The sequence below is a fragment of the Euwallacea fornicatus genome, chromosome 3 (genome assembly GCF_040115645.1).
Source record: "Euwallacea fornicatus isolate EFF26 chromosome 3, ASM4011564v1, whole genome shotgun sequence".
Classification (NCBI taxonomy): Eukaryota; Metazoa; Arthropoda; class Insecta; order Coleoptera; family Curculionidae; genus Euwallacea; species Euwallacea fornicatus.
In genome coordinates, this window is record NC_089543.1 from 3,919,411 (window position 1) to 4,161,303 (window position 241,893).

At 35.6% G+C, this 241,893-nt stretch overlaps 14 protein-coding genes and 3 long non-coding RNA genes across 42 annotated transcripts; 10 read left to right on the forward strand and 7 right to left on the reverse strand.

The window, feature by feature from the left end:
* Positions 1-17,944: 17,944 nt before the first annotated feature.
* Positions 17,945-83,286, forward strand: LOC136350598 (tyrosine-protein kinase Dnt-like). The gene is made up of 12 exons (XM_066302485.1): positions 17,945-18,073; positions 40,844-40,971; positions 61,928-62,040; positions 62,583-62,710; positions 68,374-68,539; positions 69,285-69,510; positions 71,006-71,171; positions 74,035-74,194; positions 74,243-74,389; positions 74,455-74,614; positions 77,106-77,242; positions 78,147-83,286. Exons 1-12 carry the CDS (start codon positions 17,959-17,961, stop codon positions 78,256-78,258), a joined length of 1,758 nt encoding a protein of 585 aa, XP_066158582.1. The 5' UTR covers positions 17,945-17,958; the 3' UTR covers positions 78,259-83,286.
* LOC136350606 (uncharacterized) lies at positions 74,655-75,227 on the reverse strand. The gene is made up of 3 exons (XR_010734180.1): positions 75,119-75,227; positions 74,856-75,058; positions 74,655-74,783 (listed from the first exon to the last, which is right to left on the reverse strand). It is a non-coding gene; the product is annotated as an uncharacterized lncRNA (long non-coding RNA).
* Positions 83,287-86,130: 2,844 nt separating the features above from the next.
* Positions 86,131-115,394, forward strand: ken (ken and barbie). 4 transcript variants are annotated; one of them, XM_066301918.1, is made up of 5 exons: positions 86,131-86,251; positions 88,875-88,929; positions 112,130-112,470; positions 112,714-113,052; positions 113,104-115,394. In XM_066301918.1, exons 2-5 carry the CDS (start codon positions 88,902-88,904, stop codon positions 114,127-114,129), a joined length of 1,734 nt encoding a protein of 577 aa, XP_066158015.1. In that variant the 5' UTR covers positions 86,131-86,251; positions 88,875-88,901; the 3' UTR covers positions 114,130-115,394. The 4 variants fall into 4 exon arrangements, with proteins under 4 accessions (XP_066158015.1, XP_066158014.1, XP_066158017.1 ...); XM_066301917.1 differs by lacking the exon at positions 86,131-86,251 and adding an exon at positions 88,373-88,566 and having other exon boundaries at positions 88,621-88,929; XM_066301920.1 differs by lacking the exons at positions 86,131-86,251; positions 88,875-88,929 and adding an exon at positions 102,757-103,391.
* A 1,541-nt stretch (positions 115,395-116,935) lies between these two features.
* On the reverse strand, positions 116,936-121,215 carry Spn27A (Serpin 27A). The gene is made up of 8 exons (XM_066301913.1): positions 120,922-121,215; positions 119,240-119,388; positions 119,011-119,187; positions 118,708-118,924; positions 118,438-118,652; positions 118,204-118,389; positions 117,239-117,392; positions 116,936-117,189 (listed from the first exon to the last, which is right to left on the reverse strand). The coding sequence occupies exons 1-8, from the start codon at positions 120,977-120,979 to the stop codon at positions 117,014-117,016; spliced, it is 1,332 nt and encodes a 443-aa protein (XP_066158010.1). The 5' UTR covers positions 120,980-121,215; the 3' UTR covers positions 116,936-117,013.
* Positions 121,216-121,352: 137 nt separating this feature from the next.
* On the reverse strand, positions 121,353-122,655 carry LOC136350345 (apolipoprotein D-like). Its single transcript, XM_066301914.1, has 3 exons — positions 122,390-122,655; positions 122,153-122,337; positions 121,353-122,097 (listed from the first exon to the last, which is right to left on the reverse strand). The coding sequence occupies exons 1-3, from the start codon at positions 122,653-122,655 to the stop codon at positions 121,562-121,564; spliced, it is 987 nt and encodes a 328-aa protein (XP_066158011.1). The 3' UTR covers positions 121,353-121,561.
* A 2,777-nt stretch (positions 122,656-125,432) lies between these two features.
* dnt (tyrosine-protein kinase Dnt) lies at positions 125,433-128,136 on the forward strand. Its single transcript, XM_066301915.1, has 6 exons — positions 125,433-125,731; positions 126,154-126,281; positions 126,340-126,905; positions 126,960-127,388; positions 127,447-127,743; positions 127,810-128,136. Exons 1-6 carry the CDS (start codon positions 125,608-125,610, stop codon positions 127,919-127,921), a joined length of 1,656 nt encoding a protein of 551 aa, XP_066158012.1. The 5' UTR covers positions 125,433-125,607; the 3' UTR covers positions 127,922-128,136.
* Positions 128,137-128,457: 321 nt separating this feature from the next.
* On the reverse strand, positions 128,458-142,623 carry ewg (DNA-binding protein Ewg). 13 transcript variants are annotated; one of them, XM_066302685.1, is made up of 13 exons: positions 142,247-142,614; positions 139,728-139,767; positions 138,746-138,983; positions 137,579-137,703; positions 137,353-137,526; positions 137,049-137,300; positions 136,704-136,832; positions 136,105-136,272; positions 135,176-135,316; positions 134,883-135,036; positions 133,872-133,922; positions 132,623-132,753; positions 128,458-132,480 (listed from the first exon to the last, which is right to left on the reverse strand). In XM_066302685.1, the coding sequence occupies exons 3-13, from the start codon at positions 138,939-138,941 to the stop codon at positions 132,274-132,276; spliced, it is 1,728 nt and encodes a 575-aa protein (XP_066158782.1). In that variant the 5' UTR covers positions 138,942-138,983; positions 139,728-139,767; positions 142,247-142,614; the 3' UTR covers positions 128,458-132,273. The 13 variants fall into 13 exon arrangements, with proteins under 13 accessions (XP_066158782.1, XP_066158780.1, XP_066158783.1 ...); XM_066302683.1 differs by lacking the exon at positions 142,247-142,614 and adding an exon at positions 141,985-142,208; XM_066302686.1 differs by lacking the exon at positions 142,247-142,614 and adding an exon at positions 141,810-141,969.
* A 2,023-nt stretch (positions 142,624-144,646) lies between these two features.
* LOC136350703 (glutathione-specific gamma-glutamylcyclotransferase 1) lies at positions 144,647-152,773 on the forward strand. The gene is made up of 5 exons (XM_066302698.1): positions 144,647-145,008; positions 149,282-149,317; positions 151,045-151,165; positions 151,222-151,430; positions 151,482-152,773. Exons 1-5 carry the CDS (start codon positions 144,811-144,813, stop codon positions 151,680-151,682), a joined length of 765 nt encoding a protein of 254 aa, XP_066158795.1. The 5' UTR covers positions 144,647-144,810; the 3' UTR covers positions 151,683-152,773.
* Positions 152,774-154,526: 1,753 nt separating this feature from the next.
* On the forward strand, positions 154,527-159,992 carry scramb1 (scramblase 1). Of its 2 annotated transcripts, XM_066302696.1 has the most exons (7): positions 154,527-154,717; positions 154,803-154,936; positions 155,071-155,289; positions 158,335-158,442; positions 158,499-158,716; positions 158,907-159,233; positions 159,293-159,992. In XM_066302696.1, the coding sequence occupies exons 2-7, from the start codon at positions 154,876-154,878 to the stop codon at positions 159,347-159,349; spliced, it is 990 nt and encodes a 329-aa protein (XP_066158793.1). In that variant the 5' UTR covers positions 154,527-154,717; positions 154,803-154,875; the 3' UTR covers positions 159,350-159,992. The 2 variants fall into 2 exon arrangements, with proteins under 2 accessions (XP_066158793.1, XP_066158794.1); XM_066302697.1 differs by lacking the exons at positions 154,527-154,717; positions 154,803-154,936; positions 155,071-155,289 and adding an exon at positions 156,893-157,611.
* Positions 159,993-161,301: 1,309 nt separating this feature from the next.
* On the forward strand, positions 161,302-162,975 carry LOC136350311 (uncharacterized). 2 transcript variants are annotated; one of them, XM_066301844.1, is made up of 4 exons: positions 161,302-161,391; positions 161,773-162,353; positions 162,407-162,684; positions 162,733-162,975. In XM_066301844.1, exons 1-4 carry the CDS (start codon positions 161,343-161,345, stop codon positions 162,908-162,910), a joined length of 1,086 nt encoding a protein of 361 aa, XP_066157941.1. In that variant the 5' UTR covers positions 161,302-161,342; the 3' UTR covers positions 162,911-162,975. The 2 variants fall into 2 exon arrangements, with proteins under 2 accessions (XP_066157941.1, XP_066157942.1); XM_066301845.1 differs by having other exon boundaries at positions 162,736-162,975.
* Positions 162,976-165,078: 2,103 nt separating this feature from the next.
* On the forward strand, positions 165,079-170,486 carry LOC136350720 (uncharacterized). 3 transcript variants are annotated; one of them, XM_066302736.1, is made up of 7 exons: positions 165,079-165,236; positions 166,320-166,524; positions 168,063-168,140; positions 168,257-168,337; positions 169,382-169,464; positions 169,520-169,644; positions 170,188-170,486. In XM_066302736.1, the coding sequence occupies exons 1-7, from the start codon at positions 165,179-165,181 to the stop codon at positions 170,371-170,373; spliced, it is 816 nt and encodes a 271-aa protein (XP_066158833.1). In that variant the 5' UTR covers positions 165,079-165,178; the 3' UTR covers positions 170,374-170,486. The 3 variants fall into 3 exon arrangements, with proteins under 3 accessions (XP_066158833.1, XP_066158834.1, XP_066158835.1); XM_066302737.1 differs by lacking the exon at positions 168,063-168,140; XM_066302738.1 differs by lacking the exons at positions 168,063-168,140; positions 168,257-168,337.
* Positions 170,487-170,616: 130 nt separating this feature from the next.
* LOC136350722 (proline-rich proteoglycan 2-like) lies at positions 170,617-173,937 on the forward strand. 3 transcript variants are annotated; one of them, XM_066302741.1, is made up of 5 exons: positions 170,617-171,309; positions 172,369-172,716; positions 172,759-172,842; positions 172,897-173,016; positions 173,062-173,937. In XM_066302741.1, the coding sequence occupies exons 1-5, from the start codon at positions 171,264-171,266 to the stop codon at positions 173,223-173,225; spliced, it is 762 nt and encodes a 253-aa protein (XP_066158838.1). In that variant the 5' UTR covers positions 170,617-171,263; the 3' UTR covers positions 173,226-173,937. The 3 variants fall into 3 exon arrangements, with proteins under 3 accessions (XP_066158838.1, XP_066158836.1, XP_066158837.1); XM_066302739.1 differs by having other exon boundaries at positions 172,369-172,842; XM_066302740.1 differs by having other exon boundaries at positions 172,369-172,842; positions 173,071-173,937.
* On the reverse strand, positions 173,927-174,418 carry LOC136350724 (uncharacterized). The gene is made up of 3 exons (XR_010734193.1): positions 174,294-174,418; positions 174,102-174,237; positions 173,927-174,040 (listed from the first exon to the last, which is right to left on the reverse strand). It is a non-coding gene; the product is annotated as an uncharacterized lncRNA (long non-coding RNA).
* Positions 174,419-175,708: 1,290 nt separating this feature from the next.
* On the reverse strand, positions 175,709-176,224 carry LOC136350725 (uncharacterized). The gene is made up of 3 exons (XR_010734194.1): positions 176,087-176,224; positions 175,897-176,032; positions 175,709-175,832 (listed from the first exon to the last, which is right to left on the reverse strand). It is a non-coding gene; the product is annotated as an uncharacterized lncRNA (long non-coding RNA).
* A 988-nt stretch (positions 176,225-177,212) lies between these two features.
* Positions 177,213-179,335, reverse strand: LOC136350482 (uncharacterized). The gene is made up of 2 exons (XM_066302219.1): positions 179,183-179,335; positions 177,213-177,597 (listed from the first exon to the last, which is right to left on the reverse strand). Exons 1-2 carry the CDS (start codon positions 179,238-179,240, stop codon positions 177,284-177,286), a joined length of 372 nt encoding a protein of 123 aa, XP_066158316.1. The 5' UTR covers positions 179,241-179,335; the 3' UTR covers positions 177,213-177,283.
* Positions 179,336-180,839: 1,504 nt separating this feature from the next.
* Positions 180,840-193,467, forward strand: LOC136350372 (uncharacterized). Of its 5 annotated transcripts, none has more exons than XM_066301966.1 (13): positions 180,840-180,917; positions 186,412-186,490; positions 186,554-186,725; positions 187,071-187,239; positions 187,296-187,656; positions 187,712-188,164; positions 188,214-188,334; positions 188,392-188,537; positions 188,743-188,931; positions 188,988-189,140; positions 189,201-189,367; positions 190,096-190,291; positions 192,113-193,467. In XM_066301966.1, exons 1-13 carry the CDS (start codon positions 180,855-180,857, stop codon positions 192,247-192,249), a joined length of 2,406 nt encoding a protein of 801 aa, XP_066158063.1. In that variant the 5' UTR covers positions 180,840-180,854; the 3' UTR covers positions 192,250-193,467. The 5 variants fall into 5 exon arrangements, with proteins under 5 accessions (XP_066158063.1, XP_066158065.1, XP_066158062.1 ...); XM_066301968.1 differs by having other exon boundaries at positions 180,893-180,948; XM_066301965.1 differs by lacking the exon at positions 180,840-180,917 and adding an exon at positions 182,285-182,377.
* Positions 193,468-196,141: 2,674 nt separating this feature from the next.
* LOC136350718 (uncharacterized) lies at positions 196,142-224,345 on the forward strand. Its single transcript, XM_066302734.1, has 13 exons — positions 196,142-196,252; positions 198,827-199,022; positions 199,500-199,760; positions 207,621-207,799; positions 209,589-209,831; positions 210,501-210,679; positions 210,911-211,028; positions 211,187-211,310; positions 213,915-214,060; positions 214,416-214,663; positions 217,622-217,843; positions 221,871-222,063; positions 223,513-224,345. Exons 1-13 carry the CDS (start codon positions 196,210-196,212, stop codon positions 223,632-223,634), a joined length of 2,274 nt encoding a protein of 757 aa, XP_066158831.1. The 5' UTR covers positions 196,142-196,209; the 3' UTR covers positions 223,635-224,345.
* Positions 224,346-241,893: the final 17,548 nt, after the last annotated feature.

The window sequence follows — 241,893 nt, forward strand, 5'->3', positions numbered from 1 at the left end:
GGTTATTCTGTCCTCTGTTACGTCATTTTACCAAATATCGCCTTGTTTTGTTCCGTTTCGTTATTACACGAACATTAGCAGTTACTGATGACCTCTGTGGGGAATTTGTGCGGAGGTACCAGCCGGATTGGGTATTGAAATCTTCGAGTGGTACCTCTTGAGTGAACAATCAAGTAATAAAAGACAGCGACTTCCCCCAAGATATTGTGAAAAAATTAAACTTACCTATAACTCCGCAAATCTTGCGTCATCTCCAGAACTATGAAGCCCCCGAATACCCGCGAAAACCAGGGTTGTACTGGTGATCAGGTGGATTAACGTGCGTTGATAAATTCATAGGGCAGCGCTAGATCTGATTATTGCCATCGAAGAAGGAAATCATTTTTGAAAATGCATAATTTTTCATGGATAAAAATATCGATGTTCTTCGAGATTATAATGGTACTGAGCGTCTATAGAGATTCGATTTTAGAAGCCCCAGAGTAATATTAGATGACCATCCAAAAACAAGGAGTTACGAAAGACGAGGTGATATTTATGCCAGTTTCTGGATTAAGAAGTTTGTATTCCACTACTGATGAAAAGAGCGAAGAATGCTTCTTTATAGAGCTTATTCGTAAGCTTTCTTATTTTTTGGAGAGGTATTTGTTGAGCTTCTTCAGTAATTAAAATTTTTAACTCTTCTATATTGTTGGGCTTATTTAAATACACCCTATATTTCCGATAACCCCTTAAAAAGTCTTAGCGGTGAGGTCAGGCGATCCAACAAGCGACTCTAATTGCCATGTTCCGCAAATATTTCAGTAACTTTTGAACTTAGATATGGGTATGTCAGATGAAATAAGTTCAGAATTTTACAAAGAACTCAAAAACTTCATAATATACATGGGGTTCCATAAGAAAACCATAGAAAAGCATATTTATCTACTAGATGGGTAACTCTGGGTACATGTTTGTTTCATCAAAAAATGCACAATTAAAAGTAATATTTGACGTTTTCTAGCATTTTGATGAAAAATATTTCCGTCAGTTTTTGACGAATTTATCATGTATTAAAGTAGGTATATGAACTCTTTAATTAGTAATTCAAGAAAAGAGAGAAGAAAGAATAACATAAGAAATAATATTGATAAACCAAATATAAAAACATAAACAAGTGAAATGAGTGGAAAGGACGTAATATCTCGCAAACAGTTGGTCAGGATTTGATATTTGGTTTTGTATTGTAGTTACACATGCTAATGTTTTAATGTGCCTTACTGCAAGGTAGGAAATCTCATAACATTGAGATAAACGATTTGTTAGATCTTGAGAACAGGTCACGTACCGCTGATTTCTAGTGCTGGTCTGGTGCTAGGTCTGCGGAAACATATCTTTATCGATCAATCATCAATTAAAACTTGCTGAATTCTTTAACCACACTCTTCATCAGGTCGCATTTCAAACATAGCTAAATCTTTGCACTGTAACACGTTTGTCCCATTACGAAACCGGCTCTTCCAGATCGTCATTCTTCAAAATTGAGCGGAGCACCTATTCTATATATTAAATATGCAATACTTTCTTTGAAGAAGTAAACGTTGGTGTCGGAGAAAAAAGCTCAGAACAAAGGAGGAAAGACTTCTTGTAGGGTATATTGCACGACGTAGCAGGTCAATGGAAGGCTCACAATATCGCAAAGTTTAAAGGTGAGGTATTATACTATATATGTCCTGACAGAGCATTATGATATTCTAGAATATTCTAGCATATGTAAATTTTCGCCTGGGGCGTGAAAGATTTTAGCATCTAACTTTGGTGTTACAGTAAACTTCAGACCTTATGTTTATGTACATAATTAAATAGTTCACAATATTTTAATACAGAATACAGCAAAGCCAAATAAACGAGAAGCTTGTATATATTAGCAAACATACTAATATCTTGTAAACAGTAAAGTTCCCCTTTATGAACGGAAGTTCTAAAACAAATATTTAACTACACAAGAGCAATCTTGACTCCCGAATATCAGTTACAAAAAGCTGATATCGGCACTGTTTGCCAGCAGTTTTCGGGATTTACACCTTAAACTTGGCAAATTAAGACAAAGTTTATTAATTCGCACTAAACTGGCATCATAGACAAACTGAGATTAGCAATTTCTGGGTTATACTAATTGGTAATTAGGGAGTACCAAGAGCGCAATGTTTATTAGAATTCTATTGCGTTAATCTCTTTGGGAAAATACTTGTTTTTTCTACTTAGGCAGGTTCTCGGACAGGAGATTTTGACCGTTTAGGAGCACATGGTTGGTGACTTAGGGGTAAAAGTGACTGGGAGTCTAACAAACATATTGCACCTACCACGAAGTTCCTCCAAACTAAATTGCTTCAAGTAATATTGCAAGTTTAATTTAAAAACTTCCCAATTACCTTTCATGTCATTGCAGCAAATTGCATCTACATAACTGGGTCAACTACATTGTTTCTGATCTGGTTATTATATACGAAGGAAGAGCTAATATTTGTGCAAACTTATCTCTTCCAATGTGACTGCAACATTGGGCGCAATAAGTCTGACCTTATATTTTTCCAATGTCAAGGAAAAGGGCCCGAATAAGGCGTTATTTTGCGGCTTTATTTGACATCCGGTATACTGAAATTAGGGAGAAGTGAAGCTTGCCAAAATACATTGTTTGTATGAGGAGGGTTACAATTTCCGCTCCAATTATAGCAAACAGATGGTAACAAGTAACTGTAAACCTCTATCTATACGTTAAAGAAGTTTAATGGTTATTCGCTCCCAAGGCATTACCTTTTATATTTTAGAGCCTGAAAGGAGCTCCAAAAAACCATATATGCTATCGCTGATATCTGGAGCAACTTTTTAAGTTTGAGCTCCTTCTGTAACAAAGTGAATTTGCTATGATCGACTATATTAATTATTAATTAAAATTTAAAACAAATATATTAAGGTTAAGGTTTATGTGTTAAATGTTTTTAAACTCTAAATTTTAAAACATCTAAAACATATTGGCTAAAAGTGAAGCCACTAAAACATTTTTGATATTTCCCCTTACAATTAAATCTTTTACTTATTATCTAATAGCATATGTCTTATTTTTAATTACTCCTCAACATCTTTTATTCATAACCTTTAATAATTCTTCAATATGATCTTCAGATGTTGCGTTTCAAATATTTTACGACGATTTAGTATAGATATTTCATATTAAATCATTCATTAATTGGCTTTCTGACCCAACAAATTCTGTCTGATTTGTACAGTTTAAATCGAATTCATCTGAAAAAAGGACAGTTTTTTATTCTTCATGTGACCAGTTCACATGCTTTTTCACGAAACGCAATGTCGCCTTTATATTTTGCATTGAGATGAAAGGCTTCTTTACCGAATTTCTCCCATACGAACTAGCGCTTCTTAATGTTCGTTTTATGGTACCTATTGGTACTGAAGCACATAACCGTTGTTATGTGCGACTTACAGTCTTGAACGGATCTTGGATGGATAACATTCGGTTTTTCGTTTTCGGTCACCTTTAGGACGTTCATGTAAGGTTCTTCTATTTTTAGACCTAGTAATCACCCTTGATGTTATTGATTTATTTAAATTTAAACTTTTAGCAATTTTACACTGCTTTACACAACTCTCAAATTTTTTACATATGAACCGTACCAAAAACAAAACAATCTGGAAAAAATATTAATAAAATATATTGGAAATATATTTGTACCTTCACAATATTTGGAAAAGCTATAAATATGTTTTAATGGTTGGAAAAATTTTTTTTTGCAAACATGCATATTTTCAATTTTTAATTACTTCCTCTACATACGGGCGATGGTGTACTTTCATGAATCATATGTTTTTTAGCCACTATGAGGCCTACATTGGTAATTACGTTTTATTACTGTAGAGCGGTTTAATGTCACAAGTGATTAATAAAATATTCATTGTTGTACACCTAACAGTTGTGTATTTATCTCGCACGCGAAGCAGGAGCATTTTGAGACTATATCACATGTGAAATTGAGTACAGATGAATAATAGAGTGATTAACTGAAAGAAAAATCATATCGCGCTTCTACAAAATCCCTGCAAAGTCATGGTTAAGTCGAAGCGCCTGTAGCCGAGACTATGATTTTAAAGGTCCAATTTATATTCCATTATCCGCTCGTTAATAACGCAGGTAACTGCATGAACGTTTAATCAATTTCTCTCCTTTTCATGATCTATTGGTAAAAAGCAATGAGCATTGGTGTAACAGTCGCTAAGACATATGTCGACATGCACGACACCAAATCCTTCAGCAGCGGTGGTCATAAATTGTGCAAAATACTTTCCTAAGTTCGTAATAATTTTTTATTTCGACCACACAAATCAGAGGAAATCGGACATGTTGGCTTTCAAAAATCTTCTAGCTGTACTATTTTAGGGGAAATTTGAATAAATTTATACATCGGACGTACCGATACATCGGCCTTAAAAAGTAAGAGGATTTGCTTCATATAGCAGCAAACCTTGTTAATGCAATAACTCTTATTTAGAGTCGCACACGAATCGGTGATTTCAGGTTGCTTTCTATTTGAGAGCCTTCGCATTTAGCAAATGTTGTTCAATTGTGTGGTGGGTAACAACCAGGGACAATATGGCCATTACTCGTATTTAATGCCGAGAAAAACTTGAATTTTTATTTAGGTCTGTTAAATGCAAAGTTCAACCATAGTTAGTCAGAACACAAAACACTAATAAATGAAGCTTACCGCGAATACATCTTTCGAATTTACTAAGACCTTTTCTCCATACATGTACGCTCCTGTTTTATACGAAGGGTGATCATAAAGTTCCAGGAGTGATGCTTAAAGCTTTATTAAAAATATTAAAAATTATTCAACATCGTCTTTTTCAAATTACTCCCTTGGACAACGTATGTACTTCTCCCAATATTGTTTCCACTGCTGGGAGAATTCTGAGGCCTGTTTTTGTAGAATGCTGTTTAGCGTTTCCAGCAATGTTTCTCTAATTTTTTCAATAAAGCCGTAAACCCACGTCCCGTCCCCAGTGATGATGCGTTTCAAAAAGTTTTCATCACCATTTGCCATTTAAGGGAGTCCCTGACAAACCTGCACTCGGTGTTGTTTTTGCTCTTCGGTCAACAGCTGTGGAGCAAACTTCGCACACACGATGCATGTTCAGTTTCTTGGTTAAAATTTCTTGGCATGAACAAAATGAAATTTTGCATTCCTCAGCCATGACACGAATAATTAGAAGAAGATTTGACAACACGAAACTTTTCACTCTCTGAACATGCCCTTGATTAGTTGAAGTCGATGGCCGTCCTAAATGTGAGTCGTCTGCTGATGACGTTCGTCTTTCTCTGAACCTCCGGAACCACTCATGACATAGTGACCGACTCAAACGTTCGTTCCCGAACCCCTCTCGCAACATTGCAAAAGTTTTGCCCATTTTAACACAAAAGTTAACACAAACACGTTGCTCTTTATTTAAATTAATCTTGAAAAATATCGGAAAATCGTCAAACACGCAAAACTCGTTCTACAAAATCAGCTATAACTTCGGGAAAGCGAAGAAAATTTAATCATGCTGAACAACGCTGCCAGCCGCACTGCACTTCGTTGCGACGTCGCCCCGTAATTCAAAAAGTCTTGGAACTCTTTAAACACCCCTCGTATTTTTTCGTTTGAGGAACTTCGTTGCCCTATGAGCCGGGCACGGACTGAAGCTTGCGCTTTTGGAATTTTACAGTTTTCACTCAATATCAATAGTATCATTAAACCAAGTATCAACGAACACTACGTAATGATACAACTACGTATGAAGACATGATCTGTCTCCATTTGAAGAACTTCAGTAAATAAACTGTCAAATAAATTTAACTTCAACGCGCAGGCGTTCCCTATGGGTCGGACACAGACTTTTGTAAATTTACCGTTTTTCACGATATATCGGTAAGATTTTTGATGCTTTGTAGGGCAACTAAAAATAAATAATTTGTTGAAGTATTTGATATAAAAGGGCAATTTAGCGCTGCTCGACATTCCACTTATCGGACACTTAACGAGCAATTTTAGTTGCATCCGGTCCATTGTTCGACATAGAAATCTACATTCTGCAATTTTCCCTGTAGTGACGTATTTCAGACTAAAATTGCACTGCACTATTTTAGAGAAATCTAAATTCCTCGCAAGCCCGACTTGTGTTCATTGTTCCATAATACGCAATCCTCCTTACTTTCTCACATCCGGGTACAACGATATGGGTTCATGGTTTTAACCGGCCAGTGAAAGTAATGTGACTAAACTTGCGTCATTTGGTCTTTTGCATATATGAGACACCGGGACAAATTCGCAATTTTGTCGATTAATGTTAATGTCCCCATTGTTGTCCATACATTTGAGCATTGTTCAATTCTTAAATTTAGTTCGTCATCATCAAATAAAAAAATGCCGTGAATGATGGATTGCCATATCAGTAGCCATCGTTTTTATTGGCTGTATGAGCCCGAGTATTAATATTCGTGAAAGGAGTTATGTGGACACGTGATGGTTTCTTTACCTTAATTTGATTTATTCCTAAAGCCGGGGAATAGATTTAGATTTTATTACGCTGCCGTTTAAGATGCATCTAGTCTAAATATCACATATTTTAATGATTAATGTATTTTTCCGTACAGAGTGGACAAGGTTCGCGAGTAGAGGAATGTCCTGATGGGGCATTAATTACTAATGACCAGGTTACCTAATAGCGCCAAATTAGTATCGTTTATTACGACAATTTCACTTTAAAAATTGCTACACATTGTTACGAATTATTTGGTACCCTCATATTGATTAATAATAACGTCACTTATCAATGCATAATACCGACTTACAGCTTTCTAATGTGTTTATTATACCCGATACCAGTAATGTTTCTCATTCGTCTATCGAGCTTATCGCATGGCTATTGTTCGGTCCCAATGTTTGTTATGAAATTTTTAACTTCTTTTATTCAATTACAATTATATTTTGATTACAATACCGTTCCAAGAACCCGACGAACTGAACATTTAAGATACTAAATAGAAGATTTAATTGGTCTACTAATTGACCGAGCAAGAACATTACATCTTGACACCGTTTTAAGAATATGTTAAATTTTGCGTAAAATTGATCAAACTGCAGGTTGCATTTCAGGAATTCCGTGTAATGTAACAAAATCACGTGTCTTTGCTTTTACATTTTAAGGCGTGTTGCAGATTGATGTAATAAAAGTAGGACTTCATCTAGTTATTAATGAGGTCTTGATTCAACTGCTGCAGGATTTATTGCTGCTTCATTTAGGGTTATTACTACGAGAACCGGTGTTGGGTTTTTGGGCTTCGCCTTATTAAATGAAGAAGATGAAGAGGAATTAAGAATGAAAGAAGCAAGTTGCCGGTCGAGACTGTGCGGTGCTTAACATACGAGACCCATCAATAACATTAAAATTGCAAATATTTCATCCAGAGATTCGACGCTATAAAAATATTTCTCTCTTTTTTTTTAAAGATATATGGCGACCTGGGCCGTCTATCTTTTGAGTGAAACTATATTTGAAGAAATCCACTGCTTGCTCCACATTTTTCGCATATCTGGAACGCGTTTCAAAGAATGTAATGAATATTTTCCACAGAAATTAGCATTTAATCAATTATGAAGAATTAAAATTTGGAAGAGACAGTTTCTTGTTAAGAGACACTCTGCAGAGCAAAGATTTATCGACTTCTAAATTACTAATCGATGGGTAACATCTGTGAACAGATTCTCCAGTTTATAATTTTTTTTTTCATTTTTTTGAACGTTTTTTTTTTAATGGAGATGTATTTTTCCAAGATTTAATTAGAACGCATTAAAAAAAAATTAAAATTCGAGGGAGTTTTGATACTGAACATTCAAGATTTGTTCACGTTTTACGAGTATTTAAGATATGTATATAAAATAGCAAATCCTTACGAAGATAGTTAGGCAACTGTTGAGCACGCATGGCATTTCCAATGATAACACTTTTTTCGAAAATTCAGTGTACGCATGAAACCTCACTTAATACGAACATTAATCAATCTGTGTATTTCTTCCTTCGAGGAAACGATTAAACTGACTTTCCTTAATAGTTTTGAACAACAAAGATCTCGGCAACTGTCACACTGTGAAACATATTATAAATTAAACATTTTTCGACGTTTTTAACGAATGTTCATCTCACATATTAGTACATTTTTTATCGTGTCTCATATATTTCGTACTTCATTGCTGGTTTTTCCATGTATTTTCTCAGCAGATTTACATCGTCTATCCATTTAAGAATTTTTTCTCCCTTCTCTAATGATATACCACATTTATTAGCCATAAATCAACGATGATCTTGTACTTCCGAGGCCTCTTTAGTACCAAGTGTAGTACCACATTTTGGCAAGCAACACCGATTGGTGTTACCGGTTCTCTTATTTCTGTGGGCATCCAATGTCAAGTCGTGACCCCCTTTATGACTTCTTTCCTACTAAAGTTCCACAAGAGAAAGTTTACTATGCTACGAGAGTAGAATGGGACGGACATTCTTTTCCCTTTTATATATTAACGTCGATGACTTCCTACAACCGGCTTTTTGGTTACAGTTTGTGAATTTTTAAAGGGCACTTGTGCAATTTTCACTTCATCACAAATTAACTCACTCCACATAAAAACTAATATTTTTCCTATTAAACATATTCTTATCTTTAAAACTATCTAGAAACCTGTATTACTGCCGTGAAATCTTTTTTCTAATCAAACAATACAAGTGTTGAAATGATTAATTTCTTTACAATAATTAATTATGTTGTATTTACGACTTGTGGGACTAGGTAGTACGTATAAGATTATGGTGTTTATATATTATTTAAATGCAGTTGTTGGACTTGACAGTAGTTTAATCACCATCAGCTTCCTACGACTGCCATCAGGAACTCTGTTTTTAGCTTTTTCTTCTGCAAAACACAATAGCATAAATGTGCCAACGGAAGTCATAATTAATGTACTGGATCGAAAATGTGCAGCTGTATGGGTACTACTGAATTGCTTGAAGTGATTTTGGTCGGTAATTTCGTGCTCATTAAAATTGACTAAAAATCAGCTCTATATCGCACAAACACCATTAAAATAAGCATAAACATGCAAAGTAGCAATAGTAGGAAGCTCGTAAATCTCCTGTGCAGCTTAACATATGTTGCCCATTAACAAGTGAGGGACTTATCCTCTCGCGTATCATCAGCACTTGAATGATATCTTATGTATGTTGTTCTGCATTGTTTAGGTTCAGAATCAAACTTTCTTGTAGTATTTTTTCAATTCGAGACAAAAAGTTATATCAGCCTTAAGGATTTTTTAGTTGTTCGAAACGATCAGCGATCCTCAGGCTGTAAGTAAATTATAGAAAAGTATAAACATTATGAAATGTCTGCACAGAGGTTTAAAATGTAAATTGAAAATATAAATTGTCTCTTTTTTTTCTTTAATTAGTTGTGTCAAATTAATCAGTATCCTGATTTATTGTTTAATCTGTGGCAGCATAGGATATATCGAACACAAATAAACATAATAATCTTGATAGAAACAAGAAAGTGATATAGAAGATCTAGAGAGTAGGTCAAGCAAGATTGATTATAAAACATATATACATATATGCATTATTTTCAAGTTCGATTAAGATATTTAGAGTGCCCATAACAGGTTGTTCTTCTAATCAATCTTATCTCTTCATTAGGTCAACTTTAGATTGTTCTCACATACAGAGACCTACGCTTTTTATGGATTTACGACGATGTATCTTCAAAAATTCCCTTTTTGTTATATTTTGATGTACATTTATGTTTGTCAGGCTTAGTTTCTCAGCAGTCCGTTATCAGGATAAAGGGATTTTAAAAATCATTTTTAGACATTAATATTTCACGTACACTCTCAAAAAGGAAATATTTCTTTATCAAAAAATGAAAACAAGGAGACATCTAAAGCTGACCACAGAGAGCATCTTGAACTTCAGTATTTCACTATAAATTAATTGACGTTTTATTATTTCACATTATAGTTAAAATGTGGTTATTTCTTTATTTTAGTTCAGAGAATTTGAGATTTTTTTCACAAATATTGGAATAAAGTTGCAAGTTAGGAACACACATGCTTTAGCATTTCGCTGCAGGAAGACGCAACTCGACCAAACGCCATGCGGTGAGCCATTTGCTTCCAATAGAATGGAGGAACATGAGGATGGTGGTCAGCTTCCATGATTACCTTCCACCGCCTCCGACGAAGACGTTCGGAGACGTGCAGGGAAATGCAGCCGTAAGATCTAAACACGATAAACGCATTTTCTGTACCTCCGTTTGGATTTCAGACTTCACACATACCTCACATTATTTCACGTGCAATCTTTCCAGTATTTCACGTGAATCAGGAGAGTCAAGAGATGACTGAATTACAAAGAAAATAGAGGTTGTCAAAAATTTTGATTCCTTTAACGCAAGAAGCAGGTTCTGACATTCGTTCCATCACGAAAGAAAGGAGACAGGGAATGTACGTCTCATTTGACAAAATCTTCTAGTTTGTATCGTAGATTGTGGTACCTGTTATAAGAGGAATTTTAAAAGAAGACAATGCTTTGTTATTTATAAGCCGGTACACATAAAATTTATAACGAATTATCACAGGGTGTCAATTAAGGGGCTCCAAGTTATTGAAGGCCAAGTAAGATGTCAAACTTCTCATCTAACAATAATTGGTAGACAGTAGAAAGTTTAAAGCAACAAAATATACTCTGCTAAGAGACAGCGAGTCAAGGCCAGTGGACGAGCACGATAGTCTAGTCGACTTGACCAGTGGGCGAAACTTAAACACTTCATAACTATCATATCAACACATTGGTTTAAAATCGGCCTGAGCTTGTGGCTTGTCCGCAAATCATGTTTCCGGCAGAGGCCTCTTTTGTGCACGAACAAATTAGTCCGAAGTGTTCATATATTGGAAAACCCGTTAATTTTTTTCCAAAATTTGACTGGACTAAACCCACAAGATCATATAGGATGCGGATACTAACATGACCTAGATTTCCCCCCAAGTCGGTGTATTAGTTGTTCTTTTGCCGTGACAGGCACTTCACTGCCGAAGATCTGTTGTAGAGGTACCACTGCAATGAAACCATCGCGTAGTACTTTCTTATTTTTCATGTCCTATTGCCAACCTATTCAATGATAACACAAGTTAATACAATTAATTGCAAAAATTATTTAAGCTCATATTGTGGAGCGCACTAAATGGCCTATTATGTTGGGTAGCTCAGGTGCATCATATGCCCGTCATTGGGTGATAACCATAGACTGCACAAAACAGCTCTTTGTCCCTATCCCCTAATTTTAAGCAAACTTTAAATTAATTACTTACAGGTGTTGCAAGTGGAATAGTTCGTGGTGAAGTTCCCTAAAAGTTACTGTAAATTAGTTCTTTAAAACCGAGAGAAAAATTAATTCTAAAAAGTCACAATCATGAACTACTGTAAAAGTTGATTGTGTTCACTCATAAAAATAATATTTAAGGAGATTCAAGAGGCGGACTTTTGATTACAAAACTAGATCAAAAGAAATTGTTAATAGCTCCGAGAGAAAGTGTTTTGTTCCATATGTAACACCAATTAAGGAGAATTTTATAGCCGTAGTAGTACTTGTCCCAATTTAATTATTCCATCAAAAGCGATGTTTCAAATATTTATATCCGATGTGGATACAAGGCAATGAAAGTGGAACAACATCAGATTTAGAACTTTATAGGAAAAAAGGGAAAATTTTATTTGGTTATCTCACCGTGCCAACCAAGACAAGAACCATCGCTAAATGGGCAGTGTATTTAAAACACTCACATTATACATACTAATTTTCTATAATGATCAAAATATTGCTGCTTGAACACGCAAGCTTCACAGCTTACATACCTTCACGCTACTGCTTTCAGATCTGAATAAATGCTATTAAGGGGGGTAATTAGGACAACACTAATTGTGTGTGATGATAGGTGGAAAATCAACCAATATACCTATGCACCTACGGGTAATGCATCTAACCTGTAATGCAGAGAAAATTTTCAAGAAAAAACTTAAGTGGATGGCTGGCCAGTAGAAAAGATCATTTATCGGATGCATCGTTTGAACGAGGTGAAGGTAACAGACTGTCATGGTAATTAACAACAAACTTTCTTCTCAAATAATACCATTCAGACATTGGCCTTGAAACTGGTCGAAAAAGTTGACCCTGAAAGCGATCTTAATATAATTTCATTTAACACCAGCCCATGTAAACAAGTAAAGGCCATAATAGTGGACGTCTGTTTGTAGCTCGTCTTCCAATTCGCAGTTCGATAAATTCACGAAAGTGTAATTTAAATCGAAATTAGACCGTGCGAATCGAAAACGGTAGCCACTGCGCATGGACTGGTCCGAGCTGTGGCGCCAGTTCCGATTCAATCGAGAATATATTTTTGGTTTTTGTCTGCCTCTATTTAAAGAATTGGGAATCATATTTTGACTTTTTTCTTGCATTCTTTATTGTTTTGATTTCAATGAACCCGGATCTTTTGAACGTGAACCGAACACCTACATAAAGATTTATTCCGAATGTCAAGGGGTACCCGAATTGCTTGATACTCCCATTTTCTCATTGAGAATTACACGAGACGTCCGAAACATGCTCATCATGTTGGAGAATGGAAGCTACTGACCCTGGAATGGGTTCGTGTTCACAGAGGCTTAGAGGGCGAAGATGAAGTTTACGGTGGAAATGAGTGGTCCAAAAAATCGAATATTACTCGAACCAATCTAACGGAAAGACAACATTCAAGCTCTTCGCGAGTGTAAGACCGAAGATTTATTTAACCTTTAGAGAATACAGCTGTTATAGCTGTGATAATACTGAATGGACTGCATGGAGAATGAAGAAGTCGTTGGATACGTTTCGGAAACTAGGAAGTGTCTTTTTGAACTTCCACAAAATCTCCCTTAACCACACAAATGACTTCCTTAGGAAGTTGATTTTGTTATTGAGAACTTTAACAGATGTTAAAGCGCAGTAAATCTAAATCTCACCGCAAAAATAGTTAAACGTCTAGTCATCCTAAATCTAATCTAACCTTATTCTCTAGGGGAGCTGCAGTTTTTCAATTCGGCCAGATTATCGTCTAGTTCACTATGCGAGGGCCACCCTGTATATGTGGCGATATTAAATTTTGCTACTTCACTACTCCCATCGACACATAAATGTGTCCCTGAGTGTTGGTTCTCATTCCTAATGCTGTGGAAAGGCGGCAGCTAAATCAGAACATATAGACACACTGCCGTACACTAAACATATGCAATAAATAAAAATTTGTGGCCAAACAAATTTTATTTCATCACATCAACGGCTCCATGATCATTTGGTTCAAGGAGGCAATAGGGGTGGTGTATTGCCAAGCCGGACGGCCATTTATATCGGACGCTTCGACGAGTAATAAATGTAGCTACAAACGTAAAAGTAATGATGCAAATAAGTGTAAACATTGCAGATTATCATAAAGTGAATATGACGCTATTGTAGCAATATTGGACTATGAAGAGGGAATGTTTATTGACAACGGATTGAATTTGAGCCAGATATGGACGAATCCGAGTTTGACGATGAAGAAATAAACCAGATTTTGTTTGAAAAAGGAAGAGGAGGGGGTTAGGTGTGTAAGGTGAAAAAAAGAGGACAATGCGTTGGACTTTGAAGAAGAGGAAAGTGTGAATGATACTATTAACGTACATGATGATGATGAAACTCTGAGGAATTAATGCTGCGAAAAGGAGGGTACAAAACATGTGCAGTGAATGCGCAGTTGGTTTTTGTATAGACCTATGTTTGGAATGCCAGTGCCCAATTTTATGTTCTTTCTAAAAAAATTGCATTTTGATGCTCTGTATCATTTTTCACAGATTATGTTTCTGTATTCAATCTAAATCTATATGTTCAATCTTTCTTCACATTTTTGTAATACACATAGAATTCCTTTTATTCTCCAAATAATTTTCAGTAGGATGGTTGAGGTAAACTCAATTTGTCCTCATTGTGAATTTCATTTTTTATTTCTTTCTAGAGAATACTGATTTTTTACCCTTGTCACATCTTGAAGGTTACGTGTGACCATAGCACTCGTGAGCTTCAAACCTATACACGGAGGAAAATTGTTTTAAATATTCTCTATAATGTTTTCTAAGGTGGTTAAGTTTGGTTCAGTGGCTCCTCGGTTTGCAAGTTACATTTTTTTTCTAGAGGACTGCCTTCATATCTCATATGTGATTTCAAATAAACCTTTGTCTTCAATAACCCATATCACTATATACAGAATAACCCCAAGAGTGTTCCGATATTTAAACGGTTGATTCTCTGAATTGTTCTAAGACGAAAGTGTTATATAAACGTATGTCCTAAAATGAGCCATTTCCGACATACAGGGTGGTAAATATTAACAAAAATGAAATATTTTTCTTCGTATTTTCAACAAAGCGAAAGATATTTTTATTGAAACTTGGTATACCTACACAATAGTCCCAACAGTACATTTCTGTTCTATTTAAAGAAAAATGTTTTAACCATATACGTACGAAGGGATTGCTATGTTAATTCTTATAGGGAAATGAGGGGTACGCCATTGATATTTTTCAAATTAGAAACATTATAACAATTGTTGAAAATGACCCCGATTTGCCACAATACATGAGTCTATTATTTTTTTCTTGGACTCTCGAACACGTTTAAAAATACCAAAGGTATTGCGCCTCACACCACTCCATTATACGATCTTAGATGATCCACTGTATTGATGCGTAGAATAAACTAATGTTTTTAAAATCCCCTTAGAAAATAGTCTAAATAATTCGATTCCGGAGATCTGGGTGGCCATAAATGGTTTTGGTCTACTGTTCCCCGACCAATCCAGCGATCTGAATATTTCTGTAGCGTATGTAGTGTTTCTTGAAAATTAATTGAGCCCAAAGTTGTATTCTTTTTCTTAAAATATATAATTAGATTATTGTTTTTTTGGCTTCACGTCACTCAATTTAGGGCATTTAAGATTTTCGCAAATATATCTTTATTTTGGCACTCGCCCTCTTCAAGCAAGAAACCTATTGATCCGAGCCACAATTTATTACGGTGTGTTGTCAACTAACAGCAGGACATTGCCTAAAAATAGCCCACTTTATGTGAAAAATAGAATCCAACTAGTTAATTTTATGAGACATAAATAAATTCCTAAGGAGTGCCTCTCGGATGTGACAAGCAATGGGTAATCGCGCCCACCACCTCCTCTAAGAAAGTGAAAATGCAAATCGGAATATCACTTCTAAAGCGATTTCGTAATGACTAATTGAACATAAAGATCATCCAATAGCTGATACAGAAAAAATATATATACATTTAAATGCCAGTATATATACATTGTACATACATATATATGTAAATATAATGTATATACAATGTAGCTACATATGCCGACATTTACCAAAATATTTAAATTGAATCATCAAAACTTTCTCGGCCTCGATTTAAATTTTTGCTATTTGCACTGAATGAAAATTTGAATACAATAGCTCTACGAATTTTCATTGCTACGTACAATTTATGTGTGTGATGGAAATTGATGAGGTATCATCATAATCGACACCTCGAATACCAATTAGAGCAGCGTGGGCTTTACTAGAGCTTTGGGCCGCTTAACTCGAATTTAATCTTCCTGGGATAAAAACCAGAATTATTCCTTCATTATGTCAGCAAAGTAAATTTAAGGCTTTGAAAACAAAGCTCTGTGACACGAAAGGTCCTAGCACGACAACACATACAGCTACTATTTATATAGAAATTACTGCCTTTATTCCACCATAGGCAACTTTTATTAAGTATTAACAGTTCCATATTACCATACACTGGGAAAACTATAGGTGTTTAGTTTGGAGACTCGGCCAGAGAATTGAAATTGATGTTTAAATGAAAGTACTTTAGAAAAAGCTTTCTCCTAAAGTTGTCTTGCTGGCCTTCTGTTTCTTCAGCCATCCAACACCTGCCACAAGAGCACAATTTAATAGTTACTCATGTGAAATGGGTCAATGCATATTTACAAAGAGATAATATCTCAGACAATCCATAGAGGCCAAATCTGGTTAAGACGAGTCATCCAGGGAAGTAACCTCTTTGTGGCCCCTCTGATCCTTCGGCTGACGAGATTTTTCTATATTTTTCATTTCAGCACCAACTTTAAGAAATGTGGACTGAACAAATAATATTATTAGGCACGTGCTTGCCGCTGTTCCGCGTGTCAACAAATCGATAAAAAAATTTTAATCACAGTGGAAATCGTGATTTCTTGTGTTTCCACGTCTTTCCCTGGAATTCTATGTTAATCCGGCGCAGGGCGTGATTGAATATCGATGAGTGAATTAGACAACTCAAAATATATTTTTACCGAAGTATTCAAATATTTCAATTTCGAGGTTCTGCGACATGATTTTTAAGGCGTAAAAGCAAGGGAAAAATGAATATTCTGAACAAAATAAGTTAATAAATGTTACCTATGTACCGTCGAAACCCCTCGTGTGCAAAGGAAAGTTTATTGTTAACAACGCTTTATACAATTTGGAGAACATAAAAGCAGATATATAAATATCAAACAGGGGGAGATTCTTACGGAGATGTCAGAAAGAAATTTAATATTGTCGAAATACATATTAGGATAGGATTTGTCTGATTTTTTACCTTTTTAGTAAATAATGACGCACTGATAGAAACATATTTAATTTAGTTGGACAGTTGGTTCTCATCATTGGTAGCGCCCGCCAAAATGTACAGAAGAACTGTGTGTGTGAAATGGTACTACTTGGTACTACTAAATACACTAACATTAAATGTATTCATGTGCACCATTTAAAGCCCTGAATGAGTGATAATTAAAGATAATGAACGGAAATATTAGAGTTCCAGTAAGTACTTTGTTAACGCGCAACAGACTTGGTAACTTCCATAAGAGTTTATCTGTATTAACATGAAGTCATCACCGGTAAGTTAAAAACTTTCAATGGAGAAAAATCTCTCAAAGCCATATATGCTCAATTAAAGCTGTTACATGTTAAGGAAGAGATTCAGGATGCTCAGTCATTACCGGTTACAGGTACGTTTGAAATGTTTTCTTCTGGAAAATTTCGGCTTTCAAGTTTCTACAGCTTTCCAAGGCAGGGAGCGAGACTTACAAATCGATGTGCACTAACTCTCAAATCTTCTTATTCGAAACATGTTCAGAGTATACGCATTATTAATCATAATCTGATCTACCCTTATTTACTTAGATGCTCTTTCATTAAATAAAACTCATGTTTGTAGACGAATATGCTTAGACTACTCCTTACCGGACAACGGTAAATGGACAACTTGAAGTGTTTGAATTTTTTATTGAACAATTTCATATGTCCCGACGTTGAAACTTGCAAAAGTACCCATATTTTAACATTTTACATAGCCTCAACTCAATGCTAAAGCTATACAAATTGATAAATATTAGATCCGACTAAGCGAGAGACTGAAACGAAATTTCCCTGCAATGCAATTAGGATCAATGCGGGAGAGATATTGGGGCGGAAATGACGCAAGGAAAGAGCTATAAAAATTAAAAATCCAGGGATTTTGAGTGCTCATTAGTAGGTTGATCGAACGGAAACCGAACCAACTGTTGCCGATGATCACGGGTTATATCATAAATCGTGTAAAAATGGCAATAACAATAACACTCGAGTATGCGTGGACACTTCGACCTGTCGAATGCGCTCCCGAAATGATGTTTACAACGCTCTATCCGTCGCGACGCTCAGTGTGCTCTCAAAACCGACGCCGGATGTTTCAACATGCGACTTAGAGCCCTCATTTTATCGCTCTTCTCGGCGATCGTATTGCTCTACGGGAGGACACGTGCTCACATGAACTTTTTTATTTCGGAAGAGGAAGTTCGGAAGTTACTAGGTAAGTGTCGGTGAATTATTTAGGTGTAGGTGACTTTCAAAATTTTATGGCTACTTCAAGGGCCGCGTTGGTGGTTTCAGTGAATGTTTTTAACTTCATATTTAACAAAGACATCAAATGTTAAAATATTGTGTGTGTTGCTTAGAGATTGCAGATGTAATCAGGCGGGTCGTGTATTAATGTGTCTCACGGCGAACGTTACTAATGTGCCTGTATGTGCCTAATGTGCTATTCTCGACAATTTGGCGAATGGTTATCGAAAACTTTTGAACAGTTCTGGTACTTTCTTGTGTTGCACCCGATTACGCAAAACCCGTCAGTGCGTAATGGAAGACCTAGAAGAGCTCTTAGACGTTTTTTTCCAGTTTGAATTTGACAAAGAGGCCTGGGACATACTTTGCGAGAATAGTATGATCATCGTCGAAACACTCATTATATCTGGCAATTTCTTTGTAAAAGCTTTAACGTGGTTTGAACTCTCCAATGGAAAAATAAATGCTGGGGTTCGTTTTTCTCTCCAGCCAATTTCTGAGGTAACTCCGCAAATCCCAACGTTTTCAGAACTCTAAACGATCTTCATTAAAGTCGCTCGTCCTGGATGTACCGAATCACTCATGTCAAACCGAATCTTTGAAACGAAAAATCCATTTTCATGCCTTATTTTCTCCGATAGCTTTCCCCCTAAACAGCGTAAATGGTTCTATCGAGCGCCGCTGCATTTACACTTAAGCACCCCACACTTCCACCTTTTTGACTGTTTTGCCCGAGGAATCAACCTGTTGGAACTAACTGGCTATAGCGATAAAAAGTGAGTTGTGATAGAAAAATGGTACTTTCCGTTCCACCTAAGAAGGTTAAAACCTGAGAGCTGAGGTTTTAGGTTTCTTTAAGTCAGGCGTGACGTTTTGGTATCAGTGACGAAACTGTTTTCTGAACCGAGTTGCATGAAATATGCGGTCGAAAAGAAAATGAAACATCGCAAACTTTCGGCACCTTTCTGGGAACTATGTATATATTTTTTACACTTGCCGAAGTAAAAGAAGTTTCCCAACATTAGAAGTTTCAGGCCAATGTTTCCATCACTCAGTTGCCTGAGAATTTTTGCTGCAAACTTCTTTAATTTACTCGTTCATTGAAATGAATCCAGTGCATTCAGTACATTGTTAAAACACACTAGAAGGAAATTTAATAAAGAGGCACTATAAAGCTGAGGTTAAGTGTGAAGTTACATTAAATTTAAGGAATCTCGCGTTTTTAATGCTCTACTTTTATGGCTGCCTTTTACTTTAGAACAGGTAGCCACCTTATGTCTCGCTTAAACCCAAAAAGGGGAAATCTTCACTGGAAATTGCATTTTCCTGCTTTTATTTTCCTAGATGCGGAGTTAATTGCTTTTTACTTTATGCACCTATTGTTACATTGTTTTAATTTAATTTTCGTTTAATTCTTCCTATAAGCAAGAATTGCGCTTTGAATTTTTAACGCGTTTTAACAAAGATGCCGTTCAGATCAAAGGTTTAGTCTCAAGGCGACGACACATAATTATATCATATTATCGATTTCGAACAAAAATATGTCTTAAACACATATCAGCAAGAGTGTTTTCTTCGCGATAAGAAAATTAATTTACAACCGAGTCTTAGTTATTAAGGGCTTTCGATTTTTCGTGTTTACGTTTCGACCAGCAAGACGTAAATTGCTCATAAACGGCTGTTCGACCTTAAACCGATTTACTGTTTTTGATGTTGGGCTCTCCAATGATTCAGTTTTAGGGTCGAAGTTTATTTAGGTCTTATCGATATAATTTACAGTTTAAAAGGGTTTGCGTTTGCGAATTACTGTTGTGGAATTTTGATGGACACCCACGTATTTCAAATATGTTCCACTTAAACGAGTATTTATTGCAGAGCTATTCAGCTATATTTACAGTTAGATGAAAAAACCTCTAGTTGAGCACTTCATGCTCAACTGATTCTCCATCTGGCCATTTATGGCCTTATTACTCAAATGATTCAATTCTAAACATCAAACGCTCCACTGGATTCCTATAATCCGTGGCCTCTATTGATTGGTAAAGTATCTACTCCTTAATAAGGGGGCTGAGAGAGAAAATCTAATAAAACAATTAATTGAACTTTAGCGGAATAAATAACAACCAGAGGCACCATTACTGAGCTCTCTAATCCTCATCCCATCACATCCAGATGTTAACTTAGGACTCAGCTTGTGAAATGCGTTCTCGGTTTTGCTTAACAAACAATTACCTGGATTTCGAAGCGGTAATAATGCTCTAGTTAAGGCTTAATGTAGACAGAATTTCACCCTAATTAATTTATTGTAACGCAAAAAGTTACTTAATGGGACCGGTAGGTAAATTTTCTAAGTAACATTTTGGCTTGATGAAAGCTAATAAAATTCCCAAAGCAAATGTTTGCTTGATTTGGTTTTATAAATGTTTGCCCATTTTTGCATTAAATAAAAATTAAAAAGGTAGGGAAAGTTTCCTGAACGAGTCAAGATTTACGTGTTAACAACTAAGATTAATTATCCTCCACAGTAATTAACTTTTATATTAGAGCACCAAACTTCGAAATTGCCGCAGCCATTGGATAAACAAAACGGGGAAATTGGAATTAATAAAGAAGCGCATACTGGCAGCACTTGCATGGGTCAGTATACAGTGCGTCAAAAAGGTCTGGAGCGTTGGAAGTATTTCGCAAACTAGGTACCTACTACATTTTTCCTGGGAATGTGCATTTCATTTTAGGTAATCACAGCGCATCTCGTGAAGGTGTGTCAATCTTTACAAGTGAACGAGGCGAGTCCGGAAGCATAACACCTTCCTTACTTCTAACGGAACACCCTGTATATTGGGTGTTCAGGCCACCTCTTGACATGGAAAATTGGTTTTTATTTTTTTGCGCCTGCACGGAGTATCCAATTGAAAAAGTTTTACATGGAGCTCACAGTACTGAATACCGGCCATTATTCCGCAAATTTTTTCAATCTTCTAATTGGAGCGGTTTTGGCCCACAAATTTGAATGTCCCGCGTAACCGTTAGATGCGACGATTGATCAGGTTCAAGGCTAGAATTGAACAACCACAAAGTCGCCAACCATATGAGCGTTAAAAACCCCCAAATCAAATGAATTGTTTTTTGTTTTTTATATAATCTTTTATTTACATGCATAAAGAAAAAGTGAAAACAGATAAATTAAACAACTATCCATACATTAAAGTTCAACCAAAAAGTAAGTGAACAAAAACAAAAATTTTAGCACTGTTTGCAAAAAAATTTACAGAAATTGTTCGAAGACACCACCGACCAAGCTGACCAATCGTGGCCGCGGATGTTACGCGGGATATGAAAGTTTTTTTTTTATTTGGAGGCGTTTTGAGACAAAACGGCTCTTTTACCAGAAGATGAAAATGAATTAGGAGATTGAAAAATTTACGTAATGATGGCCTGTCTTGGGTACTATGACCTCCATGTAAAAGTTTTTGAATTAGATAATCCATGCGGGCGCAAAAAAATTAAATACGATTTCCCATTTTAATCTCCTATGTCCAGGATTCGCCTAGACACCCGGTATATGTTTCCGGATCGAAATTTCAAGAATGATCAGATATGGTGAATTTATTGAACAATACACTGATAAGAAAAATTGGCTAAGCTATTGGCGAATGGAACTTCTATTCAATTTTCAGTCAGTTTTTTCATTAGATTCCGTATTTCCAATCAATCGTTTCCTCCATGCACATGCGAGAGAGTGAAAATAGAGCAAGGTTATCTGACTCGGTCGGTGGATTATGCATTAAGATTTTATTGCTTCTTTAATTAAACAGGTATGTGCATGTTTAATTTGAAGTGAGAGTGTTCCACACTGTCAGCCCAACGAGAGAGCCGCAGACTGAAAGTGAACCAAAATCTTAATTGCGTCGGAATAGTAGCAACTTTAGTAATTTCTCTAAAAAAAATAAAACAGGCTTTAACCCCTCGCAAAAGAATCACTTGGATGACGTATTTCCTAGCTGATGAATAGGGCGTGGCGATTAAATAGAATGGCCCCCTAGATCACCGGACATGACGCCCCTTGAGTATTTTCTATAAGCTCGCTTAAAAAGTAAGATGTATCCTAGGGAATAGGTGAATTTAAGTGAGGTAAGAAGAAGAATTGCTGACGAATGCCGTTTCATTACTTCTGAAATGCTGGAACGCGTAATTGAGAAATTCTATTACAACTTATCTCATTTCCAAGCAGTCTAGCGGATCGGGCTTTTGGTACATATATTATATTATATAATAAATAGGTATATTCTAGATCTAAATATCTCGTTGCTCATGCCAGGAAATCTTCTCGATCTAGCGGCGAGATTAGTAAGTTTCTAAATACAATACGAGGCCATTACTAAGATCTGTTCATATGCATTTTTTTTAATCGTAACCTCTTAAAGAAAGTCCAGAGGAGAGTGATATCCGGCAAGGATGTACCTCTATGCTTTGCTACAACCTGGAAAGCTATCAGTTTAATCTAATAAATAGCTCTTGCTAGATTGCAGTGCGCCTTTATAAAAGACTCCTACTGCTTTCATTACAACATTGCTTAGGTACTGAACTAAAGTTAACTAATAAAACTTACTTTATTAAATGTAGATTCAGAGTTGACGTGTGGAATAGAGAATTTAATATACTTTCACACAATTAGCATTGTAGCCATGGTAGCTAGAGACTATCTGGAAGTGTATAATGCCTGTTGTGTTTATTGTTTTCCAAAAACAAACGACAAAGCTTTACAGAGGCCTTTGTTGTTTGACGCTCTGTGAGATAGGAGGGCCTATTTCAATCGTCCAGAAAGGATGTGTTTATCTCCATCTACATACAGTTAAGTTTTTGATTAATTTTCCAGTAGTGATCCAAAAATTTATGTTATCAACATTAATTTCCTTCTTAAGACCAATTCGCTGTATAGTAGAAGACGGTAATCGAACAGATCATTTACTGTAGTTTAATTAAGGTAGAAATAAATTATTAGTCAAGCAGCTGGAGATGAGGATTAAAATAATACAAATGCCTTCAATTTTAACTTGAGAATGGTTGTTTGTTCTTACCGTGACTTAATTAACCTCGATATAAATTTGTATGTTAATTTTCTAATTTAGGTACTCAGCATATGAACTTAATCGTGCAATTAAACTTTTAATTTTGGCAAAAGTTGGAAAATTGTCTGGCGAGCTCTTTTAAACCTAACAAAAGCTCGTAACCTGCTGGGAGCGAATATCAAATTCCTGTTCAGTGCTCAGCTAGACTGTTAATATACGAAGATATTATGGAGTATAAATTATATTCCGAACCACTTTGGACAAGTTTAAAAGCCCCCCTATAATTAGGATCGAACTTTCCGCGAACTTGTTCGAGTCCATTCAAATTATTCTCACCATTAGTGATAGTATATCGCTCCTACGTTGACAAATATTTAACATTTACACCAAAAGATGCCCAAATTTTCCTTTGATTTGAGAGCCTTGGATAACCCTGGGGAATTATCCTATATTTAAATTTAAAAAAAATGACGATTGGTCCCACAAAAAAATTATTGGTGGTTACAGACATATTCCCATTATAGTGGGTTAAAGCGGTTCTTGAATGGTAAAAGGTCAGATAGATGTACGTTAGAACGTCAGACCCACTATCTTAATCACAATTACTACTTGCAGAGAAATATCTATTCTAATAGAAAACATGTCTATTAAGGTATTTAATTAAAAAAAATGTATAAAAGGGGCATTCTATTGAAATTTTAGGTAAAATCGAGACATTAAATAATTTGTATTATTGTTAATCACTGTACAGTTTGTCGCTTGTCATAGACATGCCTGCCTGCATACGATTCGTAGGTTTTTGTGTGACCTATCGTGAATTTCTTCGTTATTCGGATATAATCGAGTGAATTGTAGGTTCACAAATTTCAAATACGACTCATCAAATTATTGGTTTTTGTTCGCAAAATGAAATTGGTCTCGGCAAACAAGTTTCCCTTTTATAAACAGAAAATCAACACGATCTTCCCCTTTTCCATTTATTCATAAATCTGTGATAATTATGAAATTACACATTAACAAGGTTTTCTGAGTGACAAAATACGTCCTTTGGCTCTTCTTAATTATATCTAGAGGCAATTTTAGCAACTCGAGATATTTCTGTTCTCGTCCGGGTTTTAACAGTCGGGTTGGGAGAGAGAGATTGCCATTTGGCCAATTTTAATGACTTGTTTTCTATTCCCTTTATTTCGCTCCAGTGTCTGTAAATTGATACGTTCGTTTTGGCAGCTTCTTGTTTCCATGGTGTCCCTTTTAATTTCAGCCCTACATTACGCCGGATCATTCTAACAAGCAAACAACAACTTAATTTCTTTTGCCTTCTACGGACGAACTTTTTTATTATTTAAAATGGCCTTGAGCCAGGAAGCAATTTCTTTTCGTAATAAATGTTGAAATCCTCTCGTACTTTTTTCGTTTTGCGAAGAGCGAGAGGCGTAAGAGCTGTTCAAACGATGATTTGGTATTAAATCGGTCACATTAAAGCTTGAATTTTAAAGCTTCTTTCGAATTACCACCTCATCCCTTTAGAAGCCCAATTTGTACTACAGAGTATTGAAATAGTTTAGTTACATATCAATACGAGCCCGAAATTAAATGGAAGAACAAAAATCAAATACAGGCAAGATTTTATAATCAAAGTTGCTTCTATAACTCCCCATGTGGCTCAGGGTGGCTTCAATTGGACTTGTAATGCGCTTCTGTTGAATTTCATTTATTTACCGAATGAGAGAATTTCGTATTCGAATCGTCATAAAATATGAAAAACATACATTAACGGATTTGTGTCTTTGGATCATATCGCGTTTATGTTATTTTACGTACTTTGACACAGAATGTACTCAAAATTTGAGAAGTAAAGCCTCTACAGATATTCTATTTCTAGGTTTTTTAAAATTTTCCTAGAACCATACTTATTTTTCTAGTCTAAATTCTAGTATCTCTGCTCATTTCTGAGATCTTATTTCCTGGTTTGAATTACGGAAAGTTCTTCGCTCGAGTAGAGTATGCAATAAGCGGTGTTTTGAGGAAGCTTCCCGCAAGTGATGTACACTATTTTTTCGACGACGATGGCTCATAATTAACAAAAAATTTTAAAAAATTCTTCTAAATGCAAATTGAATCGAGGACGTCATAGCAGAGGAGCTACTTCGCTGTTGCAGTCCGCGATACTTTCAATTATTCGTAACATTTTGTTTGAACATTATTATCGAATTTAACATTATTTTGCTATTTTTAAGACACGCAAGATGCAACTTGCTTATTGGATGGAATATATAATCCCTAAGTGGCTTTTACAATAACACATTACTACATTATAATAATTCTTTTAGCTCAAAAAGTTCACTCCTCTGGGTCGTTCGCTCATTTATTTTTGTTAACTCACATATGTGTTAGGAAGTTATAAGGCCTCCGTGTGATAGCATGTGTGCGAGTTTTATCCCCGTTTGTTATGCTTATCTTTGTTGAGGGTTGTGGGAAAAATAACTATTTAAAGGCCTCTATCGATCAATAATGAACATTGATGCTATTCTCAGGTTATTTCACTGGGTACATAAACCTGATTCGGAAAATTATAGTTGATATCAAAGGTGCCGTGAATATCCTCAACTCATCGCGTAAATTAAGAAAATTTTGGGTGTTTCTATAATAGGCCAAACCGATGCTTGCTTGTAGGCCCCTCTTTTTCCCTATTATCTTACAAATACATAATGGTGTTAAAATATGAATTCATTTTGAAGTTGTTCTGATCTTTCACTCGAAAGTCAGGACTTGTCAATGCAAAATCCTATTAAAAGCTTCTGACGTTTCGCAGCTTTATTGCTGCATCCTCAGGTCACATGGAGAATCCCCACATTTTCTTTAAAGCCCATGTTTAAGGTGTCCGTTCGACTAGAATTTTCCAGATTGATGAATTTATTGTAAAGGTCTCTGGTTCGTTATTATGTCGGGACATATTTTTCATTGGGTTTAGGATTAGGATTTGCCAATAAAAATCCTAACTAATGGCTATCGACGTTTCGCAGTTTTATTATTGCATCCTCAGGGTACATGTAGAATCCTTATAAATTGTACGAAGTTCATATTTTCGTTTCCGATTTTTTGTTTTTGTTGTATTAAAATTTCAACTTTCTAGAGTCGACAATAAGTAAACAGATGAGGGATGTGAGTCTCAAGATCGCGTAAATATTCAAGTAAGGTATATGAGTTTGAAAGTAGGAGTAATTTTCAGCAAATTATTCGTGAAGTTTGCATGGTGAGAAAGTTTAGTAAATAGCGACTAGTGATTCATAATAAAGGTGAGTAGGAAAGCTATGAGCCTTTGCTAATTTTATTGTATTAAGTTTTTCTTTTACCCAAAACGTCTGTTAAAGATTCAAAATACAGTATCTTTTTCGCTGCTATGCTTATGAAATTTTAGTGAGCCAAGCAAGAGGCAATTATGCGATTCATAAGTGCGAAGGAGACAGGCTACCGTTTCCCTTTCCATTGCCAACGATCGGTTGACTCGCAACAGGAACAATAGAGACGAAAAATTAAATCCCCCAATTGGTTCGTTTTTGACAATTATTGTTGTTCTTGTTCCGCATATTGTTGTTTCCGTATAAGCATCTGCATTGAACAATTGGGGGTTTTCGCCTAGATAGCGCTGCAATCGAAACTCGGAAGTTTCATTTTAACATCATGCAATCTTCGTCTAGCAATGACAATGATTGATCGTTAGCTTTGGCTTACCTCACAATTGACATTTGTCATTGCCGCCTTCGCAATTATTATTTTGAGCCCGGGAGTATCTTTTTTTATATTTTTCATTTATGATGCCGCAAATTCTGTGTCTTGTGGACGGATATTAGTGGAATAGAAGGTATTTTGTAACATACGAGTATATCTTAAAACAACGAACTTACTCGGAAGAATAAGAATGTACAAAGAACCACACTTAAGTATCAAGAAGAACTGACCAGACTGTTGATGAACTGCATTTTTTCGTTATTTAGGAACATTCAGTAAATAATAGCTTCTTTTGCAATTGACATTCCGTTACTGTTAATTTTCAGTTCGAGAATTGAGGAAAAGCACGTGGAACAGAAACTTTCCAATTGCGCATGCTTAATGGTTCAATATTACGAAGGAAATTAATATTTTATGTGGTAGTACGCCTTAATCCGAGGGGAGAAGTAGTTCTATATAATTTTGCAGGACGTAAATTACGCGCACACATGCAAATTTGAATGCGTTTTTCGAAAACAAAGTTCTTGATAAATTTTAATGCAGCTTTACTTATATAAACATCATGGTAGTAATGGCATTTTTAGAGAATGCATCTATTGAAAAACAAGCAATTTTTCTGACCTGAATTGATGCGTACTACTTATGAGTCAACGAGAGTAGCCCGTCTTCCTCGCACTTATCAATCGCCCAATTGTCTTACTCGCGCTCACTACTCTGTTCATAGTAGCGAAAAAGGTAGTGTATATGTACATATTTATTTATAAAAATGGACATGCATCCAAGCAAATATTCGTCTGTTTATATCCCATGGGCAGCATATCCATCATTTGTTTATAATTCTATTATTTACCAATCATGATCGCATTGCAGCGTGAATATTATATCGAAACAAACTGAATTCGAAATTTATAGCCATGTAACCTGATATAATTTTCGACACTTAATTAATACCAACCAAATATTGCTTTTGCAGCTAAATTTCTGCTGTCGTGACGTAGGTAGAAAACTCACCAATTAACTACAATAATATTTATTCAAATCGTCAGAAAATATCAGTAATTTTAAGCCCTACTGACTGAAGCTGAGGTGTCTCAACTGATTCGTTCATTACTAAAAGAAAAACCTGCAAACTCTAGTAAAATAAATAGACGGGTTAATTCAGTTTCACTTATACTTTTAATCCGGATATTTAAATTTGCATGCAAATTTACTGCATGTTTTATCCAAGACTTACTAGAGAACTTGGATTGGGAAAATCGTTCCGACCAGATGAGCAGTTTAAAACTTCTATTAATTATGGGGTTTGTTTGCGAGGAGAACGAAATGACGCGTATTTTATGTGCACAGACCCCAAATAAAATAACCATGAATCACAACTGGTACATAAACTTCACATCTCTTTGACTAATGGTGCTTACTCTTTGGAGAACGTGTCTTCTATTGCCGTTGGCCTTTATGAGAACTTTATTTCCTATAAAATATTTTGAGATGATATGCCTATGTTACGTCAGATAACCAGTATTAATAGAGGCAGCAATGGCATTTCACAAAATGAAATTAAATTTCGAAGTAAAAACTTGAAAAGGAAGCGGACTGGAAAAATTAATAACATTTCATTCGAACCACTGAGCATTGTAATCGCCTGTAGACGGGCGTTATTTTTTATTTCGTTATAAGAATATTGTTATACAAAGGGTATTTATTATGATGGTTAAATAATTACGACGATGAAAACTTCGTGTTTTCCGGCCAAATTGGAGTGAAAATTAATGGAAACTCCAGTTAAATTAAGTTCTCCATTTTCTCCTCGAGCTGATATGGAGATGCAGTTTCTTTACCTAGAAACTTCAAGTAATGTTTTACCTAGGCGAGGAAATAGGGATTTCCGGCGAAATCTCGCTAATTGTTTTAAATCTCAACATCTACTTCGGCTAGAATTGTACTATAATATTATTTACATAAAACGTATGGCCGCCAGTTGGCGACGGCTTTCAATTTCATAAAATATTTACGAGTAAGTTTGCCAATTTATTTCGTCTTTTGATCAAATCGAGCAAGTTGAAATTTCTATGATCGATTTGGCCTAAGTTTTAATGAAAACCAAGACCCAATCAACTTTCAGCAAATTGCTTTCAAAAGCCTAGGGGACTAAACACCTCCTTAAACCGACATTTCCATTACCTAGTATTTATTTTCGGTTTAAATTGCTTACACCTCCAAATAATTCCCATTAGGTGCATCATAGTCATTTCATCTGTTAGACTGAAATGGAAATATAGACAATAAAAATGCATTTTTACTCGGGTTTAAATTAAAAAAGTTTGATTGCCAGGCCAAAATAAAATGTAAGAAACTTGGTACAAAACGCTAGAGTTAAATTATCAGATTTTTACTGAACGGGGTGCTCGGCGCTTCTTTTAATTTTCTCGAAAGTTTCTTCCGTTTCTTGATGTTAATTTGGGACATGTTTTTACCAATGTTCGTGTTCATTAGAAGTGTTTTTGTATAGGTGCTAAATCGATGTAGACACCGCTAATAATTGTACAGGGCGTTTCACAACTTTGAGATCCAACTTCTAGGGAATGTGCAGTGCAGCAATAGAAGACATCAAGTATAAAAATCCGTGTCCGCAAACGTCTCCTTAAGGCCCTACGATTTTTTATAAGAGAGTTAAGTATTAAAAATATGTTTATACAAAATAACACTGCAAAAATTGTTCAAAATGTCGCCCTTGAACTTCGTTAGTTCGGACGTCATTGGATCGGCAGAGGTAGTCCGAGTTTCGTGGCCCTCTAAGTCCGCCGATCTAGAGTCTCTGGTATGCGAAACGCCGGTGGAAACGGAGCAAGACCCGATTGCACGGATTACTGCGGCATTTGAAGTCGCTCAAAATAATTATCAAATTTGTAGCCAAGTATGCAGTAACCATGTACATAGTTTAAGTAGGTGCAATGGAGTTGGAAGATGATATTTTGAACGATTGCTTTAGTGTTGACATTGAACAATCCTCAGTTTGAGCTCATGGTTCTGAAACATCCCGTAGATAGAAAGGGTGAGAAAATATTGTGAGGGCAAGCACTAGAAGAAAATTAACATAAATTAGCGATTAGTAAATGATTATTTTCCATAAATCAATGCACAAAAAGCAAGCAAACCAAGAACTAACACAAGAACTGAAGATACGGTTTTCTGAGAAAACGGCGCCGCAATATATAGCGGCCGCTACACAATGTTGCCCATAAATTTTATATTAATGGGGAGTAGGTAGCGGCAAGCAAGGCCGTGATTGCCGTTGGAAAGGTGCTATTGACCCCATATTACGGCCGCTATATTACGGCATCGCCTTTACGGTTTACAGGTTTTCCTCGAATATTACTTTTTTATGTTACGGCCACAGAATTCATGCAATAGAGAGTATTTGATAAATGTCCCAGCCTAGCTATGAGCCTTTTAATTCCTCTTTCCTGAAGTTTGCTCTGGTACAAAGAGAATAATTTGACTATTTAAAAACGGTGCCTCGGCTAAAAGAACGTCCCAAAATTAATTAATTAATAACACAAAAGGGATTTATTCTCAAAGGCAAAAATGTGGGACACCTAACGATTTCCCTAATTTCTAAATCTGATGATTAGCCCGAGGCACATTAAGCCTAATTTTCCTAAAAATTATTAATAATATTTAAAAAAATTTAAGTTATGAAAGTTCTTTAGCGAGCTTTCAAATTTAGCCTGTCAACTTTACGTTCTTCCTTAAAAACTTGTGTTTTAAATAATGGAGAACCACAGGTGCTAAATCTACAAAACGGCTCAAAATATAATCTTAAATTTAAATTAAGGATGACGCGACCCGGAAATCTTTTTCATGTTCGTGTTTTTAAAGCTGTACTTCATTTTCTGAGTTAATCCTCTTTGTTTTTTCGGATATAAATTTCCTCGAAAATTACTATACAATACTGAAACCAGCGTAATGAGAGATAACATGAAAAGAAGTGTAGTCGTAATCGCTTTCATCGCTGCTTGGAAAAATTGTCGCCCAACACGTAGGAAAATCAATTATTTGTAGTTTCCTTTTCACATCTACATTTTTAAATATTCCACAAGGGTTCAATACATCAAATTTACTGTGTGCAATTCTAACAACGAGAGTAACTGAAATATTAAGTATTTAAAAGGTACTTTATTGTTCTAAAAGGTATTTCCCCAGTAGCAAATAAGAGTCTGAAAAATATCGCGTATAAACGGAACGATTTCTCAGGAAGAAAGTTTATGCTTAAACTTTATCTCCGGGATAATTTACGAATAAGCTCCGGATACATTTAGGATTCAGTATGCCCATCTGAGACGTTTTTATTTCCATTTTCTTGATTTTCATCAAATAATGTCCCGAATTACTATGATCATTATTTTAAATTGGAAATTCTCTCCCTGTTCTTTGTTATTGCTTCCACCCCCGCTGATTATGTTTATGCATTCGGAGTGAAAATTATTCCGAAATCATTAACATATCCAACAGGTAAGAACGCAGTTATGCAGCGATGAGGCTACGGAGGAAGTAATTGCTATGCTAAAGTTGATTTGAGAATTATTCAGTGTTTCTTTAGTATCGATATCATCGCGAGTTTGTACTCAGGAGATTCTTTAGCATAAATAGACCAGGTAAGTGGACTTGCCGTCGACCGAAACAAGTGCTTCAGAGCCCTACGAGCTGCACTACGAAGTCTTTGAGTGGAAATTACGTATGAATTTCATTAATGATCAATGGAAGATGATCAAATATCGCAGTGTTCAGCAGGCGGTTATATGAAATTGAGCAGCTCAAAGTAGTTCACAATCCACTGTGGGTGAAGGAAGACTGCTACTACGTTTGTAATAAATGGTTTATGCTAAATATTCAGTTGGATCTAGGAAATAACAGGAAATGACTCAAGCTTTATAAACGACTCTTATGGACACTCGAGATTGAGTTTACATATAATTGTACCCATTCTCCACGACATGGAAAATAACAGGGAAATATTTTTATTGAGGTTTCCAAACTCTCTTAACTAAAAAAAAATAATTAAAAAAAAATCTAACTTTCAAAAAAATATATATATGGGAATTTTAGCTCTATCAGAAATAAAGTTTGAAAGACTAAAAGAGGTCACCAACAAATCCAAAGCTACTAAAATTGCTCAGAGTAATTTAAAAAAGGTTAGAGCTCCATGTTTTTAAAAAATATAGAGTAATTGAGAGTGAGTTCATGTATGATTATATCTATGAGTATTCCTTATGACATCCAAGTAAATCGCTCCAATCATGTAAATAACAGGGGGTATCTAGAGCTATTATTGAGGCCAGAGTTGCTACTGAAAAGGAAAAATTTTGTACAAATCTCACCTTAAAAATATGAGGTTTTACAGAAGTGTAGCCCATATTATTCTATTCAATAAGATGTAAATGGGAGTTAGTTTTTCTCTAAGTGTATGTATAAGTGTTTAGATAAGAATAGATCCTGGATGATCAAAGCTTATTGTCCTATTTAGTATAAACATTTTCACTGTGATATGGTAAATAATCGGGGACGACTGAAGCTATATATTTATATCTCAAAATTTTTGATTATGCAAAATACAGGGCGTCCCAGGAAAAATTTTCAACCTTGAATATCTTTTTAGTGGTTTGCTAAAAAAGCATTAAAATACGCCAACTTTAATGGAAAGGGGGACATAGTTTGGTGAAAAACTCGTTTTCGAAATGTCATATTTCTACCCTGGAAACCATATCTTTGAAATTTTCAAATTGCAAGAGAGTTTGCGTTATACCGTGCTTGAAAGGTAATTTTATTCTCGAAATAACACAGCCACTTTTCCAATTAGAAAAATCCAAAAGGGTGGTTTCAAGGGGTAGAGGCATGACATTTCGAAAAACGCTTTTATATCAAACGATGTCACCCTCCCTATCAAAGTTAACGTGTTTTAGCATTTTTCTTTAAACAAAGAATAAAAGAAGATATTCAGGGTGGACACTTTTCTCTGGGACATTTTTTGTAATAGCTCAAAGTGACCTAAAATATCGATATACTATATGTATATATAGATAAAGGAGAACTATTACTGCATCTATAATAGATGTTATAAGTGTAATAAATATTAAAGTTAATCTAAAAAATAGCAGAAAATTACTGATGTTATATAAACAACTGTTACCGACACTTTCAAAGTTGCCAGAACTATTTAGAGCAATTTAAATAATGTTAGCTTTTCCAACGAAGCGAAAATGATAATGAATTTATACATAATTCAACGTCTAAACATTCCTTTTTAATATGGAAAATAATTCCTGCAATCTTTGAAATAATAATTAAAGTATCTATGTATAACAGTCTAATGTATATCTATTATGGGGTATTCAACAGTTGATACCTGCAAAAGAAAAATGTAAAAAAAAAAAAATTGAAATAAGCGAGTTCATGAAGGTACATGCTACAGAAAATAACAGGAAAGGAGTGACACTGTTACTGAGTTATGTATTAGTTAGAGTAGGTATCGTCGAGCACAAATCATAGAAAGAGTTAATTTATTTCAGAATGCAGCTCTAAATATCCTCTATGGCATTGGAAGTATCACGCTAATATGATACATAGAAGGAAAGCAATGGACATTTAGCATATTTAGTACCAGTGAAAATGATCAAGAAACAATTTGTAAAAATTTAAATTTTAGTTATATATCTGGAAGATTATAGCTGTTAGTGTCCTATTTACTATAGCACGGCTAGAAAATAATCACACCAATACTAGCAGATAATAGGGTCTATAAATGAACAAAGCAAGTTAGGTAGGGGCATAAAATATACAACCATCTATGATTCATTGGAGGAGAAAAGACATAATTTGGCCGCGTATAATGAATGGAAATTTAAACGTTAATTATCAGAGTTTTCACCCTGCTATATAGATATTTCTGGCAATAAAAGAAAAGAAGTAATACTTCTAAATTAATCAGTAAGGAACAGAAGCAGGCTGCGTTGAGAAAAGCCCCTTCGTCACATTTCTCATCATTTATTTAACGTCACTAAAAGGCCAGGATTCATCACTTTTAAGCACTAGATACTCTCGAATATTCGGTTAATGAAAACTAATCTACTAACGAAAAATAATATATAAATAATAATAATTTGTTATATTTACTACCACACTTTATCAGAGCTATATAACGTATTTCATGGTAAATATTGATCCACACTTTGACGCACAATCTTTGACACTCTATTAGTGAGGTCTGAATAGAAAATCTAAGCCGAAATAGGCACAAAGTACACAAAAAAAGGACGTATGAGATGTTCGCAGTATACAATTTATATCCAGATGAAAAATGTATGAAAAGCAAACATATTTGGGCCGATAAAGTAATAAAAAAATCCCTTCGGGTCTTGATATATGTTCCCTGCACTCGTTCTGGTAACGCTAAAATAGTGTTTTATTTTCCATAGCAATTTCGGTACCGAGGCCGCAGTGAAACTTATCATTAGATTTATTAAAAGCTTTGTTACTTTGCTACGAAATTTCATCTGAAGTTTCAAGACACAATCCATTACCTCTGTTAAGTCTACTTAATTCCCCAAGTTGATATATTAACGAGAGAAACGTACCCGATGCACTTTCTAACACAAACAAATGGCCTCCAAATTAATTGGGTCGCTCGATCACAATTTATTTGTGAGAAGCTTCCTCTGATAATGATCCCGATATTTATTTATAAAACGGAAGAAAAATGAGTGCAGTTTGAAGAACAATAAGCGGCTCCTATGGAGCTTAATTAAAATATATTGTGAAATTATACGCAGCTTAGTGTGAAGCGACATTTTTAAAAATGACGGATTTCACATCTGAAAGAGTTATTGATGAAGCTTTTATCATTGGGGATGAGACGAGTACCGCCCCGGTTTTTCCAAGCTCATCTCTTAAGTCCTCGGTATTTTTGCTTGACTAACATCAAAAAGCACCGTAACGATAATCGGTATTAGCTCAAGCTTCTCGTGCTCCGTATTTTGCTTATTACATGCTTTGTTTTTCAAGAAAGCGTCTTAAAGTAAGGCTTTTGTCAACATAATATACCTTTTTAACCTCGATGTCTTTGCATGTTTTATTACTTAAAAAGGCTTGTTATCTTTGCTGGAAGCCGTACACTTTAATACATTTTTTGTTTATGTCATGCAAAGCAGAGACAGCTTGGAAGTTGTAGTACTTAGCGTGAATAATCAACTAAAATTAAGCCGCAACACCATGTCAAGGCCGGTTGTACGCTACTTTTAGCCTTTACCCCTAATACGTGGATTGGTAGTAAAATATATAAATAAAAAAATATACTGCGTGACATAGAAAAGAGAACATCCCGTAAAATGGTTTCATTTAAATAATTTTCGGTATGCGCGTTTGTATATGAGAACACAAAAAACTATAAAATTTTCAGCCATATTATATTTACGAGTTATCAGGAAATTTAGATTCTTTTACCATAAAAATTGCAATAAAATATCATCAGTATAACTACAAAATATCATTTATTGGTGTACAGTGTGCTTAAAAAGTGCTTTTTGATTAACCAAATATGCCTAGACGTAGAATGCAGGAAAATTTTTATCAATTGAGTGAGTTTGAAAGAGGTCGAATTTATGGGTCCACGAGAGGCTGGTCGGTCATTTAGGGAAATCACCACTGGATTGAATCGTAGTGTAAAAACTATAGTGAGATGATGTCAGGCATGGTTCCAAGAAGAGCAAATAGGCAGAAGGAGAGGTACTAGACAATTCCGAAAAACTATAAAACATCAAGATCCCTGCCTTCTAATTATGGCACTATGAGATAGGTTGGTCTCATCGAGGACCCTGACGGGTCAGTGGTTTACTGAGTATGGAAGGACCATTGGGATTCGAACCATTTATCGCCGAATAAGAAATTTTGAATTGATTTCCTACCGCCCCCATTTTGTGTTACCTCTCACCTAAAATCATCGGCAAAATCGACCGCAGTGGTGCAGAGAACGGACACATCGGAATCTGGAATGGGGTAATATCGCGTTTAGTGACGAAGCCAGATTCTGTTTGGACATGCATGATGATCGAGCAAGAGTAAGAAGAGTACAGGATGAAAGACGGGACTTTCAATTTATAATACAGAGATATGTTTATCAGCCTTTTGGGATAATGGTTTGAGGTTCTATTGCATATGGTAGAAAGTCATTTTTACTTTTCAATAGAGGCAATATGACAGCCCAACGGTACATCCAAAAAATCCTGGAACCCGAGTTCGTGCCTTATCTGGAAATTCTTAATATTCCAGTTATTCAGTAAGACAATACACGACCACATGTGGCTAAAGTGACTATGGACTTCTTTCATCGGAATGCAACCAATTTGCTACCTTGGCCTCCTGGATCTCCAGACCTCTCACCGTTTGGACATGTATGGGATATTGTAGGTATAAGGTTGGATAATTTATCCCATCCCCTACCAATCCTAGTGGCGCTATGTCATTCTGTCCAGTTAGCCTGGAATAAGATTTCCCTCGAGGACATCAATTATATCATTAGATCCTAGACGTGTACAGAAATGTATGACATCGCGGAAGACCGACAAATTATTATTATTTTTTTGTTGTTAACAATTAAATTTGTTCAATTGTTTAATGAACTATTTGTTTTAGCGTAAGAAACATGTATATTAAAAATTATTTCAATAAAACCACTTTTACGGGGTGTTACCTTTTTTATGTCACATAGTATATACACAGTGAACTAGAAAAAAAATCTTTATTATTCATTTTACAACAAAAAGTAATTCTCTATAAAAAGTTTTGCTTGTTGCGAAAACGAGTTGGCAATATAAAAATTTTAGATTGGATGTACAGGGTGTTAATAAATTAGGAAACCATAAAAATAGTTGAAGATGGAAGTACTATTATTTACATTTAAGAAAAAAATCAAGATAGTCGATTGATGACGCAATATTTATGTTAATATCCATAACAACATTTTATTTCGTATCGACCAGTTTTGATTGTCTGCCAGCAGTTTCAAACATGTTGAGTAAAGAAGAACGTATTTATTTAATATAACGTTATGGTATTGGAAATGTGTCTTTTAATACGCTATAGATCTTGTCTATAAAAAATTTCCTAATACGTCTCTGTCGAAAGTAAAATTGCGAAAATTAGTGAAAAAATTCAATGAAACTGGATCGGTGATGAATGTGAAGAAATCTAAGAAAACATGCGACGAAAATGACGCATTTACATTATTAGCAACAGGGTCAGTTTTAGATACCCTGAAAATATCTTTAAGGAAGCGTGTAGAAATTGTACTGTAAAACATACACAATTTTTAAGAAAATCAAGATTAAACTCATTAAGCCAAAGCTGCAGTATACACTTGAATCTGAAGATGAATAGAGACGTTTAGAGCTTTGTTTATGGATACGCGAAAATTATCTTGAAAACCATAGATTTCATATATTTATTTTTATTTACCGATTAATCTATATTTTGCACAAATGGACATGTATCTTCTCAAAACGGTAGTCATTGGGCTTTCGAGAATCATAAATATGTAATTAACAAACGAAGTCAAAATTACCAAAAAGTTAACGTATGATGTGGAATCTTTTGGATCGGATCATTGATCCATTTTTTATACAGGGAAATTTAAATCAGCACCTGTATTTGAACGTTTTGGAAACATTTGTTTACCATTTTTTAATACTTTAGAACTAGAAGCACATAATAACATGTTTTGGCAACAAGACGGATGTCCTGCTCATTGCACAGCCTTGGTCAGACAATGGTTACATAATCATTTTGGTGTAAGGTGGATAGGGAGGTTTGGCCCGATCTATTATCCAGCCAGGTCGCCTGCCTTTCTTTGTTAGTCTTTTTTCTATGAGGCGCCTCAAATTAAAAGGTTTATGATCTACCACATGATAGGGAAGCATTGAAAGAGTACATACTGAAAACAATAGGTGAACTAAATGTGCCGCGAATTAATGGTAAAGTGTACGGTAAATTGGTTAAGTTAGCAAAAAAGTGTGTCGAGATGGGAGGCAGTTGTCTTGAATAATTTTTAACAACGTAGTTGAATTTAATACTTTCGAATTTTTCTTCCAAAATTGGTATTTAAATTTTTTTTATAACTCATCATTGTTTCATACATTTTTTGTTAAAATTAATAAATAATCATACTTCTCTCTTGAAGCATTTTTTACGTTTTCCTAATTCATTAACGCCCTGTACTTCTAATCTAAAATGTTTATATTGCAAACTCATTTTCCTAATAAGCAGAACTTTTTAGAAAAAGTTACTTTTTATCGTAAAATGAGTAACAAAGATTTTTTCCTCTTGTGCGCTCCATTCGTGGACACACTGTATATATAAATCAGCAAAAATATGTTTCAAAGCTCCTTTCCAAAACTATGCTAAAAATTACCCATTTCAAACCTTAGAACGATTGTGAAGTTAACGCACTTCATCGCTTGCTACGGCATGTTATTCCGTAACAAGTGGCATTTGATATTAAAGGGATAGGTATCCAGTTTTTGCCCTTTTCAAACTTTGATCCGCGATAAGTCGGGCAAACGTTGTTGCCTTAAAAATAGCTCAAACTGATCGTCTAGACGAGCCCTATAAGATGCCGCAAACCGCTTGTCGACATCTTGCAAAGTTTGCGAGTTACAGCGTCATTTAGGTCCTCAATTTTTGCGACTTTTTGATGCTGAAAACGACGATTCAAAAAAAGTGCCTTTAGAAGGCTTCGTGACCCCAACTGAGGTATCAGCGGTCCGTACAGGACCTATATGAGTCCATGGGTCCGAAAAACAGCACATCGAAGATTTCGATTTTTTTCGAGAAATGTTAAAAGAAGGGAGGCTCCCATTTTTTTCATCACTTTTTAAATTTTGAATCACGGAAACTGGGACAGACGTGGGGGTAAATGCCTTTAAAAAAATAGCTCAAATTAATCGACTTGACGAGCTGCATAAGAGGCCATAAACCGCTTGTCAATATCTTGTAAACTTTCCGAGGTACAGCATCACTTTTATCCTCAACTTTTGCGAGATTTTAGTGTCGAGAATGCAGGTACAGAAGAGAGTACACTTCAAACTTTTTTGTAATAAGCCACTGACAAATTACTCTTTTAATTGAGAATTTTTCTGTCTCTTCCTTTTTTTGTATCTGTCACCCGTTTGCGAAATGCAGATTCTTATATCGTCTATTGCTGCACTTTAACATTTTAATAATTTATTAGCCACTCTTATGCCACACCCGTTCTTTATATGCATCAATTTAATCGTATAGATTTGTGAAACAGTTCATTGCATTCGTAAGATGATATAATGTCACTACTAATTTTTTTTTTTTTTTAAATACTAACTTGCATAACAGGGACTGGGTTATTTTTTGTAGTTAAGTTAGGCATGTCTGTCAGGAAAGCGATGAAATTTTAAATATTTTTAAGGCATTTTGAATTGTTTAAGAGGTAATAAAACCACACCACATCTGAACGGGGATCAAACGTTAGAGAGACAACTACAACGTGGGGTTGCGAAGGCATAAGGATCCAAAGTCGTAAATTTTATTGTACCTCAAAGTAAAATTTTTGCACCTAAAACGCACGAAGTCGGAAAAGACTCTAAAAATACAACTAAGGTAACGTAGTGGGAGTTCGAGGTTGGATTTTCTCGAAATTGGATTCCACGTTTAGGTGTTTCAGGCAGAAGAGGTCGACACATAGTCGCGCCGTTGTTCCGACGTCGAGTTAGCTGAAGCGACGTCGGAGCGACGTCGAAATGCTATTTGAGTGACTAATCCATGTCTGAATGCTACTGATGTAGTGAAACTTAGTGAATTTTCTCCAGGGAGATTTTGTAAAGAAATGAAAGGAACAAAGGAGGTTTCACTTTTAAAATAGTATGTAAAAGTTATGAATTTCTTGTGCGACGATTCTAAACGGGACACGCAATATATTGGCCGCATACCATTTTTTTATTGGCGACATGTGTAAATTCCTCTTGCCAGGGGAACATTAATATTTCCAGTTCTAGCATTAAGAGTTACTGGGTTTATCGCCAATGCCACGACTTAATTTTATTTCTCGACCTACGATATCGTTTTATTTTAAAATTTATGTAAGGGAAAACCTTTTGTGGGTCGGACACACACGGATGAAAATGAAAAAAAGCCGGTTGTTTTCTCTGGCCTCCGCCTTTGCAACATAAATATTTTTAAAACAAAAAAGGTGATTAAAAAGCTATTATCCTCAGGTTCACGGGGTTGTATCCTATCTGTGTACATAATCAGTGCGTTGGAACAAAGTGGACAAATGAGCCATTTTGACGCCATAATAAAAGCCTGATTGCATTGCGAGCGGTTTAAATGCGGCAGAAATCCCTTGTTTTATTTAGTTCTGGATTCCATAGCTTCAGAAAATACATAAAACATGTAGTTAACGTAACAGGCAAAAAGTAATCATTTCAGTAATTTTCATGTTTCATTTTATCGACTTAAACATGAAACAGCCTAGAATTCCTGAGACATATTTTCAGACTATGCATGCGTTATATAATTTTGTGCTATCGGGAGCAACTGCTGTGGAAATCACAATTGGCAATATGTCTTACACTAAATATGGAAATCAGGCAGCTATTGAAACTTCTCGGTTCTAGTTTCTATTAATAATATTCCAGACAGATGTCTGCGTCCTTACAATGAAATTGCCCCATTTCGTGGCTTTTTTCATCGAATCCAACGTTTTGATTATACGAACACATTTGTCTAATATCACTTCGATATGTCATAAACACAATGAATCTTTTATGGCCACATTTAACGGCTTATTAAAAGCAGTGTCAAATTATTAGTATCCCAAGGCCTTCGCAGTAAAGCATCACATAAAAATTATATTGTTCCAGGCATAAACACGAGGTTATACTACGTGGAGAACGGAATGGTAAACGACTATGCGATCAATTTTGTGGTGCTGTTACCCAATAACGTGGATTCAATTCAATTTTCATGGCAGAGTTTGCTGAACTATTCGGTAAGTAACATAAAAGTGTGCGTTTTTGTTAAAATAACGAGTGCATGTGTTGGCCTACATATTTTGTAATGAAGGGCGATCATTAAAAAAAACCTCCAGTAGACCTTGAGGTAACGGCGGCCTGTCCTGGATAAATCCATCTGTAGGTCTGTTGCCAATCAGATTTTTGCTGGTACATAGTGGATCGCTCAAAGATCCTCCTACGTTTAAGGTTCACCACCTACTGATAGATTTTTTTCAATTATAACGCGGTATTGCGACATTAAAAACGATCGACTATCTTTAATCGCGAAATTTAAATCCTGTCAAACGTTCGTTAAATTACAGATTTAACACGTAATCCTTTTTCTGGGGCAAAATGACAAAATCGTTAATTGAATGTTACCGAGGAGAAACTGTTAAGCTTGGCCCATGGCAGTAGTACGATATAGCCCCATAAGTACCCGACATGACATATAGATGGCGATTTTTGTTTACAAATTTGCCTGTGCTACATAGACTTAACCTTACAAAATTCATGTCTAACGTTTGAGGGTACTTCGTTGATTTGCGTTTGCTTTAGAGCCGTTTTTAGCTAACGCTTTTAAAAATTTCCTGAACATGGAAAAAATTGGTAATCGACACGTGATTCGATACCTTCATTTTAAAGGTTTTAGTTTATCCAACGTTAAAACAGGGTTAGATTCTGTTCTGGGGGAATTTGGTCCTTCAGTAACATACTGTATGACATAGAAAAGAGAACACCCCGTAAAAATGGTTTTATTTCAATAATTTTTGGTATGTATGTTTGTATATGAGAACCCAAAAAACTATTAAATTTTTAATCATATCTATTAATGTATTTATGAGTTATCGGGAATTTTAGATTTTTTTCACTATAAAAATTGCAATAAAATATCAACAATATGGCTGCAAAATATTATTTACTGGTATACAGCGTACTTAGAAAGTGCTTTTAGATTAATCAAATATGCTTAAACGCAGAAGGCAGCAAAATTTCCATCAATTGAGCCAGTTTGAGAGAGGTCGAATTTATGAGTCTACGAAAAGGTGGTCAGTCATTTAGGGAAATCGCCACTAGATTGAACCGTAGTGTAAACACTATAGTGAGATGTTGTCAGGCATGGTTCCAAGAAAAGCAAACAGGTAAAAGGGGAGGTACTGGACGATCCCGCATAACTACAGAACGCCCAGATCGTCACCTTCGAATTATAGCCCCACGAGATAGATTCGTCCCGTCGAGGACGTTGGCGGGTCAGTAGTTTGCTGAGTATGAAAGGTCCATTGGAATTCGAACCATTTCTCGCCGGATAAGAAATTTTGAACTGATTTCCTACCGCCCCCATTTTGTGTTACCTCTCACTTAAAATCATCGGCAAAATCGACCGCAGTGGTGCAGAGAACGGATACATCGGAATCTGGAATGGGATAATATCGTGTTTAATGACGAATTCGTATTTTGTTTGGATATGCATGATGGTCGACCAATATCGTAAGAAGAAAACGGCCCGAAAGACGGAATCCTCAGTTTAAAATACAGAGGGCACGTCCACCATTGGGGTAATAGTTTGGGGTCTTATTCATTTATTGTAACAAGTCACTTTTATTTTTCATTGGAGACAATATGGCAGCCCAACGACACATTTAAGCAAACTTAGAACCTCAGCTTGTGCCTTATCTGGAAATTTTTGTTAATCCAGTTTTTCCACAAGACAATGCACGACCACATATGACTATGGTGGTTATGGACTTCTTTCAACAAAATGTAATCAATTGGGTACCTTGGCCATCATGATAGCCAGACCTCGCACCTAATGAACATGTATGGGACATTGCAGGTAGAAAGTTGCACAATTTGGGTCATGCCCCATCAACCCTAACAGCGCTATGTCATGCTGTTCAGTTAGCCTGCCATGAGATCTCCCAAGAGGATATCAATCATCTCATTAGATCAATGCCTAGATGTGTACGGGAATGTATAAGACACCGGAGGACGGACAAATAATTAATTTTTTTTTGGTTTTTAATAATTAAATTTTTTCAATTTTTTAATGAGGTACGTATTTGTTTTAGTGTACAAGACATACATACTAAAAATTATTTTAACAAAACAATTTTTACGGGGTGTTTTCTTTTCTATGTCACGCAGTATAACTGCAAAACGTTGGGTTGCAAGGTTTAATCGCGATCGTACGAGTTGCCAAGACGAATTCTGCAATGGTCGGCCCAATGACATTCCAGATCTGATCAATCCGGATAATGTGGTGAAAATCCACAAAACTGTACTGAGAAATAGCCATTTCAGAAAGTATCGTATGTCGCATTTTGACCAAACAATTGGATATGAAAAAGCTGTGCCAAGATGGCTGCCACGATAATTCACAATTGAACAAAAACAACGCTGTGAGAATGTTTCAAGGAAGTGTTTGGCAAAGTTTCGCAGCAATAAAGCCGAGTTTTTGCGTCGATTCATAACCATGGACGAAACATGGGTCATTTCGCACCTGAGATGAAAGAGCAGTCGAAGCAATGGACTGAAAGGGGAGAATCGATTCCAAAGAAGACGAAAACCGTTTCATCTGCAGAAAAGATGATGGCGTCAGTTTTTTGGGATTTACGTGAAATCGTTTTTTTAAATCGATTATCTCTCTAAAGGAAAATGAATAAACGGAGAAGTTTATACAAATTTGTTTCAGCATTCCGACGAAGAAATTAGGAAAAACTGACCGCATTTCGCAAAAAAGAAAATCTTATTTTATTAACACAACGCATCAGTCTGCACTTCTGTCATCGCAATTGACAAGACCACTTGGTTTCAAACTTCTCTCTTGTCCATCCCATTCGCCAGATTTAGCCCTCTCAGATTATTTTCTATTTCCAAACTTGAAAAAATTGCACGCTGCAAAGGTATTTTCAAGATTGCAGAAGTAGATTCCGTGATCGTTGGCAATTTTGAAACATTCGAAGCTTCTTACTATTATATAAACAAGGTATAAAACCTCGCAGGAAAATGTTTCAGTTTCAAAGGAGACTATGCTGAGAAATAACGTAATATTTCCCCAATTTTTTTTCTCTAAGTCTTAGATCGGGCACTTCTGGGGCTATCCTCGTAAAATGCGTTTTGGAATACAAATCTTTATTGCGCATTTCGATCACAAATTTCCCTTTCAGGGCATTGGATTTGAGGACTACCACCATCTTGGGATTAAGGCAATTGCATTACAAATGATGTAAGTTTAATGGTAAGACATGCAGTGGGTAAATAAAGTTTGGAGATCCCGAAGTGTGGCAGAAAACTTAAAGCCGGACAAATTATGCAAAAATAAATTTTAATTGGATCAGAGGGCAATATATTTTGATTCGGGGTATATTTCCCTAAATGCTACTTCTATTTTTACATTGTAAAATTTATTTTAAATGCCGGAAGTTGAGGTAATTTTAAAAAAGGAACTTAAAATATTGTCAAGGAATACGTGCAATTGAAGCAGTTCGCGCAGAAAAAGGCCGGATGCCCACGGTGAAGATCTACTTTAAAAATGAAAGAACTTGACGATATTTTACATGTTGGGGCAAAGGGCTTGCACCACCACCTCTTTGAAGTAAAGTAAATTATTTGCCAGGTCTTAGATCGTGATACACACCCGTTTTGTGAGCAAATTTAGGACCTTATTTCAATAAAACGAAATACCTGACTGCTAGTTTGAATAAGGTACAGCTATTACTATTTCATCCATGTTTAAGGCACATGCAAAGGTCGCTGAAAAAATAGGCTAATTCCAGTGCAATTAAACTGATATTAGGCCGACACAGGTCTTTAAATATTCATCCATCGGGTTTCTGAACAAGAAACGAACCCTTCAAATATAACAATGAATTGAATGAGAGTTTCATCCAACATGAGGAGACCAGCATGGAATCCCTTTACAAATTTTAAACAGATTCCTGGTGCAGGATTCAGATTATGCGATTCGCTGTCGCGCTGTGCAAGTTAGAAACCTAATTCCGTTGATAAAATGTAATATTTTCAGGGCCCGATGTGAGATGATTCCTGAATATCTAATAACTTCTTCGTTCACTTGCATTATAAAAAATAAATGAAATTTCAAAGCTGCATCTCTGACGCGATTCTGCATCGAAGATTGAATTGGATTTCGCCATTACAGGATGTAACTTCCAAACTTCTAGATTATGTGCCGCTTTTGATTTAAAAGTTTTCGATGCGGTTGCATTTTCATAATAACGAGCAATGTAGTTTTTCACGTGGAAGGTGGGGGGCCGTATCCGAAGCCTATTATGTGCGTATGTAATTAGACGGCAGAAAAACATCGCTATCCAATTAACGCGCGACAATATAAAACATTGCCTCTATTTTGAAGCCCCATATTAATCAAACTTTTAATTAAATTCCACAATATGTCCCTAGTCCGCTTACAAATATTGACAGAAGCAAAAATAATATTGAAAAATAGAGAAACAAAACTTTCCCGCTGAGTAAATAAAACGAGCCGTTCCGTTCTGCTTCACAATTTTCATTCAAATGTAAGCTTCCAGATATCTTTCCACTTAAGACTGGTTATTGAACTTAACTTAAGGGTGAAATTTTGATAAAACTTCGCCTTTATAGAGTGTCGAGACATCGAAAGCCGATGAATAAAGTTAGGAGATTTTTTGTAAACAAAAACTCTCAAATCTGATATTCCTCTCGGTTTCACTTCCTTATCCTGGCAGGTACCTTTCCGCGCAAACAAAGGAGGAGAATTGATGATCTATTGCCGTAAATTGAGACATATAATATTCATTGTAGATTTCGAAACGAATTGCAGTTCCTTTAGTGCTAAAAGCACTTCTGTTACGTGCTCAGTTACACTTTGCATAGAAAACGGCAATACAGAAGGGTTTTAATGCTCGAATATAACAATAAAGGCCGACAATTCTAGTTTTGGCAGCCGTTTCAGTCTATAAAATTGCTCATAGTTTAGTCATGAGGAAAAAACGGCAAGATGGAGCCATTTTCGTTTATCGTTCCCGCTTGAAACGTTTCATAAATATCTAGCAAATAATAAAAGATACATGTAGCCAATATATTAAGAGAAATTCTCATCAGGAATTCCATTTGGTGAATCATCTAGTTGTCTTCAGCGGGAAGGAAAACGATTCAATTTTATTGGCCGCTGGTTTTATCGCGCATTTCCACAGGTTTCGGATAAATATTGATGAATTTCACTTCGAACCGAAAGTGCATTTCAATATAATGATCTATTGCAACTATTTCGAAACAGTAGTTACACTGGAAAAAAATATAAATATGAAGTTCTGGTAAGTTTACTTAAAAATTGCCGGAGAAAAACGATCGCCATTAGGAAATCATCGAGATTTGAAAAATGCTGCGATGAATTAAGTCCACAGTGGATGAATGAAACCCATCATTTACCTGTGAACGATCTTACACATACAGTCAGTCACGAAGGTCTAAGTACACCCTGTAAATTGTATTTAACTAATAAAATAATGATTGTATTTTCCTTTGTAATTATGTAACAACTCTACTTTAGTAGCAATAGATCAATATAACAAAAATTATAATTTATTTACATTTCAGCTTAAATACAAAATAAAAATCTTGAATTTCTGGCCCGCAAAAGTTTATTACAGGTACTTAAAAACAATTTTCTTAGCTTTTTTTTTACGGGTTCATTATCAATTTCCCCGAAAATAATATTATTTTTTAAAGCAGTACGAGATCAACACTCTCTAGTTTTCCACTTGTTTGAATATTTTACACACAAAATTAAGGGGAGAATAGAAACACCAACAGCGATTCGAAGTTTAATAATTTAACTTGGCAATCAGAACAAGTCTTAAAATGGGAAAGCAACCACCGTAAGTTTACTTCGCAGTACAATTCAAGGAATCGTTAAAAACTCTAATAATCGAATAAATACAAGCAATAAAGCAAGATCTGGCCGTCTCGGAAAATTAAATGGAGGAGATGTGCGATCGCTTTTAAAAAAAGTTTTTTCATAACCCAAAACAAGTGTTCCATAACTTTTTATAGAGATCGAAAGTAATACCGGAAAACTGTTACTTCTGAAACCGGAAAATGTATATCGCGATCAAATAACTATCATGGAAGGACACCTAGAAGAAAACCACTAGTATCTGCAGCAAATAAACAGAAAAGACTAGATTTGGCTAACAACTTAAAAAAAAAAAACTTAGACTTTGAGTTTTGGTAAACGATACTATTTGCCCAGGAAAGTAAATTTAATATTTTTGGGTGTAGTGGAAAGGGTAAAGTATGGAAAAAGGTGAATGAAGAGCTCAAACCATAAAATTTAGTGTCAACTGTTACACATGGAGAGGGTAACGTCGTGGTTTGGGGTTCAATGTCAGCAGCTGGCGATTGGAAAATTGGTTTGTATTGATAGTACCACGAAGCACCTACAATATTTAAAAACATTGCAAGATAATTTGATTCCATCAGTTAATAAAGTGGAGCCTGGCGATCGTTGGGTATTCCAGCAAGGCAACGATCCCAAGCAACATCTCGGATTGTTTGTGAATGGATCTTATATAATGTACCTAAACAACTGCACCACCTCATCACACGCCTGATTTGAATCCTATAGAACACCTATGGAACGAATTAGAAAGAAACGTTAGAAGATTAAGAATAACTAACAAAGAAACATTAAAAACTGCTTTATAAACTTCGTGGCCAGAAATATCCTCTGACGTCATAGAAAATTTAGTTCTATCAACACCAATACGTCTTGAAGCAGTGCTTGACTCAGATGGAAGAGTAACGAAATATTAATTATAAACAAATATGAAATACAAACTAATAGATAAATTATATAAAAGTGTATGTAGACTTTTGTGGACCAGAAATTCCTGATTTATATTTTTTATTTAAACTGGAATGTAAATAAATATTAATTTTTGTTATATTTATACACCGTTAGTAGAGTAGTATCGTTACATAATTAACAAAAGAAAATACATTAATTACTTTATAAGTTACATACAATTTATAGGATGTATGTAACTAACACTTTTGTGGCTGACATGTATATTCAACAATAAGATATAACAGCACGTAATTATTTATAAAAATATAACTCAGTATTGGTGAACTGTAAACGTAGAGCATTTACCATCGCAACCATTTCCCATCAAAATTTATCATTAATAACTAAATTGGATGATTGGATGTTAACGTTCGAACTGCATATTCCGGCAAAGCACCTAGCATGTCACAGCCTGCAGCAATGAACTTACGGAATTGATAAGCATTGACAAATCAGTTGATATCTAAATTCGTTTTGTTCATTTTCGACGTTGATTCATATGTCATAATATTTTTTCACGAATTCCTGGGATGCTCGTCGTATATATGGAACAATGGCAATAAATGTGTAAAAAGTGTTTCAAGTAAAAGTTACATGGCTAATTCGCTGTCGCCTTTTCATGAAATTGGACTTTTTCGTACCCTAATAACATTCCAACGGAGGCTAACTTTGGTTTTTTAAATGTCGTTTTTGAATTGTTTTGTGAAATCTACACTTGCTTATGCATGCAGACGTATAAAATTGTATTGCGGTTAGATAAAAAAAAAATTGAGAAAAAAATTTGGTTTTTTTATTTTACTTAAAGCAATAAAATTATATTTTTCGAAGCACGTGAACAGCATTCCGGAAATTCCATTTTTTTATCTTAAAAAAAAAAATAGTGCCAATTTTTTGCCTGGTGAAATAGATTAGCCAGCCGGATCGCCTGGTTTGAATCCATGCGACTTTCTCTTTTGGGATCATTTAAAACATCGATTCTATAGGGACCAGTCAAATGACGTAAATGAGTTGTGAGCTGGTACCGTTGATGTAATATAATCGATCAGGTAAAACGCCTATAGGTGCGATCATCCGTGCAAAGAATAACACTGCGGTTTAAATGCTTGGAACAGTAAACAACGATTAACTCTTATTTTATTATTTTCGAAATAAATAATTCTCAATCAATCCTGCGATCGATTCTTTCTGCCGCTTAATTAGTGATTAAGGTATTGATATAAAATCTTGGTCCTCAGGGAACACATGTTCAAATCTGTTTGAATTAGGGTTGTGCCTGCATGAATCGACATCTATACATCCTCATATCCCTGAAAGAAGATTCCCGTAGATATGATTTCTATCACGCCATGTTTACACTCGATCTATTTGCGCCACTAGAAGAACACTGTTTCTTCTTCTTACATATGTTTTCCTATTGGTATTATAAGTAGCTCAGAAATAGCGAAGGAACATTTAGTCAATTCGTGAATTTGGTCCATGGTAGATGATTACAATCTTCTAATTTAAGAAAATGCAATCATTATATATTCCATAATATAATAAAACGGAATAGTGACTATTCGAAACGGTTATTATGCACCGACTTCCTATGTAAACGTCGACTGATCACTCAATTCCGTACCGCTCCGTTATGTCTTTCAATGGTCTAATATCTCTTCGATATATATAAAAACCAAGTTGCGCTGCTAAGGACATTTTCAAACAGCAAAAAGTTAAACCTCAGCATACGAGTACCGAGTACGACTAGTAAAAATGACTCAATTGTTCATAAATAATTGAAAATTCCTTAATGGCTTTTTTCTTTCTTTAATAATTAAAGTTAGTCTTAAAGCTGTTTTTCAGCTGCAGATATTGCTCGTCTTAGTTGGCGTGTATTGTGTAGCTCCTTAGAACCCGAAACCGCCTTTAACTAGAGTCCCCAGGTCCTGTTTCTTTGGGGTAATCGTTGTAATTATACATAATGGAACAGCACCACCATTACGCCTCATGCAACCGATATGTACTTAAAACGGTCCAGTTTCCTGTCTTGGATAGTTCCCAACAGTAAAAACAAATTGAATTTTATTGCATTGCGATAAAAATAAAAGTTTTAACTCAATAGAAAGTTTCTTGGCATCCAATCAAGTAATAAATAGATGCAGTTGAGTGGAACTATTCAAATTAGCTAACGGCTATACAAACACTATGAAAGAATTAAATAGTGGCTTTATTGTGTTGAAACTGAGGGGCGAACCGTGCATTCAGTTTCAATTCTGAAGCCCAATTGAAGCTTCTTATATTTCGAATTATTTATAATAAAAGTTGTCAAATGAAATTCCCGAATTACATGTCTGATTTCGTTACAAATATCATTAGTTGGGTTAGAGTAAAAATTGAGTAACAGAGAGTTCCACATGCCACAACTGGAGCTGACTTGCCTACTCACCTGACCACACCACGCCGCCATGCTGGTCTTTTTGGATGTGATACTAAAAAGTCCTCATACTAACAACCATCCATCCTCTTTATTTCATGAAATTCTGCCTTAGAAGTTTTGACACACTTCTAGCTCCCTTGTCTGTCAATTTACCTTGTTATCCAAACGTTCTATCAAAAGAAGTTCAGTTCCTATTCTTTGTGTCCTCATGTGTGTTTCCTACCCGTAATTCCTGCCGGCATACCTGTACTTTGCGTTTTCCTTGATTGGGGCTATAAGTACCCGTAGTTCTTTAACCAAGTAGCAAAGGATTTTGCTTTGCCAGTGCTGTCCAGTGCACATACTGCATCTAAACAAACGGACACCTTGCTTTTTGATATTTTTGCTAAGGCTTATGAAAGCTTGGCGGCAAGTCACTAGGTGCAAAAGTTTAGTGAAGCCTTTTAGGAGTCGCCCGGAACCTGGACACTCGTTCCGGGTGCCGATTTAAGCGAGAAAGTTTGCTCCTGTGTGCGACAAATTAAAGCTCAGTAGCATCCGTCATATTGCGTTACGCTTTACTTACCTTTGTTTCGTCTACCCTTCGAGCTTTATTTGAAATTTTCGAGTCCTCAGAACATGAAAACATATCTGAGGAGCAGGAAGGTCCCTACGCGCGACGAATTATTTAGGTTTCCTTTTTATTTAATTATTTATTTCTCCGAGAGATTTTAGTATGTTCTTCTGTGCAGGATGAAATCTTGCAAGTTTGCTTGTTAAGTTTGCCGCACTCGTTCCGCCCAGCGTTTCTACCAACAACGGGTGGGAATTAATTCTAAGAAATTAAAACTCCCATAAAAGAAGTTGAATTGATTTCAATAAACTTTGCAGCTGAAACCCAAGAATAAATTATAGTTTCCTCAAATTCCGATTTCAATACCTGCCCGGATCGGGATTTCATCAGCGCGATCCTGGATACATGGATAATATATCGTTTTTGGAGGATTTAGCCTCGAATAGTACGAGGCGAGGAGTCTCGCTTGTTAATTAAAGGGCTTCTTGTTAAAGTTTTTGAAGATGTGGTTGCCTGGCCAAATTTAGTAGTAGAGCTCTAAATTAATTTTTGCCATTCTGTAATTTTCCCAACATGTTAATGGATTGATTATTTTAGCTGACTCAGTGGAAATTCGGAACTAGACAGGGTGCGCATTTGCTTATAAACATGTTTTACAAATAATAGATTTGCGCCTAGTTGAACAAGTAATTATAACGGTTATTTAATAAATTACAATAGCACTAGGATTCCAATTTATTTGCGGGTGTGAATCTATGACTGGCTGTTTTATATTTTGATTTATTTTCCTAACTTGAAAAGCGCAACATATAAAACAATGTTTTACACTCTATCATGTTAATAACAATTAAAATTGTGCGTCATTTCAGTGCATATTACCCTTAAGGAGATCTTCGCATTCTAATAATACATATAAGCAACATTTGCACCAAGAGACTCCTGGAAAACGCATAATTTTGAAAAAAAGCTCTTCTCAAAATTAGCTCCCATTGCGTTCAAGTAACAGCTCCCATCGCTGGAATTAAGGAACTTTCATTTAAGAATTGCATAGATTAAATAAGCTTCAAGTTTACAGGCTTTAGGGGCAGCTTCAATTTTATTTAGTCAGCATGCTTATTTAGCTGCATCTCTTGCTAGTTGCCTTCAAACAACGCCTTTGTATTTCTGTTAGTGATCGTTCTTAACGTGCGAATAATTTTGTTAAAAGCAAATTTAAGAAGTTTTTAATAGCAATTTGAGGTCAGTCACTTGAAATTTGGTTGTTGTTTGCAAGGGATTTAACTAAAAAATATTAAAGAAGAACTTTAGTCCCGAGGGGGTCGTTATTTCCGTTATAAGCGAAAGCTCTTTAAATATGAAAGTACGCAAAAGCTTATAAATGTTAAAAATTAGAAAAAAAGAAAAATGAACTTAAAAATTAAATTAATTTGTTGGGGAAATGATTTTATATAAATCGACGTAGGAGACGCCAAAGGGGGTGAGAAATGGAAAATTAGAGTCTCGCAATTTTCAAAGAGACGCACTTCAGCGATTACTAATTAGACGCTGAGGGAAAGCTTGTGCTCACTTAGGTGTAAAAACTAAATGAAAACCGTAATTTTACCGTTTTCCATATAGGTAGGTTACCAATAGCTATTATTTCTTTGGGAATTTATATCCGTGGTTAAAATTGCTTCGAGATCGTATGTCCTGGGTAAGACAAAGCTCTATGTATGCAGATGAGCATAGCTATCAACCTGTGAGAATCATCAATGTTAGTAATTGCAATCCTGATCTAAGCTCTAGGTCCCAGTAACACGAAATCAATTCTGTAGTTTCGCATGTATCTCAGTGTTACCCAAAGGGCATAGAGGGACGTGTTACATGAGTTAGGGCAACAATATCGCTCTCTCACAAGTTTGTTTTCGCAATTCAAATATGTTGTGTATGACACGGGTGCATTGCACTTAGAATTAAAGTTTCGGGGGAGAATTACAACGGAAAGCATATGTTCGCTTCTGGAATAGTTCGCTGAAATGAAGGTAAAGTTTTCTTTAAAAAAAAAAAAAATTGCAACTGTGTTTTTTCTTGCTCGTATTCGTGAGTTCAAAGGTTAAGAGTACTAACTGATCTCTCTGCCAAGTGGGGTGCAGATTAAAACGACTTATTAACCAGCAATTGATGCAAAAGTAAATTTTTGTTTCTCCCAATCCAATAGGAAAAAATTATTTTATTATGAAAATCTAGTCCGTCGGCTATCTATTAATATGTAACTCGCTCTCCAATGATTTATTGTTAAGAAACCAAACTGCTCGAGAAATTTTTAGATTATTATACAGGGTCAGTCGAGAGGATCGTGCCGAACTTCAGGAGCGTGTTGTACATGAAAAATAAATGTAAAAAAACTCAAATGTTGTTATTCGATTTTCGTTTGTTTACAAGTTATAGCGTAAATAAAATTAAAACATAAAATTAAAAAAATTTATAAATTTCATAAGAAATTCCATAAATTAACGTTTGGAAATCATAGTAAATATTCAAAAATATTGCCATTAACTCTAAACATTTTCGGCTTCGTCTATGAAGAGCATTTGTTGCGCTCCTGATTGTTTCATGTCTTTCTTTAATAGCAGCTGCAGCATTTCTAATGCGTTGAATTAGTGCATCTTGAGTGTCCACTTTTACTCTGTACACTTCAGTTTTAAACCAACCCCACAAACAATAGTCTAGTGGTGTGAGGTCTGGAGACCTTGGAGGCCAACTAATAGGGCCACCACGACCAATCCAACGTCCAGGAAAGGTACGTTTATGGTAAATAGAATCCTAGTTAAAACATTTTATTTACGCTATAATTTGTAAACAAACGAAAATCGGATAACAACATTTGAGTTTTTTTACATTTATTTTTCATGTACAACACGCTCCTGAAGTTTGGCACGATCCTCCCGACTCACACTGTATAGATAATTCTAGACAATTTGCAAAGCGAACAGTAGGTAAGCTTTCTGTGATTAATTTCACCATCTAAAATATCAAATTTTTTCACATCAAAATTAGGACCGACCTCAAAGTTGTGGCTTACCCAACTGGTTTTCTTGTTCGAATCATAATTATGTTCTTTGAATCATCGCGTGCACAATTTGTTTCTTTTTTGGCCAACATATTTAGAGTTACAGTTCAAGCAAAGTGTTGAATATTTTACTTCAGCTTTATCCAATGAAGGAGCTTACTCTTACTACTGGAATATGAGAATTTCTGGAATACGTGACAATTTTAAGCGGATGATCTATTAAACATTCACATAAATTCTAACTCAGGCCCGAAACTGATGATGGAATTTTTGACATTTTATAATCTGCTTCGTGTTGCTTAGAGCTCATTTACTTGAAAACTTGGCGATTCACGAGAATCGGTAAAAAAGGGCAACAACCTGTTTCAACTAGACCAACTAGAAAGCAAAACCATTATGACTTGTCGTAGCCCTAATTTTATGACAATTTCTGCCTCATAACTTTGGATCGCTCAATTTCTCAAATCTGGACAGTCAAGGCGTGAGATCCTCCACGTTCTTCTGCGGGAGTGTAGGAAACAGGCCATCCTCACAAGATGACTTGTACAATTGAAAAGATAGAATTGTCTTTTTCATTATAGATGGTCTGACCACCTGAGGGGATTTCTCGGTCAGCTCTAGTGGGTCGTCCTGATCGGCTCTGAAGACGCGGGTTCTAGTCTCTATTGAAAATCAGTTATAACTGTAATACGGCAGTCCTCAAAGTTTCATAGGTGTCTCGCGAAAGTCATCTTTAGTGCACTTTTTTAATCGTTTTTTTGTTTTCGCATGTTTCTAATAAATTTTTGAAACTTTCTAAACAATCATCTTTCTGCTCTTTTTATGAAATTCACTGTTGTTGATGGCTTTTTATGTCGTTAATGTGATTTAAATGACTTTACGTTGACATAAAAACGGATCAGAATAAAATTCTCATAAAGGACGGTAACTTTAAGAATAAAGGAATGACCCAACTCGAGTAACAACTAGCAGGCAATCGTAGAATTTATTCTCAAATCCCGGAATGTTTGGCATTCAATTAAACTTGTTAGTTTGTCACTGGAAGTGTCGAGATTTGTCTTCAAATCCCATTTGCAGGGGAATCGTCGTGTTATCTGATTTCAGTGATATTGTTACCCCAGAGGGATTATTAAAGTAGGTCCTCTCATTTTAATTTTTCGGTCCGTGGGGTAGTTGCACAATATAAATTGTTCTTGCGTTAGTTAAGCAAGTATGTGCTTGACATGATTGTTTCCGATGTTTTTAAAAAGTTTCTTTTATTTGCCTCAAAAATTGCATAGATATGACCGGAGGGACAGCGAACAATCTGCAGATAAACTCCCGGAAAGGCCGAAAAGCCTGAATAACGGATCGGTCCAATTCTACTACAAACACATACAAACATCGGACTCAAACCTGTGGGGAAATCAAAAATGCAAAATTAAAGGTGAAAGCAATTTAAATTCAATATACCATAGGTAGGTTATTCTCCTTGCCGGCGTATTTAGTTGAGTTTCCTTCCAAGGTTCTGTTTCCTTTTTTCATAATTAAAAAGGAAAAGCCCTGTCGTAAAATCTAATTTGGGCGACTCTAAAATTTTTCTCAAGGAGCTATACGATGGCCTGTAAATTTCCATTAATTCCGTTCGTCAAAATGAAAGAAGAAAAAACCCTTGCTTCCGCAACCAAGCTACGGTTGAAATCAATCTAACATTATAGTCGCGAGAACTGATGTTAAAATCTTCTTTGCGAATTTCCCTGAAATCCCGAGAAATATGGGATGGGTTAAACGTTATTTAAAATTATTTATTAAGAAAGTTAACCGAGCTGTCTGGACTAACTTTCCTTGTGAAATTTTATGCATAACCAAATTGTGTTTCAGCGTGCTAAGTTTTAATGCATACTCGATGGTTTTTGTGGTAATAGTTCCTGAGGTAAAATACCTCCAAAAATTATGCCTTTGCATTTTCATTACACTGGGACAGGCTTTTAGCCGCTGATTTCATAATCTCGAAGTTGCGAACTAACACGAAGACACATATAATGATTTTAATAAATTTGGATCGATGGGGAGATCAATGCACAACAAAATTGCAAATTGCACAGTTTTTGCGAACGGAAAGAAATTGCTCTCCTTGGAACTTTGATCGGAAGAGTTGAAACTAGAACCTCTTTAAACCTTCCTCTGCAAAGGCAAGAAACCACGAAACATACTCTGTATTTGTTCTTTGAATGAGATTCGCTCATAGCAAAAAGGAAAATCGAAATAGTCGACTGCACCGCCTAGAAAACCTGAGTTATTGGAAGTTTTACGATGTCTGTTTGATATTATTTCATTCATGTTTTGACAACACAATAAGAACTGTAGTTCTCTTTAGATAAAGAAAGGTGTTTCTACGTACGGAGTAAGTTGAACTTGATATAATTTGTTTGATATTGAATGGAACTTCCAGCGCAATTTGTTCACAGTTCAAGAATACGCCGATACTTTTGTTTCAAATCGGTTAATTACATTTTAATCTTGCAACATTTCCACGTTTATGCGTTAATGCCCTATGGGTTAGGTCTGTATTACCGCCAATAAAACTGACATTTATCAACCATTAATGTTTTATGGGCAGCTGTGCTGGCTGGAATTTAATTTGTTAATTATACACAGTAATACCACTCCACTCCCTGCACTCTTTGGATCCTGCCTTACACAATGGTTGCCAGAGCTTCTTCGAGAAAAATTGATGTCGTTTTTATTTCACACATACGATCGGTAATACGATGTCGCTAAGGTGGATTTTAAGCCGATAGCAGCTCAAAATCTCGGGATAAAGAAAAATTACCTCATAAAATAGATCGTATCTTTAGCTCTGCAACATTGAAAGAATAAAGTTTTCTACATATAACTGTCGCGAATGACCATAAAACGAATTATGCTATATTTTATTTTAAGGCCCTATTACTAAGGTGATATAATAACAGCTATTTGAGCCTAAAAACTGTTAACCATAAAGTGCGAGTCATATCCTCGAATATTATGTGCTAAATAAAATTCATGGTCCTACCTTCTATCAAAATGTATTAAAATATTTGCAAATCCCGCAGATTTGGTCTGGAATTGCACCTCATGAATATTAAATAGAATCCAGAGATGTCCCGATTTTGATCCCCCCGAAAATTAATGTTTAAAAAATTAGAGATTTTATTAAATTCCCGTTATTAAAATATTCAAAAGCTTTGAAATAACCATCGAACTGGGATAGATATTCCCATGGAAATACCAGGCGAGGTTTTAAAATTAACTTTCAACGATTGATGGATATTTAATACGGTTTAATAGGACCACACTTTTATTTCCCCTGCCGAAAGGGATATGCTGCTAAACTACTTTTGATATGCAGTTCAGAGGATTTTTAATAAATTGTAGCCAATGAACATGTGTTAATGAAGCCGCATTCAAATTAATTTTTAGGTTGAACTCTTTAACAATATTCTGGTTTTAATTACAAATAAATTAGAATGTTTAAATCAGGTTTTAAGCATGTGAATGCATAGAACATCACGTAGCTGAACAGTGTTTGAATTATAAATCATAAATTGCTCATTGTTCTTTTAACACAAAGCCTCGAAATTATACGAAACAATAAGTATCTAATTAATTTTAATTCCATTGTATTTCGAATGTTTTGGCAATTTCCATTTTCCACAGAAAGGGAACAGATGAGAGTCTCTAATTACCATAAATTCTTCGATTAGGTCCTAGGAAAGGTATAAACGCGAGAGGGATTGCCAACTCAAAAATTAATTCTCATTTGCTTATTTGCGTTAATTAGTCCACGCTGCCATTGATTAGGATGGGTTGCTACAGGGTAGTCACGTTCCAAACGAGCCGATTAGTTTATTTTAACGCATTAATGAAAATTGAGGCAAACCTCGGGTAAGCAATAACAGGCGCAAATCCAATTTGGGTTTAAGCGAATTATGCTCCAAAATGATTTAGTCGTTTACTTCAGAATCAAGCCCCATGCGAGTTCGATGATTTCTTTTAAACGCATTTGAACAAAATCGCGGATGCTTCAGGCAAAAATATGTGTTTTAAAACCAAAGCTGTAAAGCTGACTGGAACGAATTTATACAGCCACGGGAGAGCTTTTGAACCTTTCAAATGTAAAAAGGTAACCAAAACGTTTTACTCTTATTCCTTTGGTTTTATGCATGAAATGTTACGAGTGTATTTCGACGCATGTCATCCAAGTTGGTCACCACCGCAATACAAATTTATTGTGTAGCATATTAAATTTTTCATAAAGGATCCAGCAATAGTTCCATAACATTATGCTTACAAAGAGGTTAAACCCTAAAAGGTCATAAAGCTCTTTTGCATTTTTAATTCTCTCCCTTTCTTTATGGACCGTGTGCTTTTTATAGACCGTACTACTGCCTTTTAACTCTATTATAAGGAATATCGATTTCTCATTTTTGTCATAATGTAACTATTGAGTAAGTACAAATTCTTATTTACGTTTTCGTTGGAAACCGATAGGGGGAAGCAATTATTGTGCATTTACCGTTCGTCGGTACGTGCTGCGTCCCTGTTGTATTTAAGCTTCGAATGGACGAATTTTATTTCAGAAGTTGTAAAGTTTTATTTAGCACGAACAGGCCTTAGCTTCTAATAACCTTAAAATACATCGCAAGGTTTCGCACGTGCGTTTTATATAATTTTTTATTTCCTACCTCCCCCTCAAAACTTTTGTCAGGAGTCTTATTCAAGTTGGTACCTGCGTCAAATGTCGTAAAAACTTCGACTAGTTAATTTTATTGAGGCGCATTGCTGTAACTGAGCGTGGCAATCGTCTTGCACTTGCGCAATTGCCATCGACAAAAAGACTCCGAAATCGAAGCAGAGAAGACTCATTGATAAATTCTAATTTTTCAATTATTTCATCCAAGTAATGTTTCCGGTGCTGCAGCTGGCGGTGCATATCGGCGGCGAAAGATAAATCAATCGTAATTCGTTCAAAAATTTCCCAGTATGACAATTATTTCATATCAGTTATGCCATAGTCATGTGACATTGCGCAAATATCATCCTTCTCTTAATCCGAAATCGATCGTTGAAAAACTACATGAATCACTGGCTCCGAGTTTGACGACTTGACATATTTAATAAACCCGCTTTCACAGATCTTTAACTGCAAAAACTAAGTTTACTTTACAATCTCATCCAAACAGTAATTTCCTGGGTGTTTAATGTACATCTTGAAAAGCATTTCGATCTTTTCCAATGCGAATCCAATTTGGGATCGTCAGCAAACATCCGACGCTTCAAGCAAGCAGATTGTTTAAATAAAGTGTTTGCTACGAGGTGTAATCCAATAATCCCCGATTGTGACTGGTGAAAATTAAGTTTTGTGGTTTAATGTTATATTTTAAAACTTAATTCAGTGGAATTGATTTCCTCTGCCTGGCTCGAAGCCCAGGAATTCTCTCTCTATTGCTCTGAAGAAAGTCATTGGACAATGAAGAAGGTTTTATTCTTGCATGGCCCCGGTATCTAACGACTTAGAATATTGCATTCGTCTATAGCCGATTATAGACAAACCGGGCTGGTTTTGCTTTTACCGACACGACGAAAATTAATCAAGGCCCAACAACGCAGTGCAGAGGCTTCCTCTCCTTTGTGATTCAGACTTGAATAATGCAGTTTATGCGGTTAGATAAGACATGTAATTTGGGAAATATTTCATGTTTACCTTATTTTAAAAATATAGTTCAGGCTTACCCTTAAACCACTACGCCGGAAATTCTCGGATTAATTCTCATACAATAGCGTTTTGATATATTTATGGGAGCTTACCAGTGGAAGAGGCAAATATGTAGCAGCGGGGCTAAGCTGCGTACTGCTGTATTTCGGTGTAATAGTAAGCTCCAGGCAGTTGGGCAAGTTGGCAAAAAAACATTAATACAAGTAAAAACATTAAAGTTCCGATGACAATTGCTCACAAAATTAATTTTGGAAGCTGGGCTGCTCTTCCAATTTTTTAGATATTAATCTGAGTTTTCGTGCATCGGGGACTCTATAGAATCTCTCATCTTCTTTTATATGAAGTTTTCTTCTTAAAATCCCTTGATATAGCTTTTCTTGAAATACGTACACGTAGGGTTTGAAATGCGAGTAGATACAATATATGCAAATAACGCCATAATACATGTTTATTTATCATTTCTAGGGTGCTTGTTTAGCTCTATTCCCATTAACTTCGTTGAGTTATAATGTCCCGTTCTCTTCGTCAGTAACTAAATCGACTCGACTTTTTTAAAAACTTTTAAACGTGTCCGATTTTCAACCCTTTGCATACGGTGATGTCGTTTCCCCACACTCCCCGGAGCGTAACTAAACTTCCTTGACTCTTGTAGAACTTTAGAACATGCCTGGCTATCAATCCCCGAGATTAAATTTCACGAAACACCCGGCATTTAACCCCAAGATTACGGTTGAGTCATGCTCCCACGTACTCCCTGGACGTAACTAAATTGATTGCACAATTTTCTAATTTTAGTACTCGTGCACGTAACATACTGTATACACTTACAAGAAAAATCAAGCCATAAGAGATGCTTCTTGGTCATTTCCATACCACTTGTTTCGATTTTCTTCTTGACGCCTTCAAGAGCTGAACCCTAATCCTACGTACACGTGAGCCGTAATTAACTCGATATTTTTAGACCTTTATTGAACACCCAATTTTCAATCCCGTGAATGCGATTTTATTCCCTGGTACTCCTTGAGCATAACTAAAATGACTCCACTATTTTAAAATTATAAAATATCCAGATTTTTGCCTCTGTGAACAGGGTGTAATGGTATTCTCACGTACTCCGCAAGGCGATATACTCTTCAGGTCGTAATTAAATTGAGTTCCCCGTTTTAGAATATGCTCGGTTTTAATCCCTTAAATACGATGGTATTCGATAATTCTCACTTATTTCCCAGGCGTAAGTACTTTGACTGGAATATTAACGACCTTTAAACGATATGATTTTCAACTATGTCAATACAGTTAAATTGCGTTCGCACACATTCCCCCAGGCCTAATTAAAATTTTTCTCCTTTTTATACCTCTGGAACATGCCCGATTTAAAACCCCGTGCCCACGCTTGAGGCGTGTTCCCACGTACACTGGGGCGTACCTAAATTGACCCAGCCATTACAATTGAGTTGTTAACACATACTCCCGTAAGTAAATTGGCTAGATTTTTTCAGAACTCTACAGAATTGTTTTGCCAGGTTATTCAAAATCGAGAAAAATATTCAGTGCAACCGCACTGAAGTATAATCTAAGCCTTGCATCTCCTCTCAAGTACCTAAAATATTACCCTTAAAATCCGTTAGGGACATTGTTTGAAACCGTATTAATGCAATTTACATACAATAAGTAGCCCCAGCTTTGAAATAAATTTCGTTAAGGATGTGCCAACATCAAAAGCATTTTCCTACTTATTGAGGAACTTTATAAATTCTTGAACTTTGAAGCAATGAAATCATTTAACCATTATTAAGTGGCAAACCGATTCAGGCAGCCAGAACTCGCAAACTTCCAAAATATTTAAGGAAAAGAACAAGCTGTTACTTAGAAAAAGTTTGCAGAAGTTTCTCAAGCAGCCAGGCAGCATAGTTGGTGTATTGTTTTAAAACCTAACTTGTAATAAAAGCTGAGATCTTCTGATTCTGGTTTACGGGTCTTCTTCTCTTCTGGTCTTCACTCGCTTCGTGTCTGATTCGGCCCTGTGCAGGTGCTCCGCGACATCAAAATTCTGTTGATTTTCACGGGCAAGTAAATATTATTTTACACACTAAGTTGATTTTGTCGTTAGCTTTTATTTAATATTTTATCGTAAAAATATGTCATAACAGCAAGAAAAAGAAGTGCGCGTCATATTTCTTTAAATTGTGCCACATCTTCAAATATTAAATTTCTGTGACCCCATATCGCGAGCTTCCCCAGAAATCCAGCAACGTGATAACGGCCTTATTCAATATTATGTAAATTGATACGATATTAAGCGAGATTTCCCCAAGTTCCAAATATTAACAAGTTTGTATTGATATTTCAGTTACCCTACATACTCGACGTAAAGTATGGACCTGGAAATAAGGGAACCCTCCTGCCACCCCAAATGAATATTTCATCAAGCGGCCTCATACCAACATCTGTGCAGACATTTAGGTTTGTATTTCTAACCGTTGTGTCTGTTGATAGGGAAATTCAAGCTGATTTCTTTCCGGGCGATTTGACACTGCAGGGCTAGGGAATTAATTTCTCAGTCATTGCCCTTTGTACGTTCTTTCAGTATTATTGGTAATGATAATGGAGCGGCATCAATTTGATTTATTGACACAATACGTGTTTTCGGACAGTGCTATAAAACAATCAGTTTGGTGTGAATTATTTATGAATCAGTAAGCTCGGTAGGGTTATTTTCTCCAATTGTCCAATTTAAGGTAGTTTTTAACATTCCTGTTTGGGAATGATTGCGACGTTGGCTCGACAAGCAAATATTGACTGAGTAAATTGCTTTTTAAGGAAATCGAATTTTTAACAAGCAACGAGGCCAATCCTCTTCGCAAGAGGATTTATAATTTCCTTTCCGATTTAAGGTCTGCTCAGTTTCTTGTTATTGCGGAACAGAAAACCGGTCATTAATACTTTTTTTAATGCAACGCAGTAAATTGTGATTTTACCACAAATTTTATGTTTTTTTTTTTCAGTATAACAATGTACTGTACAGGAGTGAGAAATGCGGAAATCTCGATTTTGATACAGCTGTCGGTAAGCACGAGGGAAAAAACTAATACCACATTTGTGAAGTTTAAGAGGAACAAGGTGTGTCTTAAAGGTAAGGAGGTAATCATTCTTTAAATGCCTTTTATTTATATATTTGCTTTTTTTATACAAGTCTACAAACATTATGCACATATATTAAAATAAAGAAGAACTCTTCTTAGGCCATTAAGACATTTTTTAACGTATATTATGAAAGACCTATCAAAAATAATACGAGAAACTGCAAACTCTTTTGTTTATTCTATGATTCTAAACTGTTGCAAATAAATGTTTTTCATAACAATTGTATAGAATCAGAAATAAAACACAAGCGGGTCATAACATTGAGGACATTCCAGCTTAAAAAAAACATAATTTTAGGGTTTCACAATTTTTTGGACAGCCTGTATAGTAAGACGATATAAAATGTGATGTGAAAACGAGAGGCCTTCATAGCCATATTTATATAATTTTAGTAATTCTCCCATTTAACTTGTTGTTCTAAATAATAATTTATAAAAACTCCATTGCAGTTTTGTATTTAACTTTAAATATTATTACATTGTCCCAATTTAAACTAATATTTCCCTTTATTTTATAAGTTATGCATATTACACGAGTACGGTGGAACGAATTTAATCGAGTCTTACTATAAAGAGACAGACCCGCCTTCATTTTAATTAAAATTGTCGATATTTGCACTTCGCATGCACCGCAGGCTCATTTAAAGAGTTAGTTCTTCAGGAAGTGCGCCGATCATTGATTAGACACATTTTGCGCGCTTGCCCAATGCTGGATCTTTAATTTCAGATGTCTTAAAATGTTTTCCAATCGTTGTGCATGAAAATATTCGGCCGAATATAATAGGATTGTTAGTTTTTTTTGGTCACATGACATAAAATATTTGATGTATAAACTTTGCTGTAAACCATTCCCTTGGCAATATAACACTAGAAAAACAATAAAGCTAGTTTTATGTTTCGGCGAATCAAGAATTTTATGTTATTCCATATAAAATAATTTTATAGAATACTACATCCAGGAAATGAAAATATAATACCCTGGCTGTGTTTTCTTTGCATACGAAGCTCGATTTCAGTGGCAGCAACAGCAGTGGAATTCTATTTAGTATTCTATTGCAGTTACTGATAAACAACAAACTAAGTAGATACTATTACTTAATTTTGCTCTAACTTGTCTGGAAAATTTAACTGGAAATTATTATTCAACCCGTTCTCCGCTAATTATTGCAAAGCTCGCTATTTGGTGGGATTTTCCATTCACATTTGCACGCACGCACGCTGCTGGGGCAAAAACACTTGTTGATGTCATGTTAGATTTGTTTTGACGCCAAAGATATAAACGACACCATTTAGGGGCCATTCTCGACCACAGCTCCCTATTTAATAAAGAATTATATATTGCGGAAATGAAGTGAGATAGGGTGTTGACTTCCCCAGTGTTTGATAGTTTCAGTCTCCAGCTGGGCACAAAGGCGATTGATGAGGGTAGCCAAAGGACTGGAAAATTGCGTAATTTCGGGACAGCTCTGTGCGTGGTAAAAGTACGATTTTTCAACTGGGCTCGAGCTAATAAATATCGGTCATTAAGAAATAATTAGGCTTGGAGGGACCCAATTATAATACCAGAAAACTCGTTAACCATATTGGACAAAATAATGGTCTACACGGGTAGCAATTTGCCTGAAAGTGAGGGGGTATTGTTTATATATGTATGGATCATTTAACGCCATTTATGTGCCTGATGAGCCCCGAAATTCGTCTATTATAAAGGCTTCTTAAATCTAAGCACAACTTAAAATGGTCTGACACACACTTTCCCGTGTCAGAAGCAGAAGACTTTAAGTGATAAAAGACTCTGACGGATTATATTAATACACAGAGCCCTAAAAAACAATAAGGATACAAAACGGGAAAACACGCTTTTTCCAAGCAATCAAGTGGAAAAAGCTCGCCTCGTTTGTCATTAAATTCAAATCATTTCAAGCGAAAATAAATTTCGCTACGCTACTTTGATACACGCACCATATACCTACGAAATTCACCGGGAACATGTTTATAAGCCGCTTCCCTTGATAATATTGAAATTATAAGGACCCTTTTCAATTTTGACGCAGGGACAAATTTCGTGAGGGCAAGAGTCCTTAATCTTTGAGTGTACCGTTGCCGGAAAGCTTTACTGGCAATTATTCCTGGCAGCGTTTCGTGATTTTCCCTGAAACAACTCTCATTGGCCATGTAGAGGTCAGTCGGAGCACGATAATTGGAATGTAATTAACTCTGATTAAACACTAAATTGAATCGCTCTGATTTCCTTCGACTCTACCTCACAGTCAAATGAAAAAAGCGCCCTTCTTGGAAAGTTTCAAATAAAAATATACAGCTACCAGCAGGGGAAATACGTCTTCGAAAAGTAAATTGCGAATTAAATTTTTAAGTAACGACGAGAAGTTAACGCCAATCGGGCATGAAATAAGGCCCTTTAAGGGAAGTTTATTCCATAAGACAGTAAAAATTGATAGGAATTTCGTGCAGTCTTAAATATTTACGGTTCAGGACAGTATGAGTTCGAAAGTGGCCAAAAGCTCTAACACACGTATTCGATTTTCGTCAATAGCTAATTTAATCTACTTTCTCAATATAAGAACTTATACCGTCTCATCAAAATTTTCTATTGAGTATGCGCCAAACGTAGTCGTGATTTGTCTTAAGTGCATGTGGTTTATTTTCTCGAAGGTTCAAAATATGATATTACTTAGCAAAGTCTCGTCGCAGCTACATTGCACCACGGATATAGCTCAGAAGGGACGCCTGAGCCCGATCTGTACGCATTATTTGCTGCCAGTTATTTTCACTGAGTTTGTGTATTATGCTATATTTATCGACAGGCGAATTTAATTCTTATTGTTGAACGAAAATCGCATGCAATATAAACTGACGATAGTTCCAATTATTTATGTCCTAGCACGGTTGATGACTCAGAAGCTACGCAGGCGCTCCATCCACTCAACAAATTATTTTTAGCCCATCACAGGGATTGTTTAAATTTTAAGCTTGAATGCGGCAACAATTTCATGGCAATATTGAGAAACGAGTTTTATTGTTAACTAATTATTTAAACAAATAATTTAAGTTGATAATTGCAATAGAGCTATTTAGAACTATTTAAACGACGATTTGCTAGTGTGTAAAGCCCTTTTAAAGAGGAGGGAGGTTCTCGACCTGAAAGCCGCTTTTAAAAACGTTTATGAAATATATTTGCACTCAAAATTCGAATTAATGCAAAGTAGGGCTATTAATTACATAGCTAGCTTCTGGAAACTTAATTTCCGCTACGCTGTTTAGAGTGCGATTCCTAAAGTTTTCTTATTCTTCATAATTAAGGAACAAAAATGTTGAACCTGAAAGCGAGACAAAATATATATGAAAATACATGTTTCTAGCTATTAATCGTTAACGCGTTGTGCAACAATGGAGCTTTTCGCCATTTATCCAGCATTTCCTGAACATTTTCCGGAATCAAATTGCCCCAGCAACGGAGCACAGCACTTGATTCCTCAAGTGTCATGATTTAACTGAATATCTTCTATTTTCCTGTAAACTGAATGAGGTGTCACTTGAAAGGCAGAATTTAAATAAACTTCCTCTGGGAACTTGCAGGATGAAGTTATAAAAGTCTTATTCAGTAGAGTTTTCTAGATTGAATATTGAATTTGATATGTTCTCCTGAGGGCCAATATATTTTCGCAATTTCCTCGTGCAGCCCAACTAAAAGAAGGCGATATGAGGCCACGGCAAACTTAGACACCAACACAATGGCCAAACAACAACCAATTTAGTTTGAGATTAAGGTTAAGCTAATCTAGGTTAAATGAGTGTTTTGGGCTACTCGGATCGGCCTGCAAACACAATCTAAGACGGTCTATGTCAACACATAAACATAACAGGAATTTACTTCGCAGAAATCTTAGAGCTGCTTTCGCTTATTGGGACATTCTGCGGGAATATACAGGGCGAATTCCTTTTCATGCACGGATCTTCGAAAGTAAAAGAGATCGAGAGTTGGTTGAACAGGGAAAACTTTGTAGTTTTATGAGCTGAGTTTAAAGCCATATTTGATTTTGTTTTTAAGTTATACTTACTAGATGTTTACGAAAAACCAAATTTCATCAAGAAACTAAAACGTCTGTAGTCTTTTTATTAGCGATGGTATCAAAAATGTGTAAATCCAAAAGTTTTAGATAGTTGTTCTGCAAATGTGAATAAACATATAACTTTCTTTAAAAAATTTTCGTTTCTGAGGTGTAGCACTAATTTTTTTTTTTTTAATGGAAACCATATTAAAAAGTGCGTCTACAAAATAATTTAGCTCAGTTACCGGTTGCCAACCCGTATTTATACCAACACCTGAATATTATTTTGTATTCAAGTTAAAAATATTAACTAAATTGCAAAACTAAAAACAATACAAAATCAGGTTAGTTCAGGTTAGTTCTGCAACTGTAACTTCTATATTTAGATAATATGTCAATTGTTTAGTAAAAAGAACCTAAGGAAATAATCAACAATCATAAATAATGCCCAAAAAGTTCGCCATTTTTATTAATTTATTACATTTATTAACTCATCAGTTTTATTACGTTCTTGTACTTTTAGTTTCACAAAAGAACCGTACTGCCCTAAGTTATCATACAACCTTAAAAGTAGACAAACCGGGCTGCTGGCGATGAAAATATTTCTAAAAATGCTATTTTGCAGCCCTCACTATATTCTTATGTTATTGAATGTAACACTCAAAAATATTGCATTTTTCTAAGTCAGAAAAATTTATTTTAAACTACAGAAACATATAAATCAAGTACAATAAATTAAATAAAAACGGCAGGATGTTAAAATGTTTGCGCAATTGTCAAATTATCACTACATTTAATTGTCAATTTTAGTCTTTCCAAACCCAACAGGAAAAAAAATTAAATAAAACATTTAAAAGTGCTCTAATTTTGGCACTTTTGAATATAAGTATATCGAGTCTTATATCATAAAAAAGGAGAAAAATTATATTTTATAGGCCGATTTTTTAATATAGTCTCAATTTAAAAAAAACGTATGTTTGTATAATATCTCGAAAACGACCACTATAAAAAAAGTTATGTATTTTGTCATATATGCAAAACAATTGTCTACAACTTTTACATTTACACATTTTTAACACCATCGACAATAAACGGACTACATTTTAGTTTTTTTCACTTATTTTGGTTTTCCATAAATATCTCATAATGCTTGACTTTTTTTAAAACTTTAGATTTCGCTCTAAACTCAGCTCACGAAACTGCAAATCTTTCCCCTTTTACCTGATCTTAGGTCTCTTTTAGTTTCGAAGATTCTTTCATTATGCCAGAAAAAATACTCACCCTGTATTGTTTCCTAGAACTGTTAAGGAAGGGCTTTTAGCCTCACCTTGTGACCTTAAATAGGAATGTATTGCCGCACAAGTGATTTAATATCCACTCGTGTGCTGAACGTGTAAAATCAACAAACTTAACAAACCACACGAAATTAAAGACAACATAAAGAACACTACTTTCATTAAGATTGTCCTTTTATGCTGTATCAGCCGGACAGAGTATATTAAACCGCAATATTTGGACCAAATAACGAAGCAAACCCGTCGTGAACGTACATTCTCATTTGGAGTTGCAATTTGTTTTTCCAGGTATTGGGAATACACAGAACGAGTCCATCCGGTTAAACCCCAGTTATTTCGGAAGTTCATCAGACTTTGCCGTCGCTTGTGTTTTAACCCTGATTACATTGGCCTTGTTTGTGGTCATAACTTCAGCTTATTTCATCAAGAGGAAAAAAAGGGAACAGGAACACACGTAAGTGCCATTTCTCCTTTAATAACATAACGAGCTCGGGTTACCAATTAATTTTTTTTTTATCGATTCATCGACCCTGGGGATTTGCAGGCACGAATTTCTATTCTCTTCGCCATCAAATTTTGTCTTTTAATAGAATAAATTACCCATTTTTCCAAGTATAGATTTAAGCGTAGGTTTAACCAAAAGAAATTACTAAAGTTTGGCTGCTAAGCTTAGATATAAAAGAATAAACCCTACATAATATCTCTTCCTTCCCTGGCATCCTAAATAACTGCGATGCTTCCCATGAATTTATAACTCCCTCATAATCCTGACATAATAAAGGGTGTCACGTAAGTATCGAATAATTTGTCTATGGGACTAAATTTAATTCTAGCAGAAACTAGGTTCGGCATTCACATATTCACACTTTTCAACTAAGCTAATTATCGCTAAAAATTTGGGGCTTTAAATATCACACATCACATCCATTTGTTGTCGAACGCTCTTTTGTGCAGGGTCCTTCAAGTTCGAATTTTTAACGTGAGCCTGAACATCGCGGGATAAAAAAGGTGAATCATATCCTCTCGAATTATAACCGTTAATTCCTCTACAGATAGAGACGCATCCAAATGCGATTAGCCCCATCCCAAATCAAGAAAAAATGTTCTAAAACCACCCTAAGTTTGAAATCTCCCCTTGTTCCATCTCAGGAAGTTTAATATTCTTTAAACCCTTAACAAATAAACCCTCTCTCTTCCAGATACATGACAGCCCTGTATGACAGCACTCCCCACATGTTCCTGCGACCGGGGTTCGGGCGCCCCCCGAGTATTGGCAGTGGCAGTTATGCAACTATTGACGACTTGCAGAAAAATCCACCCTCACCCGCCCCTTACGCCACAAGCGATTGTTGCCGCCATTCAGAAAATAATAGCAATTACAGGGTGTCTTATTATGCTTCTTCACAAGTTATGTTAATTTCTCAGGTAAGAATTGACATGGGGATGGAAATTATGATTTAGATCTATAAAACTGAAATAATTGGCATTCCTGAAAGAGAGAGTAATCTCAAGCAAAAATCAGTACGCACATTTCTGAGAAAGGTTTTGAATAAATGTTCATGCTGAAACCAGTTTGTTTTGTTATAACTTGGAACTCGAATTTTGAACCTGGAGATACCTTTTCTCATTCTAATTTTTAGTGGTAGTTAATTGGAATACTTGAATGTGAATTTGGACGTGAAATTCGACAGTCAGATTTGAAAATTCCATATAAAACCGTGATTTCAGATCTTAAAACTGGGGGTTCGAAGCGTAATTTTCTTTCGCTGGTTTGGGTTACAAACTGAGAACTGACAAGTACAATATAGAAAATATTTGAAATTGTTTGCAAATTGGTAAAACGGACAAATTAAGTTCCTTGTTTTGAATGTACCCTTTACGTTTTCTTGTATTTTGTCCGCATCTCCTCATCCGTCTCAGATTACAAAAACGAGACTAAAACGTTTCGTTTCCGCCAAAATTACAATTTGCAGTAAAATAGATTAAACAGGCAGAGCGCACCCTCGGTTTCAGACTTCAAACACTCACTTCATCCCCTAGCAATATTGGCAAAACTGAAAAGAACCGAAGTGTTGGCCTGTCTCTTCCACTCTGGCACCGATTAACAATGCAATTCCGAATTAGATATGATGTCCCCGTCCTGTCCTGGCCGCAAACAATTAAACAGAGATTGAGTTTTTGATAATAGCTCTATTCAGTGTTGCGATAGAGTCGGCGAAAGTGGCAATGACGTCAGGTGTCGTCAATACGAACATGCAGGAAATTGTGTCTGCTTTTAGGGTGAACTTGCAGTCCGCTTTTTAGGAGCACAAAATTCAATCTAGATGTTTACTTTGAAGTGATTCTGTTTGAGTTTGGTGTCGGAATTAAAATTTAAAAGTAATGGAATTTAAATTAGAATGGATCAATCGGCGATACACCTGGATGTTAATGATTTTGTGAGGGATATTGTGGAGCTCTAACGACCCTTCAAATAATCTAAATGCCCTTGAGCCACCCCCATAGACATCAAAATGAGAACAGGCATTCGGTAGTAGATAGCCAGCGAATGACGCAGCAGTCCGCCATATTAAACCCCTTGGGAATTTCGCAATAGTATTTACTTTAGACATTAAATTTCCCTCTTGTGTACGGCTTATCTGTTTTCACATAAGAGCACCCTTAGATTTGTGTGAAATCAATCAGACACTGCAATACGGATTATATTTAAGGGACTCCGGAATTAATTGCTTTTCCCCGTTAATGGCTACACAGAGGATGTAATTGTACCTTTTAGTTTGCTCTTATCTTCTTTGGCCAGTTGTTTCGCGTTGGCGGTTACGTAATTGGTAATTTCATGAAATAATCCAAATTCACTCAGACTCCAATAAATTTCTAAATGCAAATAAGGGATAATGATCTTTTGTATTTTTCTTCACAGGTGTCTCTTGGAGACCCAAGGCTCACAGATCCGACCAAAAGGATCTCCAGCCTTACAGTTCCTCGATCCTCTATAGTAATAGATACCCTACAAGATGAAGGAATTTTTGGGAAAATATACACGGGAAAGTATCATGAAAAGACTGTTTCAATCAAGACTACTAAAGGTAAGTCACAAGTTCATATCGATAGTTTTTAATTGACGTAATTTTGCATTCCGTTCCGTCAATGAAGTTGACTATTACCTAGAGCTAGCAACTTGCCTGAAATTACTTATAGAATTTTCCAGGAAAATGGTCCTTATGATACATTAAAAATCTCATTAAAAACGTCAAAATTCTCTAATGATGCCATTGATATTTTATTAGATTTTACTATAGGTCTAGATACAGTAATATAATCTTGATCTCAAAATTATATTGAAAAATTAATATTCTACAAAAGAAACATTTTTTGTTGTAGAAAAAGAGAAATATGTTACAAATCATTTTAAGGGGCCAAATCGCCCCTTCTTCAAAATCTTCTAACTGAAATTATACTGTGCTGTTTTATCAATCGGTAGAGTAAGATGCGATTCGTAACGTAGATTCGTAATGTTTGCCTATTTTAAATAATACTTGAAGAAGAAGACTGTTGTATTCATTTAGAGGCATTGAGGCGAAAATAGAAAATTCTATTGAAGAGTTTCCCAACGCCGAGTTTTCCCATGCACTCCGACCTAATAAAGAAGCCATCTTTATTCCGATTTAGAAACCCTCATATTTTTTCACTCTTTTGCGAGGTTCCGTATATGTTAAACAAGTTTAATCTACCCAAAAACTGATTTAAGTCACGATGATTCATATATGACATTCTTCTTATAAATTTCACATCATGGTCTAAGATGTAAAACCAACGCAGGTATTATCAAGTTGGGAAAACTTTTTAATCGCCGCTCCTCTACCTCCAAGAAAAACGACCGACCAGGATAGCCCGCCGCCCTTTCTGGTCTGTCGCCCTGAATCGCCGCCCAAACTTACCTCCTCATAAAGTCTGTTCTGTGTAGCCAACGTGCGCAAAACTCTTAATTCACCATATTATCCAGAAATTTTTCTATGCTCGTTAATTTTATGTTTAACATTGAAATGAAGCATTTATGAAAGAAAAAAAAATTAAACAGTCCAAAGAAGTTTTCAGAAGAGTTAAGAGGAATATATGTTACTGAGATTAAGTAATGCGAATTTGCTAAATAACTTTTACGTTGCTTTAGAATTTGGAGATTAGATATATTGTAGTTCCTTTTACTTACAGAGATACTCAACATTTATATGCTAACTTACAATAGATGCATGTTCATAAAAGAGCTTTTTATAAACAGATTTGTTTAAAAAAGCCATGAAGGGCTAAATCTAAGTATCTGGTTATCACGTTTTTCAAGTGAATAAAGCCAATGTTTGCCTGCCGAGAAGAAAGTTGTTCTATGCATAAAATAACTCAAAAACCAGAATTCCAATTCTAGTTAAGACTTTCAAGGGCAAAACTGAGGTGTAGACAAACAACAAACATCTCGGGATCGGGAACGAGCGGTTGCTAAGATCATTTGTCCTGTGATTATCCACTCCTGAATTATAAAAAGTGCACAAACAGGATTAAATGATAAAAATACTGAAAAATGTCATGAACTTCAAAACTAATACAAAACTTTACGATACGCCGAAGGGATGTTTAATTAGTTAATCAGACTTGCCAATCAATAAAGTCTTGAAAATTGAGAAATTAATTTTGTCAGTTGGGAAACATTTAATATGTTTAGTTCTAAGAATGGGACCAACAGAAATAAGTACTCTGAGGGCTGATACCCCTCCCGGCATTTAGTCTAAGAATTTTTTCTTAGTCTGTGAATATGTAAAATGAAAACAGTTATATTCCTGCTTTTTCAATCATCATAGGTTCTTATATATAACTTAAATAGCAGATATCTGTGAAGTGTTTCTTAGACCTCAATCATGTTTTTAACTCCAATATTCATCCCTAAACTCACGACAACGACTTCGTAATCTTGATATATTGGCGAACTAAACATATACGTATGTATATTGCGTTCACAATTCAGTTTCATCTAAGATGCCGTGCTTACTTAAATCGATACTTTTACAGCCGAGGAAAATCTCTATTCACCTTAAAATTAGTTATTAGGGAATTACGAGTTTTATATTGAGCTCATAGACTATCAATAAAAGCACAAAGTTATTTAATACAGATTAACTCATGCATCTGCTCCTATAAATTGCAGATAAAGCCCAAAGTTCTCAATTTTATCACTTATATAACGAGAAATTAATAAACCTTTCCAAATAGTTCTAGAAATTATAACACCCCAAGCTACCGAGTGGAGCTTACTAACTTTTAACTCTCCATTAATTGGAAGATCGGAGTATGTAAATCTTGTTTTCCAATTCTCATTGCTGCTAATTTGTCTAATAACAAAATTAAAGCACAAGTTGGTGCATGTGCCTTTGTGCTAAAGTTCCTCCTTAATTAATGTTACCATTTTAGTTAGAACTCATTTTGGTTGTTTCGTGACGATTTTATTACAACTATCGTTCAGACTTTACGATTCGACCATCGTAAAACATCGACGTGTCCCTGGCTATAAAGTCAACTTTACTTTCATTTTGATAAATGAATACCATTATGGAACCGGGGATTTTTTGTCACTTTTCGAAATCTATAAAAGTTCTAGGGCATTTCCACGGAATTAGCACCTTCCAACCTTGGACAGCGATTCACATAAAAGCTTTTAATATGCAGTATGTTCAAACGAGGGGGTATTCTCCATAAAAATATTTTTTCTTTAACCGAGAAATTACAGCTGTCTAAAGCCACCTAAGCAAGCGGAATTCTATTGCTGAGTAAAATTAATCATCTCTATCTTACGCTATTCTTTCTTAACCTTAGGGTTAACATGCGTTCTTGGTCATAACAGTTTTAGAAGAATGCCCCAGCTGACATTTTGGTTTGGTAGACCATAAAATCTTTTTATTTTTACAGATACGGTCTCCAAGAGGTTGTTAAATTTATTTTTGGCAGAGGGAACAATGATGTTCGAAATGGACCACAAAAACATCTTAAACGTCTTATGTGTGAACATGGACAATCCCACCAAGCCCTTACTTGTGTATCCTTATGCAAGTAGAGGAAACTTAAAAAGGTGCCTGCATGATATTACCAAGCATTTTTCTTATCAAATTCATTGCAGGTTCCTTGTAAACTGCCGACAAAGAAAAGACAATACTATAGTCTCAACGCAAATCCTAGTTGATATGGCAATTCAAATACTTCTAGGCCTTATGTATCTTCACAGCAAGAACATATGTCTGAAAGACATGGCTGCAAGAAACGCTGTGTAAGTTTAGTTAGTTTTTTTTGATCTGATATGTATCTGAAAAATATTTTTCTATGTTCCTTCAGAGTTGGGGAGAAGTTTGATGTTAAAATCACAGATAACTGCATGTCAAGGGACCTCTTCCCCAACGACTACTTTTGCATTGGGGACAAGGAAAGCAAGCCCATCAAATGGATGGCTCTGGAGAGTCTGGTGTACGACCAGTGGACTTTTCAGACGGACGTGGTAAGTAATGGTCAGTCTAACCCCAGGCAATCAATTCATTTTGCATAAATTCAATCAAGTGTCATAATTAAGTAGCGATATACCGACTATCGGAACGAGTTTTAAATCTAAGCTTGAGTTTGTTCGACCTCGAAAATTATTTCTCTGGGTTTCTGCAGATGGAGAAGATCTAAAAAATAGACGAGGCGTTATTTGATTCTTTGTAACCAAGTTTATTCACCTTGATAACCTTGAATCATACCTTATTCACACCTAAAATAGGCAGTCCGTCCGGAGGCCGACTAAATATTTCATTTACTTTGTTGATTCCATTCTCGAATATCATTTCTTCACTTCCTCGTGAATTAATTTTTTCTTGGCATTTCGGTTGTGATATTTACCTTTTAACCAAAACCAGTTGCATGCTAGAATGATCTCGGATTGTAAATTCCTTTTATAGCTCCGCTAGAAAAAAAACATTTAATAATGGGTACCATACAATTTAACATTGGCTAGTCTACAAACCTCAGAATTCCAAGTAGCAATCAACTCTTTGAATATCAAATGCCCGAAAGCAATGCGGATGTAAAATGCCCACTATCGCCGACAACGACAGGCGAGAGGTAAAATTGGGCGACGGCTTAAAGGTAACTTGCTATAATAGGTACCATTCTACAGAGACGGACTTTGAGTACTATGTTAATATCAAGGGAAAATAAATATTCAACCCTACCAAAGTTTATGCTATCAAAATCGGTATTAATGAGGATAATCCTAGAAGCACCCGATCTAACATATAGATGGTGATTTTTTTGTAAACAATTTGCCAATATCAGCTATTATTCGAAACAATGAATTTAAAGGGAAAATCGGCTCCAAAGAATACGAAAATCGTTTCATCTGCAGGAAAGGTGATGGCATCGGTTTTTCGGAATGCACGTGCGATCATTTTTATCGACTATCTCTTTTAAGGAAAAACAATAAACAGAGTAGGTTATAGAAATTTATTGTAGTGATTGAGCGAAGGAATTAAATCAATCAACTTGGTTTCATACTTCTCCATTGCCCACCCTATTCACCTGATTTAGCCCTTTCAGATTTTTTTTTCAGACCGGAAAAAATGTCTCGGTTGTAAGCGATTTGCCAATAATGAAAAGGTGATGTTGATGCCTATTTTCAAATTTCCTAAGCTTCTTACTATTAACAAAGTATAGAATATTATTAGGAAAAGTGTGTCAACCTCAAAGGAGACTATGTCGAAAAATAATTTAATATTTTCTAATGTTTTTTTTCAAGTGGTAAATCAGGTATTTCTTAGCCTGTCCTCGTATTTTATAAAAAAAAGCCGAGTCAACAACTGGTTACCAATAGAAAGTCAGGTTTGATGATAAATTATAGATTTAATGATTGATAGACAAATTCACCACAAAGACCAATATTGAAGAAGCTTCTAAATGATGAGAAGGGACACTGATGGCATGAGCCGTCACAAAGAATAAAGATTACGTCGAAAAAGGTCACTTTCGTATAGTCCAATAAATGAGAGGCGATTCTAAAATGATGGTTAAATACCAAGCGAATCCTGTGGGTCACCAAAAAAAACTTTCTGACATTAAAGATCTAGAATTGTCCACTTTTATATAGTTCCCACCAATATCTTGAAATATATGGTTGCTAAATCGTATAAATGAAGACATTAACCAGTCCATTGAATATCTGATATCAAATTTGACTTGAAAACAACATAAAAAGTAGACTTTTTAATGTTAGAAATTTCAATTAGAAAAGTGGAGGAGGGTACAGAATTAAGATTTTAGAAGGGGGTTAATTTTCTTCTTCGTCCACATTCCCCTCATTCCGCGGCATCTCAGTTCGATCCTCCCTGAAGGGCCGAAAAGACTTGAAATATTTGGAATCGATTACACTTTTCATTGGCAAAACTCGGAATCGTTTGTCTTTGTCTCAATATTAGATGCCTGGATCAGGAGGAATGGGCAATAGAAACAGAAACATTATATGTTTTATTTGACTGGCCCCTCGATGAAATAAATGAAATCTACCACCTTTTCCATTTTTTCAAAAATTCTTCTAGCGGAATAGAAGCTGTGATGCATCCAGGGTCCGCCTTAGGGAGTGCGGTGCTCTAGGCGAAATTATGAATCCCCTGCCCCAAGAAAAACTGCCGATCAGGAAGTTCTCCTCCTGTTCTACCGCCCTGGGACATCGTCCGACCTCACTCCCCCAGAAGGTCGGTACTGGGTGCATCATAAAAGAATTGAGAAGATGCAGAAAAAGAATCCTGTAAAAGTGCATAAATTGTGGCAAATTTTTTTTTCGGAAAAACTTTATTTTCCCAACCAATTTCCACTTTTTCATTGTTAATTTCGTTGCGAAACTCATGAATCTCCCCTATCCTTGGATAGATGCAAAACACTTAATGCTACCAATGAAAATTTCAAGGCAAGAGCTACAGCTTTATTGTGCGTTAAAACTGATCTTCTTGCAATTCCAGTGGTCATTTGGGGTAGTCCTGTGGGAACTCTCCACAATGTGCCAACAGCCTTATGCAGACATCGACCCATTTGAAATGTCCACTCACCTGAGAACTGGTTACAGATTAGGACAGCCTTTAGGATGTCCAGACGAGCTGTAAGTAATTAATTCGCATATTTTCTGAATCATAATTGCTTTCGTTTTATGTTACTACGTTTCATATAATAAAAATTTCATTACCATCTGTCTGAAATGAACTAAACATTATTTCCGATGAATTATTTCAAGGTTAATTCGAAATAGAGAAGTGTAGGTACATGCAGAGTAAAAGATAGCCGTGGGAAATGACATCAGCTTTGAGTTACACAATTTCTTCCCTTTCAGATGATTTTTAAAAGTTAAATCTGTTGGCGCAGAACGAGGACCTACATAAAGATTATGTAATTCAGTGGGCAACAGAAAGAAACTGGATCAACTAAGAATACTTCCCATTATGAGGTTTTAGCTGCAGGAAATTGGGCATACGTGTGCCCATTTCCCTGGCATTTTATCTCACTTTTACGAAATTTTACTGCCTTATTTGAAAGATCCCCCAGAGAGATACCAAATACAAAACGCTTTATAAAACCAATACTGTTTTCTCAGTATTTAAGTAGTTCAACCGAGCCAAGATCGAGATATTATGTCACGTTTTCACTTTCGGTCCGATCGTCACTACTTTCGTTTTCATTCTCACATAATACCAATTTAAAATATGCAAACAATATTAAAATTATTTCGAAATCTTTCATTGTTATGCATTCAGAGCCTAAGTGTTGAATTCTGTTATAGTTCATTCACAGGCAGGCACATAAGTGACGATTTAATGAGGAAACACTCCGTAGGCAGGAGGTTGCTAAAACACATTTTACCACAGAAATGCTCTAATGTCAATTTTAATTAGAGGCTATATAGTAACTCCCACTTACAAGAATTAATCTTTAAGGATTCTCAAGGGAACCCACACAAACATTTTCATTTTAATAGACGGTTTTCTAGTGTTGAAACTACTCTCTTTCAGGTATGCTGTAATGACCTATTGCTGGGTTCAAAATCCGACGGATCGTCCCCAATTGAACCAACTTCTAGCTTACTTGAACGAATTTTATACTGCCCTTTGTCGATTTGTGTAAATCCTAGGGCTTTAAGGTAGACATACGGTACTATTAATCATATTTCAAGTATTTATCTCTACACGTCATGACCAGTACAAACCATTTATAGATCGCTAGAAAATTTAATTTTTTTCACTGTAAATAATTTTTGCTCAGCTTTGGAAACGAACGTGTCGGAAATTTGAACTGTGCCCTCTGATCCTTAGTGCCGTTAAGGACATTAGACCTGTGCACATAAAATAAATAAATTCTTAAAGGAGGAATGTGTAACCGTTACAAGCACCCAAATGTCTCAAAACATATTATGGTGTTCAAAACACTTATGCAGGTGGATTCCTAAGGGAGTTCCGATACTTAGGGAGTTGATTCTCTGGATTGTTCTGAGCCGGAAATGTTTTATAAACGTATGACCTAAAATGTGTCGTTTTCGACATATCGCGGGTTAAATATTAAGAAAAAAAATTCGTTTTTTGAAAACAACACAAAATATTTTATTGAATCTCGGTATACCTACATAGTACTCCAGACAGTATATTTCCCTCTTTTTCAAAGACAAATGTTGTAACCGTAGACGTACGTAGGGATTACCATCTTAATTCTTATAGGAAAATTAAGGGTACGCCACTGCTATTTGCCAAAATGAATACATTATAACAATTATCGAAAATAACCACCATTCGTCACAATACATGCGTCTGTGCTTTTTCTCGTTTACTCTCGAACACATTAAAAAATACCAGAGGTATTGCGAATTACTTCACCTGACTCTACTATACGATGACCTAGATGATCCATAGTATTGATTGTGATATTGACCACAGTGTTAACTTTTTCTTGATAAATACGACGCTCTTCAGCTGCAGTACCATTAGCAAGGCCAAAGACAAAATGTATTTCTGCTATTTCTTAATGCGTAAATATGTGCATTTAGCAAAAAATTCTTATAAACACAATTTGACTACGACTTCGGGTTAAAAACAGTCAAAGTGGCGGACCACGATTAAAAACAACACGAAATTGTAAAAATGACAACAGAACCAACTATGTACATATATCTCTTCAATAAATTTGCTATTATGTTCAGCGTAGATTTTCAACGGGGCATATTTTTTTCCAAAAGGGCTTATCATATGAGAAAAATGCAAGGAACACTTTTGGTGTGCTTTGAATCGATTATTTAAAAAAATGTATCGAATAACAAGCAATATTGGAGATCATCTAAGACGTCATATAATGGAGTGGTAATTCACAATACCCCTGGCATTTTTGAATGTGTTCGAGAGTCCACGAGAAAAAGGACAGACGCATGTACTATAGCAAATGGGGGTCATTTTCAACAACTGTTATAATGTTTCCAATTTAGAAAATACCAGTGGCAGGCCTCTAATTCCTCTATAAGAATTAACGTGATAATCTCTACGTACGTCTATGGTTACAGCATTTTTCTTTAAATAAATAAAAAATGTACTGGTTGGACTATTATGTAAATATGCCGAATTTTGATGAAATATCTTAAAATTCAAAGAAAAACATTTGGTTCTTCTTAATATTTAACACCCTGTATCTCGGAAACGACTGTTTTTAGGAGATACGTTCATGTAATATTTTCATCTTAGAACAATCCAGAGAATCAGCTCTTTAAATATCAGAACACCCTTAGGGATAACCCTGAATACCTTCGAAAAAAAAAGACACAACTGTTAGTCTGCTTCGAGGGCAGTTTACTCTACTGCATTTAGCTCAATTGCAGGTTTTAATTCCACCACTGTATTTACCACCTAAAGTCCTTCCATCTACCAACTTTTGAACCTTCTAACCCAAAAGCAACAAAGTTTGAATACCGCAAATTTGCGCAAAAAGTGAAAAATCGCCATTTACTCTTGCAATTATTCTATGAACTGATTTCCCTTCTAAGCTGCAAGACTCACGAGTATACCTCCCTCCGTTTGGATACAGAGCTGTAAGGTATGTGGGTTCTGATTTCCGAGGTGATTTGGTAGGAAGGTATAAGAACTTGTGATCACCAAACAAAATTTTTTAACCCTGAATTTTAATGCCACCATTCATCTTGGCACCCCAAAATATTCCTTCAGTAATACACAAAGTTTCACCTTTCTGATTCAAAAGCGCATCAAGATCGAACATCTCGAATATGCACGAAAAGTCAAATACCGTCGTTTAAGTGCTGTGCAATTATCCTATGGGCTGATTTCAATGAGCTGTGACCGCTGCAAACTGGTCAGCACCACAATTTCAGATTAACATTTTGAGTCTCCCAAAGGACGCATCTTCGGGCCTATTTACTCCGGATCGGATTGGAACCTTTATAAATGATGGTAAGTTGATGGAATCTCACATTGCCCTGCAAATTAAGTGCGGGACTGAAGATTACTGCGGCAACAATTGTCAATTTGTACACACTGCTTAGCACCGTTCGTTATCAATTGTTAGAGGGCAAATAACCCGGAGAACGTCCTCGTTTGACTATTTATCGCCTAAAGGTGAAACAGAACAATATTCTTAACTTGCACTTAATTCCCCTAAATAACTTTTCTTTGTGTGGAAAGACTTTTACAGAACGCATTCAAATAATCTGAAAGGAATATCGCCTTATATGAACGTTCGCCAGCCTTAAAAAATTATTTTGACCATGAAAGCTTCCGTTCAAAATACATAAAGATGAAAGAATCTGAAGATAATGGGAACTTGATTCGTTGTTACCTTGGTTTTAAAAGTTTTAACTACTCTTTCATTAATTAAGTGTACTTTTGTGCTTTTTTTTACGTCTGAATCATCAACAAAAGTGATTAGAGCAAAAGGAACTGTGAATTGTACTAATCATTTTAGCATTATGAAATATCTGAGTATATAACCATTAACTATCATTAAGTCAGTTGTTTGCCTGGAAGTATGAACATTCTAAGTAGATCACGATTTTTATGGGCCGATGAGGATAAAACAGTTCAAGCTTCTGACACTAAAAGTAGTCTAGATTTCGAGCGCTATTACAGCAGAGTTTGTCAAATTAAGACTGAGGATACTTTTAAGTGTTTGTCTAAATGTGTTATATTTAGATTTAGAGACGAAACCTGACATTGTTCTGCAATCCCCTCGCAAATGAGGAGGATTAACGGCATGTAATTGTTACTATTTGTAAAACGTAACTAGATCTCGAATTTAATTGCTCCTAAGGATTATGAAAAGCCATCAAGTGGTATTGTTAAACCTCCTCTTGTCCTTAAACATTTTATAAAATTGCGAAACGCTCATTATAATTTTAGTTGGGCAACATGAATTTCTTATGTACTTTGAATATCATGCATCCCAGAAGACTAAGTAAAGCGGTTTTGCATTATTCGCATAGATGCGAGATTTAATTGGGAGCGATGTCCAAGAAACAAAGGCAGGAAAACCTCAGCGGATTGTCCATTGACTCGAAATTTTTTGATAGTGAAAACGATGCTTATTAAACTTAAAAAGCTTATCTATGATCCAGATATAATTTGCCTCCGCATATAAGAAGGATAAACAGTCCCGATATTTATTTATTTTCCCCTTAACCATAAATCATTGCAACCGAGACACTTAGGGGAATCACGCGTTGTGTGCGTTCAGATTACGAATTTTTGGTAGTAAAAGAGCAAACTGACCTTCCTAGGCCTCGGCTATACCGAAAGTCCCATCGCAAACAGAAACCAAAAGTTTTATGATCCTGTCAAATTTACAAAAGCACTCGAAAACCAGGTTTTTATTGGGGATATAATTAACAAGTCAAAGAGGCCTAAAATGTTTGTTTTCTATTTATACGTAAGGGCTTTGCTAAAAATTACACCACCTCCTCTGGTAAACAAACTTTTTCATTTTGAGCCCCTTTGAGATAATCAAATATTCTGAAGGGTCAGCTACTTCTCTGGGCAAAGACTTAGGAGGTTTAGGGTTGCCACATGTCTGTGAAGATTTGTATCGATGTTCTCTATATAAACAGCTAAGAAATATTCATATACATACTTAGATGTTTTATGTAATGATTGGTTTACCTAAGGTACTACAATAAGATGTTAATAAGTGTTCTGACTTGCGCAAATTTTGAGTCAGCGTTTGAACTTAAATAGCTCCATAGCTGATAAAGCGCCTTTTCGTTATAGCAAATTGAAACACATTTAAATCCAACATTCTGTATATAGTAAACCGTTAACCGCTCATACTGTAAGTCAAAAACGCGCAAGTTTTTCAGTATTATTGTTGTTTATATATAATTACTAAACGTTTTGACAATCCCTTATCATCATAAGGGTTGAATGAATGGGACAACAGGGTTTATGATATAAAATTAAAAATGAAAATCTAGGGATCAATTTTTTAGTGTTAGGAAACAGTAAAGGTGTAAAATAAGAAGTTAATTATATTTTTAACACTACAGCCCTAAAAGGGAATAAGAACATTTCGTGCAGCAACTTAGCAATTGAGCTTCGAAGGCCTTCAAGCAAACACAAATTGCCACAATTGTGGACATTTTAGTAGTAAGTAGATAGTCGGCTACGGGATGAAAGATCTAGAATTCCTTGGCGTCTAAAGAAATGTAAACTAACCACCATTTTGACAAAAGAGGAAATGTTAAGGCCCCATATGTTACAGCTAGTCTGAATGCTTAATTGTGTTTCTTTGGCAAACAACACTCGGTAGCAAGCCCCGCCTTATCTTTATAACGTAGTCGACTCTTGTTCCAAAATTTCTCTATTATTTTATGGAGTTTTTCCTTTCGCCATAAAAACTTGAGGAAGGTACCAAATCATTTATAAATATCTTTGTCTGGTGGTACATGATCACTCTGTCCCTCCTTTCCGATTTTAATGTAAGCATTTGCAAATAAACCGACCATCTCTTCTTCTACGTATTATAAGATGTTGTCATCCTAAATGTAATGTAATCAGATGCTTTATAAACTGAATGTCATGTGCTTACATACATGTTCGACTTACATGTTTCCTTTGAGATGAAAATCAAATTAAATTTGTATTTTTGGTGTAATAAAATGCATTAAATGTTTTATTTGGTTTCATTTAATCCCTCTGCAAAATAAGTTTGTTTGCGCAAAGAATTTTCAAATTGTCAAGATTGAAGAGCAAGCGAAAACTCATCAAGCAACAAAGGTCTCAATTAACCTAAATCATCGTGAATTAAGAGCTAAAACGAGCTGAGATTAATTCGGGTTACAGCTCTATTTAGCTTAGGTTAGTGTGGATAAACCAAATTGGAGTTTACGATCTCATTGAAATGATAAGCCTCAGTTTCCCGCCTCTTCCCTCCCATTAAATTATTCAGGGGCATTTAGACGTTTTTGAAGTGTATTTTTTCACTTAAATCGAGTTATGACAATCCCGTATCGACCCTGAAACGAAAAAATCACGAATAGTAGGCAAATATCAGAGTGAGATTTTTCGCTCATCAGGATGATTAATTTGATATATTTTTTCAGAACAACTAGTACACAACGTGTTCAGAAGGCTCTTCCAGTGCACAATCAAAAAGGGGCACAAAAATCGAGTGGGATGGCTACGCTGAAGCCCGTATAGAATTCCTATGACACTAACACGCTAAGAGCACCGAATCTAGTTTTTTTTTTCTATTTTAGGAAAATTTGGACAAATGGAATAATGAGCTTCTGCGGAGAGATGGACGCCATTCCAGGATCACATAGGACAAAAATAACGACAGGATGGAACATGGATCTGGGGGAGACCGTGGAGGTTACTTAAACACTCACTTTCCCGGAGAGTCGGGCGAGGCTGTCCTTAAACGGGGACAAAGTGCTCAGTTTGAGATCTTTTCGAACTAAAACACTGGAGAAACACACTTTTTGTGTCCTCCCCAAAAAGCGGGTTATAATGAAATACGCTCACTTTTACATGAGTTTTAGTCAAGCCAACATATGGAATAAATAAATTCAAACTAACCACCCTGAGTGACTGTAAAATCACTCTCAGCTGGTACATAAGTGCGCTTGCGTTGTAAGTGTGCGCTTCATAACCACACTAACTTTCATATAAAACGCACCATCCAATAATAATAATAATTAACTCTCGTAATTTTGGCAAAATAATGCTTCATAGCAGAGTATCAAATGGTCAAAGTTTCAGTAAATAAACATCATTTTAAAAGTTAAAAATCAATGACATCTCCTCGCACAGCATTACAAGTGTGTACTTTTCGCAGTATGCTTTGCAACAAATGATCAATATCTTCCTGGGGTATTCCATTCCATGCTACCTCAAGGTAGTTTCAAACGTCATCCAAATTGTTAACGGTAAATTTCTAAGACGGCGACTTATCATATCCCAAAGATGTTCGATAAGTGATAGGTCCGGTGACTGTGCAGGCCAAGGCAACATTTTCAATTGTGCTTGGTACAGATACCTTCGAGCAACGTTCACAGTATGCGGCTTTGCATTATCTTGTTGGAAAATGCCGTTTGGTAAAGTCTGCATGAAGGGTACTGATACGGGCCTCAGGAGGTTGTTAATGAAGCGATGTGCGCTTAGGGTATCTAGAATGAACACAAGAAGAGGTCCTCGACCAGGACATAATGCACCACAGGTGTTAAGGTTTCGTTAATCATCTCGCAATAGTGGTGTGATTCAAATTTATTCTTCGGGTAATTTTACGAGGGGAAAGTCCGCCCTCGTTCATGCCGATAATTCGTTCTCAAGGTCCGAAAATTGGGAGAAATTTCGATGTCGTCTCACTTGGGGCATTTTAAGATGCCAGCAACAAATTGGATTGATATTTCCATGTAAATATTATTTTATTTATTAACAATTGAATGAAAAATTTGAACGGTCATTGGCGCTCTTCTTTCTTACTGGAACTGATCCTTTGATACTCTATTATGAAATGCGATTTTACCAAAATCACGAGACTTTCTTATTATAACTGGGTGGTGCATTCCATATTAAACTGAGTGTGTTTGTTTGTGAGAATGTTAATTTAGTCTCTCTGTCCACCCTGTTTTCTGGTTATGGTCACTTCGAGCCAAATGTCTGTTCTGAATGACTCGAGCGCGAACAAACCCTTTAGTTTTAGACAAAGAGTTGAAACAGCGTCTCTGTTCATTTCGTCACCATATAAGTACCTGAGAAGACAAGTTTTACTACTGGTATCTAATGTAAGAGGCATTGCCACATCTAAGACGATAATTGTTAATGACAATAGAACGACTTGTACCTACTTGTGAGGCAATTGTTTGTGCTCTTAAAACGCAACCTTCAGTTTGAAAAAGAAAAACCTTCGTCGGTGTGTGTAGTTGTTCTGTTTAAAAATGAGACTTAAATAACTTCATAAAACTATTTACCTCTTTATCTTCTCTGAGGCCATAAAAGCATCAGGCATGTCTTCCCTCTTCAATTCCAACGTCAAACATTATTCGCCTGCTAATCAACGAGACGCAATATAGAGAATTAAATTCCCATCCAGGGTTTACTCTAGGTAAACAGACTATTAGAATCTCGGAGTGTTTTCAGAAAGATTCCCATTAAATGGCCTAAGGCGAGATTAATGTGAATAACGCAATATTCATCTCGCAACCTCACTCTCCAAATCCAAAAAACAACATGCTTCATTCAAAGACATTGAATCAGTAAATAAATTATACTGAAGATAAAAGCAGTTAAGATCATCATAAAAGTGAAATGATGCCCGCCATGTTTTGCACCATAAAAGCCCTCAACCAATGGGCTCCGTTTCTTTTATCTCTCGAAAAACTCGGATTATACGGTATATTGTTGATTCAACTGCTTTGGAGGCAGGCCTTCAGTTACACGTTTTCTTATTGACAGAGACATTTACATCGTCCTAAAAGGTCCTACGTCAAAAATGGCCTCACTTTCGAAACAAAAACCGAAAGTGGTAGCATCTCTTGCCTGGCTTTATTGTCGCTGTAAAGCCTCCCAGAAAGAGGTTCTCAACATTTCGGTATCTACTGAATTTTGTTTAGACAGAAAAAGGGAAATAACAGGTATGTGAAATTCATAGTTCTTTAACTTCAAACAGAAGGAACCCCTTAAGGGCCCGAGGGCGGGACCGGGAGATTTGATGGGAGGTTTTTGATTTATTAAAGAGTTGCCGACATTTTTTTTTAAACATGCCCGGAATTCCGAGGTTTTGTGAAATAATTTTGTTTAACATGTAAACAAATAGAGCTCTGAAATATAATCGAGCTGTTCAAAATTAATAGCGAGTACTATAAATGGTCCAACTAGTGTAAAAGCGGTGAATGCTTTGCGGCTTAGTTCCTCAGATTTCCTAAATACGAAATTCTACTTTTATTGACTTACAGTGGATTATGTGTTCGCTGTTAAAGTTTCTATTATTTCAGTAATTAGCCTCTTAAAAGATCTTTGAACGAGAATCATTCCTGAGTTCGTTCCAAAATTTTAAAGATAAAATTAGACTATCACAATAAGAGGGTTTGTGTCAAGCAAACATGTGGTGAGTTCTTTTTTGGTCACAATGCTTACTATTCTCCAAGAAAAATACTTCTTTGTACGTTATTTCACTTCATACTTGCACATGATTTCAAACTAAAGATTCCTTATTGTCAATACTAATACCATTATTTATCAACATTTTCCAAAAACTAAAGCAATCGAAATTGACCTGATTCTTTTCATGGTTTAATAATAATTCTAACCCACTTCCATTTTCACATTTTCTAAGTAATTGAAATTGACCTAGTTTCCATTCACAATTTCTCAATAACCGGAATAAACCTGTTGTCTCTTGACGTTTTTGTATGAATTTCATGTAACCTCAACAAGGTTGAACTGGAATTATTGATATTGTGACGACGAAACGACATGTATTTTACGAGGATACTCGAGCATCCAACCTGACATATAGATGACGATTTTTTGTTCAAAATTTGCCTATATCTCAAAGACCTAACCTGGAAAAGCTTATGTCCAAAATTGATTTATGTTTATTTGGAACCGTTGTTAGTACACGCTTTTAGAAAATTTTATGAACGTGAAAAAATTAATTAAAAAAAATATATATCAACTTGGTTTCGCACTTGTTCTTCACCCACTATATTTACCAGATTTAGTCCCCTTAGATTATTTTCTATTTTCAAAGTTGAAAAAATTGCTCGGTGGAAAGAGTTTTGTAAATGATCAAGCAGTAGGGTTCGAAGTTGGTGTCCATATTGAAAAATTCGGAGCTTCTTACTGTAAATGTGGTATAGAAGCCATAGAACAACGCTGGGAAAAGTGAGTGAAACTCAAAGGAGACTATGTTGAGAAATAATGTAATATTTTTCAATTTTCTTTTAAGTGTTAGGCCGGGTACTTCTGGGACCGACCCCGTATTTTATTGAATCAGAGTATCAGCCTTGCAATATAATCTGAGGTCTTTCATGGACCTCAAGTCTTTTGAACTATGCTGGTGGTCCCCTCGTATAATCAGGTTACTCGCGACTGTGTCCACCATTCTGAAAATTTTCATTTTCATAATTGCTTTACCGAAATTATCAAACTTACTGAAGAGAAAGTGCCCTTCCAACAGCCTTTCCAAAGTCTCCAGCAAAACTGACGTCAGACTTATAGTCCTGAGTGCTTTTGGATCTTGTACGACTCGTCTGATTTTGAATACATAGACAATCCAATTTGTATTTTTCAGTGACCTGGACAAGTCTGAACCAGTTATCGCGTTTTTCAGCAACCTGAGATGATTAATTGTAGTAGCTAATTTCAATTTCGATCTTTAAAATTTTTGTAGTTTAAAACTTTCATGCTTCGGCAGAAATTTAACGTGGGATTCCCGGAACTCCACAGTATCAAGCGTAAAAGCTTCGCTGATTCAATTGGAAATAATCCCTCTTTTCTTCTGGGAGTACTATACTCTGAGACCCAGAACAACAATGATTTATATGAACATTAAGAGGAGTTTTGCAAAACCAAATTCAATCATGGTCATGGCACCGTTTCGGTTAATCCGACTAGTGGGAATGCAGGAATCCTTAATAGGTAGCCACCAGGTATAAGAATATTAAATCGGAAAAAAATGCACGTTAAGTCGTCAGATATATTCATTCAAGGTTAATAATTTTGTTGTCGAGAAATTAATCTTGAATGTGACATTGAAATTATTTTTCTCTCCTTTTAAGAAAGGATTCAGGTTCTCGCGATTAAAGAGTGTACAGTGTTCGAAGAAGATTTAGTCACCTATTTGTACATTGAGTGCTATAGGCACCACACCTGCTGCGCAGAGCATACACCCATTATTAAAAAAATGAGACACATTCTTAGCAAATTGCATGGAGTTGTTGCACAAGTAGATTCCAGCTAAGTAATTATTGCTGTTTAAGTAATAATATTTTAATTGTAGCATGTACCTGCGTTTCTCACTCAGCCTCCTCGGAGCCCGAAAATCCTTTGGGGATCAAAACATTCGTTGCGCCCCGTATAAATAGATTAACATTAGTTATTACGCAACCTACCGGCTGCCGAAGTGTTATGCGGAAGATTGGAAACCCGAATATAATATATATTATCATTATATTTTTATAAGGGTTTTTTTAATGCTTTTTGCAGGACAGTGAGGAAACTATTGCTAATTACAAAAAAAATGATTTCTTGCAGGTTCGGACAATCCTTCAAGTGGCTGAAATGTCGTCAGACGAGATCATAGAAGTGGGTAAGTTGATGAGGTTCACATTTCCGTTCGAATGTACTAAACTATCATGTCGAATGAGAAAGATCATCATTAGAAACAGGATCGTGCAAAAACCACCTGTTACGCCAGTGCCTAACCTTGATGATTGGTATTAAGTAACGTTCACAACGAAAACATTACAAACCCGGTACGTAATCTCAATTGTTGTTTTATATAGAAAGGTATAACACGTATAGAAGGTTCTTATATTTAAATTCCAACGCTGCTAATAAATATTTACATAAAAGAGAATGCTGCGCGCTGACAGGATTCAGTAAAAATAACTTTTTTTAAAGCGCTTTGAATGGAACGAATCATGCCTCAAGGTTATTTTCTAAACAAAAGTGTAAACTAAACATTCACTTGCTACCTTGGTGTTGTAATGTAATATATTAGTGAGACAAAAGACGGTCCCACTCTCTATCATCACAAATATATCTTGCCCATCAGCATCGTTTCGACCTATAGATGTGTCTCGTAGGACCTCATTTGAGGGGCTGCAGAACCACTGACCTTAATGAGACAAAAAGCTTGAATTTAACTTTCAGTTTTCGAATTTTCGAAATGAAGAAAGCCTTGAATATAGGCGAGAATAAGGGAGTCCCCTGTATAGAGAGCGAAAAAAAAAACAAACGCAAAAATGGCCGAGAAAACACGGGTCTAATGTAAAATGAAAAAGTGGAATAAAACGCTTATGATTAATGACATTGAAGGCAGAAAGATGTAATCTCAAAGAGTTGGTTTATGTAATATTGGATAAAATAGGCTATAAAACAGTTGCAAAGGAGTCCGGTTTATTTTAACGCTAAATTATTCAATTTATCTATTACATAAACTAGGCTTTTCTTAGCTTACTCATTTAAGAATGAAAAGGAAATAAATTCAAAACTACACACAGTCAGATTTAGCTGCCACGTTTGCCTTCATTTCCTCGTCTTTGGTTGTCGAGATTCAGAGTGTTCACCGCAAGAAAAATAAACTAAATAGTGATAAATTATTAGATCATCTCATAATAGTTATATTGGTGTTCTTAATAGTTCAAAGAAGCCAACAAGCTTTATAAAGGCTGCCAGTGTAACGTCTGTGCAACTTGGATTACGTTAAAAACGCATCTGCGTAAAAACACAATTTTGTTAAGAGCTTTTGTCACTTCCACTAATTTATGTAAAAGTTGAGTCATCAAAATCCACTGGAGTAAACGAGGCTAAAGATTGATCCAAATTCTCGATGGTGTTAGCCCGGAATTCTCGTGAAAATCAACTGGGAGATTCAGAGGGGAGAAATGAAAATTCTCTTAATTTCGTAATTAATATCAGTAGTATATTTATCAAAATTCAAAATATCAAAGAAAAAAAGCAAATCCTGATCTTGCCTGAGTTCGGGTTAGTTCAGATTATGGATGGTAGATACCGTGGTAGTAGATTATTCCTTAGAAAAACCTAAAGTGAGGAGGTAATTCTATTTCACATTATCACATAATTCTGGCTGAAATTTTATCCTTAAATGTACTATGCGACTTGTTCCCGCCACATACAATAATTATTCTAATTGTCCCTCCGGTTTTTGGCCCTAAGTTTTAGCATAATTTATATCATCCTTGAACTTCACACCAATTCAAACCCAAGAAAGTTTTTTTCCCACAGATTTTAGTATCAAAAACTGTTTTCTTTTCTTAGCCCTAAACCTCCGTCATTTGAATAGTTCAAAGCCAAAAAAATTAACCTAAAAAATTGTAAACCCTCGATAATTTAAACCCAAAATCCGACAATCGACCTTTTTCTTCTGGGTCATGTATCTTCCTCAAATTCCAAGGTCAGCCGAAGAAAAGATTTTAGCTTCATATCTTATCTTTATGATCTGATTGACTTATGGCTCCTGCACTTATTCCAATGTACATACATGCTCTTAATGTCTCGGTAGGAATAATATATACTATTTTGTTCTGACTAAAACGGAAATCTTTTTGGCCTTCAGGTTGCCTGCTTATCTAAGCAGGTGGTACCTTATAATAGAGCTTTCATAATTTTACATGGATGTTGTATTTTCCGAGTCAAACGAAAGAGAATTTTATTCTCAAACTACGAAAAACTGTACTATACATCAGCAATAGCCATTGCGTAAAATTGTTTTATTATTCTTTACGTAACTTTACACTTGACATTATTTTTGAAAAACGTGCCTTTGGCTCCAAGTACAAAAATAAAAGTTGATTTATCGGACCTTTTGTACGTGTATTGCCATTCTGTGGACGGAAATAATGCAATATTAAGTAATTTAAAAGAAATTGTCCATGTACTAAATTTATTTAGATTTTTAAGGAGGTTAACAATGAAAGAACTCCTACACGGAATTATATACTACACTAGTCACTTTTTGGAGCAAGGTTATACGTCTTAAACAAGCAATTGTGCAAAAAAATTTAATATACAGGGTGTCTCGAACAGGCATGTCACAAATGGTGCCACGAGATTATTTGGGTCAATACATTAAGATTTGATTAGAAATGATTTTTTTTTAATTATCTCGCTTAAAAGCTATCGACGGTCAAAGCTCTTTAGAAAAAAAAACCTGTTATTTGCTATATCTGGAGAATGCTTCAATGAATTTTAATAAAACCCATTGTGCATTTATTTATTGGTACAGAGATTACTTTTTTAACATTCATATATATTCATTCTGTGCAAGTGGTAAATTCTTAGTTATTTTCGTACATAAATAGTCAGAGCTTTTCATTAGATATGTGAATCGTATTGATTTTTTTTTGATGATACATTAGCTCTTACTTCAACTTTTTTATCTCTTGAAAATTTTTCGTGTAATTGACTTTTAATGTCTAAAAAAATTATTTTCTTTTTCATACAGAACGCCAATTTCTTCATCACTTTGATAATTCATTACTGTCACTTCAATAATTATCGATACTTGTCGATGTGAATGCTGAAATCACTTATGGAAAATGTCACAAAATTTAATAAAAAATTTTTTAGGTTTCTTTTAAGATTAATAATGGCGTTGTCTAATGGAGAAATGCCCACTATGGTTAAAGTTATGAATTTCCCCATATGGATATATAGGTCTTTCGCGAGGACTTAACCACTCATGCAAATATTCGGCGGTCAGGTCTTCGAAGATTCGGGTTACCGTCTAACTCTCTGAACAGTAACACAAAATGTCAAATTATCTCTACAAAAACTAATAATTTTGACAATTGGGTAATTTTGATTCATTACAGAACGCCACTATTGATCTTAAACAAAGTTTTAAAATATTTTTCAACGAGACATTTTTTTCAAATAATTTTTGAACTAAATCTTAATGTATTGTCCCAAATAATCACATGATACCATTTTTGACATGCACTTTCGAGACATCCTGCAGGTACAAACATCCTTCAGGTTCTTCACTTCTTCGAAGGAGATTTATATTTAATAGAGGAAGTACTTGTCCTACAATGTTTAATTTTATTCAGGCAATTAACATTTGTTATCTTTCGGAATTTTAATCCCTCAAATGGTACTGAATTGCCATATAAGTTTGTTCTAAAATATACTAGTAAATGTACATGTATAAGTGGTTCTTAGTGCAATAGTATAATTCTCTTATCAATTTAAACGTTATTACTCGCGCACCCATTCAGTTCAATAATGTAGATTTTATCTTATATTTCAGCACAGTAATGGTACTTTTGCTTCGTAGTTTCTTAGCAATCTTACATGAATACAATCAATGTCAAGTCAAATTTCTTCTTGCATACTCAAAACCTGTTTACCTATCCGCAGATTAATTTAATGAGAAATTAACCACAATCTCATATATCATAGCAATTCAAGGTAGTGAATTCCTTAGTGATTACCACACAACCAATTAATTAATCCCGCTTAGCATCATCGATATGCCACAAGGAAAGGCTCTTTAAGGCTCTGTAAGTTTAACTAGTGTGATTAGCATAATACTGTAAACAATTGAGGACATAAATGTCCTTAAATACAACTTTCTCTTGGATTTTTAAGCACCCCCGCTCAAATCGAGCTCCTGCGGTGGTATTAAGCGCAAGTGATATTTAAACACTTCGTATGTGTGCTAACATTGAAAGTAAAAGTAAAAACTAAAAGGAATTCTTTTAATGTCTCACGTTTGGTTTGGTCGGGTTGGCATATACCTAGATGTGTGCGAACGGTACATAATTAATAATTATTTTGTTCCACTTTTGCATTCTAGTTCAGGTCTGCATCTGAAATCATGGAGAGTATTAATTTCTTCCACTTTTGCCACTTCAGTGGTTAGCTATTGTTTCGAGCTCCGGGGATATCAAGCCCAAACGCTTTTCATTGCTTAAGTCTAAAAGCAATTTATTAACATGAAAAGGAATTGACTTAAATGTAAAGTATCGAGCTTGATATTAAATGAATTTCGAAGAATCGTGATTGCACACAACAGAGGAGAGTGGAGATATGTACTATTTATAAGGAGGAAACTAGAGATGTAGAGCACTAAAAAGTGTGGATGAAACAAATTAAATAAAATTTGAATTGAGGTTTGGAGTATTAGAGATTGGTGGATTTCCGAACTCAAAAATACCTCAAGTAATTGGTGATTAAAAAGAAAACGTGCATTGGGCAAAAACAAGAGACCATGAAAATTTGACAGCGAAGAAGAGGGATAGCTCTAAATTTCGTGATTAATATGTAAAAACCACGATGAGCTTTTGACAAAAATTAAATAGTTTTTAATGCATTTTTTGAAAATTTCAAAAGGACGAATCCGCATGTCTGTAATTTAGAAAATTTCCATTTGTGAATCTCAAAAATCAAACAAATTTTGAAAATAATTTATCTCCTAGCCGCTGAAATTCTACTCTTATTCTGATACGATTATTATGCATTTTCCGTCGTCAGTTTTTTTATGTATTTCCTTGTTATATAATATATTCATCACAACTTTACCGGTGCCTATTATATAAATGTTTCATTTTAAATATTCGAAATAAAATGGACTTCTGAAGGAGCTTGGAAGCTTTAGAAATGTATAACTTCTAGTCCTACTTTTAAACGTCTCTTTCAAGACAACTTACTGAAACTTGCTTTACTACTTAATTATTGGAACTTGACCAAATCATGATTCTTCAGGTGCAAACTTTTGATATCAATTACCTTAGAAGGCCAGCACCTACTGATGCTTCGCTGGTACCTACATTCCGTGTTTTCTTTTAATCTGGAAACGAGTAGTTATGTATGCATTTCCTGGAACCTTTAGGGAAACCCTATATGTCTCTAAGGTGCAAATTATTAAATAAGGAGTGTCTAAAATTCAAGCGAATTTCTGACATAGAACACTTTGGATGAGTGATCCTTTCCTGATATATATATATAAAGCATATTTTGGCTGAAAGAAGGTAGTTTGTTACGCATGTTATAAATATCTTTAACGTGAAACGACAAATATTATTGGGAATAGGCGATTTGAAAAAAAAAATAACACGGAAAGAGAAATGTTTGATGAAGCGGGGGAATCCAAGAAGAACGTTGTAGATTGGGGTGGACTACACACACCAAAATATTGGAAATTCTGAACTGGTCACGTTTAAAGGAAACTGGCACAAGAGGCAGAAAAACTTATATATTAAAAGATACTGCAACTTCACAATTTAGCCTAATTTCAGGAGCAAGAAAAAACATGAAAGCGGAAGAACCAAGTTATTAACTATGTGATAGGACATCACGTAGAATAGCTTACAGTTGTACAAGGCGGAAAAAACTTGTATACTTAATAAATACAACATAAAGGCATAAGAAAAAAATGGACAACTGATTTCTTAATTAACAATCCTTTTATAGCAGTAGAGAGCAAACTAGGAGATCAACACGACATAAAGGACTATCATTAAAATTCACAATAACTGCAAGTGCTTAGTCGATGATTAAAAACTAAAACATGTACATAAGTGTAGTCATTATGAATACAAAATATATTATTGAAATAAATTATTTTAATTAATACTTTTCTTACAGATGCCCGCAGGTGGCAAGCATTTTGTTTTCTATGCTAAACATTGTTCCTCAACTATGGATTTCTCATTTGCAATCGGTTTATGAAGTGATAATTCAAATAATTAAATTTATGTAAGTTGTTGAACATTTCAAGGTAACTTAAAAGTTGTTTTAATTATTAGTGCGAAATTGGAAATTTGCAAACACTTGCAGCTGTGGTTAGATTAATCATTCATATGTCTTTGAGTTTACTATATTCAAACTCGTTGTAATTAGATTACAAGACTAAGATCATTGTGAAAGTTAGCTATTTACATACTCAGATCTGCTTAACTAATCCCGTTGGCGAATACTAAAAACTTAATGATTATTCTAGGTCAGTACCTAATAACAATAAATTGGCAGGTATTAATTATTGTAAAATCTAATTAACAGCATTGATTTAAGCCGCATAAAAGACAGAATTGCAACACCCAACAACAATCCAAATAAAAGCATTCTTTCCAATATAAAGTCGCTTGTGAAAATGGTTGTGGTTTATGTGAAAGGTCGCTTTTATATAGCATAAAAGTTTAAGCAGGTTTGCGATTACAACATTGCGAAACGAGTTGCAATATTTAAATGATTGTTATTTATCACAGCACACGTACTCCTGCCAGAAATTTTGGTCATGGCTGTGATAAGTCTGTCATAGCTACGAAAATACCGAATAACATTTTTCTTTGTCACTCTTTGCGTTCCGACATCAGTTAAACACAAATCGCAAACCAGCAAAAACGTTGAAGTGCTCACTTAGCTACTTTTGACCCAATGTTGCATCAAGGGCAAAAGACACATGTGCTTTGATCAGCTTTACTGAGAACTTTTCTACATTTAAAACTTGTCATTGAGATAACAGTGCAACGACTTAATCAAGAACATACAGCAAAAAGCACATAAAATAGAATCTCACATTCTTAATCTAAAAAAAGAGCTTTATAGTACATAGAAATGAATGCTGGTGGAAGACCGTTCTTAATCAAACATAACGGTAGCTGCAAATAAACTTATCTATAAGCGTAATCAAATGCAGCAAATAGCGACTTCAATATAAATCTGAGAGAGCTGGTGTATTCTGATTGGAGGAAACCAGTCTCTATTTACCCAACCACGCCTTAAAATCTGTAATTTTTTCGAAGGAGACACTTGCTACATCTCTTTCTAAGTGACGGATGCTTCACAAAAGCAATCACTGTTATCACCGCTGGTATGGTTACACCACATTGAGAACTTCAGATTTTATGTTCATTCAATGGGACGGAAAAATCATCATCATTCGCTCAATTTTACAGCTTCAAGAAATCGTAACATCCTTCATGGGAATAAGTGCCTTCAATGTTGTCAGTTGATACCCCAAAGATGGGATTTAAGTATACATTTCTTGTTTTAATCGAATATGCAATGCAAGCTTTAGATTGCAATGTAATAAGATAGTAATTCATTAAAAAATCATAGCTTCCATTAAGAACGAGATAATTTAATGTAGTAGAGCCAGATCGGTTGTCTCAAGATTTCCCTATGATTCGCATATTTATGGTTTTAATGGACTACGTAATTTTATAGCATAAAGCTGCAGTTCTGATGTAGAGACTTGAAGGTAGAGCTATAAGTTTGGAAAAAACATAGGTTATGTGGATCCGTGAAACATGAGCTCTGTTCAGGAATTCACCTTGGTACTGCGGTATAAAGATTTATTTATGAAATCTTAATAAATTTCTTTCTTTAAGTAATTATGTAATCCTGTAACATGAAGTCTTCGCTTTGAGAATTCAAATAGTAAAACTTAAGCAATTTACACTAATTGCAGTTTAAAAGAGCTTCGCAGCCGCGAATGAGCTATTTGAACGACTACAGGTCAATAGTTTAAATATTTCTTTATAATTTACACAGAGCTGTCATGTGAACACCCTAAATTGCAAAAATCAAACAATTTGCATGTGTTTAATGGACTTCAAGAATTGATTTCTTTCATCACGAATGGGTCACTTTACTGAATTAAGAGCTATTTAATGGAAGAGGTGAAGTAACTCGTAAATAAATTTCCATTTAAAGTCAATGCTGTTGAATCGTTTATATCTTGTGTGCTTATTTTTAGCTGGCTCGCTTTGAGACTTAAGCTCGAAAAATTCAAGCAACTCACGTTCAATTAACTTCAAGTAGTTATAGCTTCTCTCAGCAGTCAGCTAAGGTGCGTTCAAAAAGCATAGGACCTTCCGCGAAATATTACAAATACAAAATTGAAAAAACAGCATAAAATTAATACTTTTTTGCCTCCAATATGAATTCGTTGAAATTATATCTCACACTGTTCATTTGGTCAATTTTGATTATGGGTGCAGAAAAATTGAAACAAGAACTCAGTCATTTTATTCGTTCAATAATAGAAGATCACTTGTTGTTTTCCCTCTTTAATCGTCTCCTGTGTGCGGACTTTTTTTTTAGTTCTTATACTTCTGCTTTAGGAGCATTTCTTATTCCACACGCTCTATTTCGAAATTTAGCCAGTAACTCCTGAACAAAAGGGCCAAATGAAAATTTTGCACCAATTAAAGTGGTCAGAAAGTAAAATTGCTGTAAAAGTGGACTGTTCGAAACCATTGGCTCACAATTTTATAAATATGGGTGCAAAACTACCAAAAGAGAAAGAACCGGGCACACAAGGAAAGGGTCTTAGCGAGATAAAAGAAGCAGTTTGAGGAAAGTGGTCCAAGAAAATAAGCCATCAATGGAAATTATATTTGAATTCCAAATAGACGAAGCGCTCTAAGTTTGTGATTTAAAAGAAAAAACTAAGAAAACCATCTCTCAATGAGTGCCATAACAATGCGAAAGTGGCTTTTGCAAATCGAGTCATGGCCTGATCCAACGAGTAACCTCTAGTCATTTTTTCAGGTGAAAAAAAATTCAACTTGACGATCCAGATGCTTGAGCTCCCTACTGGCACGACTTGACAAAAGAAAAATAGTTCTTTTCCCAATACCAACAGGGTGGAAGCTCGGTTGTGACTTGAGCAAAGTTTTCTTTCAATGATCCGACCAATATCACGTATTTTATCCAGTAAAATGAACGCCAAAAATTATGCATCTCTCCTCGTTGACAACCTCTTGCCTGTTGGTGACTTTTTGGCCGAACCTAAGTGCCTTTTTCAAGCAGGGTAATACCTCAACTCACGTGACTCGTGTAACAAAATAATGATTTTCCGCCCGTCACATTAGTTGCATGGAATGGCCGGCGAAAAGTCCAGATCTAAACCCCATGGACAATTCACGGGGATATTTATCTCGCTACGTCCACGATCAGCGCCAGTTTACCAACATTGAAAACCGGAAGAAAAATGGCCGAAGAGTGATAAGTCATTTTCCCTGAAATTTTCTTGGGATTAATGGAAAATATTAGGGGCTGAGTATCTAACGTTATGCAAATGAAAGCGGAAACCATTGGATTGGGAGGGTATTTATTTATGTGGTCTTGTATGTTCGGCCGGCAATTTTTCATTTTGTCAGTGAAAATTATAAAATCACCCAAAATCAATAGATTACTTGTATGTATTCGTTGACTCCAAGTCTGCTCAAATAAATTGTATTGTTTAAATATTCTTTTTACGGATCTTGGGAAAAACTGAGGGCGGTCCTATAGTTTTTGGACACACTTTATTTCAATGAATCCCACGCAGTTCGACAGGCTAACAAATTCTCCATAAAGTGTAACTAGAAATGTTTTTCTCATTATTTTCCTAGGAAGAAAGCTGCAAATTGAACGAGTGAAATCGCAACGTGTCTCATAATTCGTCCCCGTACTGGCATACAAAATGTTCCAAATCCGTAAGATGGGAAACAAACGTGCCTTAAAATAATCAGGCATTGTTCTTTTTGCGTTAAGTGTGTTTTGTTGGTGAAATTCTGTTAAAAGAAATTGACGTAACCAGTTGTACAATAAGTAGATGAATTCGGATTACATAAACTGCAGAGCTTATTGAGAGAAATGTTTCGACAGGCTCTTGACGAAGGTCTGCCTTAAAGTAATTTTCTCGTTAGTAACGATTTTAAGTAATTGTTTTCCCTCAGTTTCGCAATAAAAGCACAACTGCAGCTCGTCAAATGAGCAAGCTCCATCAAAACACCAAGCGGGCTTTACAAATGAGCACCTAGGCATGTTGAAAACAACAATTTGTCGTTTGACCGTTGCAAAAGAATTTTGCGCTTACGTCACCGCTTTTAGCAAAAAAAAAAAAAATGTTTCAGGTACACCAGTCAATTAGGCGAATTTCCCTATTGAATGTAGGTGAGGAATTCGCCTTCAACTGGTACTCTCAGGCAGTTCGCACCGCAGTACCTACATCTGATTTTATTTAGGCGATAGAATTAATTGCAAATTATGCTCGCAGTGCTTATTAGTTGGCATCGCAGTGTTGTCTGTTCTGTTGCCGTGTCAGTCCAAGCAAGACTACTTTCACTTCCCTACAAAGCGGGGACCTTGAAAGTTTCAAACAGGTAAATTCAGTCTCGAGGACAGTCGAGCCAACACAAAACTATCAATTACTTAATACGAAACTTGCCTGTATTACGCCATTCGTTATTTATGAGATTCACATCATCAGTGCTGCTTTTTTACAACAAATAATTGCGGCTTTTTTCACTTCAGTTTGCTAATACCCAAGAACAAACCTTCACGACAGTAAAATACGCTAATTCATAGGAGCAGGCATGCAAAAGTAACATAACATTGAATGCGTTCTTCCTATGGGTGATTACATAATAATTGCAAATTAACAACTAGACCCGTGTTATGATCTACCTCACCGACCATTCCACCATCTGGCCCAAATTACTCACAGATCCGACATCGAGCATGCACTTTGGAACCGGAACAGTTACATCAATTAGTTCCTCATCAACGGGCGTTTCCATCGTACCAGGACTGTACAGGCAGTCTTGCGATTGTAAATGTCCCTAAAGTTCCTATTTAATCGATAGCTTTGTTCACTCGCATTCCTCCAACTGCTCTCTAAAATTTTCAGTCCCAATTAAAAAAGTTAATTAAAGGGCAACATAAGCAGATGTCTCTGCGATGGTCGTAGGCTTTGTAAAGGCGTCTTATGTAACAATGCGTAATGAAGTGTCGATTTCGAGGCCGATATTCCGAATTAGCCGAGGTCCAGACAGACATTACGCGATAGTGAAAGTATACGTAAAATATGGGCACTTTCCCTTGCCGCTATTACTGCGGCCGTACTAATCTCGTAACTTCGTAAGTTTACATCATAACGCCGGTTAACAGCGGTTCGGTTGCTCACAGATTTCCACCCCGGATTCCGTGTTACCGTCCAACAAACAATCCCAAGATTCAACGAAAATAACGCGAGCCCACGGCGATAACATCACAGGATGTTAAAATGAATGTCCCCATAAATTTCATTATTAATAGGACGTGTGCACTCTAATTAGTAACCATACTGAGATCTTATTGTTTGCCATAGAATGAAATCGGATTTATGCTTCTTTGAGTCTGGATTTATTTTAAATTTACATGGTTGGACTAATTAATTTAGGCCTGGACGTCCGAAAGGTCTAGAATTTTTTCCTTTCATTTCGACTGAGGGACGCCTCACACGCCAGCCAGGGTTCACTTCACCCCTTCGGTGACAAATCTGGCGCTGTCCTTACGGCACTGGTGTTCCGCCAGGAACCGCCATTAGACGTTTCGGCGAAACCACGAATAGCAAAGTTACGAAAATTTGATGATTTGTTAAAAACCTTAGGGCGACCTAATCTAAAATGTTGTTAGTGACGTCACGCTTCCGGTTGCACCGGAAGTCGATGTTCGCTTGCTTATTTTAACTAGAACACCCTATATATTATTGCATTTTTAGGTACTACGTTTAATTTTTATATAGTTATGAAACAAAGAATTAATAGTTTTAAAAGTTGAAAGTGACAGAATCAAATTATTGCAGAATTGAGAATTGTTAACATCCGGAAAGGAGTTCCGTAACTCTTTTTTGCCACATGGCTGCAGAAGGTCTGTATTTTAGTGTGCTGCCAAGCCTTGCCTAATATTTTCTATAGAGCGGCCAAAAAAATAGAGCCAACTTGAACATCGACAAATGGTCAAAACTCGAAAATTTAATATATGGAGTGCTGCTATAATTTTGACGTATTATGAAACTACGTCAAAAAAGAACCTATATTCGCATCTAATTATCTATAGTAAAATTGCATAGTTTTTGAGTAGTTTCGTTTTATGATTAAATGCAGGGATAGTACCTCCCAAATTTTAATCTATGATGCGAATATGACAGACGTATGCATGCAATACGGAAATACAGGCAAAATGTCATTGTTATGTGATATAAATCAGACACACTTAAATACAAAAATTTAGTTATATAAAACTAATTTAATTATTATAACTTTACAGCTTAAAATTAGAAGTGTCCTGTCCCTGCGTCAGCTTACAAAACGAAATTGCCCAAAAACTATGCAATTTTACTATAGATAATTAGACGCGAACTTAAGTTTTTTCGACGTAGTTTCATAATTAATTAAAATAATAATAAGGTTTCATTTAAAACTTTAAAATTTTGACCATTTTTTGGTATCCAAGTTTGCAAACACCTGTATCTGTCATTTTTAACACTAAATTGCGTATACCTTGGAAGCTATTAATTTTAAGAAAGCCAATGTATTAATGAGTTTGTGTTAAAATTGAACGTAGGATGCAAATATGCAATAATATATAGGATGTCCCCTTTAAATGAAGCAAGTAAGCGTCGATATCCCGCACAACTGGAAATGTGGCGTCATTGAAAATATTTTCGATAATGTCGCCCTAAAGCACTCGCCACACCACTAAATTCTCCTAACTGTGCTATTTGTAGCTACCCCAAAACGTCTAATGGCGATTCCCGGTGAGACACTGTGTATTCGACCTCTAAAATTCCGCTTTTAATGTAACTTTAATCTCCTTTAATTTTCTCTTTTTTTAAGTTCCGACCCAGGGCCGTCTTCTCTTTCGGCCATTCTTCTAGGACCCTTTCGCTTCTCACGAAATCGCGAATCACCATCCATCAAACGTCCACGTTATCCCGCCTTGAGCATAGCAAGACCATCAGAAGTCTTCAGGATAACGTCGTATAATTTCGAAATTGTTTCCCCTTGCCGTTTTTTGCCCTGCGCGTGCCGATGCGAGACGAGGTGAAAGCTCCACTGAAGCTCATGCGCAGACCTTAGCTCAGCGTGTCGATATCAGCAGTGTGCGGCGGCAAATTTGCAATGTGTTCTCAATGTCAATATGATGGTTCGGGTTTCATGAGTTGAGGCAAATGAGGAAAAGAAGCGAGAGATGGAGAAGGACAAGCGCGGCGAGGCGCAAAGGGCGGATGGCACGGTTTTTGAATGTCGGATTGTTGTGTAGTTTTTTCTGGGCGTTCCGAGGAATCTATTGCTCACTCCATTCACGGTTGGCTTCGTGCACTTCACGTCCCGAAAGCAGTAGATGAATGAACATGGGAAAGTTATAAAAAAAAACAGTAAAAGTGCGATGATGTCATCAGAAAGATGCAGGACTTGAATAAATGAAGCAAGACGGTGAGATTGCGATCGAGCCCGAAAATAAAGACGATGAGTTGAAGAGATTGTTAAAATGCAATAAAATATTTAACTCCCAAGCTCGGGCATATTGCAGGATCGTTATTTCACAGTATTATACAACAGTGCCCCCCACCGGTGTGTGTGTGTGTGTGTGTGTGTGTGTGTGTTGTGAAAGTACTGGCGATTTGTGCCCCACGTTGACTGTGGTGGCCGCAGCCGAGACGAGTCTCCTTGGCTAAAGTTGTTGGTGAAAGCAAATGCGAAATACGAGTGCCAATCCGTTCGTAAGGAACATTTACGTTCACCATTACCGAAATAGACCGCGCTCGGGTCATGCCATACACTCCAACAGCATCGAATGGAATGGAATGGAAACCGACAGGCCGCCGCTACCCAACCTTGAAATCTGCGAAGAAAGAACGAGTTAGCGAGAGGAAATTCGGAGTGGGAGGAAGAAAAGAGGGGAAAGTAAAGGGAGAAATTCGGGCGATCCATTAAACCCGATTTATTTTAGTTAAGTGCAAATTTTAGTCGGTTAGGGCGCGCTTCGTCGATTCCATTCCATCCATCAGGACTCCGGGACTGACCGCTGTAGCCGCGTTGTGAAGGCTCGTTCACTTTTACTTTCATTTGTTGGGCAACCGAGCGCACTGGAAACCGGTGCCCCAAAAATATATACACTCGACGCGAAGCCAGCGACGGATTGTGTTCTAGTGTTTGTGGAGCCATGGCTCGGTGTTTAGGTGGTGTTCCTGGTGCTCACCCCCGCGGCTACCCCTTGGATAACGCTGTTCCGGGTGCCTCATTTTAGGAATATCGTTTTTTCCCGGTAAGTCCCGCTTTCTCGCGCCCATTTCCCAATCAACAACCACCTGTTGATTTTCTCCTGCTCTGCCGTAACGACTCGGATTGCGCATTGTCCTGGCGCGCCTCGTGCAACTCCAACAAACACTGCTTTCGATTCAACATTATGTAACTTTGCATTTCTATTTCTTACATCACGTTCATTTTAAATAGAAAAGTTGCTTAATGTTCTGTAATGCAATTAGTTCGCCATATTGTTCGGCAATCTCCTTCATTTCGCTGCTCCCGTTTTAGGCTTCGCCAAATTCGGTCAAACGCCTGAAAATTTGAGAAATCGCAAATTAGCTTGCGCTAGCCAGGACCTGCTGCTAGAAGAAGTCGGCGTGGGAACCATAAGGGCTTATTGCGCTACTTGTTGCGTTAAAGTTAATAGGCCTGATCGTGATTCTAGTCCGATGCAGGTTCCACACTTGCGTACGCCAATATTCTGCCAATTGTGTTTATTAGATTCGCATTGGGTACTATCCGCGGTACTCAGCACAAATCGCGTTTTACGACTAGAACGGCAGAGATAACGAATATTCGGATGCTTTGATGTGACTCCGCCTTAAGAGATCGCATAGGTATATGTTCGCACAAATATTTGCCAACGAACACCAATACATTTGTCGTACAAGCAGTATTTTTCCTGGATGCCGATGATTAGCAGGCGAAGCAAATAAAAGGAATATTTTATGCTTATATTAATTTACCACCATAAATTAGAGCAAAATGGAGAATATCCGGCAACATACACGCACAGTATTTTTCCCTCGATTTTTTCTAAATGCAGGATGAACGTTACAAATAAAGCATTATTCGCATATGAATTAGCGTATGATTGAAAGAAGAACGGAACGAACGTTTAGGGCCTTTGATTTACGCGCTAAGGCTCATTCTCGAGCCGATACCTATGAAAGGCCTCCTCATATCTTACGTACCACTCAATACTGATACACTCCTGAATATTTATTTTTACAAACATATTATTTTTAATGGAAAATTTTGCTATTTCAACCATATCACGTGATAGCTATAGGCTTAGTAATTTCCACGTTACCCTAATGGAAAAGACCACCTTGAATCTTTGCATTGATTGGTTGCGAATCAATTCGTGACAATTTCCTCCACTGAAAGTTATAGCTTTCACGTAACTAACATCAAACTACAATTAACTGGAGTTAAATCAAAAAATCATAAACACTTTCAGTACTTTTTATAGGCCCGAACATATGCGACGATCCGAATAACATAAGCAGTAATATCTTCAATGATTAATTTGCTTTTTTAGATTACATTGTCACACTCTAAGGCAAATTAATTAGCTAATACTTATCCCGAACAAGACAGCGAGAATCTTTTTATTCCTAATTGTGGCAGCGAAAATAAAAAATTAATTTCTGCATGCAGCAAAGCGAATATTTCATCCTGCATTAGTACATTCATCGGAATCTTACGAAGAATTTAATCCAGGACTGGGTCCAGGAGCGAAATATCCGACACAAGACTTAATTTCATCGATAAATCACTTTTCTACATATCCATTTTGTTCGCGAAGGCAATTTAGTGTGCTCCAATCTGCTGAATATATCTAAAGAAGCGTTATTAAACCACTAATTAAGCTAAACAGTAACAATGAGCAATTGCTGGAAAGTTAATTACCTAATACGAGCTATGATTCAATCTTCTCAACGAAGGTCTCTTATACTTCGGAATTTTCACTTTTTTGAACTGTGGAAACTTAGAAGTTGTCGAAGCAAAATAAATTTATTTGACCCTAACTCGTCCCTTTAACTTATCAGAGTTCAATTTAATTATTCCTCTATTTTCGACGACTAAAAGGTTTTTTAATCGTAGTTTAGTCGTCAAAGCGTTCTGAACAATTTGAGGAAACCAAAGGTACCTTCCACACCGAAGCCTGCGTACATGCCCATTTCTACGTACCATCCAACCAGAAAAGCAATCTCTTTGTATGTTTAGGATGTCAGAGAAATTAAATATTAAATAAACCCGCTGCTTTTGTTAAAACCAATTAAACGTTGCTGTAGAGCATAAACTGCCATGCGCAAGCAATGAGAGATGCGCAGTAACCGCAGCAGTCGGATGATTTTAAACTTAGTAAACAATCTTACGAGGAATAGATTTTAAATATGACAAGTTACGGTTGATTTGCCCTCATTTGTCGGTCTTATTGGGCACCTGAATTAATAGAATCTTAAACAAAAACAAGCTCGAATCAAAATTATAAAGGTTGAAATGATAAAATAGAACTTCAACATAGAGGAAGCGATGCGCGTGCGTGCATGTATCGTAGAAACGCCGTCACAATCGTTCATTTTGAAATAACGGAAAATTGTGAATTTCGAAATGCAACTTGCTGCATTAATATAGATAACGAGACGAGAAATTTTCTATTTTGAACATTTCGAAAAAACGTAATAAAAACTTGCTAAACTTTACTGTTTTTGTTGTTAATTTAGTACTAAATCGGGCCAATTTAGTAGCAGGAATGTGTTCGCTTAATAATCACAAATACCTTAAATCAGCCTACCCAGTCTTGTGGATGACCAATTAAGACCTGATACAGCTGGATAACCACCAACATAACTCCCACCTACATATTTGTTATAAATAGTCGGGTAGATACCCAAAGCATTAGGACAAAAACATTTTCGAAAAAGCGAATCACAAAATCAAATTCAGTAATAATATCGCCGATGGAAACATATTTCATCTAGAAATTTAACAGACACTAATTCTGTCTGTAAAGAAACAAGTTGTAATAATGATAATTATAAATTTGGGCCACTTCCAGAATGAATTGATGCGTGCTCAGTTAAAAGTTTTCGTAATGACCTCGTTGCCGATTTATTAAATGATCATTACTACGGTGATACCAAAAATGGTTCTCGGCCATACCAGAAAAATTTTAAAAAGTTGGTTGCACAAATGCGTCCAAGACATAAACAAATATGTGCTGGTAGAGCGCAAATGATCAAGCGCAGAATGCTAAACAATTAGGCGTAGTATTACACAATTACAGGAATTGTTTGTAAGCAAATGCCGCAAGTCTGAAAGACATGTAGATGCAATTTTTTAGCCTGTAAATCACTTTGAAATGGATCATTGTAGGTAGAATAATTTTCTGCAGTCATTGTGACATGCAAAACGTGCAACATTGCTTACGAAAGACGTCTTTTCGCTACTGGAATTGAGTGATCGATCATTTATTGTACTTATAATTAGGTACAACATAAGAAAATCCGGTTTTTAGGTGTTAGAAAGGCTTAATGCATCTCTTTATCTCCATCTGTTACATATCGATCCCTTTCAATAAAAGCAAATATTTAATTTTCGGTTATTTAGCAGAACCCATAAGAGACCATGCCGAAAACGATTCAAACAAAGCATGGAAGAAGTTAACGATAATTACTATACCCATAAAATTACCAATTACGCAAGGCGTTACGACCAACATTCACCATTCTAAAAACGACCTCCCAAAAATAAAACTTTTACTTTTCGTAAACCATTCAGTTTAGTACTGCCGATTATTGTGACTGATCCGTCCATGGTTTTCGTCAGTTACACGCAGGTTTATCTTATGAAGATGATTTTTAATCTATTATTATACAGATACTTTCATAATGAGCACTCGCTTAATTTTAAAAAATCTCTCTTCACTGGACACCTCATTGCCGCTCACGCAATAGCCGATTTGCACTCGAACAGAAATTTGTAAATTTCCCAAAACTTTATCACTGAGATTTGAATTTAGTTATTTACTGCTAAAGTGTTAGTTTTTTAGCGTTAGGAAATTATATAATAGTTTTCTTTGTTTCTGGCCATTGTGATCGGTTAATTTTAAAAATCACAACGCGCACCAACGCCTCGCACTTTGCGCTAAACTGAAAAACGTCTTAACTAAGACGTGTTGTTTTTTGTAGTTCGGCCTGAGACTCGACCCCAACATTCCGGTCGTTTAACTAGTAATTTTTTCTTATTAAGTTTTGCTATGTCATTATTGACTCCCATTTCTTTCTGAGTAATTTTTCCCCTATTATATTTTATAAATCATGTTGCGAGCACATCGGAGCTGTGCCTCCACGTGTTTAATGAGTAAATTTCAGCAGTTTCAGTGCACTTGTCCAAATTGGTATACAAATCTGAATCATCCATCCAGAGTATTTTTGACTCCCACTTGTGCACGTCCTTGTCGTTTCGCAGCGGAATTGATATTTTTGCGTCATATTCACTTCGAGAACAACAATTCCGATTGTGAGATGCACATTACAATTTTATGTATTGTTCCCAGCACCAAAAAAAAAAAACACTTTTAGCACCTTGATATCTAAGAATAAAGTTTCATCTTCCTATTATCACTCTTGTTAGCACGCAATTTCTAACAAGACTCATTATAACGATCTCTCTAGTCGCGGTTCTATGCAGAATGGCAGCAGCAAATTCGCTACAAAAATTTAATTTAAAGTTTAACTTTTGCAGAGTACCTCGTAAGATACATAAATGACATAATTCTAGCTGGCTGTCGCGCAAGAATTGCCTTCTTAATAAGTAAAAGTAAAAGTAGGCGAGTTGTGCTATACATACATACATACATAATATTAAGCGTAACATGTATGTAATGTTTGTAGTTTTGTAACGACAACGTGGGAGATCAGAAAAGGAAAACAGATTTTATTCAGGATTCTTTTCATAATTTGAATCGGTTAGGAACGGATGTATGCATTACTGCAGTGAAAAGCTATGTTTTGGAAAGTTGGATGTGTGCTAAGGTTAGCCTGTTAGAATTGGCAATAGCGATGTTTACTTATTGTTTTAGCAACTATTTTTGTTTATTCTCAGCCGTCGCTTTTCTACAAAACGCCCATTTTAATCTGAAAATAGCCAGCGAGCATCACCACCGCGCCTCAAGGGGCGGAGCATCGCCACCGTCCTTGCGGTGCGGTGGTGATGCGCCGCAAAGGGCGCGGTGGCGATTGTACATGTGCAGGAAAGAACCGAGGCACAAAAGCTCTGGTATTTATTGTTGTTAGGCAATTTTGCTCCTCTGTGAGTACCTCCCAGTGTCCTTGTTTCATATTAGAGAAAATTCGCAACACATGCGTTGCAATTAAGCTTTCATTTTGCACGTGACTAAGTCCTTTTTTTCAGAAAAAACTGCATGTAAATGGAAAAACTTGCTTGCCGCGAGAGAATGATGCATTAGCGAAAAAACGTGCAAAAACAATTGAATTGCCGCCATAAAAAAAATCAATTTTGCCATAATGCATATAATGTTTATTGATGATTGTTATTTAGTCAGTCTATCAAGGTTACTTTCAAGCAATCGCGTCTAGATTTAGATAATTTTCTTGTTTTGTAACTTTGCATCATGCCAATTTTACTGTTAATGCCACACGACAATGAGATTTTCATTGCTTTCAGTAATTAACGCTCTTTTACTAATTTCCAACACATTTTTCTAGGAAACTGTATGTGTTACACATGAGGCAAAAAATATTATTCTTGCTTTACAAATAAAGTAGGAAAGCTTTAAACGAAGCATGTGCACTCGCACTGAAATTCCCTGGAGGTTTCTAACAAACCATTAGACAGTTCCTTAAGTTAATTTTCTAACCCCATAGGAGTCCGGTAATTAAATACGTTAGTCCAAGTTGTAGTTGAAGAGACAGTTATTGTAAAATTGCCTCTATGTAATTTAAAAAACGTCGCTTGCTATTGGTATAGACCACCTTGTTTCATATAATTTTTAAGCCTTTCTTTTTTCCACGGACATTTCAGATTTTTGTTGCAGATTAGAGATCTTCTTTCTCCACACGCTCAAGCCTAACATAAGCAACAGGATTGTCAGTATTTGTATTTATGATTCAGTTATTTTGAAACTAGTCCGTGCGCATCATCTTTGCGCACTTCAAGCTTAACCTATACAATATGGATTTACTATTTGTATTATTATCGGTTTTGAAACTTATTTATCTAACACTTATGATGTTTTTGGTGGTGCGCTGACATTTATTGCAATGCTTTCAACAGTTTTGGCCTCAGTAGAACAGCCATCAATGAGTGCATTGTACCAACGCCTTAAACCAAATTAAAACACACAATGGTACCGGCAAAAAAGGAAAAATCCAGTACCTACTATTACCAGCATTCCGATTTAAACCAATATTGCATAATCCTGTATAGTTTTTCACTCGGCTTCAATTATGAAATTACATGTTTCTATTGGACTCCTATCACGACCTTGGGGCTGTTTAAATAAATTTGTTTTACAATACTCACATGTAAAAATTAATTGTATGCCAAATTACCAAAATCGCTATTTTTTACTCTTTGTTGTTTCAGGTATTAATTAATAGGTACTGTGCCTTTACTTAAGTATTACATAAGTCGTCCAATGCAAGGAAAGATTATGTCTGTGATTGGAGTATCTATAAAGAGGTTTTCATTGCGCATTTTTGGTTCACTCTTGCTTTCCCCAAAAAAATCCTTTCACCCCTAAGCAATAAACCCATCACAATATTGAGAAACGTTACGCCCAACACTGAAAGTACTTTCATGGTCGTTTCAGATAGCAAAAACTTGTTAGAAAGTGAAGGTTGGTACTATCGACAACTTTCTAAACATCGTAACAGTGATAGAGGGCTTGTTAATGATAATGTTGTGAAAGGTCATAATTACTTTTCAGTGCTGTAAAAGTTTATTCGAAAAATATTACCTGATGATGGTGCCAGCTAGGGGTTTTTGTGAAAGCGTGCTTAGAAAGGTACTATGGTTTCACCTATGTTCTAATGAGTACTAAACTAACTTAATATTAAACAGGACTTCATTAATTTGTTTACTTTTAGCTTGCTACTGATAACCTAATTGAATGTATTTGCATGCATAGCCGTGGTTTTGATATTTAAAATTAGGAAAAACTATATATGGAGTGACTGTTATATCAGGGTTTATACAAAGTCATCGAAAAACAGGCTCTTACTGTTAAAAGTTCTGTATATGGAAATATTTAATTATGTCCGGTTCAATGATGATAATGTACTCATGCGATGCTGCCAAGTTTACATTTGTCCCAGTTCCTAGAACTCCCTTTTATTACATATTCTTGTAACCCTCGGGATAAGCGGTTTCTCATCAACAGCTTCAGATAGAACAAAAACAGTCTGCACTGCCCTGGAGGGGTTGCAGCAAAGCGTCGCTCTGCCCTGTGCAGCTTAGTTTCAAGAAACCCATAAAATGGCATATTATTTCAAGTTTTCAAATATCCATATTGCAATGCATGTGCCTCATGTCCACGACGCGGCTCATCTCGACTGACACGAAAGTTCTGATGTCCAGAGAAAAAGTGTAAATTTGGCAACGCCAACTATATGCTTATAGGATCGGGCTCAAGTGGATACTGCGGAACTACCTGTATTTGCATATGATGAGTGAGTACTTTTTGAGATACTAAGACCTCTGAATTCCTCACGTTGTAGGCAAACTTCAATTAAGTCCTAACTGGTGCCGAGTAGCAAATCTGCGATTAGAAACTAGACTAACGGACGTTATGAATAGCGCATGCGCCGAAGATGTGTTTGTCTCTTTCGTACGCATGAGCAGATTAACCAAACATCTTTACATTGATTCGTTTGAATTAATTTGCATATGGCGTCTGTTATTAGGCCACAAACAAATTTCCAGGAACTGCTCTTGATAATGCGAGTTCGTTTGTACATAGAAACGTCTTTTATAAAACAATTTAGTTACTTTAATGACCCCTTAATTTACAATGAATTAAAGTCCAGATACGTTTAATATGTTGGGAGCTGTTTTGTTTGTTTAATATAACGAAAAGCGATGTCACTGACATCAGGTGAACTAATACATCAGGCCATTAAAAAGCATTGGAGAAATTCTTCTAATTCGATTTATTGCCGGTTAATAATTAGATAATGACATTTCTTTCCAGTTAAAGCAGTTAAAGTAAATTTACGATCCGTTTATCACACATCGTTCACCTGATCAGAATTCAGTTGATGAGGCAACACTTGACTAATTACGTATCCTATTTGCGATGGTAGACCTCTTCAAATCCTGGCGGGTATGAGGCAACCCTGCGAAATTATGTAGTATGCCATAGCAATTAAATTTAAATTTGTCTATGAAATTTTTAATAATAGCTGTCCAAAGAAACGCATTCATTTCGTATTTCCACATATTTCGCAGTCAGAAAGTAAAAAAACAAAAGAAAATATTGACCCAGATTTGTTGCACATTATCCTTCTACTTTTTCTGAAACGTTGTGTAAAATCTAATCTGTGTTTTTACTTTTATTTCGAAATCCCCGCGAGATGCCAAACCTGAATTTAGTCCGCTTCCAAATCGAAATAGTCGGTTTGAATATTTTTGTGTCCGAATACCAGAGCTAATGCTGTTATTTCAAATCTGTTTAAGCCTCCTGCGAAGACCCCAAGCTTCGATTATTAACCGATAATTAGAAACTATTTTAGAGGAAGTCATTAATTAAATACCGCGTGCCATGGCGAATGTATAGTAACTACAATGTTGACCTAGTTAACACTACATGAAAGACCATTTGTTTCCTGCTTAAGTGGCTTTAAAAACAAAAATAGAAACCACGTGTAGAGTGGCATACGAGTCTTATTCGTCTGTTAGGGCAAATATCATAGGCGTGCTAAAGTATGCTCAACTCTCTTGCAGGTGGTCCCTTCCCAACAACGAAATTCGCCATGTACTCAGGAGAACAAGACTCTCACGGCCTACTAACCCTTCACTACGGCAAACACCATGCTACAATAGTAGACGAAATCAAAACTTGCTTTGCATCAGAAAACTACGCCGACATGACGTTTGTTTGCGACGACAAAACCGCCCTCAGCGCCCACAAGATCATCATGGCCACAGCCAGTCCGTTAGTGCGCAGGATTCTTGGCGAGAGCGTGCACGCCCACGGACCATGCGTTGTTTTACTGCCGGGGATTAAGAGCTGCCATCTAAAACATCTGCTGGACTTTTTGTATAACGGACAAGCCTGTGTCAAGGTAAAATCTTCATTGTATGTAGTTGATCGTGAAACTAGAGACTATGGTATTTTTGAGAATTTCTCGTGGCATCGTCAAAGCTACTCTGCGTCTGCTAGTTGAATCATATGTGTATTTCACCTACCCTTACCTAATATTCAAGACAGTGCAGACTCTATCCTCAGATCCAAATACGAAACGATTCGGGTTCCACCTCAGGATGCTGGCGCCTATCCATCTATCAACACGAATGTTTATTTTTAGTCGAGTGAATTGGAAAGTATACAAGAACTCTTCGAGCTGCTCCAAATCAAGTCGGATGTCTGGCAGTCTTCAAACTCTGAAGAGGCCAAAAGTCAGTCCGATGACGGAGGAAGCAGCTGGGAACGCGACCACGACCCGTCCGACGCCGTCCAAATCAAACGTGAAACAGACGACGATGAAAAGGAAGAAGGTGAAATTAAGGACGACGATGACGACCCCGCGGAAGAATCGTCGTCTCAAGACCAGAACAATGGATCTCCCAACCCTGTGAACTTATCTATTAGTACTAAGAATACCGATAAGGATGAAACTATGCCGGAGCTGGAAAATAACGCTGAGGTATACATATTAGTCGATTCAATGTCCGCATTGATAAGTTGTATTTTTCAGAGGTCGGAACAGAATAACTCTGACTCGTTGAAAATAGGTCAAACATCGGTGAAGATAGCTCCGAAGGTGCATGAGCTCTCCCAGTTCCACCACCACCGTATGAAACGAAAAACCACATATATAGAGCCGATCGATTTGAAGCATCAGGAGGAGTACTCCCAAATCAAGCCGCCCATAGCCGACCCCAAGTTGATTTCCTTAGTGCAGAGTCCGGATAACTACGTGGTAACCCCACACAGAAAAAGACGTCCAGGCTTCCACAACTCACCTGCGCAAAACCCACCCTTCGTCCCCTTCTCTCCGTCATACATAGAAGATGCAGGCCATCACACTCCCCATAGGTACAAGAACCTTCCTCCGATTTTAGCGGCGCATCATCCGCTTTCACTGTCCGCTCCCCCGTTTCTAGTTGATCGGGGACACACTCCTACACCTGGAACTCATCCAGACACTTCTTCCGCCCCTGAAAATGTAGTGGTGAAATATAGACCTCCAAGTGCCGACCAGGGACTGGTGTCGGAAGCGTACCAATCGTTCGAGCACACTTGGGGCGCTTGGAGTTTGTGTCAAACCCAAGTGAACCCTCCCCCTAGCAACGACGAACCTCGCGAGCCTCCTCCCGGGTACTCCTCGAACCCCGGAGGAGAAGACTCTGCGGAGACCTCCCAGCAGGCCACTGGGAGCAAACAGGCACTGCCTGCCGTCCAAGTGCGCGAATATAGGTGTGAATATTGCGGAAAACAGTTCGGTATGTCTTGGAACTTGAAGACTCATTTACGTGTTCATACGGGAGAGAAACCGTTCGCTTGTAGACTTTGTGTGGCGATGTTCAAGCAAAAAGCTCATTTGCTAAAACACTTGTGTTCTGTGCATAGGAACGTCATATCTTCCAACGACGGCAACTCGGGACGATTTAATTGCTGTTTTTGTCCTTTGTCGTTCGAGTCTTTGCCCGAACTTATTAGACACTTATCTGGACCTCACAATAATTTGCTTTTAAGTAAAAACATGCACGAGCTTAAGTAGGTTTCACATTCCATTTTAAAGACGATGGGAGTCGTAAAACTTCAAATGGAACGACTTACATCCTAACTTGTGATATATTGGTGAGCTGATCGTATGTGGGTGTGGTCGAATGCCTCAGGGACCAAATCGTGCCTTGCATTAGAGCATCCAGAATTTTTCTGAAAAATAACACATTTTAATTGGAATTTTGTGGTCTAGAAGGCTCAGCTGGTGCCTTTAGTGTGTAATCCCTTCTAGGACTCAAAGTTGTCGGCATTGTCCAGAAAACCCCGTTGCCCAGTTTCTTGTTGATAGCTAATATTTTCTTTTTTTGATTAGAAGTAATTCCAACCGATGTGTTCAATTTGACTTTACGTACCTAAACTGCGCGTGGTGTGTATGACAAGTGATTTGGAATTTTTCGGCTGGTCCGATTTTCAGGAAGAGCTTTATGTGCTTTACCAGAGTTTACCTTAATTTTCAATCGAGTGTTATATACATCACAAGTAGGCGATTTATTATACAGTAACTAAAATTGCTTCTACGAGAAATTTTTTTCCGGAAGCCCGCAGAACTAACACGAAGTCTCGAGAATGCAAGTGAAATTCAAAGCTTTTTTAGTTGTTGTATGTAAAATTTTTGTATATAACAAGTTTATAGTTTTTACTACAAAACTGGAATGTACGAGCGTATATTTTTTTAATATACACACCAAAGAAGTAAATTGTAAGAGTTACAATAAAACTATCTACTTAATTAACTTATACACCTTTTTCTTCCTTTCGAGTTCTCGTCTTTACTACTGAAAGTGAATAAACCTTCGAAGCAATTAAATTTAGATTTTAGACTATTACACTGCAAAATGCACGATGTTTTTCTTTAACGATTAGGTTAAACTCGAATTAATAAACTCGTCGATAATTTAGGGATTTTGTGACAAAATTTGTTATTTGGTCGTAGCTTCACAGCCCAATATTAAAACAACCAAAAACCGTTTAATTTTTCTTTTTGATCATTACCCCTCTCCTCGCTACTCTACTTGATCCCTTGGATAGTTAACCCAGTAAAAAACTCCAGGTCCTAGAAGAGGGCTGCATCAGAACTCGTTTAAAATCTAACAGAACCTTCCTCAAGTTGAGCGTGCAAGTTTTGAGAAATTGTATCTTTTGAGACGTAAGGCATTTGCCTGCAAATGTGGTACAAACGTGGTAATTTAGTATTCTTTCTAGTTTTGTAAATAAGTTAGGTTGTAAATAGTGTAATTATAAGAGAATAAAATTATAGAACTCCTGGTAATTTTATTTAAACCTCCAGAGAAAAAATCCCGGGTAGTTGACCATGGTCAAATAGCTACTTTATCCAAAGATAGACCTTGTTCAATGGTGCCGGTGCTCGATATATTTCAGTCCATCTTTTGCTATACAGATTATCCCTGAACTGCCTAGCCAAACTGCAGGAAGTGATTCTACACATTAAATGCTACCCAGAAAATTTTGGAAAACTCGACCTCGAATAAAACTTAATTTTTTTATTTTTGGGGACTTCTCGTATTCTGTAATCTTAATGCCTCCGTTTCTTCCTTCGTATTACCGCTACAAAAATTTTCAATAGGACCGTTGAAAAGCCACTCGAATTTCCTATCCTAAAGAACCATTAAGTTCATCTTACTCGCACTTTGCTGACATTTCAGAACGTAAAGCTTTTTTATTTGTTTCTTTTTGTCAAATGTTTGGCTGCCCATTGCCCCAAAAGCTTCCCCATCTTACAGCATTCCATATTTCATGAAAAACATCTGCAACCGAGTGCCTTTCTACCATGCTACGATTTCTTGAATTTACATTTCTTCTAAAATAGTGAGGGAGGTGTCAGCTATTGAAAACCACTTTCACAAGGAAAAAACTGTATTTACAAAAAATTTGGAATACGATAAAAACACTCGTGTTCAAAAATACTGTAGGCACAGTTAAAGAACTTGAACAAAGAATACGTGCAGGATATGTCCAAATAGGTGAGAGGGGAGGAGAGATCTGTCGTGCCATCCAGACTCTCCCTCAGAGGTGTAGGTGGTATTTATGCTAACAAGGAAGGTATTTTGAACAATATTTATATCTTATAGTGTTTTGTTTAAAATGTTTTCCAATTTTTGCAAACACAGTTTTTATTTTCAGCGGTTTTCAATAACTGACTCTTCCGTCACTCTTTTAAAAGTGAGGTAAACTCACGAAATGACACCATCTTAGAAAAGTATTTGATTATAGATGTTTTTATGAAGTGTGAACCCATATAAGATAGTGAAAGTTTTGGACCAATGGACAGTTTAAAATTTAACAAAAAAATAAAGTAAACTTTCTGAAAAGTCAGCAAAGTGCAAAAAAAATGAACTTAAAACGGTTGATTAAAATAGAAAATATAAGTGGTTTTACAACGGTACCATTGGAATTTTTGTAGCAGCTATGCAAAGGAACATGCCGGGCGTTTAGATTACAAAATACAGAATCATCAAAAATTAAAAAATGAAATTTCCTCAAAATGAGTTTTGCAAAATTTTCTACCTTACATTTTTGGGGACATCTGATATATAGAATCTCCTCCTGACGTTTGACTAAATAGCTCAAAGACATCCTGCATAGTCGACCATATAGTTGGTACCAAAATTATTTCTAAGCCAAAAACGCGCTAGTGGATACATTGTTGCGAAAAGCGCAAATTTGCGCCATTCGTAAAAATATTTTACTTCCTTTTCCAGACCTTTAATGGTCCCTTGAATGCCACTATTCCAGATATTTAAACCCTCCTTGATTAAATACAAGTGACTACACTACACATGTTCAGTATAAAAACAAACTTTATTATGTCTTTTATGCGTATAAAAACCGTTCGTAAAAGTGTACTCAATATTCGCATTTTATCCAACAGGACCATCACTGTGAGCCCATATTTCCAGTTCTTTATTCAGTGGATTTTGCACGGTCCCGATGAACAGAATTGTCCCACTGGTGTCATCTTGAATGAAAAACAAAAATGGATGGGTGGCATTGAACATCGCATTTGGAACTCCTATTTTATTGCCAATAACCACGGCTAAAATAAAAAATTACTAAAAGGCTTATGCGTAAATGATGCTTCTAACCAGTGGCTGCAAAAGCTACAGTGCCCTCTTCGTCTACATCAATACTTGTAGTCTGTAGAACGTCTGACACTACCAATTCTCTTAAGATCGAGCTGTTGCCCTGAGCAACACCAGTTAGGCTTGCAGTATTTTGGAAAATCTTCTGAATCCCTAACTAAAAAGATATACAATGTGTTTCACAACTTATCGAACGAACTTCAACCGCATATACATCGTTACATAATAAGTCAATTTGTCAAAGGAAATCTAATGAAAGTCATACATGTAACGAGGTAAACAATAATAAAAGTCTGTTTATTGCATTAGACTCATTATTCCATTTGACTGTATTAGAGTTAATGCTTCACATATAAATTGACAAAAAAGTGCAAAAATTGTGTCCTCCTTCCTTATCCTTCTTGTAGATGTGCCCTTAGCGAGTCGAACACGTATGTGGGTATGTATGATGGAACAATTCCACATTTTCGTTTAGATGTCCGAAATTTAAGTCAAGTACACGGCATACGTTGGATCTGCCGGGGTGGACAAGTAGCTTGGCCTCTGCGGTCTCCGGATCTAAATCCCTTAGATTTTTTTGTAGGGATATTTAAAAAACCGAATATACCGTGTTTAAGTTCAGACTAATGACGAATTGCGAGACCGGATTACAACGGCCGCCGACAATTTGCGTTTTCGAAAGCAGCAGGCAGGAGGAACATTCGAACTAGTCCGCCATAATTCGATTCGACGGGCCCAATCTTGCGTTCAACCCAATGTAAACAATTTTGAACAATGTTTATCGCACAGAATAGAAAAACAATTATCATCGTTGATTTCGTCACCTGTAAGATTTTTATTACAATTTTTTTGAGACAAATGGATTTCTTATATAACAGTGCATACGTGGTTGAAGCATGCCCGATAAGTTGTGAAACACCCAGTATAATTGATGCACTTTTAATTCGCCCATATGGATTAGTACCAACCTTTTTGAAAAGTTGAACATAGCTGGTTTTGAGTTTAAACGAAAACTTAGGAATTGAAACCAGCACTAGCGTCTTATCTAGGAAGTGCAACTGCTGGTGGAGAGTCACCAAATCGATTTTTTCCACAAGATTTTTAAGACCCGCTTTGGCTAGCGGCAATACTAAGATCATTGAGAATTTGCTGCCCTAAAATAGTTTTTGTTACAGGGTTTACCCTCAAATAACTAAACTCACTTGATAAGGTAATCGCAGCATTTTAGCTTCCAGGGTCTGAGATTCGAAGTAGTAAAACGAGTTTACGGTCACCATGTAAGGGAGGTAAATCATGGTATCTGATGGCATGGGATAGAAACGTCCAATGGAAGTCTGACTTTTAGGAAACGGGTATGTCCACGTACCCTTGAAGTAAATTATATTGGCAAGGAGCATTATCATGTCTTTCATTTCGGCTGGAATTTTGTCTTTCACAATTATTTTACCAAATTGAGATAATGATAAACTTACAAGGATCGGTTAATTTCGTCACAGACCCTTTAGACGATTTTTCAGCCCAAATATTAATGTCAGAGCTGGTTCTTTCGGGGTCTGAGAAATTAGCTGACACAACTGCAGTTCTATAGTGGTCAGTTAGTTTCCTAGCATATACGTCCTTGATCCTAAGACCAACATCCAGAAAAATCCGAGTGTTCATTAAGAAATAATTTGAGCTTGGATAGTTTTCCTGCAAAGCGTAAATCAACAATTAAATCACCATTATATATTTGGATGGAATGGAGGAATAAAGGAACAACTTACTTACTTACTTACATGCAGAGAGTCAACCATCTTTTTAAATCGTTCGCGAACAATCTCTTTGGACCCAAAGTCCAACACATCTTCAAATTCCTGCTGCGTTGATCCACTAGAAGCCTCATACAAAATTGCTAATATCAGCTTCAAGCTAACAGGCGAGAATAGAATATTGGAAGAATTTTGGGAGAGCACCTTAAGATTTCACTTCGTTGGACAAATGCTTCTAGATGAAATTAAAATGTACCTTCAAAATTTTCCAGTCAAAAACATCCGACCACACCAAGGATGGATAATATGGGTCATCAACAAATACTTCATCGGTTGGTGGGAGATTGGTTGGTAATGTAGATTGGAAATTGAATGCTTGGGGTCGTACAGTGGCAAATAGGGACCCTAGAAGATAAACTAATTGGCTCAGAGAGGGTAGTATGGTGTGCTGAGATGGTGAATTTTTATCGCAAGTTCATCAGAACAGGATATTAATAGTTCATACTTGTTCACATAGTTCATACTCGTAACTAACTGCAATTAATACTAAAAGAAATGTGGAGCGAGCAAAATTCTGAGTCAAATAAGAATATATGGGTAGTTATTTGAAACAAAAGTTCACTTAAAGTTTTCTTGGTTAGTAGATTTTGGGCGACACTGTAGCGACAAAACTGATTGCAGCATTTGAATTTCAGTGAGTATTTTAAATGACCAGTTTTGCTTGTGTTTTTTGAAGTTTTTTGAACGTTTCTCAATTGCAGCAAAGTTGAAGAATGCAGAAAATATAACCACACAACCCGTGCATTAGAAAAATTTTGACTTTTTTTGAGCCAATGAAATTTGATTTCAGGCTAGAACCAACCATTTTATATCTAAGTAAAATATTTTCAAAATGGGCGCACTTTCGGTTGTATCGGAAGTAGTTACCAACTTCGTTATTTAAAAAAAAAACCCTAATTTTTTGAATCATTTTCCTATTTCTAATTAAATTTGAAGCCTGGCTTATGTAAAGTGTCCGAGGTCTAAAATTTGTCATTTCCGCGTTATACTGGCAAATTTGAAATTTTTGACAGTTGTAAGATCCTAACTAAATCGGTATTGTGCGTTTACCGCTGCGAATTTTAGAATCGGAGCTCAAAGAGGACCTAATAAACTACACTTTGACGCATTTCAATTTGATAAAAATGGTCTACAACTGTCGAAACATGTCTTCGAAGTTGGATCATTTCCAATCTCAGTAACTTGCTCATTTCAATTGGGACACTCTGTACCTTAAAACGTTTTCGAGAATAAAAGTAAATTCTGTATCAAATATTATCAAGGTTCCCCGGACGGACTCTGGACAGGCCCTCTTTGAGACCCAGAAGGTCGTTTTCAAAATTCTCGGCGGTCAACGCACTGCAGCAGAGGCCATCAAAATTTTCAAGTTTTCCGGTATAACTCGGAAATGGCAAATTTTAGACATCAGACACCTTACATAAACTGGCCTTGAAATTTAAAGAGAAATCTAAAAAGGTAAAAAAATAGGGGTATTTTATTTAAAATAACGGAATTAGTTACTATTTACGGCGTAACCGCAAATGCCACCATTTTGAAAATATTTTATTGAATTCAAAATAATCGATTCTAGCCTGAATTCAAAGTTCATAGTGAGAAGTGAAAAATATCTTATTAAACAGGTTCCGTAGTTAACTCTGCAGATGAACACATTTCCTTGAAAATAATTTGCTGATCTATTACGAAGCGAATGCAGCACATGGTTCCGCTGCTCGTTTGCGTCAAGTAAAATCTTCTATAAAAAAGGTAATCATTTGTTACTACATATTCCTTTCGCATGAAAACATATATTTAAAATCCAATTTGATGAAGAGTGTGAGATGAGACGTGCACAAGCACAGCAGAGTGGCAATTCGAATGCAGGATTCAATAGGAACTCACCTAAAACCAAACACCAGAGCAACATTCTGTAAACAACTCGCACTGAAACTAAAATCATTTGCAGTACTAACGACTTAGGAGATATGTAAAATCCAGTTACTCAGGATCCGGTTTAAATTGAGATAAAGCTCGGCCTGAACCGTCCACAACATCAATTAATACAGCTAATTTCTACCTTATCATGCAATTGCCGAACACGTTCTGTATCAGTTTAAAACTTTTTATTCGATTTTGATGGTTTTTGTTAGTCATGCGCAAATGAGTACCAAGAATATCTCCATCGGATTTTCCCACCAATAGTTATCAAGAAGTGTCGACGCACTGGTACTTACTAATTGTTAGAAAATACATTTTTTCAGCATTTACGCTAACATGTAAAGTCGTGTGTTATTTGCAACGCTGCAATGACGATAATAAATAAGAAATTAATCTTGAGTAGCCATAGGACACCATCTTTAATCTACATACTAAACACATGCATTTTCTATGAGAAAAATCGAATATGTGCCTAATTAACATGAACAACTACACAAAAACACGTAACTGTACTTAGGCTAAAAAATAATAAATAATCTCTTCTTTTCAATACTGATGTAAAACAAACTTCTAAAACTCTAAGAACCGCTTTAAGATTAACTTCTCAACTACTGTTAGATTTCTCCACTGGTTGATCCCCATCAGCTGCGGATCCTTTGGGATCTTTAGAAGAACCCAATTTTTCAACTGTCAATTCTGCACCTGACCCTAATTTTACTGCTATTTTTTCGTTCTCTTTGGAAACTGCCAAAGCTCCATCTTCCAGCCGTTGCGAAGCCTGTTCTACCACCACAGCAGGCAAAGACTTCAATTCGTTACTATCTCCATCTTGAGCAATCAGAGGGGCAACCACCTTTTCTTTAGCCTTGCCATTTTTATTTAACAAAACCTCAGCCACTGGTCGAGCATTAAGGATACCTCGCTCCCTGCTATCAGTTCCTTCAATGGTTTGATCGACGTTCGTAGAAGTAGAAGCAATTCCTAAAGCTGCATTTAAGTCTGCAGCTGCAATAGTGCATCCCTCCTGGTCGGTTTTAACGAAGAAACTGCGGTTTATCTTGTACCTGTCCAAAACGCCATAAGCTTTTTGGAGAGTGGGAGAATCTGGGATACGTTCTCTTGTCATCAACCAGGCATTTTCTGGCAAAAGAAAGTTACTTGAGAGATTGAAGTTAGTTAAAGTTGTAGAACTTACGAGTGTTTAATGGACCCAAACCACTGCAGCTCCAAATCACTGCGTAAGTGTCATAATCAGTATCTAAAATTGTTAGGGCAGACGTTGTGGAAATGGGAGTTGTATCATATTTCACCATGAGCTTGCCCTCAGTTTTCTTGCCTGTTAAATCCATGTTACCCCCAATCACTCGTTTTACACCAGTACTACAACAATGTTAAATTTGAACAACTAACAATCAAAAATGGTAATGCTTACAATCTATTAGTAACTTCATTGGACACGTAAATTTTCCCGTTGGGGCCCACCGCGTAATCAGTCACCACACATCTAGAGGCGATTTCGTTAAATTGGAAGTATCTTTCAGCTTCGTACCACTTGCCAAGGAATCGGTTCATGTCAAAATGTGCCATAGGCAGATAGTCAGGACAGAACCCGAAACTGGGAATCTGAGCCTTGCACAGACAAATTGCACAAAATAATATAAACACCCGGTACATGGTTCGAGAGATTTTATGGCCCATTTCTTCTCGACTTCGTTTATATAGTCAAGTACCGGTACTTTTTGATGATTAATTTTATCATACTACGAGGGGGAACTGAAAAATGAAGTAACATGGCGGCACCAAAGAAATCTTAAAAATGGTTGTTATGGACTTTCGTACCTGCGCAAAGGCCATACTTTCAGGGAGTTTTGAGTCAGTATGATGTCTTAGACGGGTCAGTAATTAAAATATTCTCTTTATGTTTGAAGGTATTTTTAAGAAACCCTCGTAAATGTCTTGAAGAAAATGAAATTACAAGAAATAGACATAAACTAGGCGTATTCCCAAGAGTAGGCAAGATCACTATGTGGTGTCAACGGTTCTTGATGATTTGGTTTGGGATGGAAGAGGCAATGCCCTATGCTGGCCTGATGAACTTGTAACGCAAACCTTCCAAAGCAGACTATCCGTTCGGATTCCGCCTCAGTTTAATAATGCTCATACTAAATGATGTATCTGACACATTTTTATGAGCTGTTTATATCCATCAACGCATCATATTCAATCAAATTTCTTAGTTTTAAGTATTGACCTTTATCAAAATAGATGGGCGGATACATTTTTCTCATCTTTACAAACGTGAATGCTAATGACTATAACTTATTATTTCTATCGTAGTAAATCCAGTTTTATGGTTAAAAAAGCTTTAAAACAAAAATTACTTCCAAAAGAATTGGGCAAAAGATCGTTTTTTAAGTATTACACTAAGTTAAAAGTTCATGTTGTCCATTACAGGGCACACGTTCGCTCAACAACGTAATACATTAACAGTTATCTGTGATACCTCTTTTGGTATTATTATGACCTGCGTTTTCAAATAAGTTTAGTATTCATACTTTCATAAAAATATAAAGCCCCCATATGAATATTATTTATCGACAAATTATCACCTATTTCTATCCAATGGGACCAAGCCGGACTTATTTTACATATCGTAGCGGGTATTTGTATGTTTTCGGTTCATCCTAGTGAAAACTAAGTTCGTTTTTAGGTTAAATTTAGTGAACTTTCATATGTACAGCGTATTGCAAAAAAGTTGTGCCAAACTTGCAGAAGTTATATTGCGGTGAAAAATTTTATATAGAAACCTAGTCATAAATCAGCCGTTTTAAATCCAGAGTAATTTTTCTCTCAAAAACACAATATTAACTCGTTGACACCAAATCACTTTGGATTTTGAACTATTGGATATTTAATTAATTTTATTAAAAATAACACAAAAAATTATAATAAAGATTCAAAATGACGACACCCACCTGGTTACAAAAATGTGTTTTTTGAATCATTAAATCGCGCCTCCGTTTTAAGATATGCGGATTTTGTTGCATGAACACATAGGCTATCATCATTCTTCCCAACAGTTGTTGGTGCGTGAAACTCCTGTAACCACTCAAAATGATGTAACCCTAGACAACAAAATCCAACGGACTTAAACCGGGATTTCGTGCTATAAAGGCATCCATAGCGTTACACCCTGCGTCGCCATAAATTACCTCCACGTGGAGTTTCTATGTAAAAATTGTTCACCACAATGCCTTCTATAACTTTCTTAGGTTTGTCACAACCTGTTTGGATCACCCTGTATATTACTAGCTCAACCGATGTGACTCGCAACTTTATATCATCTACAAAATTATCTGTCCGTCCCTCCGTAAGTGCATCACATTATGCTTATTATTCGGCCTCATTTGTCCACAGAATGTTTACAAAAACTACGAAATTCCTTTATAGAGACTTTTAATCTTCGGTTCTTATAAATGGTCAACGATCGGCTACATTCTCTTACAATTTAAACATAAAATAGATTTATCATAAGATCTTTTTTTAAAATATCGATTTCGATGGAAGTTATAGTAATATTTAATCATGATAAATTGACGGAAGTTGCTCTTCAATTACAGTTTAACATGTCTTAATTTGTAGGGTAAGGACTTGTGAACAAACAAATATCCCTCAAAATATTTACAAATATATATTGGAGATTTAGTAGTTTATAAGTTATTAGTATTATGCTATTAGAATTATTAATAAGATATTGAATGACAAATGCTATCTAGGGATAACGCACTGTCGGATAAGTTACGACTTTCGCCGCTACTAAATGGCCAAGTGGCGGGGAATTCCCTTTCGGACTGGAATACCTCACCAGAACTGAAAAAGAAAGGAAAGAGAAGAAAATGGCCAGTTGTTATACAGAAGGATGGAGGTGTAGTCGAATATTAGAAAATTAATTGGTTTCTCTTTCTATATTTTGTTAATAAATTTACATTTATTAATTATGAAAAATCTTCCCAAAATTCCCCCGATGTTACGTGAAAAATAGCCTTACCCAAACTGTTGATTTCCTCAGTTGCCCGAATTACTGAAGTACCTAAATAGAAAACAAAATTCAATCAGATTAAACAAAAATATGTAGACACTTTTCTTTTAAAGTAAATTCGGTACACCCCCACGCATTGCGTCCAGGTCCAAGTTTTGAAAATTGCCGCAAAAATTCAAATCATTTAGACAAATTAGCTGTGCTCCATTGGCGCCATAGTTACATTTACCGAATCAATATTTTCTCTTTTTCTGATCTTACACTATATAAAAGAATATCACTAGTAACTGGAGTTGAACTTCACATTGATGAAATGAAAGATTTTTAACGAAGAAAGCCAGTTTATCATCTTGCTTTCTCCTACTTACTACAAGTATTAAACAAAGACAACTACTGAACTGCTCTAAATATATTAAGAAAAAATATATATTATGAAGTGTCAAGAACATCAAAAATGCGGGCGTTGTTATTTGTTTATTGTTGTTTGCTGAAATTGTTTATTTTCATTCAACATCAACACCAGGACGTTACAAAACACACAAATTTACCGTTATAATGCGAGTGCCTCTACGGCCTCATGTATTGAGGAGTTTTAGATCTTCTATAGAAAAATGAAATACAAAATGAGGGGCCTATATTTCCTCCTAACCCTAGTAAATTTAATATGTTACTTGAAAGAATGCAGTGCCTCTGTAAATTTATATTTAAGCTCTCAGGAAGTACAAAGACTTTTAGGTAAGTTGCTCTACCATCCACAATATATTAAGTAAGAAAAAATGTGTCAAATGAACCCTAAGTAAGACTCATACCTACTCATATAGGTTGATCAGGGACCCCATGTTATTGAAAAATTTCTTGGGGGTATTATATGTAATATAGAAATTGACAGGATTATTAATATAAGCCATGTCGATATAGTGTTACTAGGAAATCTAGTCAACTATATGAGAGGTATGAAATAGTAACCAAGCAACAACTTAAAAAAGCATATTAGCTAGAAATCTGAAATGAACGTAATTGTCCTAAAAAATAGTTCTTTGGCAAATGATTTAATAAAACCCCTAGTTATTGTATGGTTATTCGTAATCATATGAGTAGTAGTAGCCTTAATATCACAAATGACAGGACTGATTTACACACATTTCAAACCCTTTTAGGTTTACCAGCAGAAATGTATTATATAAGAGATGATCTGATTAGTACTTATGCTTTAAACTTTACTTTATTGGTTCCTCCATCAGTCAATGATTTATATTTTACATGGGAGAACACTGGCGGTCAACAGGTAGGCTGTGAATGAATACTGACACAACTTCCCCAATAATTTTGCTATTACATTTTAGATCCCATATTCAATCAAAGTAAAAACATCCAATATTGGAGCAATCCCCAAAACTCACCTCAATATCTCCTCATCTGGTTACATCCCCTCTGCAACTCAAACTTTCATTGTCAGCTTCCCATGTTCAGGTCTTGTAGATGCTGATGTGCATATTGCCATAATTCTTAACATCACATTCCCTAATGATAATACCCAGTCTCTAACGTTTTCTCGCAGAAAAACTTGTCTCAATGAAGATGTAGAGAGTTATGTCACACTCAACACTTTACCTCAGTTTGCAAATTCATCAAGCATTTTTTACATAGCAATGTGTTGTGCAGTGTTGCTTATAAGCTTATTAGGAATATTAGTAACTGTAAGTTACATTAAAGATAAGAAAAGCAGGTCCACAGAAAGTGGGGGGAGCGGTCCTACTACTACCACCACTACGACCTTTTTGGCTGCCCTTCCAAGAAACAGTGTCAATGCATCATCTTATGGTAGTTTTAGAAGAATGCCTAGTTATTCTTTGTTAGATGATAGGTCTAAGGATCTGCAAGAACGAATTACTGAGTTGACTATACAGAGGTTACTTCATTGATTTCAAACACAAAAGCAGATCAAATAATTGCTTAATTTTAGGTGTAGAGTTCGTTTAAACAACATAATATTAGAAGGAACATTTGGAAGAGTCTACCAAGGCTCATATACCAATGAGGAAGGAATGGAAGAGACTGTAATAATAAAGACTGTAGCAGACCATGCCAGCCAAGTGCAAATATCCCTACTTCTTCAAGAGGGCATGGCCATGTATTCCCTTACCCACAAAAATATTTTAAGCATATTAAGGGTGTCTATTGAAGACCACACCACCCCGTTTTTACTATTCCCCTTTAATAATAATAAAAATTTGAAAATATTTTTGCAAAAATGTAAGGTTTCTTCTGAAGGAGTTCACCACACTCTAACGACGCAGGAAGTAGTTCATATGGCCCTACAGATTATCAAAGGAATGCAATATTTGCACAAAAAGCATTTGCTACATAAAGACTTGGCTGCCCGCAATTGTGTGTAAGTAATTCTAGTTACGTTAGCGGAAGGTACTACGTACAACTTCCTATATTATCAGAGTTGATGATAAATTGAACGTGCAAGTGGCAGATAACGCCCTATCCAGAGATCTTTTCCCTTCGGACTATCATTGCCTAGGGGACAACGAAAACAGGCCTGTCAAATGGTTAGCGTTGGAAAGTCTGCTTCACAAAACCTTCACACCGGCGTCAGACGTTTGGTCTTTCGGAGTTTTGCTGTGGGAGCTCACCACCTTGGCTCAACAGCCTTATATTGAAATAGACCCTTTCGAAATGGCTGCTTATTTGAAGGATGGGTATAGGTTGGCGCAGCCTATTAATTGTCCCGATGAATTGTAAGTAGATTAAAAAAAAAAAAACAGTGCAATGTAATAGAAGTTTTTCGTTTCTATAAATTTCAGGTTTGCAGTAATGGCTTATTGTTGGGCGATGAGTTCAGAAGAAAGGCCGACCTTTACGCAGCTTCACGTGTGTTTGCAAGAATTTTACGCGCAGTTAACTAAATATGTTTGACGAAAGCATTTTTTTGGATTTTTTAATGTAAGTGCCAACTTGACAGAATATATTGCCAAATATAGCCTCTAAGATATACCTACATATCTGTGTTCGAAAACATGCTTGTGGTATGTACGTGTTAAAAGCCTGTCTGAGTGTATTTTTTGTTTATATAAGATATGTACTTTTTATATTTATTTATTTGTGATTAAAATATATATTCTTGCGACAGATACCCTGTTCTTTATTTATAGACCTATGTTATTTGCTGAACATTATCCGAACGTTGTAGCTGCACCGCAAATCTCGCAATTTCCTAAAATTATTTTACGGTTATGTTAGGATTTAACTCCGAAACGATGCAACATTCATGCACATCCGAAAACCGAATTAGCCGAGTCCACAAACTCCAAAAAATGTAAAGTTTAAAGAACTTATTACTTGGTATTAAGTAACCAGGAACAATTTTTATTGTAAAATATGTGACATATCGTGCACCGAAATGCTTCAAAAACCAAATAAGTCTTACCTTTGTGACAGGAAAACACTTCAAGACGTTTATTTACATTCTATATTTCACAATTAAAAAACATAATCGTCATAAAAACAATTTTACACTGACCATTGCATATTTGATATACACTTGAATTACAACTACGATCTAATGTTTAGATTCGGTCTTTACATAAAATACAACACTTATTAGGACCTTGGCATTTTTTTACAATGAAAAGACAGTCGTTACAAATCAAAAGATACCCTAGCAAACACAAACGTACTGGCCCTACGCATAAAACGTAATAGAACGACTTGTAATAGTCCGCCGGCCCTCTGTGTTTGCTGGGCGATAAATAACATATGTATGCCTAGATGGAAAACTGAAAAATAGTTATTTTAGTATTATGATTTTTGTGCGTAATTCACGAAAATAGAGATTGTCCACGACCACCTAATAATGAACCAATATTCAGCTTGTTGATTCAAGTTAAATAAGAGTGATATAGTGTCAGAGGGAATAAAGAGGGATCTGCAAGATTGTCTTCACTCCCGCTGGTAATTTAAGATAGATATGTTTCCATAGCAAGGCGGTCGCCCATTATAATGCACAACATCGTGATCTCAATTGACGTTGGGCGCCGCGTTGCTTAATTGCAGCGAATAAGTAAAGTCGAATTTTTAAAGTCTACTATTACTAAAGTTTTAGTAGATTTTATCGTTGGTAATGGACAATGGCCGTGGACGAAATATAGTATTATATAATCGTTTTTTATGGCCATTACATGTTCTGGAGACTTGCACCCTTCGGCTGCGGCTCAGAACGAAAAGGTCTCCCTTAGGCAATAATGGTTAACATAAAAAGCTCCTTTAATAATATAGCAAATTACTTAATAAGTTTCCGGTCCGACGCATATATGGCAATACTGTTGACAGACCCACATGATTTGTTTAGTTAGTTTTTCTTAGTGAGACCGGATACTTACTAAGTAATATGTTATTACTTCTGATCTTCAATGCGTAACAGTGTAATGCAAAATATAGCCTGAAATAATAAATTGGCACAGAAATTCGCAATTAAATACGATAACTATTACTTTTACCCAAAACCAAAACTGAATTCTAGATAAGTCAACTAAGTATTAAAACTCTTTGGTATCCCATTATTTTTACAAAACAAAGACAGTCCTAGTAAGAAATCAGCAAATACATACACAGTGCGTTTCGTGAACTTTACAACAATACACACTTATGAGGGAAATTCAAAAACAACACGTAATTTACTACCAAAACAACTATACATAACTCGAAATTTGCCATATTTTAACTTATATTTCGAAGAGTTTACATTAATCATTAATTACTACTGACGTCCTAGTAGTATAGGTATGAAATTTGCACGAATAACGTTTCAAAGCGCCTCGTGTCGTTGTTTATTTCAAGTGACCATTTTAATAGTAAGTATTTAACAAATTATTTTATTAAACCCTGTGACAACTTATAGAATAATTATTATAAAAATTGGAATAATATAGGTACATAAGTACCAATATTCTTACGGCATCTTCCCAATACTGAAAATTTTGGTTGGATTCAAAATTATGTAGGAAATTAGAAAAACACATTTAAATCATAAACTGAATGAAAGTGGATTCATTTCGTGTTCGGAATTAATATCTCACTACAATCTACGGCTTTTTGTAGAAAAAATATAATAAAACTGCTTCTGTTTTTTACAGTTAGTAAGAACTAGCGAAGGATCTCCGTATACAGAGCAAAATCATTTATTTAAAATTATATTATGCTCAATGTATATTTCAACACATTTGCCTGCAGATGCGTTAAGCTCTAAAACTATCCAGCAAATACTTATCATAGGAAAATCACTTAGCTAAATGTTCGAATACGTCTTTAATAACTCGACTACATGGACATAAGTGTGAATCGTCGTTACGTTTTCATCTGATCAGATAAAAGTTTCGAGATCGATTAACCTTTCTATGATAAGTATTTCTTCTCTATTGCAACCAATGATAATGAAAATAGTAACTTTAATCAAGAGGTTCTTTAATGAATTTCGAAAATGAAAACCGAATGTACAGGATGCCACAAAAAATATATTGCACTATAACATCTTCCATGCTAATAACATCTCTGCCAATCTTTGGTTCGTCAAAAATTCGGAATTTTGCTAATTTTGAAAATATATGGTAACACAACATCTAGTCATTTGAATATGTCCATTTGTCCCAATTGCACCAAACTCAAATTTCTTAATTTTTTCAAGATTTCCGTATTTACAGACGAGTTTGCAGCATCCTGCATGTTTTCCAAACCTGCTAATCAAATAGCAACTGAACTTCTAACCACAGGTCATTCTTACTCTGAATTTAGCATTCAATATTTCTGGAAAAATGTAATTCACTTTGTATAATCAGATCCTAATTTTATTCAGATCAGGATTAAGCAACATCATTCAAACATTAGGACATCGATATACCCTATTCTGCATTTTGAACACCCGTCAATATCTCAGCTATTTTTATTGTGAAAGGTGGCCGTCACTAACCTACCTCCTTTCACTTCAAATTACAGAATAAATCCTTGTAACAACAGCTCTTAGTTTACGTAAGAAATGCTTTTTACAAGTCAATATTGAGATATATTAAAAACACCTGGTAGTTCTGGCATTTTTTATTATCCTCGATTAATTTTCCTTCATCATTTATACGATGGAAAATAGCGTATTACGAAAAATAGTAAAATTGATATTTTTTGAATGTTTTCAATATATCTTCAGAACAACGTACCTATGAATTACATCTAATATTACGTTATACTTTTATAACTAACAAAGCTTATCAACGTAATTATATACACATAAGGAGTTGAACAACTACTATTTCTGGCCTTATAGGCAAGGCGGAAAATTAAATAAACTGGTCCATTCTTTGATGAGAGAAAAATGTATGAAAACAAATTAACAACGTATGTAAAAAAATTAATAATGTACATAATAACTCAGTCAATTTGTATAAAAAAGTGTAAACAAACGGTGTAAAAATAAAATAAAACAATAATAAAAACAAAATTATACGTTCTACCGTAATGTGGGAAATTTGATAAAATCAAACTAATAACATGTTCCGACCAATAAGGCCAAAAATACCCCAAATATAATAATTCTGTACATTAAATTACGCAATAATTACCAAGATTCCCACTAGTAACAGACACTTGAACTGTTGTTTCTAGCTGAAGCTGTTAGAAATTCAAATATCACATCGTTTTCGTAGTAAGCTCATAACGAAACAGCTCCAAAACTATATTTGTAGTTATTTCGTTATTCACTACATATCACATCATTTCTAAAGAAAGTTAATAACGAAGTAGCCCCAAAAATTATCTTTGGAGCTATTTCATTATTCACTACCTTTATATATCACCCGAAAACAATTAACATTTGACAAACCCAGAGAGGCCATTAAAATCCACTGCGCATTGTCGAATGTTAATAACAGAAATTTGTACTACTTCTCCTTAAACTTGAGCAATTCCCTACCTAAGATATATTGCTGTCAGACATTTTATATAGATATTTTTAAGATTATGTTCAACCTTAATTTAGGAAGAACTAATACAAATCGCAATAAGGCTTTTAACGACTCCCGAATCGGGTCTCTTTTGAGCCATTACCTTCGACTCTTTAGCACATGTCTCTCTTTGGTAACTGTTTCTCGACATCTTCAGAGGAAAAAGAGCCGCACGTGACTCGGAATCAACCCCAAGTGTAGGCTGTTACCTTTAGGAACCTTCACGGACCTACACCTACTAGGGAATATTTCACCACAAAAGTTTACCTAAGGTTCTTATATCTATTGGTCACTTATGATGGTTTCCTCAGTTTTTACATCAGTGATGCCTTGCATAGCTTTAGTGAGGACAGTAGCATCTTTGAGGGAGAGAACCTGCAATACTTGGGGCCCGTCGCTACCTGAACCCTGTATCATCATGGTATGTGTATTAAGACCACTCGGGGTGACCGTCAAGGTTTCGATACTGTCGCCGTTGTTTGGTTCCACCTATTTTAAAGCAAATCCTTGTTACATCCTTAAAAATTTACTTAAGTAAAAAAAATGCGTATTAAAACTGATATTTAAAAATTATAACCCAACACCTAACTAAAGAACTAAACCAAAAAAAAAACACATTCACGGTATTTACCTTTACCTTTGGTACTTGTACTACCGGTGTAACACAAACGGTACCGTCGCTGTTGGTGTGTAGGTGCTGAATATTAGCTACCATAGTTTGGTACATTGACGCAGAAACTGGCACTGTTATGACACCGCTCACTGCAATGTCAGAGAAAAAAATTAAGCAAAATTTAAATATGTCACTCAGAAGCAATGTAAAAATTACTCGCAAAATAAAAACATTCTATGCTACACCCTAGAATAGAGTCGTAAACTTCAAATCGCTATGATATGGAGTCCTGATGAATTTGACATTATGAATATACAGAAGTCTGGGATACTTACAATTAAAAATAGTCAAATATGAAGCGATTACGACCCTTTTTAAAGATATATTTAAAAGAAAAAGGCAGTCAAACATGCTTCTACAGTACGGACGCATTTGACATAAACCACTGTGGGTAAGTATGAAAGTAAAATTGTTTCTTAAAACGGAGACTTCTGATTTTTAATTATCATTCTAAATGCTTTAGTAACGCACTGTATTTGGTAATTATGGAGATATCTAAATACAGAAAAAACTCCAAAATTCACATAATACATGCATCATAACATTAGGTATCAACGATAACATCGAAAGTAAACTTAAGTATACTACACGTTAACAGACGAAATGAGGCATTGTAAATAATAAATACATATCTAACCTTAAATTACAGATTTTTATATGATGTTTCCAAATTAGATGGTCAACATTCATCATCAATTAAACATAATACTACTTTGCTAAATAAAACATTTCACATTTTTTACTTTGATCACCTAATTTCAGAACACCTTATATAAGAACAACTCCTTCTAAAGTATTGTCTAGTAACACATTGTGTGCTCACTAATAATAAAGTAATACCACGCATTTGTCAACAAAACTGATCATAGTTTGAAGACTACACACATATGAAGCAATGTTTGTTTTAAAGCTTAGAATATTACACGTAAAAACGTTTCAACAAATATAATTAAAATATATTGGAAATCAAGGTAGCAAAGTGAGCCATCTTTAAGCATTTTCTAAATCGAAATCAAATCTTAATCACTGGTCATTTTTGGTTCTCTTAACATTTATTTTTAAAATAATTACCAATGGGACCTGCATTATATTTTTCTTTCTTTACAAACAAACATTGTTTTCAAATATTTGACTAATAGTTTCAACTTATAATATCAAAACCCTATTGAAATGCGTATAATGGAAAGTCATATAAAATCATACATACCCTGTCCATCTTCACCAGTCAATATAATTTGACCCTCAGTATTCAGGGTTGCTTCCGTAACAAAATTTAAACGTGAGTTTTAGGATGATGTTTTGTACCAGGAGTGCAAAAATATTTATATATAAACATTTTACGATAAAGTTCAGTTATTAACAAAATATGTTTCTTTTAGACACTTTTCAAAACCAAACAAAAGAAACATTTAAAGAAACGAAAGAAGGTGTCGGTTTATTAAATTAAAATATTATAACAGTTTATAAAACTACTTATCAACAAATACTAAAAATTCAATCAACAGAAGAAATTGAATAATAATTGTGAATTTACACACAATAACAAGATAACTGATAACAATAAAATATCAAACTAGGGCAATCAACAAATTATTCAAAATTTAAGGAGAAACAGGTTCATATTAATATGGGACGCAAAGTGGGATCACATTGAAAAGGGAACAGGCAACCTGGTATATGTACTGTTAGATCTGATTATATACACTAAATAATTCAAAAAAGTAAGTAAGTACTTTATAATTAGGAGAGTAAAGGAAGGAGTCCGACAACATACTCTATAGGTACTACCTAAAAAGTTTAATTTTTTTTAAAGTCATCTATGAAAATTAAGGTTGACTCTCGAGGATTATGTCGTATTTGTAAAGGCGTAGTCAGTATTGTCTTAGAGCGCCCAGACCACATTTTTTCTCATATATCACTATCTCTTTAAAACAAATGAGAGTAAAATGGGTTATCTCTGAAGCATTCAAAATACAATTGAATTAGACATACAACGAACTAAGTGTAAACGAAACAAGGATGGCTTTACTAAACGTCCTGTTTACGGTTCAATACCTGCTGTGAGGGTACTTTCAATGAAATCTTAAATATTTTATCTTCCTCTTTGGCCATTCTTATGTACCTATATAGATATCCTTTCCTCCTGGCACAAACGGGAACAATGACAATTATCGGCACACGTATTTTACACAATTGAAAGTTAAAAACTTAAACTTACCATGGCCATCTTCGGCAGTCAAGATGATTTGACCGTCTGAATTTAAGGTGGCCTCTGCGACTGAGTTCAAGTCAACCACCTCACCTTGAGAGCCACCATCAGTGATGGTCTGTATGGTATGCACATTTGATCCGTCGCCATTTCCAGATTGTAACTAAATAAAAAATGAAATAAACAAAAAGAGTTACTATGATCATCCTATGCATAACAGTAAATACCACAAATTAAAAATTCAAATTAAGATTTTTTTCGAGACCTCAATTCAAAAACACTTTGTGTTAAAAAAATCTTACCGTTGCCATACCCTGCACATGGGCGGTAGTACCATCTGGTAATGTTATGATGGGGTTGTTGGGATCAACCTGTACAATACTGACAGTTCCATCTGGGTTTGTAATGGTGTGTAGGACTGTTGGGGTATACTGCGTAGTAATCTGGGTAAGAGAAACCAATTGTTAGCGAAAAAATAAAAAGCTAAGCAATCTTTCAGCATTATTGTGGATCACACAATCCTGAAAGTTTACGATCGAACTAGAAAAAAGCTTAAAAGAAACAATAATCAAGCGTCCAGTCTAAAAAATAAACCCATAAAAGGTAAAAAGAAACACTGATGTACTACAAACACATGAAAAATATTATCAACAAGGTAGAAATCTTCGGATTAATATGGAAAACAAGCGGAACTAATCGATACTAATTAAATTAGATAAAGATATAGTATGTTAGGTAAGAGAAGGGTCGATTCCATCGAACCTTCACTTATCGATATCAATGTTTATCTCCGTATTATATGTTTTGGTAAAGGCTGACTATTTCTGCATACCACGAAGATAATATATTTTTCTGCGAACAATTTGAAACAACTGAGAATGTCTAATTAAAACAATAGAATAAGAGCTCCTCAGACGCTGATACATTTATATTTTACTAAGTTACTGGGTTTTTTGGCTATAAAACCAAGTAGATCCAAGGTAGGCAATGAATCAAATGTGCTACACTTTACTACATTTGGAACTAAGATTTAAGGGCTTAAAAAATGGCAGCATGCGCTACACATTTAAATCTTCCTCGTTATTATATTTTTTTGAGGTTATTTCTTCATTTTTTTTTTAGGGAAAGCGCTTCTAAAGGATTGACAAGTATGCTACAGGTGAAAAACACATAAAAAAGTGAGCCAACTAAAAATGTACAACATCAAAGAAGCCAATTCAAAGGTACACACATCCACGTCTGAACTGTAGCCTCCAGGGTCGAGGCAAACCTGCGTGGACGATCCCGACAACCCGTCGGGAGAAGCCGCGATGATTTGGGGAGAGCCGTTAGCTTGAATTTGTATTTTGTGGGTGGGCACGCCAGATGAGTGCATTTTTAATACACCCACGGAATTACACTGAAAAATATTAGTAGGAGATGCGCCATTTTGTTATATTATGTTACGGGTTAGATAATCAAAACAGCCAGCTCGGAAGACTTTAGAAATTTTAAGTAACATGTTCTTAACTGGCTATTCATTTATATATTGAGTATTGAGGAAAAATATCATTTACTGGATTGTTAGTTTATATTAGTTACACTTTTAAAAAAACATGTTCAAATTTAATGCGGGGCGTAAGCCCTAGTATTACACAGATACCTGACTTCTCCAACACAAACAATTTCAAATATTAATACACGAAATTCCTGTTGGATCACAGTTATACATCTTCATATTTTCATTACAAATATAATATAATTTGAAGTGTAAAGCTGTTCTTCAAATTGATTGAAACCCACCATGAATGCCAGTTTGAAAATTCGATTAGCGTCATCTTTTCTACTTACATTCGCATTCGATGTAGCAGCAGCATTGGCCTTTTCGTCCTCCTCAGTAAATGCAGGCAAAAGATCTTCCCTACCGTGAAATTTGTAGCAATTAATCACTATCTGCCGCAGAGCATGGGTCCAAGATATCTGAAATTAAATATTTTTAAACCTTTGCAGTTAACACAGAATTAGAAATATATTTAAAGATAATGAGTCAAACGCATTTTGGGTACTGAAATTATAGGAAGAGCGATTACTAATTAAATTTAAAGTTGTTAAGGTCCTGAAAAACTACTCGTCTTAGTTTGCATATGTCAAATTGCTGTACCAATATTGCACAAAACAAAAATAAAGACGACAAACCTTCTGTTTCTCATCCTCACTTCTCGCATCCATTCTCACATTGGCCCAAGGTAACTCTTTTGGCCACCATGGGGGCCTTGTAGACTCTCTACCCCATCCAGGTTTACCTCTCCCTGTAGAGTACTTCAGCATCAAAGGTATGAAGGCGCGTAATTGCGCTTGCGTCATTTTCTCCACTGGGGTTGGAATTCCATCAATAATTAAAGGAGGAAGTTCAAAGAGAGTTGGATCCTCTTGTATTGGAGGAGGAGCCTATAGAAATTCAAATTAAAAAAGTTTTTGATGTTACTGATAGATAGCTCACTTGATGGGCCAAAGCATTCTCTAGTTCCTCCATGATGGTGACTTTTAGATTTTTTATAATGTCTTCCAAGGGCTTGGCGCCAAATACTTTGTAGCTGGTATTGGGCTTTCCAGGGGTTGCTACCAATACTATAGCTTGTTGGCCTACTCTAGTGGCAAACTCATCAATGGTTTGCTGTAAAAAGAGTGTAAACCCAAGCTTTTAAATTAAATACCCAAAACCATACTCTTAACTTTCGTAGCAGTCTGTTTTGTTGTCGTTTTCTAATTGAAGGATTAGTTTCAAACGAATGAGGCCTTTTACGTTTCTTTGAGGATACTATTGCAGCAGCTGCGGCTACTCCTACAGGACCTTGAAAAGATAGAAACACACATAAGGAAAATGTGGTTGTGATTAAATAAAAACTTAAACTCAACATCACAATTCTTGTAAAGAAGTCTTAAAAAATATAATGCTCAAATTTTGAATTGAAAAAGCGGGTAAATAAAACAACCCAATTTTCCTTATTCTTTTTAAAGGTCTAGCAGTTTAGTTTGGTGAAGTTGCTTGGTATTCTGTATACCTATTACTACACTGTGAACTTCAAACAACACATACTATCTCTTCAAACTTCCCTCACAAAACCAATATAACATTTAATCAAATCATATATTTTAAGACTAAATGCTATCAACGTAAACACATCATACAATGCAACCAATATAAACATGTAATAGTTTCTTGGGACCTCTATGGAATGTCCCTTTATCAAAAGCTTCTATAGGAGTTAAAACAATAGTATGAGTCAACGGCTAACGTAAACATTTTTTTTATTGCCGTTTGTTCAAAATACACAATTGTGTTCTCATCTAAAAGTGAGTTGTGAAGGTGTGAGAAAAAGGATATATTATAAAGTGATCATTATAAGTATAATTCAATGTTATCCAGAAATTTAGATTCGTTTGTTTTTCCCCCAATATTTGCCAGGCTGCATTGCATTATATATGAATAAAACACCTTTTTAACATACATATATTTATTTTCCTAGCTAGTCCAAGGAGAAAATTAAATCGTCAAAGTCTGATTATAGGCACTTGAGGTGAATGAAGGATCTAAATTCTCTCAAGCTACTACTAGTTTAGTTACAGTCGGTGCTGTTCGAAATCCAATTAAATACTTTTGGGGCAAAGTTTACCTAAGCATCTCAATTTATCTGAACTTGCAGAGATTTCCATTAACTAATCTACTTAAATTCTTACGGATCAGATTATATACTGTAAATTTCTTAAAAACAAAGTTTCTATTGAAAATAATAAATATTTGTACCTATTAAGTTACCAGTTTATCTCCATTTTATAAATTTTTAACAAATTTCCACAATATAAAAATGTTAGTATTGAGTTAATATGCATACCTGCTGCTGCCAATTGTGCAGTAACTTCATCTCCCATGGCGGCAGCCATGAGATCGGCGTTGGTTTCATAAGCAGATCCTGGCGATGAAGGGCACTGATCATCGTCATCATCTGACTGTCCTGACATTCCAGAGGGAGAACCCACCACCATGGTAATCTGATCAGCTCCATTGCTTGAACTCCCGTTAGTGTTCATATTAGACAGTCACGGCTTTTAATTTAACCATGGAAGGGGCTCTCTGTAAGAAATTATGCTGCTATATTGTTTCTAAGTACCTACGTTTTTCACAGAAACTAACGAAACTATTATTGCATACTGATATTTATTTACTTTACAATGGGCAACTTTCATATTATATACCAAAAATTATCCGCAAAAATTAGTCAAAAAGTAACTTATAAAATAGGAATTAATAGCAGATAGTTTCTAGCAGATATTTTTTGATTTGTACCATAATTGATTCTAAATTTAAGCATTGCAATTACCATTTTTACTGCAAAGCGAAGAAATTGAATTAAATTTCCTTCATTATTTGGTGATGGAGATAAGCAGCTACACGGTACAAATAACAGATTGTTCCAGTAATATATATATTTTTTTTTTAACTGACGCCAGACAAAGTTCCAAGATTGGCTCCAAATTTTAAGCAGCAGTGACATGACCGTCAATATGTGCGATATATTACCTGTCAAAAGCGAAGGTTTGCGGAAATGTCGAACATGAAAAACCATGGTTTCATTGGTTTCAATTTGATTTTCAGGTGACATTTCATTCAGTTTTAAAGTTTTATTACTCAATTTCAAGGTCAACATTGGGTAAAACAAATACAATTGCTTGTATGTATGGTATCTGCTTCCGGTTTGGGAATTTGACAGTTTTTGTGACTAATTGCATATTTTGTAGAATGATAAGTCTACCATCATTTTAATAATATTTGAGTTAAACACTGTGTTCAAAAAATTCAGCAGCACTTCTTCCTTATCATTGGGAAGGGGTGGGAACTTGACAGCAAAAACAGGATCTATGAAAACGAAACATGTGTAACAATGATCAACAATATTGTCTTACACCCTATGACTAACCAACGTTTTATATGATTCAAGAAAAAAAAGTAATGGTCTTTATTGAGAGAAATATACATATAAACCACTTCTCAAAGGACAAAGTTTTATTTGAACAACAATTGCTACTCAAACTTAACACCTGTAAATCAATAGTAATAAATATCAGTATTAAAAAAAAGCAACTAAATAAGTAATAACACAAAGCCACTCTAGGAAAACTATAGAAACTAAAAAATATCTATTATGTACATATAAGGCTTTCTCAGCTTTGTTGTATCACCAACAGGAACTTGATTTACCTATGAAATGTTGCAAGTCATCTAACTTGAAAATATTGAGTGAATCTGGTGAATATATGAACAGAAACATATGTGAAGGAAATCGCGTTAATACAAAACGATTCTATGCTGTGATATATCCAAATTAGAGAAAAGCAAAGCAATCCTGTGTAATTCAACCCAAAAAGTAAATTTCAAAAATAGAAGGATAGAAGTGCATAACAATTTATGTAATAGCACAAGCACAAACAGTAAATATTTGTACACATATAACATCCTCAACCAAAATAATTGCTTTAGTTCCCAAGACATGCTCAAAGTTTCTAAAATGAAGAGCTCTAGGGAGATCAGGGAAAGTACAATAGAGTGAAAGCAATACATTTTCATAAGAAAAGGTAAAATAATAAACATTATTTTCAAACCTTAGGAAGTTGTAGTTGAGTTAGTTTAATTGTGATTCAAGCCAAGCAATATGCAATGTAGTGAAAAAATTTAAATTTCAAGAATTAAGAATATTTTGGCTCATACTTTATTAAATTTTATTCAGTAGCTATTTTCCCTTATGGAGAAGTAATTGTTGAGAGTTCAATTCCACATAAAATGTAAGTGATTTTGTCAAGATTCAGCAGTGCACCTGGTTCAAATCAGTTATCCTTTTGCCGTATTTTATCCAGTGATGTACATTTCTAAATTTAATATATTTCTAAGATTATTAGATATTTTATAGATTGTTTGAGATCAACAAGCAACAAAAATTGGCAGAGATGTCCCTTATAGACTATAATATTTCTAAGTCACACATGACGATAAAATTTTATGGTAGGTTTCAAATACATCGAAAAATTACCATGACTTTGTTCTATTTACACTAAAGGCGATATCATCGAAGTACCAAACCAAGCTTTACCATAAGCATAGTTATTTGGGAAATTGATATATAAGTAAATGTCAAGCCTGGATTACAAAATTGACATAGTTATATTTCTATTAAACTAAGTGGAATTTAATTAATTTAAACATAAGTATTTCTTAAGAGTAAGAATTTGCCTATATTGACCTTAAAGAAAAGGTTCCTTGAAAATTATGTTGAAGGTCATAGTAAAACCATATACCTACCTGGTTATTTAAATTGATAAATAATCTAAATTTAAGAATGACCTTCTAGCTCATTTCTGTGGACCAACTGTAGACGAAAATAAATATTCATTAAACTACCTAAAAAAATAAATAATACACAAAATGAGATACAATCAAAAAATTTTAAATATTTATTTGTACTAGTCACTTGGGTAAAAACGACCTAATTAAGGACCTAAATTAATGTTTCGAACAACTAGACATTAGTTGACAATAATAGAGCCCTAGCGGATTCGTTTTGCAAAGGATGATAGGATATCGCCCTGTACAATAACATTGGTTAAATCAGAAATTGGTTTCATGTTAGTTGTGGATTGTGGGGGCTTGAAAATCAATATTTTTATTAGATCATAATGGAACAAAGAGGATAAGTATCGGAAGATTATCTGGCGGAAAAATCGAAAACACAGACGAAAAATTTTAAATCCCAAATAAATGCGTTTGATTTGTATTTTTTGGAAACGCATGCACATGCAACACAAATAGTAATGTGCGCACAAAATGGTGGTTTGGCGCCAGTCATTATGGACGCTAGACTAGGCCATGCAAAAATGCAAATAAAACGTAAGAGTCGTATTTCCAACCTTAGTCATCATTCTAGTTAAATTCCTATGGATTTTTTGGTTTTTTCGGCCTCACTTATAGGCCGAAATGTGGGAAAACAACGTGGTAAAACACCATTTTATGAAAACCATTTCGAGTAAGTCAACAACAATGGAGCAGGCTCAGTTAACATTATTACTACGTCTGCGTACGCACCTGCGTGTATCGTATACATTTATTAGAAAATCCAGATTTGCAGTGCAGATTACCACAAAACACTCAAAATGTCTTACTTTCCACATTCACACTACTTAAAACAACATTTTCTACATGGGTAAATATTTAGTGAACACCATGGCGTTTCATTTACGTCACATCACATATAATATTGATCGAACTTGGCGTTGCATTTTGATTCGGAGCCATATTACACGAGTATGCGCAATAGAACAGTTTGAATAATTTTTTAAAAACTTACCTTTTCACGTTTCAAGGGGGAAAACTCCCTTTAAAATTAATTACTAGCATTACCGCACGTGTTTACGTGCCTCACTTCTCAACATCAAAGACCGGAGTCACGTAGAACTACAGAAATACGGAAAATTCTTCAAGGGGCTCCAAGATTACGTCAGCGCCATTCGTGGAACAGTAGTATAACATCTGACGATAAGATATGCAGATCGCTTCAGTTTGGGACGTGGCGCTACCTATAGACGAACGCTAACTGTAGAACGGCAATAAACGCCTGGTGATAACAGATGCAGATGGTTTCATTTGTGGCCGTGGCGTCATCTGTTAGTAGCAAGTAAATCTATCAACATACCCCAATTGTCTAGATCTCAGGAATTGTAAATCCACATCACCACCCATTCATTTTCTCTTACGTTGGTGTTAAACCCTATACAAAGATTTTTGCTAATGGTATGGAGAAAATTGAATACAAAAAGTACATTACACATGCGTCTTCCATGAAAACACAGCACATACTGGAAATGTATTAGTGGAACTACTGAAGTCTTAACAGTTCTAAAGAAATCCAGCCATAAGTTTAAAGTGACCCAATGTTCACGGGTTAAATAAGCTTTAATTAACTTAGAACTCAGTTATATTATCTTAGTTAAGCCACAGGCAGCAAATATCATGAACCAAGCTGTATATTGCTTTATATCTTTCATCTTTTATACATACATATTTATTTACACACATTAGGAAGGTTGTGACGCACTGCTAGCTTCATCTTATCCTTAGTTCAAAGTTTTTTACATATATTTCAAATAGAAATTCATAAAACTGCAAATTTTGCTAATTTTACATATTTGTTATGTTGAAAAATTCGACAGCTCTTGCTAATTATTCTCGACATGATGGTGAATTATAAAGTTGTAAACATCTCCGAATTTACTACCTCTAACCATTCAAACGAAAAGCCAAATATTTCAATACTCCTTAGTATCATATAATACTCACCTGGAAGACTCATTATATACACGAATATTTGCAGTTAACTTAATTCAAAGTTGAATATAAAGGTGCGGCAATGTAGTGTCGCAGGACCTCTCTAAGGAGGGAATGGCCAGGGGCTTCGCATGTCTCTAACATTTTGTCCTCCCTGGAAAGGTGTTTATATATATATGGCGACTGTGAAAACCCTAATTGTTTTTTTTATGTGTAGAGCAGGCACTGGCCAAAGTTTACCACACCTTTAACTTAATCTTGTACTATCCATACTCATCGTAGTCATAATATTTTATTAATTTTGAGACTGAAGGTGGCCTTAAGCGAAAATTAGCCCAAATGTCAAAAACCTCTTTAGTAAACAAAAGCATGGGTGTCATTTCCAAAACACTCTTTGTTCGATCGGATGGAAGGATAAATGTGATTTGAGCGTAAAGGTAGCAAATGTGTGGTACGGCTCGAGGGACTAATTTTATGTGATTTGGCTCAACGACTAAATACCTGATCATTTCCGATGATCGAGATGTGATGTTGACTGGATATCGTACGTTCGAATCACTTAGAGTTTGCAGTCTCAAAAAACTATTTCGTGCAAACTATCAACAATCTTAACTACTTATTAAGGTTTGCAAGGGGCGAACTGCGACGCCCAGCAAACAACTTCACTTTTTTTGCACTGATAATGTGATTTCATTGTTTTGATTTACCATTGCCGGATAACGAGGTGAACGTCGAGGTGCCCGGCGAGCAGCGATGTTTCACTATGTTTTTACCCTTGAAGGGTATTCGATTACGGGATTAAACCTAGGCTTGTGTAGAAACAAAATCAAACAAAAAAAAAACAAATGGTTATCAATGGATTTGTTTAGCACACAAGTTCTTACACTGTGCCAAAACAAAATTGTTGATATTTTCACTCAACTGCAAGACTAAATCTTAACCCGTGACACATCTTTGTAATTGCAAAAAAACTGAATTCGAACGTGCCTATACAACAAAGCAAAGTTGATGATGGTTTTCGAAAGTCGAAACGTCGAATTTAAAATATGAGACCGCCACGTCACAGAAGAGAAAAAGCTACAACGATCCAGTATTAATCAGTTTGACTTATCGGACCTAACAACCTGAGAAAAATTTAAACATTTTTTTTCAGTTATTTTCGAATACCTCGGAGACATCTAAACATCATACATTCGACCTCTAACTTGCGCAATTTACGCCGCGTAAATTAACCCGCCACAAGATGTCATGGTTACGGAAAGCTTCATCGTTGAGTTACGCTCCCACAACACCTCGCGTGGAAATTCCTATTGCCCCTTATAAACAGTGGCAGCGGCAAACTTTGTCCTCACAATTTGTCATACTAACCCACTGCTTAGCGTTCTCGTGCTTTTCAATCTGTTCATTTAAACTGTCCAATGCCGTTTGCCGTACTGGCGGGAGTTACATTTCAATCAGCCGACGGCTTTCGCATTGCGAAGTAAAACGGGGCGAAAGTTGCGTCAGCTTCATGGGTACACGATAACTCGTTAACAGTAAACAGTCTTAACATTTGGATTCAAAATTATTTTTCGTGAAAACTTGGTCATGGAGCGCGTTATCGAACCGGCGGTTTTAGAGGACCATGTCTCAGATAGTGAAACTAAGGGGCTGTGGGTCTTTGGCTATGGGTCCTTGTGCTGGAAGCCCGGTTTCGAGTTCCATAAAGCGGTTTTAGGGTCCGTAAATGGGTTTCAGAGGAGGTTTTGGCAAGGCAACGCTACGCATAGAGGAACCACTGATAAGGTATGTTTGTAAATAAGATTTCTCTGAAATATGTCTTAAAAAAATTAATTTTTGGTGATTTAATTCTCCTTATGGATGTGAGCGTAATTTTCTAAAAGTGAATATTTTATTGTTTTATAGTCACTTTTAACAGTACTGGCTTTAGGAGGGGTAAGTTGGGTGACAGCCCAGGGCGGCGCACTTTCTCGATTTTCCGTTTTTCTTGAGGATGAAGGAGCAGTTATTAAAAGTATCGCCTAAAGCGCCATACGCCCCAAGGCCGGCCCTGACTTTTATATATCAGACTTATTAATACAGGAAGAAGAATTAATTTTTGCGGCATTAAACTTTAATCATTTTGACGGCACAGCGCTATGTAACTAAAAGTCATTACAGCAGTTCAGTACTACGGGGGGAGAGGTTGTGCGGTAGATCAGGAGGGGCGACGGATTTTCCCGGTCGGCAGTTTTTTTTTGGGGAAGGAGAACAGTGATTAAAAATTTGGCCCAGGACGCCCGACTTACTAAGGCCGGCCCTGGGTGTATGTATTAATTGTTTCATCGACACTTTCACTAAATGTGTTTAATTAAGTTCTACCTTCTCAGTTTGTGCTGTATGTAATTACATTTCGCTAATTTAATATTGATACTTCAGTTCTCCCTCTCGAAGCAATTTCTTTTAGCTCCTTTGTTAATTAATTCCTGAAGTATTATGCGGTTACGGGTGGCCTAGATAATGTAATCTGCAAGAGTATTAATTAACACTCAACCCACACACCAAATAACCCATTATTTCCTATTTTTAAACCATTTCTGAATAGAGGCGGTGTTCTCATTGTTCCCTATTCTTCTTAAGTAAGCTTTAACTTGGGCTTCCGTTTCTAATTTATTCGGCAATAGCATCAGCTGAAATTTCGCAATGAGATATTGTTATTTAACTGAAGATATGGCAAAATAAGACCGGAAAATTGGCGATTTTGCACAGAATTGCCATTTCTTTTAAAAGTTAAGAAAGGTGCGTTACATGACGGGAAAGTTCCCAGACAAACATTTCTTTTCCTAAAGTGAAAATTACATTATTTAAGGTATAAAATCTGCCATAGATATTGAATGTGCTTATGCTTGATAAATGAACGGAAAAAGGCGGGATAACTCTTTTTCAAAATGTAAAGATGACGACTAATTTTTGAAAAGTAAAAATATCTCTTTTTGCATGTTTATTGAATAGATAGTCACCCATATGTGTATCTATTGTTTAATGATTCATTGGAGTGATTGTGTAAGAAGTTTTTGCGATGTCTTATCTTTATAATCAATCGTAGTGCAATCCCTTCGGTAGTTAGTATGTATTATTTAGTTCTTCGTTGAATTTGCCCTCAGCATGTCAGTTTCTGAACTGATATAGTAATTTTAATAAGTCAGCAATCAAAAATGTTTTGTCGGTGAAGAAATTTCTATTCTCAAATTTCCGATGTGTTCAGTAAAATTCAATTTTTTGACGATTCGTTCCGCCAACGTCATTTTTCGGTCTAGTTGGGTAATCATTACTATTTGCACAGGGTGTAACGAACATACCAACATGGAGACACTTTAAAGGGTGATATTACTGTGCATAATAATTTTTAAAAAATGCTAATATATCCATGGTTAAAAACGCATTATTTTCGATATATAGGGTGCCAAAGTTTCACATTTTTTCTTATATTTAATCCAAAATGCCTATTTTAAATTATTTTGCAGAATACCATCGTTCTCAAAAATATGTATATGATGATATATTATACCCTGTATATTTTCAATTTAGATTAGTTACTTTTGTATCGCTAGCGATCCGCAAATCAAAGAAACATACACATATTAAAGACTACAATAAATTTTTGTAACAAAAGTACGGGTGGTTATCAAATACGTTATCAAGGATTTTAAATCAATCATCAGTAGTAAAGTGCACATATCGAACAATAATTGTTCATGCAATGGTACCCAAAATAGTGCCTTTAAAATTTATTAAATTAAATAATAGGTTACTTGGGATCTATAGCAGGTAGGTACCGACCATTGCAAATAGGTTTTGGCTCACCACACAGCATGTAAGTTCTTTAATGTGAAAAAAGGGTCATATGTTCTGGGCAGAAGAACAGTTATGCGTCTTTCTATAAATTCCGCAAAAAGTATTGAGGAACTGCAACAAAGCAATGAACAAAGGATTTGATTAAAATCCTTGATTGGGTACCGTTATGGGTTCTGCAAATTTATTAAAGGTACCGCTTGATGGTATTGTATACGTTATACGTTAAAACTAGTGGTTGAACAATGAAGTTAAGTTTAAATAAGATTGAATTTGGAAATGAAGTGTAGGGCAATCCAAGTTTTTGTGAAGGATACTTTATTGTAGATGATAGTGAAAGCCCGCAAAATAAGCCCATTCACCGGATTTTTGCCAGGTGAATGAGATATTCATCAAACTGAAAATATATGGAATATTTCTGTTAATATGATAATGAGAGTAATAATTATTAAATTATCCTTTCGCGTAATGTACAAAGTGTGGTCTAAAATTTGCCTAAAAGAGGCAGATAACGGTCATGATTTATGGGTATGAATTAAAAGTTGGCTCCAATTCAAAGTAAACACAGCTTTACTTTGAAGATAAACGACAATGTAATCAAATAAACATTATATTATTATTAAAATATCCACACAGGTAGTTAATTTCAGGCACAATAAACGTAATAGAAGAGACATAACTCTAAATTTTTCATAATACTGCCAATTTTAGCAACTAGACTTTATCATATGTGTGCTCGAAATAATAAATCTCAATAGAATTTGTCTTAAAAATGAACCCTACAAACCCGATGCTTATAAATAATAAAAATGTAGAGTGTAACATATCATCATGGAGATATTTCAGGACTCGATAATACTGTCCAAAATAAGAAAAAAATACTAATAGATTCATGATCAAAAACGCATCATTTTCGATGTACTGCATGAAAAATTTCAACTTAAAAAAAAATCTTATCAAAAGTTTTTTTCAACTTTGTTTTAGTTTATATTTCTTTTCTCTTACTTTTATTATATGTGACTTAAAATTCATAAAACCAAATGAAAAATTATTCTAAAATAAATAACTGGTTAAATGTTATGAATGATTTCAGATAGTTGGTATCAGAGCTGAATGATTATTATTTCCTTAGTCCCTCTAGATTCTTTATTTGCATCACTAGATATTTTTGCAAGTTATACGAAAACGGTGAAAGATATAAAAATACTACGGTGGACCAAAAAACTTAAGAATTGAAGAAGGAAATTAAATGAAGTGTAAGAATTCTTACAGGGTGTTCCAAAAATATAATATAAAGCATAAAGTAGTACATGATTTAAAAAAACACAACACCCTATATATGGTTATAAAGAATTTTCACATTTCGTTGTAGAAAGTTTTAAAAAGAAATAGATGTATGAAATTTCAAAAATTTAACTCAAGGCGTATTTGATAAAAATGCAAATTAAGAGGAAACGTGAAATTTTGTTTCCATGCATATCGAAAATGGTGCGTGTTTCACCATAGGTCTATGAGCATTCTTTATTAACTTACAAAGTATTATCGCGCCCTGAAATATCTCTGTAATGATATGTTATACATTGTATGTTTAAATTAACTTTTTAGTAATTTTTTCTTTAGTACAAACGAATAAAAGAAAACACACTTTGTTTACTAATACAGCCATTTGCTGAGTATTAATAAGATTTAGTGATAAACTTCAAATAAAATCAAGATACAACCAGCAATATTCATATATTGCATATCGTCTAAAAATAATTAATTTATATTTAAGGCCACCCACCACAAGTGGTCTCAGATTTTAATAATAATAAGCCAGGACATTATAATATGATAATTAAAAAATCACGATGCTATAACATCTGTGTTGATTCACTTATTAAAGGGATTAAGAGAAAACCGAAACTTACGTCTGTCTGAATGCAAATTGAAAAGCAACAAGTTTGGTCAATTAACGCAGATGATCTTGATGTAAAATATCAAATTTTAAGGATACTTTCGAATGGGAATCAAAGGGTAAATGGTCAATGCATAGTCCGTGATATGTGTATATGGACAAATAGGTCGTAATTATATCCGAAAAAGCAAAAGTTCTTAATCGCATGCTGTTTAAATTAACTAATAAAAACTCAGCTCTTATGGGCTTTGGGAGGTTACTTGTGTGATAAATTTATTAGTTACCTACTTAAATTTTATGTTCCATATTAATTATTTTTATTTGTTTCAGCCCGGTCGAGTGGCAACCTTGGTAGATGATTCTGAGGTGAGCTCCAAGTTTTCATGTCTACACGTCCCTGAATCCATACGTTCAAATACTACAGACAGGCAAATGTGAAACTAATAAAGACGTTATCTTTTCATAAACAAATAATTATTTTCGTTTTTGGAAATAATCAATTGTGTGCATCACTAGTGCAAGATTACGTATCTCTTTATCTAAACCTTGACAAGTTATTGACCTACTGTATTTCTAGTCAGATCGGCAGTCTAGACACCTACTCTTAGATGTCTAAAGATTTAGAATTAAAAATATCTTTTCGGAACTTTTTATTACATTTGCAACGATGTACAAAATGAACACAACCATCAACCACCTCAAGATAACGTTCAAAATTGCCAAGACGATTCCTCTATATCTTATTCCTAACTTTATTTTTATCTATAGCCTAGTATAAGTCATTGACTTCCCAAATTTTCTAGACAGACTGGAGGCAGCATATAGATACTCGCTCTTGAACGTCTAGATAATTTATATATAGGTTGTTCACAATCGTAAACGCAGATGCGTCATTGATCATTGATTTGTTTGGTAAAATATTGTGCAGGTACGCAGTAGTACCTCTCACTTTAGAACAAAATGCAGTGATGTATACGGTGTCGTCACAGATTCCTTTTTAACGAGTACTTGGCAAATGCACAGGGCCGTAACTTGGAACGGACCCAGACCAGTGGCGATTGATCACAATTTAATGTAATGGCAGCCCACTCACTTCGACGATAATTCTCAACTTATGTTTAGTGTAAAATGAGCCTAAAGGCTTTAGTTTAAACGTGACCTTTGCACATAGTTTTCTGGAATCGTAAAGCAAATTCTTTCCTTCGTTGTCTCCCAAATATGCCCATCGTTATTACGTGGGGTACATAAATAAAAGTTTCTCTATATACATACAGAGTATTCCAAAAAAGTTGTGCCAAACTTAGGAGCTCATAGGAAACATTGTGTTTGATAATTCTTGCATAGAAATTCCTGATAAAAATGAGCCGCTTTGGCTTTGGAGAAATTTTTGTCTAAAAATTTTAATTGATCCGTTCCTGCTTCTATCTCAGCTAACTGGTAACATCTACCCACATTCTTTACAAGACAGACTTCCTAAGCTAGTGGACAATGCAAACGTTCCTGCGGGATACAATGTGGTTCCAACACGATGATGCACTTGCACATTTTGCTCGTATTGTACAGGATCACATAAACCAATATTTTAATGAGCGATGGATCAGAAGAGGAGAACCTATTAGATAACCTGGGCAAAATCCCGATATAAGCCTGTTGGATTTTTTCCTCTGTGGTTACATCAAGTAGTGGCGGTATGAAAATATTGTAGGTACCCAAGAAGAACTGTTGAAAACAATGATGGCAAACTTGTCTTTTCGGACAGCAAAATTCGCACACCTAACAACAAGTGTGCAATTCAATAATTTAAAGAATAAATTTCTGTAACCAGGTTGGAAGCCGTAATTTTGAATTTTTATATCATTTTTTTTGCGTTGATTTTAATAAAAATAAATTAAATATCGAAATTCTTTCGTGTCAATAAGCCAACATTATATTTTTTAATAAAAATGATTCTGGAACAAAAACGGTTCATTTTTAACTAAAGGTTTCTGTGCAAAAATTGTTCACCCCAATGTCCCTTATAATCTCCTTAAATTTGGTACATGCTTTATTGCGTATATATGCATATCCCACCCTTTATACGAATTAAATTTCAGGGCAAAGTTTATGGAGTAGCCTTTGCAATAAGCGAAGAAGCGGCCATTCCATACTTGAACCACCGGGAGTGTGAACAAGGAGGTTACATCCAGAAGTTTACAGATTTTTACTCATTAGAAGGTGTATTTACCCCGAACCCAATCATTCAAATCTTTAAAATCTATTTGTTCACGCAGGTGGAACCATTAAAGTACTGGTGTACATGGCGGCTCCCTCGAACATCCACTGGCTTGGCGACAGTAGTCTAGAAGAAATGGCAGACCAAATTGTGACCCGTGAGGGACCTAGTGGGCACAATGTAGAATACCTAATGCGGCTTGCCCAATTTATGAGACGGCACTTTCCTGGAAAACACGACAGTCATCTTTTTGATATTGAAGAGAAGGTAAGTTCGATTTAAATCAACCAATACCTTAAGTAAGAGGAGGGTTACTAGGTGCTATCTCTAATCCAAGCGCGGAAAATTTGCCTAAATTCTTTGATGGGGTCTGGGGAGGGCTGCGTGACGTATATAGTGAGAGCTATCTCTAGGGACTCAAGTCCTAGTCAAGGGAGGCGCAATGGGGAAGCGAGAATTGAGACCTTTGAGCATACGGCTAGAGTTCCTGGCAAGAAACTACGTTGCCTTAATATTTAAGTATTATCGAGATGTGTACTCTTTGGCTCTTTTAATAGAAATGTGATTCTGATGCATTATAAACAAAAACGGACACATATATATATTTTTTTTAAATTAATTATTTTATTTATAGGTTAAAGCTTTTATGTATGTCCTATGGATATCTTGGTATTTTACTTGTGAGGTATGCGTTAAGAAGCTCTCCGTATTGAAAAGAAAAATAGACAGGGTGATTTCGTTGTTTTTGGGACGGAACTTTAAGAGCCCATAGAAGTATCAAAATTTATATAAAAATTCATATAAACTTAAATCTGAGGATGCTTCGTTACCATGACACAGGTGATCGAAGTTTAAATTTTTTTAGCATTTTCCTCACATCTAACCGCTTTCGAGTTATTTGAAAAACTAACCATGAATCTGGCGATTTTTGTGTTCACTTGGCTGACTTTTATCTTTTTGTATGCAGATCTTTGCCTTGCTAACAAATCGTTATGGGACCAATGTTTATATACATTGTTTGTATTAGTTTTTAAACGCTCTGTCGATTACAAAAGCACTGCTACCAAAAACTATTAAGCAAGAAACTGAGGAAAATTAATAATATTTTTATGTTTTTATCTATCTAATCAGTGATAAACAATATTTACATACAATAAAGACAGAACGAAACCAATTCAATATTCATTAGTATGTTATATTGGAACTAGTACCTTCCCCGTTTGTGGAACACTTGTTTTGCCAATTGTGGATTATAATTAATAAAGTAGGTATGAAGAAAGTAACTAAACATCATAATGTTAAATGTTATGTATTCAGCGAAAAGGTCCTAATATAATGTTCTCTGGCCCAAAAGTATCGCAATACTCTGATTTTTATTTATTATATATATTATAGTATGAATGAGCGTTAAAAGTATTAGAGGAGGAATGTGTAATAATTTTAGGATGTGAAATATAATGTAAACTACATGTGATAAAAATTTTATATGACGAGATTAAAATAGTGATTTAATTTAAAAACATTGTATAGTTACTACACACTTATGTTCTCATTGTTCCTGTTACAAAGAAAGTTATTTTTAATTAAAATCGTGCATATATATATATATATATATATATATTAAATTTTCTTATTTTTTAGTCTTACAAATCAAACAGAAATATTGCCTGTAGGAACTTTGAGTCAAGTTAAATAGCTACTTATGCCCAATATCAAATAGCTGCCAGAAAAGTTAAAAATGCGAGACGCCAGAATAATAATACGATTCAAAAGTTATAAATAACTCCAAGCATTTTTTATCTTATTTGATTTCCCATAATTTTATTGTCATCATATACACTCATATAATTTCGCATTTTATGAATTTATCCGCTTCTGAGGACCTCGACCTCAATTCGAAAAAGCTTCGATCCTGGATATGCGCCTAAAATGACTGCGTATTTTCGTTGTTTCTTTTCATCTTCTTTAAGCCATTAAAAATATCGCGCAAATATCAATCATTAATGTTATCTTAAAAAAAAATAGTGGGCGTTTCGTATATCAGTACCAGCCTTATGAAGGAGCGAGGTTGGACGGCTTACTTTCCTGGTGAGTAGATTTTCTTGTGGATAGAAGGGCGGTGATTAAAAGTTTCTTCCAGAGCGCCATACTTGCCAAAGCCGGCCCTGTTGTATATTACGCATGTTTAAGAGTTTAGGTCGTGCAAGAGGATCAAAAGTGATATTTTGTTGCCAAAGATTAGCCATGGATTCATATAAACGCGTAAGTTTGGACACACGATAAAAGGACGTCTGTGACGCTGACAAGAATGGGACGGGTCGCTACAAACACTTTAAACTTGTGATTTCGGCTGAAAACACATTATTACTTAAGGATCGACTTCATACGTTATATTGAAAGTCCTTATTGTGATTGTTACATGACAAACCATGGATTCAGGTCTGTAAACTCCCGGTTCGTTCGAATCATTACAAATATTTGTTTCAGAGGAGTAAAAAGAGAGGATTTTATGACTGCAATATACGCTTTTTTTACTTACTAAATGAGTCAAGATTGTGATGGTTTAGAAGTGAAAAAGTTAAATATGCTCAGTTTCTAATATAAATAATTTCGCTGATTTTTTATGGTGTATGGTATGGTGTTTCGGTTTAAAGTCACATTTTCTTTTATCGAATTTTATGTTTAGTAAAAAAGTATTTTTGAAATAATTATAAATACTTCTTTAAACTTCTCTTGATAAGTTGGCGTACGTAAATATATATGTTAAGTAATAAATGAAATACGAATGTGAGTTTTTATAGACACTAACTATTTTTCTTACAATCCCATCCTAGATTATCACTAAGAATATAAAAGAACAGCTTCTTGCTAATTTAATCCACTTTGTACTTGAAAAATAGTTTAGAGTGCTCTCATAAACGATCCATATACCTACACCAGTCCATCCGGATATATTATGCTTACACAGGAGTTGTGGAATACTTTCATTTTTTGCTTCAACCTTGTATTTCAGTAACAAACAGCAAGTGCATATATGTTCGTGTAATATTTTCTGCTTAAAATCGCTTAAATTATAATTTTAATTGAATTCTCGTTCTTGAATTTTCCGTATGTCGGCACAATATTAGGGCGCTTACAATTATCTTTAGATCTGTTTTATTGAAGTAAAATAGTTAAAAGTTGTTCATAAAAAGTTTGATAATAGAAAGAAAAGTGTTGGTCATTTGTGATTTACGGTTAGTGGTCAATAATTTTCTAGTGCCCTCGTCATTCAAGTGATCTTAGCCGAGTTTCGGAACGTACTCCCTCGTTAAAAGTTTCTCTGGTGACCTTTTGTCACTTGTCTTAATGACAGTGACATCTCCGTCAACTAATACTGTCTCATTTGAGAAATAAAACAAACAAATCCGGATTCAGGGAATTTTTAGACTAATTTTATTTATATCTCGAATTAGATTTTAGAACTTGAAATTCTGTTAGTTTGAAATTGAGTTATGCAAGAGAGGTTAATATATAGATAAATTTAGAATTTCCATAAGCCTACAGTTTCTAAAGTACGTGCAGCGAATGTATATAAAGCTGTCTATTTAGCAATGAAGTATGTTCCTAAATATGGCAATGACTAATATTGCTTTTTAGAACTTTATCGATGAAGTACTGCTAGTCTGAATTATTAGTATTAGCGCTTGTGCAGTTTCCTCTAACGTGAATAATGTCTTACCCATACACACCTCCCCAAGGCCAACAAGGAGGGTATCCTACTCCATATAACAGTAAGTATTTAACTGATAGTTTTGAAGGAAAACTGCTTCTAATGCATGCTAATTGTCGCTAATGAACCATCTTAGTTGATACAGTGGTGTATGAGCCTAAGAGAAAGTTGCAATGTTTACTTATGCACTTATAGCACCATATCCACCTCCTCCAAATCCAGGATATGTAACTCCCAATGCACCTGGTTATGGCCCACCTCCGAGCTATGGGCCCCCATCTGGGTATCCTCAACCGCAAAGCGGACATTATCCTCCAGGCACTTATGGGCCTCCACCTTATGGAGGTCCCTTACCTATTGGACCTATTATTAATCAGCCAGGAATGGGTCCTGGTGGTCCAGGAGTCCCCCCTAGTAAGTTATTTGGTCTAAAATGATAAGCAAAATAGTGCCATTTATTGATTTCAAATGTGTGTAAAAATTTAAAATTCTTGGTAGTGAATTTTTAAATGAATTTCTAAACTACATGCCAATAATATATACCAAGGTGAGAGTATTATTTAAACTTATCTTGTTAATTAAAACAATATTTTATATGCTTAAACAATAAAATAAATTTGTTTAAGTAAAAATAACAAAATTTATCTAAAACTGATGCTTTTAGCACAATCACCAGTGTTCTCTAGCTGAATGTTTCAAATAATTTAGTTTGATAGCTTTTAAACTCCAATTTTCATTCAGTTCAAAGGTTATTAGGTAAACAACCAGCTATTAAGCCTCTAGTTAAGTGCATCCTGTGTTTAGATGGTGAAGTGCTGATAGGTAGACTATTCATTCATTCTATATTGGTGCTATTGGGTCTTTCTGATGAATTTTTGTCAGGAGTATTAAGCTGAAAAGGACAGTTGATGCTACGTATATTTTAATAATTTTTGAAACATGCTATAAGGGTGCTAAACTTAGCTATCATCTTAATTAATTAGCAATTGTAATGATTTGTCTGAGCTCATAGCAGCAATTTGGCTTTTATTTTCATCTGTGCTGCATGGTGATTTATGTACATATTTGATATTGCTAGGAATATATTTGAAATAGACAATATATAAAAACATTTTTTCAAAGATCAAGCAGTTTAATGAAAGCCAAATGTTCTTATGGGCATGTTAAAGACTCCTATTGAAGGAAAGATGAAATGGTTAATGAATGTGCATACTGTGTGGTGATGGTGAAAGAATAATAATTATTATTTAAAAATAAGATGTCCTAAAATTGCTTATTAAAAATTATGTGATTAATCGCTTAGAAAACACAAATATTGATTAATTTTATAGATTTGACTGCATTCTGTGCTGTATATGTATTTTATTTGATTCAGATTATATAAAAATCTATTTGATTTGAAGTCAGCTGAAGATTATTTTATTTTATTTAAATTACTTGTGAATGAAATTGTTAGGTTGAGGTTAGGTTCAAACAATGTTAAAGTTTTATATATATTTAGGGAATTTTAGTGAAATTCTAAATATAAATATTACTATTTTTATTGTGTCGTGACGGTGAAACTATCTATCTACAACTTCTGAAATTTATACAAAATAGCACATAATAGCATAATAGACTTCCTTATGAAGTTGATTCTACTGCTGCTTGGTGGAAGAGCAGTCTCAAGCTTATTGATGATCAATCTAATGTTATCCAATCCATTGTACTTAATCCGGATTGAACGGATTTGCTAGGTCACGCTTCGTGGGTGCTAAAGCTTCATTCCGGCCCTACATGCATGACGCATAAATATATCAGAGTTTCCAGTCTTCAGTTGCAGCTGCCCTTTCAGTTAGTGTGGGAAGACACGGTAGATCCTTTTATCGAGGATATTCAAGTCTCAAGACATCAAATAGAGTCTCTAAGTAATACCATTATCAAGATATTTATGGTTGAAATGTTTAGCGTTTTTGAGATCAGTGCCCTCGTGCACTACTGCAATTTTGATAGCAGTTACATATAATTTCCGACGAGATAATAAGAAGCGTAGTTAGACATATTAACAAGCCACAGTGATTTGATCTCACACAATTTCCATAATTGTCTTTAACCGCTAAATGTTTATTAAATTGGTTTGTATCTTGTAAACAGAAACTATCACAACAAAGTTATCACTCATATTTTTCAGTACAATTCCTATAATATCAAAACCTAAAGGCTATGATAAGACAATTTAACTGCTACGAAAATACCTTGTTTCGACTTAATTAATTATGAAGTTCCTAACAAAGATAGACAAGTATCGATAGTCAATATCACCGATAAAAAGCAAGAAAAAGTATCATTAAAATGTCAATAACATGCGGTTATCAGCATTTTTTACAATTCTACTATAAGTTCTTTAGTATCTCCTTCCACAGTATGATAATGCATAGGCCATCACCCTGTATCTCCAGTAGCGTCGTTAGCGAATAAAAATGGAGATTTTTCAATTTCCGACAATTATGTTGAAGAAAATAAGAATGGGTTCAAACCTGATAAAGACAGTCGATGTGTTTACATAGTGATATACAGACTGGAAGACGCTGCAGTGCGTTTAGTGGCGGGTTGATGCAATATGCCGGACATAAGAGAGCATTTTCGGTTTAATCTAAGAACTTCAGTGTTTATTTGTAAAATTCGGAAGTTTTTTAAAATCAGAAAATCGCCTAAGAAGAAGGGGTACATTAAATTTTTGACTGATGAAGAGCAGAGGTTTGTATTTTTTAAATCGTGCTACTTTAGAGATTATTGTATTTAGAAATTTAAGTAAATAGAGATTAAATATGCGAATATTAATTCCAGGTCTATTGTGCACCTAACATAACATGACAATGAAGTTTATTAGCTCTGTTTGTTCAGACGATTGTTCTAATAAGGAAATGTAAAATATGGTCAATTTTCTTATTAAGCTAGCTAAATAAGCGTCGATTTATAGGGCGAGCTAGAGTCAAAAAGTATTGCGATAGGTGATTTGTTCATGGTTTTTGACTGAAACGTTGTTTGTTCTTGGTAAAGCAGACCACATATTTTAAGGCTAAAAGTAACCTTTAGTCATTATGCTTCGAAGATCCGACAATTTACCATAAAAAATGTTTGTACAATGATTCTGACTGTATACTGTCTTTTAAATGCGCATATAGAGGAGTGAATTAACATTTATTTAAAAACGTCTCGATTTTAACATCTAACATCACAAAACTTTTTCTAAACTATTAGTTGATTTATTTGAGGAATTGAATATAATATTGAACGAATTAATCCTAAACTCAATATTATTACATATTTTAATTTGTAATACATATTAATATTATATATTATATGTAAAAATAGTATTAAGGTTTTGTATCATGTGATCTCATTAGATTCCTTATTACTTCACAAGAAATTACTTGTAATGTGTTGGTTAAGACGCTGCTTATCTGCAATTTTTTTAAGGTGGATGGATGAATTTACCTCAAGGAATTCCCAATTGTCCACCAGGATTGGAATACCTTACTATGATTGACCAGTTGTTAGTTCATCAAAAAGCTGAAATTTTAGAGGGTATGTTCAGGCGCCACATTTTGAATCGCATCTTGAAACTATTGTTAAATTTCCAGTCCTCACTGGGTTCGAAACCAAGAACAAATTCACAGTCAAAAACAGCCTGGGCCAAAAAGTTTATTACGCCGTAGAGGACTCCGATTGCCTAACAAGGAACTGTTGTGGCCCTCTTAGGCCGTTTGACATGAGAATACTGGATAATTTTAAAAATGAAGTTATTCATCTGAATCGGCCTCTTGCCTGTGATAGCTGTTGTTTTCCGTGTTGTCTTCAGGTAATACATTTAAGGCTGGATAGCATTATGAAATGTAATCAAAACTATTGAAATTGCTAAAAAATACTTTATTAAATTACAATATAGAATTGCTGAAAATAAGTAGTTCCATGAGTAATAAATTATTGGAATTTATGGAACAAAATTTTTTTAAGTTGGCTGTATTTTAAATTACGAAATTTTCGCTTAGAGTATGGAAGTATCCTCTCCTCCCGGCACACCAGTAGGTACAGTGGAACAAGAATGGAGCATTTTCTCTCCGTCATTTGCAATTAAAAATGCCAGCGGAGATACTGTGTTGAGGATCGAGGGTCCATTCTGCACCATGAGTATTTGCGGGGATGTCGAGTTTAAAATTATGTCTAGTGACGGGAACGTGCAAGTGGGCAAGATCTCAAAACAGTGGTCCGGCTTAATTAGGGAGATGTTCACTGACAGTGACTATTTCGGTATTACCTTTCCTATGGATTTGGATGTGAGGATGAAGGCTGTTATGTTGGGTGCATGTTTCTTAATTGTGAGTATTAGATTGGGTTTGCTTAAAGTCGACATTAATCGTGTTATTTTTGTTTTCAGGATGCAATGTTCTTTGAAAAAGCCAAAGGGGTAGAAGAAAATGCGACTTTGTTGTAATTTAAGGTTTTTCGCATTCATATTTAACTGCAGATTTTCTATATTGTATTTTGTTGAGTTACTTCTACTAGTTTTTTTTCTCAGGCAATTTTGCAACATTTGCAGATAATATTGGATGTCGTTCCTTTCATACGTTTTTACTATTCATTTCATCCTACTTACATACATATATAGTTTTTTACTAGTACTGACTTATTCGCCATTTAAAAAATTACTTAACTCACGACCCCTACGAATATAGTTACCAGGTTTTCATATACCCATTGATTTGGATATGTTTAGGGTTTCGGTACGTTTGATGTGTTTTTGAATTTGTTTTAAATATGTGACTTCGGGTACTTTAAAGCAGACTTATTGAGTAAATCCGCTTTTGCCAAAGTATTATATGAATAGAGGAGAGCCAAAGTTTCATAATACTGAATGTTAAAAATATAAATTAAGATTAAACAGCTTGAATAATGTGTCTTGAATATACCTTCCCCATTATTCAAGACTTCAAGACTCAAAAGCGCTTAGAAACTTTAAAGATCGATATTTAAACATAGATGTATCTTGTATAATGATATAGTATTTTGTGTTGTATTCGAATACTTTAAAAGTTTTTTTAAGTATTTTTTTTATTTTAGTAAAAGCATTTTAAGCACGAAGTTGTATTATTTCATACAAGTATTTACTGTAGTAAACTTGGTATTAATAGAATTGCCATAATAAATATTACATAAAAATTAAAAATCGCTCATTAAATAGAGCCTCGCAAGACCAAGATTAACGGATTCTCTGCCTTTCTGGGTTTTGTACAGCGACACCGAAATTTAATCTCGGTATTGGTCTTATAGAAGCAATTATTAGACTCTTAGGTTTGGTGTAGGTCTCTATCATGAATAACCTTAAATAGTATCTTTGTTATACTAGAGCCCTCTTGCGAGGTGTATGAGTCGTACTATATCAATAAGAAATCTGTAAACAAATTTACCTTCCAAACATCAACTACCATTCTTTATTGAGAGATGGCTCAACTTAGCTTGATTGAGATATGAATTCAAGTATATATGTCGAATGATTTTTTGCCGCTCACATTGCCTGGAAATTTTAAAGTATAAACAAAAAACTTTTTCTAAAGGAATTTAAGTAATCTACGCATCGGAGGCAAAAAGTTTTACCATTTTTAAGCCAACAGATTTTTTTATAAGCCAAATTATTTATTCAACTCAAAGGAAGAACTGTTGGGGTAAAGAAATAGCAGCAAGAATCAGCTTTCAGTGATTTAATATTGCATTAACACCTTCAGAAACTTGATTTCCCTATTATTTCTTAATAAATGGTTTTTAATCCTTAATTTAAGGTGAATAAATTGTTATTTTCAATTTTTCTTTATATCTTTCAACTTAGAAATCAATTAGGTTAATCGAATTGTTTAGATAACCCAACATTCCAGAAGAATACTCTGAGCGTGAAAAACAAACTCAAACTCCACGAGATTTCTAAGTCTTCTCCCATTCAATATGCTTCACACATATGCCGACCTTTGCTTCAAGTTGTATTAAAATATTTTGGTTATGGAAGAAGTCTCTTGTACTGTTTCCTATATCACAACCGCGACTCTCGCATTTGGAACATCCTTTAGGTACCTGCGTGAGAGCTGTACCAAAATCATGATCTCTCTCAAACAACCCAATATACGTTGTCACGCAAAACACTTTAATAAACTTACATGCACAGAAAAAAAAACTCATCAGAAGGATCTACCTAACTAATCTCTAAGGCCGCAAGGCTTCGCCAGTCATTATAGTGCGGTTAGATGAAATTCCTACCGGTCAATTTAAACAAAAAGCTTTAAGTGATTATTATTTAAAGCCTTGAATCATACGAAGGAGTTCAGTGTAATACAAAAAAATCTTAATCTCAGGAAATGTCATGCACGCCATCATAATCTTCATGGATTGCGAGTATTTTTGTCAAATTAGTTTCTTCTAAGAATCCGACATGTGCAGTCATGGATTATGGATTAGTAGTGTTGTGTGCATTTTTAGTTTTAGTTAAATGTAAGTGATTCCATTATATTGACTTTCTAAATTAAAATCTTGTAGCGAACCGGTTTTTCGCACTTTTATCGTGAAAAAAGAGCCAAACAAAAAGCAATTTGTGCAATTTTCATGAAGGTTCGTTTATAAACTTTAGTAGTGGTAAATGAAGAAAGTTAAGAGTTTGAAAATAGGAACAAAAGTCGATACAATGGAAATTTAAATTGGCAGCTTATGAATATTTATGGAGAGACTCTCTTTTGCTCAACTAATCACGTTTGTAAATGAACCAAGGTGGTGAACATTCGCCAAGTAAATCAATATATTGTTTTGTTTTTATTCAATAAGGATTTTTCCATCGTCTTCGACGCCTGCTTACCACAAATATGCGTAAATTTTCAGCTGAAGAAGTTTCAACTTCAGGAAAACTTGACTTCGGGTCTGATGGCGAAATAAAAAATGATAGAACTATAACTCTTCATTTACCATCATCTTCAACACAGACCGACAACAGGGATTCCCTCCCTAATATAAATAGCAGCGTTACTTGTGGATCTAACGGTTGCAACACCACCACCTCCAATAACTCCGTTGAAACTCTGATTTTGGTTCATGTGAGAACCAAAGTAAACCTAGACAAAACTCTGAATCAAAAAATAGTGGAAAATTCATCAGGCGTTCCCATTGTGGCTGGTAATGGAGGATCTGGGCCCGAGGATATTCAGATTAGGGAAAATTCTTTGTCAGTCCCAAGTTCAGATGCAAAGAGGAATTTTTACTACAAACCTGGTATTAACGAAAGAAACTACCCTCTTTCACCAGGACTACCTGAATATCGCCCTCCGAGTTCTTTCTCTGATGGCAGAGATTATTCTTTTAGGTCTAATTACCCTCCAGAATCACCTCCCTATGGGCCAAACCAGGGATCTCCTATCGATCGATTCTACGGACCTTCTACTCCTTATGAGCCTGTCAGGCCTTTTGTATGTTTGTCTTATTATTACGAGTTAAAAAAGTAATTAGATGCAATTTATAGGACTACAATCTCAATTCAGTGCTGCCAGTTACCCCTCCAAGTTTAAGTAGACGAGCCTACGCAAATGGGCCAAGGAGTAACGGGATTGAGCAGCGAATGCCTTATTTCGAACACACTTACAACAAGCACCATTTTAGTGAGGAGGCTCCTCCACATACAATTTGGCTCGGTAATGAAAATACTCGAAATCCTGTGGAATTTAGAAACAAGCCCCGAGATCAACTCCTCGTTAATGGATTTGGAAGTCAGAAGTTTGGAAGAGACGACAATAGTTTCAGGTGAGTTTTTTCAAAGGAAGATGAGGACACTTCAATCTTAGTTGATAGCAGCCCTTCGCCGTTGGAGCTGCCCTTCTACGAACCTCCTTATCATCGCAGGAACTATGGTACTGAGTGCTCCTGCAGAGAACAGCGTTCAATTGCTTCTAACCCTTATAGAGCAGCTTCTAATGGTCATCCAAAATTCTTTTATAGGAAATCTGAAAAGGCTTTCGTTGATGATTAGTTGGCACTTCTAAAATAGCAAATGTGTAATGATAAGTTCAATAAATATACGGTGTTTGCAGAAAATTTCTCCTCATTGTCGCTTAACATTTCGGTTTTTTAATCGAGCCTTAATCACGTATAAATGGCCCAATTAATTAGTAACGTTTACATAAAACTATTGGAACAAAGAATTAATGAGATTCTTGCTCGATAACTATAGAAGTTAATTAATTATTATTTGCGGATGCCGTTTTCTCCCAAACTCGTAAAAGATTCGAAGTTAAATTGAAAATTCCGGAGATTTCTGTTTGGGCTTACTAACGGTGTAAATCACAGGGCTCAAACAGCGCATGTGTCATTAGCGTGCTAGTACACAGTATAGCTAAGCGCGATAGCACGAATTTATTCGAACTAACTGACCGCATAAACGACTATTCCTAAAGCAAACGTTGGAGTTTGAATCTGCAATGCAGGGAACGATCCGGAAATACTGAAAGCAGTTCTGCAAGCGCTATTTAAATATCAAATTGAAACAATTGTACTTAGCCAGCCCCACAAGAAAGTTACATCTGTTATTAAATTCTTTTTTGGAGCAGGTTAATTTCAATCTTACTGTTTGTTAGACAGAAAAATCATTGCTGCGAGCAATGCCGTATTCCACATTTTTCTTCTTGGTGAATATCAATAGTTCGTTGTTTAATTGCGAATTTCGACCTAAGAATAAAGAGAAAGAGGGATTTTTTCATTTAAAAATTGTTCTTAGCACTAGCTGCGGTAGGGTAATTATCTGAGCAAAATTTTGCTTAGTGATGGATTTTGGCATTTTATCTAAGAAAAACTGAAGATTTCGCTGAGACAAGCTTATGCTAACAAATAAATAAAAATAATTGGCCTGCGTTGGGTTTGACCTTGATAACCTAATTGTATTTTTATGCAGGTTTAACCTTTTTATTTTGCTGTGTGAAATCTACATACTCAATGGGCGTACTTTTCCCAAGTGATGCCTTAAGAATTTTCAACATCCTTCTTCCTGACAGACTCGAAAAACCCACTTTTTTACGTGTACAGCAAACAATTAAAAAGTCATAAGAAAGATAATTTTATATTGGCGGCCACTTAACTATGAGAATTTATTCCTCAAAAATGATGATGCGAAAAACCCTCAGACGGTACATTCTTGATCAGTGGTGGCAAGGTAAACAATTAATACTTATTTAAAAGAAATATAATTAAATAAATCTCTAAAAGATTATGTATGTTTGTCATATTATCTCGCGGAAGAATCTACATGTTAGGAGGTCTGAGTCTCTTATATGACCATGTAATTATGTAGTCACTGGCGTACTCATGAACGAAGCGATATTGAGCTGGACACCTATAAGTCCTGCGATTTTTAACACAGTATGCTAAACGACTTTGTAAGGCAAAAAAATGAATTTTATTCTATTTCACAGCGTCTTCCCTGAAATTTTCGCTTTTCAGTTGACCTATATATTTGCTATTTAGGTCTCCCGTTGGCTAAAGTTACTAAGGAAAATTCAGATAAGTTCCTGACCACTCGGATTACCAACACAAATTAATTGACCTCAATTCGGCTTACTTACACCGTTCGGATTACTCAGCAGGTATTAAAAACATACGTGTAACAAAAATACCTATGGTGAAAAAGTTGGTTTTACAGCAATCCCGAAAAAATTCTTTGTTGTGCGCTGCCTTTCAAATCTTGTTTTCCTGTTCTATCAATTAAATCATGGAGCATTCACTGCAAGTGGCCCCTTTTATTGTCTGATTCACTGTCTGAGCAGTTCCTTCACGTTTTAGTTAACAAAGACATCTCTGCTAATTATTTCGGTTCATCATCTGACCGAGAAAATATTAGTCGACTAACAGGATGTTTGAAGCTAATTTTAGTTAAACTGTTTATCTATGTGAACGAAAACGTTGTTCTTTAAAGGAAACTATTTTAGATTAAGAGCTATCTTGAGATTTTCTTTCCAATTCGGTTAAAACTCGATGTCGTCAGCCGCTAATGAAACCTCTCCAAACAGGTTTCTTACATGGGGGGGACTTACAGATCAACAAATTTTCTGGTGCTTTGAAAATTTGTGTGATATGTGGTTGGATCAGTTCTTCGAAAGCAATAACATATTAATGGTCCCCCTCTTTGTTATGTGTAGGAAAATAATCAAACACACACTACGCCACTGCTAAATAAACATACCTGCATAAGAGGTGCCGGCTTTGGCATTATTGAATCATTTCTATAGTTTTTGTTGTGCTGATTACTATGATTTTTTTGTTTGTGTTTGTGTTTGCATTTTGCGATGCCAAACCTGGTTATTCTGGTAAATTTTAATTAGGATAATTGATTGTTCGTTGATATTCGGATGCATCCTCGTTGGATCTACTCTTTCTTCGATAAGCGAGGCCAAGGCTCTCGACACGTATTGAAGTGTACGAAAAAGATATTCATATTGTTGCAATTTAGGATTAATCTTTTCAATGTTAATAAGGTGGGCTGGACACATGGTCAAGGATGCTTTGGACACGTTCCCTCGGGGCGGCCGCTCAATTTCTACTAAAATCTTCATCTCCTCGGATTTAATTACTACCACAGGCTTTACCAAGAAATGGTTAAATTGTTTAGGTTGTTAGGAAAATGAGTTAGCAAGAACGATCGTCACGATATTTTTATACGTACATCGTACAGTATAATAAATCTTAATTATCCCGCAAAATCAATTTCCTGCAGAGATTTTTTCATTGTACGGAAGATCCTTTAAACCATGTTTGTTACGATAATCTCTAACGTACAACCATCATTAAAACATTTAATTACCTGGGAAAAATATTTTAATTCTGTTTTCTTATCAACTACTGTATTAGAGCTTTTGGCTACTGACCCATTTAATATTCTTTTGGACAAGGCACTTCGAGGTAACTTCAGATTCAGACTTCTTGTAAAGATTAAAATCGTCCACAACATTGCCGTCTTTAAAGCTCATTCATAGTCATCCAGGCAAACCTTTCATAGTCTGTTGAGAGCATGTTAATTTAGGGTACTTGCAGACACGCATTTACTTAGTATTCGGAGCAACACGGTAAGGAGCCGATGTGACTTAGGATTGTTTTCACTGATGTAAAGCTAACTAAAAAAAAATGAATTTCATCTTAAAATTTGAACTAGGGTGGAACATGGCTTAAGTTCGCTGCCGTTCTGGGCTCGTGCTTAGCGTCTGCGCAGACTCAGTTAGCTAAAAACACCTCTATATAATATGTGAGGGTGCTTTTGTCGCAGAACGAGAGCTGTAAAATAAAAATGTTTTATTTAATGTCCGTCCCTGAGAACGAATGATTAATTATTTATTCAAATTTCATGGCGAAATCGCTGCAATGTAATAAGCAGGTTATTTTCCTATTGTTCGCAGAATCATCATATTCCGGAAATGATATAGGCAAAGGAACAACATCTACAGGAACTGGGGGGAACTCGTATGGCTACGCCGGGAGTTTTTCTGGAGCTGGTGGCCTTCCTCCAGGAAATGTTGCCTCCCTTGCGCCTTTCATTCCGCAATTTGACTTCTCCTCGTTTTTCGAGCAGTTGAACAGACAACATCAGGAATTCATTCGACAGTAAGAATTCAGTTTTAGCAGGAGACTAATGCTCCTTGGGTGCCCTTTCGCTTTTTTCCTTTCGGAAACTGGATATCTGACTACTAGACTTTATGCATGAGAATAGCAGCTGGAGAAACGTCGGACCGTGTTTAACGCCAGCTGTGAAAGTGGATTTAATTAGACGCTTCTTAGGTTTTGGAAAATTAAAACCTTGTGTTGCTTTCGGGCATATCAATCAGAAATTCTTTTTTTTTCAGGGAATTTCCAACCGCGATAGGTCAAGAGGGGTTTAAAAAGACCCTGCTCTATAAATATACGAAACTTTTAAATGATTCTTTTTGTTCGTTCTGTTGTCTAGAGCACTTAAAACTTCAAGCCAGGTATACTTAGTTCAGCTCCCAAGTAGAATTCTTTCTCTAGAGGGTGACAAACAGATTTTATAGGTTCTGGAAATTCCCCGCTAACAAGCAAAATAAAGCTTAAGTAATCTCATCTGGTCTGAGTTTCGAGTTTGTTCTTCGGTATTTCTTGTTTATGTACACTCACGTGTTGAAATAATGTCGCGCACCTTGTTAAGAAAAGTTTTTTGGTTAAATTACATTTTCTACCTAAGTTTAGTTCTTTCTGCTCAGTTTAACTTTCTAAATGCATGTAGTCATTTTTCCTCATATCAGCTCTATTCTTGCACAACTAACTCTCCGTTAACAAGCATCATCAGACGGGAAAATAACTGCGCATATCAATAGGCGGAATGTGCAAGGTGGGATTTGGGATGATACGATCCAGCACGGAGAAAATGCATGGAGGGCCAGAAGTTCCACATAAAGTTGCTAAAAAGCGAATAAAATATTTTTCATGGAAGTAGTGGAACCCGCCAAGTATTGTTCTTAGTTGTGCATTTTTTTGACGTAACAGACGTGTATACGGGGTTATCCATGTAATAAACAAATGTACTTTGTCAGTTTTCTCTTATGGAACTTCATGTATATTATGTCTTTTTTGAGTTCATTGAGAAATTCTAAACATGTTTCATATAGCATACCCATCTCTAAAATCAAAAGTTATTAAAATATTTGCAAATTAGAGCGACTTACTAGATTGTCTGACCTCACCACTATAGACTTTTTATGGGGTTATCTGAAATATAGGGTGTATTTAAATAAGCTCAAAAACAATAACAGGTAAAGGCTATTTTCGCTTCCACAGAAAGTTTAATTACAGAACTATACAAAAGCCTTGCGAGAACAATACTAAAATTATTAACACGCATAGAATTTAAGGGTCCATGGGATATGGTGGTCTATGAGTTTATCATCAGCTTTCAGCAATAACAAACTTCCTAATAAATTAAAACGCTGATTGGTGGCTAGTAGCCATTGACTATTCGCTTACGTACATCATTGTGAAATGCTTTGGACAACTTTTGTATTAATCTAAACTAAGTAGCTTTGACCTGGCATGTCACGGTTAAAGTAGTGTGTGAATACAATAAACCCTTTAACTACACTAATCCCCTAATAACCCCATTTCTCTGTAAAAAGCTAGTTGTTCTTCAGTGGTGGTGGAATTCATAGCTATTCCTATGCCTCATCTAGTTTTGGAGCAAACGCAAATGCGCAGGCCGCACATGCTCAGTAAGTACTAAATTTCTAAAACATATGTTGTAAATAACATTCTTCGCTATATAAATGACATTGTTTCTAACTTCAGTTGTATGTATTAGTTTGCTAGAATTTGCCTATTATTTAAGGTTGCAAACTCTTGCGCAAGTACCGTCAAATGCTGTATCGGTCACGGGAGCCAGTGGAGTTTCAGGAACAGCTGCTGATAGGTAAGCGAAGTGTGACGTTATTTTGACGGGGAATAATAAGCGCGTCTGCGCGTAAGCGGAGCAGGGCGCTAGGAGCGAGTGAGAAGGTTGGTATTTATTAGTAGATAATAAAGCAGCTGAACTTTACTAGTGGGTTTATAGCAATGTGCCAGCATTTAAGTCAGTTTGGAAACATCAAATTCGGTGCCGCACTATATTTGAGGCGGATTGTTAATTTTTTTTATGAGGCGTTATTTCCAAAAATAAAAAAGAGAAAAAAATATGAAATTTCTAAATTTAAACATGCAAAGCAATTGATTTATTTTACGCCCCCTTACTTCTTGTGATAAAAATATTTTCATTTCACCCCGCTGGTTTCGCATAAATTGGTTGGACCTCTCAATTTGGGCCTCGCCAATTACGAATTCGTATCGATAGAAGCCCACACAAAACACAAATCAATAACAACACAAACGTAAAGTTTGTTCAAGTTTCTGCAAGAATCAAATTTCCCTTTCGCTATTTTATTGTTAGTGAATCAGTGATCATAATTTGTGCGCAATGGCGCCGAACCGATATTGTTTGCAGGGTTTGCAGTAATGATTGCATTCTGAATACATGCCATTTGTGAATTTATCCCATCGTACTTTCAAAGCAAACGACAAATGCAAAAATTCATTTCCATTCCATAATTGAATCCATAGCAGGGAATAAATGATTCCTTTTTGAGATCAGTTATTTCAAATTTATATTTAATGGCAGCCCTGTGTTGTTCCTTACAATAGAATCTATAGGAAAATATACAGTTACATTTTTGGGCTGATCATAATTGACAAGATAAGCTCGTCATCTTTAACTATTATATTAAAATTACTCCAGTGATTTGGCCATAAGCGGTGCACATTCGACGTCTCTGACCCACATACAACATGCTCTTGATGACGCAGCTTATTTACAGTTATCCGACATTGCCAAACACTTCAACCTTTAAAATGTCTTTCTCGATGTTAAAACTCTGAAAAAAAATATTGCAGACCTCTTTTCTTAACATTGACTTCTTTGCAGCCATGGTACTGACGGTTATGAAGGAGGATTTGGGCTAGGAAATAGAGGAGGGTTTGTTGGAGGCTATGGAGGAGGCTTCACTGGTATGAGTGAATTTTCAAGAGAAATTGCGTTCGATCATGGATTCTTCTTGTGTAGGCCCTGATGGCAACAGCTTCTCATTCTCCGGGCCTTTAGGGGAAGCGACTGGGGCAGCATTATCAAGTGGCTCCATAGGACCTGGAGGGGGCCATCAGATGGTTGCGGTGTTTCCTGAAAATCCGGCAAGTTATCAGTTAGATAAAGAGACATTTAAATATTAATTAAATCGTACTTTAAGCCCTGGTTCTTCGCAATTAAAACTTTAGATTTACATTTCCAAGAAGCAAGATCAGGCTTTGTCTGTTAGTTTTTGATCACGAATGCGAAAGTAATAATTCCTGAATTGATTTTAAAGAACAGTTGGGCGTAAGCTGGAAAAAAAATCAAGCGCGTTTTCCTCGCAGGTAGCGCCGCTCTTTTCATTATAGTTAAATGATCTAAGCGCAAATTAAGGCCCAATAAATGGGGAATAAATCAGAAAGGTTAATTACTTTAGGGCCCTTGCTAGCTTGGAGAAATCCGCGATAATTGCTTATGCAAATCTGTACTTTTTCTTAAGAATGCCCTTTCAAAGGCAATAATAGGAAATTAACTGCAAAGCAGAAGTATCGAGTAACCAGCAAAAGCGGTTGCATCAGTTCGGTGTACACAGCACTAAGCGTTGGATGAGGCTATCATCAACCGAGAGGGAAGAATTTCAGCTCATAAATTTGTTTTTCTCTTAGAATGCCCCTAATGTAAACACCAGATTTGGAGGCTCTTCAGGGGGAGGAGAAGGATTTAAGAGTGTGGTCTCTTCGAGCCAGAGCGTGAGTACCAATATTGACGGAAAACCCCAAACCTTTAGGGAGGCTTCCACCACCATCAACGACAACGGGAAAATCACCACCTACACTGCTCATAACCCATAATATTAAAGTTACAATAATAATACTAGTAAGAGTTGTTTTGCAACGATTTTTTGTTAAAGCTTTTAGTTATCTGCGTCGAGGGGGCTGTAGAAATAAATAACTAGAATAGGAAATTTCGAGTTGTCTTAGTGTGTTTGCAGCATTAACCTCGATTTTAATAATTTTAAACTTGATCATGATCAAAAATCCGACCTCATCTGATAATATTACTTTTGGAGCTGCTCTAAACCAACAAAAAAGTGAGAAAAAATCTAAATCCTCCAAAGTTTCCCGTGGGCTGGCAGTTTTGCGATGCTCCAAGAGACATGTCTCGCAATAAAATTACCAAGATTGATCGTAATCATAAAACTTCCCTCTAATAGATAGGCCCTGGATATAGTGATGTCCCCTGAGATGATGGACTGCATGTGAAATTTGGTCTATCTCTGCCTTAGTTAAAGATTAAAGAAAACGGATTTCAACGGCTTATCTCTGGATGCAGCTATACATCTTGTATCCATTGAATGATGTGCCATTTATTTGCGAATCCGTTTTTAAGGGTCCCGAGTGGTAACATTTATAGCTCAAAATGTCGGCTTCATTGAGTTTTGTGGTTTCAATGATGGATTTACGGCCCTTTGTTCATTAGACATATCAAAGTAAGATTTAAGGAAGATTTATGCAAATCCACAAGGCAATTACGGAAAAGTGATTAACCTTGTTAAAGTCAATTAACGACAATAAAAAACAAAATTATAAGTCCTAGTCTGAGGTGTATAAATAACACAAGTTTTGGACGATGCCAACTGGTTTTTCCATGGGAATAATAAACAGATACGTGCACAACAGCCGATCAAACATATTGCTCTCTAGAGCTTTTACCTACAGTTCTTGTGATTTTTAATTGAATTATGCATCGATTAGTGTTTTTAGGTGTTTATTTGTATTACTTGAAAGGTAAGTTTTTAGCAGTCAAATTTACCGAAATTTTTTAGGCATTTTATTACAATCTCAACCTGTAATTGCTAATATATGAAGGTTCACTACCGTGAGCTATAGCTCAATTTATGGCAGCTAATTGGGAAGCTAACAGGCAAATACATATAACATATAACCGTGTAATTCACCGAGCGAGCTGAATTAAATCCTATGCTTAATCAAGCATGATGCCTATCTGTTACCTGCCTATCTGCATATCAAATATTGCTGATTTCAGCGATCAGTTCCATATACATATTTCCTTTTTTTCTAAACGTCCCTCATGGGCCCAGCCCATTTTAGGGGGGATAAGGAAGCGGATCGTTGATAAGTTTTGGCAACTCAGCGCAATTACCATGAAAAAAATTTAATCTTTATTGAAATTATGTTCCAAGTAGAGGAGTCTTTCTGTGTATGTATACAGAACACACATAAAGAATCAAAAGTCCCGCATTAATTCGACACAGACATGTATACAGGGCAGTAGATAAATGTACTTTTTCATTTTTTTCTTATGTAACCGCACGCATATGATGACATTGTTGATTTATTTGAGATATTCTGACCATACTTCATGTAACGTACCCATGACTAAATTTAACAGTTTCCGAAAACAATTATGAGAAATAGAAATAACCATAGAAATATTAACACTTCCTATGTTCAGGTAACCCCATAAAAAAATCTGTAAGGGTGAGGTCAGGCGATCTAGCAGGCCACTCTAATTGCAAATATTTTGATAATTCTTGAATTTAGACATTCTCCAATAATCCTACAAGACCATAATATATAAAGGTTTCTGTAATACCGAATTGAGAAAGTTCATTTATTTACTATTACTAGAACCATATTTGACGTGTTTCGGCACTTTCGTGAAAAATATTTCCTTTGATTTTTGATGAATTTATGCGGGATTTTTGGTCCTTTACACATTTATATTAGATGCATTCTGTATCTGATACATAATAGTTTGTGCAATTTATAACATATTTTATCTATAAGTTGCCCGCAAAAACACGTAACTCAATTTGTTTCTAGACTGCTCTCGAGTAGAAGCCTCGCAAAGTAAACGGCAAATCCACACGGAATCCGTAATCGAAACTAACATCCCTCTGGAATTGCTGAACTTGGAGAACTTACGCAGCATCGCCGAGACAATCTTAACCAGGGGCGTAGACGGGGGTCAAAACGGTCAGAAGTTTGATGTCACCATCGAGTACAGACCCACTGGTCAACAAACTAAGCTAGACCATTTACAAGAATTCCCTCCCAAGTTCGGAGGCCGCTCCCCGCAAGTGGAGAGGCCTTCCTCTCAATTTGCAGGTCTTCCACCTCAATTCGGAGGTCGTCCCTCCCAACCTGGAGGCCTGCCCCTTGAATTCGGAGGTCGTCCCCCTCCACCCGGAGGCCTGCCTCGTCAATTTGGAGCTCGCCGTCCTTATCCTAGGGGCTTTACTCCGCAATTCGGAGGCCCGCCTCGTGAGTTTGGAGGTCCTCCACGCCGTTTTAAAGGTTAGATTTCCTTGAGGTCTACAATCAGGACTTAATTTTGTTTTTTTTTTGTAGATCGTCGTCCTGGGTGGTTCGTTCCATCAGACTTCTCTGCATTTCAGGTGATGGAGGGCCCTCCAGGTCCGCCTTCCGAGCAGTTTCATTTTCGCCGCCAAGGACACCGTCCCCACCATGGTATTTTTGTGCCGAACACCAATTTTTGTATAATAATTAAAAGAGTATTTTTAGGTAATGGAAATGAAGGTCAAAGGCATCATTTCAGCCATAAATCGGAAGGCAGTACAGAAAAAAAAAATATCGAGGATGAAAGCCAAATATCTGGATATATCGATGGAGACTTTCCTGTCATTTTACTAGATAACGAGAACGAAGTTAGGAGATAAGACACGAACATTACATTTTTTCTGTATTAATCTTGCTGTTAGCATTATAACAATACTGACTCGAAACCTTTTCAACATTGTCAGCCGTATAACTAAAACGAATGGTTCAATAGTCCTTTGATATACTTGCCGAGATAAACTTATCGAACTGCAATGTGTCATCAAAGGACCAGCCCCATGATATATAGTACTCATCAATAGGAATTCCATGTAGTGTGAAAATGGGGCGCAAAACTCGTTTTGTGTTGGTAACTATGAATAGATAACTGGGTCGCTTTAAGTGCTCCTTGGCGGATTGGTGTACGGTTTAAAGTATCAATTTATGGATAGATCTTAAATGTTCACTTCTAATTTATTTGTTTAACGTAAGTTATTTTGAAATGAAATTTAATTAATCCCGATGATGCCCACCGCGTGGAAGTCCTTGAAACACTTCACCTCCAATTGTTCCCTCTAGATTTCCTGCAATGTTAAACCAATGACGTAATTAAAAATTAAAATATGGGGCATAGGTACTAATCAATTAGGCATACGTGTTTGCCATCCAATGTTTCGTGCCAATCCTCCATTGTCCAGTTATAATCTGCATGATGATATTCAGGATCACTTTCTGGGGTAGAACTCACCAAAGTTGAAAAAAAATTATTTACGAGAAGGTAATCTACAAGACTTCTAGTGTTAGTACAATAAAACCCTTCACATAATTTCATAATGCAGAGTTTATTTAAGATCCGTTACAACAATAAATCAATTCAAGAACTATCCTTAATGTCCTTCGCCATGACCCTCGCCATGCCCGTCGTCTCCTTCATGCGCTGAAATGCATAATATAAAATGTACTGAGTGTTCTCATGATTTTGAACGAATAGGTCTAACCAAATCCATGTGCCACAACTCCATGCTCCCCACCTTCTCCTCCTTCACTATGATCACCTCCCTCGCCATGGTGATTTGGATATGGATAAGGTTCAGAAGTGACGTAAGTTGCAATGTTGATAAGAACGAAGATTGTCTAAGTAATTGGTTAATAGGTGGTTTTTAGATGTGAATTTAAATAAGCAAACTTACCAACATTGTCCCGAATAGATTCATTTTGAGTGAAAAGACAATTGAAACAGATGAGTGGATTTTAGGTTCTGTGTTAGTAGAGTTTCAACAGTATTCTGAATGCTAATGTTGGTGAATACTATAGTTTAAATAGACGTACTTAATTGGAAACAATAACCGTAAAAAAAGGTTTTTGATTTGGTAATTATTTGTGAATTTCCACATACAGGGTGATACGTAATATTAGTTTTCGAAGCGGAAAAAGAGAAGAATATAATGCCTTTCATTTAGTTAAAAATTTAATTCTAAAGTATTTCAAATCCAGGACAATTGAACTTCTTTCATTTCAGCTTTCTTTGGAAAAATTATTTCCGATCTGTGAAGATATAAAGGGTGGCCCTTATATTTCATTTTTCAACGAGGTTATAGCTAATTACGATACACGAGGGTAGTCATAAAAGTACCCATCCTAACACTTAAAGAAAATAAATGTTGGGAAATATTATATTATTTCTCAACATTGTCTCCTTAGAGATTGACACGCTTTTCCCACCGATGTTCTATATTCTGTTTATAATAAGAAACTTCGAATTTTTCAAAATACACATCAACCTCGGGCTCCACCTTTTCGTTATTGTCTAACCTCTTTCCACCGAGCCATTTTTTGAAGTTTGGAAGTAAAAAATAATCTGAGAGGGCTAAATCTGGCGAATCAGTTGGATGAAGACTAAGTTCGCAACCAAGTTGATTGAAATTGAGCATCGCATTGAAGAAGATATGGACTGGTGCGTTCTCTCGATGAAGCAAGACTTTCTTTCTCGCCAAAAGTGTGCACTTTTTCTCAATTTTTTCACTCAAACGCTTAAATAAATTTGAATAATATTCTCCATTTATTCTCTTTCCTTTAAAGAGATAATCGATAAAAAAATAAAAATTATTTCACGTACATTCTAAAATGCTGACTCCATCACCTCATTAGATCGACCAGTACGGAGTTCCTTTTGGCAGCAGGTACAACCACGTTCAAATTCTGTCACCTGATATTTTACAATTATGAACGAAGGATCGGATTCACATAGAGTAGATGATCGATTTTTTTCATGTTCACAAAATCTCTAGAAACGTTCACTAAAACCAACACAAATGTACTTTACACATAATCTTTTTAAGGTCTTTGTAATATATGCAAATGAAAAAAATCATCATTTATATGTCGAGCCCAGTGCTTTTGGGACTATCCTTGAACACTTAAAAAATAGGTTGGTCTTCTCGGTACCACCATTATCAATGAATTTACTACTTTTTTCGTAAAGTAAAAACGTCTGGAATGCTGAAAACCGTGACCGCTCCTAGATTTAATACAACTGTCTTGTATTGGTTTATTTTATAAGAACGTTACTTACTTCTAGTGATTGGACACAATAAAATCTCAAACACAACAACATAATGCAAAGTTTATTTTGAAACGATTACTAAAAAAAATAATCTCTCGGAATTATCCTCGATGCCCTTCAAGATGACCCTCACCATGCCCTTCACCTCTAAATCCTCCTTCATGCCCTGAAATCCATAACCAATAATAATTTATTAGGTATTCTCCTGACTTTGAAAAAATAAGTCTGACCAAATTTTTGTCCAAAACCTCCATGATATCCCCCTACTCTTCTTCCACCGTGATCACGTTTTTCGCCATGGTGTTCTGGATATGGATTCGGTTCAGAGATGACGTAGGCCGCGATGTTGATGAGCACAAGAAGTGTCTAAGAAATTGTTTAGTGTTTAATTTGAAGATGTATTCGCATTAGTAAACTTACCAAAAATTTACCCAATAGTTTCATCTTGAGTGGTAAGAAAACTAAATCACACGAAAGGATTTGCGGTTGGTCGTTGAGTTTCAGCAATATTCTGAATGTTGATGGTGGTAGGTACTACGCTTTAAATAAAAATGTGATTAATTAGGAACGATAACTGTGAAAATAGGTTTTTGAAATGGTAATGATAGGTGAAATCCTACATACAGGGTGGTACGATTCGGAGGTAATATTAGTTCTCCAAGTAGGAGAAAAGAAGAATGAAAGCCTAAAAAATTAAATTAAAGAAATACATTTATAATATTCTTTTAGTCGATTATAGAGATGCATTAAAAACGTTTTATTATCTCGGATGTTTGAACATTTATTGAATTTTAGTTTACTTTGAAAGTGATTTTGATGCACGATTCTTAATATTATACAGAAACTTAAAAGCTGGTCATAAAATAAGTCAAATGCAGAGCATTTGCATTTCCTCAACTTAGGCCTTCTTTGGATTTTTGGATAATAATCCTGATAAGTTCGAGGATTGATTTTAAAAATTTGTCAGATAACAATTCAATGAGGATTCGAAAAGACATCCAGGAAATGTATAGAAAAATAATTTTCTAGAGATATAAAATATATTCCCTAAAACTTCTCGTACAAATTTGGTAATTATCAAAATATTCCTGGGCATAAATGATCTCCTTGATTTCAAACCTTTACAATGCCTAACTCCTTAGACAGCACCCATCTTTAGTGATTTTTGGCCTATATAGTCATTTACGAGGTACGCTCGAACAAATAGTTACAGTAAGCTGGCTATTCCTATCAAGCGGGGGTGTTTCAGCACCCTAATAGAGAACACAGTCTTCGCAATGGGGATGTTAATTAAATTGTAATGTGGGTTAATAATTATCCACCACAAGCTGATCTAACCCAAACTACATAGGAGCATTTATGGTGAGATGCTTGTGGACCACTCTGAACTTACAATGGTTCGATAACTTGTTACTAACTCGATAAATTATTCATCGGTGCGGTTGATCGCATTAATGACACCAAATTTGACAAACAACGTTTGATTGAATGTAGGATTGCGAATCGATTGTATTTGGCACCGTCTATTTGAATAATAAACAACATAGATACTTGAAAATTTATTTACATAAATAAATACAAAAAGCCTATAGCGTAGATTCCAATCACAGAAGGGCCTTAATTCTTAGGTATTTTCTGGATGTAAGACTCCCCGCTAACGCTGGGAGGGTGCTTTCCGATTCTCTTCTTCTTTACGGTGTAGCTCTCTCCTTCAGCCAGAAGTGCAGAATTAAAATTCTTTTCCTTTTCGTCGATTATTTCATTGATTTGTCTGCCAAATGCCTGTCTGCCATGCTTAATAGCATTAAATTCGAAAGCTTCTGCTAATTCTGGATCGATGTCTTTCAATGGTGTATCTCCGGGCCTAACGTAGACTGCCACTACTCCAGGCTGGGAGAAGATCAGATTTCTCGATCTTGCCGGTTTCGACTCTGAAATTAATTAATGCAGGTAAATATTCGGGAATTGTTTTACCCCAGGAAAGGGTCAAGATTTGGAATTTATCCGCTTAGCATATATTAACTCGAATTCGAGGAAGCCTTTGGCGGCCAAAAAAAATATTTTGCTAGGCAGAAACGATCGATTTTTGCTGTGCTATTATCGTCATTAAAACACTGCTAATTATATCGGTTATAGTATTTATTAAATAATCGATGGTATTAGTAAATTTGAATTAATATTCAATAGATGAAAGCATCATCCTTAGCTTCGCTCTTGATGGTCGTTCCTTAGCGTCGATTATGTATATTTTAAGGTCGTGCATTTTCCATAAAGTGCTTCAACGGTAAATGCATAATCACTTAAATCTCATATTGAGTAAAAGCGGAATGGCGCATAGGAGATTTTTTATTCACGAACCATAAGAGGAACATGAAGTGAGTTTTAAGCGACGTGCGTAAATAAGGTAGATATGTACGTGAAAGTATGGGCAATAAATCAACAAATAACCGAATAATAATATATTAAATGCCACATAGTGCAATTTTCATGTTTGTTTATATTAATTTGAGACTAAATTTCAGAGTTCATAGGCACATTGAACATTTGTTGACATTTTGAAACGGTCTCTGGCGTACGTCCTCTCATCATGCACAACTTCACATTTTTATACTTAGCATTCCTTACTTAAAGTTAGTTCAGGTTACCCTTAGGTTAGGGGCCCCACCTTCATATATTTTTCTGAAGATCTTCAATTGTGACTTATGCTTCGATTATCTTCTCCAGAGCTCTCTGGTTAGTGCACGTGTGCGCAAATTAGGTTTTATTCAATAAAATGTTTAGTCATTTTTGATTCAAGTTAGCGAACGCATCGTGCGCACTTTTTCGATCAACGTTTAACTACTTTATTTAAATTGAAAGGCACACATTACTTCACTCATCGAATTTATTCGAGAATTTATAGGAGCTTTAAGGCATAAATCGAAAAAAAGGTGCCGGTTTTTTTTTTTAATATTCATAAATTTACATTCGTTTATCACATTCGCGGAATAAATGTAGATGATTTCGGAGGAATCGCACGAATTTAACACCTTATTTAATAAAAATCCCGAAATGCCGAGAATAATCTCAAGCCTTGACACATGGTAATGTGCTTGTTTAATCTAATATGCCTCATCCACGCTCCCAGCATTTTTTATTGCTAACTTCGGAGTCGAAATGGGCTTTGATGAGCTTCGCAGATTCAAATTATCTTTTCCCAGGGAACAGAAGCAGGTAGGAACAAGAGGACCTAATTAGGAAAAAATGTAAACGGCTAAATTTATTTAACAATTACTGCGATGTCAGTTAAATAGGTGAGCTTTGTTGTTTGCCGAGACTAATTTGTAATTAAATAAAAATTACACATAAACCATATTGTTGTTAGAGATTTAAGACGGTTTTTGCATTATGCGCATAAAAGTGCAAATTTGACTCGGGTGAATACACTAAAAATTACTATCTTAAATTAATGGACTTTTTCTCACATGAAAACAAGAATTTCGATTAATGGTAAAAGAGTAACAGGTAAATACACACCAGCTAGTAAGACGAGAAGTGCCACAATCACGAGGTCTAAGATCCGGCCGGTGATCATGTTAAAAGTAGGAACACACAGACGAAGAAGAGAAGCACGGAGAGACTGCCGCACTAAATCAAAGATTACCTTTTATAACTCGAAAGCGGTTAAGCCGGTAATATGTTCAATTCTTCGATGATGAACGGATGAGGATGAAGAATTAGAACCCTGATGAGTTTTTTTTATGCACTATCTCAATGCAAGCCAGCCTTTTGTTCGTCTAAGTAAGATAGTTTGGAAAAAATCATTTTAACGATGCAGTAACTAATCAAGCACGAGTTCTTCAAAAAGCGAAAAGTAAATAAAACCTCGAGTCGAGATATATTCAAAAGGCTAACACAATAAAGGATCCACAATATAACTGAAAGCAAAAGCTTTCTGAAATTATTTCCCCACGGAAATGGGCACAGAAACCAAACCTTAAACCGAAAAATGTAAATCGTGAAATTCCCTAATGGCTCGATGAATGTTTGATAAAGGCGAGTTTTTTGGAAGATCTTCGTAGGGTAATTAGAAGCTATATGGAATTATATATGATAACGCGAATATTACATTATTTTTTTTTAAGAAAAAATATGGAAATATTGGCATAAAAGCGAAAAAGTTTCTTTACACGAATCCAAACCTTTAGGTAGGAATTATAGATGAGTGAGGATGCAATCCCTGCGATGTGTTCAAATGGTTGAAGCTCGGTACATTTTAGAGGATTCTTAGGCATCTTTTCAAGTAACTGTGCAAAGATCCGATTGTAAAAGTGTATTTAAATTTTGGACGGGCCCCTTGATGGCAGAACACCCAAAAGTTCAGTGTTTTGCATTCTGTCTTAAAGCATTTCAATATTTCAATATTTCATATCTATTCAGAGGAACGTCCGCGAGTGCTTCTGTGGGTACAAGGAATTCAAGCACCAAGCTTACAATTACCTCACTTTTCATTCTTGAAATCCATTATCATCCTTGGTTTGTTGGTGCGGAGATCTTCAAAGAGAATAGGAACAATCTCATTCTCTTTGTGTATTTAAACAGGCCATGCGAAGCTCCAAAGCTTCGCATGGCTCGTATTTCTTGTTTTCTGTCTCTCTGCCTGGCAATATTTGAAGAGAACAATTATCCTTGCCTACATTCATCTAATTTTATCCATTTACTAACATGGCAACGTGCTCCAATAAGGAATCAAACAAAGAAATACTGGAAACAAAATTATTGTGAACCGGAGCGCTTATTTCAGTTTCATCATAAGCTGAAATTCAACACAAACAACTGGAGAGTCGTTCCATGTTTCTCAAAAAATCAGGATTTACGGGGTTATAGTATTACATGGGAATAAACACTGGGTAGCAGGTATTCAATATCGATCCCATGTGGGACTAGCAAATCTCTTAGACGTGCTTAATGGTTAATGTCTGCAGTAGTTTTAGGAATCTATTGTGCCTCCTCTTACTGCTCTCGAGATACAGAAGACTTCCCATTATTTGAGCAGCAGGTAAGCCTAATCATGGCGTGTCTAAAACTCTGCGTCCTCTACCGCGATTATGCAAATTTGTGTAGTTTCTCAGAAAATTTACTTTGCCATTACTAATGCAGGTTAATTTGCCATCAAACAGGCAATGTATATGGGTGTCGTAATAAAAAAATGATAACTAATCGCATTGTTATCTTATCTTCAGCTTTACAAATAGATGGCAAATGTACGCAGGTAAGCAATAGTGGTGAATTTTAACCCAGTGGTATGTACATATTTCCTCTAACAATTCATATTGTTTTAATATCACTGTTAAAACTCAATGAATAAATGTAAACATTACAGCAATCTTCGCGGATTATTCTGCTATTATAGATTTGATTCGTTCGAGAAACTCTGTGATTTGATTTACATTTAAATCTCAGCTAAAGCACAACGATAACCTCTAGTGGAGCTAAACCCTCTATAAATTAACTTCTAAATGAAAATAAATTAAAATTTAATACATTTCGGTCGAAATGAAAATTACTTCACTGAATCGAGTCTAATGCAGCCGATATTTACCTAATTAATCTGAAATTCGGTATTGCAAATACCAAAAATACAAGCTATGACAATAAAGCAAACATTCAGTAACTTTTGCTGCTCAAAAATTATGACTTCAAACAGAAAATTACTTCGAAATAATGAAAAAAAAGGCTTGGAAACCTGTCACTCACTTGACACATATAATCTTATCATCTTCTGATTCAAAGTAATAAATGATAAAATATGATTGGAACTGAAGTATTAATATAAGTTAATCATCAAGTGAAGGAATATTTCGAGCTATCAAGGCAATAATTCAGGTGTCCATTCCGATCAATACTATCATGTACATGTCCGCAGTAAAAGTTACGTAAAAACGATAATTCCTCTATTGCTGTATAATTCATACGCGATGCAGGATGTTAAGTACGTGGCCCATTGTCAAAGGGTGATCCTTTGAATGATTCTAAGACGAAAAGTTTATATAAACATAGATCCGGTAATGCTTCGTTTTCGAGATAAAAGGAGTCAAACTTTTTTTTTAATCGTGTTTTCTCCCATCGTTTAGACAAGTTTATTGAAATTTGGCAGTATTATTTATGGTTATTTTGTCACTCATGCGCTACTTTTAGAAACTTTTACATTTTCGTGTTAAACTGAGTTATGGCCATCCAGATTACCGAATTTAAATCCGTTCGATTTTTTCCTTTGGGGACCCATGAAGTGCTTTGTTTATAGTACTTGGTTCAACACTGAAAAAGAATTAATCCGAGAGATATGGGATTTCTGTAATCAGACAAGATATGGGCTGGGAATATATCAATGTGTCCGGCAATCGATGTTACGACGAGCTAATGCTTCCATTCGAGTTGAAGCAGAACAATTTTAGCAATTATTGAAATTTTCCTGTTACTTATAATTAAATATTTTTTTATTAAAAAAATTATATACCACGTATTTAATCATAGCTTTAATAAAGCCTTTTTTTCTTTGATTTTTTTTTTAGGTTACCTCTGTGCGTATCGCTAGGAAAAGGGCCAGGAAAAGGAGATACACAGTTTCTAGTTTAAAAAATTCGTTACTTTTTAATGTATAATACATTAAAAACTGCTATCAACTTTCAACGTCAGATTAGTTTGGGTCTTCTTAGCAGTTTTTTTAAATATGTAAGGAGTTTCAAAAAAGTTTGACACCCTGTATCTTTAAAAGGAAGAATTACCAGATCTATGGTTACATAAACTTTTCGTTTCAGAATAACTCGAAGAATCACCCCTTGAAATTAGCCACGTATTTACATGTATAAGTTAAGGCCCTACATTACGCGCAAGAGAGAATACTGTTTCCTAATCATCCCAGTAGGTAGTTTTTAAAATGCATTTCTCAAGGCACTTCCCTAGTGTCAAGACTTTTATAAGTAGACCTTTTTTTAGTAATAGCACGGATTTGGAATAATTGTCGAAAATTCTAAAGAACCTCGAATTCCTTCAAAAAGCACTTATTTCAAAGTATGTGCCTGCGTGATAAAAAATAGGTTTAAGAAGATATACTTCGAGCTCTTCAGAATTCTGGTGACAGATCTTCTGCGCATTTTTCCACTCTGAAGGCCTTAAATTTTTCTAATATGGTCCAGAAATATATTAATAAATTTGACATGAATATGAAATAGCGTAAAGCACTTGAACAATTTCCAAAGCACTTCGAGTAAATTTTAATAGTCAAAATGAACATATGTTGTAATAATAAATCACAATCAATGGAATAACCGCAAAACAGATTTGTTTGCAAATTTGCATTTTCTAACTTTAAGTTCGTTCATATTCATTGCATTCTGCGTAAAACGCTAAAAATCTCAAATTAAAATGAGTCAGTCAGCAAAATCAATAAAATAAATTTAATTGTGTATTTTAACGGTTTTGTAGGACATTAATTAATCTTAATCATAACAGTATATGATGGAAAACTTCTAAGCACCTGTTGAAATCTTCGATGTCATAAATATGGACCCAGCGATTTAGGAAGAAAAGTGTCACACAGTATCGCACGAGAAAAAAGGGATTTGAGTAACTCAGAATTTTTTTCCTTTGCGCGTTCATAGGAAATTCGGATTTGATATTTTTTTTATCTTACCTCTCTTTTCTTGCATTTGTCTTTATTGATAACTATTTCTTCTTTACGTTTGTGGGTTTATTAAGGCTACTGTGGACAATACCTCAAATGCGTTATTACCGCCGTTATATTCTGGCATCGCTTTCCTAGGAAACTGCAGCTTTACGAATATTTCCGACCGAATATATGAGCAAAGTTGGACCTACCTGGAACAATGATTTTTGAGACGTCAAAACACGCCGGAAAGTTTTCATTTCCACGGGGATTGCGGAAAATAGTACATTTTGTATCTTCTAGTAAAAGTGATATATTGTCGGCTGACAATTTAAATTGATAACCGGGACGCAGCCGACGATTCAAAGCATTAGAGGCCGAGAATGTGATTTTCCCGCGCGGTGCACATGCCATTTTCTCTGCATTTTAAGATTAATTTCAAATGTGTGCATTTTAAACATAGTCTGTCCCTCTTAGTTATAGTTTGGTGGACTGTTATTTGCCCTGATCCACGACGCAAAAGCTTCTATTAAGTTACTCTGTGCCTATCTTCCGCGTCCTGAACTTTGTTATGCAGTTCATTAAGAACAATTGGCAATTGGCCAATCCATCCAATCCATAATTGATAAATCAATGATTCAATTACTGTTCAAATGTTGGTGAAGCATTTTTCAAATTAACGCAAGCAACTCCTCGAGGTTTTTCTGAGATCCTCAGAGCTTAGTAACGATTTTTATGGTTCGTGGTGATGAGCCTAAAGTCACAATCTTTTGGAAGGTTCTTTGTTATTTTCGACCATCGGCAACATTAAATTTTTTCTCCAAATATCTAACCGTGACAGTGCCAGCTTGCCATTAAAGCTGACAATACCATTTTTCTGTCCGTTAATAAGGGATTATTGAGTTACACAAACCCTCACTAATCAACGATGATCAAGTTAACAAGATTATTGACTGCAACCAAGTATCTTAATTGCTGATTAGATACTATTAAAATTGCGTAGTTTGGACCTAACTGACTGCAACAATTTTAAGAATTTCTAGCTGAATTCTTGTTTTTATATTGCGTGTTATGAATGAAGTGACTTTGTTGTTTGGTACCACAACGATCAGCAGCACAATCCAACATGAACATCGATATTTTTATCTATTAATGAATGGATTACTAATCACGATTATCTCAGCCACAACAATACACGATATAGGTAAAAAACTCTAAATTACCCGATAGGAACAGCGCCACCATTGTTTGGTACTTGGTAACCGCACCGTGTTTTCGGCTTAGAACTTTGGTATGGTTTAACCAGAGTTCGGCAGGGAGATCCTCTTCAAGCCACTTCATCAGCAATCATAAATCACAATAGGGATTATTAACTTGTTTAGAAAGCATCTAAAACATTTAACTAACCAGAATGCCTATAAATTGATTTAATTTATAACAGTGCAAGCACACAATTGCTTCGTTACAACTATGAAATAACTTGCTTCCTATGCAAAATTTATCTAATACAAGATTATAATAAATCATACATCTGGTATGAATTATTGATTTTCAGAAGGCTTCGTGTCGATAAGAGTTCTTTTAACAGTGTTTGGCGAGTTCAGGAAAATCGCAGATCTCTCGTGGTCTTAACATAATTGAAAAATGAGTCACTGGATTTCGAACTAATCAGCGACATACCGTTTTTTTTGTAATATTCACTAAGGTGATGAATCCCGTCTTAACTAGATAGATGCTCCATTGTAACTAGTTTTTTCAAAATCGGTTCCGGCAGAAAGATAAAATAATTATTACCTCGTTTTATTTGTCATTCAAGCTTTGGCATCTCAATGAATATTAATCAAAGGTAATTATGATGGTATTCGATGTTTATTTCAGGTATCGTCATAATAGTTGTTTAACGCGTTATTAGGATTGGCATTAAATCAATCCGACTTAAGCCGGCACCTGATAAAAATTTCTGTCTAAATAAGTACCTAGAGCCACATGAAGTAGTTTGTATTGAGAGATAAAGGACAATGTGGTAATCAAAATTGAAAAAGGGCTGCGGAATTTAAACTTCAAAATAAATTTGTCTGGAAATTTCTTGGGAAGGAGGAATGAAGGACTTTGTAAAGGACTGGTGTGTCCACAAATAATGCTGTGGAATTTGTTCGGAAGTTTTCTTTCACTGCTAAAATTACTGCTAAAGCCATTAACTCGGGAGGGCAAGTTGACGTCAAATGGACCAAAGCAATCACCCTCGAGAGGAAAAGTTATTTTGAGTTTTTGAGAATTTCGAACCATAATATTTGAAGAAACTCACAAAAAGAATATTTAAAATTATGATCAGATATTTTTCAGTCAAAAATTCACATCTAGAAAAATACGAATTTTATTCCAGCAATGAAGTCTGCGCTTGTACTGGTGTCGTAGCCGTGATCGAGCGTGGAGCATGCTCACTAGTTTATTTAGAAGTTTTGGCAAGCACAAGTAACATTAACAAATATTCCTTATCGATCTAAAGAAAACTGGAAAGCACTCCATTTACCAAAGGCATAATCAAGAAATACAGTTATTTGAAATTATGTAGTAAAAAGAGTGATTCCATGGCCAACATTTGCATAATACGCTTTTTTCACGAAATATTAGCTGAAGTTATGCCTATTGATTTCAAAATTGATAATTGAAATGTTTCATAAACAGTTTTGTGAGGTCGAGTCGCAATAATGACGTCTATGAATGAGTCTGCTTCGTAGAACAAAACAATTACTTCATGCTAAATTGCACTTCTATGTAAGTTTACTCATGTTTCCTTTATCTAAACCAAACAATATGAGACTCCTCATCTAAATAAACTAAATTTTAATTTTACTAACAACTCCTATTTTCAATCCTAACACATTAGAGACTATTAGTTTGGTCATTCCACCCTTTTGGTTTATCTTTAATAATTTGGTATGTATTTGTTTATGCTAAATTAGCTGATATTGAAAATACAAATTATGAGATATTTCTTATCTTATCAAGTGACTAATACCATATCAATTTTTTCTCTAATCACACCCATATCACAGGTGAGGACGTAATATCTATGAAACAGGCGTGTGTTGAATTACAGGTTGAAGGAATAATGGACCTCCGATGGGCAATACTGATCCTTGTGACAATTTTTAATAATGTGAACTCTCAAAATATAGGTAACTTATTAACAATTATTCATTTTATTTATTAGTAATGTCTAAAGCAACCTTAACTTTTAGGCAGTGCTATAGCGCTAGTGGACTGTTACAACGCCTCTGCCTTGCCAGGCATCACTATTGCCAATGAAAGACCTCCAGCTACGATAAACATGTTAGTCGAATTTATCCGGAAGTTAGAAGATGCCAATCCAGTACTTACACCTAGAGAGCTTTCAGTACTTATCATTCGATCGTAAGTAAATATCCATGTTACACTCTGGATTGAAAGCTAAAATGCATAAGATTTCTATGCTAAATAATTCGCAAAAATAGCTACAATCAATTGAGTTGCAAACGCCCAACATCTGCGCCATCGTTTTGCTCCCGCTTGGCGCATGCCCTATTAGTGACTTCTTTTCGCACTTTCTTATGATCTCAATAAAAATATTATATTAGGAAATAATTTTATGACAATAAATAATAAAATTTCATCAGTTTTAAATAAAGTGTTAGTTGCTTCTAATCTTTAATAGTTTGGTAACCTAGAGAATTAAAATAATAAGTCGCGAAAAACTTGTTCAAATACGTTTGATTTCAGTTTTCGCCAGGATGGCATAGCCAGAACAGTAACGACGGTAGATGAGAGATTTGCGATCCCATATGCGGCCAGTAGAGTGGAAAGACATAAGTTTAGGGCGATACTCAGGTATCAACTTCCAATCATTCAGCAAACCCTGAACTACGGTGACCTTAATTCTTATGAGAGAGTTTGTTGAGACTTCTGGGTATTATTGGGGACTTCTTTTAATATTAAACTTTCCAGTGCTCTTTGCACTACTTAATGTCCAATACCGTCGCTGACCAACGGAGGGACAACGAGGCAACTGAATGCGTCAGAGCTGCAAGGTATACAGCTCGAGTTACTAGAGATATTGGGAAAGGAGAAGAAAATACTGAAGGGGAAACTGAGTTGATTAATCAAGATTCGATATTGGAAGTTTCCTCTGCGGCAGTTTCTGCAAATATCAGCACATGTCCAATTGAGTTAGGAGTGATACAAACACAGTCGGGAACCGTTAAAGCAGGAAATGTTCTTGCAGGGATTGCTACTGGGTTGAACCAGGAGTCTATCACTTACGGAAATGGTACCGTTTATGATAACAGATATGCTTCCACTATAGCAGGTACGTAGAGTTTTCTGGCTTAGTAAATTGCTTCTTCCGAAAATCCATGTTTAAGGGGAACTATGTGAAACAATCTTGAATCAAGCAACTGACCCCATCGAACTTGGAAACTCAGGAGGTTGGAATAGTTCCATAGATCCGAAATATTTCTTCCTTCAGAGCAACGCACCTTTGCAGACCACAGACGCAGAGCTGAGAGGGGCTCTTGATGGCCTATACATTGGTTTGAAGATGAGCAGCTTGAACTCCGCTTACCCGGATTTAAAAATTTCCCAGCTGATTGACATGTACTACTCACCTTATGAAAAGGAGATTTTAGATGGCTCTTTAAAAGGCTGCAACAGAAGTATTCTTTACACCGACCTGATAATTTCTGAGGAATTAACCACTCAGCTTGTTAACTACATGGCTGTTTTGTTTAACTATGGTATAGCTAGGGTATCACTGCTTCCATCCGCTTTCCCACAGCTTTCCAAAGCTGCGGTAACCGCCCTTACTACCCGCTTGAGTAAGTTGCTGATGCTGACTTGAATTTCCTTGAAATATAAAAATTTCAGCGAACATGGCTAAGTCGGATGTGACATGTCGCGGACCGCAGGCTATTGAGAGAGTTGTAACAAATTTGCTCATCTTCATCGACTCCAGCTGGCCTTTCTCCACCGTCCAACCAGTTTTATCGTAGGTTCTTTCGAAATGCTTTTAAGGTCAAAATCCAAGCATTTCATGCACATTTAGGTATATCTTGAACAACGTTGATGTAAACAAATACCAGTCCAAGTTTACCATATATGGCGGGAACACCCTAAGGAACCTAACGGCAAATGGAACCAGATATTTGTCGGACTTCTATTTGCAGTACAATCGATCCATCCATATAAATGGTAAGTATATTCCATATTAATTATTTTTAAATGAAATTGATACATCGGTCTTTTATACAAATTAAAAAAGTCCACATCAGTTTTCATCATAAATTACTTTTTTGTGTGCGTAACTTTTCTCTTGCAATTTACGAGATTCCGATGCTGAATATTCTTATATTGGAGTATATTTTTAACAGCTACAATAGAGTCGTTTTTTTTTAAGAGACTACCGGTTTCGATTATATCGGGATCTTCCAATTTATGGAAAACTATGGCTATGCCAAACTTGACAACAATAGCTATACTGGAGGAGAATCTACTATTGCATTGTTAATCCCTAAAACTAGCCCCACACAAGAACAAAATGCTTTCCTTAGTCAGAGAAGGGAGGTATTCAACTCATTCCTACCAGGTAGGTGGTTATCTACAACTTAATCTGAGGTGGAAAAATACGGCTCGTCCTTTCAGATATAACCTTTTTGGTTCTTGGAAGCGGCGATGCAGCTGACTACAGTAATATCATATCTAACACCAACAGAGATTTTATATCTCTGCAAGAAAGCACTAGCGAAGAATCCCTTAGTACCACTGGTCAAAGTGTTGCTAGCAGTATCCGCGAAAGTAAGATCTAAGGTAAACCTTCGAATGCGGATAACCAAAAAAGTTTTTCTTTATTTGCAGTACCAAGGTCTCTTGTAAACCCTGTATGTACATCCCAGTACACGGGGTCAGCGAAGACATTCGATATTACTGGCTACGTTGAGTCTTTGGGAACGAACTACTATAGAATTGCACCTCGTTATTTCTACTCAGGTTCCGGGACTAGAAATCTTAAGATAAGGGAACAGGTAACGACACTGATATGTATCCTTAAAGTTAAAGTGCTGTGAAAATAATTAGTCCTAACACCTTTGTAAGCAGCTCACTCTTGCTCATGTTGCATGTGCCACAACGACTGGGGACGCAATAAATATTTATAGTTTACTTAAATTAATTAACTAATCATAATTTTATGATTCAGTAATATTTTTCACCTTGTTCCTAATTGATGTCATAGAGTGAAACACTTGCGCCTGCCTAGACGTCATTCCCATTTCGAGCTGTGCGCATGCGCCTTTTAATCCCTCATGGTTGCATCGGACTTTTAATGACATTTAGATGCAACAAATCATATTTACAATGAAATCTAAACAATTAATTTTACATATCATATGAACGCTTATTACTTAAAATTTTGGGAGTTCTAAGGAGTCAGGTCGATAAAAACATATTTAATTTCGGCAAAGCCACTACCCGAAGGCGGCAATGCTGATTAATAATTGGCCCCCCATGGATATTGTTCATCAAAAGTGGTTGGATGAAGGATGCTCTTAATGGTGCAATGGCCTTAAATACTCGAAATTAATTACATCCTGATCAAAATTCCTGCTGATTTTTAATTCATTTCGTATTAATTTCCGCTCTTGGATATGATTTGGTTAATAATACAGATATTATACGGTTCTCAGGCTTTTCTCACTGGTTCGCAGCTCGGCACTAAAGTATTTAGGTGAATTTAAATTCAAATTTTTTCAAGGGCTATGGTACCATCAACATTTGCATCTCAAGAGACAACATCAAGCCTGGCAACTCTACTGGCGGTAATTGCACTACATTATCAAGCTCTGAATCCGTCACTGACATTACCAATTTCTGCGATGGTTCCACATTCAGCTCATGCCAACCGATTTACATTTCAGTTAATGGAGCGAACTCAACCGGAAATTGCAAGAGTAAGTTACTTACCTATTGTGTCAAACGGAAGTAATTTCATAGTTTTCCATTTCGCGGTATTACGTGCTAAAATGTAAAGAAATATTTTATCAATGCGAAAAAAAGCCTCATAAAAGCATAAAACAGCGGCTTCCCCTATGTAATAATGAGCCCCAATTCCGGGTAAATGTGACGGAAAAAGGAGAGGGCGAAAAGACAATCGCACTTCACTTAGGAATGGATGGCAAAAGAGTCTAGAGAATAACTAACGTATGTTTGAATGTTAACCGTTTAACCGCACGAGTTTCAACCTCAAGAACATGTTGCATTAACTGCGAGAATTCGAGGAAATTTGAGGCACGTCGCACACATCTCTTAAACTAGACGAGCGAACAAAAGTATTCAACTGCTCCCAATAGATATGTAAATTGCGAAATGAGAAATGAGCTTTTTTCAATTTTTAAAGGAGAGAAACTCGCATTTATCAAAAGCTCAACAGGGCTGCGCAAATATATAGGGAATTTTATTCTTTAACAGTTAAGTGGAATTATTGGGCGATTCGTGCGTCTGTCCTCACAATACACTCTTCTAAACTCATGTGTTCGGAAGTTGAAAACTATAACTAACATTATAGAGGACATAACGTCGGTTAAATTGGGACAAAGTTGCTCAATTTGGACTTCAAAAATGTCCCGTTTTAATTTTGAAAAATTCCTGTGGCTTTCGGAGATACTCGAAAAAACTTTCATTGTAATTCTTCCTTTTCGACAAAGTGGGCATATCTGATATCCGGCCTGTCGATCGTCAATAACCATCATCAAGTTTATTTTTTGCTGTGGGGGCCATCTGGAATTTTAAAGTTTCTCAAGTCGGCTGTTTTTGCTCATCACAAAATTGTCCGAACTCGACCTCTATATAGAGCAACTCCGACCCAATTTAACCGACCTCGTATCCTTTACGGTTACCGAGATCTTCAAGGTTGAGCTCCAGGAACGACACCCTCTATTCGTGGTTCCAGCATATGACGGCTGTAATCAGACGAAATGAACCCTCAATGGTTTAGAACCTTTCCATCCATGCTAAACTGACGATTCACTTACAGAATTTCTGTTAATTAAATTTGGGGTCGTAGCACTTCGCCTTATAATAACCCATCCTTAGGAAAACTTGAATAAAACGCTTATAAGGGATGCAGATAGAACACAATTTTAGTTCTAAAGTAATTGTTCTCAGCTTTTGGATTCGAGTTTGCCCAAGTTTTCACAATACAGGAGATTGTTAAAGTTACCCCGATATTAATGTAAAAGTTATTAAATTGACGCAAAGATGACATAGTTAGTTAAGTTTTGATTAGTACGGCTGCGCGATTATTTAAAGTGACTCATCTTATAAACGTTGTCGGTTTCGCTTGTGAACAGCACCATTTTCGAAATTGACTTAATTTGGTAGATATTTAATTAATATTCTAGACTGAAAAGCGAGAAATTATTTCAGTGGCCACTGTTGGGAATACCGCACTATGCACCAGCCATTATTAAATTACTCTACTTGTATTCGTATAGCAGTTTAAATTAAAATATACATTTAATTTCAACTACTTTGTAGTAAATGTTGCCCTCTAGAACTGTATTTGCGGTTAATTGAGAAAATCGAATGAACGTTTTACGGACCCACAAAATAAATGAATTTAACAAATACCTTTGCTACGCTTGAGTGTTAAATTCTTTACGGTACGATAAAAGTTCTTGCCAAGTTTGGGGGTTTAAATGAATTTTCCCTGCTTCAAATTTGATTCAATATGCTCAAAATACTTTTTTACCCACGATAATAATGTTTTTCAGATACCCTGTGCAGATTTCCAACTGACATCCAGTATACAATCACATTGGAAAACGTGGGCTGCGCTAATGGGTCGATCGTCATTGCTGCCAGTGCCCTTTTAGTGTTATTGCTATGTGTCTTGTCACGGCTTTCATAGACTGAATTGTTAAGTGGCCGTCGTGAATACTGGGTGTTCCTGAATTACCTATGACTGGTACATGAACAACAAACCACATTAAATTCATGTTTAGATATGCCTGGTTATTGCGAATGATTTTTTGAGTGTGTGCGGCCAATTTTGAAAGAGTAGGTACGATTTTAATATTTATCCTGTGTGTAGAAAGGCAGGAAGTCGGGGATAGATAATCTTATTTCGTATACATGGAGGACTAAAAGTCCCGTATAAATTCGTTAAAAATTGAAGGAAATATTTTTCATAAAAATGGTGGAACACGTCGAATATTGATTTAGTCGTGCATTCTTTGACTCAAAAGACATGTATACAGGGTTACTCATGTAATAGATAAATGTACTATTTCGTGTTTTTCTTACAACATCCCATGTACATGATGACGTTTTTGAGTTCTTTGAGAAATTCTGAACATATTTCGTTTAACATACCCATATAATAATAACAATACAATCCCTGCACTGGTTGAAACGAGAAATTTTTATAGGGTAATCTGAAACATAGGGTGTAATTAAGTAAGCTCAATAATACAGAAGAGTTCAAAACTAGAATTACTCAATAAGCTCAATAAATATCTCCTCAGATGATAAAAAAGTTATTAAGGAATTTGAATTTCGGTTTGCCCACTTTCAGGAAATCAACGGAGCAGAGTTCGATCATTTAATACATTAGATTGTACTAGATGGTATTGTTATTTCTTAAGTATTAATAGTTCTATCCTTATTCCAATTGTTTGTTTTTTTTTCGAAAACTGTCGAATTGAGATGTGGGCATGTTACGTGAAATACGTTCAGAATATCTAAAAATACTCAAAAACGTCATAATATACATGGATTTCCATAAGGGAAAAAATGAAAAAGTACATTTATCTTCTATATGGAAACCCTGTATACATGTCTGTTACATCAAAAAATTCTCAACTAAAAACAATATCCGAGGTGTTCCAGCAATTTCATGCAAGATGTTTCTTTCAATTTCTACCGAGCTTATGCGGGACTTTTGGTCCTTTAAGTATCATAGTATATGTAGACATTTCACAATAAAGTTCAGTAGTTTTATCTGTTTAAGTTTAAGTTTACTTAAGATACTTCATCAGATGCAAATTTCGTGCCTATTGCATTTATTATCATTTTTTACTGTATTACAATGTATTTCCACTTGCCAAAAATATAAAAAATATTTAAAGTATTTGATTTATTCCCCAGCCTTGACCTCCATAGATCGAAAATTATCGGTCTTCCCCAGTGATTGCAGAATAGCCTCGACTTATTGCCTCAGTGAAATTGCGAATATTGTCCATCATTGGATAATACAAAAAAATCTAACAATGACGGACCAAGGGGTAAATAAAGCCTCTATTTTAAGCGCAAACCCCGCGTAATAAATCACCCTTAAAACGTTTTCTTGAGATCTGAATGAATTATGTAGACATATACGTCATTAATCATCCTAATACGATGCTGGCGAGTGAATGACAATAAAAAAAATATGCAAAATGTACGATTATTTTAATAAAGTCTATATTTATGAGATTGAAGTCAGATTGGATGTTGGAAAGCTCAGGCAGAAGCCATTGCCCTTAAAAGATTATTTAGATACCTGTAGTAATTAAAAGGACCTGATACTATAGATAATACAATTTCGGTTAAATTAAGGCTTCGCTATTTCCTAAAGATTGTTTGAACTTCTCTACGAATTTTCAAAGGATTTGTACTCTTTGAGCATCTCTTTGGGGATGATTCCCAATTTTTTTAGAATTGCCCCAGCAATCCAAGCTTCCATTGATAATCTTGAGAATCTGGGAAATTACAATGAAATGTTCAACTTTTACCTCTAGTAAATACTTGAATCCTTTTTAACTTCTCTACGCGTTTCCAGTGGAATTGAAACTTTCAGGTTTGAAGTTGGATTATAGAGAGTGTTCAAACAGTTGTAGAAGTAAGAAAAAGTTCCAATAAACACAAGTCCGGAATTTGTTGATTTCCGAAATAGAAGGTGTGGAAGTTTAGAAATGGTTACTGCCGAATTCTTTCGAACTCCCCAAGGTTTTTTGATCACCCTGTATTGCGGAAATGAAGCGATGAGCTTTCTTTCAGTTTGGCTGAAAGCATGTCGCCACGCTGCACAGCTTTCGAGGATTTCTCAACTTTTTTAAGGTGCTAGTTTCGTTTCTTTATGCTCTCTGGAAGTTTTCGTATTCTCTATGAGTTAAGGTTCAAGATTTTCGAGAAAATTTTTAAAAACAATTCTTTACGAGTTTCGAACGGAAGTGTGGTTTTGGCTGTATTAGATAAAAATTAACAAAAGAAATGACCATGTTAAACTCTGAAAAAAGATATTTATCGCATAAATTTTTCCATACACACCCTTTCAAACATGCACCGCTTTTGGTCTTGGTACATCTGTGCTTTTAATGCTGCTTAAAAGCTTCAGCGCTTCATTAAGCAAGATTGACATGACAGCGAGAACTCTGGATAGCTCTGTATATATTTGTATTATTGGTTTAACCTTTTACGTCAATACTTTTTAGAGGTGAACGAGCCTCGGTAAATTTAAATACCCCCATCCACTTTGTGGATTATCCCGATGCAGTGGAAAGCTCACCGTTTAAAGGCCGCTTGAAAAATAATCCCCTAGGGCGAAATTTTTCTGCTATAGTTCAAGTTCGAATAGGTGAGTGATTTTATATCGTTATCTCCATGTATAAGCATGCAAATTGCCACATGATAGATGGGACTTTCGTGGAGTGAAAGGGAGTAAATTCTGATACATAAATTTTTCCCCCAAAGGGTGTCGCCTCCAATTCCCTTGGAAGATAAATCGCAAGCGTTGGCAAAAACTTAAATTGAATGTGTACTGGGAGCTTACTTAATGAGAAAGATATAAAATATTACTGAGTGTTTAAGTTCGAGATTTAGTTGAGTTGCAAAAGTTCAACAAAGTTTCTGAAACATTGTAAGGGAAGTTAATTGAAAGTTCGAGGTTGTCGAAGGTTCATATTCATACATTAAGCTTCTTACAATTGCGAGTGTAAATTTAATAATGAAATTTTTAATTTTCGCAAAAATCGTTATTTGGTAGTGCCATTTGCCTTCTGGACTTAATGGTGAAGGAACTTGGTACCAGATGAGTGCCGTACCAACATATTGTGTATTAGATCTTTTGGCATAGAAATTTCTATCAATTTGTAATAATCGATTACATCCAGAAGGATGATCGTTAGAGGAGATTTACTATCAAATATCCACTTTCTAATTTAGCTACTTCACATTTTATCGACTTCTGCGTAAGCGCTAAATCTTCCGAACTTAGACTATTTCTGGCGGAAAATAAATTTTCCATTCAATTTCATTATTGTTGGCGGTCTTTATGTTGCTCGCACAAAATACAAAAGGTCCAACTGTTAGATACAAAGGTAAAGCCCCACCTACATCCATTCCTTTTATTCCATGCATTACTGCACACCTATCGGAGAATTTTAGGCTCCATTTCCATTTTTGGGTTTTCATTGTATTACTCTAGAAGAACATTTTAGAAAAAAAAACATTTCTGTTGAAAATTCTAATGAGTAGATATAAAGTTTCACTGAAAACCAACAGCAAAACGTACCTAATGATTATGGTCACTTAACTAGAATAAAGGGCTTTGGGATAACCAGTTGTTTCTGCCGCTAATGAGAAGGTAGCTATTTTTTGAAAGGGTCCGGAAGGCTTAGATTAAGCCTTAATGCGTCCAACATTTTTGTGCGTGGTTGCAATAAGATGTACGAGATCATTGGATTGTTTAAAAGTAATAATTTTTGGCTGTTATCTCGTTATGAAACAACAAAGGAGATAACGATAGGACTGAATTGGGAACACCTAAGTTCAGGCAATGAATGATTAATTTGCTAGTTATCGTGAGGGTGAGGTGTCAGTATTATAGAGGATGAAAAGGATACTTTTGTGCATTGCTGTGATTCTAGCGAGTTGTGAGTAATGGTTCTTTAGTTTCATGGTAGTAATTTACATACAAATGTAACCAAAGCTCCAAGTTAATAGTAGAAACTTTAAATTAGGGTCGTATTATAAATATTTATAACCTGGAAAACAACTAAAGTTTTTGCTCAAGTATTGTTTAGGAAATATTCTGAAATGTGTCACAGGTATAAACGTGCACCCAAAAGTTTTTATTGTTCCACAGTTTTTATCTTGAAACATGTTTGTATAAGGCACTAACTGTTCACGCAAGGCAAACCATATACAGGGTGCAACATATCATAATGAAGATATTTCAGAGAGCGACAGTGCTCTGCCAAATAATTTTAAAAAATGCCAATAGGCTCATGGTCAAAAACGTACCATTTTCGATATACAGGGTGGCAAAGTTTTACATTTTTTCTCATATTTTTCGTTTTTTACATATACCTTAAGTTACATTTTACGAAATTTCGTACATCTCTTTTCTTTATGACTCTCTACAACAAAATGTCTAAATCGTCGATAGTCATCTACAGAGTGTTATATTTTTTGGAGTCATGTACTATTTTATGTATTGTAATTTTCTTTCGGAACACCCAGTATGAACACTGATACCAAATTAAAATTTCTTTTATTCACCTTTTTGGCCTCTTGCAGTATTGTCGTATCTGTTATCATTTTCTTAGAATTTGAAAAAATATCTATAGAAGAAAATTATGAAAATCCAGTCTACATGTTCTGGTCTGTAATTTGGGATCTCATGTTTGAATTTCAGCCATTTATATAACTTTGTTTTGATTTTTGATGTTTCGCATTTTCACAACATTAACTCAAGTAATACGTGAGAAAACCGCAAACTATGAGAGAAAATTTGAACCTGTACCATCCTGTATATCGGAAAAGATGCGTTTTTTACCATAGATCCATTAACATTTTCTTTATTATTTTGCGGAGTACTATTGGCCCTTGAAATATCTCCATGATGATATGTTACACCCTGTATAATCAGAACATGAAAATCAGAAACATGCACATGGAGTTTATTTATTTTTAGAGAGCAATCAGAGTACGTTAGAAATGTGTGAATCATGCACAATGGGTTGGCTTATACCCACTTACTCAGTTAAGTTATCAGCACATTAATTTATACGTTTCCAAAAAGACGAATTGATTTTAATAATCTAAGATTTACGTTATTGCATTGAGCGGACTTGTGCTTAAATATTTTGAATTTGGTGATCCAATACATTTCCCTATAGTCAAGTATTACAATGATTAACAAAGAGTCAAAGAACTAAACAGCTTTTCGGCTGTTCCAACATGCTGGAAACGTCTTAAAGGCATACGCTTTGCATTCATTAAATCTCATTTTGAGGCCGACTATAATGTGTTAGTTCAATTAATAACGAAGCACCTCAGAAGAATTCTGCAGCAGTTGTTCGAGTGTCCGTCTGATTACCTAATCTATCGTAAATGTTATAGAAATTCAATGAATACCGGTTGTATAGCGATTTTGTGAATTACGTGGAAGGCCTGTGATATTATAATCACAGAGTTTGCCGTACATTTGTAAAATTTCATCTATTTGCGCGACATTGATATTCTTAATAAATAGCATATTAACACACAAGTTAATCAAAAAATATTATCCATACGCACCTGATAACGTACGTTATTAAATTAAGCCTACTTTAAATTTCTGTCACGCTCACCTGCCGAGTTTTGCCGGTATTAACGCACGCGCTACGCTTCGCAATTGCACATTATTTGTTAGGGGTTATCGATTCACGGTCTTATTGACGTATATTCGGTATTTACTGACCTGAATCTAGGCAATAGCTATTTATATCAATGTGGAACGAAACTAAATCTGGGACGTAACTTGCACATTTGTAATTTTTCTGGCAAATTGGATCATTCAGCAAGAAGCTACGATGCGAAGTTAGATATTATGAGGTATTAATTTGGTGTGAATTTCAACTCTGATTGGGGATAATTATTTATACCACGTATTTTTTTTTATTACAAAGAAACCTTCCCCAACGCGAAGGACAGAAACAAAGTTTTACGATTTACTGGGGATTTAACCCACGTCACTTGTTTCCTCTTCAAAAAGCCTTCTAACCAGACTGCATCGACTATAACTATAAATTTTAACAGCGTGTATGTGTGCTGTATCTACCCCACTTACTCCAGGATCTAGAATTAAGCTGAAGCGGAAATACCTGCTTTAAGGGTCAGGGAACTGCCCTATTTTTCAAACTTATATAACGTTCGCAAAAATATAATATGCAGACTTTTTAACCCAAGTTTATGGAATAATTCCACGAAATAAGGAAATTTATATACACACTATGGTCATAAACACATGCGTATATATCTCGCATATTATTAATCATTTTTTGAACTCTTATAGATTGGTCTGCACATTAATGGCGCAGACGCAGTTATAATATCCCTCTAAATGACTATTATGGTTAATGTTAAACTTATCACAAACTTTTGAAGTAGGAAACTGTGTCATCACATTTGATTAAAAAGTAATATGCTTTTTATTTTGCCTACGAAATAAAAAATATTTTTAGGCCCATCTCCTGGAAAAACGTCTGAAACTTCATCTTCCATTCCGGATGTATTACAAGCATGTTACAGGAGGAATTTCACGATTATATCCAGACCGCCTCTTACAATGAAAGTTTTAATTGAAATGTTACGTAAAGTAGAACTGAACGAAAAGTACAACACTAACACCAGGGTGCTAACAACATCTATGATACATGGGTAAGCGATGTAAAGGAAGAATCATTTTCTTTTCTATCCGTTAGTTTATTTAAATTATTGAGGTGGTTTATAAATTTTTTACTGAAAAGTTTTTAAAATCTGAAAAAATCTGCATACAAATTGGGGTGGTAATTTGAGCGTTTATAACAGTATTAAGATCCAGTTTTCGTTATATTTCTAAGCAGCTAAACGTTTCTATAAATATTTCATTAAGCTTGAAAGAGAGGGAAGACAAAGGTACTTAAATATTCTCAATAGCTATTTACTACATGAACATTCAATTAAGGAGATTAAACGTACGCTGCACTGATCCCACATTGAAGAATTCACGAATAATAAATTTTATTCACTCTCAAATATGTAAATTTATTCGGGACTCCATTGTAGTTTAAAATATTGTAAACAAAGCAAGCTCTTCAATTAAGCTTAAATGTAAAATGACGGGGGTTTTCCAAAACTAATGACTTTCATTTTTAGAGTAATTTTCGATGGGATTGAAAAGAGTCCAGATATGACCGAGACTGATTTCGCAATTCCTTATGCTGCCACTCTGAATAAATTCCATAAATTTAAAGTTATCCTTGACTACCTAATATCCGGAAAGACCGCATTATTCCCTATGGAGACATTAACATTAGCGGAATTATGTTTTCTGCATCAATTGACTTCTAATACTGTATATAGATTTACAAGAGGGGATGAGGACTCTACATGTGAAGATACCTCTTTGATGCCAAGGTAAGTACATTGGCATGATTATTGCGGGCCCGGGACGAACCATTAAGCTTATGAAAATAATTTTGCTTGAAATACGATAAACGGGTTCAGCATGTTTTATGATTGTAAAATGAAAACAATTTAAATGAATGTCCTGCCAGAAACAAGTCCCCTGCTAAAGCCTGCTCAACCGGCGCAGAAAATTAAACAAAAAGTTAGGGGAGCTTCGCTTCAAAAATAAATTCTGTTTCCTATGCCCATAATAATTTTAATTTGGTATAATAAGGAAGAAATTTATATTACTTTGTACACAAACGAGCTATTAATATGGTGTTTCTGAAAAAAAAATTTAGAGAGGTTGAATCCCCTCATTGTAATTCACGTCAGGGGCAGAGTTTGTGATATTTCTCTGGGCTTTATATATCCTCAAAACTTAAATAAATATAATATCTTTGCATATTCGAAGGCCCTAAATATATATTGGAAAGTATGAGCGCGTTAGTAACATAACGACCTAGTGGTATTTACATATTGGACATCCCCTCAATCTTTCGCGCAAATGTTGCCAAACATTACTTCGAAACAAAAACAGACGTTGAGTAGAGAGTAAATTGATTGCGGTCGATACTGCGTTAGCCATTTGAGCGATATATGTATTAACGATGCAGTCATTTAATTTACAAATAAATATTACATAATTACGTAAAAGGGAAATGTAGTGGTCCAATTTTCTGACCCTTTCACATCCGTCGCATTTTAATTCGGACCAATGTTTAGACCTCATCACAACTATTTGCGGCAAATGAAAACTGGTTGTTATTTTCTTATTTGTATTAAGAGAAGCGGAAATACTAAAAGGGAAACTCGAAATTAAACACCTATTTTAGACCATGTTTCTGATTTACCTTTTTGTCGGTAATTTATTCTTGCGTAAACTGCACAAGCAATTATATGCTCAGGATAATGAGAAGCAGACTAACGGGAGTGAAGGACAGATTATCATGGGTCTTGTTTATATTAATTTTCAACGTCTGACGGCCAATATCATAGTTTGCAGTCAAATGAAGTTTTGCGAATCGAGAGATGATTTTATTGTTCCATGATTTCATTATGCAGCTTTTGCTTTAAAGATATATTAAAAAAATACGGGTCATGTTGCTTTGAACCACCACACTAAGCAACAAGCAAAAAAAGAATTTGAGGTGCTAGACCTCGTGTCCGCAATAATTTTATGGCGCCAACTGTAGAACTTGTAGTTTTTCGAGCGTGTAGAGGGCAACATCATCTGGTTAATGTGATTTTATGGCCCATGAAGGTCAACGGAAACAATCCTTCGTCTTGCAACAAGTAAAATGGAAAAAGATTTACAGCTAAAATTAAAATTACTGCTCATTGCTCTAGTATTCTTCTTTGAACGGAAAAGGAACATTTGATACGAGAAACATGTTGTGATGTCCTGATTGGATCTCATCAAAAGAGTGAACTTCTTAATGATGAGAAGTGTTGTCATTCAGTTCTCATTTTCCTCTCACAGAAACTCCTCGCTAAGAGAAATTGATCGCAAGCTGTGAAACTGATCTTTTAAGGCTTTTCACCGTATTGTTGGTGTTCCATCGCACACCATCTGTTATGACACATAGTGACACATGAATTTCTAATCTCAGATTCACAAAGCGAATCATTGCAGTCATAGACACATCTATTCTTGCATAGTACAAGATATTCTAAGCATTAAAGCGAAATGGTCCTAATATTAACTGAAAACGGAAAGAGGCTTTTTACTACTTGAATAAGTCATTTAAAACAGTTCGGCCTTTAATTAGGGTATGTACTTCAAACGAATAGAGACATTCAACTGAAAACTGCCTACAGGTTCACAAACAACTGCAGCTACATATTCATTCCCTTAAATGAGACCTCTCAGAGGTATGCATCGATCTCTTACGTCCTCCCCAGAGGTTAACAAAATATCCTATGAAGGTTACGGGTTTATTACATTGCCAGCATATTTGACGCTTACGAGGGTCAAGTTTTAAGATAATAATTCCATTAGGACCAAATGTTTGATTTGATCCCTTAAATGACAATGTCGAGTTTCAGTATGAGAGATTTCGTTTGTCTTTTTCGTTCTGAAAATAACTTGAAGGAGTAGTGGGTTTAATTACTCATTTTGTTGTCTTTAAACAACCACAAATCTCTTTTACTCTGTATCCATTACACCGCACTAGTGTGTAAATACGGAACTTGCTTGTAGTGAGTTTCATTAAAAATTTCTTATTATTGAAATTCTCACAAACAATGCTCAAGGCTTTTGTTAAAGGTGACTTTGTAGCATTTGTGTTACTGTTAAACTAGAAGGCCAACAAACTTCTATTAAACAACTCTTGGAATTTTAAATAGTTTTTTCAGATTTACTTAGCGATTACAGCTGAGGAAGAATTTTATTCATTTCCACATAGAGGCCTTCCAGTTGTTCCATACCAGAGGAAACGTCTGACATTCATCATAATGGATAGAAAACAAATGTGGTAAATTTTACTATGGAGAGAAAGTGCCCCATTTCCTTTGTGAAATTGAAATATTTCGTTACTTTTAAAACCGCGATTTACCTGCTGTGAATGGAAGTATTTTCCTTTACTATGAGATATACCCTCTTTGGGTGGAGGTATGATTCATTACTTCGAAGCAAGTTGCCGAGAGCGAAGTCGAATGAGACTAGCAAATTTTTTATCCAACTATATCATCTGACTATATGAATATGTTTGATACTTATGAGGCCGATTGTTCATTCTTTTTTCCTTTTTTTGTAACTTTTATAAATAACACCTCGTACAGCAGTAGGAGCTCTAGCGGTGGAATTGCTCACTGTTCTCAGTTAATACTAACTGAGAATAACATTCACCCTTTACCAAGGGCTAAAAGAGAACATTTTTGTTAACGCGTCAATGACAGATCTGTCAACGTTTTCAGAACTTGAGAAAAAAGAGTAGAAAAACGAAAAAAAAAACGGTGAGGTACAATCAGTGAGAGATGAATATTTAAATTGTGCGAAACACTCTAAAACTTCTCTTTTTTGTCTCGATTTACCAGCGAAACATTAACAAGGGTGTCTCACGTGCGAGCCTCCGCACCTGTGAAGCATTATCTCCAAAAAAACCTGATTATACATTTTAAAGGCCGAAAAAAAAACCAAATATGTGCATTATCAAAGATATTGTTTATATGCTGGGTTCATCCTAAGAACATTGTTGTAATACAAGAGGCAAAATCCTAGTAAAAACCTCACAGTACACGCGTATTGATTTAAATATCTTGACTCTTTCCAAGCGTAACAGAATTTGAATTTTAAAGCAGTGCCTTAAGTTATATTGTGCTCTTTGATGCAAACAAACTGTTTCTTATAAAAAAAAAGCCCTGAAAGAAATTTATTTAGTCAATGCCTCAAATGAGATGCCTCCTCTTTAATCTCTGCTGCAGTGCTCCTCCTTAGAAAAGAGGCTTTCGCGCCTTCCTCAGATGTTGTCTTAGCCGTTAATTACGTTTAATGATTTGCTCTTCTGCTGTATCGGGAACAAAGCCTTTATGTTATGTTTCTAAATGTCCAAATGTCAAGCGAAGACTTATTCTGTTACCTCAGGCAGGAGCACGTTGATATATAAAGCTTTGGGGTTGCTATTAAGGGTGTGTTTGATTTTACCCTCCAGTTGGGCGCCAACAAGAAGTACTAACAAGAGAAATGACATTGTGACATAATTGCTTTAGACCCCACTAGGGACCCGAACAAATATTTATTTGTGGCGCTTTGAGGCCTCGACGCTATAAAGCTATTTATATCGATTTTCTTCCTACATGCACTTATAGCCTTCGAAAAACGGAATGTTTGCGATGAGCCGGGAAAGGTCCTGACGGGAACATTTTATTATTCTGTAATGGGCTGTGTGCATTTTGGGAAAAAGCAAGCATATTACATCTTTCATACAGCTACTTGAGCACCCAATAAATATGGAAAAGCTTTAGAAAAGATTAGGAAAATATATAGACGAATTTTTCTTTAAGGTAAACGAGACCTCGAAAAGGGATTTCGTTTTCTTTTAAGGATTAATTATCAGCTGAAGTTTTCATTTAAAAAAATAGCCGAAGTTTATCTCGAGGAAGGAAAGCATCCCCGAAAACCTGGGGCTGAGGTACCTTCACATGTTACTTTCTGTGAGGTAAACGAGTCTCTCCTGTTCATGAGCGGATAGAAGCAGACCTGACCGAGACTGAGACACGCGTACATTTTCGGTCTGCTGCAAGCACTGCACTGGCTCAGATCGGTTTAGCAGCATTCACCCCCGTCTGGTCCAACACAGTTATTCTCGTATAACTCCGTTTTTTTAGACTCTCGCCTTTTTAAGCACACATTTCTATCTCTTTATAAGAAACCATCGACATCTTCTTTATCTTCACTCAAAGCTCAGATGAATCCAGTACCTTACTGAAGGTTACAGAGGAAAAGTTCTGAAGGCTCCGGTGGCCTCTGAGCGAGAAGCAATGAGGGAAACTTCCTTGGTTTCACATAAAATGCAACAACGAGGTCAACTCTATTGAAGCAAGATCAAGACTTGGACCTGGACAGCAATTTGAAGCTCGTTTGTGGTGCATAGAATTTTCTTCAAACTCTTAGCACTGACTTAGCCAGGGCGCACCCCATCTTTTACAGTCAGTCATAGATGGAGAGGGAAAGAAAATGACCAAAATCAAAAAGCACTATGGTGCTGAGTGCTTGTATGCGTCTCTTAGTAATACTTTGGGTGCCCGTTCTGACTTCTGGTGATGCAAATTCTTAGCTTTATCTTACAATGACAATGATTATATTTCATCAAACCGCAAGTTTCCTGAGTAACACCGCCCGCCCCTACGCCCATTTATAATTATTGCTGAAAATGACTGCCGCCTCCCGCAATGCATGCATCAATTCGCCTTGGCATTGAGCGATGAACTCTTTCGAATATATCTGGAATATGGAATAGGCATACGATTCAAATATCCTGTTTCTTAGACGTTGTTCATTTCGGATTGGAGTTTCGTAAACTAGTCCTTTCATGTGACACCACAGAAAATAATCTAGACTTCAAATATGGGGATCTGGAAGCCCTTTTTTGAAGCTCGGTATCCTGGGAACCAAGCTGATACGAATCCATGTTCATATGAACTTTTTGTCTTAAAATTACTAAAAAAAAATTACTCACTTTTTAACATTTATATAAATACTTAATAAACGCCCTGTGTATACATATATATTTCTCAAGTGATTAAATGGTACATATCTGAATTATTTCTGCTGCTTTTACAGCTGTGTACATGTCAGGAATGTCATGTTGTGGCTGTTGTGATCTCAGTTCTAAATTCTCTACATCAACGCGTTGTCGGGAATTAATTCAGTAATGACAACCAGTACCTAACAGATACCATCACTCCCATTTCCGTTCCCCTATAATTTGATCAGTTGTGATCAATACGACGATTCGGTTGACATTTAGAGAAAATCTTTCATGTCTAATGGCAAGAGACAAATCACATCTGACTTCCGCTTCCAGCATTATGTGTATGTTCCATTAAACGCTCAGACATAAACTTTCCAATAGTTAACACCACGTTACGCTAAAACCAGGAAATTTGGAAAGTTTGGATATTGTTTTGGATCGTTTCCTAAGTTTTAGACTGTCAGGGGTGGCAATAAATACTAAAAACCAATTTTCTTATTTCATTTAACGGTGATTCTCTAATTCTCTAGAGCTCGTAGGTTGATTACATATATCTTTGAGATGCATATCATCGTCGAATATGTTTAATTCGATATTATCAGCCTCGGTAAACACAAAACAGGATGGCCCAGGGTAATGTAATGTTCAGAGCATATGCGAAACAAGTATGTAAATTTAATTATTGTCATAGCGCATCATCCTGTCTCATTTATTGATGTCTTAGTCAGGTGACGACAGCTTAGGAAAATCGTTGATCTCGTAGCATGCCTGCTCTTCAGCTTATCTGCCTCGGGGAGGTTTAGTCTCGTTACACTTTGCCTTTCCAATCTTCTGATAAAAAAGGTATACTTCAGACTGGAAATCAAGAGGCTCCAATTTTCTATGGCACCTTTCAGTATAACGTGAAAAACACGAGGACGTGGAGTTAGTTTAATGATAATAGAATCCGAGGAGTGAATTGAAGGAGCGGTGGAATGAACTAAACTAATGGACTGTAATGGAGAAACACGCTACATGTTCAACTTTAGTACCTTATAGGAACGGGCGAATCAAGTAAATGAATATAAATGACCCTGAGCAGTTTAAAAGCTTGAATTTATTCATTTTGAAACCTCTTAATACTTTTCCAAAGTAAATAGGAAAGATCATAACGAAAAATCCATCACATTCAAGGTTTATCGATCGATATTTAAATGCTATAATCGGGAAAGGTAATCCGTTGGAAAATATGTTGTGGAGTTCGCACCTCCCTGCACATTCTGTTTTACCGATTAATAAACAAATATGCAAATACGTCAGGGGGAAAATTTAAATCTTCTTTGAATTATTGGCGAACTTCTGCAATTGAGAGGACGAGAGTCGAAATTTTCGCCTGTGACCTGGACCAGAAATTGGTGCGAGACTTGAACATTTTTCTTTCAGCTGAGGAGACACTAATTCCGTTATAAAACCCTGGATTTAAAATTTCCAGCAATGACTTAATTAAAGTATTACAACTTTCCAGAGTTGTAATTCTTTTGATCCAAGTTTATGGTGCTCATCGTGCAGTAACTTAGTTTTCCAGTCTGAAATGGCAACATTTTACCACACAACCGCGATTTCTACAGTTGAAACAGCGAACTTCTCTAGTCGGTTTAATACTTTCAGGAATAATTAAGCATATAAGTACCAAAGTTTTGAGGCCGAATTGAATTACGTTAATGTTTAAGATCCACTGCTTCATTCCTTGACTTATATACAGAGTGTCTCAAACAAAAAAGGATGAAGCTATAACTCAGTTATTTATGAACGGATTTTGATGAACTAAAAATCAAATAGAACGACATTTTTCACACTACTAAGCAACATCGAAGTTAATTTTCTTAAAACTCAACTTTTTCTGCTTCGGAAGTCAACTTAAAAATTTCAAATAAAATTCCGCATTTTATAAAAAAAAAATTTTATAGAAAATATTCCTTTCAATTTAATTGTATGTGACAAGTCAATGTTAAGACGATTTTTAACCGACACAATTGTAACATTTTATTTCTTTGAATACCACTACATTGGCTTGAATACCACATTACAAACAGAATTTTTTTCCGCATTTAACAAAGTAGTTATAGAAACTGGCACTTAATAATTTTTGCCAACAACAACACTAATAACTATTTTTATTGCACGAAAAAACAAATTTACAATAATCACACTTGCAGTATAACTGCTCACGGAAAAGTATCAGGAAGAATTATGTGGCTCGAATAGTTAAAGGCGACTCCATCTTGCCCCTTCTCTATGGGTTCCATATGGACGCCACTTGTCCATGACACCTGGAGTCTTTGTGCAAGGTGATATAAAAGAATGGGATGAAGTGATTTGGGGACGATCACGAAAACCGCAGATGGCTCCATGACATGGTTACATAATTCATATTGTTCAAATTTTCCAATTTTCTTCGGTTAAAAACTGTGTTAACATTAACTTGTCATACATCATTAAATTAAAAAAAAAAATTTATCGAATTTTTTTTTCAATATGTAGTTAACAACTGAGTCATAGCTTCGCTCGTTCTTTTCGAGACACCGTGTAGTTTTACCTTTACTTACTTGAAGTCCTTATTATGGAAAAAAAATATTGATCGTCTTAATTATTTCAGAAAATCTGCCCATTACAGTACCTCAAGCACTCTAAGTAATTGCCCATTGAAGCAAGGGAATATACATACAAAATGGGGCCCCATATCGGTCTCGCATTTGATAGGGGGTATCGCGGCTGGATTGCAGCCAGAAGAAGTAACCTTCCAGAGAGTTTTTGACGCTATTCACGTGCAGGAAGGCGAGTAGAGATTTTCTCTTATTTTACAACGTTTTATGTCAATATTACATCTATTTTTTGGACGATTGGGTTGCTTATTTGTCCCAAACCGTTTTCCGGAACATGAAAGTAAAATATTCAAAAGCACATCCAATCAGCAGGATGCTGATTGCTGATTGTTTCGCTGCTATGTCTATAGAGAATTAAAAAAGCTTGTTCCCGGATGATCATTATTAATAACGTGGGGTCAAACACAAAATCCAAAGACCGCTCCTCAATTTCATACTCCAGAAATAGCAGGATAATACTGGCTCTTGTCGATTTTCCTTCATTTCCTGTAGTCCACTTACCAATCTCTGTTCGGGACGCAGCTCGAAATCTTCCTTTGAAGGGGCAAGTTTTAATTTACTACATCTTAACCAAGATTATCCCCTATGGAAGCTCAAGTTGCCTTGCATGGTAGGACTGTCCAAACTACATTTATTACAAAACTACACCAAACCTAGACTTAGCTTCCAATCGATTAAACGGCTTTTAAGATGCAACCTGTCGCTGGAATTTGAATATGATGACGGTCATGATTAATTTTATACATATATCTGTACTGCTTTTCGAAATTTAATTCAGATTGTTACCAGTAATTACATCCATTTATCCCGCAGTTTTAGTGGTATGATTTTAATTTATTATTAAAGGATGCTTCAAAAGGCTTAATTGGGATATGTGCTAATAGCTTCAGGGAGATATTTAGTCGGTCGAAACGCATGTCGTTTATTCGACAAAACAATTCATTATCCAGCTTTCTATTTAAGGTTTTGCCCGTTGCTGCGCAACCTCGTCGTCTGGTGTGTACGAAATCAAGCGCATGATTAGAAGTTATATCTTGATGTAATTTTACACAGACAAAGTAATAAGACACAAAAGAAGTCATCTTCCAATCTCGATAGCCCAGATTACTTTTATTCGGAGCAGTGAAAGTCTGAAAAGGATTTTCGATACGGTTCCTTTTACTGGTTAACCAGAAATTCAATATAAAAGGCAAGGATCGTCATTTTCTCTTTAAGACAGATATTGTCATCGAGCTTAACGAGGTGAACTACTCTCTCGACCTTACCTCTGCACATAAAACATTTACAATATGAACTGTTTATCAAATCAAATAACTGATTTAATTGGTACTTCCGTAATGCAACTTTACATGTAATAATGTCCTTCATTTGAAGCTGTTTTGTCATGTAGAAATGCGGACAAAGCTTCTTTTATCGCTTTCCTTCACGTTGTAAAAAACATAATGAATGATTGATTACAGTGATTTAAAGTAACATAAGGTGTCGCAGAGCTTCCTTTACTAGAAACTTGGTAAAGCGACACTATTGGAAGCTACATAAAAATGCTTTGTGTATTGGCCTGTACGGTAGATATGTTATTAAAACATTAGAGTTGATGATTTCTATAGAATATACGATTTTATATTCGGTTTCAAAAGCGCCATTCAATCCTGAAAAAATAATTCATCAATTGCTTGCATTTATCCCTAATAAATATTTGAAGCCAAAAAAAATCCACCATCAGATCTTTTTTTTAATTTAAAGTCAGCTCTTGCATTTATTTTTTCTAGTTATCTGTTAAAAAACTTCTATCCTATTGGACACAGATGAAGCATATTACAGAGGTGCTCTTCCAAAACGGGCAAAACCAAAGGGAGCTACCCTGAGTTAGGTTCCGGGTCACAGCCCTGTTCAGTCGTGCGAAAAAAGCAATTTATTTTATTTTGTTTATTTCATTATTATTACACATATTTTTTTTCTAGGAAAAAATTTATCACTATCATACGAGGTGCCTCTTGATTCTAATAATGGGAGTCAAAATATCGATAGCATACTTTTCGTTGCAATAACAGGAGATCTAGGGGAAGTGGTTTTAAGTCAAGTAACGGAAACCCCTGCTATCGGTAATCAAGGGTATTGGAACGATACTTTACTCCCCAGGGCATTTTATTTGAAATCACAACAATGGGACTTGACCGAGGCAGAAGTTTTAGGAGGAATTGATGGTAATTAACAAGTACACGTAGGAAACTTTAATTCTGGGATGATCATAGAAATACCTATACCATACAGCTCTAAATTATTACCCTCCGTTAACTTTTCAATGTTTTTTTTTTCATTCACAAGCGGCATATAGATAGGACAAAAAATACTATCTTATGGTAATTTCTTTTAATGTTGCTTGCGTCACCGGTAGCTCAAAATGGTCGATTTTTTAAATTGAGCAACATTTTAAGCCCCTTTTAAAAAAATAAACAAACGTCAAAGATCAAATTTTTTGCCTTATTAAATGCTGCTTTTGAATTTTAAAAAATCATAATTTGTCAAAAAGTTAATTGGGGGGGGGGGGGGGGAGGGGGTGTTGAGGGGCACACGGGATAAAGTACTTAATAAGATATACAGTTATTACGTAACGCTTGCTGGAGCGTTAAAATAACAAGCAGAAGGGTTTTATGGATAGAAAGATCTCCTCGAGATAATAGAAATGGGAAAACAATGGCAAACCACATCTTGCTTGCTTAGCGAATCAGAACGATGGTCTGGATTAAATGGAATGAGTTAGTAAAAATTTGATTATTAAGTTAGATGGTCCGTAAAAAGCAGGAAAGATTTTAATGATTATTATAAGGATTTCTCTGGAAAATTCCGCACTAATATCAATCTAATTGTTTCAGGCGCAGCCGTAGGGAAAAAAGCTGCTTATCTATTGAATATCCTGGATAGCACTAGGCTGTCTCAACTCTTAGATATGTACTACTCCGACAGGGGGATCCCCTATGAATTCAATTTCAAAGTTACAGAAAGAACTAAAACTTTGAACTATCTGCTCGAAAATATAAATTTCTCCAATCAGGTAAGCAGCAATTTGAACAACTTCCACACTCTTTCGTCTATCACGCATATTCACAGGTTAGTCTACAGATCTTGCTAATAATAATCTTCAACTAATCAGAAATTTACTTTTGTCATGCAAATTGCCTGATTTACATTTCAAAGCCTCATGTTCTACTTTTAGCCCTTCCTTGAATGGCCTTAATTTCTAAACGAATGTAATTTAACACATGAAAATTTGCCTTAATTTCAGATCTATGGCTCTACAAAACTACTTCAGGCCCACAGGAGTACTTACAGTGTAACTATGACGGATGCGTACATACAGCAACTATCATTAACCCATGCTGATATTTATAAGACCACGGCAGGTAAGATATGATGCTAACGATATTAGGAAACTATTATATTTATAGGTGGACATGGCAGACCGCTTCAACTTTAAACTAAGTTTCAGGAATCTTCTTGTAAAGATATTTTGACTGCGAATGTCTAGTCAGAACTTAGAACTTCCACCTTTCTGTTGCAGGATCGATAACAAACAATTACGATAAAATTGAATATGTTACCGGGAAACGACTGTTAGCGAATCTGGAACTGATTGTTATTTTAGATGGGACATTCAACCCTTACACTACGCAACAAATGTTATAGTAAGTATGAGAGAATAAACAATAACTCCGAGATATTTAGATGCCAAAGGAGAGAAGTGCACCTGCGCTGCGCAAGTGACTTGAATGATATAATGACTCGGTCTGAAACTCGTTAACGAGAATTTCCATATTTAAATTGAAAAACAGACTTCTTGTTTTAGATACTGTTTCAGTAGAAAATTGTTCAATAAAGTTTAAAACTGTTATGGTTTGGCCGATTTCGAAAAGATCTGTTTTATATTAAACAAAATATTTATTTTACAATTTACATAATACATGGAAATTCCATTTGGATGTTTATCCGTACGTTCCACATAAAAGCGACTGATTATATTACGCAAGAGCACACAAAAGAGACTTTAATTCACATAATGGAAGAATTACAAGCAACGTTGGTATTACCTACGTTATGGATTTCTGTAGCTACTCTGGGACTTTACTCACATATATGCAAAATACTACTTTTAAATTTGTAGGTTCAAAACGATGCCTCGTCGTTTTTATATTTTTATATACCGCGTGTCCCTGGATAGATGAACCGACACTTGTAAAATGTAAAAAATGTTTGGTTTAAAATTTCATTTGTTGAGGATCAGCCCTGCTTGGTTAAAGATTCAGTTCTAATATAATTTCACTTTTAAAAAATGAAGTATGTCTGGAAAATTTTGAAACAACCTATTTTCCTGTAAAGTGTCTTTTTTGTGTTCAGGTTAAGGACGACATAATATTATTAAGAAAAGTTGTTTGGAATCGAGACCTAAACCCATACACCAAATTTGAAAGTTTTGGGCTAACTTTGGTTTCTCACATTTTGTTGAATTTCCTAAGTCAAGAAAAAAATTACCAATTTTCGTTTCATTAAAATGATAAGCTATTATTATTAGATAAATTTTAAAAATGTAATATATGTATGTAATAAATGTATAATAATCTCATACCAAACTTTTTTTGGCTAAAATATCAATTGGATGAAAAATGGTTAGGGAGAATGAGGTGGAAATCTTGGCCGCCCAGATTCCAGACCTTGCGATAATGGATTTTTTTTTTGGCACAAGTATGAAACAAATAGTTTATTAAGAACGCATTTTAAATTATGCAGAAATGTTACAAAACAGGATAATACGAGCAGTTCGATTAATTCTTAAAGAACATGTGAAGGCAGCTCTTAAAGAATTTCGACACCGTATTGTAGAATGTGCAAAATTAAGGAGGAGATTTAGTATAGCTTAAAGTTTAATTTGAGATTATATATTTTTTTGATTGTCTAATGATAACAGTTTATCCAATCATAATAGTACATATTAAAATAACATTTTTTGAATTTGGAAATATAACAAAATGTAAAACAATAAACTTAGATGAAGATTTTTAAATTTGGTGTATGGGCCTAGGTCCCTATTCTAAACAACTCTTCATACTAACATTATAACGCTTTCGACACAAAAAAAAACACTCTGCTCTACAAAAAAATAGATTTTTTGAAAATTTCGAAGACATACTCGATTTCCTAAAAGTTAAATTATATTAGAAATTAATCTTTAATGAAGTAGGGCGTATCTCGAAAAAATGAAAATTTAAACCAAAACAAGCGCCGGTTCACCTATACAAGAACACGCAGTATATTCAAAATACCACCTTAAAATTTGTAAGTTCCAAAGGATTCCGCGTAGCTTTTAAATTTGTATATATATATATATATATATATATATATATATATATAAATTCAACTAATGGTTTATTTATGACTTGGACTTGGGCAGGATATGAATCTGATCCAACTCCCACACAATGCATTATTTATTCTGTGCCTGTCGTAAATTTAAGTCTTTCGAACACTGTTTTTTTACCCCTGAAAATTCGAATATGCGTACCCATTTTACTGACACAACTATGCAGATTAATCTATGTTATATGCAGAACTAGTTAAGCGAAATCGTTTAGGCAAAGTTTCGAAATTCTATATATTTGCAATTTTAGCCATATCTGATACATGCACCTTCATGAATAGTGTGTTACTGGAATTTTCTAGATTTGGCAATATTAGTTTTCGAACGTATCAGCCAAGCTGGAAATGATTGCTCTCAGGCGAATTTTCAGTACCGCAAATGCGATAAAAATTTTCTAGTGCACTTTTAATGCTTGCACATGATGGCCCGATTGTTCAAAGGTTTTTTCATCTCTTAATAACGCGGATGAAGCATATTTCATATTTTTACCATAATTGGGTCATACTGCTATCTAGTAAAGCATAAGCGAATGGGGGGCACTCATTCCCCGAATAAGCGATTGAGTTGCATCAAATAAGTGCACAATAAATGCACTCAGGAATTACTGCCGCGTGTGATTTAAATTGGTAAATAAGCTCTTAAAATTACGAATTTAAAATAAAATATTCTGTGCGCATTTCGGGGGTAGAGTGGCCTTTCATCTTGCACTTTTCTGCATCTTCCTTCGTGATCGTTAAATATTTCATCTTTCCCTCGAAGAAGTATCTGCCCTTGAAAGTACATGCAGTGGTTAATTGAAATCAGAATTCGAAATATATATAAGAACTTCCAAATTTTTTCACAAATTCGTTTAAAGCGTTCTCTTAAATACTTTCAGTGCGCTTTCCGAGGCGATTGATGTATCCTACTACGGAAGTAGGATGGGAATTATAAATGGCCAAACTGGAGAATGGATAACGAATGTAACGAGAGAAAATTTTGAAATGTTTCGAACTTTCCAACTGATGGACCAGCAAGGAAACTGTAAGTTATCGCTGAAAAAATATTACCTTCAGATAGGATATATAGTTACTCGAGAAGCACAGACGTCGCCTTTGGCCTCACTGAGTACTATATATTAAAACAAATAAACGATAATGTGCTGATCTTTCACTGGTATGTCCTTATATGGACATGGCGGTAAAAGAATCGATAATTACGTTAGAATGTCTTATTAAGCCGATCCATCCGGAGGTGAAGATAATGAAGAATATTTAACGGTGACCTAATCTTTCCATCGCAGAAAAGGCTATTGATGCTGTGAGTCATTAGCCTCAGTCATTTCTTACAATTCCGATTGGTAATTATAGACTTCATTCATTTCAGTATTTCATTTCAGGGCCTGCAACTCTGTCTCTCGGCCGAAGCTTAGAAAGTGTAAATACCTATTATCAAAATCAAACCGAAATTGATTGCAGGGTCAAAGTAATGAATTCTTTTGGTCGAGCAGTTCTTGTCTTTAGTCAAGATGGAAGACTGACAGAGACCGACGCAACAAGAGCAAGAAGATCTCTAGACACCATTAAGCAGGCTTACCCGGAAACCTCCATGATTTATCTTAGCCAGGATGTGGACGGAGTTCTAAGGGTAAAAATTGCTTCTGTTAGATCTAATGGATTTAAAATGCGATCGGCACAAATATCTATAATTAAAGTTTTCCTACTTGTTTCCGCAATTATTACTTATTTTAACACACGGAACACAGCGCAGGAAAATTATGTGCTTTCCGGTATACAGGGTGTCAGTTTCTAAACACCCTGTATATTGTCCATTCTTTTGAACTCGGCGTTTTCTCTAATTACGGTGATCTATTACCAGATTAAGACTCGGCCTTGCAGTTTAGTACAAAAATCAAAAACCCATTTTTTTTTTCGAAGAACGCCTTAGAAATAATAAAATAAGAAACAAGTATGGAGAGCTTTAAGAAGGGTCCACCCTCCACTTCTGAGCGTAGCCTCTAAAGTTGTGATGGTCATCATTTGTATCTCGTTAATATCAGGATGTACAGGTTTATAAATGAGGTCTTTCATAGTTCCCCATCAATAATAATCAGATGGGCGAAGATCTGGTGAACGTGCAGGCCAACGTATGTCTCCATTGTTTGGAATGACTATACCGCGAAATATTTCAGACAAATAATCGTCGACTCTCCTAGCATTATGTGGCGGAGCAACATCTTGTTGGGACCAAAGGTTATTCAAGCGGTCGAAGTAAATGTTGTTATCGATATGTTCCGTAAGAAAGGTCCTTAAAACGTGCGAATACCAATCTGAGATCCAATTGTCTCCGTAAATTTATGGGCCGAGATACTATCGCCAAACGAATCAACCCATACATTTAGTCCGAAAAATGCTTTTAGTAGATGTCCTGGGTGTTCGTGTGGACTCTTAGTGAACCTGACGTGCTGGTGGTAACGATTGAGTATACCTGCGAAACTCGGATAAATTTCTATGAAGTAGAAAATAATTTTACGCTGGCCCGTACCGATGGTCATTGCGATCTTCACGGTTGAGTTTCAGATTTTTGTGAAATAAGAGCAGAATCACTTGAAGCACCGGGTTTCGGCACTTGAAGCTTCTTGAGGTTTTATCGAAAAATGAGCAAAAGTTGTTTGACGTCATGCGAGCCTTAAAGTTGAACCCAACCCTCCAGCTTTTAATTAATGGCTTTCACTGAAAAAGGAGCACGTCTCACCGCTTATTGAACTAAAAGGAAAAATCCGTGCTAATACCACTTGATACCCCCCGTAGGTCAAAAGGAGCTCAACACTCCGTACTTTTATGATATCAGCTCCACATGAACAACTCATTGATAAGAATTACATATAAATATTCAAACTGGCTTTTAACGAATCCGCAAAGCCGAATCGTTAATCATTTGATGGAGCTCAATTTGATAGGTATAAATGAAATTTGAGGTGCTTAACGACCTTTAGGGATGTTTAATTGTGCTCTGAAAATTAAAGAGACCCTACCGGATCGAGTGTTTTTCGGCAGGTGAGGCTTTTTAAGTAAAATTAGAATAAGCAAAATTAATTCGTGGAGATAAAGCAACGATTAAGGACTCGACAATTTAGCAACACAATTCCATTCAATTGGGGCCACAATATAATCGAACATTCTATTATAGTAAATCTGAATCATTTGAATTTGGATCGCAATGAAGGATTCGCCAGCCGACTTTAAAACTTCCCGTTTACAAGTAAAAAATAAAACAGTGTCGAAGTAAATTTTTATTTTTATTTAATATTTTACCTAAATGTGGATTAACTTAAGGCTCTACTGGGACATCATTTTAATGCTGGAATTTTTTCCTACGCATAAAAATTTTTATGGCCCGTAAGTCCAATGGGATTAAGTTTTAGCTGCGCAATTCTTTAATATTTCTTTATTTATCTACATTCGGATTTTTTTTATTAGATAGGATTGTTATTAGTTTTAAACAGAACATGCAATGAAAAACTTTTTTAGAAAAAAAATTCTAATATCTCAAAAATTGAAAAATAATCAAGGATGATAATCTGGAACAAAACGTCTAATAAAAAACGTTTTTCAAATAAAAGATATTCATTTTTTGAAGGTCTACAAGGATCGATAATAAAATACGAGGTTGCCATTTGAAAAAAAATTTTACCCTTGAATTTACCTTAAAATCAGATTTTAGCCAAAAGACACTATCTTCATGATATATCCCCTCCTTTACCGGACAACTTTCATTTAAAAGTATTTTTTCATACAACGTACCATTTTTGAGTAATCTTCAATTACCGCTTTAAATGGGACACCCTATATATGTGGTTTTCCTATTCGAGAACCTATGGAATGTGAAGTAAAAGAAATGAATAAAAGCAAAGTATATTAGAATAAAATCTAATCTTTTTGAACTTACCCTTACCCAAAAATCTTAAGGCTCGAATGGCGCAAACTCTCGCTGTTAGCCTTGCTCGACGCCACGTCTTGAAACGCCCCTCCTGCAATTCTAGACACCGTCGCGATATCTTTTAATAATACTCTGTGCAAATATTACTTGATTGCCCTGGAATAATCCGCTGTTTAAATTCTATTTGTTTTTAAATTTAGACAGAACCAATTTCGGTATAATAGAAGACGTCTCTGCGAATAACATGGCATCCATCTCCTTGGAGGGTATAATGGAAATGAAGCAAAATTATACACATTAACTTTCTCTCCCCTGTAAGATAAAAACAAATTGCTGTCGTTGGAGGTTTTATTTAAGAGCTTTCGTAAAATGTGAATACATTTGATTTTCACATTAAAAGCAGTGACGTTAAAAGAAAATTTAAGTATTTATATAAAAAAATTTTATGTAATTAATATAAATGACGGTTTTCCGCGGGGATCGGATTTTTTTTATCACTTATCGAAGAAAAATCCTCCGTTTACATTCATTGCGCACTAATTTAGCGGCAATACATGTGGGGCTGAGGAGAAGGCAGATTTGGGAAAAAATTTATTGCTAATATCAAAAAAGCATTGAAAATTTTAACGAGGCCATAAACTTTAACTGTCGTATTATAATTTTCAGGAGTTATCCAAAAACGACGACGATTCTGTGGTTAATCCCTCGACTGATGCGCTTTCCACCATTACGAAAATTGTTGAGAAGCTTAGTGTCATTGCAGGCAGCTTAATCAAGTTTTACTGTAATAACTCCAATGTTCGTTTTGAACATTATTTCACCCCTGGAGAAGAAAAGGTTTTTGAAATCCATAGGGAATATATCAAGCGCAGTGCTGTAACCACCAAGGTAAGCTCTCAAAAGTGACCGGAATTTTACGCTATTTTCTAATTTGGCGGCTGAAAAAGGACCGCATGGTCAAAAGGGACGTATTATTTCAGTTAAAAGGGTACATTTATGGAATTTGCAACCGTCCTTTAGCTAAAGTGAAAAATCGCCCACTTTGAAATTTCTAATAAAATAACTTCCTGATTCTCATCTCGCGAGCCAGACTGCTGTTAAAACCAAGTTCAATGGTGAAGGTCTTTACATGGTCATCTCATTCAAAAACAGACCCAATAAACCGAACACATTTCATGAATTTTAACTGGCTTGTGTGTAACTATCTCATGAAGTAAATTTAACACGTCATGGCGTTATATGTAAATCACTTTTACATATTCGAGTCATATAAGGTAAAGACATTCTCTGTGTCATTTTTGCTCGTTTACTAAAGAATCAATGACACTCTACTTGTCAGGAGTTTTTGTGTTGCAGTAAATAGCGATTCTTACGTTATTTTTTCATAGTTTAAAAATAACTAAAAATATTTTAATTTTTCGAGAGCTCCGTAAACGCACAAATATTTTTTGGAATAATATTTGAGCCCTCAATTGAAATATATGAACGCTGATATTAAATATAACTTTGCAACAGCCAACAGCGGGGACAACAGCATTGAAAAACGTATTCCAATATTGCTGAAAATAGCTCCAGCTTTAATTCCATCATATGCGTGTTTTATTTTGCATTGACTCGCAACGAACGCATCATTACAAATTTATAACAAAAATCAATAAAATTATTCCATAAAAGAGACTAAAACTAAATTTAACATGTTAGAAGAGTTGACGGGAGGATACTTAATTTAAAAGGACATCTCTTGTGTTTGTCCCAGGCTAAATATCACAGATCATTCAATCTTACTTTTTCGCAACTGGAGATTTTCCTCCGAAAGAAAGAACTTTGAAGGTGAAATTCATCAACTGCATGACGGCAGAGTAAGTGACTGTCTAAAAAGCGGATGTATACAAAGAAATTCACTAAAGAACGAAATATATGCAGTTATGAGATTAGTTAATAAACTAAGAAAAACAAAAACTCTCTGCATTACTAATGCGACTATTATACATTCATAGCAGGTCTAAACTGCCGCAAAATTAACATTTCTGTGGGCTGACCTTTAAATCAAAAACCCGTTGACTCGCTTTGCCATAAGGACTAAAACCTCAAAGGCCAGAATGGATATTAAATCTGTACCGTATTTTAATCAAACACATAAGTTTTATGCAAATTTCAAGTTCCCGCTACTGAATATGCACGATATTTCTTTAATAAAGCGATGAAATTAATGTTAAGTAATTATATTACAAGAAAAGGAGCAAAACTACAGTTTTATAAATAAGCATTAAAAAATACGTGCCAGGGAGATAATTCTGGGTAATTTGCTACTATGGCCACTTGCAAGGGATCTGAAATTATTTTTACCGCAAGTGCGACCCTTTAAGTCTAATTTCACAAATCAAAAATACTCCGCAACTATTAAAATTTGATATACTGTACTGCTGTCAACCAACACAGAATACTTTTGACCCAATGACCCCTCAATGCCGTGTTAACATTAATTTACGCATATGCCTATAAGAAAACGGGGGCATAAGGACGCAGCTACGTTCACTGCATTCAACAGAGGAACTCAGCCCGCATATACAAATATGCTCGATTTCTGTTTCTTGGGTTGTATGTTGTACGTCTACTGCAACTGAATGCAGTAGTAGTTTCTTAGCAATAAAAGTTACCCTATGTAGTTTCAGTAGTGAAGTTTTATATTTGCAAAGAGTGGCACAGGCCCTCTGAAATAGAGTTACATGCTGAAGCTGGATATTATCCAAGGGATGATCTTGTTCTCCTCATAGATGATGCGACAGCATACGTGGCAAAGCATCAACTTGAATAGATATAGGCATGTGATTTCCATGGAAAATGATATCATTACTTGTGTTCATGTGACTGTGGAAAGAGCGATACGTTAAACAAAATACAGCATCAAAAGTTTCATCAATCTTAAGACTTGAAGGAGAGCTGATGGCCAGGATCTTTATCCTTAAATTCCCTAACAGAGCAACGGTAGAGTAAAAGTTGCTCTAGGTTTTTTTAGTTAAGCTTTGATGGCATGCTCGGATCGTTATAGGTATAGGATTTCCCATATTCGACGCTCAACATAGGAATCTCGAAAACTGTAGGAGATATAGAGCCGGTTAAATGAAGACAAAGTTGTGTCTTTATGAGAGTACTTTGGCTTTTTAATTTCGATTACATTCGAATATATCCGGAAAGAACCGAAAATTGTTATTTTATTTTTATTTTTTTTCTGCCTGATTTCTTGGTTTTTAAAAAGTACCATAAGTTATCAGATTTTGGTCAAGTAATCTGAAATGGCTTCTGCGTGGTTGCAAACATTTTGAATGGTCTTCAAAGTATTACTGAACGGCAATATCACTATTTCTATTTGAACAGTAGTAGATTTTGACAATATCACGTTTTTCTTCGATAGAAAATTTTATTTTCCGGTAACGAGTATTAACGCATTAACGACTAAAACATGATTTTTAATTAATGAACGATTTTTCAAAATAGACAAGTAGGCCGCGTCTGTGACACCAATAGCAACGCATCTATATCTGTCATGTGATCAATATCTGACATTTACCGAGTTCATAATTTTGACATAGAGGTTTTCAATTTCTATCATAGAAATGGAGTAAGTAGAATACGCTAAAGCAGAATGTAAAAACATTCAGGTATTGTTCCCTTTAATAATGAATATTTTTTATCGAGACGTCGTAAATCGGCAAGTACGACACGTGACTGTGTTTAAATTATCAATGACTAGCCCAATCCATGAAAAAAGGGTCAGGCCCCTCTTTAAAGAAAAAGTTGATGATGGTATTGAATGCCCGAGACATCGTATCTTTGAAAAACTATTTTTATTTCGTGTTAGAATCCCACACAACTCGCCATGTTTTAGGTTTGGGTCTATAATCTAATAGATAACTAAAGGTTAAAAAAAAATCGATCAATTTATTTTAAGGATTGTTATGGTTTTACCGTGAGAAACTATGGGTAGAAATATGCACGTGTACTGTTCTGATTCTCTCGCCAATTATATGTATTTACAGTGACCTTGCCCTTCGCTAGGCCAATGTGTTAAAATGTTAATTACAAAACCCTTTTAAGGTTTATTTCTTAAAATCGTTTAGACCAAATCCCCAAATTCGTGGGAACCTACATAATCAGTATTCTCATTGATCAATCAGAACAAAAGGACATATACAAAACCATGCACATTTTCCCCAGAGAATTTCTCCCAAATCAGAAACGAGGTGGAATTTGAGTTGTAAGGTCCAAGTTTCCTGCTAAATCTAATCTTAACCTTGATTTCGTTATTGAGTGCCCAATTTATATGTAAAATCCAATCGTTTGATCTTAATACAGACTTTTGTTGATGTTAACAGTACTGTTTTTTCGTGATTACCATATCGATTTTTGTAGCGGTATCCCCGTGTAAAATATACCTAGTGTCAAAAAATTCTCCTAAAGACTCGAATAGTTGTGACGCGGGAAGAAGTGCTTTAAGAAAATGTTTTCAATTTTCACGTTTCTCTGTAATTTAAGGAAAAAAAAATTAGAAGAAAATAGCAATTTTACGTTTTCTTCGGGTGTCTTCAAAAATAATCGGAATATTTCAAAATATTAACGAGGGAAAGTACTCCTTTCATAAAGACACAACTTTGCCTCCATTTAATCGGCTCTGTATGTCACTCTGTACATATATATTTTATTGATTGAAGCTGAAATTGTCGCTTTCGTATCGATTACCCACAATGAATGATGAGAACTATTCTGTACCTATGTCTTCATTCTTTGTTGCTCGCAAACTAGCGAAATCATAGTCAAAAGAGAAACCTAGTTATATATGAGTCCTACATGTTCGCATTAATAATATTACATACCAAAGCATTTCTCCAATGTTTGTTTTAAATCTTATTATTTTTAGTTCAAGAACAAGGACTACGGCGACCTTTCCATTTGTGTCTTCACGAAGCGAACATCTCAGAATAACCGAAAATGTCAACCGTTAACGGTAAACAGTGAGATCAGTTTTAATTCTGGCAGTTTGTGTACCCCGGATTCAGCCTGCGATCTGCAGTACTCTCTCACGGCCAACAACACTCAGATCAAATGCGCAGGTAACGTATAATATACCTACCTGATAGACATATTTTATTAGCTCTAAAGTATAACGGATCAATAATAAATACTAATGGTTTATTAAACAGTGGTTTCTGCCGTGCATGCTCAGGTTTGCTAATGGTCTTCCTGCTTGCGAGGTACATTTCAATTTTTATCATATGTGTTTAGTTGAATCAGGATTTCATGAAAATGGTTACTCCGCTTCGCAAGGCGCAACAGAAAGTTATTTTCTTCATCTCGTATTTTGAAAATAAAAAAATACATTTGAGCAAAAATGCGGACCACGTCGCGCATCTGGTTAAATGAAAAGTCTTTATTTCTTAGCAATTTTGATTATAATTTACAATGTTTTACTTAAAAAGAACAACCAACAAGTAAATAGTCTATTTACTTTGACAAGTTAAAGTAACAATAGCTAAGTAATGCGTTACCATGAGCGTGAACCACACAAGGCCAGTGGATTAAAGTTTGGACTTCTCGCGGGCCATGGAAATTCACTTCCACGACCGATTGATCAACGTGGAAAAACCTATTGGCCCATTTGCAGCCACTATGATTTTTGAGTATTTTAAACGGTAGGACACAAATTAGCTTGTGAATAAGAATCTCGTAAACGAAAAGAAATATCGCGATTAAGCGGGAATATCGTTTTTGAGTAAAAATAAACGCTCTTTCTTATATTGAATAGAACTTGACTTCAGTTGCGCTCATTAAGAAATATAGCCAAATGCAACGAAGCGGTGGGTTGTAATTAATGCTCTCTAAATGATACGTTAAAATTAGATCAAAATTCTTATTTGGTACCTTAAAGAATCTAAGTATACAAATTTTTGCGCCGATGCTATAAAATCACAAAAAGCTTTTAATAAGGCATTTTAAAACAAAATTTCAACCTTTTAGCATCTTGTAATTCTGAAACACGCAACATTATTATAAGGTATGTTGGGTCCACTCGTCATATTCTGATGTCCCTCATTTCGGGTTTTTCCATGTACCATTCCCAAATAAATCGCCCTGTATAATGACGTCGGAGGAATGTTCTCAGCTTTTTTTTATCGAGTTTTGGTCATTTTGGATCGGTCCCTACAGCCCAAAAACTTGTTTGCTTTTTGAGAGGATTGCTGAACAATGCCCGTTTTTTTGTCATACCTTCCCACACCAAAATTTCGTAACAGAAAATCATGTGTGGCGCATTTCCTAATGCCAACGCAGTGGAATAATGGCGGAACTAAATAGTGTTGGTTAAGCGGCTGTTGGGTTTTGTCCGTTGTCTATTCTAGATTAGGCAGTCTTAGAGAGCCATTCTTCCTTTCAGTCTTTTATACAAACTTGCTTCTTCATAGGACTCATGAAAATTTCACAAAAGTTACCTTATTGTTCTGCAAATCCCGTTCCGAAGTGTCTGGCGCCATAACGTGTCAATTTTTGTTTTTTTTTTATTTCAGAAACCGACTGCAGATACCCAGACCAAGTGTTAGTGATAATAACCTATACCTTTTCAAGCGGGGCATCCGATCTCAAATCCAGTTTACTTACACTAGGGGCATTAATCTGGTTATTAACTTAACACTACACGTAACAAATAAGTAGTCTTACTCATATGGCCTTATAGGACAAACTGCGAAGGAAGAGTAAACAACTTAAAGGAAAATGTCTTTTTCGATTCGTTGTTTCATTTGTGCATTGTTACTTAAAAATAAAAATTGACTTAAACTGGGTTGTGTTGTAGAAGATTTGAATATTACTATTTACGCATGACTAGTCGGCGGGTAGAAAGTATGTATCCGCTTCTATGAATTTTCCTGTCATCATCAATATAAATGTTAATTACCTACTACACTTTAAATTGAGCATTTCACTGTTTTAATCATCTTCCGTTCAGATTCATCCAACTCCATGTATCAAAGACAGCCTGTATAATTACGCTTAAAATAAAATTGTACCAGTTTACTGTAAAAAATATTTACAAACTGCAAGCGTAATATAGAATATAACAATATTTTCATACACATGCATAAGTAGGTACCTAGGTACGTATCCCAATCCGTCATGAGTACTTGTTAATTCAGGCCAGGCTATAGAACTTTTGGGAAATTCCCATTAAAGTGGGTCTCCCGAAAGTGCTAGAGATACGAGTATAACTCGTTTGCGAAACTACTTATACAGAAATATGATGTTGCGTGTAATTTACATATAAGAAAAATAGTTTTTAACTTATTAGCGTTACGTAATTTATTGTGTAATCAGAGCAAGATACTCAAATAAACTTCTGTATTAATTCGCTGGTTTCAAATAACCCCAATACCTTCACCTCCTAGTGTGCAGTTATTAGTATAAGCTTTACAGATCAGATCAACCAGAAGAACAGTTACCAGACAGAAATCATGAAAGGTAGTCGTTAAAATGCTAAGAAACCTAGAGAGTGTTGCCGGCGTGGGTGATCCTGTTTTACTTCTAGTCTATCGATGTACATGTGTATATACACAGCCCATCGCAATATGTTCGCAGGAGTATACTGCAAACATACGACCGTGTATGTTGTCAGATTAATATCATCCAATCAATCAATTCAAATTTAATCAAATATCATTCGCAGCTCTTTGGCTCAAAGGCAACTTCTAAATCTCAGGACTTTGATTGCACCACGTGCATAGACAGATACACGAATATCAGGACTTAAAAATAAAAACTTCATGTTATTTCATCGAGGGATGTTTTATTAGAAATCTCTCTTGTGTAAGATCCTGAAGTAGGGTGTGTAGAGAAGGCGAGAGGTTTTGTGTTTGGAATGGAATTGTATTTCAATAGATCGAAAGGAGTTTGAGAATCGTCCTACCAATTTAATGTTATTAAACCACGGAATCTTTGAATCTTATTTCAAGGCGATTTTCAAAACCGATGAGAAAATCAGAGAGTGGTTGATGATCGATAAATGTCGACATTTTTTACACGTGTGGAATTATGCAGCGCGGCTCAAAAGTATTTGTTAATGTTCTTCACCTTAAAGCAGTCACCCTAGGAACCAAGATCCCTTTTTAAAAATCTATTAGAGAGGGCACAACCTCCTTAGCACGACGGTAATATAACAATGAATATTTAAGGGGCGAAATGGTTCTACCTTTATTTTTTCCCAATATTTCTTTTTGGCTTTTAGCGAACTTAAATGCCGCAAATAAATTAGGGAAAAATTTACTTTTTTCTTGAGTAATTTATCGCGAAGACGTTGAGGGTTAATGTCGCAAGTGCAAAGCCTGTTGGGTAACAAAAGGGCCTCAAACCAACTCACGCGTTCAAATAGTATAATACCCTGCACGTGCTCCATTCGAGAGGGTAGTAATTGGTGTTGACGCAGACTGAGACAGGCGATAAATACATCTTCGATGCCAGGGATTAAATGACGAAATCTTACGAGACTTAACCTTGAGACTTACGAGGATAGTCCTAGAAGTACTCGACTTAACACTTAAAAAAAAAAAAAAAAAATATATATATATATATATATATATATATATATATATATATATATATATATATAACATTATTTTTCAACATAGTCTCCTTTAAGATTGACACACTTTTCCCAGCTATACTTTATAAAGAAACTTTGAATATTTCAAAATAGGCATCAACGTCGGATTCCACATTTTCATTATAGGCAAACCTCTTTCCAACGAGTCATTTTTTCGAATTGAAAATTAGAAAACAATCTGAAGGGGTTAAATCTGACGAATAGGGTGGATAAGGGAAAAGTTCGAAGACAAGTTGATTGATTTGCATCATCGCGAAGGCGGAATTGTGGACTGATGCGTTGGGCTCGATGGAACAAGACTTTCTTGTTCGTCAAATGCGATTGCATTTTCCTACTTTCTTTGGAGCCAATTCTCCCCTTGAACTTCATTGTTTTGATTCGACACAAAAACTTTGCCAAATAATCCCTTGAAACATCCCCATGACGCTGTTTTTACTGAATTGTGAGTAATCACAGCAGTTTTCTTGCGCACAGCTTTCTCACATCCAGTTCTTCGGTCAAAATGTGATGTACAGTACTTTTGGAAATGCCCATCTTGCAATCCTGTTTCGTGGATTTTCACCACAATTTCTGGAATGGTCACCTCATTAGGTTGATCACTGCAGAGTTCGTCTCGGCAGCTTGCACGACCGCGTTTAAACTCTGCGACCCAATATTTTACTTTATTATAACAATTTTTATATATCCATTATTGACTTATATTAAAGGGTCTTTGTGACAGACGAATTTTTAACAAAAAATTCGTCATTAATACGTCAGGTTAGGTACTTCTGGGACTACCGCCGTACATTCTGTCGAACGAAGGGACAGTATGCCAGCGGTGCTGGTGAACGAATTTCAGCCGTACATCATTAAAAACCTCAATTAAACCTCTCTAACGATTCTCCTCAATTGTTCGCAGCTATTGATTTTAGAACTCACAATCTCTCCCGTTATTCAGATCAGAATCTCTGACACTTGATAAGGATGCCCTCGCTGCAGTCGCGAAGAGCTTTTCAGTGGTCAAGTAAATCACTAATGGCTTCAAGCTCAGCAATACGTAACATGACTTTGGGCGTCGTCATAAAAGATGGGGTGAGGGGAAACCATAAACAGTGCCCTCACCACCACCTATTCGACATTTGGGGCTATTTCAGCCAGCAATTAGCAGAGGTCTGGTATTTTAAATTGGTTTGCTATTCGCTTAGCACGAAAAACCTAAGGGCTTGAAATCTCGGTTCTTGCTTCTTGCCGAAAGTTAACTAATAAGGCAATTAAACCTGATCTAATAGTAATCGCAATCGAATCGACATTTAAAGAATCCAGCGCCTGTTCCAATTTTGATACATTCAATCTCTGCTATTGTTAAATATATATTGGATTTTACACGCAGTTTGAGCATAACTTAAGTCACTCATAGTGGTCACTGTGAAGCGGATACGTATTCATCCATAGGGAACACATTGCGAAAATATTTCCGATCCAGAGGAGAAGTAAACATAACTGAAACTAATCGCTTGTACTAGGATATGAGGACAGAACTATAAAACAAAAATGATAAGCAACCTAGAAACGCTGAACGGCTATAATTGCCTGTGTCTCTGACGTTAAGGGTTGATCGGGGGTTTACAAGAAGTTTTAAGCAGGTATACACGCTACTAACGAGAGGCACATTCATATTAGAAATAACATCGCACAAACTTGCGAACAACCGGTAAATTTTATTGCCGAAAAATCCCGGGATTCACATTCATAATCCCGAGATTTAAAGGATTTAACGAAGGTTTAGAATTCCGGAATCATCGGGATTGTATTGTGAACGGGATTAATTGCAACATTGTGGACTCTATGCGGCACCTTCAATGATTTACGTGAGAATTATGGACAGATACGGATTCGTCATTCTGACAAAAACCCGATGACGTAAGCTCATGAATTTGCACACTACTATTATGAACTATGTACCGTTAAAAATTGATTATTAAATTTCCACTTTAGCACTGATACTATTAACTTGTCGATTAAGCCAAATGCGGCTCTATCGCATTATTTTTATTTCAGCGACTAGTGGAAGAGAGATGAAAAACCATTAAAGACATCCTGTATAATACTGTATTATAGTTAAGAGGATAAATGCCTGTTTTAATTGAAGCCCCACATTTTCTTAAGCCTGTTTCATCCAAGTGACGCTCATGCTCACGGTCAAACAAACGTGTGCGGCACCGTTTGATTGGGGAGGGTCGTGGTGCTCACTTGAGTATGAATCCACTGATTACCTTTAAATAGAATAAATTTTAAACTTTGCTTGAGTGAAGCGTGAGGGTTACTATTGCTTAAATCGAAATTTACCAGCAGTCATGTTAATGCATTTATTTCCACTTACTCTGGATTTGCTTCACAAAACTGTTGTATGATTTGACTATAATTGACACCAAATTACTAAAAGAATTACCTAAATGAAAATAACGCATCGAAACAAAACAGAAGAAAAGGAATTCCAGTTGAATTCTTTTGAAATTGATACCAAAACCCAGTAACCCAGTAACCACCAGTAATCAGAACTACATGCGAAAGGAAAACGATCAGAGTGTTTCTGGTGGTTCTGGTTACGCTTGATAGATAGCGAATTCAGGCATTGGTACCAGTACAGCAATATGGCCGACTTTTTCGATTGTCCTTTTGACTCTATGTGACGGCAACCTCGCTACGACTGAACTTGTTGCTTCATTGGCTTCGCTGGCGCCTCTTGGCGATGGAAAATGTTTCTTAAATTTCCTGATACTGAAAACAAAATATTTGGTAAGAATTAGCGAAATTAAAAAATTTTTGTGCAGTTGTCCAAGTTACGCGTATAATTGGCCAAGGTGCTCCTCACAGAAAACGAAAGTAATATGTTAGCGAACATGTCCGAAGTTTCGGACAATTTTGTCCAAATGTTTTTTCAAGACCAAATCCATCGTTTCGACGCGCAATTTTTACATTTTGCTAGCGGTTTCCGTGTTCATTCATCGTTTTTTTGGAATCTTCCCTGGAACTCATTTTTATTCAAAAAAAAATTGCTGATGATCACGTGGAGAATCCGACCATTCCACACTATAGTCTTTGCCATTTAACATTGTTTTCGTGGTACTTTGGAGGTTTTTTAAGATTTTATTAAGAACTGAACTTTTTTCAAAAAACAACTACTTAAGATTCACCGTGAATATCATTCTACCGGCGTTCCCGAATCGTCTGTCGGTGGTTCCCAGGCATTCAGGGTGTCATTGCCCATACTGACGTGTGTGTACCTATATCCAATGTCACGTCTCGTTTCTATTTGAACGTTTGTATTATTATGCTGCTTTAATTTGTATACTATTTGCATTATTTTGCTGATTCATCAATATCGTATTCCAAAAAGTGTGATTTGGTGTTTTCCGCTTCCTCTCGAATTAATGCCCATTATTATAAATGTTATGGGAAAAAGTAATTATCCGATGCACATTTTTATTGATACTTAAGATAGTGTTGAAACCCTCTGCAGACCCAGAATGTGTAAAATAAAGGAAGCATCTAATAGTTTTATAAAAATTTTCTTATTTTGTACTAAGTTGCTTTACACAGATAGTCTTTGGACTCTTCTCATACCTTCTTATCAGATATTAGGAATGTCGACAAAAAACCTTATAGTTGTATCTTGATGTTTTGCTCGTAAATATAAAATCGCACTGAACAGAGTCAGGCAGTGATAAAGTCCAGGGAGCCTTGCCTGAAGGTTTAGTAATATTCTTCCATAGCATCAATAAAATTTATTTGGTCACCCAGATTAATATGCAGTAGTTTGTTCTGTGTCATGCCTTTAGGGACTGCTCAAGTGAATATGACTTCGGTATTTTAACAAAATTTCGTTTATATCAGTTAACTTGTACAGGATATTTCCTATACATGCAGCGTAGAATTAAGGAAATAAATTCTTCGGGTCAAAACAAATATACGGAATGACTTAGGTCCTCGGTTAGGTTTTTACCCCTAACGTCTCAAATTTTCATTTATTTTGAAGCTAAGTTATCCCTGGAGTAATGGTTTCTCGGCCACCTGGTATATTATTCTGTCCAATCATACGGCGCAAAGCATTAATTGCAAACGTGATATATAGCGATTTTGCAACACCGTGCCACAAATACCTGAAGTCAAGCCAAGTACTTATTTAACTTAACATATTTTAACTTTTTTTAATTGACTTTTATATACGTGAAATGTCGAAAGTACTTGTGCATTATACGAGTAATATCCCCTTAATGCCAAGCATAAGCATAATTTCAAGAATTATGCGCAATTAAGTTTCAGTATTCAATAACGAAGTGCTGAAATCAGTATTAGGCAACAAAGGCAGTTGAAACATTTTTTTTTTTCGTGAAAATAGCAATTAATTTCCCAGCTTGCGCCCGTATTTTCGGAAAACAAGTCCGCGGGGATTTAATGGTGATGAAAATACATGGTGAAGATTCATCTTCAAAATCAGATATCATGTAATCTTATTGTACTACGAGAATAATGTTCTCAGAGTATTCGGCAAGCGGCTGTGTTGTATTTAGTACGTTTACACACAAATTTAAATTTGGTGTTTTTAGACGTAATTACAGTGACTTGCTGAAATCTAATTCAGGTAAAAAATAATAACAAAATTCGTAAAGAAAATTCCTTACACAGATCAGCTTGATTGCTAAATGTAAATAAAATATTATCAGTCCAAGTCGATCCGGTTTACAAGAGTACAATCGCCTCTAGCAACCTTAAAACATGACAAAGAGGACACACCTTAAAAACAAAATAGACGTGTTAAGAGTCTTAATGTTATTTTTGACCTTGCCGTTGTTGGTCAAGTGATATACAAATTTTTCGTCGATTTCATTGGCGTGAGCTTGACGAATATGTCTACCTCTACTTAATTTAATATAGGAATGCCAACTCGCATTGGAATACCAAGAGCCCATAATTATTGTTATTACCTACAGCAAATTTAAATATCTGTCCTTCCTATTTATGGCTGTTGTCCCAGCTTGTTACTGGTAATATTAGAACAATTTATTAGCGGATTCATTACGATATCCGGGCAAGAAAGTTGCCGTTCTTACGAAGAAGGTAATTACTCAAAGTTTATTTATTTTAACGCCTCTAAGTGGCGATACTTTAAAATGACCATGCATTAAAGTGGCGTGAAGGACGTCGCGCTTTAGTTCTTAATAGACACATAAGTTTTCCGTGGAAACTGCGTTGGACAAAATTTTGAAAACGTGAGAGGTATTGGGGATTTTGTAAGGGGTAACGAAGGACAAATTTTCCTGCAAGCTGCAAAAAGTTTTCTCTGGCATAAGGTCTAATAACGTATATAGAGTGACTTAAAATTACAGTAGAACTGGGCTGTTATGAACCTTTAGGAGAGTTTGCCTGTCGTTCGTTATATGCAAAGGTTCGTCATAGGCGACGGAAAAAAAGAGCTTGTTGATTCAAAATTTCTGTTTTAACCAAATGCCAAATAATTAAATTTTTCGTTGTAAAAAAAAGAATTCAATAAGAAAAAAAAACAACGAAACAGAAAAAAAACAACAAAAATCTTAAAGAAAATCGAAGTTTAGATAAAAAAGTAGTTGGTAATTTGACTGCGTGTAGAGGTTGCTCGATACTTCTTCAGTTATTTTATTTTACAAAAGATCTATCGCCTTCAAAAAATATTGATTTTCTGGATAAATCATCTGTACATAATATGCTATAATCTTCAGAGCAGAAAGGACCTTTTGAGCAGTGGAGATTAAAATTTCATCCTTCCTGTCAACTTCCTCCTCATCACTGGAACCGTTTTCACAATGATCATTGACAAATATTTGAATAACGTCAAAATATCATAAGGAAATTCAGCAACTTCCACGTGTTCATCGAACATGTCATGTTGATTTAAGTTAATTTCCTCAAAATCAGAAGTGTGGTTTTTCGCCCGTTCGCTTATATTTCTAGAAGCTCGCTCGCAGCAGCATCCTCCGACGGTTCGTTATAACCGTGCCGAGAGCTCCAGAAAATAACAAATATGGATGTTATAACCGAGTGTTTGTTATATCCGAGTTTGTTTTAACCGTATAAAAATATATTAGTTTTATAGGAACTTAAAGGGTTTTTTTTTAGTTCGTTCTTTACCACTGATTTTTCATTACAGCCGAGTTCTACTTTGCCAACAACAATTCTTGGCACGCGTCATCGCTAACATACACAGTGTTCAACTCTAATTGCGCTAAACGCTTGAGATATTTTAATGAAATATTCTGCATATTTTGCAATAAAGAAAATGTTATTACTTGCACTAGTAATGTGCATCAACATGCATTTGGATATTTATGAAAACGAAATTCTGAGAAAGTCTTTTTCTGTCGAGGGTACTGTCTTCAAGTCAAAAAATAAGAATCATGGATCTGAATACGATAATCCAAGCAAATAATCAGTGCAAATGCTGTGAATATACTGATATGACATAAGAAAGAAGATCAATAATTGAAAAAACAGGTTTTGAAAGTTTTTTGAATAGCTCAGTTGCAATTACTGCCCCAGCTAAGCCGGAAAAGTTCCATCTAATGAAGTGTATTTTTTAGTATTCAGGATATGTTTATATATAAAGGGTGTAAGACCCAATTCATTTTTTTGATAATCCCTTGAATAGCTTTTTAATACGTACGCTACTATTATTGATCAGTCTGTGCAGACAATCCATATATATCCATGTTTACTAATAAGCCGGCGTCTAAAACATTTCAGCGCAGATGCCGATAACGCCAACCATCGTAGCGCGCGCATGCGTGGTCTGAAATCGGGTTTGCCGACAATGCCGAAACGAGAATTTTCACGAAGTGTGTGCGGTAAACTTACATACGAAAGTTATGCATAATTCTTTTATTATACTGAATGGTTTTCCGGCATACAAAATCCTAATTACACAGAATTATGAAAATTATTGTAAGTAAAGTTGCTTTTCGTACCTAGTAAATCCAAAAAAATACGAAAAACATCTGCAGATCTCAAGGTCCCAACACTGACGACCGTGGAATTGGTTTTAACTCCGGTAACCTAGCTTTATGACGTCAAATCACTCATACAGCTAGATAACCAAAGAAAATCTCAATTCCTCTAGAGATGAGGCGGGATGGAATAGTTACCAGCAAATGGGAAAATCCATTAGCAAGGCACGTGATGCGCGCACGACTCACCCGGCACTCAACCAAAAAAGTGAGACTGTCTATGACAGAAAGGACATATAACCCAAACGCACCTTCTTGAGAAACTGACCAACCGCTCAGGATTAACCAAAAGTGGACCCAGCGTTGGTACAAGAGATTTTGCCGGTACCGGCCGATGATCTTCAATTGTACTTTCTGCTTGAAGAGTTGTACTAACTTGCGTTTAGTACTACTAGCCATTCTTTCTTTTGTTTAAATTTGAAATTAATGTACGCAGTTATAGTGTTTTGTATACCAACTTAATGACTTTTATTTTAGTAGTCGATGAATAATTGCGCTAAATTCACTTTTTTTTTTTTGGTGATTGCTCTTAACTCGAAATTTCTAATTATACGGGATGGTATGTGATCGTGTTACAAACTATAGCGATTGCATCTTTGAAAATACCGCGACATTTTGAATTGGGGCCCACTTACAAGGACTGCTGGTACATAGCAGTCTTTGTTTAAGACTACAATTTTTAGTTCTTATGCCTATTTTTAGTGAACTCGTTAAAAAATTTAACTAAATTGTAGATTTGTTACCCCGAATTATGAAAATTTTTCATCATTTATCGAATTGATCACATTAACGTCCCGTTTAATCTTCTGAAATATTTACATTATTACGTTGTCGTCAAATTTTTTGCAACATCATCAAAAATAATTTTGTAAAATCCCATGCAGGCCTTCATTCATTTCAAGTGAAGTTGTCCTATTTTTCCTATACGGCAAAGTGAGTTCAAAATGGTCCAGTTTTCACGGTTGTCATTCCACCTTGTTTGAATTTGTTCAAGGCTTCAAACATTTTTCAGAAGTCAACGAAATAAATTCCCATTGAAATCTCTATTACATGTTAAAAAATTGTCCTATTTGTAAGCTCATTGTTGAATTAACATGTCGTACGATACTGTCATGCATGGAGGTTTATCAAGTCTTGAAAGAATAGTCCATATGATTTTTTTGTTGAATTACTTCAAAAGTTTATTGTAACTCGATGGTGTTCTTGTACTAAACTTAGTACAACATACCACCCAGGTAAACTCTTAATTTACCGATCTGGCTTTCCCCATCGACAGCGGCCGGTTAAGAAAACCTGTTTGAAAAGCCAAGCCTGAGACGGTTGCTGGTACCCTGTATGTCACCATGTTGCCAAACTTTCATCTTAACGAACACCAGTACTATTTTGCTGACCAAGGGTCATTCTACAAACGTATCATCTTCCACCTGTTCTCCAGCCACCGATAGCTTGCCGCCTAATTGCGGTTTTGGCTTTTATATTTATGAGATACTTAGAGTAAAAGTACAATTGAGCTAGCTTAAGATTTATGAGCAACCTAGCCATATATTTTTAATGTTTTTGGAATTAAAGAATTTGATGCTAATTGCTTTTCGTTCGAGAAGACAAAAGGGGGCCCGAATTAATGTTTACCATGAATGAAAGACGTGCATTTTTTCGATTAGAGCGTCAGTAGTTAAATATCTTCATTTGCTTTGTAGCAATTAAGCAATATCAGCGTGTCAACCGCAAGATCGCAAAACATTGATTGAGCTAAATGATTGCTGCGTTGATTACTTGGTTTCTTTCTTACAGAATAACCCAAGAAGAATTTTATTAATCGAATCCGTGACTGGTGAGGCTGGTGGACCACGGTATTTTCGAACTTTTTTGAACCCACCATTGCCTCTTCGGAGATCACTAACCAGCGGCGTAGGATAATTGGTATTTAGCATCCATTTATTCTAGCTAGCTGTTTTCTTTCAATGCCTTGAATTAATACTAACTGTCAGCATTCAAAGGGCGCGTAAAAAACCCATACCAGTTTCCCATGAAAGATGCCACCTAAGGCTCGCTGTAACGATCTGAAAGAATCCCTTTTTGCAAACATTCTATGAGCAATGACCTGTTAGCTTCCTGCGTCTATGACTTCTTAAGAGATTTATCGCTTCATCATGAAAAATAATTGGCACCGCCTCTGGTTTAACGTATATGTAACGTCATGGGGTCTACCTACCTGCTTCACCTTTTCTTGACCAATACATAAATAATCCTTTTTTTATTTGGGCAACTCTGAATATTTTAATTTTTTTAACGACTTGTAATTAAGTTCCTAAAACAGATTCCGCCTGAGTTTAGGTTTAAAGTTTTATAACCTAGACATGCCTGCAGGACCATGTAGGGACATTCATGTGTTATTATCGCACAAGGGAAATTTCGTGTTTGTTCAGGTACCTGGGTAAAGACATTATTTGCCCACTTAGGGTATGCGTCGCGTTGCTGGTGTCGAAACTACTTCCGCTGATATCGACACAAACGAATGCCTTAATGCTTATGTTGGTTTTACTGATATGTGAGGGCCGAAATCATTAGAATACTTGTAATGATTTACATCGCAAAGTTTCCTTCTTAAAACCCGACTCAAACTCAATAATGATTCTTGTACCTCTTTTGCAATCCGACTTGCTCTCTCAACGGACGTACTAAGAATATATTGGAAATGAATGTCTTGTAGGATATGATCGAGTCTGCAAGCGTTTGCTCCTTCTAACACATCTACATTCACGGGAAGCAAGTATGACTCGTATGACGAGGAATGTTCACCTCCACCCTCGGTGACCGTAGTCTTTATGCCCATGAAGATGAAACGTGTACGTGCTTTTTGTGGATTACAATAATCTCATTTATTACATCTAGCTCGCTTTGAAATCGTTGATCTTTGGTCAAATAGAAAATTATCGCTTCTTGTGTTTTCATGCTACACACTCATTTGTGGTATTTCGGTGCTTTGCAGTGCTTCAAAACCGCTAATTTGTCACCGAGAACGAAAATAGCGCATTTAATTCTTTCTACATTGAACTTGACAAAGTCTCTATTTAAAATATAACGTGCTCATGCGCACTGGCTTTGAAGCGTCATTCATATGCTATGGCTTTATCCAACTTTTACTCCTCCTTTTTTCCCTATATTCGCCCGTTCTTTAATTTTTAACTATTATGCGTCTGATTTAATGTAACTTTTTTCTCAAACGCTTATTCCTTTTTTATAATCTACAGTAAAACAACCTCATTTCTACTAGCCCTAGGATACAAACAACCAAATTGCATTATCTATTCAACGTTATAATCATTCCACATGGAATTCTATTTCATCTCTAATGGTGTACAATGATGTTTATCGTAAATTAACACAGTTTCAACTGCAAGCAGCTACAATATGGAAATTTGTATAAATCGCTTTTATCAGTAGTAGGCTCCAATATATAGGCACTAACTGTCTCGAAATCTCGGAGGTTGTAGGAGTTAAGTAGCAATAATTGTGTTATTTAGCAGTACCACTTTTTTTATTTGTTGATGATTTTAGTTCCATGACATGCAATTAAATAGATTACGCCTGGTAAATAATAGTGCGGAAAACCTCTTGACAATGGGTTGGGTTTAATCCTCCGGTCGTATCATTTCATTAGAATTCAGTAAGTACTTCTTTCAATAATTTCTGGTTTTTTGTATGTTCATCAAACCTATAAATTGTCTATTCGATATACTAAATTCATGTAAAAAAAATTATCTTAAAAATTAAGAGACAAATCATGCAAGAAATATATTGAAAAAATTCATTGCTTTTTCCTTCGTCTCGTCTACTTTCGTGGTTTCCCTAAGAGTAGTCCTTCGTTTCTTTAATTTTGTCATTGATTTATCTATTGCCCTAACATACCACAGTGTGATGGCGGATAAATTACCGGTAAGTCAATGTAATCCTTTTATAAACGAATCGTTTTATATGGGAAGGATTGACCTCCAGAAAATAATGGTCCACGAAGATGCCCACAGGGTGTCTAGGGCCAGACGAAGACCGGCCTGGTCAGGTTAAACCCGCCGTCCAAACTTGCGGCTTTCAACGGAACAACATTCCTGTCTGAGGGCTTCGTTATAGCTCCCATTTGTACTGAAACTAGTACATTCGTGAAAGCACTAATGAAAGAAATGAAATGTTGTTTCCAAACTTCCAATGGTGACTTCTGAAGCTCACGTCGTTGCATTCTTAAGTTGCCGGTTTATTTGTCCACTAGTTAGTTCGCTAATAAGAGAAAAATTCGATTGTTATTGCAGAGATGTAGAATGATTCTTCCACCATCTTTAAAAGAAAATAATTTTTGGATAATGACTCCTGTTCAGCTTTGATTTTGGTTAATGAAAATTCAGGATTTTTTAAGTGCCCCTTTCGAATATATGGTACTTTTTAACCTTCACTTATCGGTTGACAGTACATTTCATTAGGCGAAATAGTACAATAAATGAGAATGTTAATGAAAACCGCATTCCTCCGGTACCCAGTCAGAGTGCGGGAGGTAGGTCGACTCGGCGGTGCTGCCGAATTCTCGAAGAATCAGATATTTCTCTTCAGAGATGGGTTATTCTTCAGTATATGCCAATAGTGTTTAATTTAGATGAAGCATAAACTTTATTGGCAACTTCGAATAAGTATTTGCTTCAGATTGTTGATTCATCATTTTCTTTTTATGTATGAACCATTCAGATAGATTTAAATCTGTTTTCATGCCACAGGCTTCTTCATGACATTCGAGTCGTAGCTGCCACAGCTCATTTCTTCAATCACGACGATCTTGAGAAATGTTGGATTCAGTTAACCAAACGTAAAGCGACCTTTGCAATCATAGTGAACTGAATGAGACTAATGAGAGAACAAAAAACTTGCCGGTTCTCATACGAAGGAGTCTCTCGTTGCATACCATTAAGATGGAGAACATTCTTCCGACTTTAGGCCGGCAGTTGGTCCAGTCTGACTCGTAGCAGGCGCTCCCAATACCATAAATTTAAAACAATTTCAATGGTTCTTTTAAAATTAAAAGAAGGTACTGGGGCGTAAATTTTTAAACAATAATCAAAGGGTCGCATCGAAGAAAAATCAGAAATCTGTTCAATCACATTTGACACATACACTTAAGTCCACTTATACCGCTACGTAAACTCCACATAAATCAAGGGAAGAACAATTTCAGAGATCAATGTTTTTGCTATCACACGTTCAAAGAGGCTCAAAGGAACGCTTACAAATGTCAAGAATAGCTGAAAAACTGCAACAAATTCGGACATGATGGGACGACAATCGTCACAATTGAACCATTCCGAAGCCTCTTGGTGTATCAAGGCAGACAAGACAATTCTGCTTTCTTTTCGCTTCAGCGACTGAACTGAAACATTTATAAATGTATTTTTTCTTTTTTTGCATTTTATGAATTATCTAGTATTTAGGTATAGATCTAAGTGTTTTTGTCAAGGGTAGGGAAAACGAATGATCGATGATTTCATATTCTGAAAATGAAGATTTATATGTACGTATATAAATATATGTCGGGTGTCCAGGCACGTTCTGGACATGAGAGATGAACATGGGAAATCGGTTTTTATTTTTATACGCCTACACGGATTATCCAGTTCAAAAACTTTTACATGGTGGTCATGGTACTCAAGATCAACCATCATTCCGCATTTTTCTTCATATCTAATTTGTAAGATGATATTTTCATATTAAATCATTCATCTTCTAATTTGACCTAACAAACCTTTAAATGTAAAACATTTGAATGTCCCGCGGAACCGTTTAAGACCACGATTAGTTAGAATTAAGTTCAGAATTAAACAAATATAAAGTCTCGACTCTGACCAATCGTGGTCTCGGATGGTTGAACGGGATTTTCAAATTTTTGAAATTGGGAGGCGTTTGAGCTAAAACGGCTCTAATTACAAGAGTAAAAATATTGCGGAATGATGATCGGTCTAGAGTACAATGACTTCCATATAAAAATTTTTCATTTGGATAATCCGAGCACGCGCAAAAAATAAAAATTGAGTTTCCATATTAGACTCCTATGTCCTGGGTGCGCCTGGACACCCGGCATATATAATTTTTTCCTATAACTTAATAAATTTCGCAAAAAGAGTAGTATTTTCTATCTTCTACCTTATCGTCTCTAGATAAAACCCTTCCCACAATGTGTCTCGTCTTATATAAAAAATAAAATAAAAATAAATATTTTATATAAAAATCATGTTATATGATCTTAATGCATTGTCGGCGCTGGGTCAATTACCAAACGAATGCCCTTCATAATCCGCCACTGACCTATTCCGAGCCTAGCAGAAAACTATGACAAAACACATGTGAATAGTGAAAGTTCCTAGTTAGAAATGAATAAAGGTCTCCAACTAGCATTAAATTTGACTAAACAGCAAACTTGTTCTTTCAATGCCGTTAACCTGGTGATGGCGGATTGTATCGAAAATCGAACCCGTTGTTATTATGTAATGGCTTTAATGATTTATGTAAAGTAAGGGCGCATTCTTCAGGCCGATTTAACAAGATTTTAACGGAACTCGATATTTTCCGAAAAATTTACACTTAACAATACGACCCTTAAAATCTCCATTTTTGTATTTTGATTAGTTTTCTCTGCTTCCTCATAGCACTAAAAATCATTTTTCTTCAGTCTCTGTATCATTGAAATCATTTTAGCTGTACTTGATGGCGTGGAACGCATTTGATATCTCGAAGCCCAAACCTCATTAGCAACACTGTAAATAGGTTGTTTTGCTCAAGGTGACCGCCTTTTTACTGGGCCATAATTTTTTCCCCTATCCACTTTTTTTTTATACAATTGACAGTAGACACATGTATAGGCAATAGTCTATAGTTATTTAATAGTATAGCGGGGTATCCCTCTTTACAAATGAGCCTTATAATATCCTTCTTAAGAGAGCGAAAACTGCTTCACTTACCCGTACGCCGATTGGTTTGCTGAATGCGTCGCACCAAAATGCAATTTTCGGCAACAGCACATCTACATCGCATCTCTGAGAATAGTGCCACAAATTAAACCACATATTCTGTTATTATAAACATATTCTATTCTACAAAATTCTACGAAAACTTGATATAAACTTTAAGTGAACGTTTTTGTCCCCAGCTTTTTTTTTGTCAGTAAAGCAATGTCCGAAATACGTACTCCAAAGAATGAAAAAACATATATTTAAGGCTCTAGGACCTTTTTTTAATTGATTCCCAGAATCAACAGGATGCATATCAATCAATCAGACCGAAAAACAACACGTTAAAAATTAAAAATGTATCCTGCAGCATACTTTGTGCGCCGACGTTTCTGAGATTCGTAGAGCTACGAAATGATATCTCATTAATAGATTACGTGCATAGAACTGCACAAATCTAGTTGCAACATATTCTTTAGTTTCCGCGATACCGTACGTTTTTATACCTATTATTATGGCATTGAAATGCAATGGAAAATAAATTGAAAAGATATTTTGTAAAAACATTATGAAATTTATGTTATTTAATAAGCTGCGGCGAAGAAATCATATTCTTACGAAATATTACTTAACTCTAGTCCATCCTTACCTAAGCACTAATTATGTATCCTCGTACGAGTCAATAAAAATCTGTTTAAATACATAACATAGCACATTATAACATACCGCAAACGGGTACCGATGTTTTGCGGACAAAGCTACATTCATATTTAAAATTATTTTTACTTCAGTTAATTAATAAGTTACTAAAAACGACATTAATTTTCACATATTGGTGGTAATATTTTTGTTCTTGCACGTACCCCGTATCATCCATTACCACATATTTCCATTAAAATCGTATAGCCTTGGACATGATGTCGAAAATTGACCGGCATCTACGTCTTGCCGTTCGTAACGTCGTTTACGTAAGATCAAAGAGCTTCCTCGACGGACAGTAAAATAGTGGCAGAATCGCAGTTCTTGCTTTTAACTGCCCGTTCGATGTTCTCCAGACATATGACAACAATGAGGAAGTTTTTCCTTCCACATTACTTCATTAATAGGCTCCCTACTTGTTCCATGTAATTTTTATGTAAAGTTAATACAGTGACTCGCATTAATATTCGGACACTATAGTATTTTTGGAAGTATTAGGTTTTTTACTAACTTATTCTCAACTAACATTATTTATTGCGTAATATTTAGTTACAACAATGTTTCCAGTATATATAAATACATTTTTGATCTTTTAAATTTGACTATATACAAACATACTATCGAACAAAGAAAACAAAGCATAATTTTACTATCGTAAAAATATTCGGATACATACCAGGAACATAATATTTGTAAACAAAATTTATATAAACAAATTAGTACTTCGTAGGATTGCCTTTATGTAGTTTAACTTGTTGTAGCCGTTTCGGCATGTTTTCAACTATTTTTTTAATGTAATCTTCGTTGCCATTCTTCAACTAATCGTTGTTTTAACTCGTTTTTGGAGTTGACTGGCTTATTATGGACTTTACGGCCTAAAAGTCCTCATAGATTTCTTATGGGGTTAAGATCAGGTGATTGCAGGATTTAATACTTTAGGGCAATTATATAATAAATACTCTTGGACTAAACGCGACTTATGTTTTGGATCATTATCCTGGAAAATTTAAAATTGTCACATATACCTAATTTTTAAGCACTTTTTAGTAAATTTCGTTTTAAAAGATCCAAGTATATAACATTATTTAAATTTCCTTCAATAAATACTAATTCGCCTACTTCTGCAGCTGAGACGCAGCCCCAAACCATTATGCTCCCTCCGCCGTATTTCACAGTAGGCCGGAGATAATTAATATTTAGCTCTTCATTCTTTTTGGGCCATACCATTTTACGACCATCGGATTCAAAAATATTGAATTTTTTTTTTCATCAGCAAATATAACTTTTTCCCAGTATGTTTTCCCTTTCACAACGAATTCATGAGCAAAGGCGAGACGTCTCTTACGATTGACTTCCGATATGTATGGCTCTTTTCGGGCTACTCTTCCGTTGTACCCGTCTTTTTTTAATAATCGCCAAACTGAGTCAGAATGTACTTTTTTGCCACCGTATTCTAGTAAATCAGCTGTTAATTTAGGAGCACTCAGTCTAGGATTTATTTTAATTTGTTTACTAATTTTACGCTTCTCACGCTCATCAATAAGTTTCGGACGTCCTTTTTGCGGAATTGATTCGATCCGATCTTCTTGAACAAATCTT

What these genes read in the sequence shown, in the direction of transcription:
- LOC136350372 (XM_066301965.1), top strand. Translation starts at nt 182,300, where the DNA reads ATGTATAATACATTAAAAACTGCTATCAACTTTCAACGTCAGATTAGT. An exon ending in ATATGCTTCCACTATAGCAG is followed by an intron (nt 187,657 to 187,711) that starts GTACGTAGAGTT and finishes TCCATGTTTAAG; the next exon opens with GGGAACTATGTGAAACAATC. An exon ending in ATCTTAAGATAAGGGAACAG is followed by an intron (nt 189,368 to 190,095) that starts GTAACGACACTG and finishes AATTTTTTCAAG; the next exon opens with GGCTATGGTACCATCAACAT.
- LOC136350718 (XM_066302734.1), top strand. Translation starts at nt 196,210, where the DNA reads ATGAAAAGGATACTTTTGTGCATTGCTGTGATTCTAGCGAGTT. An exon ending in TGCTGTGATTCTAGCGAGTT is followed by an intron (nt 196,253 to 198,826) that starts GTGAGTAATGGT and finishes AAATATTTTTAG; the next exon opens with GCCCATCTCCTGGAAAAACG. An exon ending in ATGTGGACGGAGTTCTAAGG is followed by an intron (nt 214,664 to 217,621) that starts GTAAAAATTGCT and finishes TATAATTTTCAG; the next exon opens with GAGTTATCCAAAAACGACGA.
- LOC136350345 (XM_066301914.1), bottom strand. Translation starts at nt 122,655, where the DNA reads ATGGGCCATAAAATCTCTCGAACCATGTACCGGGTGTTTATATTATTT. An exon ending in AATGAAGTTACTAATAGATT is followed by an intron (nt 122,338 to 122,389) that starts GTAAGCATTACC and finishes ACATTGTTGTAG; the next exon opens with TACTGGTGTAAAACGAGTGA. An exon ending in TTTGGGTCCATTAAACACTC is followed by an intron (nt 122,098 to 122,152) that starts GTAAGTTCTACA and finishes TTCTTTTGCCAG; the next exon opens with AAAATGCCTGGTTGATGACA.
- LOC136350482 (XM_066302219.1), bottom strand. Translation starts at nt 179,240, where the DNA reads ATGATCACCGGCCGGATCTTAGACCTCGTGATTGTGGCACTTCTCGTC. An exon ending in ACTTCTCGTCTTACTAGCTG is followed by an intron (nt 177,598 to 179,182) that starts GTGTGTATTTAC and finishes AATTAATTTCAG; the next exon opens with AGTCGAAACCGGCAAGATCG.
- dnt (XM_066301915.1), top strand. Translation starts at nt 125,608, where the DNA reads ATGAAATACAAAATGAGGGGCCTATATTTCCTCCTAACCCTAGTAAAT. An exon ending in GGAAGTACAAAGACTTTTAG is followed by an intron (nt 125,732 to 126,153) that starts GTAAGTTGCTCT and finishes AAACCCTTTTAG; the next exon opens with GTTTACCAGCAGAAATGTAT. An exon ending in TTGGCTGCCCGCAATTGTGT is followed by an intron (nt 127,389 to 127,446) that starts GTAAGTAATTCT and finishes CTATATTATCAG; the next exon opens with AGTTGATGATAAATTGAACG.
- LOC136350722 (XM_066302739.1), top strand. Translation starts at nt 171,264, where the DNA reads ATGCATCGATTAGTGTTTTTAGGTGTTTATTTGTATTACTTGAAAG. An exon ending in TTATTTGTATTACTTGAAAG is followed by an intron (nt 171,310 to 172,368) that starts GTAAGTTTTTAG and finishes ATTTGTTTCTAG; the next exon opens with ACTGCTCTCGAGTAGAAGCC. An exon ending in TCCTCCACGCCGTTTTAAAG is followed by an intron (nt 172,843 to 172,896) that starts GTTAGATTTCCT and finishes TTTTTTTTGTAG; the next exon opens with ATCGTCGTCCTGGGTGGTTC.
- scramb1 (XM_066302696.1), top strand. Translation starts at nt 154,876, where the DNA reads ATGTCTTACCCATACACACCTCCCCAAGGCCAACAAGGAGGGTATCCT. An exon ending in GTATCCTACTCCATATAACA is followed by an intron (nt 154,937 to 155,070) that starts GTAAGTATTTAA and finishes ATGCACTTATAG; the next exon opens with CACCATATCCACCTCCTCCA. An exon ending in GTTTTCCGTGTTGTCTTCAG is followed by an intron (nt 158,717 to 158,906) that starts GTAATACATTTA and finishes ATTTTCGCTTAG; the next exon opens with AGTATGGAAGTATCCTCTCC.
- Spn27A (XM_066301913.1), bottom strand. Translation starts at nt 120,979, where the DNA reads ATGATTTTAGTTTCAGTGCGAGTTGTTTACAGAATGTTGCTCTGGTGT. An exon ending in TTGACTGGAAAATTTTGAAG is followed by an intron (nt 119,188 to 119,239) that starts GTACATTTTAAT and finishes TGAAATCTTAAG; the next exon opens with GTGCTCTCCCAAAATTCTTC. An exon ending in GACGAAATTAACCGATCCTT is followed by an intron (nt 118,653 to 118,707) that starts GTAAGTTTATCA and finishes ACAAAATTCCAG; the next exon opens with CCGAAATGAAAGACATGATA.
- ewg (XM_066302684.1), bottom strand. Translation starts at nt 138,941, where the DNA reads ATGAACACTAACGGGAGTTCAAGCAATGGAGCTGATCAGATTACCATG. An exon ending in TGCACAATTGGCAGCAGCAG is followed by an intron (nt 137,704 to 138,745) that starts GTATGCATATTA and finishes TATCTTTTCAAG; the next exon opens with GTCCTGTAGGAGTAGCCGCA. An exon ending in GTGAGGATGAGAAACAGAAG is followed by an intron (nt 136,833 to 137,048) that starts GTTTGTCGTCTT and finishes ATTTAATTTCAG; the next exon opens with ATATCTTGGACCCATGCTCT.
- ken (XM_066301918.1), top strand. Translation starts at nt 88,902, where the DNA reads ATGTCGTCAGACGAGATCATAGAAGTGG. An exon ending in AGACGAGATCATAGAAGTGG is followed by an intron (nt 88,930 to 112,129) that starts GTAAGTTGATGA and finishes ACTCTCTTGCAG; the next exon opens with GTGGTCCCTTCCCAACAACG. An exon ending in AGCTGGAAAATAACGCTGAG is followed by an intron (nt 113,053 to 113,103) that starts GTATACATATTA and finishes TGTATTTTTCAG; the next exon opens with AGGTCGGAACAGAATAACTC.
- LOC136350598 (XM_066302485.1), top strand. Translation starts at nt 17,959, where the DNA reads ATGCGACTTAGAGCCCTCATTTTATCGCTCTTCTCGGCGATCGTATTG. An exon ending in ACATCTGTGCAGACATTTAG is followed by an intron (nt 62,041 to 62,582) that starts GTTTGTATTTCT and finishes TTTTTTTTTCAG; the next exon opens with TATAACAATGTACTGTACAG. An exon ending in ATGGCTGCAAGAAACGCTGT is followed by an intron (nt 74,390 to 74,454) that starts GTAAGTTTAGTT and finishes ATGTTCCTTCAG; the next exon opens with AGTTGGGGAGAAGTTTGATG.
- LOC136350311 (XM_066301844.1), top strand. Translation starts at nt 161,343, where the DNA reads ATGGATTATGGATTAGTAGTGTTGTGTGCATTTTTAGTTTTAGTTAAA. An exon ending in ATTTTTAGTTTTAGTTAAAT is followed by an intron (nt 161,392 to 161,772) that starts GTAAGTGATTCC and finishes GTAAATTTTCAG; the next exon opens with CTGAAGAAGTTTCAACTTCA. An exon ending in ATGAGCCTGTCAGGCCTTTT is followed by an intron (nt 162,354 to 162,406) that starts GTATGTTTGTCT and finishes TGCAATTTATAG; the next exon opens with GACTACAATCTCAATTCAGT.
- LOC136350703 (XM_066302698.1), top strand. Translation starts at nt 144,811, where the DNA reads ATGGAGCGCGTTATCGAACCGGCGGTTTTAGAGGACCATGTCTCAGAT. An exon ending in AGATTTTTACTCATTAGAAG is followed by an intron (nt 151,166 to 151,221) that starts GTGTATTTACCC and finishes TTGTTCACGCAG; the next exon opens with GTGGAACCATTAAAGTACTG. An exon ending in TTTTTGATATTGAAGAGAAG is followed by an intron (nt 151,431 to 151,481) that starts GTAAGTTCGATT and finishes GAGGGTTACTAG; the next exon opens with GTGCTATCTCTAATCCAAGC.
- LOC136350720 (XM_066302736.1), top strand. Translation starts at nt 165,179, where the DNA reads ATGATTTTTTTGTTTGTGTTTGTGTTTGCATTTTGCGATGCCAAACCT. An exon ending in TCAGGAACAGCTGCTGATAG is followed by an intron (nt 168,338 to 169,381) that starts GTAAGCGAAGTG and finishes ACTTCTTTGCAG; the next exon opens with CCATGGTACTGACGGTTATG. An exon ending in CTATGGAGGAGGCTTCACTG is followed by an intron (nt 169,465 to 169,519) that starts GTATGAGTGAAT and finishes CTTCTTGTGTAG; the next exon opens with GCCCTGATGGCAACAGCTTC.